The sequence below is a fragment of the Paroedura picta genome, chromosome 9, assembly GCF_049243985.1.
Source record: "Paroedura picta isolate Pp20150507F chromosome 9, Ppicta_v3.0, whole genome shotgun sequence".
In the NCBI taxonomy this organism is placed as follows: domain Eukaryota; kingdom Metazoa; phylum Chordata; class Lepidosauria; order Squamata; family Gekkonidae; genus Paroedura; species Paroedura picta.
This window is the reverse complement of record NC_135377.1, coordinates 28,668,255-28,918,254: the sequence shown is the minus strand read 5'-3', so window position 1 is coordinate 28,918,254 and position 250,000 is coordinate 28,668,255. Positions and strand designations below refer to the sequence as shown.

General features: G+C 41.0%; 1 protein-coding gene and 3 long non-coding RNA genes across 7 annotated transcripts; 2 read left to right on the top strand and 2 right to left on the bottom strand.

Moving 5' to 3' along the window:
* Positions 1–35,748: 35,748 nt before the first annotated feature.
* Positions 35,749–54,148, bottom strand: PEX2 (peroxisomal biogenesis factor 2). Of its 2 annotated transcripts, none has more exons than XM_077352081.1 (2): positions 53,870–54,148; positions 35,749–36,806 (listed from the first exon to the last, which is right to left on the bottom strand). In XM_077352081.1, the coding sequence occupies exon 2, from the start codon at positions 36,787–36,789 to the stop codon at positions 35,875–35,877; it is 915 nt and encodes a 304-aa protein (XP_077208196.1). In that variant the 5' UTR covers positions 36,790–36,806; positions 53,870–54,148; the 3' UTR covers positions 35,749–35,874. The 2 variants fall into 2 exon arrangements, with proteins under 2 accessions (XP_077208196.1, XP_077208197.1); XM_077352082.1 differs by lacking the exon at positions 53,870–54,148 and adding an exon at positions 53,399–53,689.
* Positions 54,149–96,169: 42,021 nt separating this feature from the next.
* Positions 96,170–158,204, top strand: LOC143844661 (uncharacterized). 2 transcript variants are annotated; one of them, XR_013234075.1, is made up of 10 exons: positions 96,170–96,313; positions 125,556–125,640; positions 125,932–126,071; positions 126,412–126,525; positions 148,190–148,398; positions 149,654–149,742; positions 150,629–152,179; positions 153,151–153,228; positions 156,253–156,336; positions 157,280–158,204. It is a non-coding gene; the product is annotated as an uncharacterized LOC143844661 (long non-coding RNA). The 2 variants fall into 2 exon arrangements; XR_013234076.1 differs by lacking the exons at positions 156,253–156,336; positions 157,280–158,204 and adding an exon at positions 154,096–154,187.
* A 27,686-nt stretch (positions 158,205–185,890) lies between these two features.
* On the bottom strand, positions 185,891–210,422 carry LOC143844660 (uncharacterized). The gene is made up of 3 exons (XR_013234074.1): positions 209,008–210,422; positions 190,492–190,616; positions 185,891–188,313 (listed from the first exon to the last, which is right to left on the bottom strand). It is a non-coding gene; the product is annotated as an uncharacterized LOC143844660 (long non-coding RNA).
* LOC143844658 (uncharacterized) lies at positions 204,861–226,840 on the top strand. 2 transcript variants are annotated; one of them, XR_013234073.1, is made up of 4 exons: positions 204,862–207,152; positions 224,253–224,356; positions 225,731–226,286; positions 226,408–226,840. It is a non-coding gene; the product is annotated as an uncharacterized LOC143844658 (long non-coding RNA). The 2 variants fall into 2 exon arrangements; XR_013234072.1 differs by having other exon boundaries at positions 204,861–207,152; positions 225,731–226,840.
* The last annotated feature ends 23,160 nt before the right edge of the window (positions 226,841–250,000 follow it).

The window sequence follows — 250,000 nt, the reverse complement described above, 5'->3', positions numbered from 1 at the left end:
GGGTGGCCACGTCTTCTGTGAATCGAAATAGACAGTGTGAGTGAGCTGGCATTGTGGCCTTTGCAGTGAATCTGGCTGTACAAAAGGGCAGAACATTTAACATTATAACCTTGTACTTCAGGGACTTTGCCTTAAGTGAGAGGCCAAGGTCAAAGCCTGCATTAAACTGATGTTGCTCAGCCTCCTAACTGCCTGTCCACTTTTCAAAACTACAATAAGCAGAGCCTCTTTTTTTTTTTTTTTAATCCCACCGCTCAAAATTTTCTTGCCAATCTACAGGGTTTGTTGGCTTTTTAAAAACTGAACCCCAAAAATATATATCCAGGCACTAATGTTTACTTATTTACCAAGGAAATCCGTGTCCGGTTGCTTTCATAATCTCAGAAAAATACAGCCCTTTTTTACACCAGAGGAAATCGTGTGGGACCCACACAGAGACATGTTGAAAGTTATGGTGAGGATTCGACATACGCTTACTGTACCAAGATTGAACCATTGCTGGACAGGTACTAACCATGTCTGCTCCTAAACCTCATGAAGTGACTGGAAACCTTTGTACAGATTTTAGGACTCCTGAGTCAGCTTGTTCTATTTTGAAAGCTATTGCTCTAAAAGGTGATGTGAGCTTCCCTAAGTATGCATGCATGCTTTCCTGACCTTTCAGATCCAAAATGTGCCTCATGGCTAGACCAGAAATCAGCATGTCCATCTATATGCTTTCCACCAACAACTTCATGACAATAGCTGAATAGTCTATATTGCATTCTTAAGCTTCATGACGAACTTAAGCTTCATGACATCATATTTTTGAAAGGTTTTGGTCCAATTAAAGTACAGTGTATTTCCCTGACAACCTCTTATCTTTTCTGTTTCTCTCAGAGAGAGAGAGAGAGATGGGGTCTGCGGCCAGGTTGTGTCAAAGTAACTGGACAATCTTTTGGGTTATAGGGGCAAAACTTGCTTGAATCCTCAATGGATGTGTATTTATGATTCTTATACAATGTCACAAACAATAATAACAAAATGTGTGTACGCAACAAAGAAAAATAATATAGCTGTAAAAATAAAAAAGCCCTCCAAGACAAGACACAAATGCAATCAGGATAAAGTAGTTCAAGAGAAGAGGAGCTACTCTATCCTTCAGAGGGAATCCTTTCTAATGAAAGCTGTATTCTAAATGAAAGAATACTCTTAAAACAGGATTGCTTTCAGAGATGGGAGAAGTTAAAGCTAACACCCAGACATTTTAGTGAGACAACATAGATACAGAGTTCTCAAATCAGCACTGTCTTGTGGGTAGAGATGAGGCTTTAAGATAACCAATTGAAAAGTTTGATTTATTGACTGTGGGAGGTCTGATATGACAGTCTGAATCCTGGTTTTAAAGGAAGGTAATCTACTCTTTGGAAAAGCACTGATGCTCATGTACTCTACTGTAAAGTTAACTTTGGGTCATATGTTCCATAGGGTTCTTTCAGACATCATATTAGGTGGATTTGAGAGAAGCATATGCTTCAGATGGAGACTGCAGTTAATGTTTAGCAAGAATAGAGTCAAATGAGTAGCCGTGTTGGTCTGAAGTAGCACAATAAAATCAGAGTCCAGGAGCACCTTTAAGACCAACAAAGATTGATTCAGGGCGTGAGCTTTCGAGTGCAAGCACCCTTCGTCAAACTATGATTTTCTTATGTGACAGGTAATATATAGCAAAAATGAATTGATTTTAGCAAGAAGTTTCTCATAGGATATCACTACAGAAGGTGAGGTTTTCTGAATCCACCCATTTTCACTGTGCAATTGTCAATATCCCCAAGGTAAATGACAGAGGCATTTTCAAACTTCATAAGGCCCCTCAGATGAAACGGCAGCCATTTAGGAGAAAGTGGTAATAAACCCCCACCTCTGTGTTTCTGTTAGTGTTTTGGATGTTATATTGTTTTTAACTTAATGAAAGGTTTTAAAATACAATGTTCCCCCCTCCTCAATATAACGAGTAAAAATACAGTAAATTGCTTGCAGGGTGATGTTCAGTCATATTTTCAGTCTAGGACCAGTTAATGAAATGTCAAAGAGTAGAGAGCATGGGTGGGAACCCATGGTCACATAGACCAACAGCATGATATAATATCCAGACGAGATCTTTATATCTTTAAAGGTAAAGGTAAAGGTATCCCCTGTGCAAGCACCGAGTCATGTCTGACCCTTGGGGTGACGCCCTCTAGCGTTTTCTTGGCAGACTCAATACGGGGTGGTTTGCCAGTGCCTTCCCCAGTCATTACCGTTTACCCCCCAGCAAGCTGGGTACTCATTTTACCGACCTCGGAAGGATGGAAGGCTGAGTCAACCTCGAGCCGGCTGCTGGGATTGAACTCCCAACCTCATGGGCAGACAGATTCAGACAGCATATCGCTGCCTTACCACTCTGCGCCACAAGAGGCTCTTCCAAAAGAGGCTCTTTATATCTTTAGGAGATATAAAATTATGGTAATTAGATTGCTTTCAGAAGCTAGGGGGAAAATAAAGTTGTAATAGTCCTGCATGTTCTTAGTCATTTCATGCATTAAATTTTCTGGATTTACCTTCAGCAATTCCAGTGGAATGCATGTACTCCACTAGCCCATCACATTCTGTCCTTGTTTGAGGCATATAGGAAATAGATGTGTTTCTAAGTGGAATAGGAAGCGGGGTAGGGTAAGGGTTTTGAAACAGTAATGATATTTCACCGCCTGTTCCTAGTCAGCTCAAGGAAGCAAACATTGGTGAGCAAGCCCAGAATCTTTCACGCTGCAGTCAATCATCATGAAAAAGTAGAGCTTGGGCAAAATGGTAACTAATACAAATGCCCTTTTGAAGTTAATAGGTACGCAGTTCAGAAATGTGTTGACTGCTGTAGTCATAGCTGCTGTAGTCATTTGGCACTAGGCTATTTTGGACCAGGTACCAGTTTTACATAGACACTACAGAACTATAGAACTAGAAGAATTATGAAGGCCAACCAGACTGCTAAAGCAAATGCTATGCCAAGATTGGTTCCAGTAGCATAGCCTCCATGTCTCTATACCTCAGGTACTATAATCTTTTTTTCATAGTTAGGAGTGTGTTTAAAATAATGGCTACTTAGGGATAACGTATCTCCAGAATATGAACAGCTCCTGGTTAGAATATGTTTTACTGCATATCTGTACAGCCCACTGTTCTACCATAGAGCTCAAAGCTGGATACCACAGGTTACACTATAACAAACTGTACAATTTCAATAAAATCTACATAAACAACATAACATAAGAGGCAGGGATTAAACTAATTCCCAAGCACAACAGTACGACTTCAAGGGATTTGATAGGAAGAGGACCCATGCATTGTGGGTTCCAGAGGGACACCGCTCTAACTGCAAGGAAAGGTGGGATGTAATAGTTTTTATAAAATAAATACATGAAATGAAATTAATAAAAATAAAAGTAAATTCCATTCTGTCATTTTATGTACCTGGGCTATATTCTTTAACATCAGACAAAGTGCTAGAAGAATTAGGACATCAATTGGTTTCAAGGAGGAATACATTTCTGAGTATAACTTTTCCCACAGTACTATACTGAGATGTACTGCTCACCCAAGGGACCATTCCTGCCAAATTTCACTCAAATAGGAGTTAATGTTCCCATTTCTATAGGCTGTTACACTTCCCTTTTGCCCAACTGGCCTGAGAAGGAGTGAATTAGCATACAAACAAACTTGTCCACCTTCCTTGGGATCCTTATTTTCCAAGGGGAGTACAAATACAGTGGTGAGGAGATCTAACACCTGCCCCTGTAGTATATCGACGTACTCTTATTTCTTTCATCATTTTTCTTCCTTCCTAGCTGACTTGACATCAGAACCAGACCAGGAGAAAGCATGGTCTAAACCATAGAATGTAGCAAGAGAAGAATCAGGGTCAATTTGTGTGATGGTGTGCTCCAGTTTCGTTTTTAAATGCTGGCTATGGATGCGGATAGATGGACAAATAGTCTGGTTTAGACATAAACAAACCCATGCACATTGGGGTCCCCCAACCCACCATGGCTGCTTTTAATCACAGTCAAAATGTCCAAGTAATCCTAGATCCAGTTTCCTTTCTCCAATAGATGATCTAACTCTTGGCCATCATTGATAATCTCTCTTGTATTGCCTGCAGTGCATGCTCATCTGAGTCAAGTGGGAAAGCCTTAAAACTCTGCCTCCATCTCCCCCCATTTGCAGGGCAGAGAACCTGCCTCTTACTAAGTGGACAAAGCCTGAACTTCTGCTTCTGTTCTCCCACAAGCTTCTGCACTCCAGCCTGCATGCCAGCATGTGAAAACAGAGCCTTTGCCTTGCTTAACAGGTGCTGACTCACACAATGAAATAGGTTACACAAAAGATCCATGTCCACATAGAATCAGAAGTCCTCCCTCAGTTGGGCACATGGTGCAATGATTGGTCAACTCTCTACACAAAAATGTCAGGATGATCCTGTCTGGTTGGGAAGAGTGGTTAGCAGGAAGGTTTAACAAGGTTCGGCTGTTTGTGAAGTGCTTCTCACGAGAATGGAGGCCAGAGAGGGAAGAAGGATAATAGTGTGTTGCCATGAGAGAGGTGTTAGCACTTGCCTGGCCGCCTTTCTTCAGGAAAGAGTCTTAGCTGCAAGAGGAGATCTTGAATTGATAACTCTTTAAGGTACTGTAACCAACATAGTATTGTGTTCAGAGCTTCAGAAGAGGGCTAGGGAAACCTGGGTCCAAATCTGCTCACCCATGAAGCTCACTGGTCACTCTCCTCCAGTCTAATCTGCATCATAGGGTTGTTTTGAGAAGGACCTGGAGAAAGAGGCCCTGTGTATGCTGTCTTCCTAAGTTGCTTGGAAGGAAGTGTAAAATATACAGCCACAGCACCCCTCCTATTAGGAGTATGGCCTGTAGTGAAATTAAACGAGGTGGGGATGGTGAGTCAACATCACATCCGAGAAAGGCATTGCTGCATCAAACAAAGCTTTGAATGCTGCAAGGGGTGGTGTAAGTTGTTTGATCATTAAACAAAGCCTCTACTGTATGGTGGCACATAACTGCTGCTATTACTCTAGCTGTCTGTTAGCTGCCTTATGCTTTGACCTGGAGGCCAGAGTAGCTCCCCTGGGTAAATTGATGCCAGCCTGGGGGGGGGGGCATGCAAGTGTGCCAGTTATTAATGTGCACTGGAAGATCCTGGGTGTGATTGTTGATGGGAGGTCTACAAAAGGGCCCATTTGACATAACAATTTTCCTTGGCCCAAGGAGCAAGCATCCCACAGCCCCTTCTTGGCTGGGGCATCTCAACAAGTCTTTGGCTCAGTGTTTTACTTTCCTGAGTAATATTTGGGGAGAATGGGGAAGTATTGCCATTTTTAAAACTGGCCCTGTGCCTGTTGTGAATGTGTGGCTCAGGCAAGTAGACTTTTAGCAGGCTACCCTTCTCCTGCCATGACATGATGAGAAAAGCATGGCCGATCTCTGCATCAGGTCACAGGTGAAATCAGAGGAGCAAGGCTACTTAAAAAATGAATGGGGAAGTGGCAATCGCAGAGCCTGTTCATGTTAAGTTGTACGTAAGCTCATCCAAAATGTACACATGCAGGGGCAATGTATGAAGCCTTTAAAAAACAAAATGAGGGACCAGTACTTGGATAAAGATGGGGACTAAATTGCATATTCATTAAATTTAGCATACAGGTGGTCAATATACAAAATTATGTACCCTGTACATGGATTGGGTATGTTCAATATAATATGTATAGAGCTTTTTGCTGCCTGTGAACCTACCTTCATTTCCTGCTGTTATCTCCTTATCTTTTCTGCTTCTGTAAGCAAAGGCTATTGAAATGAAATTGTTTGCCCAGTGGGGTCTTTGCTGCTCCCTGTTCTTTTCCCGGGTGCATGGTGAAAGCTTCTCTTGGGTATGATTGTTTCCTCCACAAGTTCTCTCCCATCCCAGTGTCTGCAAGATGTTTGTGGATGCTGCTGTTTCTACAACTTGCTGCATATACATTTCCAGAGGGATTTCTCCCACCCATGTGCCTATGTAGTAGTCTTGTCCCCCTATGGACTATAGGGGTGGGTAAAACAAACTTGGAGGGGAGTAGCAACATTTGGACAGAGAACAGGAAAGTTCCCAGTTTTGTAGACTGTTAAAATATAAGGTAATATAAATCTTTAAAAAACATGGATCTAGAAGGCAACTTATGCAATTACTTGATAATGTGAAGGAACATTTGTACTGCAAAGGAGATTGCTTCTTGTTTATGCATGAATCATCAGGGTAAACAGAAAACAATTATCAAAGTAACCTGGAATCATTCAATCAGTCATCAAAGTGAACCCCCCCCCCCAAAAAAAAAAATGCTTGTAGTTTAAGGGAGGAAGAGAGTCTGGAGAAATGAACTTAAACTTCTGTGGGTTTTTTAATCTTAAATTTCATATAAAACTGAAACATCCCCTATCCTTTTTGAAGATAAAGTTACAGCTGAAACAGTGCTCCCTATTGAAAGCAATGGGAGATCAAAATACAGTGAAGTTGGTGGGAAATAGATTCAGGTCAAACAAAAGAAAATACCTCTGCGTGCAAATGTAGAATTCATTGTGGTGATGGCCACAAGCATGGATAACTTTAACAGGTATTAGATTCATAGAGGGTAGGTCTATCAGTGGCTACTCTCCATGGGAACTAAAGGGAACTTCCACGTTCAGAGGCAGTAAGTCTCTGAATACCAGTGCCAGAAGTCAACATCAGGGGAAGCCCTTGGCCTCTATGACATATTGTTAGATCTTCAAAGGAACTGCTTGGCCACTGTGTGATACTGGATACTCAATGGACCGCTGGTCTGATCCAGCAAGGCTCTTCTTGAGAATACAAGATTAAAGCAGATTAAAGCAATAATGAATTAAATAAAAACATTTTTTGGCATAATGCATTTTAAAAACACACAGATCTAATGGATGGAAATGATCATGACTTTATCATGAATGTGTCCGCCCATTTCTGGACTGATCTTTTTTCATTTAAATGATTTCTCCCGGTTGCCTGGACTGTAGGCTTAGTTTTGCGCGTGGGTTGCTTTCTTCTGGATCCTTAGGTTGGCTCCTCAGTTGACCTTCTTTAACAAACATGGTTTTAAAAAAAGAAACATTACCTTTCAATTAAACAGAGACAGTCATAACATGACTGATAATAAGGCAATTCCTCCTCCCCCTCCCCTTCATCTGGCCAAAGTGTTGGGAAACTACCCAGAGCTGAAAAGGGCATGTTTAAAGGACAGTGAAATGCTTTTGATAAACATTCAGTGGGAAGATAATGAAGAAAATCGGGACTCCAGGAAGAATGTCCTACCATGTGGGACTTGAACGTTCTTCGAAGGTGCAAATGAAAAGGAAAAGGTTTTCAGAGGAAGCCAAGTCCCATACTGTGTGAACAAGCAATGTTCGGTGGCCTACTGAGAAGTCTGACTGATGTGACAGGAGCAGTCTCAAACAGTGGGCTGTCTCTAAGCACTTATTCTCGTAGCACACAAAGATTAATCTCCTGGTTCTTACACGGCATAGAGAATTAAGGTGGTGGTGCTCCACGAAGCCCAGGACTGGATTAACGACTAGGCTAAATAAGCCACAGAGCGACGTTTCAACCAACTGGGGCCCTATAGTGTCATAATTACCTAGGAATTCCCTCGTGTGGAGCAGTGCCCCACCCTGTCCCCTGTTCTTCTGAGGTCTTTCAAAATCCCCCACTGCTCACAACATAGTGCCTGCTCTATGATCAAGAGCAGCTGCTGTTTCCAAGGTAGGGGGGGGGGGAAATCTTATGCTGCCTAGTGTGAGATGTAGAAAGCAGAAGGGACTTTATATGAAAGAGGAATGAGGAAGGGGTCAAATGGGACGTGGAGATGGTTTGCTTATAGGCATGTACGCATTTATGCATGTCTCATCCTAACGGGAGCACAATAGAATATACGGTCAGGAACATGTGAGTCCAGAAGCAGTTTTTTTGGCTTTATCCCCTTCGGTTTTGATACAACCTAGCTGCTAGCATTGTCAGCTTATTCCAGGCTGGGTCTAGAATATTTCTGAAATTACAACTAGGATTCCCAAACTCCATAAGGAGCTGATTGTTCTCCTGGGATTACCAGACTGTAAGATTAGTTTCCTCCAGGAGAAATGGCAGGGTGAAATCTATATCATCAGACGCTGCTTTCCCCCAGATCTGCAGGAATTTCCCAAACCAAGAAGCAGACCTAATGCTACCAGAAATTATCGAGGCCTTCTCAGCTATGACACTCCAGCTCTGAAACAATACCCTCACAGCCATTTGTCTGGCTTCAATTCTTCCACAAAGTCCTTTATTGGTTTACCAGGGCTTCCTGTTAAGCATTATTCTTCTCTGATTTGTCCCCAAATCACATCCACTCCCTACTCCACTATTTCCGTTGTTTTGCTTTCTCTGTATGTTTTAATTGAGCTCTCTTTTCCATATGTTTCGATTTGGGTTGTGGAGGGGTTTTTAAATTTAATTCCAATGAGTTACATTATTCTATATTTCTGATAAGAGGTTTTAATACATTTGCATCTATTTTACTCGTTTTTGAGCTACCTGAGACCCTTCCGACCTTCACGCCATTAAGTTGCAACCAACTTATGATAAATTAATTCATGGGGTGTCCCAATTAAGAAATGAGCAGAAGTGGTATGCCATTGCCTTCCTCTGCATACCAATTTATTTTATTTATTGCATTCGTATACTGCCCTCCCGTAAGGCTGAAGGTGGTTCACAAAGAATGTAAACAAGAACAATACATCAAACTCAGTGATTATAATGAATGAAGGTAACAGTAATAATAATCATAAATAGAAAAATTATATTATAACAGGGTAAACAGTTTAACAGGCCCATAGTTGGTCAGAACAATCATATGAGTTCAAGAAAGAGAGGTTTGGGGGTTCAGTAGATGTTTAGTTACAGTCAACATCAACCAAATGCCTGGTGGAAGAGCTCCCTTTTGCAGGCCCTGCAGAAGTCTCTCATCTAAATACTCACTGTGGCCAATTCTGCTTAGCTTCCAAGTTTTGGCAAACTCAGCTAACCTGGGCTATTTGGGCAGCTGTTCAGACTAAGGCGTGAGCTATCAATGGTTAAAAACATAGTGCAATCATAACAAAGTCAACTGTTAAAGTTGCTGCTAGGGTTGCCAGGTCCCTCATAGCTGTTGGCTGGGGATGTGGGGAGCGCATTCCAGGAGTGGGGAAGAACACTGAAAATAAATGCAATGTTATGATGTCACCAGGAAGTGACATCAACAAATCAATGGCTGGGGTGATTCTCTCACTTTTGCACAAAAACTCTGGATAGATTAGCTTCTTACCAATTTGCCCAAAAGCCAGAACACCACCCCTCAACAGCACTTGTTGTTTTGGGGTGATGTCTGCATGTAGCATTTACTTCCTGCTTCTTTCCTCCCTGTCTGGTGCATGCCCCTTGTTTCTGAAAGCTCCAAAACAGGGAGAGAGGCTCCAAATCAGGAGATCCCAAGGCTCCAACTGGGGACTAACAATCCTAGTTGCTACCTTCTAAATACCATAAGAATGGCAGGGGAGGGGACTATTACCAGAAAATGTACTTGTGGATTGTCTGATATGGTGACCAAGCCATGATCCATAATAAAACATAGCAGGACCAAGAAAATCTCAAACATCTCCTTTACATGTTAAAGGTAAAGGTAAAGGTATCCCCTGTGCAAGCACCAAGTCATGTCTGACCCTTGGGGTGACGCTCTCTAGCGTTTTCATGGCAGACTCAACACGGGGTGGTTTGCCAGTGCCTTCCCCAGTCATTACCGTTTACCCCCCAGCAAGCTGGGTACTCATTTTACCGACCTCGGAAGGATGGAAGGCTGAGTCAACCTTGAGCCAGCTGCTGGGATTGAACTCCCAGCCTCATGGGCAAAGCTTTCAGACGGCTGCCTTACCACTCTGCGCCACAAGAGGCTCCTGGCCCTTTACATGTTACTGTGGTACAAATGAGGATACGTTTCTGTAGCTCATCCCATGGTTCTCCTTTAAGGGCCCACAGGCATGTGGGTGAGATAAATAGTGTGAGTCTTCCCCACAAAGGCATTGCCCTTAGCTGGAAGATGTGTTGGTAGTAAGGTCTTGTGCAGTTGCCTCTGTCCATCTGTACTAGGCCTTTAAACATAGCAGCATGATGTGTTCAGTTCATGGAGAAGTGATGCCATAACGCTGCCACACCTAACTGTCTCCTTTAAAGAATACACATTTGGACTATCACAGAAAAACAGTAATCATATGGTAATGTGATGATGTGCGATTGCCATTAAATCAAGTGCCATCCATATACACAGACTCTTCTGTAGCTTCCTGATTTCATTTCCAAAATATGTTAAATTCCCCATCTCATAAATCCCCATTAATTCACAATGGTGTACAGTTGTTCCTCACTTCCCCTCCTGATTTATTGAAGAATGTTGCACAGCTGCCATGTTTCACTCTACAGTTGGCTGCCTTTTAGTGTTGGCTAAAGTGATTCTTTGGTATATCAATTTTGCTTCCTTCATGGTGCCAGGTGCTAAAAATGCTGAAGATGAAATATTTCATGCCATCACTGGCCATTTCTAAGTAAAACAAGTGCTACTTACAAACTTTGCTTTAACTCCATGATCCTGCTTTCTTCCATATGATGATATTATTTATTTCAAGACCTAAAATATACTTGTCACGTCCAGTGTTTGTCGAAATAAGACATCTCTTGTCAAAATTACTTTTGGAGGGGGGGGTCAAAGAGGCTTTTATACCCTGCTTTTCACTACCCAAAGCAATTTCAAGGTGGCTTACAATCACCTTCCCTTTCTTTCCCCACAACAGGCACCCCGTGAGGTAGGTGGGGGCTGAGAGAGCTCTAACAGGATGACTATGAGAATACATCTATCAGGGCTATGTCTAGCCCAAGGTCACCCAGCTAGCTGCATGTGGAGGAGCATGGAATCAAACCTGGATCTCCAAACTGGAATCCACCACTCATGACTATTACACCAAGCCGTCTCTTTATACTTTATACTGTGAATTTACTTTGACAAAGTCCATTTTTTAAATTTATTTATTTATACTTTGGCTTTTTTACTACCCTTCCCTGTAAACATAACAGCAATAAGACATAAAGACATTAAAACTTAAGAAAATCCAGTATGAACCCTCTCCCCCTTTCCACCAGCAGCACCACCCCTTCCTGCTTGACAGGTACAATCTGCCTTGGGAGTTCATGGGAAACAACCCGATATGCCAGCTGACTCAGGGAAGGGCACTAGATCTTACTTGCACTGGCTTCAACCAAAGACCTCGTGGAAGAGTTCTGCTTTGTAGCCCCTGCGGAACTCTGACCACTCCATCAGGGCTCTCAGCTTTCCCAGGAGCTCATTCTACCGGGTTGGGGCCAGGACCAAAATAGCAAACCTCCCTTGGGTCAGATATCTCCAACAACTTTGCACCCGCCAAGTGAAGTGCCCTGTGAGGGACATACAGAGGTAGGTGGCTCCTCAGATAAATGGGGCCAGACCACGAATAACCTTAAAGGTTAGTACCACACCTTTAATTTGATTTAATTTGATCCGTGCCACAACTGGCAACCACTGCAGCTGCCTCAGCACAGTCTGGATATGGGCTCTCCATGGTGTACCTGTGAGGACCCTATCAGCTGCATCCTGTACAAGAAGCGATTTCCAGGCTAAGGATAAGGGTAGGCCCCATATAATGGGACAGCATTACCATGTGCACTGGCTCCTCCTTATCCATGGTTCCTCGATATATTTGTGAAACAGCCTGGGGGGTGGGATGTGTCTGGCTGTCCAATAGGGCCAATCAGGGTGAAGCCAGCAAAGCTGGCTGCACCATGGTTGGCCCTGCCCCTGCAGCTCCCGCCCTCCATCCCTGGACTTTAGCCTCTTTGCTCTTAAGCTGGTTGGCCAGGGGCCATGGGACAGAGCCCTTTCATGGCCCGTTCTTAGGAATGGGCTTTGAAGCTAGTTTGAATATATTACTGACGTGTCAACTTAACACTGACCCAAGCAGGACAGATCACAAGGCTTGTGGATTTAATTCTGAAAAGATCCATGTATGATATTTACATGTTTATGTGTTTTATATGTTACATATTATATAATTAACCTGAACCTGCCTTTACTGAAGAAGCAGATACTTTGACTCACTCTGTAGATTCTAATTACCAAATGGATGCTATTGCAAAACAATTAAATTTACCCCGAACAATCTATATGATGAAAAATTATTATCTATCATTGAACAAGACCTCCGAATTGTCATGGCCCTTGCTCTAGTGCAGGTGCAAAGATTGTGTTTAAAAAATTCATTCATTTGACTAGAACATGCAAAAGACTGGGGACTTGTCTGATCACACAGGCGATTTGGGTGTATATCAAAGTTTCTGTGACCAGAAGACATCATAGGGTGATGGACCCACATATTATATCTATGGTTACCACTCCCGGCCCCAACCCCTATGGTAAGAATCATAGAGATCGTGAATATTCTAGAGCATTACATGGCATCGCAACATCATTTCCAGGTTTCTAGACAGAACTGATGTTACCCAATTGTGTGGTGATGTCCTCTCCCCTTCCCCCACTAGAGTGCCAATAGAGGGACAAGAAATTGGTTGGAGATTACCCACTAGAAGCAGCCATATGGCAACCCTAATCACATCCAGGGTGACATAGCACAGAGCCTGATCTGTCTTCTGTACACTTTTGCAAGCTCCATTATGTGTACTGATTAGATTGCTTATTCTTTGGTCCATCCGTTTATATCCAAAGAGGAAAGATGGTTTGCTGTTTTTAACGCACTTCTGTTTTAACTCACTTATCATTTTCTTCACCATTTTCTTGATAACTTCCTTATTAAGTGGTTACAGCAAATAAATAAAATAAAATATTTATCAATGAGAGCAAGCTTTGTGTTGCAAATTGATGAGAGATCAGTAATTAAGGGGGAAGAGCATCAAGCCCTAAGCAACAGTAGTTTACAACAGCGAATTAATGCATTTTTTATTGGTATTTTGAGCCATGTTTGCCTTGGTTATAATTTCAGGGGCATTATTTACTTACTCTCCCTGTTTTCTCGTCTCTGGTGTATTTTTCTTAAAATCTTCATTTTTTTTCTTAATAAAGCTTTCCACCCCTTAATTTGCTATATTGATATAGTCTGTTTCATGTGTCACACAAATCAGGATCTATGCCAACTGCAGTTGGTTTTTGGTTAGATTCAACTCATGGAGGGTATGGAGTGTGTGAATCTAAGGGTCCCACCTGTCCACACTCACTGCAACCTCACATCCTGCTCCTAAGGAACAAGGGGGGCTTCCAAGACTCCGCTTGGGAGGAGTTAAGAGGTAGGCTCCAGCTCCAGTTTGGGAAATTCCTGGGGATTTGTGGATAGTGTCAGGAGAGAGAAGAACCTGGGAAGGGTGAAGAGCTCAGTGGGGATGTGCCATTTCTTGGCCAGAAAATGATTTCTGTAGTCTGGAAATCAGTTGTCATTCCAGGAGAACTCTTCTCTCCACGTTTGGTAATTTTAGCTAGAGGTCTGCTGCCAGATGAGGAATCAGCAAAAATCACTTTCCTTCCAGCCACTGAAATTTGAGGTGGAATCAAAGCCAAGGATTTCCTGAGATGTTCTCATTAGGAAGAAACTGTTACCCCCCCCCCCCCACGCACACACACACAAAACTTTGAATGCCTCCTATATAAAGCAAAAGTGTGTGTATGAAAAGACTGATTTTCTTAAGGTTGGGTAAGGGGAACCTTCAAATTACTCCTTCCCTTTCAGACTCTCTGTTGCAGGCCTCCCCAGTGTGGTGCCCCTGGGCACCCTGGGGCCGGCCAACACATTACCTGACACCTGTCAAGTGTTTTTAAAAAGTGGCATCAGAAGCAGCTGATGACTGGCCATTACTGATCTGATTGGCTGGGGAGATTGTTAAAAACTTCACTTTAATGGCAGCTCCCACCAGAACACACTGTAAGACTGAAGGTAAACCGTGGCGGCCATTTTGTGGCAGGCTCTGCGCCCTACCGCAGCAATTGTGTAGCAGGACTTGCCACGCTGTGTCAAAAAGTAGCCTCTTGCTCTGCTGTGTCCATGCTTGCAGCCCAGGGCCCTGCTTCACATTCAGCTTCGTTCCCTACTACTCCACCTTGGAAAGGAGAGGAAATGAGAGCTAGTGCCTTCTTTTGAGCAGACTACTTGTAACACCTGTGCATTTGTAGGGTGCAATACCCTGCTTATACAAAGCAAAGCAGATCTTATATGACGTCTCATATCACATGCACCACAGAGATGCATCACATGTAAATAAATGTTTGCAAGCATTCACTGTATCTGGAGTGTTTTCATTTATTTATTTATTTATTTATTTATTTATTTATTTATTTATTTATTTATTTATTTATTTGTTTGTTTGTTTGTTTATTTGTTTATTATTATATTTATATACCACCCTCCCCGAGGGCTCAGGGCGGTTTACAGGAAATGGGAAAAGATACAGATAACATATAGTAACAGGAGATAACAGTAATGACATTATAACAATAATAACTTAACATGATCATAACCATAACATTAGAAAATAGAAATTGCAAGAGCCTCATCCCATATTTACTCCAAGGAGCCTGTAGCATTTTTTCTTCCCCATTCTAGCCTCTCATCACCTGTGAATTAGGGTGAGGCTGACCAGCCCACTCTGACCACTACACCACACAGGGTCACACACAGCTCCATTTCCCACGATATACTATACCACTACAGGAAGTGCAGCCTAATGAAGAAGCAAAAGCCCTTGGAACACTTAGCAGATCTTTCCCAGTTAGTCTGGTTTCCCCCTACCCACATCTTGCCTACAAAGCGCCTAGTCAATGTGATCTATCTGCTAAGCAGGCAGGGAGAATAAGCCAGGAAGAGGAGGGGGGGATTTGCTCCACATTTTCTTCCTATCACCGATTGTCGGCCATGCTTCCACTTGAGGTGAGCATAACGTCTGCCTGCTTTTAATAGAAACATTCTTCATGCTTTCTAACAAATCATGTATCTCTGAATTCTGCATATAAAGTTGTAATTCCGTCAAGGGCTAGTAATGACATTGATAAACGATGTCACTGAAACCCCTTGCTTGAAATACAGCTTTAATTATGGACACCTGGGTCCTTATGATTCCTTATATTATTTCTGTCATAGCAGTATCTGGTCTTCTTCAGTGGGCCTCCATAGCAATTTGCTTTATCATGAGCTCAAGTAACACAGAAGTGCACAGCAGACCCTGCCTGCATTAATGCAATCTGCCCTGGGGTAATGCAGATGGGTAGCATAAAAAAAAGAAAACTATGCAGAATGGTAACAGTAAATATAATATTTCTAGCATTCTAACGCTCAAACCATACACAACAATGACACTCATTTACATGAATCTTTTTACTTCTTTTAATTATCCACAGTATCCTTGGAAGCTGCAATTCAAAGCAGAAAAATGGTGGGGGAGGGGAAAGCTTTCTTAACTCCTTCCTTCCTTCCCATTCATCCCCTTGCCATTCATTTCCCTTCACCAGGTCCCTCTTCTTCCTACAAGTTTAGGAGATAGGGGAGGGAGACTGATGAAGCCTGGGAGGGGTCCACCTTAAGCAGACAGGCAGCAAAGAGTTAAGCTGGTGCTCCATTACTTTCTTTCATGATTGCTTTGAATTTTAAAAAAATCAGAGGGAAGACCCACTTAATTGAACACTGCCTGTAGCTTGAGTCTGGAGTAGCTAGGGCTACTCTTGGGTATGGCATCAAGGCATACCTGATGCCACTGGTGGCTTAAGTTTCCTAGCCACATACAACTGAAGAACAAACAAATCAGAGGAAATACAAGGCCTGAAAACAAGTTCATAGACTGTCTCTCTATTTGTTGGTTCTGGGAAGTATGAAAGGAGTAGAGATTTTCAAGAGAATGGTTTGGACATTCCCAGCCAGTCTTGCATGGAAATTCCATAATTGCTGATTAGCACTCTGGTGGGTGACATGCCTACAGCTGCCCTGACATCTAAGGTGGGAGCATCTCAAACCCATAATCCGACTCATTTAAATTAGGCTTGCCATCTTGAGTCTAGGAAATTCCTAGAAGTTTTTTTTGGGGGGGGGGTGGAGGGGGGAGCTTGGGAAGGGCAGAGGAAGATCTCAGCTTCCAGATATACATGGAAGATGTTGTTGAGGGCATATTGCCAGGTGAGAAAATATAGGAGACAGAACTTTCAACTGTACATATAAGAGCTTCTGTTTGTCTGAGAACTTTCTGGTGGAAGTTTCCCTAAGAGCTGTGGATGGTACCTAATAGAAAGAAGTTGTTTTAGAAAGAATTTGTTTTAATGTTCTATAGGCTTCCTAGACTGTATTCTTGGAAAGTGCTTGAAATATGCCAACCAGAAGGAAACAATTAGCAGTTCACAATGAGTAGTCCTGTTGATCCCCATTGATAACCTGAGAAAGGAGACTGAGATTTCTAAGATTTGTTGGGGGAACTGCTGATTGGGGAGTTCTCAATCAAATTCTCATAATTCTTGAGCTTGGATATGAACTCATGGCTAAAATGCAAAGGTATATGCAGGATCATTCTATATGAATGTGAAAGACAGTGTGAGTATGGTTATGTGACTGACAGGACTCCCATGCCAGTTTATATGTTAGAAGTCATGTTTCAGAATTTGGCCCTGTGACTGAGGGTCTCTGCCCATGGTCCTGGCAATATGATCTGTTAAATCTTTGGTTCTGATTTGTTTACATCCTGAGAGGCAGTGCTGAGCAGCTGGGGAGATGGCAAGGAGCACATGGAGAGTTGCTGGCAAGGTGAGGGGGTTTTCCTTCTCTTTTTTTGCCTCTTCTAATTGAGGCCACATTGTGTATGGGAGTGAGGACAGTATTTGTGGGTGAGTGGGGATGATTATGTGAAGATGTGAAGTAAAGCAAAACAAAACAAAAATTCTGCCAAAAACAGGCTGACTTATCTTCCATGAAAAGATAAGTGATTCTGTAAGCAATATTAGGTTTGCTTTCTCATATAAGTAGGATTTATAGTTCTGGAGGGGAAACAGAGTAACCAGTGAATGATCCCAAATGCTCAACAGGAAATACACTGGAAAGTATTACTTATGTAGGTGGGATCAAAGTTTTGAAGATAACAGTCCTAAGATGACAACCTGTGAATTCAGTGAACAGACTTTCTTATGTTTTTTGCCATGTTCAATCCTCTGAAATGCTTCAAAATTTAAATCTTCAATCCTAGTTTGCCCAGAGACACTACTAGGATACGAAAATAGACAGATGTCCCAGTAGGAGGACTTAGACAAAGAAGCATGAGCAAACCTATTGTTAGGGAAACCCAGACTCCAGGGGTATTATGTGACAAAAAATATATATTAGAGGCCCCAACCTGGGTCCATTCCGTACACAGAGGATAATGCACTTCCAATGTGCTTTGGCAGCTGGATTTTTCTGTGCAGAACAGGAAAATCTACTTCCAAAGTGCATTGAAAGTGCATTATCTATTGTGTGCAGAACAGGCCCTAGACAGCTCAGTCAAACCCGATCTCTCTAGATCTTGGAAGCCAAGCAGGCTAATATTTGGCTGGAAGACCTCCAAGGAATAATAGAGTTATGTGGAGACAAGTAATGGCAAGCAACCTCTGAACAGCTCTTACCTGGCTGCCAGACAATTCCAGGATTTCCTGGCTACACTACACATGCCATATATATATATATATATATATATATATATATATATATATATATATATATATATATATATATATATATATATATATGTGTGTGTGTGTGTGTGTGTGTGTGTGTGTGTGTGTGTGTGTGTGTGTGTGTGTGTGTGTGTGTGTGTGTGTGTGTATACTTGAAAAATGGACTTAAATACAAATAGCAACATCATTGTTCCTATTAAAACTTTTGTAAGCCTTTGTAAACCAATTGTCTATATAGAGAGCCAGTTTGGTGTAGTGGTTAGGAGTATGGATGAGCTGGGTTTGATTCCTGGTGAGCCGGGTTTGCTACTAATCTGGTGAGCCGGGTTTGATTCCTGGCTCCTCCTCCACATGCAGCCAGCTGGGTGACCTTCGGCTTGCCACAGCACTGAGAAAGCTGTTCTGACCAAGCAGTAATATCAGAGCTCTCTCAGCCCCACCTACCTCACAGGGTGTCTGTTGTGGGGAGAGGAAAGTGAAGGCGATTGTAAGCTGCTTTGAGACTCCTTTGTGTACAGAAAAGTGGCATATAAGAACCACTTCTTCACAGGCAGCAGAAGTTTCTGCACAAAGCATGCCATATTCTGGTTCTCACCAATATTAAAGGCCAAGGGCAGGCAAGGCATGGAACTTTAACAACATTTATTGATTTTCAAAATGTTATGCCACCCTTCCCCGATGGCTCAGGGTGGCTCACAACTCATTAATACAAAACAAACGTTAAAAAATTAAAAACCAGTTTACATCAGTACCTAGGTGTTCACTGCCTTATTTCCAGTAGGACAGCGGTTCTCAACCTGGGAGTCGCAACCCCTAAGGAGGGTTGATCAACCCTTTTCTCAGGGGTTGTCAAGGCTGCCGCAGGCAACTCTGCTGGTGGGTGGGAGCTGGGAGGGAAGGGAAGACAAGCCCCAGCCTAGATACCGTGAGTGGGGGACCGTCTCCATCGGAAGAAGGACCTGGGAGAGAGGGGGACCTACAATGTGAGGCCTCGCCGCCGGCTACCCACCTGCACATGGCCCGCATCTACCTTCAAGCCTTGCACTCGGGTGGCTGCGTGTGCAGGCAGGACGAGGAACAGCCGGGCCTCGCCTGTACCACCTTTAAGCCTCCCACTCAGGTGGCTGCGGGTGAGCAGGGGGAATGCCCAGGCCTCATCTGCACTGCCTTCAGGACTCCCACTCAGGTAGTTGTGTCAGCAGATAGGGGCACCACTGGGCAGAAAGGGAGGAACAGCCTCAGCGTTGCCTATGTCGCCTTTGAGCTTACGTCGCCATTCCTTCCTTCCCCCTTCCTCCCTCCTTTTTCCCTTTCCTTCCTAATGCCACAACCTTCTTTGGGTTGCTGAGGCCGCTACCACCACCAGAGGGGGTCACAACATCAGGAAGGTTGAGAACCATTGCAGTAGGAGGTAGGGGGAGTAAAGTGGCATGCGGAAGTTGCTGTCTGTGTAGGGAGGCCAGTAGTTGTTGGTGTTATGTGAGCCCCAACTATAGGCCCGGTGGAACAGCTCTGCCAGGCAGGCCCTGTTTTAAGCCCCACAAGGCCCCGATCTCTCTCAGAAGAGCATTTCACCAGCTAGTGCCAGGATGCAGATGGCCCTAGGCTCTGGTTGAGACCAATTTGACTTCTTTGGAGCCGGGAATCTTGCGTGCTCAGATTTCTCTGTGTGGCATTAGGGAGAAGGCGGTTCCACAGATATGAAGGTGCCATACCATTTAGAGCCACAAAGATAAGTGCCAGCACAATGAACCTCATTCAGTCCTCAATCTGGAGCCAGTGCATCTGGGAGAGATGACTGTGCTTTTCTCCCCCAAGACGAGAACAAGGGTCATCAAACTAAAACCTGTTGATTTTCATTCCTTTTTTAATTTACTTTGACTCATAGCATGATGTCTATGGGCGGGTGTATATTTCATACCAAATTTAGCTTGACATTTAAAAAATGGCCTAGCTAGGCCATCAGGTGATTATTCAAATATTTCCAGAAAGCTGGGGAAATGTTAGGGGGGGGAAACAGATAAATGCATTTACAGATGGCTAATTAGTAAGAGGTTTGAAACTTTGATTCCAAGAAAGCTGCAGAATCATTCAGGAGTTTTACCTTCACTTTAAGGTCAGTGGTCCAAATGAAATAACTGTAAATTACAATCCAATAGAAGCTGTTATTTTGCTATCATTAGAAGCAACTTCCATTCTGTACCGGTAGGCATTCATACATAATAAAAGTCTACCAGTAACAATTGGCAGATACTTCCCTTCTATTATTTATTTAGGATTGATCTCTACGTACAAGGAGATGCATTAAGCCAAGGGATCTCCTTGTAACGGCTCCCTCTGAAACTCAAATGTGGTCCATAATGTTATAGGCAAGGCTGGGGATTGCCCCCCCCAAAAAAGTGGGGGCTGCTAAAAAGAACTAATGTCTCAAAAAATATTGAAATTATGAGAAAAAACATACAGCTGACATCTTGAGAAAGCTGCCATGTCTTTCTTCCTTTGCTGTTTGTTGTTCAATTGTAAAGGCTCAATTCCTCACTTTTTCAGTTTGTACACAATCTCTGCATGGTTTGTTTTATACTGACTTAGGCCAGCTATGTTTTATATATATATATATAAAATATAATATCATTTCAATATTTGGGAGACTTCTTTTTAGTGGGCACCTCTTCTCTTTTTCTGTTTTTGTTCTGCAGTGAGGCTCCTTTTCTCCCTGGCGGTGTATTTGTTTAAGGCTAGGCATTGCCCAGCCAACGGCAGGTTAGGGAGCCTTTCTAAGACCCATTATGCACGAGGGGAATAACGCACATTCGGGGTGGAATGGCGGTGACTAAAATCACCGATAACGCACGGTGTCGGCTGCAACCGGCCGCAGATTCGGTGCATGCTGCCGTAAAAGCCGCGTTAGCGAAACGCGGAAGAAAGCGCAGCTTCCGGGTGACCAGGGCACAACCAGAAGTGGCGCCGGGATCGCAGCATGCACAATCGGTTACTCTGGGTTTTGCCGCCGTCGCGCCCCATCCCGTGCATAACCGGTGTGCTTCGCGTCTTCCCCCTCCGCGTTTTCTATGTGCCCCGAAATGGCCATTTCAGCGGCCATGCATAATGGGCCATAGTGAGCTTCCCCCACCTCCCCGTCCGGGTATTTCCTTTCAGCAGCTGACCAATCAGGACATAATAGGATGGGATCAGCTGATCTCTTTTGGACCAAGCAGAAATGTTGAATGGTTTTTGAATTCTTTTTCATACCTGCTGTGGGGCAGAAGAAAGGGGTGCCCATGGCTTCCACCTGTCCATGCCTTCTGGATCTATGCAATTGGCTGCAGCCTGCAGGATGGGATCTCACCCGTCCACCTTTCGTTTCTGGTCTACCAACATCTTCACAGATGAACATTAATTTCTGGTTTCTTTTAGCACTCAGGTGAAAAAAATGATGATTGATCAGGGACCACACCTTTCATTGTTGCAGCAATAGATCCCCCCTAGTTAAACAAAGCAGGCTGCCAGGGGCCAGACCAGCATTTAAACAATCATGTTACTATAATGGAAACAATTTGTGTATAAAATTATTAACCACATTTTCAGAGTTATGTGAAACTAGTAATCAAGCCCGCTGTAATCAAAATACAGCGGGCGCTAGGCTAGGGAGCCCCTGGCAGCCGCACGCAGCGCTGCTGGCGGGGACTCCCTGGCTGGCAGCCTGACGCATCGGAGGCGCTTTGCGCCTCCCGATGCATCAGGCCACCGGCAAGGGAGCAAGTGCGAGCCGCGCTATGCGCGGCTTGCAGTTGCTCCCTTTTCACCAGGGCAGGAATCGGAGAAGCCAATCGTCAGGTGCTTTGCGCCCTCCGATTGGCCCCACCGATGGTCTGTCCAGAGGAAGGGGCCAATCGGCACCCTTCCTCATCCCGGACAGAGCCCGTCCTAACTCCTCCCTCAAAGCCCTTACAGCTTTATTTAGTCCGCGGCGCCCGTGGCGCCGCGGGCGGGCTTAGGATATGTGTTGTTAATAACCTTTAGACAGGAAAGTATTTACAGTATAACAAGGCAGTCCTAAGCAAAGTTACATCCTTCTAGGACTATTGAGTGCAATGAAGGCTATAACTCTGCTTAGGCTGCTTCAGTTAGGTCACAACAAGGGAGACCTAGCCTTAATCTGTCATGCAACTCACAAGGTGACTTAGACTGTCATCTCACTCAGGTGAAGATACCATATGGATTGTTGGAGGAATTAAAAGTAGGGGAAACAATATCTGCTGTTCTGTACAAATCACCAATTTCCTCTACTGTAATCAAGAGGTAGAAATGGAACATTTCTGCACGAGTCATTTTCCTCAGTTCAACCTCTGCTAGTTCATGAGATTTACTCGGGCTTCCTCATGATGTTACCTGCCTCCCATGGATTTCCTGGGGCTGGTGCAACTCTGCCTGGCTGTTGCCCTGTGATAAGGAGCATGTCACAGCAGGGACATAAGGAAGAGAAAACTTCGGCTGTCCCTTTCCCTGCCCTCCCAACTAGCATTATATAGGATTAGGACAGTTTTTGCCAGTATTAATTTAACAGTTTCTTGACTAGCTCTCCCTCTGAATATTGTACCTTTTCTAAATTTCACATTCCCATCCTATTCCAGTTGTGCTAGTCATTAAGACATTTGAGAGGGTACCATTCAGTTAATGTATTGGCATTAATATCCACAAGTAAAATTCAATGTCTATGTCTGTAAATTAAATCCAGGCTCTTAATGTGTGTTCAGTGGAATGGCTTTGCTCCTGCTGAGCAGACCACAACCAGAGAACAAGATAGGTTTAAAGAAATAACTCTTCAAGTTACAAGCCCTTTCTTACGAGTCTAAGCCTCAAACCAATGGTTCAGAATAGGAGGCTTTACCACCATACCTGCATGCAATTTGCTAAACAGCAAATATGTCTTCAGTTTTGTGGATGTGGAAACTCTGTAAGCCTGGGTGTTATCCTTGCAAGGCAACAATCCTGGGCTCCAGGGATTAATGCAGTGCATTTTGCAGGCAGGCATGCAGTTAGATGGTTGTATTTAAAGATTAAAGAGCAAGGAAGAAGCTCAATACAGAGACTAGGTTGTTCGTGGCAGGAAGTAATGATAGCTGACATCACACATTTTGTCCTCTACGTGCTTTGAGGATTTCACTTAGCTCCAAGACCACATTATTTTATTATTTATGCAGCATTTTCAGGGCACTTTACAAAGTACAAGATGTCCCTCTCCAGAGACATTTACTATCTAAATTTTTATATAAAGGAAAGCAGAGGTGGGTATAATCCAGAAAAAGAATATCTGCTTATTGAATGACATAAATTGAGTTGATTAGCAAGAGGAGGCACAAAGGGCTTGTACTAGTTGCTTCACAGAAAAAGCTAGTTCTGAGGAGAATTTTAAAGAAAGAAGTAGCATCATATTAGTATTTTGACAGGCATTTCCAAACAATGAAGGAGCACAGAAATCTCTAGACAGATGAGGGTAGTAAAGTTGCAGGAGTAATGGGCATGATTATTTTGGGATATCAGAAGATCCCCAAGTTCAGAAAGGGTTCATGCATAAGAACAGGGGTAGTCAAACTGCGGCCCTCCAGATGTCCATGGACTACAATTCCCAGGAGCCCCCTGCCAGCAAATGCTGGCAGGGGGCTCCTGGGAATTGTAGTCCATGGACATCTGGAGGGCCGCAGTTTGACTACCCCTGCATAAGAATATGTTTACATGCCAGCACAACTGCCTGTGATAACTCATGTGCTCACTTCCCTTTTCTCACCAGGAGTGGTGTGATCTTTGACCAGAGGTCATGCCTTCTTCCTTGTAACCCCAATTTTATGGAACAGTTTACTTGAAGAAATAAGGAAGACACCACATTTAGCAATCATCAGGAGAAAAGATTTTGTTTGTAATTTTTCTGATACTATGGAATTGGTAACTATATAGACTATGATTATTAGGTCTGATTCGTTCTTATTCTCTGTTTTGTTTTATGTGCTTTAGAAAATACAGATCATTGTACCACTGTTGCATCTTTTTGTGATCCACCTTCAACACTTGGATGGGAGGGATATTGTTAAAAGCATTTAAAATAAATGAAGTTTAGAGGTACACAACTACAGCTTAAAAATTAGTAATAACTACGGAACACTTTAAAATCTTTTTGAATGGAGTATTATCTTTTTCATGTATAACTCACTTTTCATGGAAGAAATATGGACATGTTACTATTTAAACAATGAGTGAAATGCTGGGGGTTATTTTGCTTTTAAAAAACTAGTTATTACCTTGCACACTTACAATTGAAGCAGAGTACTGCAGTGAATTGATAGTCTGTATACCAGAAGAAAGAATGGCAGACTGATTATTTTATGGCTATTTTGCAAAACTGATGAGACAGCAAATGATAGTCAATCCTATTAAAAAGATTAAGCACGTACATACACACACACGTTCTCCTTCAAAAAAAATCCCTATATTGCCTGCATTGGGATAGGTTGATATGATTCTACAATGCAAGAAGAGTGGAAATTACAGAACATCTGCAGTGAAATTGGTTTTCTGTGGAATCACTTACTGCCAATGACTGGAAGGAAAAATACTTGTTTATGCCCTTATGTAATGAATTTTTATGAGGTGAAGTTTGCTGTTTATAAAAAAAAAACACTTTAAACTGCCACAGATGTAAAATAATAGAATTCCAAATTCAAAGCAATGAATTACTGCAAAGACAATCACCAGTAGAATACTATCTGCTACCAAACACCCAAACTGAACTATTATTCTTATAATGACATTAAAATTTTTCATCTGTCTAGTTAAGTGGGGAAAAGGTGTCAAAAGGGGCATAAGCCTCATCTGAGGCTCAAAGAAAAGAAGTATATCTGCATTTGTATTTGTTGAGCTCCAAAATGGCTTTTTCTTGGAAAAAACAAAGTCCAAAGGTTTTTGCAAGAATACATTCAGCAATTCCTCAAAAAACAAATCAAAGGATGGAGAGTGTTTTGAAACTGTGAGAATCCAAATTAGAGAAGTACAGGTGGGGGGGGGGTTGCAAGAGCTTGTGGAGCCTCTCATTTGCTCCTCTTTCACTCTTTCCTCTTTCCTTCACTGAACACCACATAGGCTCTCCCCTTTTCCTGCTTTTTTCTCTCCTTCCCACTCACTGTCAAACTTACCTTTATGCCTCTCTGTCCTAAGTTTACCCAGGTCCAGTTACAATGTGCTAGTGAGGCCCAGTTGCACAGTAGGAAACCTGCAAGGGCCACTTTAATTTCTCCTCTATCCCCTCCTCCACTATTTCCCTCCTCTTCACAGCCCTCATATATTCGACTTCTCCTAATCCCTTTCCGCCTTCTCACCTATCAAGCAACCATACTTGTATCTCCCCCCCCCCACAAAAAAATCTCTGAAGGCTTTCTATTAAGTATTTACTTCATTTATAACCAGACACTCACAACAATAGAGGCCAAAGGAACTTACACCATACTCCTCCATTTTATCTTCATAGGAGCCCTATCAAGTAGGTTAGGCTGAGGGTATGACTGGGCAAAAGTCACCCAGTGAGTGTCAATGGCCAAGAGGGGATCTGATCATGAGTCTTCTAGATTCTAATGTGAAACTAACCTTTACACCAATCTTGCTATTGTGGTGTGGCTGTTTGTGTATAGGAGGAAGCAGCTAGGCATGTGTGAGTTATGGAAGTTGCCTGGTAGCAAGATTGTTGCCGTGCCTGGTCCCAATGAGTCCTCCCTCAAAGGTCAAAACAGCCCTGGACAGGCCCCTGCTTGTTCCCCTGCTTTTTACTGACAGAAGCCAAGATGTGAAGGCTTTGAATGCTGTTGTGGGTACCTAGCAATGGCTACTGTGGCTGTTATAGTGATATTTCAGAGTTTTCTGTAAACTTGGGGCTTTTCTCAGGTTTGTAGAAAGATCCGTCTATATGGCTCCAGTTCTGGGATTTGAGAAACCATGGAGGGGCTATGTTGAGAATTGGATATAGTGATCCTGGTTCTCCCCAATTCCATATGTCAAATTAACAACGCCTTTTTGATATAAGGAGCAAGATGAGATCTCAACTTACCCTTTTCATACCTATAAAAACGTCTTACTGTACTGAAACTGGAAGAGTTAAAATGACCACCTTCCTTTTATAAAGTAGAGGACAACATTAAATAGGAATGAAAATTAAACAGGTTTTCCTGCTGGTGGGGAGACAGCAGTACTGTGCCAAACTGACTGCTAAACTAATGATTGCCATAACTTAATTACCCTTTGTGTGCTTAATATCAACCCCCCGTGGATTCTATCAGAGTGCAAACTGTAACTCTAGCCCTCCTTAGGTGATTACTTAGGGGAAATTAACTTGTTTAAGTTGTGAGGTATACGTGTAAAATGTAGAGTCCTGAGAAGCAACATCTTTTTCTTTTATGTTTAATTTTGCACTTTGGGATTATGAAGACCAGCTCTTCCTTTTTTTTTCTTGGCAGAAAATAATATAAACAACATTGGCCAGACATCTGTAGGGATTATCTTCTTTGCTTCTTTCTCTGCTGCTCAACACAGGCACCAATAAAGCAGCAAGATGTTCTCTGTCTGTGCAGGGATGTAGCATTTCTTAGATGGGTTTAAAACAGGCCCATAAAAATCTCTCAAATTCAAAAGATTCTGTCGCTCATCTAATCCAACAACATACATCTGTGTGATATTTTGTTCCATTTAGAATCTGTGACAGGTTCTCTGAAATAACTTGTAATGACCACTTCTCCAGACATGGTGGCCATCAATACTTCTGGATTCTCCAAACAAAATGTGGGAGGCTCATTGAAGAGGGATATTTTAGCCTTTTGAAATTTAAGCCATCACATATTATAGAAACCTGTGGCTTGCAACTGATAACTGCATGACACATGGCTATTACAAAATTTATATCCCACCTTTCTTGCGTCATCAGGGCAACCAATAAGGCAAACGGATTAAAACACACCTTAAAAACCACTAAAACCAAACAAAAACACATTAAAACCAAACTACACACACAAAAGCATACAAACAATTAAAGCAAAGGGCAATGAGGTAACACTGGATGAAACAACATTTTCACCATCTGGCAGAATATGGCCACAAAAAAGGGATAGATCACGAGGAAGAGAGCTGTAGAAGATTGGTGCCCTAACTGAAAAGGTCCTGGGTCAGGGTGCCACCAAACGAATCCCAGAAGCAGAAGCACCCAAAGGAGGTCCTCAGAAAACAACCATAATAGACTCTTTGATGAATAAGTGGTCCTTCAGGTATGCAGGACCCAAGCCATATAGGGGGTGAGATTTAGCTGTATGCTATGTGAGCCTGCCCATTAATAAAGATAGACAGAGAACATACAGCTCTACCTTTTGAAATTACATACTTGAACAGCAGAAACTGGGCTTTCCCCCATAGAGATTTACCAGATGCAAAGGTTATTGAGTTGTAGGTATCAAGGAAGAACTCCAAGGCTGCTTTGCTGGTTATATCCTGCTGATTCATATCCCTTTTTGAGGTGAGATTGTGACAGACAGGCTGAGTTCTGCCTTCCCCTGAGAGTGTCCAATGAGAGCTGATGGAATGTTGACGAGGCTGTTGGAAAATATCAGTTAGGAGCAGCAGTTAACAGTTGGCAGCTTAGGGGTTAAGGGGAGGGGGATGACTGAAGCGGAGCTGTGCAGGAGAGCTGCTTCCAGCAGGCTGAAAATGGCTAATTAAAGGATACCAGTTGCAGGAATCAGACTTCAGTTCAAAAGTTCAATGGAAGCAAAATGTTACTTTCCTCAGTATCACAAATAAAAGTTGTCTCCTTGTTTTAGTTTAACCCTGCGGGCTCTGTGTCAAAGGCAAAGAAGCACATACACAATTTAGTATCTTGGTTGTTACATATGTTATAGGACATGAATACATGGTAAAAAGGTAAAGGTAAAGGTATCCCCTGTGCAAGCACCAAATCATGTCTGACCCTTGGGGTGACGCCCTCTAGCGTTTTCATGGCAGACTCAATACGGGGTGGTTTGCCAGTGCCTTCCCCAGTCATTACCGTTTACCCCCCAGCAAGCTGGGTACTCATTTTACCGACCTCGGAAGGATGGAAGGCTGAGTCAACCTTGAGCCGGCTGCTGGGATTGAACTCCCAGCCTCATGGGCAAAGCTTTCAGACGGCTGCCTTACCACTCTGCACCACAAGAGGCTCTTGAATACATGGTGGCAGCACGCAAATGCTTGAACCCTAGCTCCAATAATTCTGTGCGAGTGAGGCTTTTTATTAAAAGAGGTCAGGCTACCCTGTCTCTGGGGAGAGAGGGGGGGGGGGGAGAGAGAGAGAGAGAGAGAGAGAGAGAGAGAGAGAGAGAGAGAGAGAGAGAGAGAGAGGCCCCGAGATGTGAAATGGCACTGTGTGTTAGTGGGAATGGACCTTTTCATTTTATTTTGTTACTATTGGTTTGGCTGGCTGTTGTTTGGTGTAGTGGTTAGGAGTGCGGACTTCTAATCTGGCAAGCCAGGCTCGCTTCTGCACTCAGCCACATGCAGCCAGCTTGGTGACCTTGAGCTCGCAACAGCACTGATAAAACTGTTCTGACCGAGCAGTGATATCAGGGATCTCTCAGCCTCACCCACCTCACAGGGTGTCTGCTGTGGGGAAAGGAATGGGAAGGCGACTGTAAGCCGCTTTGAGCCTCCTTCAGATTGAGAAAAGTGGCATATAAGAACCAACTCTTCTTCTTCTTCTTCTCCTCCTCCTCCTCCTCCTCCTCCTCCTTCTTCTCCTCCCCCTTCTCCTCCACCTCCTCCTCCTCCTCCAGTTGTTTTGTACCTTACCACTTATACTGCTAGTTGGTTTCACAGCATTTTAGCTTTTAGCTGTGGGATGGCATTTACTGCACCATTTGACTATCCACTTTGGAAGCCACCTAATACCCTAAACCAAGAGAGATAAGACTCGAGCATTACAGCAGTGACTTCCATATTATTATTTTTGCTGTTGTTGACCACCACTCTCGTGGCTGTTTACATAAAAACATTAAAATCACATAAAACCCTGGTACATAGGCCAATATTGGTGGCGAAATGGTAATAAATCTACGGATATCCTTCCAAAGAGGCTAGTATATGTCTGATGGGAAATAATTACTTGTGGTCAAGAGCTCTATGAGTAGATGAGAACTTGTCTCCCTAATGGTTGTTCTGTTATGAAGCAGTCTTTAAAGCAAACATCAGTTTCAAAACTCCCTGCCCAGACTGCCCATTCCCTAGTAGTTCTCTCACGAGCCAATCTCCCTATTTTCATTGTAACAAGCGTGCCACAACTGTTTGATGCCACAGTGGGAATAAGAAACGCCCACCAATTAGAAATGCCCTCACTACTTTGGCTCAGGGGCTCCTGGGGCTAACAAGTTGTTTTTTTTATTTGTAACTCTGTAGAAGAAAGATCTGTCAGCCTCACTTCTCAGTAGACTTATGGCAGAGCTGCTGTAGCTAGAGCTCCTTGAACATAATGTCCAAGTAAGGATGTTTGTCGTTTAATGGCACTGAAATATCTGGTTTCCTCGTCTCAGTTGTCTCCTGTGCCTGGACCCCTCATTGACAGTCTTTAGGAGGCAACTGAAAAGAGTCTTTTAGGACTGCATTTTGATTTAGTTTTTATTATTAACTGTCCCATTTGGAATTTTTATACTTTGACTATTATGGGATTTTATAATTGTTGCTTTTTAAAAATGTTGTATTTGTATTGTAAGCCACCTTGAGTTTTGCCAGGGAGAAAAGTGACTAATAAATATTAAGCTGTCTCAGAGAACAATCCTGGGACAGTTACTATTTAGGTTGGCACTGGAACAAAATTCATATTGTCATTTACGAAAGAGAAGGTGTATCAATTTTTAAGGATTTTGTTTTTTAAAAAGAAATGCTGTTTTGTTATGAAAATTCCTCAGGTTCCATTTCCATTTTAATTAAGTTTAGATTGGATGTCTGCCCACTCTTTCTGATGTGTGGAAATCAGCAGATTTTCCTGAGCAAAGGTGTTTCCATCTAATCACAATATTGGGAAATCTAGCCCACGCCCTCTCCTCACAGCCATCCTCTATGCCTGTAAATGAAGAACACAAGCAGTCCTTCCATTGTGTCTGGTGAGCAGATGATACACCCCACCAATTGCATTGCAGAGGAAAGTAAACCTACCTATCCAAATCTAAGCAATGAAGGGAAGAGCTCGTTTTTTCTATCCCACTTTTTACTACCCAAAAAATGTGTCAAGGCAGCTTACAATCGCCTGTCCTTCCTCTCCCCACAACAGACACCCTTTGAGGTAGGTGGGGCTGAGAGCTCTGAGAGAACTGGAGTGGGGAATCAAACTTTAGGGAGCAACACTCTTACTGTATTGATGCAGTGTTACCCAAAACCACTAATTAATTTGCAAAAAAAAAGTGGGATACAGGTAACTCTATCTCAAGGAAACCAGAAGAGTCAACAAATCAAGAGAAAAAGCTCACTATGAAAACAAGAAACAAATCCTCAGAACAAAAAAGGAAAGGTGGAAGCAAACCATATATTACATAGAACCCCAAACAATGAAATTAATACATCTCCCAAACTTTTCTCCCAAAGATCAAGCATGGTAACTCTTTTAACTAATCCTCCCTTGAGGAAAGAGATGCAAGAATGGCTAGATATTAATGATAATAATAAGACCTGTCTGTCAAGAAGCAGTGTAGAGGCAAGATCCAGCTGGGTTGAGTTTAGCATTATCCAAGCAAGGTTTCTCCCTCAGGATGCAAGCAGCAATGAACATAGAACACATGGCCAATGTTAATGGATGGCAGCACTTTAAAAATTCCCTCCAAGACAAACTGTGTGATTGGCCAAGGCAACTCACCTGATTGGTTCGAAGAAATGCTGTTTCCCAGGGAATGAGGAGAAACAGGAGAAACATTTAAAAAGAAACAACGAAAAACAGACAGGCAGGATCAATTAAATCCCAACAATTTATTATGTTAAGAGATTTAGGGGTTGTTCCAGGAAGCCTTTGAGGAAGGCTTCAGAGTTCTCTGAGCAGGGTGCTAGGATACAGGCCGCTGTTTCATTCATTGATTTACCTTATTTGTACCTCTCTTTTCCTCCCTAATGGGGACCCCGGGTAGCTTACATTGTTCACCTCTTCTCTCACAATGGCCCTGTCAGGTGGGTTAGTGTGTGTGTGTGAATGACAAGACAAAGGTAACAGACTTCAATGGCCTGAGAGATTCAAAGCAGGGTATCCAAAATCCTAGTCCAATATTAGAACATCACCCCACTTCTCCAAAATGCAGCAGCTTCTTATTCCAGATTTGTGGATCCCCATTGTTAGGAGGCCCACATACCTACACCGAAACAAAAATTGCTTTTTTCAGCCCAAGACAAAACAAAGGCTACAATTGCTCATTCTCGTGCCCAACCCAGAGCTCTCAAATCACTCCCAAAGAGATATTTTTATTTGTGTGATGTATTTTTATGGCACCCCCTCAACAAAAAGTTCAAGATGTTACAACAAAGCACAACTGCAAATAAATTTAAACGATCAATCCAAATGCATAATATTACAACACACATTACAGGTAAAGGTAAAGGTGAAGGTATCCCCTGTGCAAGCACCGAGTCATGTCTGACCCTTGGGGTGACGCCCTCCAGTGTTTTCTTGGCAGACTCAAAACGGGGTGGTTTGCCATTCCCTTCCCCAGTCATTACCATTTACCCCCCAGCAAGCTGGGTACTCATTTTACCGACCTCAGAAGGATGGAAGGCTGAGTCAACCTTGAGCCGGCTACTCCCAGCCTCATGGTCAGAGGTTCAGACAGCATGTCAGCTGCCTTGTCACCCTGCGCCACAAGAGGCAAACAAAACCAAGATCAATACAAGTGACCACTCAACAGAGATAGAATACTCGTAAGTTAAGAAGATAGGGCAAAAACCCCAGAAAAAGAAACCAGGGCACCTGCAAGTCATAGGAGTAGGTGCCAGGAAAACTGATGTCTCATAAATATATCATCAACCTTGATCTATTACATGCAAAACACTCTTTAAGATTCTTCAACATATATGAAAATTATATTGGAAGAATCCATTGTACTTTGAAGACTTTAAATCACCACACTGGTCAGCCTGCAAGAGAGGTGGGGCTTGGGCAAATATCGAACACCACTCATACTGTAATCCAAATAAAATTGTCTGATTGTTAATGAGCCATTTGTAGAATCCAGTTTACTCATTTATATATTTTTAAAAACTCCACTCATTAAGCTTGTGTCATATAGGAGATCAGACAAGGTAAGTTCAGCCTCTGTAACCTTAGAAATCTATGAATATTTCACCATCTTCTTTATCTATCCTTTTGCTTTCCTCATCCTCCCACTGCCTCTTTCAATTTAAATGCAAACACTAATTTCTTCAACGCAATGAATTAAACATGCCTATGCTGTATTTTGAAATTGGATCTTGATAGTACCGTACCACAAAGGACAGGGCTAACAACTGCCACCTTCAATTCTTTGTTTATTTATCTCACAGCAAAGGGGAGAGATTCTATGTTGAGGTCACAGTGTATGAAATGATCAGTTAATGGCACAAATAAATGCACAATGGCATAGAAGGCATTAAATGTCTTAATATTATTAAGGTTATTGAGGAGCACATATAACATTAAATCATTGCAGAATAGTGATTGAGGGAAGTCTTGCTCATTCTCAGAGGTTCTGTGTCTTCATAATACAGCACATACTTTGTGCACAAAAGGTCCCTGGTCCAATTTTAACCATCTCTGCTTAAGAGTGTCAAGCAGGTGGTGTTGGGAAACACTGTTTTCTGTCTAGGACATGGTGGGAGACTGCCACTCAGAACAAACATTCCTTAAGTAGATGGATCAATGATTTTTGGTACAAAGCTGCTTTGTACATTTCATAAAACTTAGAAAACATCAATGCATATATTGTTTTTTGTTTGTTCGTGTGGAGTGAAAACCAGTCTACACTCAAGAAAGATACTAGGCATGGGCACAAACCTAACCATGAAGCAAAATTTTTGATGAACCCCACCCCCACTCATGGTTCATAAACAGAAACTCATGATAGGTGCAACATCACAAACTTCCATGAACTGGATGGAGCAGAAAGTGGGGGTTTAAAGGGATTTTGAGTCCTAAACTATGCTTTATGTTCCCCGGGATATCCAGAAAAAACAGCTGAGCAACGGTGAGATGTCCCCGGCTACTCAGCTGTTTTGGAGTGAATTCTGCAGTTCCTTTAAAAGGACTGCATAAGATAGCATGAAAAACTGATATTCCAAAAAAACTGAGTGGAGGGGTGCAAGTTGCTTTTCAAACTGAATTGTACAAACCAATTTGTTTCATGAACAAGCCACCCAGTTTGGTTGTGGTTCAGCCACAAACAATGAACTGAACCACATTTTCCTGATTCATGCCCATCCCTAAAAAGTTATAAATCATTAGCACGGCTTAGGGCAGGTCTCGTGAAACCCTGGAAATGTTTCCTTAATGGGTAGAAGCTAACTATTTTTAAAAAATGTTTCAAAATGTGTTAAACATTTATGGGGTGATAGCCTCCCAAAATGGCCAATGATGGGTCTGGGGTGAGGTGGGAAAGAGAGGGTAAGCATGTACACAGCTATGCTTCTCAACCATATTCTGCATGATCATGCCACTCCTGAAGTTTCTTGAAGCCTGAAGAATGTTTCAGGGGTTTCTCAACAATAAAAAGTTGAGAAAGGCTAACTTAGGGTTTGAATGTGTGAAACCCCAATTCAAATTCTGGCTACCTCAAAAGGTTTCTAAGAAACTTTTTAAAAAGCTGCTCAAGTTACATACAAACTATTTATATATTGTGGAGAAACTTTTCTCCAACCCTCTTGCATCCTTCTGCCTATTGCTTAGAATAAGATAATAGAATTGCTTAGAATAAGACAACTTGTGTAGACTGCAAGTAGAGATGGTCATATGCTGATTGCATACCATATAGCAAAGTAGGATGTGTCTTATGGTTGAGACCTGGAAATATGGGAAGAGGACATATGAGTCACCCCTGGTTCTTCTCACATTATTTTCTTCAAATACCTAAAACAATTTAAAAAGTCCCACTTGGATCTGCTTGGACTATTTCTCATGGGGCAATAGTCTTCAGGTAATAGAAATACACAAAGCTTTGAATATGTAAATGGTTCAAGCAAACATATGCCACAGCGGCATTATCACTGTAGCTTAATATTAAAAATGTGTTGTAAGCAGCACATAATGAAACTCAATGAATTTGGTAGTGGTCTGTTCCATGGCTAATTTGGCCCTGACAGGAAGCTTGGCCCAAGGTCACACAGCAAGCACATACACTCAGCATAACATATATCACAAAGTTGTTATGAGAATAAAGTGGAGGAGAGCAATGAGAGATTCACTATGGGCAGCTATGTCTATCCCAACTGAAGTGCACCCAGCGTATAAGACGATCCCCCCACTTGGAGGCATGTTTTTCAGGGTGGAAAAGTCGTCTTATACGCCAGCAAATACTGTAATTAAAAAAGTGAGAAAGTGGCATGCATCCTATCCGTCCTCTGTAAAATCTGAAGCCTTTCTACAGCCTGAAAAGCCTTCCATCAACTTACTCTTCTGCTGTAGAACACTTCAGACTCTGCTAGACGGAGTAGAAGGGAACAGACTGGCGCTTACAAAATATTAAGGTGAACCAAGATGTACAAGGATGATCAGAACTGAAAATTTCTTGTTTTCAGTGCTTTGTGTGCACAGTTCATCAATAAAAAATAAACTTAGCAAGATTTTATGTTCTTTTTATTCAGTCACTTGCTGAGCTCATCAAGTCTATAAATCTTTGTTAGGTTACATCGTCAGCTGCTGTAATACAGTATACAATAGTAATTAAGATCCAAATTAAATCAATTTTAACTGGAGGAAAGTAAAGACTGTGGTTTTACTTTCTTTACAATGTTACTGTTGAGAAAAACACCTTGAGAAGGAGAGCGAAGAAGGGAAAAACTTGTATGCAGTTGGCGTGGCTGAATATAAGGAAACTGCATTCCAAATTTGGAGTACATTGTTTATTAACCTTCAGCACTTCTGGCAGCAGGTACACAGAACTGGAGACCTCAGGAGGTCCAACAAAGGGCAAGGAACAGCCAATCAAGGGCGTTAGTACTTTGGACGAAACTGGGCATCTTCATAGCACTATATAGAGAATACTATAATCCTATGTACAATTAGATGAGTCTAAGCCAATAGAAATCAACAGGCTTAGACTAGAGGAATTCCACACAGGATTGCATTACAACAGATTCTCTTCTTTAGTAAGCATAAACAGTCTACGATGTAAGGATGTAATTTACAACCTTATGGTACTGAAGGAGATGGATCAAATTTGGTACCATTGTGTTGGTTATCAGCGATCCTTTCCTTATTGATATGCTGCAGTTCAGCCTGTGTGCTTCTTTAGTACAAGGTGAAGTTGTCTTAAATATCTCATGCTGGTGGCTGCAAAACATCCCAAGTCAAGCAGACACAATGGTACTGCGGGATCATGTCACCAGGGTGGAATTTGTGAACTAGGTTCAAAGAATCTGCAAATGAAGCCTGATTCAATGATAGTTACAGCATGCTTGTAATGCTACCACGTAAGGGCAGCGTTAAACCAGGAAACAAATTGGGTGAAGCAACTCCACAATTTGTGGCAAAGTGCACTTCACTGAAACAATCAATTTGTTTTGCATCCAGGGGATTGCACGGCACCAGGCTTATCTGCACAGGTAGCAGTACATGTTCATGTAGTGTCACTGTCCTTAAAGGGAGTATTTCTTTTCAAACCTTCAGTTCTGCGAGTATAAATAAAATGGGACAAAATCAATAACATTTATTTACAAAAATTGCTCATTTTTACAAACAGTGCTAAAGTATTTTATATTAAATTTAAAAAGGTGACATTAATACACAATATTGTATTTAAATATTCTCAAAAAGGCTACTAAGTGTACACTTCTTTCATTTCTATCTTGTATTTTAATGGCTGTAGATCATGCACTTCCATGCCACATTTAGGACAGGTAAAATACATATCAAATAAGTAGTTACTTTTAAGGCAATAATAACAAAAAACATGTGAACAACCAATGGTATGAGGCATAGTTGGCCATTCTCCACAGAGACAGCATTCCTTACTACCTGCTGATAAAGAATTTTCCTTATTGGAACACCCTGCAACAGCTAAAGACCAAGAGGAAAGTCTAACTTTGAGTTTTTGCGTGTTAATAAGGGGCAAAAGAAAAATGAGAAATTCTGCAAACCCATGCCACAAAAGTTCCCTGTTCATGTATTCAAATCCAACTTGACGAATACTCTGAGGCTGACAGAACACAGACCTGATTCCTAAAATGCGCTCAGTGAGGGTAGCGAACGTTCCTTTCCGAAGAAAAATCAGGAAGTTCAGTAATTCACAAAGTTTGAGGAGTCCAACTGCTAAATTAATGAAATACTTGGTCTTCCGGAAAGACTCCAACGGACGATTACTAAACAAATCATAACACCTTTCTTCCAGCCACCTACCACCAACAGTGCAAATAAGATACCACAGTTTCTGGTGCTTGCTTAGTGTCTGGTAGTTTTGCTTCTGGGATAAGTCATTCTTGTACTGCATGTTCAGAATAGCCTGTCCCACTGTCGCATTCTTGGAATAGATGGTGAATCTCCACAAAAAAAGCCAAAGAAATGCTTTAACCTCTGGTTCAAAGCGAGCCAACAGTCCAGGTTTAAATCCATGAAAACATCGAGTAAACTGGGACCAAACCAGCTGCTCCAAGGCTTTGTTTAATTCAAGGGCATCAAGCTGACTTATTCGGAGTGCAGGGGTCACTTTTTTGCCGCTATTGTTGCTGGTTGCCATTGTCAACACACTGCTTTCTGCAACAAAGAAACATCTATTATTAACAATCTCCACTGCACTTTAGTATTACTTTGGGCAACAAGCCTGCATAATAGATCACTCAAAGAGAACTGAGGCTGCAAGAGACAGAGAGAGACCGCCCCAAATTGCTAAGCACAGATCTGAACCTTGGTCTGTTCCCCCCTCCTCCCCCAGCTTGGCAACTATCTCGCTCTCGCTGTCAGTCAATCTCGCTCTCTCCACATACAGTACACACACAGAAAGAGCAAAACTGACTCTTAATTTGTTTCCTCTATTGTTGATATTAGTTTTTAAAATGGAATTCATAATGGGTAATGGTACCAATTAAGTCTGACTATTAAGTGTTCAACAAGTTTGGTATAATAAGATGAACACACACACACCATTTTATTTTAGAACATCTTTTCTGGAATTATTTGTCCTCTCTGGATCTTTAACTCTTTAGTTGGTAGCCAGAAAAAAAGTGACAGCATTCTTTAAAAGTTTAAATGGGCTATTTCAGATCTGTAGTTGTTCAGGGGCAAAGTTCCAGCAATTACCTATTGCTGAAGTGAAGGTAAAATACAAAAATTAAGAGGAATCATATCACCATTAAGATGGTTAATAGACCTTAAATGTGTCAGGTGGACCTATTAAGGAAAAATATGGGGAAGATAATGAAGAAAGTCTTGCCAGATGAGCACTTACTGTATCAAATAGTGTAAAAGGAAGAATGTGAATGAGAGAAATGTAAGCATTTTTAAAGTGCAATTAATGTACAAACAACCGTGCTATTAGGCAGTTCAGTAAAGGGAAATGTTAGATTTTCCCTCTATCCTGAAAGGATTCTACCTTCATTTGATTGAAACAAGCATTCAGAATCTTTGTTTTGCCTTGAAAGTGATGGCCAAATAGTGCTGGCAGGTTTTTTTTGGGGGGGGGGGCAATGAAGAGGTCTGTTCAGTTTCTCTACTTTGAGTGAATCCCTTTCACATCAAGTTACCTGCCACACAGCTCTGCTCACTGAATAGATGACTCTGTGGCACGTGAGAGCATTTTAGTTCACTAACCCAGGCCTGCTCAGTTACACCACTCACCAAATGCTGTAGAAAACATCCAATGACTGCACATTGGCAATTAACAATTTAAGGCCACCCAGCCCTCTTTCAGACAACCTGATCCTCTGTTGCTGATTGAATCATGGAGGAAGTCCAGTTCCTTCAAGGTGTCTAAAAAATACTTTAGTCAAGTCTTACACCATGTTCTGAACATTGCAAAGCATTAGTTGTTAAAAATAACTTAAAGTTTTCAAAACTTTTAATAAGTTTGGTATGCGGTTGATGTACACCCCCCTGAGATAACTTACTCAATGGGTAAGTACTCAATAAATGTGCAATATATGCCTAATAGGCATTAGACTAGCTAGAACTGACTTCCTGCCTACAGTTCCTGGAGAACTAATTTAGGCATCTGGGAGTGTGATGATACTTTGACATTTCCACAGCTATTACTCTACCATCAATTTAGATGTGAAGACAGAGATAAAAGTTACTAGCGAGGCACTAGCCAACTATTACAGCGTGTAGTGGTTAGTGTCAGATTAGGATGGGGGGGGGGGGCACAAAGTTTTGAATATCCATTCTGCCATGGAAGCTTGATTTATGTCCATAGGCCTGTCATACACTTGGCCACCTCAAAGTCTTTTGAGGCTAAAATGGAGGAGGGATGATATAAGCTGCTTTGGTTCCTCATTTGAAAGAAAGACAGGGTATAAATGAACTAAATAAATAAAATGTAGTATCAGCTAGTTTGAGGCTGATAAATCCAAAACAATAGGCAATCTGAGTCAGGTGCACAGTTCCCAAAGAAAATGAGATGGCTTTCTCACTCTCACTCCACATACACACACACCCCTCCAGCATTTGTAAATAAATACAAACACCAGTGATATCTGAATACATTTTACTGGACATGTACTTTTGAAGGGTGTGTGTGTTCCTACCAGCTGTACAACACAATGTCTGTCATGAAGATTCGTGTGTGTTACCAACTAATATGTTACATTTCCCTCCTACTAGCATTCCTTTATCTATGTTAAGTTCCTAGTACAGTTGGGCATGAAACAACAGAATGTATACAAGTCATTACAAATATTCCCCCACTCCCTGAAAGTTACTCAGTATCTTTACCTACCATATGGCATTCAGTTACCATTTTCAGTCAAGGAATAAATTAAAAATTTACAGAGGGCCCAGTGATTCTGCAGCTATTTGACCAACATATAGCAGGGTATCTGTGATGGGGTCCTTTCAAATCACAATGCAGCTAATAATTCCTTACAGAAAGAAATTATAATACATTAGCACAGTGAACAGAAGCAGAGAACTCTTCTAGAACAACATCCCAGAAGAAATAAGAAACATAAAGCTCACCAGCTTTAGAGGGAGCCCTCTTCAGAGAACAGAAATGAAAACAGGTCGCTAAGTATGGTTAAAACTGTCAACAGCTTTGAAAGCGACCATGTACAACAACACCCATAGCTCATGTATCACATTACAGCAGGAGCCCTTAATATGCCCTATGGCGGTATTATTACTTTCTGCTATAAATATGAATATAGTTCTGTGGGTATGATTAATTTTTCTATATACAGCCAATGTTCAGACAAACCGCTCAAAATAAATCCTAAGGATTGAAACTGGGTTTATACAAAGGTGAAAAAATATAGCAAAGGGAAAATGTGAGCAGGAAACAATACACAGAAAACCGTCACCCCCCCCCCCCCAAGATCACTCAAAGAGAAGGCACAGTCAATAACTGTGTATTACTATGCATACACAGGCAATTGCACACCTTCATGATTCACTGTACCAAAAATATTATTCAAGTGAGAATAGGTGAACTGCTGTAGGCCCAGAGAAGCCTGAAAGTCAAATTCTGATAGCTTGGTTCCTTGTATGATGGATTTTGAGTTATGTACTAGAGAACTTGAACAGAACCTTAAGTAGAAATCTGGACAAGTAACATAAAAATATCCTTAATAAAATATTATAAAAAAAATGTTAAGATTTTTCAGAAGTTTATTAGTAATGGCAGCTAGCCATTACTTAACAGCTTGCCCATAATTTCCAATGTTTTATTAGGATGTACAGATGCACCGGGGGGGGGGGGAGGAAAACAGGCTGTTCATGAGTAGCAGCAATGAGACCTAATCAGCACTATCCTAGATCTTCTGCAACAGGGAGAGGCTCTTAGGCAGACTACATGTGGAAACAGGAAGGGGCTCCCAGGATACACCATTTGAACATTTATTAGTCTACAGCGCTTACATGAGATAGTGGGAAACGAGAAATGTGATAGTACAGCCTGAGGTTGAGAGAGAAGAGTGGTTAACTTTTGAATTAGGAATTGCCTGACGCACAAGGCACACCAGTTTTCTTTATCTTCTAAGAAGTTACAGTATTCTGGAACAAAGAATATTCAGTGAAAACTTCTCTAATACCTTACTTAATATCCCTGATAACTGGCCATGCAGAATGCACCCAAATAAAAACTGGAAAAAAAATTGTCAGTAACACTGACCACCAGGAAATAACCAAATAAAACATGAATTCTTACAGGAAAAAAATACAGACAAGACAAACATTGCTGTACTATTGTAAAAAAACATTTCTTTAAAAAAAGTGGTCTAAGTCTGGACGTTTATATGAAATGTTTCCAGCTAGAATTTCGTTGCAACATCATACTGCTTTCCTTCTCAGAAAACAAACTATAAATCAGTTTTTCCAATATATCTAATAGTTCTTTTAAATAACCCAATACATTGTCCATTTTTTATTTTACTAAAATCAAGAGTGCCTCCTGTATAACATGTTCCATAAGAAAACAAATTACTGTATATCACCAATAAAATAGGTATTTCTCCTTCATACGTTTTCGCATTGCTTATTGAATATTGTACAAATTATGAATGAATATATTTTATTTAGAAATGTATTACTGACAGAAATCTATCAATAGTAAAGTGGGCATTGTCAAGGGCCTGTCAATATTAATGTAATTATGATTAACGGGATAACATGGATTTTAGCTTTAATACCAAATAACATCTCCGACACTGCTGCTATCAATATAAGCATTATTATTGACCTGTTCTGAGGCTCAGAACTAGATGTATTACCATTAGGCATATTTGTCAATGCATTCTGCCTACAAAAATTCTACATTTAAATTTACAGGCCTGTAAACTTTGGCAGCAGAAATGTATGAGTTCAAGTAATCTCTAGGGTGTCATTTCCCCCCTAGCTATTCTGCTGTATTAAACTAATTTATGCCAATCCAATGTCACTGCCATCTTATTCCCACTCTTTTTTAGCATAATTAGCAGAAAACAAACGACATTTTCATAATCGAGGGTCACCCACTCTAATGTAGGTTGGCCTTCAATATCTTCAGGAGCCAAAGCTTAAGCTGAAAGAAAATAATGGGCTAAAACTCCTATTATAATACTTCGACTATTGAAATCTCTTAATTGCATCCATTGTGCATGTAGCATCTTATTAGTGAATCTCTCTCTGTAAATAATACTACAATGTGTCTAAATTTCTTATTCTCTGCCTGCCTGAGAGAAACTCAGACCATTCACCTCAATAGTTAGGGATATAGTATTATGCAGCCAGCAGTCATTTGGTCAAGAGAAAGTAAACTACATCCCATGTTCTAATAACAGCACAGCTTTACACCTCTATTCCCAACTGCCAATCAGTGTCTTCATCACTTGTTGAACAGATTCTCTTGTTGAATCTGGACATCAAGCCTTGGGGTGGACAAATATGCCTTTGGTTTAGAGTAGCGATCCCCAACCTGTGGGCCGCAGACCACATGTGGTCCTTCGACTAATTGGAGGTGGGCCCTGAAGGACACCTTCTCTCCCCCCCCGGCCCTTTACTTCACCCCCCCGGCCCTTTACAACACACTTCGGGTGTCATTGTCTCCCATCACTCCCAGATGGGACTATCGTTGCAGAGAAACAAGCTCAGGGTTCCCATTGATTTGTCATTGTCATGATTTAAAATTTCCATGAAAATAAAATGTTCCTTATGTTCATTGTTGTGGCGTGTCTGTATCTTATTTTGAAGGGATGTTTAAACATTACCATAGCGATCAGAGAGCGTTAGGGCAGTGGTTGAGAGTAGAGGAGTAAACTACCCCCCCACCGGGCCTCAGTAAAAGGCGTTGAGTGGTCCCCGGCGTTGAGTGGTCCCCGGTGATAAAAAGGTTGGGGACCACTGGTTTAGAGCACAGATTTGTACCCAGGCAGACTCAGCACCTTTCCATTTTCTAACCTTGCAATACTGCCCACCAGTATCAAAGAGCTTGGGACAGATGGTCTGCTAAGGACATATAACAAAAATAACTGAGGATCTTTCAAGATCATCTTCTGGTTTTACTCATTGCTGGCTTCCGAAAAGCAGACTAATAAGACATCTGCTGAACTTTACTGGGCTTAACACTAGGCATACTATTATGGCTAACAGCTGGAAAGTTCTGTGCTCAAATTTGCTAGGTGGATATATGCAAACCTCAGCCTCAAGTCCTCATGTGCCATTGGGAATGATGACACAATACAAACATTGGACCTTGCCATTTTAGTAAGAAACACTAACTGAATTTCAAAAGTGGAGCCACTCTAGAATATGTGATATGATGACACAATAATAGAAGAAGAATTGGTTGTTATATGCCGCTTTTCTCTACCCGAAGGAGGCTCAAAGCGGCTTACGCCTTCCCTTTCCTCTCCCCACAACAGACACACTGTGAGATGGGTGAGGCTGAGAGAGCCCTGATATCACTGCTCAGTCAGAACAGTTTTATCAGTACCGTGGTGAGCCCAAAGTCACCCAGCTGGCTTCATGTGGGGGAACACAGAATCGAACCTGGCTCGCCAGATTAGAAGTCCGCACTCCTAATCACTACACCAAACCAGCGGGGAATGGAGCTTGTCAATAAGGAAGGGGCAGAGGCCCCAGTCTTCTGACATGGTCATGATCCATTATACATGGCAAAGGGAGATCTGTGCCCAGCTGCAGCATCCTAAGACAAAACAGACAGTTTATGGAATAAATCAGGTTATGGAATTATAGTAAATCGACTCATCATTTTTTAAATGCAAGAACAAAACAAAAAAACCAAAGCTGCACATTCTGGTTTGAGGGTAATAGCAAGTTTGACCACTTTCATGTATTACTGTTCCACCATACCTAAATCTAAAAAGTTATTTTATTTTAGAACTAGTTTTTCAAAGGGAACGTTAATTTCCACTGTACGCACTGCTTAAAAAAATTACAAGCATTACTTTTGTCCAGCGTGCACACAGGACACACTGGATGAATACAGTTCTATTGGAATTCAGTTACCAGACAGAAAGCAAGTATGAAAGCAACAGACAAGGCAGCTATATTGGATCTTTCACAAAAAAAAAAAAGGGGGGGGGAACCACACTGACTTTCTGCAGGCTGCCTCAGATCTATGGGCTTTCAACCCAAACCACAATAGAGAATCTCTTTAGAGACCTCTACTTTAGAATGTATTTTTATACTCTCACACTCATCAAAGATAGGTACAAGTTACCTCAACAAAAGCTTCACTGGAAGCCTTGAGCATATTATCTCTTAATCACTGTAAAATTAGTTTGTCATTACTATGCCATTAGCTTAAATAACCTTGGAAAAGATTAATTTCATATTACAATTTGAATTTCTATACTCTTCAATTAAGTGCCTACTACTGTTTGAAAGAATAATATAGACTTAGGTTCTCTAACCACTCTGCATAGCTAATAATACTTAACATTTATAAAAATTTCCATGCTGAAATCCCTGAAAATATTAACTGATTATTTTCATGCCATTCCTGTGAGGCATTTAAGCATCATCTGCATTTTACAAGTGGAAAAAAGAGGTTAAAGATGGATTTTAGAATATGTGAGCACTACAATTAATGGTGGGCGGGGGGGGGAGAGCAGACTGCACAACTTCTACTGAAGTACTAATTTCCCCTCAATCACATACCCTTCTAGGCTAGTGTTTTACTCATTTATTTGAAATGTTTCATTGGAGTAAAAAAGAAAAACATAATAAATATGTCAGCAATGATATAGACATGAGAAGAATTCTCTTGACATGGGTCTGTGTGTGAATTTGATGAGGTCCCTTTAAAATTTTAGTATAATGCTTTTTAACTCTTAAAATACATGGTGTATACTAACACTGAACACCTTTCTATATCAGGTGAGCAATCTCTTCTTGCATTTTTTTAAATCAATATCTCATTTGAGAAAGAGTTCTCTAAAGTTTGAAAGCCAACTTTACAACTTTCAGTTGGTCCTAATCAACAACGCACACACTTCCTGCTCAAAAGTTTCTATAAATCACATCGCAAACTTAATAAAACTGGATCCAATGTGTTGACCAGATCACCCTTAGCCACGTGCTTGTTAAGAGCCTCAGTGGCTGAAAAGCTGAGATATTCCTCTACAGCCACCTTGCTACTTCTTTCTCAGTACTTCTATATGCTCAATACATCATCTGTCTTACGAATCTCCATGTAAAATCAATGTACTTATAGATGGAGAAAAAGGCACATTCTGTATTATGGATTGTTGGGAAAGGAACTGAAAAATCAAATGGTCAGTATCTTAATGTCCTTGTTCGGATCAATGATGAACTCACAGTTAGAATACTATGAGCAGTTCTGGTCATCCCATCTTAAGAAGAGGTATTGTATATAGAGGAAGATTTAAAAAAAGATAATCATTATGATAGATAGGTTCCCAAAAGGTTCCGTATATGTTATGGGACTGTTCAATTAAGAAAAAAGATAATTAAGGGGATAATAGTTTTGCATGGTATGAAGAAAATAGACAGAGATCTTTCTCTTCTGTAGGACACATCACTTTGGCTCACGGGAAATCAATGGCTTGGCCATAGATTCAGTACTGATAAAATAAAAGTTACCGTTAAAAATTTTTATTTTTATATACTACCCTCCCTTTCGACTCAGGCTGGTTTAGAAGAAGAAGTGTTGGTTCTTATATGCCACTTTTCTCTACCCGAAGGAGGCTCCAAGTGTCTTACAGTCGCCTTCCCTTTCCTCTCTCCACAACAGACACCCTGTGAGGTGGGTGGGGCTGAGAGAGCCCTGATTTCACTGCTCGGTCAGAACAGTTTATATCAGTGCTGTGGTGAGCCCAAGGTCACCCAGCAGGCTGCATGTGGGGGAGTGCAGAATCGAACTCGGCATGCCAGATTAGAAGTCCGCACTCCTAACCACTACACCAAACTGGCTCTCCAGTTACATTATAACTCTAATAACAATTCAGTGCAGTGAAATGTTCAGGTAAAAAACTTATTAAACAGTGAAAAAAATTGTATCAACAGTGTAATAACAACTGTTTCAATAAATAAGAGTTTGTTCTGGCTGCACTGTGACTCCATTTTTGTTCAGTTTATGGGGCTTCCGTCTGATGATTGGAGGCATATTCAATTGTCTTGATCAAATGCTTGGTGGATGAACTCCTTTTTGCAGGCCCTGTGGAATTGCTTTAGTTCCAGCAGGGCCCTGATATCCTCTGGGAGCTCATCCCACCAGGTGGAGGCCAAGACTGACAATGCCCTAGCTCTGGTCATTGACAAATGAGCTTCCTTGGGGCCAGGGATTGCCCATTTGTGGGTGGTTGAGGAGCATAGAGCTCTTTGGGGGGCATAGGTGGAGAGGCAGTTTCTCGGATACTCAGGGCCCAGACCATGCATGGCCTTGAAGGTGATTACCAAGAAGCCTGATCCGGTAGTCAACTGGTAGCCAGTGCAGCTGTTGGAGTGTGTTCCGAATAAGGGCCCTCCAAGGTGTTCCCATAGGAACCCAGGAGGAACCTTGTTTCTGGTAGGCCAGATCACCTCTCCCCACTTGGGAGAAGAGCCTTCTCTGAAGGAGCCGGTCATGGAATGTATTACATTCCAAACAAAGAATACCGTAACAAAAATAAATCCTCTTTTTGTATGCATACTAGATGCTGTTCCCACCTTGTGGAAACTCTGATTCTCTGAACTTAGGCCATGAAGAAGGGCAGGAAGAGATAAGTCAGTGCTTGGCTCTTGAGGCCATTTTTACATGCTCAGGGTAATTGTGATTGCCACTTTAGGGACAGGAAGGAACTTTCTTCCAGGCCAGATTTTCCAGAGATCCTGAAGGGTTTTTTTTGTGTTTGTTTTTTGCTTTCCTTTGGGCATAAAGCAGGGGTTACTATATTGTGCAAGGGGCTGAACTAGATGGGGCTGGATTTCCGGTACTGTTCAGGGGATTGGACTAGATGAATCTTGAGGTCCCTTCTAGCTCTAGGGTTCGATTTCCTGAAAGGTGACCAAGAGAAACTTTATTTGCAGTATCTGTAGCTGTGCAGTCTAGGTTATAGCTTCTGAGCTGAACAGAGCGCTAAGCAAGCATTTCTTTTCCAAAGTTATAATTTGTCACCACCTCTGTGTCATTCCACTACAGCATTTATCGCTGAAACTATGTGCATGCATTTTTGCATAAAATATTGCCAGCAAGCTACGGCAAATGCTTTTTACACATGCCAAATTTGATCATGCAATCACTCACAGGCATTAGAAGCCACATCAGCTTTTTGCCTAATGTAGAAACAGTCTGGACTGCAGGATTATTTTAAATGGAATGCTGTTTTTTGTTCAAACCTTTCAAATGGACATGTTTATTGGAATGAATTTCAAAGGATGATTAGAAGTCACTTTTAAGATAATTATTTTATTCTTATTGCCAAGTGTAATTATAAGTATGTCAAGCCTGTTTAGCCAATGTTCAGTGTTGACTGCTTTTCCAAAAATTCTAGGCATACAAATAAAGCATTAAATATAATTTAAATATAATTTAAGTTCACATTTTTTTCTCCACATTCCATCACCAGATCTTCCATTGCCTGGCAGTTTTCGGCTTACCCTTTTAGCTTTCTCTTAATAAACGATTGACAGGATAGATTGGAGGGGGGATTATAAAATATGTCAGTGTTAAAACTTCAGTCTGAATTAAATACATATATTAAACCTGGGGCCAAACTGTTGCATTCAGGAATACAACAGGTGCTAGATTGGTGTGTGTGTGTGTGTGTGTGTGTGTGGAAGAACTCTGCGGACAGCCTCCCACTCCCCCCAGGACCTGGAAAGGCTGCAGGCAGCAGTTAGGGGACTTACCGGCAGGGGCAGCTCTCACTGGCAGGGGCAGCCTCAAAAGGAATTAGAAGGAGGAAGGGGTAGTCAGGGGTGGGGGCGGAAGGCAACTGGCTGGCCGCTTGACAGACAGGCAAGCCTGTTGGAGGAGGAGGCACTCAGGGGTGGGACAGCTGCCCTGAGTGGGTGTTAAGCACTGAGTGGCACTTAGGCCATGAGACATGCTTCTCCTCCAAGCCGTTACCAGAAATATATTATGTGGAACAGATTTGCTATAATCACAACAGCAGCAACAAAAACAACATAAGATTCTATCAGTCATACAAGATCATAATCTTCTTGGAGAGAAGTGATGAGTAGACTGCCTCAGGGATCTGTCCTGAGTCCTGTGTTGTTCAACATATTTATAAATCATTTGGATTTGGATGAAGGAATAGAGGGGGCACTTATTAAATTTGCAGATAATACTAAACTGGAAGGGGTGGCAAACACACCAGAAGACAGAATCAGAATATAGGATGGTTTTGACAAGCTAGAACACTGGGCTAAAATGAATTTCAATAGTGATAAATATAAAGTTTGAATTTAGGTAGGAAATATCAAATTAATCATTATAGGTTGGGGGAGAGTTGTCTTGTGCAAAAAGGATTGGTGGGTCTTAGTAGAGCATACATTGAACATGGAGTCCGTAGTGTGATTAAGTGGCTAAAAAGGCAAACGGGATTTGGGGCTGTATTAAAAGAAGTATAGTGTTCAGATCACACAAGGTGATATTATTGCTTTACTCTGCTCTGGTAAGACCTCATTTAGAGTACTGTGTTCAGTTTTGGGCTGAAGCACGGTTTGGAGACCAAGTTGTATGAGGAAAGGTTGAGGGAACTTGATCTGTGTACCCTGGACAGAAGATGATTAAGAGGTGATATGATAACCATCTTCAAATACTTATTTATTTATTTATTATTAATTATATTTATATACCGCCCTCCCCGAGGGCTCAGGGCGGTTTACAGGAAAGGATACAATTAACAATTGTTTTCTGTTATCCCAGACGGTTGGAACAGAACTAATGGGCTGAAATTCAAATGAATTTTCAGCTAAACATCCAGAAAAATTTCCTGAGCGGTTCCTCAGTGGAACAAACTTCCTTAGGAGGTGGTGAGTTCTCCTTCTTTGGAAATTTTAAAGCAGAGGCTAGATAGTCATCTGACAAAAATACTGATTTTATGAACTTGGGCAGATTATGAGTGAGCAGGAAGGGATGTGTCAGTTGTGACCCTTCCTTGCATACCCAGGGCTCCTCCTTGCATGCCCAGGGAATTGCTAATTGCCGCTGTGGATAGGTGAATTTCCTCCAGGCCAGGCTGGTTTCTGGAGATTTTTGATGGAGGGGATCACTTGGGCATGAAATTGGGGCCACTGTGGGTGGGCAGTTAGTTGTGAGTTCCTGCACTGTGCAGGGCGTTGGACTAGATGACCTTAACTCTATGATTTTACAGGCACTTAGTTTTCAACTCAGGGAGGAATATTTTTTGCCTAGAAAATACCAACCTTGTTTCTGGACAGTTCTGAACACTTCACTCTGTAGGATGATGGGTCAACTCAGTGCTTGGTTTCAATTATGCATGGATGTACTTACCTAAGATGAAGGCAAGAGGTAATGGCAACCCTCAGCAAAGTAGGAAGTGGAAGGAATGGGCATACCAGGGAGTTTCCCCTATAAGATCTAGAGACTGAGGCCTGGGAAGTCTTTCCTAGCCCTCCTACAAGCTAGCCAGCTGAAGTTCATTTGCTTGGGAAGACAGAGGTCACGGGTGCTGTTAACCCTTTCCACTCTCTAGTCTGAGGCCTGTCAAGACCCCCACAAAAAGAATTTGGGTGCTTCACCCAATTTTGACAACATGGCAGAGACTCACAAATATCTTGCTTCTAAGTGTAAAGTCTAGAGAGATATCAAAATATATTTGATATCATGACTCAGCAGATGTAACTACTTAGTGCTAAGGGAAAGTTGATAAGGCTAAGTCAGAGCATAATCAGTTCCAAATCAACATAGAACTGGATCCCAAGGTTACATTCTGCACAAGGTGGAGTCTTCTGTCAGAAGAAAATCCCTTGCCTCATAAGAAAACTCCAATGTTAGCAGAACATGATTTTAAGCTCCAACTACATACCCCTGTACTTGTTACAGCAGACCATGGTTGTGCTCCCTAGTTCAGCAAATACATAAATCCAAAAATCTGTTACATTCTTGATTCTTTAGATATAGATTTAAATTGCCTTTATTTAAAGCAAACAACCCAGTAACAGATTGTACTCCTTTGAACATAGTACATAAGACTTTTTTTCTAACAAAGCATATACAATACAGTTCAAAATCTGAAAGCAAACTTTAATTGATTTTAAAGTAGCTTCAGAGCCTTACTTCATGTATACACTCTAGCAGCACTGGTTATCATAGATACATTTATCAAAGAAACTTTCAAGAAGTTGAGAGCCAAAAGCACAAAAATTAAATATAAGCATCTGTAGAAAAAATACACATAGATCAAAGCAAGGAAAACACAAATTAGCACTTGTAGACAAGACATTCAACTTAAAATCCATGGTAAAATTGTGATTTTATGAAATATGGAGGTCGGTAGGTTAATGCTCCCAGTTGCATAAATGTTGCAATTTCACAGAATGGGAGTAACCATCCTTCTGACTTTTAAGAATTTGTCGATACAAAAACATCAATGCAGAGTGAAGCAGGAACATTTACCCCCTCCCCAAATTACCCTCTGTCTAGAGAAAGGTCTCCCAACCATAGTACTGAGGCACTGTATGGCACCCTGAAGCCCCCTCTAAGGTACTGTGGCATGGGGATTATCAAAATGGCAGCTGGGGAGAACCTTCCTACCATGTGCCTGCAATTTCTGGCTCTAAGCAAAGAGGAAAGAAAACTCAAATAAAATTCTACCCTTATTTGGACAAGCTGACTCACCCCCTCCCAAACTGGCCAATGATAGGCAATGATGAGGTGTTGGGAAGGGGAACGGCTCTAATCATTTAAACATTTGTCGGCTGAGGCTCCTCTCACTTCTGGGGTGTGTGGCAGTACCTCCATGGCCAAAAAGTTGGAAAAGGTTTGTCTAGCGCAGACTTTTTCAACCTTTTGAGTGTGGAGGAACCCCTGAAATAAATTTTCAGGCTTTGAAAACTCCCGGAAGTGATGTCAGCTAGCCACACCCCCAAAAGTGTTGTGTCACTGGAAGTGACATCACCACTCACACTCTGCCTTTCTTTCACTCTTTCCCTGCCTTTACTATTTCTACAGCAGCTCTGCCTCATGTAGGTTGGATAGAAAGTCAGGAGCTAAGAAGACAGCCCATATCCCCCATACCATGCCACAACTGATTCCCCCTCCTTTTGATTTTTACAGCCTACCCACTAAGCCCTCAGGGCAGAGACAGCCAGTTCCTTAGCTTGTGGCCAAGAACATTAAGGTAGGAGAAAGGTCACAGACCCCCTCTGGAGCTTCCATGGACCCCTGGTTGGGAATCCCTGGTCTAGAGAGTCTAATGTGAACATGGACTTCCTCATAAGCAGAGACCTCTTCAGTGCTGAGGAAAGCTCTGCACAAACAATCCTTTCCGCAGAGTTTGTGAACAGTGCAATTCTTGTTTGAATGAATTCTGTGTGAGAATTAGATGCCAAGCACAGATCTAGATTACACAACTGCCAGAAACTTTGTTACCTACTAATGTCCACTATCATTAAATGGCATGATTTATAAGATTAGTTTTAACACACTCCATATAAATAGCACTAACAAAAAATGAAAATAATTTTGGGAAGGTGATATCAATGGTAAGAAAAAAAGTAAGTGGTTTAATACCATTTTTATTGGACACTTCAAACTTAGATGTGCACAAAATGACTCTGTCTCCATGACTGACAAAATGACAGAATGATGTGCTTAATTTTTTAATTTCATTTTATATTTTAATATGGATAATATGGATAACAGGGATTATGTACGGACTGTCTTACACTATGCGCTTTATAGCTCACTCATATCTTTATCTACGGAAATAATTTAAGGGAGGTACCATGGGCTTTGAAAGGAAATTAAAATGTGCCTGCTAATGTAGCATTAATTTCCTTACAGCAATTTTGCTTGGATAAAGTCTGAGCACTGTGCAGTAGGCATGCTTTGAATACATGATTTCAAACGGATATGTCCTTTGTTGCATATGTTACCTCATTTAAGAGGTCTGACATATTTCTTCTCAGAAATTTTACACACAAACACACCCAAATGCACATACCAAGAAAGGTTTAACTCTTCAGTATCATCCAGTCATTTTAAATGAAGCTTCCTAGAAACTGCATTGACATGGAAACTCCAGGTCTCATTCTCTATGTCAGCTGACTTCTGCAAAGTCCCACTCAATACCAGGACTAATAGTACCAAAGCTGTTCCCAGCTTATACTGCATGCAGGGAAATATACTGCATGCAGGGAAAAGTTATATTTTGAACAAGGTTATAAAAGGAAATAAAATAGTCAAGGTAATTTCCTTTCTATCCTTGCCCCCAACTAAAATTTTATTAGTCACTCTGAAATTCTTTTATTGTCTCACAAAATTCCTACCAAGGTTCCCCTGAGCAGGACTTTCTGGATTTTCCATGAATTTTGATTCAGGCAAAATTCCATGACAACTCTAATTTAAGAAACAAAGGGAAAAGGTTGAGGACCCACTCACAAGACAAATAAATGTATGTACAGACATTTTTCTCAGCTGGGATTACTGTTTACTGGAAGGAAATAGATGGTGTGAGAAGTCCCCCAGAGGCGGAGATTGGCTATACCATTGTTCAAGTTGCTTTTGGAATGTTTGCTGAGGCACTCCCGAATACAATCAAGGCCTGCAGTAGAGTTCTTTGCCATGATTAACATAAAACACAGATTTAATAGCAAAGGGGCTGACACATGGTCAGTCATCCTGTGAACTAGCTCTGTGCAAGAAGACCATGTAATATGTAGTAACATGTTCAATAAAATGTTGATGTAAGAACAACAATTGCCCATCACTGTGCAGTGATAAGCCTCATTTTTGCCTATGAAAGAAAGAAAAAAAATCCTTGGAAACATCATGGATCCTTCAGAATGATGAACAGGAGCTACAATTTTTTCATGGTCAAACAAACTCATCCTCATGTGTGCGTCCAACTATCTTCAAATCTTCAAATTATTCATATTAACCACAAAAAATTTCAAGGACACCAGATGAGAGTTAAGTTTTAGTGACATCGTGGATCTTACATTTCAAAGTACAATCTAATTCTGATGGATCTTTATGTGAGAGTAAGGCTTTAGATAGCTTACTTTCTGGTTCAAATGTAGTAGTTTCAAAAGGCCCTTTTCCCATAATCAGTATAACTTAACAAGGGTTCCTTCAATATTTTGAAGTCTTATGAATTACAAAATGACAGGTCACCTCAACTGACAACTATATGTGCACAGTGAAACTACAACCTCTCTGCAAAATATACATCAGTAGGGACTAGAACATAAACAGGCCACCCATGTTCTAAACTTCTAGACACCATTCTCAAGAGCTATATGCATTCTCAAGAGAGTATCCCTGGTCCATTGTGAAGTACAAAGCAATTCATACTCTGCAATGAAAAACTGAAACCGAACATCTGCCTCACCCATATTTTCACTTTAATTAATGAAAACAAATGGAATATATGGGTAACCATGGTTTTACCCAAAACAAACAAATATAAATACTAGTTTACAACGTATAATGCAAATTGTGTTCTTCTTGAGGTTTTTTTTTAAATGTATTTATCTATAACAATATCTATAATGTTTTGGCTTTTCAATGATATCCTTAGCAGATTTACAGTCAATGGGCTTAAGAAATGTCTAATTCTTTTTAGAGGGGTACATTTTAGAGTGGCTCAACTCAAGGAGGCATTAAAATAGTTATGGTACTTTCAACAGATTTTGGGCAGTAAATTACGGAAATACAGTCCACAACACTAATTTATATGAGAGGTGTGAAAGTGGGAGATTTTTTTATCTGTGATGGCTCAAATACATGGCATTCTCCCCAAGCACAATGAGCACTCTAGCAAAGTCCAAAATAGGAGACATGTAGGATTAAGATTTTTGAATATTTTTCATCAGTAACACTATGCAAACTTCTAAGCTATCACATTGATCATGGAACAATATGAGGTTCCTAAATTAAACCCCAGTTCTGTAGCATGCTAAAAATATGTGAAAGTGACCCCCGCCTCCTCCAATGTCAACAAAATAGGGGAACTTCCAAAATCGACTGCATGTGAACGAGAAAGCGACCATCTTAAAACAACCTTCAGGGGGGGAAAGTTCCTCCACAGGGCTCTGATCTCTTCCAGGGTTAAACCAACCGCCTTCCACTCCCACGGCTTGCTGGGGTCGCTTCGGATAGGGCTATTCGCTCTCCCTCACGAACAGTCGTGGTGACGATTGACTCTGCTTCCGTCAGTCTGCGCACAGAGGGGCTTTAAGGGGCGTTTGTTTGGTTTTGTAAAGTGGGAGGAAACACCTATGTGAAGATCCCCCCCCCCTTCCATTGGGCTGAAATACGTGGCAGGCAGAAATCCGACAGGGAAAGTTCCCCCTCCGCTCCCCAGCATGCAAGAGTCTCACCTGTTGCGCGCGCTAGACAGCCCCCCCCCCCGACCCTTCTCTGGGTGTTAGTGGCCAGGTGCTGTCCCTCCCCCAGAGCCGCCCCCCCCCCGCCGCCTTCCGCAGTCAGGCCCCCTCCCCTCCCCTCCCCTCCCCTCCCCTCCCCGGCCGACCTGAGGCGCTTCTCCTGAGGGAGGGGCCAGTGTAGGCGACATCCCCGCCGGAGTCGCGAAAGCTCCGGCCCCAGAGCAGGCAGGCAGGCAGGCAGGGCAGCGTTAGGGGATCGGCTGGATCCGGGTTGCACGGTCCGCGGGCGCCTTTGCGGGTCACGGAGTTCTCCCTCCGAACTGCCTAGAGAGGCTGGGCTGACTTGCGCGTTCCTTCCCCTCTCTCATCTTCTCGTTGGCTTTCCCGGGATCGTCGCTACGGTAGCCGACGAGTACAGAAGGTCAGCTGAGAGGAAATAGGAAATGCTAATAAATCGGCCGGCGTCTCCCTCCCTTTGGCTAGAGTGGCTCCCGCTCGTCACCAAATGGCGACGCCCGTTTTCAAAGAAGCGTATACGTCGGAGGGTCGTGCTAGGCGGGCCCTATAGATTTGTACATCCCCCCGCCCCCGCCTCTGCCGCTGCCCTATAACCAAATCCCAGCTCGACTTAATGTCTATGGGCGCCGCGTCGAAGGGCAGACCCAGTCCTCTAGGATGCTTCTGTGGAGCAAAAACAAGAGTTCGCGGTCATGGCTCCTCCTCGTGATCCTTACACGGGTCAGTTTTCAGAATGCGCTAACAAAGCCACGGGCTGTTCCGATCGCACAACAGTTCGTGGCTCAAACACGGAGTAGGAATATTGATCTGAGGCACGGATTCTCACGGACACTCCCTCCCTCCCTCCCACGCACACACGGGCACACGCACAAAGGATCACTGAAATACTAAACTCTTCACAAAGTGACATCCATAGCCATGGGCAGCACTGTTTAAAAAACGAAAATATTGATAGAGGGGAGAGGGTGTAGCTCAGGGGTAGAGAATCTGCTTGCTGTGAAAGCCAAAGACCACGTAGTAGGAGATCTCAACCAGCCAGGGGTAGCCTGAATAGGCAGTACTGACTTTGATAGACCAGTGGTCTGAATCAGTATAAAGAAGCTGCTTCTGTTCGTAAAGGGAGGCTATTGGATGTAATACGAGCCAGGAATGCCAGTAGAGTTGCACAGGCTCCATTGAAATACATTACAGTGCACAAAAGTTGCAATGAAAATGCATATGGGCTGCCTTAGCCATGGAATGACATCTTCCAGTGGGAAACTATGGTCCCTGGACCCAGATTGACAGCTCTGGGTCTGGAATGAAAGGCTCCAAAGGGGATTGATGGTCCATGGGAGTAGAATAAAAGTGTTCTGGGATGGAAATGACAGCTCCCATGGTAGGATGATGGACCCTGGGAATAGCATGAGTGTTCAGGTACTGGAATGTTGAATCTCAGTTAATTTCCATTGTATATGTATACCATATTGTTTGCTTGTCAACAAATGACCTTAGGGTTGCTAACTCTGGGTTGGAAAGTTTCTGGAGATTTGAGGGTGAAGTCTGGGGAGGGTGGGGTTTGAGGACACGAGAGACATCAGCAGCATATAATGCTATTCAGTCTATATTTGAAAACAGCCATTTGCTGCAGAACTGATCTCTGTAGTCTGTAATTCTGAATGATCTGCGGGCCCTGCCAGGAGGTCATCAACCCTTCTTTTGATTAAAGTTTGAGAACAAATAATATCAGCACATCATATACGGGGATTAAAAAGTACTGACAAACAACCCTATCCTCCATTGCTTTCAATGGAAGGGGAATGTGGTCCTTTTAAATGCTTTTTGCAAATCCGTGAACTTTGAAGGAGTTTAAAGGTGTCTCTTTAAATGCTTTCTATAAGCAGCAAATTAACCTAACTTTGGCTATCCTACTGCCATGAAAAAAACTGAATATTTTTGGGATTTTTGGAGTTCAGCCATTTCAGATAGCTGACATTCAGCCGCAATCTATATCCAGCTGAAAGAATAGCTGGAAAAATACCAATAAGGTATTTTGGAGATTTTTTTGTTTTTGGCTCAGATATATTGAATATCACTAGCACTGTATAGTAAGTTATTGGCAGAAACATTTTTAGACTATACCACCTTGAGTATGACCCTGAAGACTGACAGATCCTGCTGCCTCTAATTGCCTTGTTTGCCTCTTGATGCATACTTATGACCTGTATTTAAGATAATGGGCACTGTTTATATTCTTAGAGATCAGAAAGTACTTGGAAATATTCTGTTCTATGCTGTGATATTAATGATCTAATTTTAGAGGTACTTCTTCCTTGCTGGGGACAGCACCAAAGGAAAGCAAATTGGAAGATCTCTGTTATTTCAATCATGTAACAGCATACCCACCATATAATACAACATCTACGTACCTCAGTTTTTTGAGTTCCTCTGAAAACTGGCTTGTTAATTGCATATGTCTGCCATTCTCTAAATGTGTACAATTGACTTTTCCCCAAAATAAATTAGACTATGGCACTCCATTTATATAAAAGTGATGATTTCTTGAAGATAAGAAATACTGCCTAAAGTGAGTTACTAGTAGCCAAAGATTTAGCATTTCAATTTTTAGAGGAAGGTTCCATTCAGCCTCCAACTGAGCATATGGATGCTAGTCCCCAGATGGGACCTGGATCCCCTAAAACTATAGCTCATATATCCGGATGACAGAGAGAAAATGGCTGCCTTGGGGGTTAGACTCCTGCTAGTTTTAACACCGAATCTACCTTCGATGGTATGGTGACTTCACTCCTACCCCTCATATGCAAAATTGCTCTGTTTTTCTCTTCCTTTCTGACTGAGTAGCCCCTTTATCTATTTTCTTCTTTCCTGAAGATCTATGGTTGTCCCATCCTGTCACATTATTGAATTTTTATACCAGCTCAGCTCAGGAACTTGAGGCAAGAGACAAGATCATCCTCTTAAACTTCTGAATGGCACATGAGAGGCTTTATTATATTTAAAAAATAAACAAAATGTTTTATTTAGCATAGAGGGGGAAGGTCAGGTTAGATCAGGGGTAAAATGTCTGAGGTAAATCAATAAGAACTCAGGTAATTTAATAATTTTCACAAACTACAGTTCATATGTTTCTGGTACTCGACAGTTTTAAGTTTTTCACACCATCTTAGTATCTTTGAGATGAGAGGCTTTTGTTTTGGTGTTTCCTAAACACTCCAGTATCCTTTCTTGAGTTTAACTGATTCTTCAGGTTTCAGAAAGCAGGGATACACTACCAAGCACCTAAATTCCTTCTCTGAACACATCAGGGATCATATCACTCTTTAGAACTATGTTCCCTTCAACTGGGCAGGGAATGCCTTCTATAACTAGAAGAATGTTCCCTTTTCCTGTCCCTTCACTCCACCCACCCCTCCTTGCCAATTTTCCCCAGTCCTCAGTCAGTATGAAACTGTTTTCAATCAGAGATAAACTTTTGTCCGTCAAGACAGTTAAACTTTTCAGTCAGGGCTAAACTCAAACTTGAGTTCTCTTGTCAGTTCCCAGGTCTTTCTGCTCAACTGATGCTAATCAATCAAATTATTTTGAGCAGCCTGTCACTCAAGGCTCTCTGGCTCTATGAGGCATTAACCCTTCACAGTCCACTACATATTTATAAAGTACTTATGAGCTTTTAACATGTAGTCCATAATAGAAGGCAATAGCAATTCACCTGCCTAGTCACAAAGAAGGTGGCTCATATTATATGTTGGGAAGTTGTCCAGAGTTTCTTTTCTGAAGTGAACAAATTTTTTTCTTTATCACTCTTTTGTTTTAGATCAAGAAGGATGCGTGACTCTGTGTCCTCTGGAATCCCAGTGCCAGCCTCTCTCTTCAGTCTTGAGCTCACATCCCTGATATGATGACTTCCATCTCCCACACACACTTTGTAAAAGGCAAGCAGTGTGTGCAATCTATAGCAGCACTGCAAGAAGGCAAGGGCATTGTGCACGTGCCAAATGGCCCATCTCCTTTCTTTGTCCCATGGGCAACATTATCTCTTCCTCCCTAATGCATGTTTTGTTTGCAGCCACAGTACAGATGTTCCTATTTTTGTCTCAGAGGTTGCTGACTCAGTCAGTATCCAAGAGGTTGTAAATTCTGCTTTGTTACTTTGAACCAAACACTTCTGTATGTATAACAAAATCCAGAGTGTCTTCCGCCAGTTTACCATACTCACTCCAGTATGTAAGCTGGAGATAAAAATCCTACACATTGTTGACATGTTGTTTAGGCAAAGACGATCCTTTGATTTTACAAGAAGATCTGTTCTTCTCCTTTGATCAGTTTCAACCTCTGAAGAAATCCTATTGTGAGTTTTGGAGTTGTTATCCAGACAAACTGATTGTGAAATGCAAATGCTAAAATTAGTGATTAAAATGCCAAGTGGACAAAAGACTGTTCTGCATTGCTTCCTCACTGGGATAGTTCCATGTTCTGACTGCTGCAGCAAATGCACTGAGATATAACCCATGTTTCCCTTCCCCTTGCCACTAGCAGCCTTTTCTCCTCTTTTAAAAAGGAAGCGGTATATTTATTTCAAAATGTTCAAATATTTATAAAATAAATCAATAAAATATATTAAACAACATCAAAACTAGGGAAGAAGACCAATAACAGCTCCTTCACCCAATAAAGCATTCACCCACCAATGGGCAACAACAATAGAAGGAGACAGAGGAATCCCCTGGAGTTGTTGTTGTTATGTGCGAAGTCGTGTCCGACCCATCGCGACCCCATGGACAATGATCCTCCAGGCCTTCCTGTCCTCTACCATTCCCCGGAGTCCATTTAAGTTTGCACCTACTGCTTCAGTGACTCCATCCAGCCACCTCATTCTCTGTCGTCCCCTTCTTCTTTTGCCCTCGATCGCTCCCAGCATTAGGCTCTTCTCCAGGGAGTCCTTCCTTCTCATGAGGTGGCCAAAATATTTGAGTTTCAGCTTCAGGATCTGGCCTTCTAAAGAGCAGTCAGGGCTGATCTCCTCTAGGACTGACCGGTTTGTTCGCCTTGCAGTCCAAGGGACTCGCAAGAGTCTTCTCCAGCACCAGAGTTCAAAAGCCTCAATTCTTTGACGCTCGGCCTTCCTTATGGTCCAACTTTCGCAGCCATACATTGCAACTGGGAAGACCATAGCCTTGACTAAACGCACTTTTGTTGGCAGGGTGATGTCTCTGTTTTTTAGGATGCTGTCTAGATTTGCCATAGCTTTCCTCCCCAGGAGCAAGCGTCTTTTAATTTCTTTGCTGCAGTCCCCATCTGCAGTGATCTTGGAGCCCAGGAAAATAAAATCTGTCACTATCTCCATTTCTTCCCCTTCTATTTGCCAGGAATTGAGAGGGCCAGATGCCATGATCTTTGTTTTCTTGATGTTGAGTTTCAAGCCAACTTTTGCACTCTCCTCCTTCACCCGCATCAACAGGCTCTTTAGTTCCTCTTCACTTTCTGCCATTAGAGTGGTATCATCTGCATATCTGAGGTTGTTGATATTTCTCCCTGCAATCTTGATCCCAATTTGTGACTCCTCTAATCCCGCATTTCTTATGATGTGCTCTGCATACAAGTTAAATAGGCAAGGCGACAGTATACAGCCTTGCCGAACTCCTTTCTCAATTTTGAACCAGTCAGTGATTCCATGTTCAGTTCTCACTGTTGCTTCTTGACCTGCATATACATTTCTCAAGAGACAAATAAGATGCTCTGGTATTCCCATCTCTTTAAGAACTTGCCACAATTTGTTGTGCTCCACACAATCAAAGGCTTTAGCATAGTCAATGAAGCAGAAGTAGACGTTCTTCTGGTACTCCCTAGCTTTCTCCATGATCCAGCGTATGTTGGCAATTTGATCTCTAGTTCCTCTGCCTCTTCGAAATCCTGCCTGTACTTCTGGAAGTTCTCGGTCCACATATTGCTGGAGCCTAGCTTGTAGGATTTTGAGCATAACTTTGCTAGCATGAGAAATTAGTGCAATGGTGCGGTAGTTTGAACATTCTTTGGCATTGCCCTTCTTTGGGATTGGAATGTAAACTGACCTTTTCCAATCCTGTGGCCATTGTTGAGTTTTCCAAATTTGCTGGCATATTGAGTGTAGCACTTTTACTGCATCGTCCTTTAAGATTTTGAATAGTTCAACTGGAATGCTGTCACTACCACTAGCTTTATTGTTGCTCAGACTTTCTAAGGCCCATTTGACTTCACATTCCAGAATGTCTGGCTCCAGGTCAGTAACTACCCCATTGTGGTCATCAGGGATGTTAAGCTCGCTCTTGTATAGTTCTTCTGTATAATTTTGCCACCTTTGTTTAATCTCTTCTGCTTCTGTGAGGTCCCTACCATTTTGGTCCCTTATCATACCCATCTTTGCATGAAACGTTCTCTTCATATCTCCAATTTTCTTGAAAAGATCTCTGGTCCTCCCCATTCTATTGTTTTCTTCTATTTGTTTGCACTGTTCATTTAAGAAGGCATTCTTATCTCTTCTAGCTTTTCTCTGGAATTCTGCATTCAATTGGGTGTATCTTTCTCTTTCTCCCTTGCCTTTCACTTCCCTTCTCTCCTTAGCTATTTGTAAAGCTTCCTCAGACAGCCATTTTGATTTCTTGCATTTCTTTTTCTTTGGGATGGTTTTAGTTGCTACCTCTTGTACAATATTGCGAACCTCCGTCCATAGTTCTTCAGGCACTCTGTCTATCAGATCTAATTCCTTAAATCTATTTGTCACCTCCACTGTGTATTCGTCGGGGATATGATTTAGTTCATACCTGAGTGGCCTAGTGCTTTTCCCTACTTTCTTCAATTTAAGCCTAAATTTTGCAACAAGAAGCTCATGATCTGAACCACAATCAGCTCCTGGTCTTGTTTTTATTGACTGGATAGAACTTTTCCATCTTTGGCTGCAGAGCACATAGTCAATCTGATTTCTGTGTTGACCGTCTGGTGATGTCCATGTGTAGAGTCGTCTCTTGGGTTGCTGGAAAAGAGTGTTTGCTATGACCATTGTATTCTCTTGACAAAATTCTACCAGCCTGTGCCCTGCTTCATTTTGTACTCCAAGGCCAAACTTGCCTGTTATCCCGGTTATCTTTTGGCTTCCTACTTTAGCATTCCAATCCCCCATGATGATAAGCACATCATTTTTGGGCGTTGCTTCTAGAAGGTGTTGTAGGGCTTCATAGAACTGATCAACTTCATCCTCTTCAGCAGCAGTGGTTGGGGCGTAGACCTGGATCACTGTGATGTTGAATGGTTTGCCTTGGATTCGAACTGAGATCATTCTGTCATTTTGGGGATTGTATCCCAAGACTGCTTTTCCTACTCTCTTATTGATTATGAAGGCTACTCCATTTCTTCTGCGAGATTCTTGTCCACAGTAGTATACCTGATGGTCATCTAAATTAAATTCACCCATTCCTGTCCATTTTAGTTCACTGATTCCTAAAATGTCGATGTTCAGTCTTCTCATTTCTTGTTTAACCACGTCCAGCTTGCCTTGATTCATGGATCTGACGTTCCAGGTTCCTATGGAATAAAAATCTTTACAGCATCGGACTGTCTTTTCGCCACCAGTTACTTCCACAACTGAGCGTCCTTTCGGCTTTGGCCCAGCCGCTTCATTCATTCTGGCGCTACTCATACTAGCCGTCTGCTCATCCCCAGTAGCATATTGGACACCTTCCAACCTGAGGGGCTCATCTTCCAGCGTCATATCGTTATGCCTATTGGAACTGTCCATAGAGTTTTCATGGCAAAGATACTGGAGTGGTTTGCCATTTCCTTCTCCAGTGGATCACCTTTTGTCAGAGCTCTCAGCTATGACCTGTCCGTCTTGGGTGGCCCTGCACGGCATAGCTCATAGCTTCACTGAACTACGCAAGCCCCCTTGCCACAACAAGGCAGCGATCCTTGAAGGGGGATCCCCTGGAGAGGGAACGCTAAAGTTTGGAACTATGACCAAGAAGACCATTTCTCAGGTTGCCACCAGTGAGGAGGAAAGCAGACAACAGTACAAATTATGTCAGATGTGATACCAGATGTGTGGAAATCCATACCTTTCATGTGTGATCTTCCAGGATCTTCTGTCAAAACAGAGATCTTTTTACTCCAGTTTTTCCTGTGGTTCGAGTGCCAACCAGCAGTATTTTTCCCCTTCACATCCAGGATATTTTTTGTCTTTCCAGGTTTTCCTTGATTCTCTGTGCTTGCTCAAATCACTAATCATTATAACTCCAAAGCTATTTACAATGTATGGACTTGTTTGTTGTGGACAAAGACATTTGGCCTCTGTAACATCATTCAGTTTGGGTCAAAGGAGGAATCTAGCCAAATAATCCTCCTTTGAGACAGCTTGGTATAGTGGTTAGGACTGTAGACTTCCAATCCGGTAAGCCGTGTTTGATTCTCTATCCCCCCATATGCAGCCACCTGGGTGACCTTAGGCTCGCCACAGCACTGATAAAGTTGTTCTGACTGAGCAGTAATATCAGGGCCCTCTCAGCCTCACCTACCTCACAGGGTGTCTGTTGTGGGGAGAGAAAAGGGAAGGCGGCTGTAAGCCGCTTTGAGACTCCTTTGGGTAGAGAACAGTGGCATATAAGAACCAACTCTTCTTCTTGTTGTTGTGAGGAACGAAAATACTCCCTGAGGTAAGCAAGTAGAAGACCAGCTCTTGAAGACTACGGGCATCTCTGCCTCAAACAACACAATAATTTGTTGACACCTAAGAGCTTCATATTCCAATGTTAAGCAGAAATAGATGGAAGGATCCATTGAAATTAATGGGATTAGTAGTGTGTACCTTTGCTTAGGATATTGTAAGTAAAATGAACCCATGTATGGAAAAGTTGCCACTTACCATTAACAAAGTGTCATATAAAAGCATTGTGTAGTTCAGCTTTCCCTCTTTTGAGCCAAACTTTATATTCATGATCAATTGCTTTGTCTGATAGAAAGCCTTTGTAACTTCTCTGTTTTTTTAAATATTCTTATCTTTGTGTAGTTGAAATCCTTTTGTTAATTATACCAAACCATCCATCCATAGAGATTTCCGCAGTAGTTCTATCAGCATATGATCTATCAAGATCCCATGAAACCTTCTTCAATGGTTTTTGTGAATTTAGTACTTCTCTGTAGACTTTTGTTGTACCAAAGGTTTAATTTAGTCTAATTTCTGTTTTCTCTCTCTCTTTCTCTTTCTCTGAACTAAGGAAATTGTTTCCCTCTATCCTGAAAAGGAGAGCAATTGTTTCCCTCATGGTCTTGCATTTCTGAACACAAACATGTTAGGTTTGTGATCAGAAATGCAAGAATTGTTTCCTGTCTTCTTAAGAAATTATGTAAATGTATAAAGTTACTTTATACTTTGCTGAAATATGAGAGCAGATTCCTAGCAACATAAATCCTTTCTACAAAAAATGTTTATAATATTGCAAAGAGGAATTCACTGCCATTTATTCAGCATCATTTTATTTTTGTTAATATATAAGAAAGCTGGTTGTAGTATTATTATTTTAAAAGTTTCAAAGCAATATATATTAGAATCAATAATACATAGAACCAACTTCAAAGCAATACTTAGAGCATCAAAATAAATAAATCAATAATTTAAAAAGTTGAGCCTACAAATTCTGAATGAGTCATTAAGGAAAGGCTCTGTGGAATGATACTTTCTGACAGCCATTCATAAATATGGAGAAGGCAGGAAGTATGCTGTGAAACACAAAAGGCAGCCCATTCCATCATCATGGGCCAACTATGGAAAAGGCTGCAAACAGGCTGCCATTAAATGCACCCCTTATGTGTGGGAACAAGAAGAAGCTGCTGAAAAGAGCATAATTTGAGCATAATTTGAGGACTGAAACATAAGTCTTTCTGGTCAGTGATGGATGGGAGACATGCAGGAAACCCACTGAATGCCATCTTTTGATCCATTTGGGGACAGGAAACAACCCAAAAATAGGATGTACCTGTAAACAGGGTGGGAAAGTGTTTTGGTAAGGCCCAATCTCATCAGAACTCAGAAGCTAAGCAGGGTTGATACTTGGAAGGGTGATCACCAAGGAAGATTCTGCAGAGGGAGGCAATTCTGCTTCTACTTGCTTTGAAAGCCCCTTGCTGGAGTCACCAGAAGTGGGCTATGATTTTATGGCATATGTATCCCCGTATCCCCGTCACAACTACTGCAGTTGGTTTAGATACAATTATATCTCCTCTCAGCCAATACTGACAATCTAGCAGAAAGGAAAAAAAGAAATTGATAACAGTGCTTGATGCTGCTTTTGAAGGGCCAAATGACTGGTCTATCCCAGCTATAACTCTTTATTTGAAGAAAAACAACAGGGGTTCATCTTTGTTTGGGGTGGCATGTGATTCTCATTAAACAGCACCAGTCTCTGTAGCTGGCATACCAATAGGGGTGAACTGCAATGAAGCAAATTCTGAACATCCTGTCTCCATAAATGCCTGCTGTCAGTCTGAATAGCCATTGCTTTAATAGATAAGTAAATGTGAGTGTAAGTCTAACCATAGACCTGGGGACCAGGGTAAAGGGATGTTAAAGATTCTTTTAGCAAGAGTGTCTCCCCAGTCCCTTCATGGCAATCATCTTCAACCTCATATCCAGCACAGGCCTACCAATACAAATGGCTGTGTCAGACATCAGCATGCCTTGCAGATGTTTTCTTTTCCATAGGTACTCACTGCCACTCTTTGAGAACCTTGGCACTAAAGAAATACTTAATAAAACTCTTACAACAACTATTTCAACTTGTACAGTGGTGCTTTCATTACGAGGAAACTCCTGCTGTGATGTACACAGTTGGTAGGGAACTGAGGCCCAGATATTGCACATTATGTTTCCATACGTATCTAAATTGCCCTTGGGGGCTAGTAGCAAATTGCCCTTGGGGCTCATTGCAACTGGAAAATGTCTTGAAGTGTTTGAATTGGCCCTATGTTGCATTTTATCTTCGTTCTTGGGGAAAACCACATTGGCTACTTTTTTTTTCTAATGCAGAGATTAATTTTGTATGTTACAGTGAAATAACTTAAAAGTATAAATTTAGAAATGAGTTCTTTTTCTTTACCTGTGTGTGGGAAATATTCCATCAATAAAAATATCAGTCTATTTTATTTTGCAGGTATTGTCTGGGGAAGACGTTTCTTACTTTGAATGAAGTGCTATTTAAAAAGTGTTTTCACAGTTTAGTGAAACCTAAGAGGGTTCATTTCAACATGAATGAAGGCATCTTAAAAATGTCAAGCCGTGTGGTATACAAGAAATGAAGGGCACAATCCACTTCAGTGTTCTGTTACACAAGATCTCACTGAAATGAAACAGCACAAAAACGTAAAGGCTTGTGCTCAAAATCAGTATATTAAGAGCAGCACTAAAACACTAAGATTATTTTCATTTCCTAATTGCTTTCCTAACCAATTTTACTTTTAAGCCTTTGACTTTTGTGTCTCTTCCCCCACACCTTTCTATGAACAGAATCTCTATTCTTCACTAGTCTATCTCCAATTTACTCCTGGCATTTCAGTTCCAGTGCTTTCTGCTATTTTTATTAAACCGTGTACATTCAAGTTATCTGGCCTTTCAGCAAATCAAATGATTTCATGTATTTACAAAAAACCACACCATGTTATGTGTGTTTGAAAATATTTGATTTCTTTTAGGGCTGTATTTAGGGTTACTAACGTCAACGTGGGGCCTGGAGTCCAAAGTGATACCCAGCTCTCCATACTACAGAGGTCAGTCCCCTTGCAGGAAATGGCAGCTTTAGCAAGTAGACACTGTGGCTTTACATCCCTACTGAGTTTCCTCTCTCCTCAAACTGTAACTTTCTCAGGTTACCTCCCCCCCACCAAGTCTCCAGGAATTTCCCAAATCAGAGTTGGCAGCCTTAGGTGTATTTTGGTATTTTATCATAATTATAGAATGTTTTAGTGAGAATATCTTTAACCGCTCCTGCGGAATGGATTAAATAAAAGAGTAAGGGCCTTGAGGGTGGGCCCTGTCTGGGATGAGGAAGGGTGCCAATTGGCCCCTTCCCCTGGAATGACAAGTGGAGGGCCCAGCGCCTCCCGATTGGGCCCTCCACTTGTCAGTCCAGCCCCAAACCACCAATCAGCAGCAGCAGATTTCATAACCAAAAATAATTGTGTGTAATTGACACAGCATTAAGAGAGATGGTCAATGATCTACTATGGTGCAGCTTTTATATTCCGGCTTCTGCTGCAACTTGGATCAGACAATGTTTTATAGCCTCTGCCAATTTAATAATCAAATTGATGTTAAATCTGTGTAGACTTTCCTTTCTGATTGACAGAAAAGGCTGTGGTGTATGGATGTGATGTGCTCTTCATGTATAACAAGATCTTTGAGTGACAGATTAACAATGGTACAATTTCAACCTTGTATACTGTAAGTGATTCTTATTGCCACAAGACATTTCTACTCAAGGAGTATTATGTACAGAACACACACAAACACTCTATACAAAATTTCATAAATGTTTTAAATATAGGTTATGAGACAATTAATCTGATACTTTATGCAGGGTTTAGGACAGCTATTGTTGCAGTTGGTAACAGTACATAATATGGAATCATAGAGCTGATAGAGGGGCCATATGGAGGTGAATTCTCAGGTGGATCCCATTTCTCAATATCTCACTTGCTATAATTTCACGCAAAATGTTATTGTCAGTGATTTTTTACATTTTGTTTCCTAGAGTGGCTTTCAGCTATTGCTGAAGCTCCAGTATTTAGGCTAATGCTCCAAACCCACAGATACCATATTGTTTATTCTCTTGTTTTAACTTAACATCAAAAGGAGACCAATGGACTGGAGTTCCTGGGCCCCAGTAATACCTTCTTTAAGTTCCCCACCTTTTGGTTGTTTTGGACTTAACTGCTATGAATATTTATAGTGGATGAGCTGGTCCTTGGCCCCACACCATTTACAGCTTTATAGATAAACAGCACTTTGAATCCTGCCTGGAAGCAAATGAGCAGCCAGACTAACTGTTTTTAGACCAGCACCCTTGATGGTATATTTTGCAGCAACTGTATCTTTGGACAGCCCTCAATTTTAGCACTGCATGAAGCACAATACAGAATTTCTCAGTTTTTAGAGAAAATAGATTGGCAGGGAAGCCACTGGAGCTATTTAACATGTCAAAAAAAATTGCCCTTCAGTGACCAGTACGTCTTTTCTCTCCACACATCTTTGAGCATTTTGGGAGTATCTGCACCCAATTACAAGTTATATTGCAATAAAGCAAAATTCTTGTTCGTCGGATTCTGGCCTCTGCCTTTTCTCAAGGGCAGGAAAGGAAGAAATTTTGTGCTAACTCAGGGAGATTTCCTAAAGCCACACAAGCATCCAGTGAAGTGCCTCTGATAAGTGGATTCCTGGCTGTTGATAGGCTGGGCTCCTGCATCCCAATCCTAGCTGCACATTTATTAGGGCAGTAACTCATAGGAAGGGGCCTTTAGAAGTGCCAAATGCTCTCTGTGAGCCTGCTCCCCCTAACACCTTTCTGTTCAGAATCTTTGTGCTACCTTTTTCTGTGTTACTAATGCACCACGGTTAAATGTATTGAGTGCCTCAATACAAATATATTTGAAAGGAGTAGCCAGTGACCTGCATTACAGTGGGGCTGAGAAAGATCAGTGGGGCTGTATTCATACGAGGCTTTCTAAGGTTGGCTTTGAATATCGCCACAGTCTGTCATTTTGTCAATGGACTTCCTCATCTTGGTCAAGTCATACATCACAATGCAGATTTCACAGAATGCCTTGAATTCTACTTTGAATAGAATGTAGTCCTTTGGAAAAAGAACCTGACATTCTTTTCCTTGACTTTGAAACCAACATATTAGGACTGTTAACGTTTTGAAGAGTTATTTTTAAAATGCTGCTGTACTCTTTGTGCATTTCTTAGGAGACTGTTCCTCAAGTGTAAAACTCATTCATCCACAGCTGTGGCAATGAAGCTAGCGTGTTTTGGGTCAGTTTGACTCCTGTCAAGATTTCAACACCAGTATGGCCCAAAATACTATTTGCATCACATGGAAACCTGACATTAATTTGAGAATGAAAAGTTCTACTCTTTTATCGCGCATTTTTTTGGAACTGTTAATTATTCTCCCCCACCCCCACCCCTGTATTTTGGAAGAAAGCTATATATAGTATACAGTATAGTATTTTCTCAGCTAACATCTCTGTTAAAATAAAACCAATGTATTTTGTTGTTAAAAGTGTAGTCCTGCAATTTTTCTCCAGGGCTGATTTTCATTTTTTTAGCACACCGTCTAAAAATTCACAAATGAAGAGGTGCAGTGGTGAAGAATACGACAGAATAGGGCCCATTCCGCACACATAGGTTAATGCACTTTCAATATGCTTTGACAACTGGATTTTCCTGTACAGAACAGGAAAATCTACTTCTAAAGTGCATTGAAAGTGCATTATCTATTGTGTGCAGAATAGGTCCAAGACTGGGAAGGTCTCCGTTCAAATTCCCTTCCATCTATGAAGCTTGCTGGGTGACCTTGGGCCAAAATGCATTTGATGGAAACAGGAACATTCTTATACATGTCTGGAGAAGAGGCAGAGTCCATAAACATGGTAAGCAAAAGCTGGGTACGCACAAACTGCCCTGATAGCAAAGGTTGATGAGAGAAACCCCAGAATAAAAGGCAGATCACATACATTTCACAAACACTGAGCTGGCTTGCTGTGTAGGATAGTAGATAAATTGAGTAAATTAATTAAAAATTCTTACAAAACTGCATGTAATAGCATTTGAAAGTCTTATTTTAGAGATAAGGAACCCTGAAGCGCAGGTTATTGTTAGAGAATGCGCAGGAACACTGTTTTCTTGCTTCATTTAAACTCTCCTCTCAAAGCCTCAGTGCCAATTCAAATTAGATTCTATAGACCTGTGTAGGTTTTTGAGTAGACCCGCCTAGAACTAATCTTCAGTTGGCTGACTGCTATGCCAACCATGGGTGTATTTATTGCTGGTATAGGGAAAGGAACAGAGATCAGCAGCCCTTGTACTGAAAAATCCAGGGTAAGCATGAAACCTAATCATGAAAAATTGGTGCTAGTGTGTGGTATGGTGGGGAGGTCTGACCCTAGAATGGAGTTCTTGTCAGGGGTGCACTCCCCCTAAAGTAGCAGGTTTGTAGGTTAAAGGTGCTTCCTTTTGGATAAACAGGTAAAAGTTGTGGCCAGGGGCTGGTGAGCTAGCTGTAGCCTTTCCTGGGTGGAAAAGACATTGTCACTGTGATGCATAGCATGGGAACAACTGGAGTAGATTATTGTAATGCACTGTACATGGGCCTTGTACAGAAGATTAACTGGAGCTTGTCACAGGGACCATTACCTTTCCCCTCCTGTTCCATCCATACTGGCTCACAATTACTACACAGGCCCAATTCAAAACGTTGGCAGTGACCTTTATAGCTTGGTGCCAGAATGCACCAAATAGCCAGCATCCCAAAGGCCTGAATTAAAGAAGCAGTGAGTGGATTCTGAGAGGTGGTGAAATGTATAGATCAGAAGTGTCCGAACTCATTTGTTACGTGGATGGTTCTGATATAAATGTCACTTTCTTGGGCTGGGCCATGTGTGCCATGAAATGTTATACCAGGTACTGGAGATATAAATTTTATGAAGCACAGCAGGTGGTAAACCCCAAGTTATGGGGGTACAGAGGAAAACCCACATGGACAGAATAGAGAGCCAGTAGTATAGCACTGTTAATAGCCTTCCTGTAGCCCACCTACTGAGCTTCTTGTGGCGCAGAGTGGTAAGGCAGAAGACATGCAGTCTGAAAGCTCTGCCCATGAGGCTGGGAGTTCAATCCCAGCAGCTGGCTCAAGGTTGACTCAGCCTTCCATCCTTCCGAGATCGGTAAAATGAGTACCCAGCTTGCTGGGGGGTAAATGGTAATGACTGGGGAAGGCATTGGCAAACTACCCCGTATTGAGTCTGCCAAGAAAATGCTAGAGGGTGTCACCCCAAGGGTCAGAAATGACCTAGTGCTTGCACAGGGGATACCTTTACCTTTAGTATGGCATTGTAGATGCCCCCATGATACCAGGAGAGGGGCTAACCCATTCCCCAGCCCACTCCCACCACTTATGCTGTGAGCCTGGACTACAGGGCCAAAACATGAAGTGGCTGGGTGTTTTCTTCTTTTCTTATGCTACTGCGTCACCGTGGCATGGGACTGGGAAGACATTGAACTAACCCCCCACCTGCAGGGCTCATGCCAAGCAAAGCCCTATATGCTGTAGATGCTTGTGCGGCCGCAGCAGCTTCTAGTCAAGTCTACCAGGTGGTCCATCTTAGGGTAATGCTGGAGGTTTAAGCCAGTGATTGTCAACAAGCTATGCCACTTTGAGGTAGCAGCAGATGCCCCAGGCTAAAGGCTACTGGATCATCTGATAGGGGAGTGGGTACATGAGCACAAGGCCACACATGTGGCAGAGGCCCAAGGTTACCTAGAGACCAGTACAGCTGAAGATTACCAGCACAGCCCCCACCCCTCAAAAAAGGTGGCTATTGCTTGCAGCTGAAGACCACTGGGAAGGGAGGCTTGGCTATTGAGTTGCATGCTCAATGGCAGGACTGGGACCCTGATTAGTGGAAGAAATTGCTGAAGAATGCCCCTCATAGGCCAAAACACAGCCACCACATGAGAGGACATGAATATGGCAGTGGCGCTGGCTGACAGAAGGTCCCGGCAAAGGACTGTCTGTGCTCCACCATATGCAAATGCCAGTCCCTACAGCAATCCAGGACAGCATTACTGGAGAAGGCTAAGCGGAGAGATGTGCAACCTTACCTTGGGACCCTGAAGTGCATGAATGTCCCAACTTACCAGTGAGGCTGCCATTGAAGCAAAAGGGTTCTGCTTGATTGCTACAAACAAGGTTGTTCTGCCATATTGAAGCTGCAATTGGAATGGCTCCACCTACTCACATATACTCCTGAGCAGCCTCCTTTTCCCTCCATCACACTAGTTCTTTGTGGGCTGGATAAGGGCCCTGGGTGGGCTGGTTCTGGCCCTGGGACTTTATGTTTGGCACCCCAGCATAGAATGTTGTTAACTAGGACTATGGAGGTTTGGATTCAAATGCTTACTTGTCTACAATACTTGTCTAGAAACATAGAACCAGTTTGTTTCAGCATAACCTAACTCACAGAGTTGTTAACAGTTGACTTGAATTCCTTGAAAAAAATTAATTGGGGATGAAACTTAATGGATGTACATTTGAACTGCAAAGCATTGCAAAGGACCTGGTTCGGGCAATGACTTGGTTTAGTCCTCTACTTCAAAGATGCCAAACAGTAGAGTAAGGCTGAAATCAGGCAGGCTGACAGACAGTCTGATCTAGCTCCAGTACAAATGCTGATTTATGAAGGAATGATTTTGAGGAGACAAGGAGACCAAGTATTACAGGAAGTTAAATTGACCAGAAAATGTCTGACCCACCAGCCAACCTACCACTTGTTTCTGCTGCTTCCTTTTGAAGAGACTTCTGAAAATAGAAAATGCAGTGGTTACATATTTGGTTACATGCATCAGGACTGGGCCAAGGAACTCTTACTGGCTTGTAAAAAATGTAATGTCAGTACTATATTTACTGCAAAAAGAAGATGGCAGGCTTACATCCAGAACAAACATCTTCTGTATATCTGTAGTGTCTTTGAGATGAAGATGTTGGGTACCCATAGATACTAGGGTGGGGGTTGGAACAGCACTTGTACCACTTTGGCCTTTGCCTGTCAGACTGGAGTTATTCTAATTCATGCTGCTTCCTGGAAGTCCACATAATTGTAGTCCACTCTCATTTCAACAGTGTTTTGGGGATACGTCTCACTCATGGTATGTATATAGCAGCGCCAAACCAAGTTGGATCTCTTCTGGTAGATACAGATTGGAATCCATACAGAGAAGCATCCTTTCAAACGATACATAAAATTGCAAGAAATGTTGCCACCAGCAAACCATGTTTAATTGGCTGTGCCTGGTAAACCTCCGAAGTGACCCGTTGAGAATGAAGGCACTTTGGAGTAGAGCTCAATGCACAGCCAAGTGCACCATTCAGTTAAACAAAAAGTGCTTAGATGATTCTATGTGAAACTGTATCTCGGTGTTCAACTGCATTTCAATATTTATTCTTTTTCTTACCCATCCTTTCTTGAGCTCTCTACCTGGGTGCTGATTTCTCCAAATAATTCCTGGAGCACAAAACAGCGGTGTGCTACAATTGGGAATAAGTAATTTTTAAAAAGCGATATAAAATCCCCATTCATTGCTACCCTGTGCTCTTCATAAGTGCTAATAAGAGCAAAGGGATACTTGGCAAACCTTTAGGGATTTGCACTGTATTCACTCATTGTTTATGTGATGTTTGAATAAATGTTTACTTCAGGCATGCATTTTAGTAGCTTACAGCTCTTTTGCATATTATGAAAGCTTTATGGAATGACCTGATTTGCATTTGGTTAACAGGCCTTTTCGGTCCTGGCCCCTACCTGGTGGAATGAGCTCCCGGGTGAGCTGCAGGCCCCGCGGGATTTACCAGCTTTCTGCAGGGCCTGCAAGACGGAGCTCTTCCACCAGGTTTTTGGCTGAGGCTAGGGTCAGCGAATGAGTGCCAGCATTCCCCCCCCCCCCAGACCTAGTAAGTTAGATCTCCTCCCCACCCCCCCTGCCACTCTGATAGCAGGGGTGGGAATAATAAGAGCTTCCACCATGTTGGGATTGTTTATAAAGTCTTTTAATGGGTATTTTAATGGGGATAAGACTATTGTGACCCACCACGAGCCTACGGGGAGTGGCGGGAAATAAATCTAAATAATAATAATAATAATAAATCTTTATCCCGGTCCTGCTGTTTTTTAAAAGAGAAGTGTGCGTAGCCAAAATTAATGGAGATCACCTAGGGAGCGGTCAGTGATGTATAGCAATTGAGTCTTCCCCTTTATCAGTGCTGTGGCGAGTCCAAAATCACCCAGCTGGCTGCATGTGGGAGAGTGCAGAATTGAACCCAGCTCGCCAGATTAGAAGTCCGTACTCCTAACCACTACACCAAACTGGTTGTCCAGTTTAATTAAAACAACAACCATAACAAAAAAACCCACTTCTGCATTGGTGTGGGTAAATGCCACAACAGTAAAACATTAAAAAAATAACTTTCACTTCCTTGTTGCTACGAGATCACACAACAACAATAAAACATTTCCTTAGATACCTTATCAGGATACTTTGTATAATGGTCTCTCTTTATTTTCAGGTAGATTTGTGATAGGCTGGCCATGGTAACCAGACCCTGATGATTGTGTGTTCACAATAAAGATTTAAAACACAGAGCATGGATGCCAAGCTAATAGGGAGATGGCTACTTCATCATGCATCTCCCTTCTTTCCCTGTTCATAACCCACTGCCAGAAAACACAAACAGGAATCTATTTTAGCTGCCCAAGCCCAATATTACCATGGACAATGAAGAAAACATTTTATTTGTACTGATGGCACATCACTTTACAGTCTGCCATAAAAAAAAAACAATCGATCAAGAAATGGAGAGGTGAGGGTGGGTGCGAGGGGAGGCAAAATGCTACCCACACTGTTGCACGTTTCTCCCTTCATATGGGTTTGCCATTGTTTGCACCCCAATTTACAGCATGACAAAAAAGCGATTTTTTTTTGCGATTTCCCTCAAAGTGAAGCAAACTGGAGAAAAACTCGTGCCATCACCTACACAGCCACAGGTTGCTGCTAACGTCATGTTAAAGCAGCACTAAATCCCATGAGCATTGAGAGGCTGCGCAGGGGCAAATTCCTCGTGTGGAAATGGTCTGTTTTCTGCCTGCTGCATATATAGATCCAGCCACATATGACAAGACTGCTGCTGAGATCCAGATCAGACAAGACTTGGCTAGCTGTACTTATGAGCTAATATTTATATGACAATGGGAACGACGTCAGTGGCAGCCCCATATCTGTTGCAGTGTCCTTAATGGATGCATTTTCCTGGTGGTCAGTTTACAAAAGAAGAATTTTCTTTCTCTAGGAATACAAACCTGAGAATCTTGGGAAAAAATTAGTCATCTTTGGGCTGGTTTTCACTATCTATAGCTTGCTTATAACTGCACTTCATTCTGATTCCAGTAGTGATTTTTATAGGTGTGATGTTACTGACAAGCAAGCCTTTAAAAGGGGGATGGCTGGAATGAATGAATGTTTGTGACATTGAAATAAAGTGTTACGATCCCATTAATACTAATATGGAGATGTTTTTGATGTTTTTAAAAAATGTAATTATAAAATTTCATTAGAGATATTTTTTTAATACAATAGGGCTAAAATACAACTGTAATCTGAATAACAAGATAATTATGGTTATTATATATTGTGTCTGTATAGGTCATGCTTATATCTCTCAAGATCACGGCCAGCATTTGAAAGTTGCCTAGCAACCCCATACAATTAGGCCTTTTTATGTTAAAAAAATGTAGTAAGGAGTGTCTGAGGGTAAGGAAAGAAAGCATAGTAGCAGGAAGGTGTAGAGAGAGGGGAAACAGAAGGAGGGGAACAGAACAATATGAGGTGAGAGAGGAGAAACCAGTGGTAAAAGCCTGGAGAAGCTGGGGAAGGAGAAAGGAGTGACAGTAGGATAAGAAATCGGAGAGGAAACGGAGGCCACTGGGGGATGTGATTTCCTCTACCTGTGAGTCCTTCCCTCCCTCTGTTTAATATAAATCTGAGGTTCATAGCTCAATTCAAAATGTAGCTGGAGTATCTCTTGAATTCGAACCAGGAGATTGATGAGTCTGAGCTTCGTAACCCTGGAATGCCCCATTTCTAAAATTGTGATGCCAACTATCATTGGAATCAGTCAGAAAACATGCTACAGAGTGGTATGGCAAGAGAACTAGTGCTCATTCCTGGGTGCAACAGGATTGGTATCTATGGATCTCTGCATGAGTCACCATGGAGATTTCCTTTCCGGTTTGATTGCCAGTGGGCAGTGAGAGGGAGAGACTTTCCTGGGATTGCACTTTTCCTTGTGGAAATGTTAACTTGGTGCAGCTGAAAAGAGAGGATTACAGGAGTGTTTTTTTGGATGTCTTTTACCCTTTGGAGATCTTTTCAGATTTATTAAGACTGAAGTGAAGATCCTTGGAAGCTCATACTGCCTATGCTTCTGGCTACAATTTGTAAATAACTACTAGACCAAGATGTGTTAAAATAAATAGATTTTTATATGGGCACAGCCCGTTCTCTAGTGTTTTCTTCTTCACAGAACCCATAAATGACTCTTCTGTACTTTCTGCTATTTATGAACATGCCAAACACTAGGAAAAACATTTAAAAGCCTAAGATTACCTAAGAAAGTATTACAATAGGTTCAAGATGATGTTTCTTCCTGATGTTTCTTCCTGACATCCCTGGCTAAGCACAGTTTGCCAAGGGGTGAGAGAATAACTGTGGGAATGGATTTATCATATAGATCAGGGGTAGTCAAACTGAGACCCTCCAGATGTCCATGGACTATAATTCCCATGAGCCCCTGCCAGCGACCGCTGGCAGGGACTCATGGGAATTGCAGTCCACGGACATCTGGAGGGCCACAGTTTGATAACCCTTATATAGATAGATGGACAGATGGATAATTAAATATTATATGATCATCTTCCCAAAATGGCCATAATGGTGCTTATAGTATGTCTTCCTTTTCCTCCCTCTTTTGTGAAAGTTGCAAAGCCTTTGCAAGTTTGTGGCCCAGAAATTTCAGTACTGCAATTCAGACCAGATACTGTAAAACCAAAAACAAACAAACAAAAAAGAATTATTTTATGGTGTTGTGGGGTCAATAATAAGCACCTTGCCAAAACTGAATGAAATGTTTGTTAGAATCAGACAGTGTACTCTAACAGCAGCTGTTTAACCCTAAGAGCATTTCCAAGTGTGTGTGCATGAGAGAAATAAGCCCTATTTCACAGTGGAGTAAAAGTGATCTAACTGTAACACTGAATGGCAAGAGGAAGTAAAGCAGCATCCATAGAGGTCACCCCTCCCTGCCCCATGAAAGCAAACATTTTTTTCTGCTGTCCAGCTTCTAGAATGGCTGTCTTCTTTTGGATTAAATTGGAATGTTGTTTGTTGGGTGATTTAGTTTATTGGGAAATGAATGCACACAATGCCACTGCTATGTGGTTATTTATTGTGTGACAGCTGTAATTATCACATTATTTTTATGGTGCTTGGAACACTCCATGTTATGTGTTAACCAGAACAGCCTTCATACAAATGTGAGAGGAAAAAAATCCAAATAAATAGACCTAGTGTTTTTTCAAAAGAAAAGCTTCTTCCACTGAAGAAAATATGACCATATTAAAACATTTTCTCCAGATTTCTCATATGTTGGCGTAATCTGGTTTTTCAAATCTGGTTCTTTCAGGGAAGGTCTTTCTGTACTACCTTGCCTGCTAAAAAAACACATGTGAATTTCAGAAGATTCTGAGACACATTCTAGGCTATGGAATGAATTTATAACAAAACAAGGAATTTGGCCCTATTTATTTGCCTACATAAATACTAGAGAACTTTTGACATTGATCTGTCACTGCATTTTACAGAGGAAGACTAGTATCTGAGAGCAAGTTGTCTTTCAAAGGAATCTTCAGTGACACTCACTGAAAATTCTACTGTTAGTCTACCAGCCTATTCTATATTTTAGAATTACTGCTACAGTAAGGTTATATTGTCGCTATCTCTTTTTATAGCTTCATGACAGAGGGGCTTGGAAAAAGCTGTTGTGAGCCAGTATGGTTGGCATGGCAAACTAGGATGATGCATATGGGTTCAAATTATAGTCACTCTGTCTCTCTGAACATGGGGAGGGGCTCAGTGGCAGAGCATCTAAGTTCAATCCCCAACATCTCCACATAAAAGAATCAGGTTGCAGATGATGTGACAGACACTGGGACCCTGGGGAGCCACTGCCAGCTTGAGTAGACTTTGCTGGACCAATGTTCTGATTCAGTATAATTCATGTGTATTTATGATTCATGTGTATCTCTCCTCAGGTATACTCAGGTCCATTCCACACAGCGGTAATGTTGCTGAAGTCTTACCATTGTGTAATGCTATTTTTTTAACATTACGCACGACGTCATACACAATCTGCAACACTCCCACAAAAATCGCTTAATTGTAGCACTTTTCAGGGAGTCCACAAAAGTGCTGTTTCGGGGAATCTACAAAAGTGGATTCCCCCTTTAAAAAACCCTTGAGAACTCTTGAGAACAACCTGCAACACATCCAAAAAAGACATGTGCGTTCTCAATATAGCGGTAGCAAGAATGTCCCATTCTAAGCTCTCGCACCCAAGCTTCCGGTGTCACAATTGCCATTTTTTTCTCTTAAACTGGCAAAAGCAATTAATAAGCGATGCTTCTTTGGCTGAAATCCCTCCACAACAATTGTCTGTAAAGTTTCTGAGCACAATACAGCCTCCTGTTCGACACTGCCCATAATTTCAGCCAGAAATTGCACTTGGGGGGGGGGGTTAACAGTGTGTAAACAATTAAGTGCCAGCTCCTATGCCAGCGAAAAAGGTCTTTCTGATACATTGAATGAGCAAATATGCGTTGCTTCATGTGTTTTCAGGTTTTTAAAAGGGAAGCACGAACACAACAGTTCATTGGCTGCTAGGTTTGATTGATGGCCAGGGGCGGGAGGAAGCATGGAAAAATATCGCCTCCTTTGCTGCGATTCCGGGGAGACTGGAAACTTTTGAGTTATGAGTACAGTGCTAGTGGGAGAGCCTTTTTTCCCGAGAAAAATGGCTGTGTGCGTTACCGAGACCTGTGGCTATTAATTGCAGCGCTTTATGATAGCGCTCCTAATTAGCTACATTGCCGGTTGTGCGGAATGGCCCTCACTGTGTATCTCTCTGTAGCTTTGTTCATATAATGTGCCCTGTGTGTATGTATAGATATCTGTTTTTATGCTAACTTTACAGGGACCAGTACCTGGATAAATGTGGGATTTGTATCACATATTCAGCTGTACATGACTTTACTGCAACATGAGAATTACTGAATACATATACAAAGAATACAAAAATAGCCAAATATTTTGTTTAATGTAGCGTGGAAAGATCAGGAGAAATTTGGGATACAATTTCTGAGGTAAATCATTATAGGCACAGACTACAGATCAGATATTTGAAGCAACTGAGAGTTTCTTAAGCTTTGTACAGCAACTTAGAATCTTTAAAGTGAGAGTCTTTTGTTTCGGTGTATTTGACTCCTTTGGTTTCCAGAAGGCAAGGATACTCTGCCCAGTATTCAAAGATTTTAAAGTGTAGTCTATCCCATCCCCCCTTAAGTTTCCATCTGGTAAAGTAATCTGTTAGCTGCCATTGACTATGAATTCATGTTGTATATGTCTTATTGGTTTTCATGTTCCCTGTGAACCATCCTGAGCCACAAGCAAGCATGGTATAAAAATGCAATGAATGAACGAACATCTTGACAAGATAGGCTAATTAATTAAGAGATGACCATCTGCCTGGTCATGTTCTTTTAGGCCCATTACCTTGTCTTACACTGAAGAAGCTAAAAAATGCCTCCTTCCACCATCACAAAGTAGTGTCAGAAGCTCTGGGTCATGTGGGAGGAGACCATGATGCAGCCTGTCCTCATTGCTTCTGTTTCCAGGGGAGCTGTGCTGAGAAAAGTAACACTGGACAAGGCCCTCAATAAGTTATGGTTCAGGGCATGTTGGTCTCAATCTGTACTTGGAGAGCAATATAATGCTGAAAGATTGAAGTCACTTAAAGACGTCACATTAATTCTCTGGAGTTTCATAGAATCATAGAATCATAGAGTTGGAAGGGGCCATACAGGCCATCTAGTCCAACCCCCTGCTCAACGCAGGATTAGCCCTAAGCATCCTAAAGCATCCAAGAAAAGTGTGTATCCAACCTTTGCATACAATTCCATATTGTATGCAATTCCATATTGTATGCAAAGTTTACATACAATTCCAAAACAATCCTTGGGAGGGGAATTTTGTATCTATTGTTTTTTATTTTTTACAGTTCACACCCCTTATCTAAAAACCAGTACTACAAGTAGGAATCTCTCATAAGTGGGAGACTTGGTGGAAAGAGTCTTAAAGTTCAAATATTGTTTCTTTAGGACATTTAAAAAAGTTCCATCAGCTTTCAATTAGTAGTCCAGTGCTGAATAATACTGATTTTGTAAAAGGTTGCTGCCACAACCCTGCATATATCTTTCTTGCACCAGCCTGTATGGCTTACTGTCATCTAACCTCTCCTCACTTGGCCTTCTTCAGTGTTCAACCACTGTGCAGGAGATGGGAGGAAAGACTACAAGGTACCTTTCATTGTCCTGTGTTCACTAAACTGTGTTTGTTAGCTACCTGAATTATTCTTTTGACAAAGAGTGAAGGGATATAACAGTAATGAGTACAGAAGTACCTTCATGAGAGTGAAGTGGCACTAGCATGCTTATGATTGCTATATGGACTGCTGTACTATTTCTATTCTTAGTCTTAGAATGAACACATCTTCATTAATTTGGGATAGTGCCCAAGCTTTGGTTTGTGTGCTTACGGAGGACAGGTGTCAGGCCTGTGGGGTGCCACTGCTAGGAAGCCCAGTCTGGGATGTGAGTCTATTACGCTCTTTTCTATGTTACTCAGGGGGGGAAATCATGACTCACACGATTGTGCAGAATGGAATTTGAGGGGTTATAAACAGAAAGGTTAAATTCCTGGCTGATTTACTTCTGCGCTGAGTACATAAAGAAGAGACATGGAGATGGCACATAGCACTGCTGTTGTTGGGATGGGATTCATTCTACTTTAGTCCTCAGAATGCAGGGAAGCCATTGAGCTCGATGACTTTGATAAGTCACCTGGAAAGTGCTTGACAACTGAAAGGAATTATTTAATTGTCAACAAGGACTGGAAGAAGTGCTGGAAACAAAAACTGTAATTCCTTTTAGCATTTGAGAAAACACACACATGCACACACATTTCATGGAACAAAGTATTGATTTTAAGGTTCTGGTTATTGGGATAGAAAGATTTAATGTGTATTCTTCTAAAATACCTGCCTGGGATATAGAACTTCTGGTATGCTGAATACATAGAACTACTGTTTATAGTTAGCTGCACCATATAAAAGAGACATGATTTGAGTAAAAAGTCCCATTGCTGAAGTCCCATTTTGCCTCACCAACATCACGTTCAAACCACCATCTATAAGGTTGTGTGAGGTGGATTATTGTTCTTTCCATCTTGCTCTTTCAATATCAGGCAGATTCATGAGTGTGCTCTCTTTGGGGAGGGGCTGTGGCCCAGTGAAACCATTTCTACTTGGCATGCTGAAGGTCCCAGTTAAATGGGCTCAGCAGTAGGTGATGTGAAAGACCTCTGTCTGAGACCCTGGAGAGCCACTGCCAGTTTGACTAGACAATACTGACTTTTAAAAGGTCTTTTAAAAGGTCAGTGAAACAGCCTCTGGTTGGCATGCAGAAGGTTCCTGGTTCAACCCCTGGCATCTCCAGTTAAAAGGGCCAGGCAGTAGATGATATGAAAGACCTTCTACCTGAGACTCTGGAGAGCTGCTACCAGTCTGATTCAGTATCAGGCAGCTTGATCTGCTCTACAGCCATGGATTTTAGTGTCACACATTATTTGCATCACTAACTAAATTGCAAGTTAGAAAAAGAGAATATGAGAATATACCTTGTACATCAAAAACCCATGTATATATCACATATTTGATAAACTTAGGTTACCCCTGTCATGCAAGTCAGATATCTGTACAATGGGTCCACAATGGCAAGGTAGGGTACATGGCTGCTGAGATCTAATAGTATGGCATTGTAATATTTTTGTCATATTCCATTATGAAAATGAGGAAGGAGACGTGGAAGAGTGGGAGGAAGAATGGGCAACTAGGTCAAGATTGGTGATGGCAAAGAATGAGCAAGCAATGAGTTAGTGGGTTAAGCCAAGCCAGAGTGGAGAGAGGGAGGAAAGGTGGAGCAAAAGTGATGGGGAACAGAAGAGGAAGGAAATTGCTCCCCCCCCCCCCAGCCTCCTGTGTCCCTTACTTGAAACATAACATGCTGAGACATTCTGGCAGCACCAAGCCTATATTCTAATATCTTCTGCTGCAATATCTGCCTGGATATTGAACTTCTGATATGCTAAATATAGAGAACTGGTGTTCGTAGCGACTCTGTATAAAATGGAGACAATCTGAGTAGGAAGTCTGATGATGGGTGTGGTCTTCTTAATGAAAAACATGAGCAATTCAGACTTCAATGGTAAAAGGCACTGCAATAATAATGATAGTAGCAATTGGCCATTTAGATTTGCAAACGGGAATATAGTCTCAATCACAGATGATGCTATGAGAACGCTCATTTGATGACTAACAAAATGGAAGCTTGCTCTGCTCTGGGCAAAGTGCCACATTAATGCTTGTTAGTTCCTCATTATCTCCCTGCTGCTGCAAGACATTCTGTAGTTATTCATACTTCCTAATGAAGTGCTAAAATATTTGCTGTGGAGAAATTGTGAAATTGCTGGATTTCTCGGTATCGACACCATGCGTAGTTCTGCAGAAGTGCCAGAGCAACAGATAACTAAGCAGGTGCTTTGTGGAAGCAATGCAGGTGCTATTACACTAAACTGTGGGTGTGAAGATGTGCATACGTGCATCTGGGCTTATTAGTTTTTTCCCATTATATTGGTTTGCAGAAGGTAGCCCCTACCAGAGTCTCTCTGCCTTCTTGAAGAACTTTTACACTGCCATCCTTAGCGGAGAGACACTGTTTGAAGAAGGGTGTGACTTTGCTAGGGCGACTCTATCAATTGCTTAAAACCGCATTACTCAAAGTTAATGGCAGAAATTGCCTTTTTGGATACAGTCATGGTGTGCACAAATTCCTAGACTTCCAAGACATTTTCAGTCTGATGTTCAGGCTATTCTATTTCACTGAAGTAATTTGAAAGCAAATTAATGTACTGATAAGTTGGAAGTTTCTTATCCATGCAATTCTTTTAGAAAGATAAAATGTTTTTCATACATCACACGGAATAGTTCAGTTAGCTTAACTACTGATATCAAAATAGCCATGTATGTAAGGTGTGGCTTTAACCTTATCATTTTCCAGCAAGATGCAATAACAGTGTGGTTATACAACTAGAGCTAGGGCATAGGTCTTGGTCCCCGCCTGGTGGAATGAGCTCCCAGAGGACATAAAGGGCCCTGCCAGAACTAAAGCAATTCCTCAGTGCCTGCATAAAGGAACTCTTCCACAAGGCATTTGAGCAAGAAAGATTAATAAGCTTCTAACCATCAGACAGAAGCCCCATAAACGGCACAGAAATGGAGTCACAGTGCCGTTAAACCAAACGGTTATTTATTGGGAACTGTTGTTTTTGTCATGCCACACCCCCAAAACCTGATCTCAGTGACATGGGTCAATATGAAAAGCTATCGGTTATTTGATCTCCGGCGCCTGTTTCAGTTCACCAAGTGGCATGGCATTTGACGGACAACCAACTAGACTGTGTGAACTTGACATTAACAGCAGCTACAACTGATCCTGTTTAATGGCCTTTTGGTATCCTGTACAAGACAGTGATCAGTCACAGGTCAAGCTGGCCATCTCACTAAGGAAGTGAAGAGCAGAAAAGTGGAAATTAGGGTGGGGAGGGAAAGTGAGATTTTTCACAAATGGCTACAACTTCTGCGATGATCAAATTTAAAAGCGAGGCACAAAGGGAGGAAGGGGATACTAGAAAATCACAGAGGCTCTGAAGTTTGATTAAGTCTTAGATATGGATGTATTGTTCAATATGCTAACATTGGTCTAACACATATTGATACTTTCAGAGTGCCATAAATACAATATTTGTGCAATGCCAGTGCTCTTGGGGGGGGGGGGGGAATGGAAGAAATGCTTGGTATTTCTGGCATTCTGTTTTCTTTAAAACTGCTGCATGCAAAGTGTTCAACAGACTCTTAATTGAAGGTTGTCCCATTGTGTGGAAAGCTTTATTCTTTTCTTTTTTATTTAAATCTTATTTACCATAGATTCTGTTTTTTATTTCTTGTAAGAATTCTTCTAATGTCTGGTCTAGGAGCCCGTGACTTAATCATTAGATTTATATTTCCTGTCTGTAGAGTGTTGAGAGGTCAGTGAAATCAGAAAACATTGCCTTTGGCCATCCATTATGAGTCACGGACCTGGCCTACTTTGTTGAAAGCAAGTATCAGGCTATCTAAGAGGTATTTCTTTAAAAGCTGGGGTGCTTACTTTGCTTCCCTTATAGTCAGTGGAAGAAAATCTCCCAAGAATTTGAAGCTTCTTAGCAATTTGCTGAAACAGCAAGTGATCTGACTGACCTTGGCCTTCTATTTTGCCAACTCTTTTGAAGAAAAGCCGCTTTTTGTTCAAGCAGTGAATGTCAGGATAAAATACTGTATTAAAAATATATTGGAATCATTTTGCTATCATATAACACTTAAAAGGGAGAATGAACACTATATACTAATTAGAAGAAATCCAGTCATTGGTGCTGATAAGTCAAAATATCATTTTTTTTCTTTTAAAAGCCCCATAATTTATAGAACTGTTTAATTTACTGCTAAAAACCAAGCAGCCAGGCTAATCAACCACTATTGCTATTATTAGATTCAGTTTATTGACTGCACCCTTTCTCCTAGAGGGCTTGGGGCGGGTCACAACATTTAAAGCCATCATTCAAAAAATACAAGGATACAGTATGTTATTAAAATTTATCACATTAAAAATGTAATGTGGGAGAGGCACACATGATGTTATATTTTTATATGTGCAAGACATGCATGGATATGATCATAAAACAGTCAGTGTCATGAGCGTTTTTCAGTGGGAAATTTGAACATACCCTGCTTTTACTGAATTGCTTTTAATTTTCATAGTTCCATTTTCTGCATTGACATGCCATGTCTGGTACCTTTTCGTATTGTTTCTACTTATTGCAATGCTAGTCCTATGGCATTCCTCATTAGATAGCATTGGTTTACACCAGTCGTCTATGAAATGTATATTCCTTGTCTTCTTGACTTCCTTCAGCTCAGTGCTAAACAGACTTGCATCCTTCTAAATCCATTGAAGCCAATGGGCTTAGCAAGGTGTAACCGCATGGGAAATTGACCGTGATGGCAGCATTCTTATCAAGTTTTCGGTGATCATAGATCACTGCCATGTATTATGCCAAGCACAAAGGGAGACAAACTAGGAGGAGATTATCTTAGCACATATTGACTTTCACTTTAAGCAAATGGGTGAAATCTCCCCTCAGCCCTTTAAAATCAATGGCATTTGTACTCATAAAAGGTGTGTAAACTTGAATCTTAAGCTGGGTGGGTAGTGTAACAATTAGAGAACAGTGCAATGTTGACAAATTGAGCACATTCCTGAAACACAGCTGAAATATTTTGTCCGATGTAAGAGTTGAACAGCATTTGCCAATAACAGCTGAAGTGTGACAAAAATGGACAGAAAACAGCACATAAAGTGTCTAGTATCTTGGGATGCAAAAGTCACTTCCTCCTGATATTTTTCCTCATACAAATTCTGAGATCAGAGGGGCCTTACAGAAGAAATACATTGCAGGCAATCTGTAAAAGTTGATAGGAAGAATTTCTTGAACATTTTAGGTTAACCTAGATAAGGGAGGAATCTGAAATGCTAAGAAGGCAAAAAGACAGAAGTTTGTATATGATCCTTTGCATTTCAAGGTTACTCAGCTTTTAAAAAATGGTCCTATTTTTGTCTGTAGTTTGATTCTCTGCATTTTGCTTATGGGTTTTAGAGGCTTGTCTGTATTGAACATCCATGCAGAGCAGTTTTCTATGTTGTTTATGTTATCAATATGCATGGACAATAGCAGTTACGAAGCATGTGATTTATTGGTGCACAGATCACATTGGAAATATTTATGGGGAAGATTCAGTGTGTGAAAAACAGAAAATGACATTAAAAGAATGGAATGGTAAGTTTGCAATTCACAACGTAGATTTATTATTTATTTATTTATTTATTTATTTATTTATTTATTTATTTATTTATTTATTTATTTTTTCACATTTATATACCGCCCTCCCCGAAGGCTCAGGGTGGTTTACATGGAACTGAAGGAAACTATACAGAGAACATTACATAAACATAATTATATTATTAACTGATAATAACAAGTAACTGTATAACATTTAACAATAATAATACAACAGGTCCAGGAGCCTTGGTGGATTTCTGGGGGGTGGGGAGAGGGGGGGCAGGGGCCCCTGCTGATGTTGTTTGATTGATTGTGCCTGGCCTCAGCCAAATGCCTGGTGGAGGAGCTCCCTTTTGCAGGCCCTGCGGAACTGCTTTGGCTCCGTCAGGGCCCTGATCTCATCTGGGAGCTCGTTCCACCAAGTGGGAGCCAGGACAGAGAAGGCCATGGCCCGGGTTGAGGCCAGCCGAACTTCTTTAGGGCCAGGGACAATTATCCGGTTGATGGTGGCAGAGCGTAGGGCTCTTATGGGGGCATAGGCAGGGAGGCGGTCCCTCAGGTATGCTGGGCCCTGACCGCGTAGCATGAGGAACAAGTAACAGCATGAGGAACAAGTAACAGAGCAAAGGCTAAAATAAAAGAGTATGTAGAACAGATAGAATGGAGTCCAGGTAGTACCCTAGAGATCAATGAGATTTGGTGGGAATAAACTTTTGAGAGTCAAAGCCTTCTTCACCAATTCTGATTAAGGGAGCTTTGACTCTCTAAAGATTATACTCTGAATAACGTATTAGTCCCTAAGGTGCTACCAGGCTAGAATCTAGCTCTTCTACTGCAGAGCAACCTGGCTACCCTATGAAGGTATCCCCAAAGAATATGCAACGCATTTTCACATGAAAGGTGAAATATATTCTTAAAACATATATGAAAGGTGAAATATATTCTTAAAACATGGATATGAGCATGCTGGACATTTGCCTAGAGGCCGCACAAGCATAGGGGCCTCATACTAATCTGTGTATGTATTGATAGTTTGTGATATGTTTAGGCTGATTAAGAATAAACCATTCATAGTAATTTCATACTGTGCCATCTCCACCTGCACAATCTTGGGTTGCTTAATCTTTACGGTATGTCTTTAAATGTTTAAACACTGGTTTTGTTGGAGGTATCGATAAATATAAGTTTAATTATATTTACATTTAATTATATTTACATTTTTGTTCCTGCAAGTGGTTGTGTAGATGGCCCAAGTGCACTGCTTTGGCTGGGGGCCTATGATGCTGTTGAAGAAGAGTTGGTTTTTATACCCCACTTTACACTACCTGGAGGAGTCTCAGAGCGGCTTACAATCTCCTTCCCTTCCTCTCCCCACAACAGACACTCTATGAGGGAGGTGGGGCTGAGAGAGCACTGACAGGACTGCTCTGTGAGAACAGCACTATCAGGGCTGTAGTCAGCTCAAGGTCACCCAGCTAGCTGTATGTGGAGGAGAAGCGGGGAATCAAACCCGGCTCACCTGATTAGAAGCCACTCCTCTTAACCACTGCACAAAGCTATTAAGACTGTCTTGAGTAAGAGTCTATAAAAACACACTTCAACCATTTCTTTGGACCATACTCTTCCTAGATTTCTTCTTCTTTTTATTTTATAAAGATTATAAAGATTTTAAAGGGTGCAAGTGGGTCAGTTTGTGCCCAAGGGCTAACAGGCGGTTTAAATACGTACCTACAAAGCAATTCACTGAGTTTTCACAGACTAGACTGCTTGTATCCCTGTTGTGGGTTTCAGCAAGCTGCCTTTTTAGAGTGATGCTTTGGGGGGAAAAGAATGTGTGTGTTTAACTTCTGAATCACAGGCAGTGACCATGGAGTTTAAACCTAAAGCTTAACAGTTTCCTTGAAAACAGATCTTTCTAATGAGCATTAAAGGGAGGCTGATCTTGACATAAAATTATCCGGAAATAAAATTAGTATGCTTATGCAAATGGCCAAGCCATGACTTCATCATCTGTAATGGCATTAGGGTTGGCAGTGTTTACACTTGTTAATGACTTCCTTTATGAGTGATAATTGATCTGACTCATTATCATATTAAATCCTTGATCATATGCCATTAGTTTAGAATGTAATGAATGGCCTGTTTGATTTTTTGGCGTAATGAACTAATTAGACTAATTAAAATCAATATGTGTGCCAATATTAGGCTGCATCTAAACGCGACTGAGGCTGCCGTGTCTGCTAGCTGGAAAAAAAATCAGCAACTCGGTAAAAGGGGTCTAATGTTGATTTATGAGCACTTGATGAACGTGAGGTAGAATAAATTGTTTGTAGTGGTAGAGACAGTATTAGCGAAGAACAAGATAGTAAGTGCATTGTAAGGTCAGCAAAAGGGCTAGACTTAACATGTGTAGCTGTGTGGCGCCTTGAACCTTGCCTAATATATCAGGCCACCCTAAAAGAACAGCTTAGCCTAGATTGCAAAGAAAATGGATCTCAACATTCGTAAATAAAGATTTGGTAAGGACAGGCACTATATAATTCCTTAATCCTATAGCCAGTTTCTGCTTTCCCCAGCATGGTGTGGTTCAACAGCAAAGTGTATTGAGGTGGCCATGCGTGATCATATCATCAACTGACCAAGGCCTTCTTTGTATCCCTTCCAGTCCATTCTCTTCCTGGATTGGGATCAGGATTTGTTTGCCTGTGGCGAGCCTGACATTATTATGGGGTTGCAATCCTGAGCATATGAAGATGGGAGCCTCCTCTCCACAATGTTTGCCTTAAATTCTGCAGGACTTTTTGAATGGGCAAGCATATTAAGCTGTATTTTTAATTGATTTGGCCTCTAGGTGTTTTTGGGGGGTGGGGAGTGCAATGGATTTGGCCTTGTATAAATTGGTTGTGATATTTTTATTCAATGTGATTTTTGGTTCAATGTGATTTTGTCTTAACACTCTATAAGCTGCCTAGGTCTGAAGAGAATGGCAGCATATGCATTCCTTAATAAATGAATGAAGGTTATTAGTCTTTGGCAGACTGACAGTAATGCACTATCTTGCTTTACTAGTTGGGGCCAAGGAGAAAACCCAATGTACAGACAATATGAAATCCTAGTGAGATGGCCAATAAAGTTTTTACAAGTGTACTTGAAAGCCCACTATGGATGAGCATATATTTCAGAAATGTCTCTATTTTCCCCTTTCATCATGGTGAACTTTTTCGTATTAAAATTCCTTCTTATTCCAGGTATTTAGTTGCCTGAGGCTCTCCTAGAAAAGGGAAAGTCTTGGGACTCTCTCTTCCAGCTGAGTGAGATCTGTTCCCTCCCTCCTTATAAATATTTAAGACTCAAGAGTAATGTTTTTGTTTGTTTGCTTGTTTGTTTTTGCATAAACCCAGCCATGGATTGCATGTTGTGGCCCCGAAAAGAACTGGCCTGTGGATCTGGGACCAGCCGAGGATGTTGGAATTATACTATAAATCTTTGTTAGTTTGACTAAATAGAATTTATATTACAGTTCTGGCTTTTCTGTATGCTGCTTTGAGTAGCTGTAACTTGTGAACAGGACTCCTATGTACAGCAGTATAGTTAACTTTTGTTAATTACAATGTTAACTATAATGGACTCTGTAGAGAGCCTTTCTGGCCCTTTTGTAGAACATGCAGCAAGTTACACATGTCCAGTGTGTGGTTCCCAGCCTCCCGTGAAACATCTCACTCCCCCTGCTGTTGCTATGACACCACCTGGTCTTCCTTTCAGTCAGCATTCAGCTGGGGAGGGATCATTGGGCCCAAGGGCATGGTTGATGAGTTGTTAGGCACCCTATTTCATTGTGTAGATGTAGAGCCAGTTTGGTATAGTGGTTAGGAGAGCCAGTTTGGTGTGGTGGTTAGGAGTGCGGACTTCTAATCTGGCCTGCTGGGTTCAATTCTCCCCCACATGCAACCAGCTGAGTGACCTTGGGCTCGTCACGGCACTGATAAAACTGTTCTGACCAATATCAGGGCTCTCTCAGCCTCACCCACCCCACAGGGTGTCTGTTGTGGGGAGAGGAATGGGAAGGCGACAGTAAGCCGCTTTGAGCCTCCTTCGGGTAGGGAAAAGCGGCATATAAGAACCAACTCTTCTTCTTCTTCTTCTAGAGTTGCCAACCTTCAAGTGAAAGCTGGAGATCTCCCACTATTACAACTGATCTCCAGGTGGCAGAGATTAATTCCTTTGGAGAAAATGACTGCCTTGAAGGGTGGACTCCCTGGCATTATGTCTTGCTGAGGTCCATCTCCATGCTCCACCCCCAAAATGGTATTTCCCCACTCAGAACTAGGCACCCAGTGCAGAAGTTCTTTCCAGCTGTTGCATTCCAGATTGCACTTAGGAACATTCTCTATTCCAAACCTGTGTGCAGGAGCTGCCACTGATATTCTGAGATAGACTTTTAAAATCTATTGACCTTTGATTTGTTTCTGCTTATGCCACCTTCAATATTTTATGGAAAGCACGGCCTATAAATTTCTTAAATAAACAAAATATACTATTAAAATTAAAGTGGACCCTGTGCTGCAGGTTGCAATAAAAGTGGCTGCAGGCATGAAAAAGCTGAAGACAACAGTTTTGAGTTCCTGGACGAGGAAGAAGCCATGAATCCAAAGAGCCCTCCTGTATCTCTCTAGATGTGCTACAACTGACATTTATGGGGCTTGTGCCACGGATGGAAATCCACAACTTTGTTTCAAATCTTTTTTGCCATATAAGTTTAGCAAGGATGGTTGGCATTGCATTAAAATAGAACATGGGGTTTCAATGTTTGCACAATTAAACACTAAATCATAATAATTAATAAGTGTCACACATAGTAAAAACAGTAATTAATTGGAAGTGCATGACTAATCTTCCCCAGCTGCTATCATGAGAACTGTACCAAGTTTGAATTCATTTTTGTACAGTATCTTCCCTATTTGTGTGGAGTAATCTGTCTTCATAGTACAAACTGCAGGCTTTGATCAGCAGCTTCTTTTTGGCAAGAACCATGAACACTGACTTAGATGTAGTGAACATATATTGCAAAAACAGATGATCCTTCAGGGAGTTTATGTAAATTGAATGCTGTCCCAGTGAAAATACCTTGCTTTGTGCCTGAAGCAGTATGCCCTGACAACATAAATGAGATTCTTTTTGTCTGGGATGTATTCAGTATGCATATAATCAGGCCTGTAATCCAAGACACATAACCAGTGTCCTTGATTCATATAAATGTGTTGAATACCCCAAGGATTAATATGGGCTTGAAACATCCTGCAGTTGTTTGTGAGGTGGTACCGGTTCAAGTATCTTAGTTCAGGAGAAGAAAATTGTATTGCTTTTTAAAAATCAATTTATTCGTCCTTCAAAATAGGCAGAATAAAGCTGTTATAAAGAGAGGGTTATTGTCTAAATTTCCTTACACTGGGCTCTTAATGGTAATTTAAGTTACTTTTTGCAAAGCCATCACAAGTGGAGAGTAATAAAATAAGCTGAATTTGCATTCTAGATATCTTTAAAAATATGTCTTTTGCAGAAGGGATGAGAGCCTTTTGAATGAACGGGGCTCAAAGAGGTTTAGGCAGAAAATGTTCTTGCAGTCCCCCAAATGTCTATGCAACAATAAAAATTGGGTAGAAATAAAACATTGTTTTATTGTTCCTGCAGTTGAGGTGAAGCTGAAAAGCCATTGAAGTGACATCCCCCTTCTTCCCTGTTCTCTGCCCACAGAGAAAGACTTTAAAACCCCCTAGGTAAAGGTTTCACTCAGGTCAAATCCCTACCCCCCCCCCATGCATTTCTTCACTCTTTTTAAAGATATCTTGTTCCTGGACTAATATCACTCGCTCACATGGATACTGGTTTTTCATCTCTTCCAGTTTTCTAATCTGTCCTCTGCTCCGAAGAGGACAGCATCTCTTGTTATGTTACTTTTCCTGAAAAGTGCTGTCTGTGAGTAGTTCTTTTGAGATAAGGAATGGGCATGAACTGGCTTATAAACTAAAGTTTGTGGGGAAACTGTCCAAGTGGCATGGAGTTCTGTAGGCCATTCTGTACACTGAACTGGTTGTGCTGGGCTTATAATGCTTCCCCACCTCATGGATCATGATTCTGTACTACACATTGATCCTGTTGAGTTGGCATTGTCATAATGGTACTGGATTCTGTTAGGCATTGTTTGATTGCACTGGAATCATTGGGCACCCTGTAAATTGTACTGATTCTGCTGGGCTTAAAAAGTGCCCCCCCCCTGATTTCTACAGAATCTGGCTTGACCTTAGTCCTGTTGGGTTTGCACTGCCATAGTGGCATTGATTCTGCTGGGCTTACAAACATGCAGCTTTCCATTTCTACTGGAGAGGTTCTCTGGGACTTTAATTCTGTTTTGCTGGGCTTCTGTTAACCATGCTTCCCCTCTTTTCTCCTGTTCCATTGGAAACAATGGAGGATGGGGCACATTATTGGGGGGGCTGTAGCTCGGACCCCATAAATTCAAACTTCACCATACTTTGAGGGCAGGTAGAGAAGAGTCAGCCAGAGATCTCGTGTGAGTCTGGTATCTCTGGCTTATCAGAGGGTCTTTCACATGCCTCATGAACTGAACCAGTTCATTGGGGGAGGTAAAAGTTAATCATGCGCATGGTTTGCAAATTAGGCATGCCACAAACAATGAACCAAACTGCATTTTCCCGGTTCATGCCCATCCCTTCTTGTGATCACTTTTAGTTGTTAGTACTGTCACCAGAAATGTCTTTAGTGCTACCAGGCAGTGTCATGAGGGGGTGATATTACTGACAATGCCAACATCACTTCCAAGTAAAATACGATAGTGACAAAATGTACCTACGTATCTTACCTGGAAGTGATGTTGGCATTGTCAGTAATATCAGCCCCCTCATGACACTGCCTGGTAGCAATAAAGACATTTCTGGTGACAGTACTAACAACTAAAAGTGACAAAATGTACCTTTAAGAATTGCAAGAAACTCTACAGTAAACCCATATAATTCCCAAAGATTCCGAGAACCTCCCATTGACACTAGCAGGTTGTACTCGGAAGTGACATCCTGGCACAGAAAATGAATTTTCTTTGAAAAAAATTCTCTCCCCCTGCTGCCACTTGCAGTAAGCAATGGCAACAATCAGCACAAGGCCTCCCACCATAACAGGAAGTCTGGTAACCTAAGCTGATACTATAGGACTGGCAGATTCCGTCTCACCAGCCTGCAAAGCGGTCATAACATGATCATTACTGTCTCAAAAGGGCTATTTCCCTGCATCTTCAGATAGACAAAGATACAAGATTGCCTTTCCTTGATGAGGGAAATGCACAGATGACTTTAAACTATTGAATGGCAAACTTCACAGTTGTTTTAATTCCTTTCCCAATGCTAACAGTATTTACCATATCAGGGAAAAGAGGTTCAATTCCATCTCATAAAAGATTGCTGATCTCTTTTTGAACTGTCTTTTGTAGAAGATGGAAATCTGATTATCAGATGACAATTATGATTCTACATGTTATAATCATACAGTGATGATGCTTTTTCTATCATTCTAATGTATCTTTCTGATCTATTGAATATGGAAAGTAATTACAAAAATGATAGGTGCCATGTAAGATAACTGAACATTTCCCAGTCTTCATCTAATCAGTGTCCTTAATGACTGTGACTCTCATCTCCATTGCATTTATTGGAGGAAGGGCCAAACTCTTGATATGTTTGGTGTTGAAAAAGCTTAATAGACAAATGAATCAAGTAACCTCCCCATCCCATATTATAATATTGACCAGATCATCTGGACTGGAATAGGAGCTGCATGTCTGATCCTGGACTAAGCTTAATAAACTACACATTCATGGTTCAAACTCCCCTTCACTGTATGTGTGTAAAGTGCTTCCAAATCCAGCCAACTTATGGTGAACCTGCAAGGGGCTTACAAGAGAAGTGAAAGCAGAGGTGGTTTGCAATTGCCTTCCTCTGCAGAGTCTTCCTTGGTGATCTCCCTTCCATTATTTATTTATTTGTTGTTTGTTTGTTTATTTGGATTTTTATACCACCCATTCTTTACAGCTCTTGTCGGTTTACATGGAACACTGCATAACTTTACATGGAACATTATAATACTCTATAACATTATACAATTTTCAACAGAACGACACAATCTATCAGTAACAATTACAACACAACATGAATAACAACAGTGGGGAGAACAAATTGTTCCGTCATGAAAGGGTGTCTGAGGGGGGGAATCAGCAGATGTTCCAAGTCGGTCGGCCTCAAGCGAATGCCTGGTGGAGGAGCTCCCTTTTGCGGGCCCTGCGGACCTGTGGAAGTTCAGGCAGGGCTCTGATTTCCTCAAGGAGTTCATTCCACCAGGTGTGGGCCAGGACCGAGAAGGATCTGGCCCTTGTTGAGGTACGACGCGCTTCTCTGGGGCCAGGGATCCGCAGCCAGTTGGAGGTGGTGGAGCATAAGACTTTTGGGGGGTATAGGCAGGGAGGCGGTCTCTCAAATATACTGGAACCAAACTGCGTATGGCCTTAAAGGTGATTACCAAAACCTTAAGCTTAATCTAGAATTCAACTGGGAACCAGCCAAGTTGTTGGAGTGCTGGCCAGATGTGGGATCTCCATGATGTCCTAGTGAGGCCTGCATAGAGCGAATTGCAGATGTCCAGTCTAGAGGTGACTATTGCATGGATCACTGTGGCTAGGTGCTTTGGGTCCAGGTAGGGCGCTAGTAGCTTGGGTTGGCAGAGGTGGTAAAATGCCAGCCACACTACCTTTGTGACTTGGGCTTCTATTGTAAGAAAAGCATCCAGGATCATGCCCAGGTTCCTGGTGGAGTGTGTTGCTGAGAGCTGCACACTGTCCAAGGTGGGCAGTCGTGCTTCCTCCCATGGTCTCTTCCTACCCAACCACAGGACTGCTGTCTTTGCAGGGTTGAGCTTCAGATGACTCTGCTTGATCCATTTCGTCACTGCTTCCAGAAATCTGGCTAAGGGTTCTGGGGGAGAGTCAGGGCAGTCATCCATCAGGAGAAAGAGCTGGGTGTCATCCGCATATTGCTGGCAATCCAGCCCAAACCTCCGCACCAGCTGAGCCAGAGGGCGCGTAAAGATTTTAAATAAGATATTGACACTGCTTAGTTCCCAAGAGCTGATGTCATCTGGCTCTACTATGCAACCTTCCCTCCCATTGTATTTGATGAGTGTCTATAACAGCTGAGAAGTTGCCGCAGACTTATGGCTACTGCATAGGGTTTTCCAGGCAAGAGACAAAAGAAGTGGTTTGTCCGTTCATAGCGACCGTAGACTTCCTTGGTGATTTCCCATCCAAATAATAACCAAGGCAGACCCTGCTTCTGAGATCTAATAAAATCTGGCTAGTTTGGGACAAATAGGTGAGGGCATCATACTTGATAAGTAACATAAAACCTTTGGTTTCAGGTGAGTAGCTGTGTTGGTCTGCAGAAGAAGGGTGAAATTCAAGTCCAGTAGCACCACAAAACCCAACAAAATTTCCAGGATATACGCCTTTGAGAATCAAAATTCCCTCTGTGATTTTATTTTATGAAGGGAGTTTACACCCTGGAAAACATGTTGGTCTTTAAAGTGCTACTGGGGTTGAATACCACCATGCCTGCTATCCATACTAGCCTGTCAATTCTTGCCCAGTCAACAAAGCAGTGCATTCTGACTGCGTCATCCCATCTTCCCTTTTTGAGTTTGTTCCAGATTAAATGAGCCTCAGGCGTCATGAGTTAGATAGTCTGCCCTCCACCTTAAGTATGGTCAACTGCAGTGCTAGTTTTCCCTTGCCAATAATAAATCCAACTGATATATGATTGCCTTCTTCTAGGAGTCCTTTCTCAGCTATGTGATACTGAACATTAGTCTTTCAATATGACACAGGTTTTTTGCGACAACAAACCATCTAGAGAGGGCTGCTTCATAGGTGATACTGGAAATGAACAGGAATATATATACGTGCTCCACAGATCTTTGGTGTTCTCTGTAGATTGTGAGAGTCATGGTTGAAAAGTTCTCATAGCTGCAAGCAACTTGTACAGTGATTATGGAGAAAGTTCCTGGCCCATGTGGCATGCAGAGGTATACATGCAAAACACTCGTTTAAGTCTATTAATCTCTGTGTCTTTCAAGCAGGAGACTTTGGATGATTAATGACAAAATATGCTACGACGATTAAAGTTGTTCCTTAGAAATGTTTTCTTGAATAGATGTGGAAATGCTGCTTTTTGGCTGTACCCCGTTTTGACTTATAAATGCACCAGTTCAAAATGAATGAGCAAATTTACTAAAAAACCAAATGTTCTTCAAAAAACAGAGTGGAGATACAAACCAAAATAATGCACGGCACTGATCAAAGAAAAAAAAAGCCTCATGAGAAATGAAAGTCTGCTACCACTATTACCTAAATCCAAAGTGGAATATTTTTTTAGTCACAATAGTGATAATCTGCAGTGTAAAGTTTACTGGATTTCCGAGTCCTCTGACATTCGGAGTGAATGTGTAATGGAACTAAAAATATACTACAAGTTGCTACCACTGCCTTCAGAATAGCATCATATATAAAAATGCCAGGATGATCTCCATGTGACATAATGCCTTGCCTCGTAAAATAAGATCCCAGGATTGGCCTCAATCAGCTTGCAAGATGTGGCTGGTATTACTACCCAGTTGTATATTTGGCTTCATTCATTACAGTCCAACCGAACTGCCGACTCCGAGTGTTTATTCTGTGTGTTCTAATGATTAGTGTCATTCTTTTTAATTTGCATCGTGCTGCTTGTTAGAGCTCAGCTTGATTGATACAGTATGACAACAGGTAATAGATAACAATGGTGATAAAACAGTAATCATCGCGGCTGGGACTTAGAAACCCCATTCCCTTTTCTTCTGTCTCTCTCCCTCTCCCTTTTTCCAAGCTTTCCTCAGCTGGAAAGTTCTGACATCTGCTGGTTTGGGACGTGGCTGAACAGCTGTCAGCAGTAGGGTAGCTGCTTTCCGCAGCAGTTGGCGGGATGGCAGGGTGCCAGCTTGTACCATCTGCGCGCCTGACATTTCTTTCTAATTAACAGTAGGGTTAATTGTTCTGGCAGGCTCAAACGTAGTGTCTAACATTACCCAAGGGAAAAGCGTACAACTGCACAAGTGGCAGGGAGCTGGGGGAGCCGCGCTTAGAAACCTATTGAGGGAGAATGGTTAACAACAACTAATGATTTTACTAGCTGGCCACATGCGAGAAGGCGGAGGTATTTCTCTCTTCCACCCCCCTCCCTTCTGATGAATTATGCCAAGCTGGTAATGATGTAGAAGGAATCAGGCACGGAAAGGCTGAGACGGCTGCCTTGGGGCAATTGTGAGGGAACAATCTGCATGTTATTACTGCATATTCATACCTAATTGTGTTAGGCTTTGCTAATAGAGCAGAATGACAGTATGAAAAATCGAGCAACTGCTTTATAGCCAACAAAGCGAGCGTGTTTTCCCCCCTGCACTCCGAGTGCTGACTGATCATTTAGACATTTAGTTGCTCAATATGACAAGTCTACCATTTGTTAACTTGACATATTATAATTTATAAAGATGTATTCTAATTTTACTTTTAGTTTATTCTCAATTTTATACAATATTCATGATAGCAATTTGAATGGGGGGGATATTCATGGCCATTGTTAGCAGCTATGATTCAAATGAAAGTATTTCGGCTTGAAGCATTGCTATTGTTTTATGATGTATTAATTTTAATGTTTAAATAGCTCTCTCATTTATTAGTCCAACATAAACCAGGCGTTGATGAGAAATCCTTATTACTGGGAGGCCTGAATGTACCGCTTTAGTTCATGCCTCTGTATTTTCACAATGAAACCCTCTCTCCTGTTTTTTAAAAAGTGGGAGAATATCAGACGAATAAGGCAGGTTCTCATTTGAGTTGTGCTGAATCCATTGCAACATAAAAAGTTTATGCTGTTGAAGAACAGTTACTTCCTAAATGGGAAAGAAGGTGGAGTTTATGCCATGACCCTTTGGCCTTCCTCCATCGCAAGGAGACTTCCACTAACAGAACCCACTTTTTCTATCAGGAAGAATTTCTTACATTGAATAAACCTCTGTCTTAATGACTCTGATTTTATTAATCAACATTCTAGGTTTCGATGGGAATGCATTTTGACTATGAAGACATTTTAAATCAAAGACCTTTGTCAGATGTCTATCCATTGCCTTTTTTCTACCTTGATTACCCAGTAGTAATCTGTAATTTCCAGACCTATGACCTTCTTTTTTCTGTTCAAAGGAATGGACAGTTTGATTAATCAAATTATAGAACATGATGCAGGCCAGTTCTGGTCCATATTCCATATTTCATGTACCTGTCACATGAAATGCTGCAATATTGCTCAGGATTTACTCATTGGCATTTGATTAATGGATCTATAAGATCTTAAATATGCCCCTCCTCCTGGGGTACTATCTCTCTTGGCATCCATATACATTTCAATGAGCCAGTTCCTCAGTCTTCCCTGGCTGCCTGCATTTCTGCATCACTCTTAGGCTATCACTCCAAGAGTCTTCATTCAAATCCATTTTAGCTTCCCAAGTTATGATGCATTTCTAAAGGCTCCTCCCGCTCCCAGCACTGTGGTCACCTTTGATTAATAGCACATGATGCCTGCTTTCTTTTTACACTGATCAGCAAAAAATAAAAAAGTGTTTGTCCATTTATTTTGTTTATATGCAATTATATCTAAAAACAAATGTGGTTGCTTAAATGTTATACATTCCAAGTGTCTATTTTCAAACTAGCATTTAGATGTTCTATCCATGATATTATTTAAATGGTAACATTGGTGCAACTTAATTATGTAGTAAAATACTGGGAGATTATGGTCAAAGTACATATGATATGGCTGCAGTACTCGGTTAATTTATGAGTCCTCTAAAATTGTGGATATTTGCGGGTAATTTTATGACTTCAGACATAGAAATATGGTGCCAAACATAAGTTTTGTTCTTTTGTGGTTTTCAAGAAATCAAAGTATGCTTTAAAGACTTATGCTGAGCATCTGAAGTCACAACTTGCATCCAAGGATAACATGATTCACTTCTTTCCCCATAAACTTCATTACAATCACACGGAAAGAGTCTCGTTTACTGCACACAGTGGTATGCCCTTTCAAAAAAACAACTTCCATCCGCATCGTCTTGTGCATCTTTTACTCAAAGTAAGTCCCACTGAATTCTTTGGGACCAACTTCCGCAGAAGTGTGCAGGGAATTGGAATCTTAACACATTCAAATGTGACTGCTCCCCCTCCCTCCTTTTCAGAATGCTGTGGGGGGAACATATGAATTACTTTCATGAACGATATAAAACAAGCCTGGAGCTAACACAATTTCTTATGCATGGAAGATGCTAAACATATTGGCCTTAAGCAAAAACTAATAAAAAATCTTGATTAGGTTTAATGTAATTATTGTAAAGAGTATTCCCACTTCTCATGATTTCTCCTCTTCAGTACAATTAATTGCAGAAAGTTTGGGATCCCAGTTGCCAGCCAGTCAAGATATGTGCCAGGTAAGAGCAGTTAAATTGTTCCCAGCTGGGGTACATGCTTCAGTGCGGTGTTTCATGCACGGAGCTTTCATTTAAACTGTACTCTTAGTGCTTCCAGGTCTTCAGATTTTCTTGGGGGGGGGGAACGAATGCTTAATGAGAGGAACTGAAAACTGTTTGAGGCTTTGCTGCATTGGTAAATAAGATTTATTTATTTGCAATATTTACTATTTGATAGAATAATAGACAATGCTAATTTTGATTACAACTTTTAATTGTTGTGTAATTTGTAATTTTTATCACAACACTACTATGAATTTTATTCTTCTCATTTAACTGATTGAGAATAGGAACTGAAGCCATTTTGTCACTTAGAGCTTGGGTCTCGGGGGGGGGGACCCAGCTAAAAATAAAACACATTTTATTTGTAGTATTAAATATGCACAAATGGAAAAGGAGTAAATGGGACCAAGTGTCTCAGAACAGAACATTCTGGATAGTGACGGATAAACTCTCATCAGCTGGATTCAAAACTTGCTCAGTTTTCCCAGGGTTTCTTGTCTGAGCACTCAGATAAAAGCTATGTTCCTGAGAGTTCTCTCTAGGCTCATACGGCAGGCTTATGGATTGATGATGTTACACGTTCATGCTTTATTGCCTTCTGGGATAGATGGTTCCCAAGCCCAGCTATAGCTGAGGGCTTTTTCTGCATTCAAAAGCCCCTCCTTCCCACCATGGAAAGAGCAAAACAGATCAAGAGACATTTCTGGATGGAGGACAGCAGCTACATAAAATGTGTTCAAGAAACAATGGAGGGGATCAACCCAAACAGAAGGCTCCATGGCTGAACAATCTGGTCACATAGTTTATAGCAATGGGTTAGAGTTTCATCAAAGGTAAAGGCTAAATTCAGGGTTGACAGTTCTCCCCATGGCTACTAGCGGAGGATGGGAGGTAGGGTAGCCTAATCCAGATTGGGAAACTCCTGGAGATTTGGTGATGGAGCCTGGGCAGAACAGGGACATCAGTAGGGTATAATGCCATAGAGTTCACCCTCCAAAACATCCATTTGCTCCAGGGCACCTGATCTCTGTAGTCTGGAGATGAGCTGTAATTCCCAGGGAATCCCCAGGTCCCACTTGGAGGTGGGCATCCTTAGCTAAATTTTATACATTTCTACCAATCAGGTTGATCATCCCAAGTACTGGCCACATGTATGCAAAACCTCATTTTACATTTCAAAAGAGAAAGAAAGAAAAAGAAAGCTGCTAGGTAGGGTTGCCAGCCTCCAGGTGGTGGTTGGAGATCTCCTAGAATTGCAGGTGTTCTCCAGCTGATATAGACTGGTTCCTGGGAGAGTTCCAAATCTGCTCTGGAAGTTGGTCTCTGTGCCATTATATCCCATTGAGGTACTTCTCTACCCCAAACCCCACCCTCCTCAGCCTCTACCCCTAAAATCTCCAAGAATTTCCCAACCCAGAGCTGGAACCCCATGAAAATGACAAATGCATACCAAGGGTGGGATGAGCTTCATCAATATCTCTACCTAGTTCCTATATCAAAATATTCTCCCATACTTTGGTTATGGACTAGAATCAACATAATGACTTTCCATCAATTTTTGGAATGCATTTTAAAAAATATAGGATTGCCTTGCATAGAGCCAGATCATTCATTTATCTAGTTTTTTATGGGCTGCCCTGACTGGCAGTGGCATCGCAGGGTATCAGGCAGAGAAAGTTCTCTCCCGGCTCTATTGCTTGAGATGAACACGGGATGCTAGTTGGAAGCCTAGTACACATTGTTCATTTCGTATTCAAAGATACAGAGATAATGAAAGCAAAATCATGGAAATATTCTGTGGTTGGTGAGAAAAATAGCTTAATTATGCCCAACTGAAAGCCTAACCACCTTGCTAGTTATTTAAAGTTATCCCTAGCTAGCCGGTAATGCATAGTAAGGAGGAGGAACTCTGAATTTTATTTCCTTTCCCCTCAATTTGTTGCCATTTTTAAAAAGCCACTAAAATAAAACTTTTGGAGTATTATGTAATGGTTTGTGATTGTTTACATAGCTTAAATCATGCAGTTTTGTAGCCCAGTATTTCTGCTTTTTAAATCTTAATTCTTAATGCATTTAACAACATTTACTATTAATGCAGTTTTCAAGGACACATCTCTTGTGCTAGAGGATGATTTATGCCAATTCCTCGCTTTCTTGCAACACAATGCTACACCGGAGTATGGCAAGAACCTGAAGATTCCAAGTTTTGGGAACCCTAATACATGTAAAAGGTTGGAGGTTAAGAGACTCACCCAGACCATTACCACATGGAGGATGCAAAGCCACACTGCTGCCTGGGTTTGGTTCGGGGATAGTCAGTGTCTTCCCACAACCAAACTGGGTAGCATTTGGCCCTCTGCCACCTGTCCACCCTGGATTTTTGCTACTGCTGATGGACAGAAAGTGGAAACTTCCAGCCGTTTGTTTAGGTCACCAATCATTGTGATGTGGTGAGAACTCCCCAGTCACCTCCCAGGTCCACTTGAGAGCCCCCTCCATCCAAAATAAATTCTAAAAATTGCCAGGATTGCATTTTAACACAAAACTATTACAACACACACAATGGAATTTTAAAAATGGGCTGTGTTATTGTGTCATCCCCTCTCATACACATATGTGGACTGTCCCAGATTTAACTAAAACAAAAAACCCCCCAAACTTGGGGTGTTTTTTGGTTTGTTTGTTTGGTTGGTTTTTTTTTTGCTATTTTGTTACTTTAGAATTGCGTTGTACCGTGATCATACTTGGGATGTTTTTTATTATCTGCTGTGGGTTGAAGGGAGGGTTGAAGCAGTGCCCCAACTGGAAACAGCCTGGTTTTTCCACAGACACATGTCCCAGGGCCGACATATGTTCTGTTGAAGCCCAGAGTAAAAAAGGGAACGCCCATTTATCTGCGTTCCCTTGCCGCAGGCCAACTGAGGGCCTGAGTCACACCAGGCCTGGGACCACCATGGACTGGGCCCACTTCCATCTGGGAGTGGGAATTAATCCTGATCCCCAACAGGAAGTGAGACCAGCCAAATCCCTCATGCAGAAGCAATCTCAGTGTCACATTTAAGCATGTACAAACTTCCAGAGGCTCTGGGTTATGATTCCAATTTAGTCCTTTATCACATGTCCAACAGGCAGAGACTTTTTGTCTCACATTTGTGTTAGATACATCAGAAACCTAAACTTCACAAGAGATGGGGGTTTTGTTTGTCCCTGGTATGTGTGTTGTTTTTCATATGCAACCAGAGTAATAATGATGTTAAAAGGCTGAAACCTGTATGAAAAGGTGCACTCACACATAAGCAGGATCCAGTTGGATTTCTAAAGACTTCATGTGCTGATGTATAACTTATTTCAAGTTTGTGAGAAGGGTAGCTATGAGTAAATGTTGGATAAAAAGGGCCCATTCATATTATTTATCTTGGATTTTTGACCACATTTGGTCATTTCTCACTGAATTTCTCTAAAATGTCTTATGGGAAAAGAAAATTCCATGTTTCTCTTTTAGAAAACCCATAGTTCAACTAAGGAGATGAAATGTTGACTCTAGTGGTTGACCTCAGTATGCCAGTGTTGTTTGAAGATGTAGCATTCTGTGATGTTGAATTAAAATGCAGTATGGTGATTCAGCATGGATGGTGCCAGCAAAAGTTCTGTGCAGATATTGCATTAAGACCTGCAGTTGACCTTCTTGGACAAATGTGTGAATAGTGGTGGTAAAGGCCTGTAGTCATAACTGAAGCTCTTGCCAGGTCTATGGGAACAGCAACAAGAGTGAAAAATAAAAATATCTATGCCTTCAGTAAATCAGAGCACAATTATACATTGAAGGAAGGGTATTGAGGTGGACTCTTTCTGTCAAATTGTGCATTTTTTGAGCACACTCAAAGTATACTAAGTGGGGGCTTTTTGTGAGTTGGACGGCGGCCAATCAAGTAGGCTATGAGTTGTCCACATGCAACCTTGGAATTATATAGTGTTATGATTATAACACTGGATAAATGAAAGGAGGAATGTACTTCATGTACAAATAGCAGATCACAAAAACAATACATGGTTGGATGACTGCTATGTTTCTTGACAGGTCGCCACACCCAGAAGAAAAGTAGGATTGGGTGAGATGCCTCGTTGTTTCTTGAGTACTGCCACTGCAGTCATGGTTAGCCTAGAAGTTACTAAGAGCATGAAACTCATTGTGGCATCACAAATAAGCTCATGGAAATGGGGCAGAGGCAATGGCCAACACAGATTTGGGGTGGTTACCACTGCTACCACCATCTGTGGATCCTTTAGTGTAGGTTCTTCTTTGGCTGAAACTGTACAAAGGGTAGACATTATTTCAGGTAGAAAGGAAATCAGCATAATAACTGAATTATATTGATGAGTAATTACTTAAAATAATTAAGAAGACTATTAGGATGATAAACAGTTCTCTGAGCTCTCTCAGTCTCACCTAACTCACAGGGTGTCTGTTGTGGGGAGAGAAAAGGGTAGACTATGGTAAGCTCCTTTGAGACTCCTTTAGGTAGCAAAAGGTGGGGTACAATCAAAAAGCTCTTCTTTCTTCTTCTAATAGATGCCTTTCTAGGATTTTCTCATTCAGGTGGTATATTTGTCTTAGTCTTGTATCATTGTGGATTATAAGGCTTCACCAAAATCAATGAACGTCCCCATAAAAATATCCTTGCAAGGAGAAAATGATCAATGTAACCCTAAACAGATTGATATCAGAAGGGTGAAACTCTGCTCCATATGGCACTGCACCAGGGAAACAATTCTGATATTGCCTTCTCTCTGGTATGCTAGTTTTCTGTGTGGAGCTCCACCTGGCATCTGACATGCTACAGCCTAGATACTGGCTAACCAATTCGGTTGATCCAAATGAGTAGCCGTGTTGGTCTGAAGTAGCACAATAAAATCAGAGTCCAGTAGAACCTTTAAGACCAGCAAAGATTTAATCAAGGCGTGAGCTTTCGGGTGCTGACGAGGGGTGCTTGCTCACGCCTTGATTAAATCTTTGTTGGTCTTAAAGGTGCTACTGGACTCTGATTCAATTCGGTTGAAACCAGGTGTATGTCATGCAGCTGTAACTAACATCATGACCAAAAAAAGTGAACTGCAGAAGAATCACACTGGAAAAGGATTGCAATTGGGTATTAGTAATCAGCTCAAAAGCTTTTAACAACCATATCAGGTACATTTCTACGGCTGCCATGTGAACAAGCAAAAAGAACTTTAAAACGGAGGTGGGAAATCGCAGTGTAGGCTCTGTACGTGTTGTAGAGGTTTGTGTAATTTTTACAGATGTGAATACTTGGCATACTCTCCTCAGTTCCTCCTTATAACTAGGAATGGTTTGGATGAAGGCTTCCTGAAGATGAAAATTAGGTTGATTTTGGCTCCCCCACTTTCTCTCTCCTTTCTGCGTTTGCTGCTTGAACATAGGAGTTGTTACTTAATATCAATAATTTTATATTTTATTGCTGTTGGAGGAACATTACTAAAATTAGTGTCTATTATCCAAGAACGTTTATCCATCTTACTAGCAATCCTCAGAATGTTTAACTGCCAACAAGTAGTGTTTCCAGGGTTCATTTTAAAAGTAGGCTTAATAGTAGCCTAGCACCAAGGCTGTGTAATGGAAGCTGGGTCTCCGAGCTCCACTGTGCTTACTGTACACCCTGGCTAGTGGCTCTTCACTCAGAAACGGAAGGAGAGTGGCTTATTCTATTTTTACTTGCGGTTTTCAGGCAGGGAAGCTCAGAAACTAGTAGAAATGGCAGTCACATTGGCAAAAAAATTGGCCATACAAAAGGGCCGTGATTGTCTTGATGCACAATTGTCATTTTGTGTGAATAGGGCAATGCAAGTGCACACATTTCCCAGCAGTGGCATGTGCAAATGTGTTAGCAGAGTAATTAAGGCTGTGAGTTTACACACCCTGATTAAAGAATAGGTAAAGATTTATTCAGGAATTGCCATACTTGATAGTGCAGAGGAGAGGCAGAGATAGGAGCTGACTAAACGTCTAACAGAGAGAGAGAGAGAGAGAGAGAGAATCTGTGGCCTCTGAGAAGAAGCAGGAAATTGCCCCTAAGAGTAGCAATCTGGAGACAGACCAGGAATGACACTTAACAAGAGAGAAGATGCTAACCTCACTATCCTATCTAACAGTCTTGTTGCCCCCTGCAGGGTCTTCTTCTATTCTTTGTACACCAGACATTTGTGTACAAAGCAGATGAGAAGAAGACCCTGCACGGGGCACAAAATGTCCATACTGGGAGAGCATGGGGGAACGTGCTATCCCATTACACAAGTCTGGAGTTCCAAAACTGTAATGAAAAGATTGGAAAGAGCCCAAGTGTACAAGCCTTACAGAAACCACAGATAAGAAAGAAAAGTGGGCAAGTATTTGAATCACAATTTGACTTTAAAAAGTCAGTTTTTAAAATCAAACACTTGGAATTGCCCAAAATGATACTACCATTCTTTTTACATGTTTGTTCATGCACCATGTTCTTGTGCTGTGCACATCGTCTTCCATTGCTTGTCTAGCATCCTCTCCCCTGTCCAACTCTCCCAACAAAAACAGATATTAACTTACAAAAGTGATGCTCTCATTGGTCACCTTGAACCTTCCAGAAAGATGTTGGTGTTAGCAAAACCACATGGCAAGTCCTTCCATGTCATCTGCTTGTATTCCAATTTTTCTATTTTGCCTGTCCAACTTCCAAAGCTCAATATGTCTTTTATTTGTATTCTAAATGACACAGAAGACATATTTCTGCTTGTCTTCCCTTTTGTATTATTAATTGCCTGCATACCTGGGCCCCTGGTTTGAAAAAAAAAAACATTTTTGGGACTGACAAAGATAGTTCTGCCCCCCCCCCCCGCAAAGTTACCATTTTGCTCTACCTCTTTGGCTTCTTGCCTTCACTTTCTTCCCCTTGAGTGGTTTAGTCATATGAGTGGAGTAACTCATTCTTTTTATATATATAATTTTATTTATTTCATGGAAAGGGTGGGGGGGGGTGAAGGGATTGATGTACAGTATACAGTGCAGGGAAGGAGGGAGAGGGAAATAGGTCAGTTTTCAAATACAGTCTCATCTTAACATTATCTACTAGTTAGCTAATTACAGTGATTCTGTGTTTTTATGGATAATTATGTATCTTGATAATCCAGAAAGCGTTTCCAATGGTTTTGAAATTTTTCTGGAAGTTCATTTCATACCATGCCAGTCAGTCTTGCCATTGATACAAAGTGCCCCATCTTGTCCAACCATTCTTCAACTTCTGGAACTGATGTTTGCTTCCACTTTGCTGCGACACAACAACATATGTTTAGCATATGAGTGACTCATTCTTGATGTGCGCTCCAGTACTGAATGCTTGACATTACTTCCAGTATTTGAGTTTGTCGTCTCTCCAGCCCAGCTTTTTATATTATTTCTCTCAATACATTTTCTTTCTCATTATCACACTATTGTTAATATTCAGACAAACTTGTGAAGAGGATCTCTTACAGACATTAGGTTTGGTCACTGCCTAGAATAGGGGATGGGGAGAGGCATTCCTATGAGATCTATGCCTGTAGCCCTTTCAGCACAGGAGTGAGATATGGCAGGAGGAGTTTCTTCTGTATGCTCAACCTCTTTATTTTGGATCTTGGTTCACTTTGGAAGGTGAGTCACATTCACCCTGACGCATACTTGCTGTGCACAGATCTTCCTTCTTGTATATTGTAAAAGCATAAATGTTTTTATGAATTCATACACACTGTTATGAAAAAGTATTTGTTTTTTGTTGTTCCTTTGTGGGGTTCATGAAGTTTGAGTTTGTCCTTATCCTTCTTTTGCCATTTTGTCCCCCCTTTCTCTGTGATTTTCTTCTATAGCAGATGAAACCCCATTACTAATTTTCCTAGTTATCCAAGTGCCTGGTATGTTCTCGTATTACTCCATGTCAATACAATCATGTCATACTGATAGCGCTTAGACTTTACTCATCTTTTCTTGCTCTAGTAGTTTTCATGGCAGAAAGCCAAGATTTTTTTCCGGGGGGGGGGATGAAGCCAATTTGCATAAGTTAGGAATGTTTCTTCATAATAAATATTAATAATTCAAATAATTAAATATCATTACCACTGAAATGCATATCAGTTCTATGATTATGTTCGGAATATGATAAAATATAAGTGTCTGTTGACCTTTTGGTAAGAATGCAAAGTAGTTCCATACATATTGCATGCAACAAATTACATCTCATCTATTGAAAAAAAGGCAACCTTTTTGCCTTTTAAAGTAGTGTGATAAAGGAATGTATTTATTGTGTCTTTGTTTAGCTAGTTGGAAACTGTGAGAAAGAGACAGGGCTGTGGTAGATTTTTCTGATAGATGTTTAGCCTATTGGCTAACTGGGGCAGATTAGGATCAGTGGCAAAACACCTGCAGAAGGTCTCATGTTCAATGCTTGTTATCTCCAGTTAAATAGCATCATATATTGATGGAGATAATTCTTTGTCTTAGTCCCTAGAGAGTTGTTGCCCATCAGAACAAACAGACTTGAGCCGCATGGACGATTCTGCAGGGGGTTGAACTAGATGATTCAGGAGGTTCCTTCCATCTTAATGATTCCAAGCTTCATATTTCAAAGCTGATGAACACAATGAATGGTTAAGAGGAACTGCTGAAAACGGCAATACTGGAGGCAAATCAGAAGTCAATGGGTCAGCTGAAGCTTCTGGAGTTGCTTCAAGGGCTGTTCTTGCGCACTGCAAGTCACAACAATCTAGCCTGGAGGTGACAGTTGCATGAACTACGGTGATCAAATTGGTGGAAGTTGCGGTGCCTGGTGGAGATAGAAAAATTCCTGGTGATTAATGTTTGTGATCTAGTTAAGAAGGCATCAAGAATCTTACACAGGCTCTTGATAGTAGTTGCAGGTGTCAACTGGAACTGGGAATTGTACTGTCTCACCTGCAGCATGCTGACCAAGCCAGAGGACCTCCATCTTTGCTGGATTTAATTTAGGTCAACTCCACTTGAGCCCATCACAGCCTCCAGACATTTAGCCAGCGAATATGGTGGTGTCCATCAACAGAAATTGTGTTTTCTTAAGAGAGAACATAGAATAATAGAATAATAGAGTTGGAAGCGACCTCTAGTCCAAGCCCCTGCACTTTGCAGGACATTCACATCCCAATCACTCATCTACTGTAAATTGCCACCCCTTTGCCTTCACAGAATCAGCCTCTCTGTTTCAGATGTCAGATATCTAGCCTCTGTTTAAAAATTTCCAACAATGGAGAACCCACCTCCTGAGGAAGCCTGTTCTAACTGTCAAGAACTTTTTCCGGATGTTTAGATGGAATTTCTTTTGAATTAATTTCATCCCATTTGTTCTGGTCTGTTCCACTGGGGCAAGAGAGAACAATTCTGCTCCATCCTCCATATGGCACCCTTTTAAATACTTGAAGATGGTTATCAGATCCCCTCTCAGTCATCTACTCTTTAGGCTAAACAGACTAAGCTCCCCCAGCCTTTCTTCATGTGTCTCGGTCTCCAAATCCCTCACCGTCTTTGTTGCCCTCCTCTGGACAAGTTCCAGTTTGTCAACATCCCTCTTCAATTGGGTTGCCCAAAACTGAACACAGTATTCCAAGTGAGGCCAAACCAGAGCAGAGTAAAGCGGTACCGTTACCTCCCATGATCTGGACACAATACTCCGTTTGATACAGCCCAAAATCCCATTTGCCTTTTTAGCCACTGAGTCTCACTGCTGACTCATGTTCAATGTATGGTCTACTAAGACTCCTAGATCCTTTTCGCACATGCTACTGCCAAGACAAGTCTTCCCCATCTTATATTGGTGTATTTGGTTTTTCCTACCTAAATGCAGAACTTTACATTTGTCCCTATGGAACTTCATTTGATTCAGTTTAGCACACTTCTCAAGCCTATCAAGATCATCCTGTATTCTGTTGATGTCTTCAGTTGTGTTTGATACCCCTCCCAGTTTAGTATCATCTGCAAATTTAATAAGTATCCCCTCTAATCCCTCATCCAAATCATTTATAAATATGTTGAACAACACAGGTCCCAGGACAGATCCTTGGGGTACTCCACTTGTCACTCTTTTTCAAGAAGATGCTGAACCATTAACAAGTACCCTCTGGATACGTTTTGTCAATCAATTATTGATCCACCTGACAGAATTAGGATCCATACCGCATTTTACCAACATGTCAACAAGAATATCATGTGGAACCTTATCAAAAGCTTTATTGAAATCCAGATAAACTTTATCCACGGCATTCCCCTGATCCAGCAAGGTAGTCACTTTCTCGAAAAAAGAGATAAGGTTGGTCTGACATGACTTGTTCTTGTGAAACCCATGCTGAATCTTAGAAATCACAGCTCTCAGTTCCAGCTGCTCAAGGACCGAGTGTTTGATTATTTGCTCCAAAATTTTGCCAGCTACAGATGTCAAGCTGATGGGTCAATAATTACCCCAGATCCTCCTTTTCCCCTTTCTTTAAGATGGGGACAACATTTGCCCACCTCCAATCGTCTGGCACCTCACCTGTTCTCCAAGAAGTTTCAAAAATAATGGGCAGAGGTTCAGAGATGACATCTGCTGACCAATAACCTTCCAGTGCATACAATGACTATGTTGTTCTCAAGGGTCTGCTGATACCCAGGAACAAAGTTTCAACAGGCTGCAGAGAAGAGAGGAACTGGTAGAGCCACCATCCCTTCTTGAGAAAAGCACCCTAAAGTCTTGAGTGTCTTGGACACAGGCTGTATCTGGCAAAAAGGAAAGTTATTTAAAGAAGAAAATGTTTATAATCTATACAGCCCCTTTTATATTTACATAATAACTGGATTACTATATGTATTTTCAATTTGGAAAAAAATGTTTTGAACCAGTTTTGTGGCCAAACACACTGTAAAAATCCAGGATTTGCATTTGTACATCCAGAAATGCCTTTGGAAAATGCATGTTCTGCTCTTCTACAACATAAATGGAAGGCAGACAATGCCACAGATATCTGCTGTCCTTGCATTTCTCCTGTTCTTGTGAGCACTGCAGGAATCCATCTTTTGGAGCAAAGGAAATGGATTGAGAAGGCAAATACCTTGATGTTACTTATGCTCTTGATCAGCAGGGGAGCTCTGTTATAATGGTGTACCTGTATGCTCAGTAAGCTCTGAGTCTATTACTAGCAAGCTCTCCAACTTCTTTTCCAGGGAGCATCAGGCATACAATGGCGAGAGTATAAGGCAGGATTGGCTCTTTGCAATTGCCTTTCATAGCTCTGGTATGAAGGCCTGGCACCAATTCTCAGTAAATCCTAACAGAAGAATGTTCTGATGGACCCCAGCAGTAGCCCTATGCTGAGAACTCTAGGGGTGCTAGCTCATTGTCATTGCATCCAATCTATTCTAAGAAATGCTCTCAATTCTCAACACCTTTTGAAATACCAATAATTCTCCTCTTCTAATGTGTTCTGTAGATCACACAATGGTTACCAGCACACCAATTGCAAATGCCACAGACTGCGGTCCAAATGTTGCATTCTTTAACCCTTCCATTTACAAGAAGAAGGGCCTAGCTCATTGGCACATAGTTACTCACAGCAGATAATAGATCTTTCTCAACCCGAGGGTTTCAATTGACTGAAACCTCAGCTGTTGCGATTTCTAGGCCTAATGAGGCTCTGCTGACTATAACTCCACTTATGTTTTCTGATGTGGGCAAGAGTCAGATATCTCTTCATTTCTCCCCCCGCCCCAACTCAAAGCCCAGCCATGAAGTCTATATCTGAAAGCAACTTGACAGACTGTGGTAAGTCTAGCAAATTTTAGAGAAAAGGACAGAAAGACCAACAGATAATAAAAAATGGGGTACATTTTTATTACTTGTAGATCTCTATACATTAACTGTTTTCACTAAGAGCTGGAATATGAGAGAGATACTAGGAGACAGCTGTTCCTAATATAAGTAATTTGGAGGACAACAAAGTAAGAACAGGAGGGGCTTTTAGAAGTCTATAAATTAGGAAAGAACCACCTCACTGACTTGGATACTTCAGGGCAGAATATCTCTTCCCCTTGAGTTTCTTTTGTTTAAACTAAAATATAGCCAGTTTTTTTCTGTTTCATCATATGGTTTTCCTTATGGAGCCTGTATCAGCTACATAGTTTTCTTCTGAATTCTTTTTTCAGTTTAACAGCCTCCTTGATCTCTGCAACCCCAAAAGGATCTGAGTATTTCAGATACAGAGGAGCTGTAATCTAAAATTTTCAATTACAGCATAACATTCTTTACTTGTGTTCATTTGTTAACCACCATAACATCTTTGAGCCTGTATGCATTTACTCAGAAGTAAATCTAGCAGTTTTCAGTATGCAACTGTTTAGAAAGCTTGCAGTCCAGATCCCTCTATGAAATGCTGTTGATACCAAATTACCCTCCTGTCTTACATATATAGACTTGGTTCTTCTCTTGTCTATCTAATGCTTGAATCTTTCTAGATTTGATTGTATTGAGAATTGTGCTAGTTCTGGAACTGGAGATTAAAGGAAAACCAACATAACAAGGTGGGAGAAATTTCATTAACAAAAAACTATATCTGCACTTTGCTGAATAGAGAGAGACCCAAACATGTTGTTTCTCAGTCTATCCTCTTGGTGAAATGAATGGAGAATGAGGCAAAATGAAGATTGAGGAGATCCTATGGTAGCTATTCAAGTGATACCCCCATTACTTTCCTGAAATGGTACGTACACTAAAGGAAGTACAAATTTTCCCCATTCCATTGGTATCTAAACATTTCAGTCTTTTCATCTTGATTCTTACTTAACTTTGGTTTATTTTTTCCAGTGAGACTGAAGGTAGTCTACACAGTTAAAAAGAATACATCCAGAGCAGTATAATACATACAATCATCAACAAAGTAATAAAATGGGATTAGAAATTACAAGTGAGAGAGTAGTGCATTAACACCTAGGAGGATTTCTAAAGTGAACTCCAGGTCAGCAGTATAAATATTCATAGAGACCCATGGTGTCCAGATTAATCTTCATAGGTAGCCTACTAAGTCCATTATCAAGTAAACAGAATCTCTTTGTTACATTACAGCATAATATTGTTTCACCATAAAAACATCTAGTGATTCCCAGAGTGGACTAACTTTACTGGTGTTGGAATGTGCAAGATCTGTAGTGTGCACGATTCAGAAACATATGAAGAATATGTTATGGGGGCATTGGAGGAGATGTGGATTTAGCAGAATTAAATTAAGAACTTCCTGATTTTTTTCAAATAGACTCTTCCTATGCCCTTATTGGCTTGTTTGGAGACTTCCTGATCATTTAAGCATACTTCCTCCTTGATTGCCTCCAGAACAGAATGATAAAACATAACAGTTAAAGAGTGAGTAATCTCTCTCTCTCTCTCTCTCTCTCTCTCTCTCTCTCTCTCCAGAATTGCTTCTCTTCATAATAAAACTTTTTAGCATCCTGGTGCTTTCCCCCTCTCTTGAACATTTAAACTCTACCAACACCCTGCCATCCTTTCAAATTTAGATACCATCTTTTGACAGTCCCCTCCCCATGCCTACCACTCCAGTTCTATATATGAGGCATTGTCATCATATGCAGCTGAATGAAGTGGTGGGATGGGGAATACTGCTGTTGAATGCTATCCCATAAAACAAAACTCTCGGCAAGTAGGAAACTAAGTGTGAAAAATGGTTCTAACCACCCTATTAAAATAGGTCTTTAAGCTAGAGGAGCATTTATGTCTCAACATCCCACCTAATAGAATTCTGGAGAACCTGAAATCTAGTCCTCTGTTTTGTGTCAGAATTCTGACTTGCAAGCCCTTTTCCTCACTCCCGTTACACAGGGGCTGGGAAAGGTTCAGCAGTAGTGCCAAGTGGCAAAAATGACATGCTATATGCCAGGGGTAGTCAAACTGTGGCCATCCAGATGTCCATTTACAAGCGTTTGCTGGCAGGGGGTCATGGGAATTGTAGTCCATGGACATCTGGAAGGCCACAGTTTGACTACCATTGCTATATACATATGTTAGAAATTAACACTTTTCAGATTCTTTGTATTGGTTGTCTAGATTTGTTTTCTGCTTTATCATTTGATACATGCAAAAAAAAAACCTGTCCTGAAAATTAATGATGAAAGGGCCCATTCATATATGCCTGTCTGTACCTGATTTTCGAGCCTCTTGTGGCGCAGAGTGGTAAGGCAGCCGTCTGAAAGCTTTGCCCATAAGGCTGGAGTTCAATCCCAGCAGCCGGCTCAAGGTTGACTCAGCCTTCCATCCTTCCGAGGTCGGTAAAATGAGTACCCAGCTTGCTGGGGGGTAAACGGTCATGACTGGGGAAGGCACTGGCAAACCACCCCGTATTGAATCTGCCATGAAAACGCTAGAGGGCGTCACCCCATGGGTCAGACATGACTCGGTGCTTGCACAGGGGATACCTTTACCTTTACCTTTTACCTGATTTTCAGAACTTAAGTTAATATCAGGTCAGAGTGTGAACCACTGAAAAATACTGTGCTCAAGGTGAAACCATATCTCTAGCAGCTCTTCCAAGATGCAGGCTGCATTTTGATGCCACATGCCACATGTGAACTTGATGCCATATGGAACGTGCACCGTTCCATATATATTGGCTGTAACGTAATAGAGCTCTCTGTAGATTAACCATCCTTTTAATCTCTCTGCTGATACATCTTTTCAAAATGAATGCCTCTGTCAACTATTCCCGACCTTCTGCTTTATCCCAATGCTACCAATCCCAAATTGCCCCCATAAACTCTGGCCAAAATTCAGCTTCCTGATGAAATATTTACATCCTGAGCCATTTAGCCTTAATCATTTGCAACTGAAAGAAAATACAGCTTTTTCTTATGTTGGAGTAGGTGTGTACAGATTCCTGTATCATACCCCCAAAGCATGGAACATTTAGGTACAATCCATGGAAACCACCAGTTAAGGCTACCTGCCAAGAATCATCCATTATATTATCATTATATCTGGCATTTTAAAAAGCTGTACTTGACTTAAATTTAGCAATATAACTGAAGACATATATCAATTTAAAGAGTCCAGATTATGAAGCTTTTATTATGAATATTAGTATAAAATGAAAGAAATTAGACATTTGTGCATGCCATTTAAGAAGTCCATTCTCTAATGCTTTTTACTAAATCCAACAAGAAAATGCTGCTCTGGAATATATGGGCATAAGATACCAAGACGACTGCAGACTCCATGAAAATTTAATCTAATTTAAGGAATTGAGATTCTTGGATGTTTTGACCTACTTTGAAAAGGGCAAATTAGTACTGGCACCTTTAGCTGCACTTCTTAATGAAAACCATCTGCTATAAATGAGGAAAGTTGTTGTAAACAGTACTGGACTGAAGAGAATGTAGAATTGCAGGACAGTAATATATAGTAAGCATAAGACCTTTCAAGGATGCAGAGAGAAGAGATAATTTCCCTTGATAGGAGGAACTCAGTTAAGAATAGGACATTGAACTGGTATAATCAGAACCTCTGATGTGCCAAAAAGAGGTTTCCCTGTTTGCTTCTGAGGCATTATGTTGCATTCCATGTGAGCAGCGGAGTCCCTGCAAATGCACAGCAGTGGATGGGTGAAGGTGCAACATACAAAGTGCTCAAAGGTCACCTTGTGATTCTACAGGTACTCACATTTGTGGAGAAAAAGCAGTTTGTGGGGAAAGAGGCCTCTAAAATACCATCAATGAGCCAGGGAATGGAGAGTTTGATAGGCAGGCTATGTGACAGGATGATTACAGTGGCATCCTGTATAACATATGCATCCTGTATAACATTCGGTAGTGGGCCATGGCTGAAGCCGCTGATTAGCTTGTGGCTCAGCAAGCTTCTTGCTGGGGGGGGGGGGGGGGAGAGGGAAGTGCAGCCGCCGGCATGCCAGCAGTGCAAATGGGCATGTGCGGGGCTGCCACGCATGCGTGTGTGTGCCCAACTGGGTCACAAACGTGCACGTGTGGCAGTTTTGCGCATGCATGCGCAGAGCCACCACAGATGTGCATTTGTGCCCCTGCTGGGAGTTCAAATGTGCATGCGTGGCAGCCTCGTGCATGCACACATGCGTAAAACTGCCGTGTGTGCATGTTTGTGCCTTGCACGCGTGTTTGCGTGTTTGCGCGAAACTGCCATGCCTGCGCGGGGGCCTGGGTTGCTCTCTCCCCTCACCGCTTGGCAACGGGCCGCAACCTGGAAAAGGTTGCGGACCGCTGCTATACATGATTTCTGGGTTTAAAAAAAAATCTATATAGCTTTCCCTCAGAAGTGGCATCATAGTGCATACATCACTGACAGGTTTTAATTTTGTCTCCCCTGCTGCCACTCATTGTGGCAGTGGGTGACACAGGTTACCTGTAAACGTACCTGAGCAGTAAAAGTTATTGTTAAATGAAACTCACTTTGCATAGAGAGCTAACCCATATGATCTGAGTTAATTTGAACTGCATTAGAGAAATACTGGCTAGAAGGGGCCTAAATGATCCATTTCACAAGGCATTGAATGGATATGGCTGAAGGTCTAAGAACAGTATTCTGTCAAGAATGCCAACATTGTGACAATAATACACAAGTCCATAATATATACAACATCACCTAAGATAAAAGAAATTCAAAGCAATTTTTAAAAACATGACTAGAGGCAGCTGGATATGAATAAAGAAAAAACTGAACTTTAATTCTTCCAATAGACTGTTTCTAGTAGACATAAGAATACTGAAGATATTTGAATGTCTATTGATTAGTGCTCAGACTCACAAGATTAATTCTTAGTAGCAATATTCCATGGCGATTTTATGACTGAATGTAAAAATGTGACAGTGGCACAATCAACCATTTTCTGATTGCTCCTTGCCAGATTTTACCTCTTATGTCTAATGTGAGAAAAATGTCAGAACTCTGGCATCTTTGGGGTCTGTTCACTTGAATGTATGTGAGACTTTCCAACAAGGTTATGAAAGGAGGAAATGTGTGTGTGTGTGTGTGGGGGGGGGCAATCCGCAGTTCTAAAAGTTTAAATGGCCTATTTATTTGTTTCAGATTGCCAGATGTCAAGTTTTCACTGAAGTCACTTAGAAAATGTGACTGTTTTTGAAAGTGCGAATCTTAAAGGTACTGTGTGCTCTTCCGCAATCGTGTCTTTGAGCATCTGAAAAATACAAGTGTTCACAGGGGCCTCCTCCTACCGCCCAATGAGGTTCATGCTTAAGAGTGTTACATACAGTTCCATCCATGCTCATACATTACAGAGGTGGTTTAATCATCCGTAAGAAATTACTAGCTTCTCTGTTCGTGAAGCATGACATTTCAATTGCACAGCCAATAAAAGAATTACACAAGGAGAGCTGAAATGATTTACTGTATGGAAAGCCACAAGACCAAGGTTACCATGGTGAACTTGCCTTTCTGTGCATACAAGGTCAAGTGAGAGTGACCCGCCCGGTGGACAACCTTCAGTTTCTAACAGAGTAATATATTGCTCCAACAATGGCTTGTTGGCTTCCTTTTTAAATAACTACGAATATTTAACCCCTTTGTTCTGTTTTGTTTTGTTTGGGGAGGTAAATCACAAGATAGTGTTTCGAGAATATAGAAAATATAGAAAAATATAGAATATAGAAAAAAATGCACTTTGTGCACCAGCAATGTTTTTTTTTTTTAAACAAGTAACAATCATGTTTGTGATTTCTATTTCTTTCACTTATCCTCAAGAACCATGTATGGGGACTTCCATATCTATACGCATATGTTAAAACGAAGAATCCTTTCCTATTTTTTCCTGATTGTTGTACATTACAAAATGTCTTGCCCCTATATCTAGGGCATGGGTAGTCAAACGGCGGCCCTCCAGATGTCCATGGACTACAATTCCCAGGAGCCCCTGCCAGCGAATGCTGGCAGGGGCTCCTGGGAATTGTTGTCCATGGACATCTGGAGGGCCGCAGTTTGACTACCCCTGATCTAGGGTAACACAGTGCCAAAGGGGAGGGGGAATGGCAGATAGCATTAAAATGTTTGAATAAAATAGTCTCATAGAAACTGCAAAGTTTATCTAATGTGCATCTGAAAAACAATTTGTTGATGCAGAAAATGAAGACTGTACTAATAAATGTCTCTTGAATTACATATGCTGTATGAAAATGAAGCCCTATGGGTTATGAATCTTGGATGTAAAGAGGAAGTCATCAAATATTTAAGGTGAAAACGCAGTAACACATGCTAGCTGTCATGTGTACATTTGGTGAATGTTATGACAAGGTTTTTTAAACATTCATAGTTGGAGTATTTTTATGAGAATATTCATTAATTCAAACCAACATTCATATTGGGTAACTTGCACCCCCCCCCCGCCCCTGATCTAGATGCATGAGTGATCATAGTTAAGCTGCAAAATAATGGGTGAAATATATAGCAATCGTGTCTAAATTATACATTATAGGGCATACATATTGGTATGTTGTCATATTATGCATTAAATTTAGTGCATAAATCAGGTTGTTATAATTCTGATGTTGCCAAAAGGCAAAAAAAAAATGACAAATACAACTAGGCATGTAGATATTATCATATTCTATAATTCAATGAGCATTTGTTTTATGTAAATGAAGTTCTGTTAATAAAAATTATACTCATTTATTACCCCAATTCCATATGATAATTATAAAAGCTCCTGTTCCTCCTTGAAAATCATTGCACAATGTGAATAATCCATTTGTTTAATATCTTTATAAACAATGCTCTACTACCGGATTAGCTGTGGAAAGGAAAGCATTATTGATATCAGTAATAATTGTATGATATTGCTGTACTGCAATGCTGAAAGTGCTAATCTAATTTTTGTGGCAAACACTATGCATTTAAAGTAGTGCATGAACTCACAAAAATATTAAATATAAACAATATTTATTTGATACGAGGCATTAGTATGGAATCCTCAGGATGCACAGTGCTTATTGCAGCTACTTCTTTTACGGTGCCATTTTGAACAGAATTACATCCTTCTAAACCCACTGAGGTTAGTACCTGTTCACCTTATTTTGTTTAGATTAAATTATATTCTACTTTCCCCTATTGGGAACTCAAAGCAGTTTGTAACATCATTCTCTTCCATTTTTTTTCTCACAACAACCCTCGCCTGTCCTTGGGCCCGCCAGAAGGCCACAAAGCCCACTCCCAAAGTCCCGAGCCTTCTGCCAGGCCCTGGAGCAGCCGAGCTTGCCTCTGGGCCCAGCAGAAGGTCCCAAGGCCACCTACGTTCCTCTGGTCCTCCCTTCCTCCCAGCATTCCCTTTGCCCTTCCTTCCTCCCAGCATTCCCTTTGCCCTTTCCTCCCCTTCCTCCCAGCATTCACTTTGTTTTTCCCTTTCTCCCTTCCTCCCTCTCTTCCATCTGCCTCTTTCTGGCTACCTGTTTCTCTCCCTCTTCTTCTGTCTCTATCTTCCTCCCTTTCTTTCTGTCTTTCTTTCTCTCTCCTTTTCCTCCTTCCTTCGCCCCATCCCTCCACCCACCCATCATGCTAGGGCCCGCTGTATTTTGCCCATAGCGGGCTTAATATCTAATCTCATAATAATAGGCTATACACTAAAAAAGCAGGAGCAGAAGGGGTTCATGGAAATTTACTTCCCCCTCCTCTTCCCAGCAGCCTGTTTCGAGTCTAGAGCCTCTTATTAAAAATTACAGCAGAGAATGTGAAGAAATGATTTTTTTCTTTTGGAAGTTTGGATTGAGCAAAACTTCTAGTTTTAAAAATGTTTTTCTTTTTCTTGGAAGAAAACAGGCAGGAAGGGGAAAGTCAATTCAGTTGCTCTCCAGCCTCATCTTAGGTACCCTTTACAAATGCTAATTGTTCTCTGTCTAAAGTCACTGGGATGTTCAAATTCCCCCTCCCCCTTTTCCTGGAAAGATGACATGTAGCAGGGAACAGAGTTTTGGAGACTGAAAATCCTCAAGAAGTTTTATCCTAGAGATGTCAGGAAACACTCATTTGATCTATTTAGGGGTGGGCAGTAATAAAACTCCTTGGCATAGAGGGGAAAATATCTCACTGTTTTTGCTGATTCCATCTAGGTAGTCTGAGCTTACTTGGATTCCTGCTGAAGGCAGTCATTTGTCAAGACCCTATTCACATCTTACCTGTTTACCTGTTCAATGGACTTGCCACGGGTTGTGCTATGTTCACATGCTACCTGTTTCCCTATTTCCATGGTCCCTTCCCTACTTTGATATGTTAGTATGCCCAGGATTTTTCTATAGACCAGAGGCCCAGGGGAAGAGGCTCTTTTCCCCAGAGCATTTTTTATTGCTCTGACCTATGTGCATAGGTTAGGAGTGCTTTGTAGTGCTTTGTGGTGTCTCAGTTTTAGCATGTGTTTTGCCTGGGAAACTTTTGTGCCAGGTATTTTGTTCAGTGCACCTAATTTCAATTTGGGGAGAAAGGTCTCAGAGAAAACATAAGTTATGCTTATATGTTTGCCCTTTAGTTCTAGCAAGGAAACAACTTGCACTCTGTTCACTATTACATTCAAAAAAGAGATTTTCTTCAACAGCGAGGCTGCTTATTGAGAGTTTGACAGAGGCCTGACAGATTTCTGGAAGTCACTTTTTACGAAGTGTGTGACCCATTGTGTGATTCGCCATGTTTGACACCAGGTTGGTGGCACAGGACACCAACATAGGGAAAGACACAAATCAAGAGCTAGACAAGCTGAAGCCTCACAGGACTGAGCATGAAACCATGTCAGTGGGCACTTCCTTGTGTTAGGAATTAGGTAACTCTGGATGGAAGACCACAATGGGTACTTCTGAGGCTTGACAGGCTGTGTGGGATGTATGCCACCAACACAAGGATGTTCCAAGCTATGATGTTGACCCCCATGAGATCCAAGGCTTGTGGTACATAGCCGAATGGAGGCCCTGGTTGGCCAGGCTCTGGTCCCATCAACATGCATCCATATGGAGCACGAAAATGTGATGCTGAAGCATAAAGTGGATAATCTCTAGGAGTAGTGGTGGGAGCTAATGGTGGTGGGTGTTGGCTCTAGAGAGTGGGGGCCAGACAGACCAATCCATCCCACAATTGGGGCCCAAGGTCACCAGGTGCCAGAACAATCACTGGATCAACAACCCCCACTGCCATCTGTGGCAAGATGGGCCTGATATGCAGTGCCCCTGCCCACAGCCCAAAAAGAGAGGCACATCCCCCTTGTTAGTGCCAGTGACTTTAAGAAACTAGAGGTAGGGGGCCAGTGTGACTTTACATGGAATAATAGATTCTCACCATGGTGGCAGGCTTGGTTCTTGAGAACTGGAATGAGCTATCCTGTTTGAGCTAATGGATGGGAACCCTGTGGATGTGTGTGTATGTGTTGGGGGGGGGGCATTTCTCATGAAACTGAACCAGTGGGGAAGGGCATAGATGACCACTGGGAGTGGATCCACTTGGCTGTGGTTCCCACTGCATGGGTGATTGAGAATCAGGCATTCCAAATGGAGGATTGCGCAGGAGTAGCAATGGAGGAGTTGGAATACCTTCATGAGGCTATTAGGATTTGAGGGAACTGTTTGTGGAAAGGGACTGCAACACGCTGACCAGCAACTGCTGAGAAAGGTGATGTAAGTAGGCAGACATTTCATTTCAGAGTCCTTGCTCTACCATTCTGCATGTGTGCATGAACATATGCAGACACAATGTCACACAAATATCAGCTTAGCACTATTGGCCTCCCATTGCACTCACAACTGGGGACAGTTTGCAATGCACACAATGCCAGTCTTGACACCCCTATTCATCCTTCCTTGTCCTGTTCCAAAACTTGCGAAGGGGCTCCCTAGAAGGTTGAAACATGTGTAGTGAGATCAATGTCCACTTCTCCTCAAGTGATCAAAGTTTAGTGAATAGCACGGCTTTTTGTTAGTTACAGTTCACTGGGCAAAAAGAAGAAGAAAATATTTTATAGCTGGACAATTGGGACAATTGGAGATTTGTAAACTAAAGGAATGGGGGAGAATGGCAGAAGGTATGAAGTGGCAGGTACAATTGGGCATTGGTAGAGGAGTGAAGGACTGGCTTCCAAGGGGTAAAAACTGGCAAGGGGAACAAATCCAACAGAGTAATTATGTTTTAAATTAACTTCGACTTTACAATCAAGTAAGGGAGAAAACTAATACAAAAGCACTCTCAAATAACCCTGAGATAAAGTCCCTGGAAAGCAAACTGAGAACTGAATGGAGGAATGTAAAATTTAACCCAAGTGAGGTGAATAGGGAAATCCATGGGAAAGCAGAATGATTTTATACCTCACTTTTCACTGCCTGAAGGATCAAAGTGGCTTATAATCACCTTCCCTTCCTCTTCCCACAACAGATACCCTGTGAGGTAGGTGAGGCTGAGAGACCATTGTGAGGACTGCTCTGTGAGAACAGCTATACCAGGCCTGTGACTAGCCCAGGGTGACCCAGCTAGTTGCACATAGAGGAATGGGGCATCAAACCCAGATTAGAGGCTGCCACTCTTAATCACTATACCAGGATGGTATAGTCCTTCAGTGAACCTGCTCCTTGAGGGACAATATAGTGCAGGGGGTGTCAAACTGCGGCCCTCCAGATGTCCATGCGTTTGCTGGCAGGGGCTCCTGGGAGTTGTAGTCCATGAACATCTGGAGGGCTGCAGTTTGACTACCCCTGATATAGTGCCATCTATGTTGAATTCTAGAGCCTCTTGTGGCGCAGAGTGGTAAGGCAGCCGATTGAAAGCTTTGCCCATGAGGCTGGGAGTTCAATCCCAGCAGCCGGCTCAAGATTGACTCAGCCTTCCATCCTTCCGAGGTCGGTAAAATGAGTACCCAGCTTGCTGGGGGGTAAAGGGTAATGACTGGGGAAGGCACTGGCAAACCACCCCATATTGAGTCTGCCATGAAAATGCTAGAGGGCGTCACCCCAAGGGTCAGACATGACTTGGTGCTTGCACAGGGGATACCTTTACCTTTACCTTTATGTTGAATTCTGTCTCCTGACTGAACTTCAATTGACACCTGCCAGTTTACAGATGGGTGGCAACCATGTTTCTCATGGCAACCAGTCATTATGAAGTCTGTAGGTGGCTTGAAGTACATATGCGTTATCTGCAGTTATCCTTTCCTATCCTTTTTATGAGTCTGTTTCACAGGGGATGACAGTGTTGTGACTCTGGGGTTATATTATTTCTGAGGTTGACTGTTACAGTATTTCTGGTGGCAGCTGTGATATTTTTATATCTGACACAATCCTCTGTGGATGGCTTATCAAATTAATATTTTGAAATTGTAAATAGCACCTGGTTGCTATGGTTGTCTGCATCATGCAAATTGCTAAATAAATGTGTTGGGATTTTGTTCAGTACAATTCCTTTTGGTAGTGTAATTACTTCTGCTACTTAAGTGTTTGCAAGCTGGCGTGGGATGATTGCGCTAAAACAAACCACATCAGCTGCCAACATTGTCTCTTCAGGTGAAAATCGATGCAAATTTAAATGTTAACATAGGCCACGAGTTGACTAAGTAAGTCACAGTAAGGGTCCAAGTCAAGAAAAAAACAGCATAGTCTTCACTAAAGGGAAGGAAGGAAGTGTGCTTGGCTGTATGGCCTCCATTTTCTTTCAAGGGAGATGAAATGGAAACCAGTAATAATGCAGTATGGACATTTGGGAAAACAATCTTCATAAATAGGGAAATTGCCCATCGGGTATCCCTCAGTCTTGCTCTGAATGGGAGTGGGTTAGTGTTGTACCTCATAGACCATTGCCATGATTGCATATATGTCTTTCTTTTTGCACTTCACATGTGTGTTCATATGCACATCAGTAAAACTCTACACCAAAGGAAGCTTGACACAGTCATATTATATCCAGTTGATTGTTGCAGTGTTTTACTGCATATGTTCACACCATTAATGAATCGGAGCAAAAAATAGGATGCGGAATTGAAGTTGTCGCTGTGGGTTGGATCCAACAGGATCGATTCCACGCAAGGTGTTCCCCCCTTCTGTGTGGTGTTCATGTTGCCAGAGTAATTGATGTGCAATTTGCATCATGTTTTCTCTCCCTTTTCTTTGTTTTTGATGTTCAGTTTGCATATGCAATAGTGACTTCACATGGAATGGGATAATGAGATTTTAACCCTTGTTAACCTTGCTTTCCCTTCCAAACCAAATGCTATTGTATCACTTCCTCCTCCCCACTGTTGTGATGATACTGTGGTGATTCTCCACCTAGCTCTAAAAAATGGTGCATGTACTGTGCTGCTTAATAATAACACAATACTCCAACTATTAAAAACCCTGAAAATTTACATAGTGCTACTCAAGAATAAAGAAACACCTGAATCCTATGGTAATGCTAATTGTTGGGATGTACTGGGTGTCCCATTATGGTCATCTACATTAAAATGGCCAACCTTGCTAGAACCATAGTTTTTAGATGATTACCGTTATTTCTTATGGCTCTGAAATAAGGATTTTTGGAACACAATTCATTAAATCTCCAGATGAGCACCCTCCATTTGCAGGGATAACTAATGTGAATGGAACAAAGGTTGAGTCCAGTGACAAATTTCAGGCCAACAAAGTTTAATTCTGGGTTTAAGCTTTTGTGTGCATGCACATTTAATACTTGAAGAAGAAGAAGAGTTGGTTCATATATGCTGCTTTTCTCTACTCGAAGGAATCTCAAAACAGCTTATAGTCGCCTTCCCTTTCCTCTCCCCATCCTGTGTGGTGGGTGAAGCTGAGAGAGCCCTGATATTCCTGCTAGGTCAGAGCAGTTTTCTCAGTGCTGTAGTGAGCCCAAGGTCATCCAGCTGTTTGCATGTGCAGGAGCGGAGATTCAAACCCGGTTCGCCAGATGAGAAGTCTGCACTCCTAACCACTATGCAAAGCTGGCTCTGTTGGTCTTAAAAGTGCCATTGGACTCAAACTTTGTTCTGCTGCTTCAGACCGACATGGCTATCCTCTTGAATCTAATATGAATGGAATTAGCTCTGATGTTCAAATGCCAACTAGGCTAGTTCTGGCCATTTCAGTGATGACACCATGATGTCTATAGTTGCGCTCAGGTTTCATTTACCCCTGTGCTTCTTTACATTTCTATTTCTTCAGGGAAACAGAATGGAAGTGAGAAGTGAAAGTGACTCATAAGAACATAGAGCTGCTGGATCGAACCAATGATCCATCTAGTTGAGAATACTGTTTTACACAGTGGCCAACTGGTTAAGCAGCAAACAGGACAAGGAGGCCTTCTCTTGACACTGTCTCATAGCACTTGTAGTCAGAAGTTTGTTGTTTCTGAGCATGGAGGTTCTCTCTGTCTGGCCCAGTGTCAGTGAGCTGAAAGAGTGATCAGACCTCCTCTGAAATCCACTCTGACCCATCTGACATTTTCCTCAGAGATGAGAGATGGATAATGAGACAAAGCCAAACATTTAGTTCTTGAATACAGACATAATATTTATTAAGCTCACACTAAAGAAATTCAAATGCACCCTTTGTATTGTACATACTCATATGAAGGCAAACCTCCTTACATATCTAAGACAGCTTTAAAATTCAGATTGGAGAATCCTGACTGGTGGTGAAGTAGATTCTTCACCCTTTGTAGTTTGTATACACTAGGGTCCCAGCCACTCCCCTCTCAGGTTTGTGCCCACCTTGTTATCAGAAGGTTACAGTAGGATGGTTCTGGAACCCCAAGGCCTGATCCTGAAGTGTCTTCAGCATCTTGGCCAGAGGTTGCTAGCACAATAGCCAGATACCATTGTAGAAAGGCTGTGATGAGGGAGGCAGTCATGTACAAAATGTCCCTTGGTGTCCCTTGAAAATAGGGGGAAAGTATATTCTGCTTTTGTAGCTGATGTCATTGCAAAAATATGGAACAGACTCATTGGCTCATTGTAGCTTGTCTTTTCATGGCCTTCAATTGGACACAGTGGGACTCAGACCCCTCGCCCAGAAGTTTAGGCAGCTGTCTAATTTCAGTTATGACAAGGTATTTGGAATAGCTATATGAATATGTGTCTTAAAAATAAGTACACCGGTGTGTCTAGCAATAGGTCTAATTTTTGTACAGAGGAACAGGTGATCAATATAAAAATGTTACATAATACAAATAGTTTCTCTCTTGCATTGGTCACATCATTGGAGAGAGAACTTGAGAAGCAAAGGCCTCCTCAAGAAATAGCCTTCTTCTCTGTGGAAATTAAGGTCTACTACTTTTCATCATGAAACTATATTCTGAATTTTGTGGTTTCATTAGCATTTTTAACTGTGTCTTTTTATAAACAGGGCACATGGCCTATTAGCTATTCTAAATGGAAAGTACGAATGTCATCCAACCCTTTTCCCTGCTCCCTTTTGCAATGATCAGTTGAGCTATAGCCCTAAAAGCAGGCTTACACCAGCTCATTTGCCAAGATTCACTATGGTATATAATATTTATATAAATTAAAAACTGTTAATAGCCCAGTATTGTAATTGATTAACCTCTGTATGTTTACAGCTCACTTTAATTGCCTAAAAACGCCATTTGTCAGCTTCATGTTCTATTGACAAGGCTATTGATTTATCCGATTTTGGCTTTGTCTTGTCTCTTGTACATAAAACTCACATATGCAGTTCAAATGGGAAATGACTGTATTGATTTCCTTAACTTGAGCCCAAATGCTAAAGATTTTTGGATAAGCTTTCTCATTACTTAAGCCAAAATCAATAAGGGAGAGCATCTTTTAATGAAAGAGCAGTTTGAGCAACGTACTTCAGAAATGGGGTCCTGTTCATCCTTTGCTTTGCGAATCGATCTCCTCGGTTCCTTAAGTGAGGTCCAATTGGTTGACATTGTGGTTTGTCTTTGTGTGTAAACTTGCAGCTTCAAAAAACGAAGGTGAGCTGCGGAGACAGCCAGAAGGAAAGGGCTCCTGCCATGACGGAACACGGATGTCCTTTCTACTGAGGTACAGCCTTTAAAATTACTGAGATTCAACTTACTTATAGGAAAATTCTGTTATGTATTTGTAGCTGCTTTCAGGATGTGATTGATTCTCCAAAACTGCCAGGCTTCTCAGGCTGCTTTTCTACAGTTGTCTCATCATATGCAGTGCTACGTTCTTGAAGTCCTGCTGGTTATATTTTGTGTTTCAAATACAGCGCTCTATTTTTTCCCCAAGACTACATACATAATAAGCGTGAACTGTAAGGTCAGTACAGTAACTTGCTAATTTAATTAGGCTTTCTTTTACCTCCAGCTTCAAGAGCGTTTGATTTAATGGCTTCAGAATGAAGACCTGGACAAGGAGCCGTGTGTGAAAAATGAGGACCTAAAGTCGAAGAGCAGCAGAATGGACTGGGAACATCCTACAAGTTTTATGGGCAGGCCAGACGTCAGGTACTGTACTAAGATATCATTAACTGCCCTGGACTACATAAATTAAGCTGATTACGCCTTCACTTAATTAACTGAGAATGACCTATTGATGTATAGGCAGAGTTAGATAGAGACTACATGCTGCTCTGTGCTGAATTTATAGGTTTTCAATTAGTTCTACTATTGACTGCGAGTCTGGGGGAAGAAAAACTTTGCTTGTGTGCTCAGTGACTCCTGTTTTGGAAATCAGCAGGGCATTCCTAGCAGCACTATTCATCCCCCCCCCCTTTTGAGACATACTTATTCAAAATATGAAGTGTTATCCCACTGATGATTTCTCGTTTTGTTAATTTGTTTATAGCTGCACAAAGTACACTGCTTAAATCATATTGACTTGGATTTGAGCAGCCCGAGGCTGCAGTACCTGAGATACTTTCCTGGGAGTAAATACCACTGAAGAATATGTCACTTACTTGTGAGTAGATCAGCATAGGTTTGCTCCCTGAGTGTGTATAGCATCACAGTCTTTCACAAATTCAGTTGTTGAGCTCTGATTATAATTTCATAAACAGTAATGTTATCCCTTGGGCAAAAGAATTTAGTCATTTGTATTTGTGAGGGGTATACGGAAGTTAAAATCTCATGATTTTTTTTTATTGCAAAGCTTTGTAATATAATATATACAGACTTGAATTTACATGCTCTTTGAATTCAAAATAATGGGTATAATCAGCTTTTATTCAAAACAATGAGACTTAAGAAGTAACCTTTAAAAATATTTTGATTTAAAATGTAACAAAGACATAAAATGCCAATATTCCAGCTTTTTCATTCTGCAATATTTGCAGCACAATTATTGTGTGTTAATTACTACTTGCACTGAACAAACAGAAATCTATTCAAAATTTGACTATAGCATCTAGAAATAGATTTGCATGGAGACAGGTTTCCACATGTTTTTCTAGTTGAATGAACAGGCACATAGTTAAATGGGGGTGGGACATGTGAAGCCTCCTCTGATGCCAGGACTATCTTTAAATATCCTTACTCACAAAAATATTGATGATAATACTGATCGGCAGTTTGGCTGGGGATTGGGTGGGTAGAGTAACAGCCATTCCACACCTGATAAATATAGTGAAATGCGTACATTTTGAAGATGCCATAATTTTGGTGTTTTGCATGACATCATCAACCTGCAGTTTCCATCCACCAAACCTTAAGCAACATCCGCCATTTTAAAGTGGTAGTTGGGGAATCGCATAAAGTGGATTCCCCGACCTAAGTAGTGCGAGCTACAAGAGAGCAACCAGCAAACCACATGCTAAAGAAATGTATGGAGGCAAAGAAGTGCTATCTCCGCCTCCCACTCCTTTCTCCCGGGGACAGAGGGTATTTTAGAGCAAACTGCCTGGAGCAATGAATAGGCTTTCAATCATGCAGGCAAAGCCAAAAATAATTTCCCCCCAAAGTTGGCCCAATGCATGTCTTTCTAAAGTCCCCTCCCCAAATCAGGAATGAGATTAATTTTTTAAAGATTCCAGACTCGTGATTTCATAAGGGGTGGCATTATAAAAAGCACTATGAATCTATAATTAGATGCATAGGCATTTCAATGGAGAAGTTTTACTTTAAAAAATTAGCAGGCATTGTGGGCCCTTTAAAACATTGTTAAAGGGGATTGGCTGCCTGGCTTGATTGACAGGCACAAGAGAGTCATGTGTAAAGCATGTTGTTCTCTTACGCCATTTCAAGCAGTCATGTGGAGTGTGAGGAGCATGAAAAGGCGGCAGACAGAAGCGAGACAGCAAGAAGCTGAGGAATGGCTGGATGTGCGAATATTTTTAGCACTCTTCTTGGTTTCTTCATTCTTGCAAATAACAGATCAGCACTACAGCTAATTATCTGACCTGGGCTATGTTTACATAGCAAAAGCTGCTGTTGAATGAATCCCTTAAGAATGGTATACAAGATGCTGACCTGTCTCAGCTAAGAATTGGGCGTCAAACACTCAGCAATATCTAAAGAAGTGTATGCATGTAACTGTTAAATATATCTGTAATGGTAAAACTTTTCTGGAAACCCAACCACCTGAGCTTCTTCATCCAGTTTGATGACAAATATCTCTGCTCAGATTGTTTTAGTGGCTGCGCTTGGTTGGGGCTGGGAGAGTCTTCACAGAACACAAAGAAGGCCTCAACCTTTCAAAGGATTTTAAGAACCTGGCAAAGTGGGCCTTCTTCAAAGTGCTTTTGCTGGCCCATGAAGTAGAAGAAAATGAGTAATGGGTAATGGCTTACTTTCTTTTGATTTGTATTGTATTTTTTGTGGACTAATGTAATGACTTAGCCCCTTTGTGTCAGGAGAAAAGAGGGATATAAATACTTCAAACAGATTTAATCAATTCAATATCTGCAATATGTGGATCTAGCCATTTCCAGGTGAAGATGTTAATCTGTTTGCCTTTATGTTTTTAAAGACAACTGGATATCTCTCCTCTTTATAGCACCCCTGACTTAACTGTTGACAGAAGATAGTTTTGTGCATTAACTGAAAGGTATTTTAGAGGTAGAAGCTTGAAACAACTTTAGTGCATGGGGAACAATGTAACCTAGGTGCCAAAGCACCATCACATTCTGGCCACTGGCTAAAGCTTATCAATAGCTGGTTGAATGGGGGCAATGAAGTCTTTCAGTCACTCTCTCAGCAGTACTGTTGAAAGCATGGGAACAACTGAATAGCTAAGATGTCTTAAAATGTGAACAAGTTTTGTGGCAACCTTAAAGGCTAACGGATTTATTGTAGTACAAGCTTACATGAACTAGTGCCAACTTTAGCAGATGGGCCGCAGCCCACTAAAGCTTATGCCACAATAAATCTGTTCATGTTGAAGAAGACTCCCCCCCCCCAATTTGAAGTTTAAATATAAGTTACTAAACCAATACCCTTTGGCAGTTTATTGTATGTGGTGAATATTGGTGGTTTCAGATGCCAAAAGGGTTGTATATTCACAGACATTGACTGAATATCATGATGACTGGTTAGGATTTCATTGAAAGGAACATTGAAAGGCAGATGTTCTGCTAGCTTGAAATCTCCTTCCAGATTTTGGAATTTTAGTACCCAGCAGAGCTTGAGATTCTCTTGCTAATGGTAAGAGGAGTTCTTTTAGAAGACCAAATTTAGAAAACTAAGCAGGAGGCTTACAAGCCATTGTTTGGAAATGTATATCAACTGAAATCATCCTCCTAGGACTCTACAAGTTCTTCAGGGGCAAGGCTTTTCCTTTAATGCTCCTCAGCTGCTATCAGCATTTAGGGCCTTATCAGTCTCTCCCTTTCTGCTTTCTTTTTACCTGTTTCATATTTTTTTCTGTATTCCTGATGAGCCTCTTTATTGTGTAGAGAGGCTTCTGCATTGTCTGTTGGTGGCATGGTTTTTATGTTTTGGTATTTATAAGGGGTCTAGGGATGTGTACAAATGGTCTCATGAACTAAAGTTTGTGACAAGCCTTGGCTGGTTCATACTTTGTGTAGTCAAGTTTGTGTCAGGGCAGCTAGCACAAACTTTCTACAAACTTTCAAGCTGTTTGTGGAAGTTCACGCCAGTTTGTGAGCAGATACATCCCAGATAGTCTTTCTAAACATTTGCAAAAGTTTAAGCCAACAACATCTGGGAGATAGCCCCTGCAACTTTGATGTGTCTAGCTTGCACAGGTTCTGTTCTAAACACCCCTGAGCCTGTGGCTGTAAAATTACCCTTTTGACTAATGAAGGTTCAGAAAGTTCAGCTATGTATAGAACAGATCCTGTGTGAGCTTGAATCTCCAAACTCACATGGGACCTCCAAGTCTGGTGTCTCTATCTTGCACAGGATCTATTCTATACACTCCTGAGCAACATACCACAGCAAGGAACTTGGGAGTGATCTTGGATGCCTCCCTTATGATGGTGGCACAGGTCACAGAGGTAGCACGCATGGTGTTTAGCACCCTACCTGCCTCCAGACTGTCTGGCCCCAGTGATCCATGTGATGGTCACCTCTAGACTAGATTTCTGTAACTCACTGTACACTAGCCTACACTTGTTCTTGACCCAGCAACTCCAGATTGTGCAGAATTCAGCTGCTAGAGTCTTCACTGGATGGACCTGGCCATCTTGGTATCTTAGGAGTTATATGAGTTAGGGGGTTTTATGGGATTTTATGGAATTTATATTTTTATGTAACCTGCCTAGAGTCCTCGTAGGAAGGCGGGCTATAAATGTTGTTGTTGTTGTTATCATCAATAATAATAACAATAACCTGTCAAAATGACCACTAGTGATCATTTTGACAGGTGCAGGTTCAGAAGGTTCAGGAGTATATATAATAGATCCTGTGCAAGTTAGAGACACTGAACTCACTGGGGCTCTCTGTCTCTTTTCTACCTGCCTTCCAAGATTTGTGAGGATTGAATTTACAAGGACCAAGTTATGGTACCCTCAATGAAAGTGCCTTCAGGAAAGTGCTTTCTGGGGAAATGACAGGTGGGGCAATTCCACAAGAAGCCCTGATCCTCATTTTCCTGGTTTGTGCCCATCCTTAAACGGGACTACTGTCAGAAGGAGTAATGATAGAGTGAAAAGCTGTTTTAGGGTTTAGCTGTAGATTCCATTAATAAAACTTGTTATTGAACCTCACGGGTGGTCCAGGCAGTTCTCATATTATTATCACAATCAGTTTTTATTTGTATCCAAGGGACGAAGCCCTATGAAGATAGGTTGAGGGACTTGGGAATGTTCAGCCTGCAGAAAAGGAGGTTGAGAGGGGACATGATAGCCCTCTTTAAGTATTTGAAAGGTTGTCACTTGGAGGAGGGCAGGATGCTGTTTCCGTTGGTTGCAGAGGAGAGGACACGCAGTAATGGGTTTAAACTAAAAGTACAACGATATAGGCTAGATATCAGGAAAACGTTTTTCACAGAGTAGTTCAGTAGTGGAGTAGACTGTATAAGGAGGTGCTGAGCTCCCCCTCACTGGCAGTCTTCAAGCCAAGGTTGGATACACACTTTTCTTGGATGCTTTAGGATGCTTTGGGCTGATCCTGCGTTGAGCAGGGGGTTGGACTAGATGGCCTGTATGGCCCCTTCCAACTCTATGATTCTGTGATTCTGTGATTCTGCGATTACCTGGTCAGCTTAGTGTGGGTAAAACTCATCTTTAAAAACATACAGATCAATGAAAACATTAAAAACAATGGACCACCTTCCTCCTGCTAATTTGTACCTTTCTGTGGCTGGTCAGAGCTTGGAGGGGCCTGATGTTGATGGATGGATTCTCCAGTAGGGAGGCCAGTATCTTGATGTTTATACCTACCCTCAACCATAGGTTTGGCGGAACAGCTGTGTTTTGCAGGTCTTCTAGAACTGTTTAAGTTCTGGGAGCACCCTGATCTTCTCAGACAGAGCATTCCATCATATTGGGGCCAGAACTTTAAAAAGCTATTCTTGAAAGCTAATCGTGCTCAGCCCTGAATAGAATACCACCAAGGCAGTTGAGGGTTGCTACACAGAGGCAAACAGTGGCAAATCACCTCTGTTCCTTTCTTGCTTCAAAAACCCTATCGGATCACCATAAGTTTGCTGTGACTTTGATGGCACTTTCTACAACCAATACCAGGATGCAATTTCTCTATCTCTGGGGGCTTGATGTTGAAAAAGCCACTGTGTATGCTCTACTGACATATTTGCAATTAAAATAAATATCACAGACACCATTAGCATCCAGTGCACTCTCATCCAAAGAGAATGAAAGGCTGTACCACTGGAAGTGGCATGTGCATCACAATTTTTATCAGCTGTTACTGCTACATAGCTAGTTCAACAGAAAGTGGTTAATGCTTCCTAGAATGGAAAGGAGAAACGGCAATGACACATTTGTGAGCAGGAAAGAGATAAAACACCCTACAAAACAGACCTTATTTTACAAACTAAGATGCTTTCTTGGCTTATCAAGGAAATAAAATAGCATAGGTATAAAGTGTAAAAATCCCAGGATAGCCACTTTGGAATTGAGACCGTAAACATCAGTTAAGCACATTTCGAGGTGGCTGTTCCTTCGTAGCTCGGTTCTTACTCTATCCAAATTCCACTTGTCCTAGACCTACTTCTGAGGTGTCCATTTCTATGATAAATGGTGTAGTAAAATCTGGGCTGTACCAAATTGGTACACTACACAGCCTTAACTATAATGCATTAAAGGCTTATCACACTCTAGGGATCTGATTACAGTATTTCTTCTGGTCACCTTTATGAGCCCTGTAAGAGAATCTTGGGTATAGTGAAAAATTTGGCATACACCAAAGAATTTAATAATTTTTTAAACCTTAGTTGTCGCAAGCAGGTGTTTCAAGCAGATTCATCTTCTACTATCTTTGTGCTATCATATTCTATATCTCTGTCTACCTGGACGTTTTGTGGAAGAGCATAAGTTAAGACAGGCTATAGTTAAAATTCAGCTATCCTATTCTCTGTTGTGTTTTCAGGCAGCATTTACAATGATATCTGGTCACCATCAGAACAATTGGGATGATTTTATAATGTGTAACTGACACTAGAAATTTTTTTTAATCCTCAAGAGTAGCACAATAGCAATGACAGCTGGTGTCATTTTCTCTCAGAAGACATGATGCAGGATAATGTCTTCCCAGGAATAAAAGAGCCCAAAGATAACAAGTAAACAATCAGTTTAAAGTGTGCCTTTTGGGAGCCCATAAATAAGAACAATCCAGCTGGATTAGACCAACGTTCTCTCTAGGTCAAAATCGTGCTTCTTGCAGTGGCCCATTAGAAGCTGTGGAAAGGACAGGGGTCAAATCTAGCCTTCTTCCCTCCCCCCAGCAACTGGAATGCTGCATCTGAATATGGAGATTCCTTTTAGACCTCATGCCTAAACTATTGATAGAACATTCTTCATACATTTCTCTAATTTTTTTAAGTCTTGAATTTGCTATCTATCAACCTGAATAAACCCCAAATTATACTATTTTAGGAGAATAGCTTTAAGAGACCGTAACCAATGTTACTTGAGAACTGCTTTCCTATGACAATATGAAGAACACGCTGTCCAGTTCTCTGTTTTTTCCCCCAGTGTTGGAAGCATTTCACCACTTTGCTAAAGATCCTTTAGCAGCTGTTGCATGTGTCCCTGCCCAGAATGAGATGGGTGGGCTTCCTTCACGCTGGATATAGACCCTAACCAGGAGCTCCTTTGGGACAGTATTAAAAGGGAGGTCACTTACTTACATCCAAACTATTGTACTGTGGGTTTGGGCTCAAAGTGGAAAGTGGCTCGTGTTCATATTCACATACATAGAGTTGCTTCTTCTGCCAAAATGAAACTGAAAGAGAAACAGTCACATCCTGAACAGAGTTATCCCTTCTAACGGTAAGGTCATTGACTTCAATGGACTGAGAAGGGCATGGGTGACACTGTGAGACTTTTGTGTACAAACTGCATCCTCTGAGCCCTTAGCAAATTACCGTAGCTAGTCATTAATTGCATCTAAACTTCAGTTAACATCTTTGTATTATATGTTTGTCAAGCAAAGTCCTTGGGAAAAACGAGAAAAAACAGCAACTGGAAAGAAAAAAACCTTCCAGAACGAGTCATTTACTTTGTTAAACTTAAGTTGAGGAGCAGGATATGCCCAAGCATGTGCCAGACTCAGCCTTTTCTAAGCTTAAATATTATTCTAAAACATAATTTAGAAGACTCTCAGCAAGTGTCAGCTTAAGGAAATTGAGAAGCACACAGACAACACAGAAACGCAAACAGCAGAAGTAATTTAACACTCCATTTAACACTATTTATAATGGATTAAGTATTAATAGATGAAAATAATCAGTGGGGGAAAATGGTAATATTTTCTTCTGGAGGTGTTAGAGCTTCGACACCCCCCTTCTTCTGTTGATACAATGGAGAGAGTGTGCTTCATGTGGATGCTGCTGTGGTTAAAAGTGCTCTGGTTCAATTTCTAGTCTCCCAAGAAGTTGGCTTGGGTAGTCTTTGGGCAAGCTGTGGTCTACTAGCATGAGAGTATAAATGAACTGTGGTGCATACAGAGAAATGTTAAATAAACATTCCATTATATTCAAGGGTTTTCTTCCTCTAAGTGAGGAGTCCTTCTCTGAACAGAGGAGTCTTATTGTTATAGGATGAGGGTTTTTCCCTGAGAGGAAGAGTTTTTGTCTTCACAATGGTGGTATAAATAAAAGTCAATGAGTTGATGATTATAATAAGTACCCAGCATTTTAAAATGATCTACCATTAGTATTGTTATTTTGTGAATTTCTTTTTTGCACAGTCTTCTGAAAGACATAGGTCCTTCACACAAAGCTACTTTGTACCGAATCAGACCATTGGTCCATCAAGGTCAGTATCTTGTCCTCAGGTTGGCGGCAGCAGCTCTCCATGGTCTAAGGTCTTTCCCATCCCTTACAACCTGATGCTTTTAGCTGCAGAGGGATTGAACCTGGGACCTTCTGCATGCCATGCAGATGTCCTACACTGAGCAAGAGCCTCACAGTCATCTCCTCCCTTGAATCATTTGACCGGATCTGAATATACACAACTATGGGTAGAATGAGTCTAATTTCCTGCACCGGTGCAAAATCCCCACAAGGAAAGGAAATAAAACTCTACCATGAGAAGGGGGGGGGGGGAAGCAAAATCTCATTTACTACCAAAGCTACTGTGCCTCTGTAAAGTCATGTGATAGCCATCCACAGTGGTGGCCAGTCAAGTGAAAAGGGCAGTTCAGCTCACATACAGGTGTTTAGGGTTGTCAAATAGGGTATGGTCAATTATGGCAAAACTTTTTTTGCTGGGGTTGGTTTACTAGATGTAGGTGAGGTTAATCTTTCCATGGTACAGCAAGTTAAGAGCTTCAGAGGCTTTGTTAAGCAGGTTGGTACTGTTGCCAGAATCATCTTTCAATTACATGTAATATGTAAAATAGCCCATTATCTAGAGCCTGCCAACTTTGCTACATTAATCCATGCTATTGTAACCTCTAGGTTGGGCTATTGTGACACACTGAATATGATCCTGCTGTTGAATATGTCTCAGAAGTTCCTATTCATGCAGAATGCCCCAGCAAAGCTCCTAATGGCGGTCAGCCTCCAGGAACATGTAACTCCAATGCTATATCAACTGCACTGGCTATCTATTTGTTTCTGGGCTCAATTCAAAGCCCTTTAAAATCCTTCATTGCCAAGATGCATACATATTGAATTGTATCTCCCAGTAACACTCTTTATACAACCTTCTCTAGGTGCCCTCACTTAGGGAACCTTGATGTGCCTATATCGATACTCTGGGCTTATTTTATGGCATGTCCGTCCTTCAGAATGGCTTGCCAAGAAGGTAAGGAAGGCATCTTCCCTTGTTACGTATGAAAGCACATATGGCAATCTTTTCCAGACAGCATGTGGTGATGGGTGAACTTTTTCAGCAAATCTGCCTGCAAGTTTGCTGACTATAGGCATTTTAAATCTTGGTGTGTTAAGGCATAATGGTTTTAAATTGTGTATCTTAACCTGTTTTAATTCTGTTAATTTTTGCCTTTGCACATTGGTTGTGCAGTGCCCAGAGTTCTCAAGGTAGGGCTGAATAGAATTGTTTCAAATAAAAGAAATAAATACAATGTGTAGCATCTCTAGTCTCTAGCTGATAATAAAGTCACCAGAGGAGGAAAACATGCAACAAAAAATAAGTCATTGAATAGGGTAAAAATCTTTGAAAATGCTATCTATGCTATGAAATGCATAGACATTCATGAAATGTCATGAAATGCTTAACCCTTGTAGGAGGTGATAAGAAAGCTGCCTTAAGGTTCCTTGTCCTATATACCTGTGCAGTGTGGAAGGCAATAATATTCTGAAATGGCTCTGGCAGGACAATAGATAGAATTTAGTAAAGCTAAATTTAAATACCTGAAAAAGACAGCCAACAGCAAGTTTGAGCTTGTTAGGGCATAATTGGATATTTAAAGGGTTATCTCAAATGTACTTAGAATATAAGTATCCTATAGACCAGTGATTCCCAACCAGAAGTCTCTGGACCCCTGAGGGTCTGTGAGAGCTCTGGGGAGGGGGGTCCATGTCCTTTCTCTTCCTGCTTCAATGGACATTGCCACAGGCTAGGGAACTGGCTGCCTCCAGATGGAGGGCTTGGTGGGTAAACCATGGGTGTAAAAATCAAAGGAGGGAGAGAGTTGCATGGAATGGGGGGTTATATATAATAGATCCTGTACAAGTTTGAGACACCAAACTCATTGGGGCACTATAGTTATATCTTCTCTACCTGCCTTCCATGATTTGTGAGAATATGATGTTTCTTTAAGCAATTATGGCTATCCTTTGTCGTTGCCCTCATGCCATTTCATTTTCCTTGGTCTCCAAGTTCCAGGTTTAAATACATGGTTTCAAATGTGCCCTTTAGTTCACAAAAGAATCTTACACTCACAGAAAGTATTTTGCTGAATAGATTTTTCTTTGAATAGTATGATACTTTTGCATCCAATGGAAGAGAGAAGCTTAAGAGTTTTTCATCTATGACCATGCCAAAAGGTCCATAGGACCTTGCTGAAAAGCAATCTTTCCACCTTCATATTTCGCTAAGGGGCAAGTGGGCAGAGAGTGGGCGGGGCCAGTCTGGGTGAGGGGCCAATCAGAAGGCGCAAAGTGCCTACCGATTGGCCCCTCACCAGGACAGACAGCAGTTCTAGCCAATCAGGTGAGGGCACAATCTAGGCCGTCACCAGGACAGGCCAGAAAGCGACGGGGAAGCGGCAGGACACTGTGAGTAAAGAAGGAGGCCTTCCCCTCAGGCCTAGAAGCACACCCGGGGCCTCAACGAGGCCCCGGGTGTGCTTCTAGGCCCGAGGGGAAGGCCACACTGCTGCCAGGGGGGATGGTGGGAATCAGGCCTTCCCACCGGGCTCAGAAACACTGCACCCAGGGGCAATGCCGCCTCTATGCTGGGCAGCCACATGAGGGGGGGTTGCTTTTTAATCTAGTTAACATATAATGTCGCTAGGCTAACAAACTAAAGTACATCATTAATTTTCGATGGTTAGTGGTTTACTAAGCAATGTTTATGAACAAACTATCATGAATTTGGATGCAGTTCATGACAGTTTGTGAAGAGTAGAAAGCAGGGTATTAAACCTTTGCTTTCTGATCTTCACAAAAACAGCTGGAAGGGGAGCTGTTTGGCTTAAATGATTGAGAGGCATTTAAACCATTGCTTTCTGCTCCACCTGAAAAGCTGTGGGAATTATTAAAGGCACAGGGAGCAGAAAAGTGGGCAAACCTCCCCATTCCTTTAGCAGATGTTTCCTACAGTATCCAGCCCAGTATACTGCTTGGGAGCAAGACTCATGGAACTCAGAAGATGTGAATAGGATTGGGCTGAACAATAAATCCACCTCATTCTAGTTATGAGGGATCAAGTTATCTTCCTGCAGCGTCTCCAAGGTTCTATGGTCATTCCAACTAATCCTCTGCCTTGTAAAAAAAGCAAGATATAACGAAATCTTTAACAGATCATGTTGAAGGATTCAGGAACAAAGTATAAGATGCCTAATTCTTAATAAACAAAAATCACCATTTTTTTTTTGTTGAAAGACAAATAACTCCATCTTTGATATGTTCTTTTGGATTCTGCAATGGATTAAAAAACATAAACAAGATATCCTTTCAAACTGTACCACTTTCCATTTCAATGGGTTTTCACAGGTGAATTGGCTACAACTTTAGTTGATTAATTTTTGAATGTAAAGTTTTCCACTGTGTCAAGTACAAACTTAGCCTACTTATTCAGCAACAGTCTTAAGTGCCCAGCTTTGTGAGGCACAGGAGTAGAGGAATCTAGCTGCTGAATGAAACACACAGGGATAAGAATTTGCTACTTACTGTACAGCTTTGCAGTAACCTAGTGCTATGCTGCATTTGTATGGATTGTATTTATTAGGGATGTGCTCCAGGGGGAACATTTGTACTTTTCAGATCTGAGTATTCCTGATGTGGTAAAACGTGAATCAACTGATTCAGTGATTGGGTTTGTTTGTTTCCCACTGCTCTCAGCAGTGCTGGCTCGTGGCAAGTTACAGGTTAAAACCCCATAACAATAATTTAAAAAGTATAAAATCAATCCCAACTACTAAAATTAAATCCCATCAATGGTGGAACTGTTCTTGCACAGGGTTATTGCCTCCAACAACCTTGCTAGTTAGAAAGAGAGCTCATGGGACTGCCAGTTTGAGGCCTGACCATATGTAATTTAGGGACAGTTAACTGAAGGGCTAGGAAATAGCCCTTGCAGCTATTGCAGCTGCTCTGGCACTGTCTCTAGAATGAGGGGCTCTGGTTTTGATGAATTTTGTGGTACCAGTGGTAGTTTTCTGAGCTCCTGAACCTTCATCAGAAGAGGAGCTTAGTTTGGTCCTTATATTCCTCATCATATTCCTTCTAATCCTGGAGTACTGCATGTAGTTCTGGAGGCCTCACTTCAAAAAGGATGTGAACAAAATTGAGAAGGTTCAGAGGAGAGCAATGAGAATGATCTGGGGCCTGTGGACCAAATGCAATAAGGAAAAGCTGAGGGACTTGGGAATGTTCAGCCTGGAAGAGCTTGAGAGGGGACATGATTGCTGCCTTTAAGTATTTGAAAGGTTGGCACTTAGAGGAAGCCAGGACATGTAGAATGATAACATCTAGATATCAGGGAAAATTTTTTTACAGAGTAGTTCAACAATAGAATCGACTGCCTAAGGAGGTGGTGAGTTCCCCCTCACTGGCAGTCTTCAAGCAGCAGCTAGACAGATACTTATCATGGATGCTTAAGTTGATCCTGCATTGATCAGGGGATTGGACTAGATGGCCTGTATGGTCCCTTCCAACTTTATGATTCTACAATTCTATATAAGAAATCTGTTCTAGGGTCTCAATCTGGAGGAATCCTGGTGCCTGGTGAATTTTGGATTTACCCCATGTTACTTTGTTTCTTTTGAGATCTAGTGTCATATAATGGCTAAGAAATTGATCAATGAAGTCCTTTGTTTGAAGGACTTCCCAACTAGTCACCTGTCTCTTAATCTCATGTATATGAGTTATCAGGAGGGGCAAATGAACTAGGGGTGCAAGATGGGTAACTTTGGTATTATAAGTTGAATAATAAATCTGCAATAAAATAATTTAAATAGTCTCATAAAACAGACTTCATAAAGTAGGATATTTTCATTGAAGATACGTGCTAATTTTTTAAATTGAAAGAATCATTAAACACTGATACAGCCAACCTCTGACTGAACCTTCAACATTGTCACCTATCATAGCAGCTGAGGATTTATTACACAATATAAAATTAGGTGTTTCCAGTAAACTTAATATTATATGACCTTGACAGATTTAGAATTGTGTCTTTTGTTGTGTAAGAAAAAAAGGATATCAAGAAGTTACTGAAATATTTTGTTGATCATGCGAAAGAATTTCAACTTTTTAAAAAGTAGATAATGAAATATTTTATCTCTGAACAAAAAAAGGTATTTAAAATATTCCTTCACAAGCACATACATACAACTGAGGATTTATATACTTTTAAGCAAATTCTTGTACTGAATTTAAAATGGAATGTTGTAAAATATAAAAGTTGCAGTTTTTTTTAAAAAACTAGAGCTAAAGTGGACAAACAGATTATTAGGCTAAATGACCCAAAAGGTGGCAATCAATTTAAAAGCAAAAGTTGTGGATGTTAGATTTAAGGCTGGTTTTCTCCTTTCATACAAAGGAGGTGAAATGTGCTGTCATCATCTAAACAGATTAGTTATTCTTTTCTGACTCGGAAATCTTGCTTCTTCATCTTTGCAAATGTATGCAGATTTAATCAATTTATATAAATTATCCCAATTGATCAGGACAGGCTTTTTCAACCAGGGTTCATGAAACCCTGAGGACAGCTCTGGAAGGGTTTCCTGAATGGCCGAGTTAATTGATTTTTAACATATTCTTTTAATTTGTTAAACGTTTGTCAGATTATATGACCATATAGGGTCATGTAGACCCACCCCCTCCTAACATCGCCAGTGACTGGCCTGGAAGGTGTGGGAAGGGCAAAGTTCCCAGGTGAGCATGTACACAGCTATACTTCCCAACTATATTCTGCATGATCACACTTGATCGGGTTTCTTGAACGTGAAGAACCTGAAGAACATTTCAGGCATTTCTCAACAGTAAAAACGTTGAGAAAGGCTGGATTAGGATTTCTTTAATTCGACTAACAGTTGTTTTTTCCCAGTAGGAGTGGGCAAGAAAAAAAAAATTTCCCCCCAAATTTAAGTACCAGTATACTGGATATGAAAAATATCAGTATTTGCTGATATTCCAGTATTTGCTGATATACCATAACTGGTATAGTATTCAGATTCAGTAAATATTGGACTGCAGAGGTGTCTCTTTCCCTTCCTTCTGTTGCCCTGGAAGCCAGAGAAAAGCCAGGAAAGAGCCTTAGATGGAACTGAAAGTCTCTCTGCAGTCCTTTAAACCTCTCTACCACCAGCTATTCAGTAAAGCCTAATATACCGCAAAAAAAAAAAAAAACATAAGAATTCAGCTTTATTAGGAATCAACAGTAGACTGTCAGACTCTAATCTGAATTTGGTGTACAAATATCTAAAAAATGTTGGTAAGGTATTTTGGGGGTATTTTTTCATTTCAGGTATACTCGAATTCACATCCTTAATTTTCAGCATGATTCTTCTGTGTGGACAATGTATTTTTGAGCTCTAAATGCACCCCCACCCTAATCCTTTTAACATATAAATGATTGGAAGTTGGATAGCCAGTGCAGAAATAAATATCTCTTAGGAATGTGTTGAGAACTTCAGACTGATAGAAAGGTTAATGTTTTTGTACTATATTAGATCATTGCTTCTTCTCACATATGACTTTTGTGTTGATTTAAATACACAGCTGGGAGACCTTCCGATGATTGTTCAGCAGGCTGGGCAGTTGTCAGTGGACAATCAAAATGTGCCTACTGCTGGAGAATCCCACTGGCACCGTGCCTTTGTGACTCTTAAATCTGATTTCACAGAACTTGAAAAGAAGTGCCCTGAAGCTTTAATGCAGCTCAGTCACAAAGTGGAAGTGACAAAAGACTGTAGCACAGGGGGGAAAAAAAATCAAAAGCAACATCCATGGTATTTCAGAAATGATACTGTACATTTAGCCTTAAAAAAACCCCTTGCTTTTATTTATGTTTAAATGTGAGAAAATCGTTGTATGTGTTTTCCCCCCTCTGCTTTTTCAAATAGTACAACCCTTATTTCTCCCAATACCTCGAGGGGTATGATATTTGTATTCAGCACAGAAAGACATAAAACAAAATGCTGTGTGGTAGAAGAACTAGTGAAGGGGAAATAAAGTTTCCTGCAAAGCAACTGGATGCACGAAACAAAAATAAATGAGACTGAGCTGTATTTTGACAAAAATGGTCTTTTCCCCTCCAACTGAAAATACTTAAATGCCCATTCAAAGCAGAGTTGCACCCTTCTAAATCCCTTGACTTCAATAGAAGGGTGTAACTGCTTAGGACTGCACTGTTGATGAACTTGAATACAAATATGGAATTGTCTAGGTTTTATTCTAAGGCTTTGTTCAAAACAAGAGCAGCCATGGCTCAGTGGCAGAGCATCTGCTTGGCATGCAGAAAATCCCAGGTTCAATCGTGGCATCTCCAGCTAAAAAAAACAAGTAATAAATGATGTGAAACACCTCAGCCTAAGACCCTGGAGAGCCACTGGCAGTCTGAGCAGATATTCGTGACCCTGATGAACCAATGGTCTGATTCATGTGTATGTATTCCAATAATTGGCCAATATCTTGTAGCCATTTTGAGCCCCTTCCACACAGCAGTTCCAGAGCAGAAGCTTGAAAACTTCAGCTGTAGACATCTTGAAAAAAAATCCCATCAATTTACTATTATGGAACTGATTACTCTTACAAAGGTTCCTCTGCATATGCATCCATGATAGACATTACTGGCTGCTATAGTCTTAAAGAGTCTTACTCCTCCAGCAATGAAGAAAACTTGAACATGTCCATCTGATGTCACATGTGATTTCATGGGGAGGATGCCTCACATTTGGAACATCTGGTGTCTGCCAGAAGAACCAGGACTGTCTGGTAAAAAGACTGGATTCAATCATGCTTAGAGGCCTTAAAACAAAAAGCATAAACATTTTATATGCAGCCTTTTATAGTCAGACTTTGTATGGGGTTGGTAGAAACAGAGATTCATCTACCTGAATATTTAATGAAGATAAAAACAAATATTTGAGAACCATAAGCGTCTCAGAGTTTAATGCTGAGGGTGGTGGGTTAGTCTGACTATGACATAAATAATCTATAGCAGTGCAAGTGTGATGGTAGAAAAAAGCACAGGGAGATAATGACCTGAGCATGATGTATATCTCACAGGTCAGTTCCAAAACATTTGTGTCTAAACAAGACTAGAAATTATTCTCCTTATTACATTTTCATTCCCCATTTATTTGAAGGACTTCAAGGTGGTCAACATGGTCCTGTCTCTTTTATTTTACTCTTACAGCCACCCTGTGAAGTAAATTAAATTGAGAGTTGGTGACTGAACCAGGAATACCCAGTGAACTTCTTGGCAGAGTAGAAATTTGATCTCCAGCCAACCTGGTTCTTGTCAAAGATTAAAATTGCACCACCATAATGTCTTCCAGTGCTTTGTTTTTCTTTTGGCAATGAAGCAATTGGAACTGATTAGCTTCTGTCACAAAACAATTCTAATCCAGTGAGGAAAATGTACATAGACTCTGGGTTCAACTGTCCATCCAATCAGATATGTGTACAGTACACATTCCTGATATTTCACATCTAGGACTGCTCATTTGTAGAACTACTAGATGAGAAATTGTATACATAGACTGAAGGAGTGAATTCAGCCCCTCATCGGACAGCTAGCACTTTTATAATTGGAAATTCACTTCATCTGGTCATTGGATAGCATTGGGCTAACATATACCTGCAAGAGTGCATAGCAGGATTTTCCAACTCTAGACAGATACTGATCTTCCAGAATTACAACTGATCTTCAGACTACAGAGATCAGTTCCCCTGGGGAAAATAACTGCTTTGGAGAATGGATTCTAGGGCATTATACCCTGCTGAAGGCCCTCCCCATATCCATAGAATCATAGAATCATAGAGTTGGAAGGGGCCATACAGGCCATCTAGTACAACCCCCTGCTCAATGCAGGATCAGCCCAAAGCATCCTAAAGCAATTACTGTTCACATTACTGTTGAAAACCTGGATCCAACCTTTCCTAGGCTCCTGTTCTAAATCTCTAGAAATTTCCCAACCTAGAATTGGCAATCTTGGCACATAGGTAGCCCAGTTTAACACACATCTAGGACAGATGAGGTGCACCAGGCCAAATTCTTCCCCTGTGCAGGAGCAGAAGAGGTGGGGCAACCTGCCCTGGCTCAGACTCCAGCCTAAAGCCTGGCACGAAGCCTCCAGTGTGGAAACAGTCATGGTGCTTCAGTTGTGTGTTATGAAAAGAGTATCATACAAATAATTTTAAACATCCACTACGTTTTCTTTTAAATTATACTAATAGCTGCTTTCCATTAAAATATGTTTTCATGTATCTTCATAAAATCGTTCATTATCAAAACTTCAAATATCAAATATCAAAAAGAATAACTCACAACAAAAGATAGTGTTAGTCTATTCATGTCTCTACCATTGGTGTTTGTCTACCATACTTTTTAAAGCCACGTACTATTCATATTACACACATGCTGTCAAACGTGAATAGGTTTATGCTTATCCAGAGATGACATTCAAACAGATATAGAAGCAAATTAATTTCATAAGCCATAATTTCGTGACAGCAATAAGTGTTGAACAGTGGGACAAACTGCGACAAGTCAATTACGTGTTGTCACCATTAATGTATGAAAATACCTTTAAAATTCTCTTTTGTCTTTCCAGAGACATCTTATTTTTAATACAAAAGATTCTAACATTATGTGCTGTATGTGGTGTAAACTTTTCATTGGGTGCATTGCACATTAGTGTTGAAAACCTGGATCACTCTGTTATTTAGTACATAGCAATTTGATAGTAAAAAGTCTGCAACTTCAAGGGAGGCAGGGGGCCAGATCTTAACTTTTTATCCCAATCACATCCATGTTTTGATTTACTGCAATCTGCCATCTATATTTATGCTTAGTAAGTAAACTGGAGTTTAGGGCCTCAGAGTTGGGTCGTGGAAACTGCTGTCAAGTTGCAGCTGAGTTATGAAGACACTATAGAGTTTTCAAGGCAAGATGAAAATAGCTGTGGTTTGTCATTGCCTGTGTAACAACCCCAGACCCCCTTGAAGGTCTCCCATCCAAGTACTAAGCCAGTAAAGTTTAGCTCCTGAGATCTGATTTAGAGCTATTAGCCTGAGTTAGCCTGAGCTATTCAGGTCAGGGCCATAAATACAAAATATCCTTAACAACTATTAAATCACCATTCTTTTTGTAATGCCATGGTACCTCTTAGACTTGACTATGTAGGGCACAGGCACTGATGGAATAAAATGGTAGGATCTGTTCCAGATAGATAGATAAATTTTCCAGATAAATAAATTTATTACGGTACTAGACCAGTAGTCAAATTACAAAATACATAAAAACATCTGGCATTAACAAAATAAAAGAATCATTGATAACTAAAATATTATAAAATTTAAAAACATTCCAGCTATAAGAATCATTCTGATTTTAAAACTCACAAGCATTATCTCAAGCAATTGAGACTATCTCTACCTAAGTTGCTCCGAATCCAGCTCTTCCTTGTTTTGATAGCTCTCCAAGCAAATCTGGCCACAACAGAAGTTATTTCTGTGCTTTTGTCTGACAACATGTCTGTGATTGCCTCTGAGTTGGGCTTATTGTGTAGGGAAGGTATAAGTTCTCCCCTGAATTGATCGAATAGCCTACATTGGAGTAATGTTCAGATGTCTGAATGCTCCCATCCTGGCAGATGCATAAACGATCACAGATGGGTATTTTTTTGAATAAGCCTTCCCTAAAAGCGGGTGGGAGCATGTTATATCGCAAGAGAGTAAATAATCTCCTATGTTCTGGGAAAACAAGATTAGATAAATAAGGTAATGGCCTCAAATTATTAAGTGGAGGCATTGGAAAAAAATGGATTTTTTACTTGATTGAAATCCTATTGGCGATGGATATCTAGGATTCTTTGTTTTATCGTTTCCTTTGCTCGGTTGAAACCCAGAGACAGTATTAACTGTTTGGATAGACCATATGAGCAAAGTTTTTTCTCAAGAGTGGTTATCCATGGCACAACCAATGATGCAGACATCATTAGGAAAAGGAAACCCTTTGTGGAAAAAAGCAATTTTAACCAGTACATGGACATACATATCCATATTCTGGTCTGGACAGAACACATTCCTGTTTCCACCCAGGTTGCAGCATTGGAAATTTAGCCTGGAAATATTGGCATTTATACACAATGGGGCCCCATACATCATCTGTGCTAGAGGTTTTGCCTTGAACAGCTTAAGGGCTGCGGGAACATTATGCCCACCTTTGTGCCAGAAGAATTTCTGAATGGCACCTGAGCTTCTCTGGGCATTTGAGTAAATATATGATATATGGGAGTTTCTATGGCCATTTGATTGGAATAGCACTCCCAGATATTTGTAAAATCTGACCTGTTATATCGGTGATGAATTGAGACGCCATGTATATGTTTTAGGCTTGTTACCAAAAAACATAATCTTTGTTTTTGAATGATTGACCTCTAGCTGGTTCAATCGGCAGTAAGTAGCCAGTAGAACCAAGGCCTTTCTCATTCCATTTGGCGTTCTTGATAACAGGACAGCGTCATCTACATACAGCAGTAGCGAGATATGTTTTTTGGCTTATCTGGGGGGGGGGTGTAATTAACTATTCTGAAAATGTTCAACCATATCATTTATAAAGATGTTAGACAGTAGGGGTGATAAAACACAACCCTGCTTAACTCCCCTAAGTGCTTTAATAGAATTAGTCAGATGACCATGGGCATTACACTTAATTCTGATGGTAGTATTTTCATACATAGCACGTATCAAAAATAGAAGACGCTTATCTATGTTAGTCTTATCTAATTTCTCCCATAGTAATTCCCTTGACACAGAGTCAAAAGCCGATTTCAAATCAACAAAAGCTGCATACAGGGTTGTCATAGAGCTGGAAGAGTATTTAACTGTGAGATGATCAAGTATTGTACAGTGATCTTGTGTTGAACAACCCTCTCTAAATCCTCCTTGTTCGTCTGCCAGAAAATTATTCTGGTTCAGCCAATCCCGAAGTTTCCACTGAAGATGTTTTGCATAGAGTTTGCTTATTACGCTTAGTAGACTTATCGGTCTATAATTGGCTGGGTCATTCAGATTCCCTTTTTTATGTATGGGTACAATGATTGCCACCTCCCAACCCTTTGGAATTTCCCCTGTCTTATCAATTATCGTGAATAAATTGGCCAATACTGGTGCCCACCATTCTGCATTTCTTTTAATTAGGTCTGGGGGGGGGGATCTGTTCCAGAGATAGCAAGGGCCATTCCTCACAGTAGAAAAAAATAGCGTTATGCCAGCGCAATGGCGTAATGCTAAAAACCCCACTCCTCTGGGAATTCCTCACCTGCTGGCTCCTCTGCTGCCGTGTCATGTGTCCTGCCACTCCACATGCCTGCTTGAAATGGCAAAAGGGGAATGTGCTATAAGTTCCTCTCTTCCACCTGTCAATCAAGACAGGTGGCTAATCACCTTTTACCCTCTTTTACAGGGACAATGATGCCAGCTAATTTTTAAAAAAATGATACTTATGAATTTAAATGCGTATGCATCTATTCATATGTGCATAGGGCTCCTTTTTACTGCAAGCCCTTTTGCAATTCGGAGCCTTGAAGCTTTAAAAAATTGTTTTTGGGGGGGGTTGGGGGGGAAAGGCATGCTTTATGGGCAAACTGGTGGGGAAAAGTTTATTTTGTGCTCTACCTGGGCAATTGTGTGCCTATTTGTTGCTCCAGGCAGTTTTTTTTTTTTAAAAAATAGAAAGCCCTGTTCCGGGTGAAGAGAGAGAGAGGTGGGCTTGAGGGTGGGCACTGCAGCTGGAGATCTCACTACTTCAGCCACTTTGGTAATGCACATGTCTTTTGCTAGTGGCTTGCTGTCTGCTCTCATCCTGCTCATGCTACATGGCAGGGGGAATCCAGTTTATGCGATTACCCCACAAGCACTTTAAAATGGAGGATGTAGCTGCCAGTTTGCTGCTGTAACACTGGATATTCACAATGTTGTGCAAAACGGCAACAATATGGCATTTACAAATGGTAAGAATTTCACTTTTTTAATGGGTGCGGAATGGCTCCAAATTTATTTTTATTTATTTATAGTATTTATTTATTTATAGCTCACCTTCTACACTATTTCAGGTAGATTATACAGTGTAATCAACAGGATGAGACATCTGATAAACAATATACTTTGAATTACACAAATCTTAAAACAAAATATAGAATATTACACATGATATGTTAATCTAGAAAATGGTTTTATGTAAGTACTAGCAAGAAAGCCCATTGCAACCAGGTAGACAATGTGTGCTAGGACCCAGGGGACACTAGCAGGTGCAGATCTTTCTCTTGCAGCAGGAGCCATAGCAGGTAATCAGGGGTTGTCTGCAGTTTGGTAGGGCTCTCTGTGTTGCTGTGTCTCTCTCTCAGGTGACGGAGAGCAAAGTGGCTAGTATCCAGGGAAGGAGGGCAGGAGCTGGGGAGGTAGGGACAGCCAGGACACTCAACACCCCCAGGGCTGTTTCACAAATATTAAGAGGAACAATGGATAAGGATGAGAATCAATGCAATTAAAGTAGGATAATACCTATAGCAAACAGGTAATATATTCCTAATGCTTTAGTTTACAGTCCTGTTCTATTTATGTTATAATATTTTGTTATAATATAGTTCCATTTCCTCTTTTCAATGCTTGTGTTTTACAGAATTTGCAGGCCAAAATAATTGCCTCAAGCAGACCAATTTCCAAGGATGGGGGACTTGGTCAGAGAATGCACCTGTATGAACTGTATGAACAGTGACTGCCATTGCCTGTTTGTAAGGCCGCACCCACAGAAGGCCCTGCTCAGATGAGCAAAACGGTTGTGGCAGAGTATAGCAGAAGAGCTGGCTGGAGAGGGTCTAAGGCCATGAAGTATGTGAGCCAGTACCTTGATCCTGGTGACTAATAGGTAGCCATTAAAGTGAATGCAGATTACATGTAATGTGCATTCTCTGTTCAGTTACAGATAAAAATTGAGCTGTGGCATTCTGTACCAACTGGACCCTCTGAGCTGAGTTCAAGGCAGACCCCTGTAACTCACATTAGAATAATCTAGTCTTGTAGTTTTTAATGGTATGGATCCAAGTGAGTCAAGGTAGAGGTCTAACCAACTTTGTTTAGTTGGTAAAAAAGCCTCCCCCCCTTTTTTTTTTTGTAGTTGTGTGATCTTGCTTCTTCAAAAGTAATACTGGACCTAAATTCTGAAGTGAGTGAGGCAACAGAGATGAGCAGGGCCCCTTTAATAATGGGAAGCACAATGATCTTCAAGACCTCATCCTTTCCCAACTAGTATTATGTCCACCTTGCTGATGTTCAGCTTCAATTTATTCACTGTCATCTTAGTCACAGGATTCAGGCAATGGTTCAAGACCTCTGCTACATCACCAGGAGGTTTCGATAGAAAAATATAGAGCTGGCTGTTATCAGCATATTGATGACACCAACTCCAGAACTACAAATGATTTCTCCTAAAGGTTTTACAGATATTGAATAGCACAGGGGACAGGATTGGGCACTGAAGACCCAACCAGGGAAATTCCACACTAACTGGTCTCCAAAAGTAACCTTTTGAGTTCAAAGCACAACAAAGCACATCAAAGCACAACAAAGCATATGCATTGTTTCCTTAAAACATTAAAAAAAAAACACTCCCCCCCCAAAAAAAAACAAGGACCACTGTGTTAAAAGCTGCAAGTATTTCCAGTAAGAGCAGCAAGGAGGCAAGAATTTCCCATGTTAATGTTGTGAGCTATCAAAACCTTTTTCTGACTTTATACTAGCAATTACATGATATTTATTTTTAGAAAATAAAATGCAAGAAAAATAGTTTTGAAGAGTATGCTGCTTTAATAATGAAAGCATGGCTTATGCAGCAATGAAAATGGCATGGCTTTGGGGTTGGTCCATTGTGCTCTAGGGAGCTAGTGACATATAAAGGCTAAGTAAGATATAATTAAGTTTGTGATCAAACTGAGTATAATTATGTTAGTTACAGTGTGGGGACAGGAAGGTTAAGGTTAGTAATGGAGCACAAAGCCTTTTAACCTTTAAGTCTCCAATCTGAATCTGATTTAACCTATTTGTAAGACTGATTTTCCCTCCCACATTTTGGTTCTGTGTGTATTAGGTGAATTGTCTTTTTGGTGTCTGGTACACAAATGAAAAGTATTCTTCTTTGCCAAGGTTGGTAGAATGAGACTGGGAAACATTTCATTCGTAAGTATGGATTTTTTTTTCCTGCTATACTTTAAATAGTGGCAATGTGTCCAGAGCTTCGGTGTTTACAATTTGATGCTTTATTAATCCAATCACTGAAATATATCTTGTTCCGGAAAGACAGGTCTTATGGTAATAAGCATGGTCCTTGAATCAAGGTTTCTATAATCATGGTCATGATCAAAAGGCAGATTTCAGTTGACAGGACAAAGTAGCAAATAACTTTGCCTCAATTCAATTTTTTTTTTTTTTGAAATTTCTCATCTCTACCCAGTCATTGGTCAAATTATGTGGTTTACTTTTTGTGATTCTATATAAGTAACTAACAGTGTCATCATAAACAAGTCTGTTCAGGTAAGATTGCCAGGCCCAGACTAGCAATCTGTGGGAGATTAGGGAGGCGGTGTCATTGAGTAATGGTTGTCATCATCATCATCCCTTCATGGAAAATCAAGAAGTGAATCAGTTCTCTCTAGGAATCACTGAAAATTCTATGATAAGCTTTTGGCGATTCCAAGTAAGGCCATGACATCACTTTCAAGTTTCCCATGAACTGACAGTACACCACAATCCTGGCAACTATGTTTTTATTTTTCTACTGTTGTGTCAGTGAGAAACTGAAGCTGGAGGCCTGGGTGGGGGTGGATCTTTCACATTCACTAGGTCAATTAAAAGGGGATTACATCCCCCCAAATGTTCTTAATATTATAAATAGCTGCTAGCTTCCCTGAACCCTCATTATTAGAATGAAAAATAAATAGTAAAGGAGCAAAGTCTGGCTTGGAAGTAGTCTTTGCAGGATCAAGAACATTACAGTGTATCTTATCTTTCAGTGAACAGAAACAAATTTATTTAATGCTTTTTATCCTGCTTTTCTCTTCACCAGGGCACCTGTTCTGACCTTAGGCTTCAGCTGGTCTCTCCAAGAGTCAGATCTTCCTCTGAAGATGGTCAATGAGAATGGGCTGGACTTCAGGATCAGGCAAAGATCGGAACAAAGGAGCTACCAAGTTTTGGGGCAGCGTATAGAACTGTACCTTACCAGGCAAAGACTGTTGCCTTGCAAACTGGTTGATCCAGCAAGGCTATCTTTCCAGTGAACTTGGATGTAAATGAGCCCAGTTATATTGCTAACAGGCACTGCAATTCCTGAGGTGCAGCTCTGCACATTGGCCAGGATCCTGCAAGCACTTACCCTCAATGCACTGTTCTACCCTGGTGTTGCATGCAGTAGTGTTGTATGCACCTCCTTTCTGCCACTTCAGCTTGAGCCTTCACTGTCATCTTTTAGACTGGAAGATAGTCCTGGGGGCTTGCCTTGATTCTTATATGGAAGAGGCTTGGCAGTTATCTCTGGGGCTGGTGGAGAGGTTTCCCAGGAAAGTTCTGGCAAGGTGGCCTCTGACACTGAGGAACCATCATAGTGGCTCTGGAGTTCTCGTCCTCCTCAGTCACTGGCCTGGGTTCCTTCCCTTGGGATTCAGAGTCATAATCACTGAGTAGGCTGAAGGGGGTCATGTGAGACTCAAAGCAGCTAATTCTATTTAAATGAAAATAAAGAAACATAAGAAAAGTTTAAATAAAAATAAAGAAACGTATGGCTGCCACACATTGAGGTTTCAACAACAACCCCAAGATCTCCTTCAATATCAGCCACATTCAGTTTAAACACCATCAGCTTATATTTAGAACTGGGGGGGGGGGGGTCCAGTATTTATCACCTCAGACTTAACCGTGATGAATTTTGTTTGCCATTTGGTTGCCCACTCATCCAAAGTAAAGAGATCCATCTGTAGCTCTTCACAACCTGAACAATTTGGTATCATCTACAAATTTGGCTACTACACTGTTGCTCCAATTCAAAGCGATTTATGAAACTGAATAGCACCAGTCCCAATACCAATCCTTGTGGAACCCCGCTACTCTCTTCTCTCCATTGTGAGAACTGTCCATTTATTTCTGCTCTGTGATTTCTGACCTTTAACCAACTTTTAGTTAGTAACAGGATCACTAAGCTTACTTTGGTGGGGTACCTTGTCAAAAGTGTTTTGGAAGTATATGATGTTTACTGGATTACTGTTATTCACAGGCTTGTTAACCTGCTCGATGAACTCTAATAGTTTGATGAGGCAGGATCTCACTTAGCAGAAATCATGTTATTCCTTGATGAGCTTAATTGTTCTCTCTTTAATAATAGTTTCTACTAATCTATCTGGAATAGGTTTTTTGCTAACCGGTTTTTGATTTCCCACAAAGGGTCCATCCACTTATGGAGAAATTTTTCATTCATGGAAGAACCTTCTTCTAGATAAAGGAGTCCTTGTATGCATGAAAACCTCTGGGAGGGGAAGAATTCCTTGGATCCAACCTATTGTATATAGCGGAATTCTCAAAAGAAGCTACCCAACTGCTTATTATTGCTTCAGATGGCTTCTATGTGGGTCTGCATTTTAAACTGAACTTCCAGTGCTATTACTCATGTGTGAAGTTGTGCTGTTAGAACTTGAACACAGAAATATAATAAAGCTTCTTTAAAAGCTTCTTTAACAACCTTTTTTTAAAAAAAAAGTCACCACCACTTACAGATTGCTGGCAGAATGAGGAGGCGGGTTTTAAATCACCAGAATCCTGCTGCACCAATTGTTCAAAATCAGCTGACTATCAGATTTTTGATAGGTGGCCTGTGCACTTAGAGGGAGGATTTTCTTCTCTTTAAATACTCTATTTCAACCTGAAAATTGGACCTAGCATTGTTGTGTGTTGGTGTGTGTACCGATACATATAAAAACATATGCATATGTGGCCACGTTAGTTACTATTCAATATAAAAAAGTGCAAAAGATATAATGCCACAACTGTAGGTGAATAGACCACGTCATGTTATTGTTATAATGCATATTTGCATGGTTCCTATAAAAGCAATGACATAATTTAAATTCCTAGAAGCGTTATCGTTCATGCATGTGGAATATGGAACACTATTCTAAAAACAAGGATCCTTCAATATTTTCAAGTTAACAACTGTAGAATCAGAGGAAGCCTGTGTTGTGAGTTTTAACCATTCTATGTAAACCATTTCTTATCATCAGAGGGTTATCGTTTGACATTGCACTGAGATAGAACTATACAGTAAATAATGGATTGTGAGATGCAGCCAGGCTTGCAGAAAATAACTATTTGAGGGATGGTGCATGAACAGAAAGCTGTAATTTTGACAGGTGGCAAGGTGTCGTGTCACCAAGCCCTTCTAAAGCCTCATATCTCATACCTATTGATTAATGGCTCTAATTAAGGAATGAAATCAAGCATGTGAAGACAGGGGATCGCTTTAGGTCCTTGTTTGGTAGTTTTCTCTTCCTGGCATACAACTCATCCATCTAAATATCACTGCTCTTTCATTTATTACAGCTGGATGATACCAAAAAGGAAGTCGAGGAGGTCCATGCTGAGCTTGTCATTCCAGAATTCGATTGGGTAAGAACCGAGGTAAGAGGGTGTGCTAGAACATCATTGGAATGATTGCTGTATTATGCTTTTTCTAAAGAACAATGCCGGCACTTCTGCAACCAAGTTGCTTTGGGCCCAAGTCCTTATGACTTGCTGCTTCCTTATGTATATGGCTTGGTCTTGAATGGGATTAATTCAGATTTATTCCACTGCCATAGGATTTGAAAAGTATCTCTTAAAACTATCTTCACACACAGTTTGAGATTTATTAAAATCTAATTATCTTAAATCTAGGGTTTGCTTTTTTTTCTTTGGGTATAAATATGCTCTAAAGAGTGTATGTACCTGTGAGAAGACAAATGATAAAATGAGGTGAAATAGGAGGGCTTTGTTAGGAAGCCTAGCAAATCAGGTTATATTAATGAATCTTGAATACTATCTGCCTTACTGCAAGTATGCACTCTGCTTACTAACAAGACCAAAAGTCTGACATTATGCTACACAGCTAAACAAGTCCCTGGGGGCAAAGGACGGCTACTTCCCTCTGAATTATAATGCTAAAGCTTTGAATCTTTGCAGGCGTTCACCACTCTTGTTTGTTGGAGAGAGCCACCACCTGGAATTTGTGGCATACACAAAAAAGTGACTCTCTTAAATACAAAATCGAACTGTAAGCAGAAGAGGAAAGGCAATGATTCACACATAAAATGAACCAAGGCGTTATTTCATCAGCTAGACAATTGTAAAGATAGAAGTTTCGTTTTCACTTTGAAGAGACGTCTATCAGCATGGAACAACTGCATGAGATTTTTTTTCTTCAAAGAGAAAAATCCTATGCAAGTGTTCTTACTTCTGACTCATTAACTAATCCAGAAACAAGATTGTTTCTATTTTTTCAATAAACAGGTGACATAGGTCTGATCGCCCAATCAACAAAGACTGGGGATTCATTCCATCACAATTGGTTGTAAGACTGGCCATTTAATTTTTAAAGTAGGTTGTACTCTGCAAAGGCATGCCTCGCTTAATATTTATGTTTAATTGGTTGCATTTATTGCTATTATAGTATTATTGTACATTTATATTTGTTGTGAATAAAAACTAGCTGGGGGATGGATGGGGCTCTCTTATGAAAATGATTATATTGGAAAGTGTAAAATAGAAACTCAGAAGCATTTCGGCAGTATTCTATTTCAGCAAAGTTCACCTGAAGTTTATATTGTTGAACAATGATTGCCTGGGCAAGTTCTTATCCATACATCTCTTCTGTATCATTATTTTTATGTGTCTGAAAATCTGGATTCCATCCAAATTTATATCCAAAAATTTGCTTTGAAATTAGCCATAACCCCTAAAAATCCCAATTACTAGTACAATCCAATTAAGGGATTGCAATACAACAACACTGTTATTAACCCAAATAGTTGCCTGTACATTCTATGTAGCTGTTTTTCAGTGTTTGGCTTTGTGATATTTTTGTTTAAAATCTGAGTTTAGGAAAATCAGTGTCTCCTAGGCAATATTAATTTTACAAGTAATATGTGGCAAAAAAAAAATTCCCATGGGATTAATTAAAACAAAACTGTTTGTGCGTTATTTTTCTTAATGGGGAAAAATTATTTATTTATTATTTACTGTATATAATGTTCATTTATTTATTTATTTGTAGAACATAAATATGCTACAGAAAGAAGAATCAGAAAGACAATTTCCTTTCTGTTTATTTGTTCAGTTACGCTCCCTCTAACGGTCTTTATAAAATTAATTTTGCAGATCACCTCATCTTTTTATTTATTTTTAAGAGCATTTTTTGGAAAGATTAGAAATAACGATAAAATCATTGCTTACTGAAGCAAGCAGACTTTGAATCTAGCTATGCACATTAGAAAGATGTTACACACTGCATACTTTTAATAATGATCATTTAGAAGATAATTTTAGCATCCACACAAGAGAAAAATGGATTTTTGATGAGTTCTTATATGACCATATGTGGTATTAGTCAGTGTGAGGTATTGCTAGCAAGCTCATTGCTTTCAAAAATCAAAGTTAAATGGTTCATCTATCATCAGAATTTGTGTCTGGGCGACTTGTCTGAACATCAGTATGATTTATGGTTTGAATTGGAGGAGTCAACCATGCATGTTTCTTAGTTTATCGTTTTATGCTGTCTTCAATTAAATGTCTATAAACACAGTGATGGCTTTATGACACTGTCCATCAATAAAGACTATCAGATTTTGCATAGAATATGTAATTTTCAAGAAAATAATGACCTTTTGACTTCGAGGTATCCTGTTGTACACATAATCTATTTCGAATGGATAGACTTCAATTTTTATCCTCATTCTCTTTCATTCAGGTCATATAGACTAATTAAGATAGCAAATGCATTTTGTGCAATTCTGTTCACATAGAATTAATGTATAGGTTCTTAAAAATGAAATTATAAATATGGGATATGCCTTGATGGTTACAGTCCTCAAAGGTATTTATGAAATCTTGATTTTATGGAAAGGTAAACAAAAATACTATGGATTCAAAAACGCTTTTTTATTGCATATCGATTTATTATTTGATTGTTTTACGATATTGGAGCCTTTGTTGAGGAAAATAACACATACATTAAAATTAAATTAAATCATGCTGCAAAACAGATGAATGCAAGGCAAACGTAGGCTTTCATTTTCTTCAGGGACATTGAATAATGGTATGTTCACTCATCATATTTATGAACTGCTCTCTAGCATTTTCAGGGGAGCACACAGAGGCTGAACCATCTTTTTGTGCAACTGTGCCCTTAGAGTGCTGCTGACAGCCATGCATTAAAAATAGTATTTCATATTGGAAGGCAGTATAGAATATTTTAACATGATAATGCCAGGGTTTTTTTCCACAGTGCTCATACAATGTAGGTGGTAAAACTGTCAAACAGTTGCAGTGCTATTTAGATGCACTGTGAGGCAATAATTTGTTACTGTTAATAAACACAGGGTTTTTTTGTTAGTATATCTGCCCTGATTAGAAATACTGATGCCCTCAACCTCCTCTTATTATATTCAGGCAGGCGGAGTGCTTCCAGTGAAGGGTTTCATATGTAATCTGGATGTACAGTCTGGCTTTCTACTGTTCTGCATCTGTCTCAGGGTATGTTATAATTTTTTCCCTGTCCTGTGAATCTATGAATTGAATATATTTTGCACTTTCTCCCTCATGAATTATGAGGCAGAAATCTCCAGAGAATGCTGGAAAACTCTTCTTACCAGGCTGTATATGCAAACTCCAAAACGAAATACATTATTTCCTCCCCATAGACAGAAGACTATTTTCCATGTCTCTTGATTGTGGGCAAGGACCCTCTAAAGGAAAAGAAGTGATACATGAGGGACATAATATGAGCATTTCCCTCTCCTGAGATTTAGGTTGGGCGTCCCCAACCTGCCCATGTATCATATTGGGTCATCCTTAATTGGTCCTTGATATAATTGGCTATCCAATGATGCACAGCCTAGTTTATATCAGTAGCTTTAAAAATCATTCTATTTGTTTAAAAGTGTACTTCATATGTTAATTCTCTTTAAAGGTGATGACAGAAGAAAGTGGTAAGAGAAGCAATGTTACATATGAACCTGACAGAAAGAATAATTTTGTTGACAGTTCAAAAAAGTAGTTTCAAATGCAGTGGAAGTATTTCCTTCTACCTGTTCTAAGCCTACTACTCATTGATTTCATTGAGTGCCTGTAAGTTCTTGTATTCTGAGAAAGGGAGAAAAGTCCTTCTTTCTCTGCCTTCTCTATCCCATGCATAATTTTGTAAACCTCTGTCATGTCACCCATCAGTCGTCAAATCTCGAAGGTAAAGAGCCCTTCCTTAACCTTTCTTCATATGGAAAGTGTTCCATCTCCTCAATTATTTTCGTTACCCTTTTTTGCATCTTTTCCATAATATTATTTTTTTAGGTACAGTGACCAGAACTGTACACAATATTCCAAGTGAGGCCACTCCATAGTTTTATACGAGATTATGATACTTGCTGATTTATTTTAGTTCCCTTTCTAATGATCCATAGCATTTGCCTTTTTATTGCAGGTGCACACTGAGTTGACATTTTCAGTGAGTTATCTACCATGACTCCAAGATATCTCTCCTGGTCAGTTACCACCAGTTCGGACCCCATCAACATGTATTTATAGTTGGGATTTTTGGCTCCAATATATTTTATTTTGTACTTGCCCACATTGAACTTTATTTGCCATGTTGATGTCTACTTGTCCAGCCTTGACAGATCCCTATGGAGTGCCTCACAGTTGTCCCTGGTTTACACCATGCTGAATCTAACAGGTTGGCTGTGGACCTCTGCTGCTCAGCTGAACTGGTACATATTTGCCTCCCTTGCAACATCAATTCAGGTGCTCCAAACCAGACCAAGTTCATGCTGAATTTTGGCTTGTGAACTGGTTCGTAGTCATCCCTTGTGGTTAATAGTGGTGGTCTCCAGAGAATGATTCCCCACTCCTCCACATGAAGCCTTCTGGGTGATCATGGGCAAATCACAGTTCTCTCAGAATGTTCTCAGCCCCACATACCTCACAAAGTGACTATTGTGAAAAGTGGAAGGGACGGTGCTTGTAGATGGATTGAAACATAGGGTAAAGAAAAGCGGGGTATTAAAATCAACTCTTCTTCTAGGGGAAGTGCAAACTATCTAAAACAGTAGGTAACCTATTTTCTAAGCATTCCTCCCACCAATAGTGTTTCCATTGGTTGGGATCAAGTTTCAACTTTTTAGCCCTTATCCATTCCAAAGCTGCCTCCAGACACCTGATCACAGTTTCCACATCCTCCCTGGCATCTGCTGGTAAAGCAAGATAGAACAGTTTCTGCATGTTAGTGGAAGCTCAGCTCAAATCTCTGAATGATCTGTCCCAGTGTCTTTACATAGATGTTTGAAAGTGTAGGGGAATCCTGTGGGTAGCTGTGTTGGTCTGAAGCAGCACGACAAAACAAGATCAGAGTCCAGTGGCACATTTAAGACCAACAACGATTTATTCAAGGTGTGAGCTTTCGAATGCAAGCACTCTTCCTCAGACTTGGTCAGTTCATAGTCTGAGGAAGAGTACTTGCACTCAAAAACTCATGCCTTGAATAAATCTTTGTTGGTCTTAAATGTGCCACTGGACTCTGATCTTGTTTTCTTGGGGAATCCTGTAAGCCAAGGGGCAGAGCAGCAGTCCATCAGCACCACATCCTGAAACCTATCCTCAAGGCAGGACAATAACCACTGCACAACAGTGACTCTCAGTCCTGAAAGGCAATCTAGTAGCCCAGGAGAATTAACAGGTTTGCACTCCTGGCACATGTCATCCACAAAGGCAACCAAGGTCATTTCAGTCCCATCACTTAGGTCTGAAATGAATGGAAAGGATCTAAACAATTGACTTCATTCAGGAATCTCTGAAGTTGGCCAACCACAGCTCATTCAATTATCTTGCACAGGAAAAGTGCATTTGAGATTAAACAGAATTTATAAAACTCACTTGGATTCAGAGTAGGTTTCTTTAGGAATAGATGCACTATTGCCTGCTTCAAGACAGGAGCAACTACCTTGTCTCTTAGGGAGATATTTACCATCTTTCATAAACAGTTCATCAGGCTCCCACAAACAGATTTAAGAAGTCAGGTTAGGGTCATACAAACAGGTAGTAGGTCTCAAACTTCCTAGAATCCTGTCTGCATTCTCAGGCTGCAGAAGCTGAAAGGTATCCCACACAACTGAACAAATTGGCGCCCTGGGACCATCCAGTACTGTAGTTGCTAATATAGAGTCCAAGTCAGAACAGAGGCAATAGATTTTATATGAAAATTATAACAGCAGGCTGCAGACTAGTCCACCTCCTCCTTTTGGCTGGAACCCAACAGGCCTTTGACCACCCAGAAGAGTTCTGCAATATTATACTATGCAGATGAGTGGTCGGGCGAAAATGCTTCTTTGCCAGTGAAGTAGATTTTCAAATGAGTTGTAGCCTGTGCCTTGTCAGATTAGTCCCAAGTCTTCTTCCTCAGTGATTCTAGCTGTCTCCCTTATCTTTTCATTGTCCACAGATCCTCAATAAACTAAGAGACTGCCTATCAGTCTTTCATGTGGGAGAGGGTGCCTAGGTATAATTGTGTCAATTGCCTGGGTCATTTACCCATTCCAGAAGCCAACTGGGGCATTTTCAAGATTATTAACCATCTCTGCAGGAAAATCACTTAATGCCATTGAAAATCTATTGGATCCATCGGCTATGGGGGCAGATCATGGTTATTGATTCTCCCACTCCTGCAGAGCCTTGGTGCATCTGTAAGTCTAAATCTAGGGATGGGCATGAACCAGCTTATAAGCTAAAGCTCACAATACATTTTGCCAGTTTATATTTTGCAAAGTTAAGTTAATGACAAGGCAACCGGCATGAACTTTCCACAAAATTTCAAGCTGTTCATGGAAGTTCATGCCAGTTCATGAATGGCTACATCCTCAAAATGTTTACAAGTCTTTGAAACAGCAATTTGTATGGCATGTAGGAGAGCATCCGAGGGAGGTTCCCTGCAAGTTTGGTTTCTTTAGCTTGCACAGGATCTATTCTATATACTTTTGAACCTCTTGACCCTGTCAAAATTATCACTAGTAGTCATTTCCCCAGAAAAATGACCCTCTGTCATTTGCCCCAGAAAACACTTGGGGGGAATGTCCTTTGTAAGGGCTGTAACCTGGACCCTGTAAATGTAATCCTCAGTCCACTTGGAGAACAGGTAGAGAAGGATCAGTTGGAGATTCCCTGTGAGTTTAGTATCTCTAAATTTCTAGAGGGGAATGGTTTACCATCTCATGAACCTCACAAATTGAATCAGTTCATAAGGCAGCTAAAAATTTGTGACAGTTTGAGGTCTGCAAATTAGGCACATCAGAAACTATAAACCAAACTGGATTTTCCTGGCACATGCCTATTCCTATCTGAATCCCATAAAATAGTGATCTGTCCACGACAAGGGGACTGTCTTCAATCCCTCCCACCTTCAGATCACCTTCTTCCTGCCTAGAACAAAATGCCAGATCAAGAGTATTACCAGCACAGTGTGTGTGAGGCTTGTGATTACCTGAAACAGGCCCACAACATTTGATATGGTGGGCTTGGCATGGATATTGAAGTCTCACAAGATAAGCAGCCCAGGAATCCTCAATACCATGCCCAAGACCACCTCCACAAGTTCAGGCAGAGATAGTGGGGAGGGAGGTACATCAACAGAATCCCAATCCAGTCATGTACTTCTACCACTGCATACAAACTCTCAATCACAGTAGAGTGTTGGACAAGGCATTGAGCCAGGGAGGTAGAATCTCAACAGAATGCAGCAAGACTGCCTCCTGCCCATCAGGCCTATACTGATGTATCAATGAATGTCCTGGGGGCATACTTGTAAAAGGTTAATACTTCCCACCTTCCCAAAACAGGTCCCCGGGATACATGCCAGGTCAGTTCACTCACCCCAAATTAAATTGTGAGTAGCTACCATCTGACCTGTCACTGATCTGACATTTAAAAGTTAAATTTAAAAGCAGTTCTCTCCCCAATTTTGTTCAGTACCTTTATGCAACCTCTTGTCCATCTGGTATGAAGGTACAGATTGGGATGTCATCAATACACCAAAGACGTCAGTTCTTACTCTTGGTGGATGGCCACCCTGATTCACCCCCAGACTCATTAGCCAGATGTCTGGAAGCAGTGATGGGAATGGCTTAAGCAGAGTTGTCTGAAACTCAATCCTTCAAAGACAGAGGTCCTATGGTTAGATAGGAAGAGTTTGCGTGAGGAAGCACGATTGCCCTGCCTGGATAGGGTGCAAGAATCAGTGGCACACTCAGCCAGGAACCTGGGTGTGACTTTTGATACGTCCAACTCCATGGAGGAACAGGTCACAAGAGTAGCACAGCTGGGTTTCTTCCACCTGCGCCAAGCTGAGCGACTAGTGCTCTACCTGGCCCCAGAACTCCTACCCACAGTGATCCATGCAATGGTCACCTTTAGAATAGATTTCTGCAACTTGCTCTATGCAGGCCTACACTTATCCCTGGTATGGAAAATCTAGCTGGTACAGAATGCAGCAGCCAGGGACCTCACAGGAACACCCTGGAGGGTCCACATTAAGCCCCCGCTCCAACAGCTGCACTTGCTACTAGTTGAATTCTGGATCATCTTCAAGGCCATATGCAGTCTGGGCCCTGCAAACTTGAGGGAATGCCTCTCTGCTTATGCCCCTCAAAGAGCACTGTGCTCCTCGAACAGCAACAAGCTGATAATCCCTAGGCCCCACATGGTGTAATGAGCTCCTAGAAGAGATCAGGACCCTGTCAGAATTTAAGCAGTTCTGCAGGGCCTGCAAAATGGAGCTCTTCCACCAAGTCTTCACTTGAGGCCAGTGAAGCAACACAATCAACTAGGGCACCCAGAAGTCCCCTCACTGCCCAACAGATACAGCACATGCCAACTCCTGACCAGCCACCCATTATTCAAGATTACACCCACAGTTGAGTATTTAAGGTTGAATGTTATAAAGTTTATAATGTTGTTATGTTCATACTGTTAAGTCCTTAATTGTTGATATATTCTCTGTATTTATACCAGCATCACAGCAGATTGTGAACTGTGAACTCTTATTGTAAGAGTTATTGTGGCTCCCTGAGCCACAAAGAACGGTAGTATAGAAATATAACAAAATAAAATAAAAATTTAAACCCAACAGAATGTTGATATTGTCACCAGCACCACCCTGGCTGGAAAAAGAACCTGAAGAGACAACAGAATACAAATATCTGTTTCTCTTCCCCCTTACCTAGCCTGTTCTTCTTTTGCCCCCCCATCTCCCTCTACCCCAGATCATGGTACCATCCCCCGCTCCATTCTGTTGCCCCAGACACATCCCAAGCCAGCAAGTGAGACAAATCAGACAACCAACTTAAGGACAGCAGTCCACATCTCAGCCCTCACCAGGCTCTGAAGGACACACATACAAAAACAACCAACTCTGATCTGGAAACACACCTGGCCTCGACAAGGGTCTTGATCTTGGCCCCTACCTCGTGGAATGAGCTCCCTGAAGAGCTGCGGGCCCTGTAGGAGCTCTCTGAGTTCCACAGGATCTGCAAAACAGAGCTCTTCTGCCAGGTGTTTGAGGCCGGAAGTCCCAGGGGTTAAGATCAGGCTCCACTCTCCCCTCAGAGCTGGGGCCAGTACAAGACTGCCCTCAAATCTCCAAGATCTACCCCAGTGACACCAGCCCAACTATTCATCTGCCCATCTTTGACCACCAACAGTGGGCCTGTGTGGGATCTTTTTACCAAATTATATATCACCATCAATTGTAAATAAGTTTTAGAATATTGTTTTAATGGGGGTTTTAATGGGGGATGTTAATGTTTTTTTATGTTATGGATTTGTATTGTGAAAATGTAAACTGTCGTGAGCCAGTTCTCTGAGAGCAGCAGTCATATGAGTCCAATTATAAACAAACAAACAAACAAACAAACAAATGGTATGCAGCATTGCCCTGATGAATGCCATTACTTGTGCAGGTACAAAAAAAAACCACAAATACTTGGAACGCAGCTGACATATGATTTGTCCATGATGATTCAAGCAAACAAATAAATTGTAAGCATGTAGCATTCAGCCACTCACCCACCCCAACACCATGTTCAATGCTATTAACTAAGCGGATATGGGTACTGGGGACATACCACTGATTTTAAATTGCAAAGAAAAAAATCAGTGAAATATATAGGGTGCTCAAGGCAAGAAAACAGCATTGAAAGCAAAAGAAACTTGATTTTGAAATATCTTTTTTGCATATATTGAATCAGGACACAAACAGAACAGATTGTTTGCCTTTTAGAATGACTTCTCCCTCTTTATACACTTGAATCAAGCTAGATCAGGAGAGGTGAAGCTTCTAACAATAGTCAGGAATGTATCTATCTTTGCAGAATGCTTGCATCATTTACGAGGACTTTTATACATATATTAATGTCATTTTGCAATATCTTGATCCAAATATCCAGTAAACAACATTATCAAAATATGAAGGTCAAAAGAATGTGCTGATAAAAAGGAAGACATTTAGTGTAACTTAATACTTTCCATTGGGTTATCCTCTGTAAATCCATAGTAACTCCAGATGCTATGGTGTGGAGCTGAGCTTTTCAGAGACTGTTTAACTGGATCAATACATGCTGATAACAGACAGCTATGGAACGTTATATACCTACTCATTTACAATGTGTTTGCCATGGGCTGGTCTCAAGAGAAATGGTTCAAAAGTTTGAACTCCCTGGAATACCCCTGAGTCTTGTGTACACGTCTTTATAACCCATGAACGTGGGTCTATGCAGCTGGAATAATAAGCATATTTATTTTCTGACTTCACACAACTGGTTCACTGAGATTCAGAGAGCTTAACTTCCATGTAACTCTGAGGATTCTTAGAGCAGATGTGGACATTATGTAAAAGCAAAGAAAAAGTAAGCATGACATATGTACTTCTCCCGTTTTGTACTTCTGCGATCATGTGAGAAGTGTGACTTCAGCAAGTCACCTAAGACAAAAAAGCTACAGAAATCAAGTGTAAGAGTGTATGTGCATGTGGAATTTACAAATCTCATTGTTGGTGAGGTTCAAGTCCAATTTCTCACAACATAAGTATGAGTGACTCACTTGCCTCACTTCTGTTTAATTTCCTCAGCCACTTTTTTTTTGGGGGGGGGGAAGAGAAACTCCTTTGAAGATGGAATGGAGGTGGGTGGGCCATGATTCTTTTCCAGTCAACTTCCAGCAGTCATGTTACTATAACAACTTCTCTATCTGCTCGTGTCTCCCATTGGTCAGTTGTCTGGAACATGTTGTATGTATGCATTATTAAGTTGCCTTATTTGCATAAATTATGCCTGAAGTGGCAAATAAGTGCAAAGCATCTAAACTAATGAGATAAGAAGTGATTAAAAACATACAGCCAATCAAATCCAAAAGCTAAAGTGAAACAACCAGTCTTAGAATGATGTTATATCCAAACCATGAGTTACACTAAACAGAGATAAGATTTCCTCCTGCACCAAACATGATAGTATATTGAACAGGAATGGACACGAACTGGCTCTGAAAGCAAAGTTCATCAAAAATTATGGCCAGTTCATGGTTCGCAAAGCAATGTTCATGGAAGAGCACCCAGCACGAACATTTCACCAACTTTGGTACAGTTCATTGTGGTTTGTAGTTGTTCATGAACAGATACATTTCCAGATAGACTGTCTCTGATCAATTAAATGGTTTACAAAACTCCAAAGCAACAGGATGGTGGCTGAATTGTCCAGCCTTGGAAACACCAATAGGAACTCTTCAAAGCTTAACAGACACTGTTGGGTGCCAATAACGAGTTCCCGTTCTCTTTTGTGGGATCCGAATTCTATATATATGATCAGTGTAGCTTCACTCCCTCTTATGTCTTGGCCATTGGCAGTTGCACAGAGAGGCAGAAAAATTAAAGTATAGCAGAGCACGTTTACTCCTGATTGAGAAGACTCCTGCTGGGATTTGGCTGTTAGCTGGACTCGGGGCTCTGTTCACACTGAGAGTCTCAACCACTGGGTGTCTCAACTGAGGATTCAAAGCCTTCTGATTGTGAACTGCTCTATCCTGTTGGGGTTTGAGGATGCTCAGGGTTCTGGTCCACCCAATCTCTCTGCTCATGCCAAGCAGAGGGGCTTGAAGAACAAAAGACCTGCCATTTCAAGATGAAGCAAAGGAAGAAAAGGAATGGTCAGTGGCTGTATATTAAACTTCTTCAAAAACAAAGTCTCAAATGTAATATTCATTTGAGAATATTACTTTTGAGACTTTGTTTTTGAAGAAGCCTTATTCAATAGGGAGCACTGCTAGAACAAGGTGCACAATAACAATAGTTTTCAACAACACAACTTCATCAGTAGCATAGCTCCTCTAATATAAAACATAATGTAGCTATTCCTGTAGATATTCAAAGTATCAAGTGGGCTGAAAGCTCCTAAAGTTTAGTGGAGAACCCCAGAGAAACCATTGTAATTCAAATAGGGTTTTAGCTACTGGGTACCTCAGCTGAGTTCCCACATTTTATACCTGTCTACCCTTCCTGTGTGAATTGTATCTCGAATGCCTATGTCATGAAGGTGAAATTGGGTGCAAAAGATGCTTGTTGTAGGGGGAAGGTGTCCTCCACCCTCCACATACAACAAGCCCTCTATCCCTGGGCTTCTTCACCCCATCCCTGGGCTTCTTCACCCAACACCTACCTCACCAAACAACATCTACCTCATAACTCAACACCAAACTCTTGGAACAATATCAAGTTTAGCAAACATCTATCAACAAACATCTGCCTGTACAAGCAAGTCCCGTTTGAATAACCCTTTCCATTGCATTTGTACAAATCACAACGACTGATCTCTTATCTGTATACTGTGTTGCTCTAATAATGAACAACCTGAAATGTCATGTGGGGTGGACTGTGACCAAAGGATGTATGTGTTTGGGGCTGAGTATTGTGGACATGCATTGCTGTGTTCCAGTGCTTGCCATTTATGTTATGGGGTTACTTCAGGGAGCCCCTGTTGGAAGTTCTGTTGCCTACCTTTTTGTCCTTCCAGATCTGCCTCTGAAGAACTGGGGGTTGCCCAGTTGGCTGGACAAGAGTTTCCTATTTTCTGTAGAAGAATTTGCCGGGTGTGGGGCTGGGAGAGTTGTGAGAATGCTTACTGTGCTTGTCTGATTGGACTGGGGTGCCTACCAAGCTATAATGGGGTTACATTGGGGACCCTTGTCAGAAATCTTGCAATGCCTGCCTTTCTTTCCTTCCTGTTCTGCCTTTGAAGATGACCAGCCAGCTGGATAGTTGTTTCCTTTCCTCGGCAGAGTAGAAGAATTCACCACAGTGTTTCAGCCAGGGAGAGGGGCTATGAGAGTTGTGGGCATGTTCCTCTTGTTTGTTTGATGGGATGAGGTTACTGTGAAGATCCCTTTTGGAAGTCTCGTCATGTTGGTCTTTCTATCATTCTAAATCTGTCTTTGGAGACGGGGGGAGGGGGGGTTCTGGGAGCAAGCTGGGGTCTGCCCAGGTGAAGTGTCTCTGTGAGTTTGGTTTCATTTCAGAGCCATTTCAGAGAAATGAGCTGTTTCAGAGATTCTTGTAACTGCAGCTGTTCTTTCCAAAGATAGAACTGGGGGGTCCTTTTTTTGGAGTGTGTGTTTGGTGGGGGGGGTCAATATCTGTGGCAAAATCTGCCTCTGTATCTGTCTTTCTATATATCTACCTAGAAGAAGAAGATGAGTTGGTTCTTATATGCCACTTTTCTCTACCTGAAGGAGTATCTATCTATCTGTCTGTCCGTCCGTCATCTGTCTATCGATTTGTATACTGCCGCTCTCAGACTTGCCTTATCCCTGACTTAGAAGGAGCCATCAACAGTTGTGTGAGAATACACGGGAGGCTGGGTCAATGTATTTGTCCCTACTGTCCCTTGATGTATGTTACCCTGGTAGTCTTACTATTCCTGAGAATCTCAGAGAAAGGCCAGGATGCAATCTCAAAACTACTCCCACTCCAATGCTAGCTCCTCCACCCCAGAACCAAGCAAGCACCCCAGAACCAAGCTCTTCCACCCCAGAACCATGTACAAGATGGGTGGGAGCCACTGCAGGATGGAAACAAGATACTTGGAATGCTTCTTGCCAAAGTAATCCCACTGGCTTCTAATTAATTTATCAGCCCAGGTAAGTGTTCTGGTTCTTACTTTAAAAGACCTAAACAGCATATCAGAAAAACCAGGTTGCCTCTGCTTCTATATAAACAGTCTTCTGTGGAAGTCCTAACATGTGTGCCTTTTGCTTTTCTGTTCTGGAACTCTGTTGAACTCTCTTCTTGCATGGTAGCTTCTGCAATTTCAACCCCAGATGAAAATTATTTTCCCTGCCAATAAGTGGTTCTGACTAGGTTTTTAAAAACTTTATTTCTTGATTGATTATTTGTTTAAATGTTGTCTTTCTTTTGTGTTGTGTTTTATTAATTTCATAGTGTTGCTATTATTGATTTTACTGTTTGATTTTTATTGTATGTTGCCTAGGGAACTTTAGTGGAGAGGGAACGTAAAAATGTCTTTAATAAATAAACAAGAAATAGACAAGGAATGCTGGCTGAAGTTCCTTTGTTCCTCTTTGTACAGATCACACCTGTATGCCTCTATATCTCTATATTACACTTACTTATCTTTAGAATGGTTTCCTTTATAATGCTCAGTGTTCCACCATCTCTTTATAAAGCTCGTAAATTGGTCAACCTAATGGGAAGAAGTTCTCCAAAAGAACTTCCCTTAATATACTGGCTATTAGCATGAGGAACCTATTAGACGGCAGGTTTCAGTAGTTCTGAGTTCTAAGATTTGATTTTTAAATGATGAAACATCCAATAACCCAAATGACCCTGTGCAAACACATACATGGAATAAATTATTTCAAATGAAAGCACGAAAGTTATTTGTTCAGCTGCTTTTGTGGCTGGAAGGCTAGGAACAAAAGCTATTATTGTTCAGTGTATTTTTTCACAGGAAATAGACAGTGGCAAACATACAGTAGTTCAACACATGAGATCAGAGACACAGTTTTCATAGTAAACTAAAAACAGATGTTCCGAGGGCTCAAGACCTTTGCAGAAATTATTAGTTATGTTTGCCTTTGAAAGCAGAGAAAGTTTACAGAGACTCATGTACCTGATTAAGAAAAAGACGGGTTATACAAGCTCTGAGAGCATTAACTCATTCAAGTAAAAATATTTGTCATGTAGATCTGACTATTTTGTTTAATACAGTATCATGTATAAAAAGTAAGAATGCTAATCTAAGCTTTTCTAAAACCGAACATTTTTTTCTGTCTCCTCCAAACGGCATTCCGTACGCAGTTTACTTCATGGCAAGTGAATGTAGGGAAACAATGTTTAATTATTTTAATGGTATGAAAGAACCATATTTATATTTATAAGGCAGCCTGTGAGTTAGAGCTGTGCTTTAGTAAATAATAGCTGCAAATAGGATGATTTCAATGAGTTAAATAATTGCTTAAAGCAATCATTTTATTTCAGCAAATGAATGATTCTAATTTGCATATGCTAAATGGAACCTTCTGCATGTTTTAAAATATTACAGAAATTGAAGTTAAAGCTTATTAGGTGGGGTCTTTGTAGCTTTTTGTGCCAGACCATAATTATTCACAGCAAGTAGGATGCCTATCAAATACTAAGGCAGTAAATGAGGCCAGAGAGTTGTAGTGGGCTATGTGGCATTCTCAGTTTATTTGTCCTGCTCCCATGTGGTTTTGTCTTTGTTGCTCCTTGGTATCTCCAGTCCTCCTTGGTTTGGCTTCCTACCTCCTCTCTCTCTTCTTCACCTTTATTTTTTTTATTCTGCTTGTAGCCTTACCTCAGTATTCTAATGCTTTAAACTCATAGTATTGCTTCCTACTTTTTCATTTCTTGCCCACCATCTTCTGCCATTCTTTGCTCCCCATTTACCCCTAACACTCACCTTTGACTAGACTTTGCCTATTTCCTGCTTGGTTTTATTTTCTTCCTTTTGGCCTTATCATCAGTCCCATGTTTTTTTTTCCTTCTGGATTTAGGCATAGCTCATCCGTAGAGGAGCTTTAAATCATGCAATTGTGCATAAAAAGAAGAGATTGGTGTCAGTGTTTCAGATGTTCAGCAATGTGTAAACATTCTTTTTCACACAGTCTATATCTGTGTTCAAAATTATCTAGAACAGCCTTTCTCAACTTTTTTTACTGTCAAGAAACTCCTGAAACATTCTTTAGACTTCACAGAACCCCAGAAGTGGCACAACAGTGCAGAATATAGTATGGAAGCATAGCTGAGTACATGCCTACCTGGCGCCCCTTCCTATCCCCTCCAGGGGCATCACTGACATTTTGAGAGCGATGGGTGGGATGACATAACCATATATGATCATATCACCCAACTGATTTTTTTACAGATTTAAAAAATATATAAAAATTAATTAACTGCCACCTATTCAGGTAACCCTTTCAGGGCCATCACAAAACCCCAGGGTTTCATGAAACCCTGGTTGAGAAAGCCTTGTCTAGAAGATAGCCCTCTGGGAACTGCAATGTTGAAGGTTCCACAACCAGAACTTATTCCGTCTCTTCTCCTTTTCAGCTTTCTAACAACTGCCCTTCCCACTTATAGAATAGAACAATGCAGTACAAATCATTGATATAGAAAGGAAACTAAACATTCATATCACAAAGGTAACATCATCCTTTTACTGCTGACCACAGTCTATGTCTGTGTCCTTCCATTTTGAACAGATATTGTGGTGGGAGCTGAAAATCACAACAGACTTATGCTGAACATTTAGGGTTTTCAAGGCAATAGACATTCAGAGGTGGTTTGTCACTGCCTGCCTCTGTGCAATGACCACTAGAGTGCTTTGGAGGTCTTCCATCCAAGTACTAACCAAGGTAGGGTTGCCAGGTAGAATCAGTCTGGCAGTGGGGGGATTTGGATGCAATGTCTGGGAGATCTCTAATGTGGCTACATGGTCCAGGAGCTCCCCTATCACATGAAAATCATATCAGCATGTTGGGAACACTGGGCCTTCCAACTACTTCCCCCACACCTGAAAACTGTGTAGTCTCTGTTTACGACTTGACTTCCCACAGACGCCATCTGCTGTGGTCATGCTCGCTCCTCCCTTAAACTTGCAGAGCCCCTATTTGCAGCAATGCCATCCACAGATGCAGTCCACCACCATTGCATCTGCTTTCCTGAAATTTTGACCTGGGCCTCTGTACATGTTTTGATGTTGTTTCAAATGTGAATGTGAATTCTCTGTAAACTGATGGCAACGTAATCCTGCACTAGTTTTTTAGATCTGGTTTCCAAGTTTCACAATTTTTTCCTGTGAGCCAAGTACCAGTGTAACAAAAGTATTACTGCTGGAACAAATAGCAATATGCTTTAAGAGAAATCAGGATTGACAAACTAAAAATATTTTAGGAGGGGATAAATGTATGTTTCCAACATTAGTACACTGTGTATTGAGCCAAATCCTAACAAAGATTTCAACAGCCCTTTCAAGTCTTCTAGTGAATAGCATATTTCCTTTACTGGCTTCTTATTTACTCCTCTGTTATCTATACTGTCCACTTCTGGTTTCTGTCTCATTATCACACTGTAGTGTTCCTAGGAAAGAAGGCCAAAATAAGATTATGCAGATAGGTTCACATCTTAATTCATGTTTCCACTGAGAAGATTTAGTAATCCACAATGAGTGCTAGGTCAAAGTAAATAGTCTGTTGTGAAATAGGTTTTTTTTTTTAATTGACCAAATCTGTTCTCTGAAGAAACAAAGTAGTAGGGGAAACAAGGGGTAGGGGGCCAATTTTTAACCATCACACCAGCAACTGCCCTTCACTCTTGTGCAGCAAAAAGGAAAGGAAATTGGACTGCTCCTGGAGACACCATTATACATGAGCAAGCCTGTTTCCCCTATTTTCCTGGCTCCACTGAGACAGGAAGAACTGAGGGGAAAGGGGAAGATGGGCCTTTGCAAACTGAGTGCACAGTGGTGTTACATCTCTCCCAGGCATTTTTTCTTTGCCTCTTCCATTGCAGCAATGAGCAGAATGATGGTACAGAATATTACTATATTTATATTTTACTCTTCTCCTTGATGGGAACCCAAAGAGCTGTTACATTGTTTCCCTCTCTTCCACTTAATCCTCACATCAACAATCCTGTTTAAGAAGAGGCTGAGAGATTGTGATGAGCTGAAGGTCACCTGGCAGGCTTCCATGACTGAACAGGGGATTTGAACCCAGACATCCTAAGTCATAGCCCGACACTCTAACCAGAATCCCATAGAAGCCCTAAGAGGATTGCAGCCTACAAGTCAATAAATAGAAGCTTGCTGTGAAGGACTTTCTTCCAATGTCTTCATGGAATACCCTTCTGCTCAGATTGCACTGAATTCCTTGGCAGGCCAGAACTGCTGCTTCTGAAGGTCAGGGATGTTAGAACCTTGGGAGGAAAGGGAATGTTGAACCAACCCTCCATCCAACAAGGGGATAGAAAGTTGCTTGCAACTTTGTTTATTGCATTGCATAGAGAAACATTCTGGGGCCAGTTACATTACAGGGTCCTGTTTGCTTATTGCCTCCTAACAGCTTTCGCTATTCCTTATCTGATGTTTCCCTCCAAGGTTGATGCCTATTGCACCTTGGGCATCTTCCTGTCTAATCCCCCTCCTATATCGTCCTTTACTGCTATTATGGCAGGGCCTATTTCCATCCTGCCTCTTTGCTCCTCACAGCTACCTTCTCTCAGCCCATTCCCAGAAACCATAGCCAGGCTCCAGCATTAAAGACAGACCCCAGACATGCCACCAGTGGTGCTTCCAAACCTGCTTTTCCAGGGGTACTGGCTGCTTTTGGAATCCCCAGGGGAAGCTAGGTTGCCACTTCCAAGGACCACTTTGGCATTTATGTTCCTGTCTCTCTATGCAGGTTATTCCATGATGGCTGTCCAGCTAACAGGGCCTCATGAAACTCCATGGGGTATATGTTGAATAGGCCATTGCCCTGTTAAGTCCACTCTGAGGTTAAGTCTACTTTGCATAACACCACAAGCTTGTCTTTTCCCCTGCCTTGGATGGCCCCATCACCCTCTTTCCTCATGGTACACCCCCTGTAGGAAAACATTGACTGGTGTGTGACATTATTGGGAACCTCAGGAATAGCTTTGGGGAATTTGTAAAAATTGTCTGCCACTCTAGAAGCATAGACTGGGGTCTTCCGTGAAGTAAAAACAGCTGGGAATCAGTATTTCATTAACAGGAAACCTATGCCCTTTTTGCTGCTAAAGGGGTCAAAGACCCTGTTTACTGTGACTCTGGTCACAGACCTTGCTTTCTATGTACATTGAACACACAGTACAGTGTTGGGGTTGGCTATAACATGAAATATACCAGTTAACAAGATTTCAAAGGATTGTGAATGGTGTTTCAATTGTTGAATACATATTTCCCACCACTTCCTTCTCAATGCAGCCTTCTGCATCTTTCCTAAATTGACTCTGGGAGTTGGAAGTTCTTCAGGAACAATCTGGGATGCAAAATGGCATTCTGCTGAGGAATGGGAGAAAATGGCAGAAATTGCCCTCACTACCTTTGGGTGTGAAAGTGCCCTTCTGCTCTCCGAAGAAAACACTGGAACCAACCCAATCTGCATGAATGACTGTGGGACAATGACAATGGACCAGCTATTGTTAACATACAGTAAAGTTCCATTTTACATAAAAATGGAAGTATTTGTAATGAAGAGTGATTTTTTTCTCCAGTTTCTGCTTGATAATCACACCTATTTAAACAGTCCTCAAAATGATTACAATGTAGGGTTGACATGCTTGCAGATTGACATATTTGAACAAGCATTTCTTACATAATGTTTTTTCATAAATCGAAAGAAGTAGAAATAAGTGCACTTTGATAAACTATATATAAATATATAACATTATCAGGCCTTAAAATCATAAATTTGACAGCATACAGATCTCTCAGGAGTTTATTGCGGTCTGTGAAAAGTTATTAACTGTGATTTCATTGCCAATGGCAAAACATTTCAAGTATTCTTTAAATCAAAGCATTTGGCCATGGTTACAGAAAAATCATACTTTAAAAACTTTCAATTCATCCTACTTCCTCTGCAACACACACTACATTTGGGTGTTCAATATAGGACTCCATTTTTTGTTCTTTTCCCTAAAGCCAGGGATTTATGGTAACGGCATCATAGTAATAATATATGACCATGAATGCATAGTTATGCAGGAGTCCAGACCAAAAAAAAAATGTAATTTCCATTGCTCCTTTCCTAATTATGTTATTTTAAGCTTCTTTGTTTGAAGAATTGTTAAGGTGGTTATTAGTTACTTGAGTTGGTTAGCTCCCCTGAGCTTGGACAGAATGAAACACAAACTGGTCAAATAAGTAAATACATGTCACCAGAAGGGAAGGAATCCAAATGGTGCTCAATACATTCTTGACTCTTCAGAATACAATACCTCTCATTGAAAGCCATTTTTGGCTCGGCATGGGTCTTGAAAGTGGATAACTCTCTTTCTGCATCTCTTTGCTGACTGTTCTTCATTAAGTAAACAATATTGGGTGGAATCAAACTTAAGACTCCTGGAATGTCTGTTCTGCTGGGATTGTGCTAGGTAGACAAGGTCATGTCCATAGTTTGCATGATGGCATGCACAGTCTTTGAGGCACTTAGCACCTACCTAGAATGGTCAGCAAAAGACAGGGCAAATACCTCCCCCTGCATACCACTCATTATTCAGAAAACTTTTTGTATGTGGGTATGCTCAGCACACTTAGCAGCATTCCAAACCCTGGCTATGGAACTGGGAATCCTACTAGCCCAAGACAAGACTGAAGGTCCCACAACACAGTTAACTTTTTTGGCCATCCAGTCTGACTCCATCAAAGGGGCATCCTGGCTGCCAGAAAACACTGCATGCCTTTAATACACAGGCCATGGCATGATTACCTTGAATCACTAGTGGGACATCTTAACTTCACCAGGTAGTTACACCAGGAAGGTTGCTTGTTAACTATGAGAATCACTGCTTGGTTATCACACCAGAATCTGATCCTCTTATCCTGACACTGCTCCCCCTGAAATAACTGCAGCCAGGAGGATAGGGAATAATTTCAGGAAGGTGAAATCCCATTGAATGTCAGCCTATGCAAGGAACCATTGGGTGCTCCAGTGGACATTGTAGTACGTGCCCAAACCAGTGCCCCCTGCTGCATCAAAGTGAATTTGTATGCTGTTAGCCAACTTGGGCAGTTGCTGCCAAATTGTAAATCCATTTTACTCTGACAAGAAGGCTAGCCAAACCCTAAAGTCTTCCTTCATGCCCCTGGTCAGTGTTATGTGATAATAGGGAGTAGAGGCACCCATCTTTGACTGCACCAGGCAATGAATTCAACATCCAGACATTTTGCACTGCTTGGAGGCCCTGTTTCGGCCAGGTAGTGTTCGCTTGTCCACCCGGGGGATGAACATATGGTTGCACGGGGTTTGGTATAGCCTGTGGACTTAGCTGCTTGTGTAGCAAATTGGTGAGAGCCAGGCCTAGGGAAAACCAGCTTGTGGGCCTCTTTTCCCTGGGTGTCCGTTTTCCTAGTAAGGATCTTGAGGTGAGAGTTTTCAAGGGGCGTACCCAGCTCAGGCACTGTCACCAGGTGACACTTATTCTTAGATGCCAGAGAGACCACTCAGTGGTAATTGTCCTTGTGAAATCCAATACCTGCCATTCCATGGTTCTTTCCCCCCACCCCCCCCTCAGCAGATGGGTTGTGCTGGATCAGGTACATCAACTATTAAGTGAGTCAAAATGGGATTTGGGGCTGTATCAAATGGAGAATCAAACAGAGGATGGAGCGGAATTGTTCTCTCTTCTGCAGACCTGAACCCCCACAGTCTTCCTTGGGGCAATCAGGGGATGCTCACAAAAAATGTTGAGTGAAGTAGCAGTCTAACTTAGGCACCCCCCCCCACACACACACACATACACACTCTTCTTTTATATCAATGAAAGTGGTGTTATAATCTCATAAGAACCATTGTGCCAAAAGAACTGCACCTTTGGATTCAGCCCATGTTTATAATAACCATAACCTAATATTGCTTTTTAAAACATATATTAATTTATCTCTCTATATATTAAAATGAAACCATGAATCCCTACACCTTTGGTTCTGGGTAGAAGAAGAAGAGATGGGTTCATGACAAGAAACATTTTCAGTGAGTAATTTTTCCTTACTTTCAGCTTATATGGTTGGCAGTATGTATTGCATTTCTTTCCAGTGAAGTGTTACATAATTGAAAAATGGTACCACGATCAATATACAATACACTGCTTGTTTCCCACAAGCCTTGTGAAAGTTTAACAATTGTTTTTTAACATCTCAACTTCACTTCTCTCTAGTCGTGCTGTATGACAATTATACCAGTGGTCTTAAAAAAAATGCAAGCACTTCACGGTTGGTTTTTATAATGTGCATCCTTAACAGACAGTAATTAATTGGAAAAGAATTTTTTGTGTGCGTTTGTAGGGTTTGACCTTGACGTTGTTTGCGTAGGCCTCCAAAGCAATTATTCCAGGAAACTAAGATGGAAAACAATGGCAAGAGAGCCGAAAGAAATGCTTGACAATTGTAGCTGAACAGGATTAGATAGCAGCCTAGTTTTAATGAAGGAAGACATGCAGTAATTAAATCTTGACATACAATTATGAAAAATATCAGGTAACAAGTCCACAATGCAATATAAAATAAGAAAAGACATTTTCAGAAAATTTGCCTGATACTCTGTCATCTGAGACTGTTCTTTATGAGTGCAGGGTGAAGGTCAAGGAGGTATCTCAACTCCATCAATCGTTTGGACAGTTACAAATGACCTTTCACTTTCCATAAGACATTCAATATTCTGAATTGGAGGGATGCATTTTTCTGTGTTTAGAAAATGGCAAAATTGAAACCTTTCGGATGGCATGAGGTATCTTTATGTCTAAATCTTCTTATGGGTTCACTCCGTCCTGATGCACATTACAAAATCATATATCATTTACATGAAACTAGTGATACAAAGTATCTGTGTCAAGAGGCAATTCACCCATTTAGTGTACTTACTTTGGAGAATCCATACACATCAAATGCCAAATACTACGTGTGGTTCCATGTATATTAAAATGTTCATTAAGATATCTTGGATGTAGGATGTTGATTCCTTTTTTTTGATCAGGCAAGTTGCTTATGATGCTAAACCCAACTTCTCTACAATAAGATATGCCTCCGATGGAACCGAGAGAAGTTCCATAAATATCTTCTTGATGTTTAATAGCCCAGTTCCGTACATTCCATAATTGACACTGAGACATATACTCAGCAGTCTCCTGTGAAAAATTTTCTTCGGAACAACACAATTCAGTCTATTGGGCTACTGTCAGTGATATCAATGGACTTAGAAAAGCATACATTTGGTTAGGCTGGCATGGTAATGGTTCATAGAATCATAGAATCATAGAGTTGGAAGGGGCCATACAGGCCATCTAGTCCAACCCCCTGCTCAACGTAGGATTAGCCCTATGCATCCTAAAGTTGGGGTCTCCCTCACATTAAAAAGCATATATATTCAAATGTAGCATATCATAATATTTTTTCTATGTGTAGATTTAGATCAGGGGTAGTCAAACTGCGGCCCTCCAGATGTCCATGAACTACAATTCCCAGGAGCCCCTGCCAGCATTCACTGGCAGGGGCTCCTGGGAATTTTAGTCCATGGACGTCTGGAGGGCCGCAGTTTGACTACCCCTGATTTAGATGATCATTAATTGTTTACTTTCTATTGCCTGAAATAGGACAGTCCAGCAGCAATTTCATCATATGGTCCAACTGATTTTCCAATTTGGTCTTAAGAGACCATGGCACTTTCCATTCAGGTGATCCTTTAGCATATTATAACTTTTGGAAATGTTAATGCACTTGACATTGGCTACAGGTCATCTGACAATTCCATCAAGTAGCCAGAAGAATCCACATGTGCACATTCTTCATTTACCTCCATACATGTTTAACAGCAAATTGTGTAATTCAACAATAGCTTCAGACTATATCAAGCTTTGCCTTTTGGAACTGTCCATATAGAAGGAAGGACTCCCTTTAGAAGAGCCTAATGCTGGGAGGGATTGAGGGCAAAAGAAGAAGGGGATGACAGAGAATGAGGTGGCTGGATGGAGTCACTGAAGCAGTTGGTGTGAACTTAAATGTAATCCGGGGAATGGTAGAGGACAGGAAGGCCTGGAGGATCATTGTCCATGGGGTCGCGATGGGTCGGACATGACTTTGCACCTAACAACAACAACATATCAAGCTACCATGCAATCAGCTATCATGTATTTGGAAACCAAGTCACCAAGACAATGGAAATGTTAGATGGTTTGATGCCAGAGTGGATGTATGTTCAGATGATGTACCTTTGGTACTTGCTTCTCTTATTTATATGGATACCTTTCAGTTTGTGGAGCTCAAGCATGCAGGCAAGAACTACCACCTATGTTCTCAACACTTGCCCTTCCTGGCTAATAAAGGTCTATCAGTGACCAGAGGAGGCTGGTCAAGTGGCTATGGGGAGTGGTAGAAGTTTTTTTGAGGGTAGGAGTTGTGCCACCCATACAAAAGGAATTAGTTTTATCTGTTGGGCAAAAAAAAAAAAAATCCCAAATCCTTCCAGACTCTACTGTGTTGGAGTCTCCAATATTCCATTCTTGGACTAGGTGCTTGTATGGGTTGCTTCTTCTTTGCTTCTCAGCTCATGGAAGATAATGATTTTCTGAACTCATTTCAATCTGGCTTTAGGATGGGATGTAGAACAGAGACCTGAGAAAGAGGACCTGATTTGTGTATATTATGTTTTTCCTGGGAAAGCTAATACCACCAGGGGGAAAATACATAGGGAGAAAACTTCAGTCATGGTAGCAGCAAATAAGAACTGAAAGGGGAGAGGGTCACTACCTACTGATCCTGAAGAGGAACATTGAGCAGATATGCTAAGTGAGTATCGACAGATATGCTAGTGTAACTTTGAATGCCAATTATAGCATTCATTGTACGAGGACTGTCAGATTGGTACTTGAATAATGTATGAATGGAGATGTAAATGGCATAGTAAGAAAACATCCCTTCCCCCTTGTTTTGTTTTGTTTTTTAAAGTTGACCCTCTTAATTTTCTGGTTATTTTTCAGATGAACAAGAAAAGTAAACATGAGAGTCTGCAGAATCAGCAGAATATGGGAACAATACAATCAATGGTCCTCTTTCTAATGAGGATTGTTTTTTAGTTATGGTGAAAATGCAAAAGGCATATGCATATATGTAAATATTGCGGTTAAGAAGTTCATGAACAATCGTAATTATTCCTGTGTATTCATGTGGAACATGTAACATAAGAAAAGCAATCATGACTAATACTGGCAAAGCCACTATATAGGAAAGACAGCATGGTGGGTTTGTTTGCATATTTATTTATTGTATCTTATTTTACTTCTTTTATACCCTACTTTTCTCCTCGATGGAGACATAAACCAATTTTCATTGTTAGCCTCCATTTTCTTCTCATAACAACCCTGTGAAATAAGCTAGGTTGAGGGAGAATGTCTGGCCAACGCTCACCCAGCAAGCTCCCATGAGGATTCAAGTCTGGGTCTCCTAGAGCAGGGGTAGTCAACCTGTGGTCCTCCAGATGTCCATGCACTACAATTCCGATGAGCCTCTACCAGCAAATGCTGGCAGGGGCTCATGGGAATTGTAGACCATGGACATCTGGAGGTCCACAGGTTGACTACCCCTGTCCTAGAGCCTAGTACACTGCACACTGGCCACAGAATGACAGACTAAGGATAGGAAAATCCAAGTGCAGATAGAAATTGCTGTGAGATGTATTGGTAAATACCAGCTTATAGATGTTTTAAACTGTTTACATCATTAAAGAAAACACTACGTAAACCAATTATAACTCTTTTCTTTAGAGAAAATTTGGCTGATATACCCTAAAATGGTATTGTGGCTACCATATCTAATTTAGCCAAGAATTCTTCCCCCCATGGTCATTCAGTGCACGATAGTCGTATATGCTAGATATTAATTAGCCAACAGGATGCATGCCAACATACTGGTTCCTATCCCTATTTATAATTTGATTTTGAAAAAAAATTCTTCTACTATTCAGTCATAGGTGAATCCTGAGCCAAGTCATATTTCTAGAAATTAGATAGAACAGAAAGATTCAGTTTGCTGATATAGTGGAGGCATGAGAAGTTGAGATCACTGATGGAGATAAGCTAGCATACGAGAAAACCATTATGCTTTGGAGCAGTGGTTAGGGTTGTGGATTAAGACCATTCATAGATTAGAGCCATGGATATACAAGATGAGGAAAGCTTGATACAAAATAAGGAAATGTGGTACAGAGAGCTGTATACATCACTGACTTTTATGAACTCCATGAAGCTATTTTTTTTTGTCTGAATGAATGGCATAGCTGTGAGCATGCCAACTTGAGAAGTACTAATTAATTTTGTGTTCTTTCAGTGCCAATTGATACTATCTAGTTTATTACACAAGCATTCAAATCAAAATTGGCATTTTAATGAAGTTACATATGTTGCAAATGGGGCCCATGCCAGTAAGCAGAACCAGCAGGAGCCGCGCCAAACAGATTTATAGGCTGATCCCAGAACATTTTTGTTGGCTCTCCTCCTTTCCCCCCTACAGGGCACTTGTTATTCCAATAAGCTTATCATGTGGCAACTTGCTTCAAATAAGAGACATTTCATCCATGTAGCAAGCATGATTACGCAGAGAGACTAGAGTGATTCATATTTAAGACAACTAAATTAAAATCTGACGGTTGTGTGCACCAGGTCTGCTAGACCTACAGTTGAGACCTATAGAACAGCAATAATAACGGTTCTCCCTATGCACACAGAGTAATAACATATAAACTCCACAGAGTCACATTGACCTAGCTCTTTATTTCCCCCACCCATTGGTTAAGGATGCCTTGGGGTTAGGTTTTGAACAGAAGCCCAGTTTTGATACTGAGGCCCTATGAGTTTTGTGTTCTGCTCTAGAAAGGCTAGTACATCATGGGTCATTTCTCTTGCAATGCAGAGAATCCCATTATCATCCCATTATCATCGGGAAAAGCAGGCACTAATGGGCATATGGGAGCACCACCTAATAGATGATGTGGTCACTCATTGGAAGTATTTGATGGAGCAAAAGGGAGCTCTGAATGCCCTGGTCTCTGAGACCAGGATTTTCCAGGCTGAGAAGTAACAACAATGAGTAGTCCATCATCTCTCTGCTTAAGCCCTTTAAGAACTGCACAGATGTGCTCTCATTTGACACAAGGCTTGGGTGGATTTGGCCTCCTTTCTGGATCCAGATGCAGGATATTCCAACATACTTTCAGCAGTGTGTGTGCAGGTAGAAGGCTACAAACCAGTCTCCAGACCCACTCTTAGACTTACATTACACAAAAGGGCTACATGTTGGTGAGCATGTGTGACCCGCACAGCAAGGGTAGGATGGCTGGGCAGACCAACCAGCTTAATCACTGGTGAGACTCAAGGGCCTGCAGGCCAACATGGGCATGTTGGCAGCTGAGGAAGTGGGGAATGAAAGCAGTTCAGCTGCTATTCTTTTCCCACCTCCCCCACTGAACAGTATCCCTCCATGTCCTCCACCACAAATTGTGGTGAGATGGCAGTGATTGAGTGGATGTTTGGCCCCTTTGGGCACGAAAGAGGGCATGGTGGCTGTGATAGTGAGGGCTTACCCTGCAGAGTCCTATGGATTGCAGACCAACTGTTTGCTAAGGTTATAAGCCACAAAGGAGATGGTCTGGCTGGACCTCTCTGTCATGGCCCAAGCCTTCCTCTTATGCCCTTTGACAAACATCCAGAGAACTAGGTATTTCCAGAGAACTAGGTATTTCCTCCTGCAAGCAAAATTGCCCATGCACATTGTTCATGACTAGTTCCCAAGGGAGTTCAGCAACTGACATTCCTGAAGGTTGGCGTGCCACTTTTCGGCTGCCCGTAACTGGACGTTGAGAGGTGAGCATATACTTGTGCCCGCATCTCCTCTTAGTCTGCCAATCTGAATCTGAATCACCATGTACCAAAATACCTCTGGAGAACCCCAGGAGTGCTGTCTCACCAGAGGGTGATGTAGAATCTCATAGAATAAGAGTTGGAAGGGACCTCCTGGGTCATCTAATCCAACCTCCTACACTATGCAGGACACTCACAACCCTATCGCTCATCTACTGTAACCTGCCACCCTCTTGAATCTTCACAGAATCAGCCTCTCCGTCAGATGGCTTTTTAAAAATTTCCAAAGATGGAGAACCCACCACCTCCCGATGAAGCCTGTTCCAGTGAGAAATCACTCTGTCAGGAACTTCTTCCCTTGGTAAATGGAATATACTGGTTCCTTGGGTTAGCCCTTTGGCTTTGGAAGAAGATGGAGCATTCATCAGGATGAAGCTCAAAAGCAACTGCTGGGCAACTTTCTAGAATTCAGTTTGCACAACTCACCAGGGTGTAATCTGCATGGGGCTTTTTACCCAGTTCGAATGAATCTCTCCCGTCTATACAATTTGCATTTTGATTTTGGGTGCTTTAAATTTTCCCTCTCCAACAAACATGATTCATTCGTGGTGACCCTACCTTTCCCCTGTGATATCCTGGAGTGGATATAAGCCTCAATATTTCAAAAATTGCCATGAGTAAATGTGCAGATCTGTAGCCTTTGCGAAATAACTCTGTCTCATGCCTCATAATTCAAACGTTATAGCAAGGAACTCTTCCCTGATTGGTCAGGGTGTTAGTTCCAAGTCTTCCCAGTTGCAAGGCTTTCCTTAAAGTTACTGTGCTCCAGAAGCCCTAACTTCTCTCAGCAGAGATTTGCCTCTTGGTTTTTTCCACCCTCCTCTGCTATCTCCACCCCCCCCCCTCAAGAAAGGAAAGAAAGAGACTCCTGCTGCACTTGGCTCCCCCCCCCCCCGTTCTGTGCTTCCACAATCAAGTGCAGAACACTTTCTGTTTCAATGGGGAGGGGGGATAGAGGAAGACCCCAGTTCAAATTGATCTGAATTCAGCAGTATCCACAATGGAATAAACAAAGGAAGTGCAGAATCAGCCCAGGTTTGGTAAGTGGCTTCAACTAAGACTAGTGTATAAGACTAGTGCAGCTAAAACAAACTGCCATCAGAAGTCCTTTTGCAACAACATGGCATATAGATGTAACAAATAAATTTTAAAAATGAACCATACATGATTACACTGTGGTCACTTTGTTTTCAAAAGTATAATAGATACTCACGTCAAAGATAGGAGAGTTATTGAGTTAAAAATTAACTAGCTTCAAACCCATTCCTAAGAACGGGCCTTGAAAGGGTCACTGCCCGTGGCCAGGCAACTTAAGGTGGCTTTGGGCCACGCAGCTGGATCAAGAGGGGCATGCGAGGGCTGGCCAGCTTGTTAGCAGGCCTGGCACAGAGCTCCTTAGCAGGCAGTCAGCAAGCTGGGAAGCCCTCTTTAGCAGGCCCAGCTTAGCAGGCCAGGAGGTTCTCATCAGCAGGGCCTCCACCATGACCCTTTGACCAAGGCCCTCTCCCCTTACCTGCTGTTGGCTCCAGGCACTGAGGCGTGTCAGAGAGCAAAGAGGCTAGAGTCCAAGGACAGAGGGAGCTGCAGGGGCAGGGCCAATCAAGGTGCAGCTAGCTTAGGGTTAGGGTTTGCTGGCTGTACCCTGGTAGGCCCTATTCCAACTTGGACAGCCAGACACATTCCACCCCCCAGTCTGTTTCACAAATATATAAAGAAACCATGGATAAGGATTGTACATTGTAGAAAGCTACTGTGTTTAATGAGAACCCAGTGTAATAGCGTGAAGCATCACCATTAAAATCATAGAATCATAGTGTTGGAAATTCAAATCAATCTGAATTCAACAGGATCCACACTGGAAAAAACAAAGTAAGTGCAGCTAGAATGAGTCCTTCCATTACTTTCTTCAAGTGTCCATTTGGGAGTGACTCCCAGGCATTTTTTAATATCAACTTTATTCTCTGTGTCTTTCAAATCTTGCCCATGCAAGTGCTTTTCCTTCCAGTTGTCAAAGTGACATTTGACTGCAACCTTTAAACATTTTTCTTTGGTTTCTGTAATCCTAAATAAGTCTACCTTGTACACCTTAGCTAGAAGCTTCTCTTTGGTGGAGTCATTCAGTTCTTGTTTTTCTCCTTCAACAGCTTGCATAACATTCAGGAGAGATCTTCCATCAATTTGTCTTGTTTGAAAGCTGGCACCCTAGGCCTTTGCTGGTGAGAATGATTGTGAAATGGTATTAGGGCAATGGCAAAGAGCAACAGTAATAGTGAGTTTCCTTGGAGAAATCCTTGTTTCACAAGGAATCAAATGAATTCTTGTAATCAGTCAAGCACTACTCAGTTTTTCCTGAATTTTACAATTTTATAAGACCCCTTTATCAATCAGTAACTGACCTCTAATGCCTTGGGATTGTTGTTTTCTCCTCAGCCCCAGTGGAACTCGTATTTGCAAGGATTTATAGTCATAGTCCCTTTTCTGTGAATTGAAGTTCCCTTCCATTTTTACAAAGTGAACATTTTTGTTGATTTCTCCTACTTTCAGCAGAACCCCAGATCTCAGTCTACTTTGATGAGGAGGGTCTCCCACATTCAGGAGCTGCTCTTCAATCAAACTACACTGGAAGAACTATCCATACTTCAAAAAAAAAATCTGCTCATGGTCTTTCCTAAGATCTAACATGGGGCTTTGAAAACACAGCAGTAGCACTAGTTATCTGTTAACCAGTAACTGTTAAGGGTTACATTTTTATATGTCACCTAAAACAGTTTATATTCCTATTCTTCATTTTCTCCTAGCTTGAAATCCCCATTCAGCCATGAAGAACTTTGTGTCAGCAACTGTTCTTCAAGCTGACTTACCCCTTAGGTTATTGTGAGGAAAAACTGTGTGGGAGACATGAATTTTACCTTGATCTCCTAGGAAGAAGGGCAGATAAAATAAATATTAATAAGTAAATGTTCAATTTTCTGGCTGAAGCTTGTTCCCAGTTCTATAGGACCATCAAGTATAAGGACTTCTAATTATCACTCCTAGTAAAACTGCTTTACTGTTTATCAGATAGTCTCCTTTCCACTCACAATATCTAAGTGTTTTCTCTATCTTCATTGCAAAATGAAGACACAAAATCAGTGCGGCATAGTGTTCAGTGTGGCATAGCGTTCAGAATGGTGGGGAAATTCTGGTTGAAAACCCCATTTGCCATGGAACATTTGATAACCATGTCTGAGTAACCTCTCTCAAAGGGATATTATGAGGATAAACTAGAAAGGAAGAACCACATACTTCAAGCTTTTTGGAGAAAAGGCAGGCTAAAACTCTAGCATTTTTTAAAATATCCTTAATACTGTAATGTTGAAGCCTCTTGAACATTTTCACATGCATAAGGGAATTGGGAAGGAGAGATTCAAGAGGTCAAATGTTGTTTTCCTCACATAATTTCTTCAAGCCTTGAGCATGTCTCTAGAGAGGCAGTGTATAATTTCCCTAAATAAACACATAAATGAACTTTGATATGAAATATGATCTTGTGAATTGCTCTTGTTATTTTTGTTTAATTCACCCCACTTTGCGTGATCTGACGATCATGGTCTTCATCACCATGTTGGGAGATACTACTGGTCATGAGTGACACTAAGATTGAGGAAGGTCTAGCCATTCCAATTTTTCAAGATAATTTTTTCTCAACATTTTTAATATTCAATTTTAAAGTGAGTGTTACGTCAAAATAAGGAATTTGACCTACATCTCTCTACTGACCAATGTTACCTGAAGTTATTACATTATTCACCTAGAGCCCAAATATTTTAATCTTAAAAAAATGTAGTTGCTTTGTAAAATGAACCTCTAAATGAACATTATCTCTTGAAAAAAAGAGTTTTAAAATGCTCCCAATATGCAACACATAAGGAACAATAAGCAAACCCACATTCAGATGTTGTAATCACAAAATTGTGTTTGTACATCATGGGAATATTAAGGGAAAAAAAAGATTTTCTTGAATTATGGTTAGCTGATCTACCAGATCTCTCAAACCATCAAACCTGTCTGCCTATTGCTCTAAAATTTCATTTCATTTTCCTACACCCGACTCTACTGTAAACTAAAAGCAGGAATGATTTTCATGTTTCTTGCAAGGTCTATCCACCCATGATGCTCAGTCACCTTTCCTGACATCTTATTGAATAAAATGGTGAGCCTTTGAGTCTTAATGGCGTGCAAGACACATTTCTTTGACAAAAAGAACACACCCCTGACAACGATCAACTTGCTGCTGCTTCTGTTCTACTTCCATTTCTAAATTTTTGAATGGAAAGATATGACTTATGAGATCTTAATGATACTTGGACAAGAAGTACCACCTACTCTGTAATTGATTATGATTGTGCAGAATTGTGACCCACTCATTCAACAATTTCACCTTGTGACTTCCCAAGTTTTGTGAATGACCACAACTTCTTTATTCTTCCTTGCTTGCAGTCACCTGTTTTATCTGCAGTGCTATTATCTCTTTTCAGAATTCCAGACCTGCATGCTCTGGGCGTGGTGACCTATTTCAATATCTAACCCAGAAACCTTTCTTTCTCTGCAGTGCTGTGTAGCTATTGCATTTTAGCTGTCAAGAGCTTTGCGTTCGCTCTTCAGGCACATGTACTTCTTTTTCAGATGTTTTCGTCCATGAAGCACCACATCTTATTCTTCCCAGAGATCATAAGATTTCTCCTTGGTTTAGGTCCCTAATCCCTCCAACTCATGCTCCCTTTCAACTTAGAAGAATAAAACTGAAAAGGGAAAAGACAATAAAATTGAATGTAATGACAGCCAATCACTGGGTAAACCCCATTCTCTCTACTTACAATCAGTGCCAGCTGTAGTGCAATTAAACTCAGCAGGCGTTCGCAGGAATTTCTTTTACACCCATCCCCCCTTCATCCCTATAAAAATATATAGAGTCTTTCAGATATCTAACAGCAGTAACCTATTTCAAGTAACAGCAGAAAGCAGAGATCTTGAAATGAATTGTATTTTTTTTACAGCATTTGCAATCTAATGCTTAGATTGTCTTCACACAGGTTAGATTGTTCTCAACCATTCAGGGTGCAATTATTTTATCCTTGCTTCATTAATAACACTTTCAAAATGAAAGAATGAAAAATGTTAGGAATCTGTTTCATAATTTTAAAAAAAGTAAAGAAACAATTGCCATCTACTAGTACATGTACCCTCTAAGAAAATCTGATCAACATACTGTACCACTGTTTAAAAATAAAGGAAACAAAACTATATTTCCTTATGGAGTCCCTTTGATAGTTAGGAAGCAGAATTTGGCATTTTGTGTAGACATGCATAATGCATATGGTTAAAAATTTCAATGTGAACTGTCAAGCAGCATTCAAATGGTTTACTGACAGGCCCTCACTTCAGAAAACCTATTCACATGTTCTGTGGCATTTTTATTCAATTTTATTTATTTAAAATATTTATAAATGACTTCCCTGTTCTGCAGTTTGTTAGTTCCACATCTGCCATGGAACCGTACGCCCTGCATGAATAACCTCTAGATGGTGCAGAGGTTGTTTAGTCTTTTGTATCTATGTATAGGTCTACGTCTACACTTATGGGGTAATTCATAAAGAGCAGAAAACGAGCTAAAGTGCCTATGACAGAGCCAGGGTACTATTGTCTTTGAAGCAAGGGTCCTCCCAGCATTGAGGTACTAAAATCCAAGTAACTTGCCTATCTTGCATGGGAGACAATATTGGCCAAATGATGTTAGCTCCACCAAGAAAACTTGAGAAAGCCTGGAAGACATGTTAGTTAAAATCAGAGTCATAGAACTTGGATAAATTCTTCAGAAAAGCAATACTTGTATCTGGATAGGAGATACAAATATATATATATATACACAGATAATATTTTATCTGCATACTCAGAGCTCTATATAAGACATTCTAAATCAATCAGATATTTTATGGTTATTGGCACAACCTATTGACTATAGATTTTCATTAGCAGTTGAAAACGCAATACATGGATTTTGACACGAACAGCATATTAAGTGTAATCTAGTTTAACCAGAAAAAAACCTTAGCATGAGGTACAGGAGGAGCGAGTAGGAGGGGGGAAGCAGTGAGCAGGAAGACTGATGAAATCAAGCTGAGAAAGTGAACCAGCAACTAGAGCATGAACAGGAGATTCATATAAAATAAGTATTATATACTTCAGTGGGGCATCAAAGAGATTATTGTAATACTTTCTGCTCTGTTTACATCACAGCAAAAAATAGGGGTGTATGTTTTTTTTTTTAAATCTGGAAGATCTTGCCTAAATGTCAATGGGTGGCAAGGGCTTGCTGAGGATAGTTTATTCTTTCTTATGCAAGACTCATTTTTCTGTCTTGATCCATCAAATCTTAATGCAAAGGAATCAAAACAGACTTTTGAACAACAACAGAAAATGACACCTTCATTGCAAAACCTTTAGGAGAATGATTGAACATTGTTCCTCTACTTAAGATCATCAGACTTGTAGTGTATGAATGCATGAGCAGAGAACAAACTGTTACATTTAAATCTATAATGCTTACCCACTGGCAGAAGGCAATGATAGAGTGAAGCAGACAAATCTCCCATGGAAAGAGAGTGCCAAAATTTTGGTGCCATAGCTGAGAAGGCCCCAAAGGTGACTGAAGTTGTCACATAGGTTCATATGGTCTCTAAGGTACTCAGGCTCCAAATTTTATAGCTCTTTAAAGTCAATGTCAGCACTCTGGTATTGGGCCTGGAAGCCAATGTCAGGTGAAGCAATAATGTAGTAATATGACCACTGCAGTCAGTATTCTGGCTGCAGCATTCTGTACCAACAGTAGCTTCTAGACAGGCTTCAAGAGTAATCCTACAGTAGAAGCATAATAGTAATCTTATTTGGCTATTACCAAGCAATGCGCCACAGTAGCAATATCTTTCTTGTCCAAGAAGAGCCACAGCTAACTTATCAGTCAAAGCTGGTGGAAGGCACTTCAGTCACTGTTGCCACTTGTTATATAGATGCAACCCCAGATTATGTACCTGATCCTTTTAGAGTGAGTGCAACCACATACAGAATGGCAAACATCCCAAATCCTGGGTCAAGTCTTCCTCCACCATTAGCACCGCCATTTTGTCATGATTTCATTTCAGCTTCTGAATGCTCATTCACCCCAAAGCTGTCTCCAGGCACCTGTTTAGTTTCCATAGGATCCCTGGGATCTGTTGGAAGGGCAAGATAGAGTGTCATTGGTAACTCAGCCTAAACCTCCACATGACCTCTCCCATCAGTTTCATATAGATATTATAAAAACATGGGAGAAAAGATGGTACCTGGTGGATCAGATGATACCTTGCAGAACTCCATAGGTCAAGTTTACCTAGCCACCACTGCTCTGTCACCTTCCTCAAAAATGGAAGAGCCACTTAAGTTGGAAGGCTCCTTAGATTGGAGGAAGGCTTCAAACTGGAGCCAAGAGTAAATATTTTAATAAATGAATGCATAAACTTTGTTCAGTGTAGAGGTAGTATTGGGGTAGGGAGTACTGAGGTAGGATTACAATGTGGGGATCCAAAAAAATGCTAACCAGTAAGGGAGTTTGGTGCTACTGTTCCTCATTTGCAAGGCATGCTAAAATAACTGCATGTGGTGAGTTGAGAATGAGTGTAGTCCTCTGTTGACATTCCAGGGCTATCTGATTAGCCTCTGTATGAAACATGAAGCTTTACTAGATAATCTCTTGTCTGATTCTAGTGGGGTTGCCTTTCCCACATCAGTATCAGCCTTCTTTGGATAGTTCTTTTCCAATGGCCTTCCTTTGAAATCACAGTTATGGTGGATTTGGGTGTTAGCAGTTTATATGGTTGTAGGATACTGTGATGTCTCACTGCTGTACAACAGCATTGGAAAACGTCTTTGTATAAACATATGCTTGGAGATCTCCACCCCATCCCCCACTAGATAATAAATGCTAAAGGCTTGTTGGGTGCATTTTGTATTTGATCCCTTGGAAGCGGCAGTTTCCAACTGCTTCAGAGACTGCACCTCCTCAGCAACCACAGTCACAGCAATACATGTACTATTCAGTTCCAGATGCCTCCCCTGTGCAGCTCTTGTCAGCCCCAAGATAACAATGCATATTGTATGGATTTACTGAGCTTAGTGTCTCCTTGGAACACACGCTCCCTATTCTGCTTGGCAACTTTCCATCCTCTTCAGTTGGATTTTTTGCAAAACTTGTTATTGCTTTGGAATACTCCTCATGGAAGTAGCAACTTGTTTCCTCACTCTTTGCCACAGGTTGTTTTGGGGCTATGGCTTGAATATATATGTTGATATCATTATTCATCTTGTCAATACGTCTCAAATGTTATTGTCATTTAAAAATTTCATTTTTTCTGTGAAATATTTAGCATCCAGACTAATGCTGAGGCTGGTGGATTGCCTGAAGACAATGGAGTTCTATATGCAATAGTGTAAACTACGCAAATATGCTAGCTGATCATGATCATGTAGTGCAGGTTGGAGCTTCTGTTGGGCTTGATCTTGGTTTAACACACTGCTAAACTTATGCTGCCAAGGGTTTCTCGCTTTCTTTACAGTCATGATTGGGCAAAGCTAACAATTCTAAACTGAGACCGTCTTAATTCAACTTGAGATTATGATGGAACATTTTGTTGGAGTAGTAGCTTAAAGCTAGAACAACAGTCTATAAGACACAGGGCACAAAAGGTGCAAAACCAAGGGAACCAATAGTGGTACAATAAGCCCCGATTGGGGTCACAGAATTCTACTGTAAATTCCTGCAAGCTAGGCAAGAAATAACCTGGGAAGTAGTTTCTCAATGCTGATTTAAATCTTTGTATGGGGGGCTGTTAATATATGTCTTGTGAAATACAGAAAATGCAACCTAGTAGAGCTGCTACCTGGGCCATGTAGATTTTGAATGCTTCTGCTTCATGCATATGAATCAGTGCACAATGCAAATCATAATCTATATAAGATGCATCAACATGCTTTCCCATTCACAGGGGCTGCCATGTTTAAATCACACTCCAAGATGTGAGGTACATCAGGAATCGCAGTTTCATATGGACAGGCCTGTCAACCATAACTGGTTGTCATCTGCTATAGTTCCTACACTCAGCTGACCAGTTCTGCCATAGCGTGGCAGAAGAATAGAAGCATGGCTTAATGAAAAGTTATCTGCGAGGAGAGGAGAGGCTTTCACTAATGCCATATTGCATTGTTGCAACATCACCCATGAGCTGTGGAGATTTCTTAGTATCTTTAGATCAATCATTAGTGGTGGAAAGTGATGTCAAGTTACAGCTGACTTAGGATGACCTCATCTGTTTTTCAAGGCATGAAAAGTTCAGAAGTGGTGTGTCATTGCCTACCTCTGGACATCTGGGGTGATCTCCCATCCAAATACCAACCAGGGTTGATTTTGTTTATCTTCCAAATCTGAAAAGATCAGGCTAGCTTGGGTCATCCAGGTCAGGGAGATCAAACAGTAGAGATGCTGAAATAAAGATCGACAGAGGCAGTTTCAAGGTTTGAGAGCCTAACAATAACAGCCAGTAGCCTTACAGTCAAAGGCAGAATCCAGAACTTGCATACTTTCTTCTACCATCGCCATGTTGTTCGCAGCAACATTACTGGTATACAGGTTGAGATGCACATAAATACAGGGAGCTGCCTTATGTTGAGTCTGATGGTTGATTATTCATCTATCAAAGTCTGTTGGATCTTCTCTGATTGGCTCACAAGAGTCTTGAAGCTTAGTATCTCCTCTTAAATCTTTCACCTCACCTACTACCCAAATCTTTTAAAAATGGAGATTCCAGAGACTGACCATGGGAGCTTCTGCAGGCAAAGCAAGTGCTCTAACACTGAGCCACGTGGATCAATATGGGGATGGGGCTAATTAGCTACCAACATGCCAGTCTCTAAACACCAGATATAATGACTGGGTAATATCTGAACCAAATGACCTTTTCTCATTTTAGGACTGACCCACTGATTATAAAATGACAGTCTCAACAAAAATGTTATAATAGAAACATCCAGCTTAAAGACCTATTGTGTCTAAAATATTACCTTTCTAATAGCTTAAATGTCTTATATGTTTATGTATCATCTCTGTAAACTCTTTAAATATGGTTTAGAATTCCCATAGCCAATTACTTAGGTGTTTATATGATAGATTTCACCATTAGAACAGGCACCAAATGGCCATTTTCCACTAAGACAATAGCAAAATTTACACAGTGGCAAATAGTTTAATTGGCATTTTTTTTTCCAAAGGCATGCTTATTACCTCCACAAGAGACTCTTCGTGCTTGCTCTATTCTCCCTTACTTAGCAGTTTTGCTAATTAAGCTGTATTAATGTGGCTATTTTCCTGTAGATTGAACAGTACAATGAAACTGTCAGAAAGAAGAGCTAGGAAGTTGCAATTTGGCAGCCACTTGGAGTCTTTGAAAAGAAGATGAAGGAAGAAGGTTGTAGAAAAACAGCTGTGGCTGCTGCAACAGAAATTTCAAAACAAGAATGACAGCCCGGTCATTCTGTTCAGAAGATTGAGAAAAAGGTGATGTATTGAAGCAGCAGCAATGAGCTCCAGGTTCAAGGAACAATTCTGCAAGAGTTAATTAGTTGTGAAACTACATGGAGGATTCTCAACAACACAATAAATACCATCCTGCTTTATAACGGGTTTACAGCTAGTAATGAGTTCTAATTACACCTCTGTACATTAAAATTAAACAAATAAATGGACATACAACATAATCTCCGGACATTTTAAAACTGTAATATTTTTACAATGAATTGCTGAATGTCTTCACTAAAATTGCTACCAGAGAGAGAGGGAGAGAGGGAGAGGAGTTAGAGAAGGAGAAGAAAGTAACCATTAGTGATTGAAAAACTCCCCATGACTTGAATCATAACTGGCTATGAATTAAAAGTGCTAAATTAAAAGTGCTATGAATTAAATGGTAAAAAAAAGAAAATGCTTTTTAAATTTGGGGTTCTAAATTATATTTTTAAAAACCTGTATATCCTTCCACTGCATTTTGGGAATCGTCATGCAGGTGTAGATTGGTGAGGTTGATTATTTTTTTAAAAACTGCTCTTTTTCTTCAAATGGTTTCTAGACTGGAGGGCTTTTGTTTTCCATCCATCTTTATGTGTTTGTTTTTGAACAGGTTTATGCTACTGGCCTGTGCCTTCCCTTAGAGCACCTATCACACTGTCCTGTAAGCTTGTAAGCTTGTCTGAACAGCCTGAGCCAGTTTTAGTTGTCAGAATACTTTCATTTGGGTGCCTGATGAACAACAACTGCATCATCAAAACCATGCTTGAGAAGTATGTGTCTCTTTCTCAGAAACCAGCCATTCCTAAAAGACAAACAAAAAAGCCAAGCAACCCAGTAGTACAGAGAGGTAGGTAACAACGAGATAAAATAGACCCAAGCTGTAGTTTTGGTAGTTGAGAAGAAGGGGGGGAGGGGGAGTCTAAGCATATTATTGAAAAAAGTACCACAAGAGTAAAGTGTGTGGGGGGGGCCCTCTGTCCCTGGACTCTAGCCTCTTTTCTCTCAGACACCTCAGTGCCTGGAGCCAGCAGCAGGTATGGGGAGAGAGCCCTGGGCAAAGGGTCGTGGCGGAGGCTAACGAGGGCCTATTGGCCTGCTAGGCTGGGCCTGCTAACAAGGGCCTCCTGGCCTGCTGACTGCCTGCTAAGGAGCTCTGTCTTGGCCCTGCTAACGTGCTGCCCAGCCCCCACCCACCCCACTTCATCCAGCTGTGAGCTGCGGCCCAAAGCCACCTTAAGCTGCCTGGCCAGGAGCCAGGGGCCAGGGGAGGGGACCCTTTCAGGGCCCGTTCTTAGGAACGGGCTTTGAAGCTAGTACATTAATAAATGTTAAAAAATCAGTTGTGTTGGTCATGGGGACAGATCCTGTGAGCATACAATTTGAGTCTTGCTGTCTTCTTTCAGGCTCTTTTCTTTTTCCTGTAAAGGCAACATGGGAGAACAAGTAAAGGATTTTTTTTTTTTTTGTACAGCACCAAATTCCAAATTGATAGATTCACCCATCCATGTTCCTGGCTTGGTACAGACAGTGAAATGGTTGACATGGCTTAGCCAGGCTAACAATAGCTTCCTCTTTCTGCTGTAGTAGATGACAATAGGTGAATTAGGTTTCCTTAAATTCCTATAGATTGACATTTAATCTATGGTATAGCCTTACAGAATATTGATGTGAGTTGGTGGAGCAAAAGGTATAGTGTTTGCAGGGAAGAACCTGACCCTTAGTGTAGGATGAAGAACACAAGAGAGTGTTGATTTTCCAAATCAGACCTAAACATGTGTTTAGAATAAAGTACAGTACAGTTTATGAATATAGTCCGTGACCAGCAAAGAGTATGCAATTGATCACAAAGTTAAAAAGCAAGCATTGATGATGACGTAAATTTAGAATGAAATGTACGTATACAAGGCTATACCATTGGATCCTGTTTCTTTTAAATGAAAAACCACAATAATTTTTATTGTATTACAGTTTTAAATTTTAAGCACTTGGTGTACTGAGTAAGGATAAATATGGAAATGCAAGATAGCAGGTTTTATTTGTTTTATTTGCTAATTTTACATATACAACCCAAACTTCACCGGACTTTCCTTAGTTAATTTGCATAGATTCAGTCATGAAACAAGAAAGGAAATAATGGAGATTTAAACTCCAATATGGTTATGTGCCAGCTTTTTTGTTTTATTTTAAAGGCAGAATTTTGTTACAGCTCAAGATACCCTTTTATATTTTTTCTCTAATATGAATGTTATTTAAATATGTTTTTTTTTTTTGCAGTTGGAAAACCATTTTGGCTCTGTGTTGCTTGTTCACAGTACGATTCTCTGTAATACTAAGTGCATTATGGAAGAAGGGAAGAATGTAATTAAGATCCAGCTGTAACAGAATTCTGGCATTAACTGTATTGGTGGCCCTTGCATGGTATCCTTAGAGAGAACTTAACATGTTTGGAAAGGGACTTGATTTCACATTGATCTTTTTATTTACAGTGTCTTGAAGTCTTCCCCATACACATGTCTTTGGCTTGTTAACAGACCTAGTCAGAGGGCAGAAAATCCATTAATCTTTGCACATGAAGTAAGAACATTTCTCCTCCTTTCTACTCTGCTTTATTTTTCATTGTGAAAGAGCACTGCTGTGTTTATTATTTATCAGGTTAGCTTTTTGCAGGTTAGGATAGGCATGGGGAAAAAAACACACTAACATAAAAGTACCACCTGACTTTTGTTCCAATGTATTTATATGTAGAGAAAATGTACATTATTATAACATTTCTGGATCCTATCCCTTCTCCAAGGAACTCTAAAGTGGCATATTTTAGGTTATGCTATTGTATTCTTAGAAACACGGAGAGCATAAACAACATAGCAACACACCATTTTAAACATGAAAAATTAGCATGCTTGCTTGACCTAAATTGATCAAATACTGTACTTTTAAAGTTTTTAAAAAAGTTTTTGAGGGTCAGAGGCAATGATAACATCAAAACGTGAGAAGGCATAGCAACGAATCACTTCTCTTTCTGCCCTTAATGATAGTGGGACTCAGAGTGCTAATCAAGGAGCTGATTTCTAGTTGTTTGCTGTTGGCCACAACTTCATCTTGGCTAAATTCACTTTGGCACCCATTTTAGGAGCTTCTAATGCCTTGCTTTGGAAAAGCCGAGGTAAAGGTGCTCCTCCTATGCTAACATGGCCAAAATCTGGGCAGGATTAAATTTCACTGGTGAGACAAACACATGCTCACCAATCATTATGGAGTTTTCCAATCCAGACACCTGCCTAGGTCTACTAATGTAACCCCATCAGCAAATGTAAGTCTCCTTGACTGCAAAATCTAATTACTATCAAGCAGCCAAGTAGGCTTGATTACTTTACTAACTTTATCTGAATTTCTTCTACCAGCCTGCTTCAGATATGGGTGATCCTTTATCCACCTAAATGCAATCACCTTTTGTTACTTTTCTGGGAACCTCTTCCCCTTTGACTCCATCACACCCAAGAAATCCAAGGATTCTTATAATAGACTCATCCTGAAATCCTACATTTTACAATTCTTTCTTTCTCTCTCTCTTTTGGTGCTGGCTCCTATAACTATAACTGTTCTCCCAGCCAAAATTGTGCAGTCTCACCCCTCTGCTGGCTCAGAGGTGAACAACTGTACTCCTATCCTTTGGAACCAGCAAACCTTCTTACTACATCCCTTGTGAACTTTGGAGGTTCTGTCTAACTCTAAAGAACCCTTTCCTCAAAATCTGGATCATCAGACTGGACAACTTACTCTACCCAGCTCAGAAGGCTGAGAATAGATAAACTCCTGCTCTGTTCACTCCTTTTCTCATAATTTGTTTTTCATTTCCTCTCCTTTAAATGAAGTGAATGAAATTTTAAGCCAGGATCTGTTTTAACCCAGAGTTTTTTTGTTTGTTTTGCTTTATCCTTCAGGTGTATAAAACTTTTAAAAGATCTATTTACCTTCAGAAGTCATAGTGAGTTTAAGGAGCCACATTAAAGGGTCTTTGGCCCAAACCTAAAGATTAGAATCCTGATAGATGAGTTTTTAGTACAACTCTTTTATTCAGAATGATATTTTCTAAAGCAGCATTTTGCTTTAGAATTTATGGGCAATGAGGTCTGAGCTGGATATTAGTGTCACTTTAGGAACAGAGAGATTCCCAGTGTTATTGTGGGAGAAGGAAGGTATCTGACAAGATAAAGATGGTCCGTAGTTATTATCACTGGATGCATCAGTCTGTATTGTGACTATTATTATTATTATTATTATTATTTATTTGATTTGTATGACCGCCGCTCTCGGAAACCGGCTCGCGGCGGTTCACAACATTTTAATACAATACAATATATTAACCATTAAAATTCCCCATTAAAACCCCATTAAAACAATGACTAAGTCACAATGATGGCGATTAAAACTATTCCCGTACAGGCCCACTGGATGAGCAAAAGGGAACGGAGGATAATTGGGCATAGGATGGAACACTCTGGGGAACCAGGTCAGTTTAGTACTGGCCTCCCCCCTCCGGGGAGAGGGGTCCGATCTTAGCCCCGGGCCATCACCCGGCCTTAGACAAACGCCTGGCGGAAGAGCTCCGTTTTGCAGGCTCTGCGGAACTCAGAGAGCTCTGACAGGGCCCGCAGCTCTTCAGGGAGCTCATTCCACCAGGTAGGGGCCAGGACCGAAAAGGCCCTGGCCCTTGTCGAGGCCAGGCGTGCCTCCCGGGGTCCTGGGATCATCAGCAGATTCTTACCCGCAGAGCGAAGTGCCCTGCGGGGGGCATAAGGAGATAGGCGGTCCCTCAAGTATGCAGGACCCAAGCCGCGTATAGTCTTAAAGGTTAGTACCAAAACCTTGAACCTGATCCGGAAACAAACTGGCAACCAGTGCAGCTGCTTCAGCAGAGGCTGAACATGGGACCTCCAAGATGATTTAGTGAGGACCCGTGCAGCTGCATTCTGTACCAGCTGTAACTTCCGGGTTAGAGACAAGGGTAGGCCCGCGTAGAGCGAGTTACAGAAGTCTAATCTAGAAGTAACCGTTGCATGGATCACAGTGGCCAGGTGTTCCGGGGGCAGGTAGGGCGCTAGTAGCCGAGCTTGGCGTAGATGGAAAAACGCCGTCCGGGCTACCTTAGTGACCTGGGCCTCCATGGAAAGTGAGGCATCCAGAATCACTCCCAAATTCCTGGCTTGGGGCACAGATGACAATTGTACCCCGTCCAGGCAGGGAAGACGCGCTTCCTGTTCCTGCTCCCTTCGGCCTAGCCAAAGGACCTCCGTCTTGGAGGGGTTGAGTCTCAGGCGGCTCTTCCTGATCCATCCAGCCACTGCTTCCAAACAACTGGCGAATTTTTCTGGGGGGAGATCTGGCCGGCCATCCATCAAGAGATAGAGCTGGGTATCATCAGCGTACTGGTGACACCCAAGCCCATAACTCCGTACCAGCTGAGCCAGGGGACGCATATAGATGTTAAATAACGTGGGGGAGAGCACCGCTCCCTGTGGCACCCCACATGGGAGTGCAAAGGAGTCGGATAACTCCTCCCCCACAGCGACCCTCTGTGATCTGTTCTCTAGAAAGGAGGATAGCCATTTAAGAGCCACCCTTCCAATCCCAGTATCAGCGAGGCGGTGAACCAAGAGCTCGTGGTCAACCACATCAAATGCGGCTGACAGGTCTAATAGCACGAGAATGGCCGACCCGCCCCGGTCCAGCTGGCGCCGGAGATCATCTGTCAGGGCGACCAGCACAGTCTCCACCCCATGGCCAGGACGGAAGCCAGACTGGTATGGATCAAGGGCCGACTAAAGGAATAATGGGTTCGAGAAGGCTCTTGGGTCATGGGTGCTGCTTGGAAGACAATTCATTGTCCTGTACTCTTGGTAGGATCAATTAATTTATGGATAGCTGAGATCTCAACCAGAATGGAATTTCTTCATCACGGCTGCTTGCTCCCTACCTTCTAATATATGCCAAGCTTTAGTAAAGAGTGGTCTTCTTAGTGGGTACCTGGGTCCCATTTCTGAGACTCCCTTCCAGACAGGATTTTTTTCTTTTTATATCTATACATATGCTGGTTTAAGTTGATTTAGTTAAAGAAAATAGGATACTTGTTTGCTTATTGCTTGGAGTTTTGATTAGCTTCCCATCTGGAGTGATCTCTGTGTACTGAAAAGGTCCAAGAAAAATGATTTGTCAACTTCTTTGCCAATATTAGAGCCATATCCTTTGTGGGACTTGGTGACAGCATTCATGGGAGAATTGCAAGGTAGGGGTGGGACAATGCTGGTGCACAAGGGGAACACAGACCCATGTTTCATTTTACTTAGCATAAATAAAGACCACAGCTTTTACTGATATTCAAATGAATGTAGGTGAAACAAAGATGGGGGTAAATCACTAAATGTCATCCTTCCCATCCATCAGTCCCAGAGGGACGAAAAACCCCATGGGGTTTAAGTGACACCCCTGCCAAGTTCCCCGTAACTATCAGTTCTGCTGGCATCCTGGGAAGATGAAACTGAGGAGAAGCCAATGGGCATCAGTCTCTATTAGAGTCCCCCACAGCCACCTTGTCATGTGTGGCAGCCATCTCCCCTTCCAGGAAGAAGACACTGCCTATGAATATGCAGAGCCTCATAAGGTGGAGATCAGTTTAGAATCCATCCAGAATATCTACATGAGACATGTCCTAGTTCCACCAAAAGGGGCTCCAGCCACTCTGATGAGGGTGGAGTTAGGACTTCCTTCCTTCAGAGCATGCCCACACTTAGTTCTATTAAATTGGCAGGTTAAAAACAAACTGTCTACCTCTGCATCCTTTAGTCATCAGTGCTTTAATTTATCTATAGAAACCAAGGGGCTACTTTCTGCTTTTCTGAAGGCTATTATTGCACGCTACACTGCGCTGGATGACTTACTTGTGGATCTAGGAAATTAAAAAAGACCTAAACGAGTGGATCTATTTTCAGGATGCAAAAATTGATACAGCTATAATCGTGCAATCTAGATGTGTTCTGTGGTTTAAGAACTTCAAAAAAGATCATAATAGAGCTCTGTTTTTGGCTGACCTGAATGTGAGCAAACTAAGGTTGGCTTTTTCAGCCCTGAGATTCCAGTTAATGCCCTCAGATGTCCTTTCTGGGAGGTATACCCAAACTCCCCTCTCTCAAGGGATCAATCAGTTGAAGATTACTTATTAGACTGTCCATTTTATGCAGAACTCAGGGAAAAAATTCCGTACAAAATAACTCTGAGGGAACAATTTTCAGCAAACGACAAACTAATATATTGGTTCTCTGACACGGATCCTTATGTGTCACAAAGCGTTGCTATTTTCGTATGGGTCGCAGGAAAGATCTGAACTGAGTGCCTGACTAATATTGTGGCTCCTTCAAGCAGCTAAACTGCAGGGTCTATTGTCAGCATTAACTTTTTTCTGTATGGTTGATAATTGGGACAGTCTTAAACCCTGATGTGACAACTGTAAATAATAACGTGGTTTTAAATTGTGATAGCCTATGGCCTTGTAAGAGCCTCTTGTGGCGCAGAGTGGTAAGGCAGCAGACATGCAGTCTGAAAGCTCTGCCCATGAGGCTGGGAGTTCAAGCCCAGCAGCCGCCTCAAGGTTGACTCAGCCTTCCATCCTTCAGAGGTTGGTAAAATGAGTATCCAGCTTGCTGGGGGGTAAACGGTAATGACTGGGGAAGGCACTGGCAAACCACCCCGTATTGAGTCTGCCATGAAAACGCTAGAGGGCATCACCCCAAGGGTCAGACATGACTCGGTGCTTGCACAGAGGATACCTTTGCCTTTTACCTGTGGCCTTGTGCAATAAAGTTTATTCATAAGGAACATGAAGGCGCAGGATCAGCCCCAAAGGATTCACCCCCAACCATAACCATCAGCTGTGACAAAAACAAAGCTTGGAGACTAGCGGAACACAAAAATATCAAGGTAACACATTAAACAGGATCGGAGGGTGGGAGCAGCCAGCAGCAGCATCAGGCAGCAAAGGAGGTTGGACCCTTCTCTGGCCATCCTTTTAAGCCTGCCATGCTGCTCAAAGGTTTGTCCCCAAAAGCAACTGATTGCACATGGGCCATGGGATAGCTCCCACATGGCTCTAGCCATGCAGGAAAAGGTAACGCTCCTTTGTTCAGTCGGTACCCTCCAACCTTAGCAATGTTGGTCATGTGCCAAGGAGTGCAGTGACCATATTTAGCATTTTACTGCTCTTATTCATAATAAGCAATGCAGCTCTATTTTGGTAAGAAAAAAACACATTTCCTGCTTGCACTGGAAGTAATGTCTTACTGTTGAATGGCTTCCTGCCATTTCTGCCACATCCCCTTTGCTGCCAGGTAGGGCAACACAGTCCTCTTAGCCTGCCTGTTATTGCAGGCGGCAATGTCACCTCCAATGACATGCCACTTCTGGAGGGTGTGGCAGGGGTGTGGCCAGCTGACAGCACTTTGGGGGCTCCTTGAAGCCTGAGAAATTATTTCAGGGGCTCCTCCCTGATTAAAAGTTTGAAAAAGGCTGCATTAGAGCATAGTGCTTGTTGGCGAAATGAATCTTTACACAAACAAAAAAGATACTCTTGGACAGAATGTTCTGATAATCTACAGTATGCATAAGACAGATCATTATCTAGCGATGATTTTGTCCAGGTATGCAGTGGAGTCCAAACTCATCTACTTGCTGTAATGAAAGGCTTGGCCTTCAGTTGAGTCAGGAATATGACACTTCATTTCTTTTTACTTCTGCACCTTAACAGTAGGAAAGAGGCTGAAAACCAGCAGTTGTGAAACCAGCTTGACTCAAAATGTCAAGTACTCACACAGGGTCCAGGCTCTCTTTCCTCTTTCTCCTGCCTCTGCCCCCCTACTCCTCTGCAAAGGTGAAGTCATCTCACTTCTGTTAGTCATTAGCTGGGTGGCTGGGCCTGCATGATCAGAATGTGGCCCAAATTTTGAGAGCACCTCAGTTAATTGAAACAAACATCTATAGCCAAGTAATTAAGCTTCAGGGGCTCTTTAGATGACAATCTAGCTTAGCAGAAACTAGCAGAAACTTATTTTGTCACAGAGGAAAACTATCCTAGCACAAAAATGACAATTCATCTTTCTCCGGGTTAACACGAACATTTAAAAATTAAAATGGAGACCTGAGAAAGGAGCATGTGCATAATTACCAGGTGGCTGTTCTACTATGCAATCACAGTACACAAATGTACAGTGCAATAATTCATGCCAATTCGTTCAGTGCTGGAAACATGACTGATGTTAATTTTGTTATAGGACAGTTGATTGAATGCATATTATCTGTATTTTCTGTGACTATAGGACTAAAAAAAGGCAGAAGAAAGGTCTGGGACAGTAACACCAATAAAATGTTGCAGGGAAATGGGAATCTTCAGGAAAAAAACCCGCAAACTGCTTACAATACTTCATAAGCAAAGGAAACCTGTGTTTGAGATTGAAACTCTAGGAAAGACCTTGCAGTCATTGCATGTGAATGTAATAGCTTCCCGGCAGAAACACAAAATGGTTCTTGCTCAGCTAGAACAGCAGATAACACAGCTTGAAAGGGACCTTACAGATGCCAGGAAACTTTGTAGTCAGAAAGATCAGGTATGCTCTTGCAATGAGGAAAAAAAGCAGAGCAAAACAGCTATCTCTTTAAAAAATCACATTGCCAAAGAGAGTGGGAGAAGCTGGGATGTGTGTACCACTTCATATAGATTTGTTATGAATACCAAAGACGGAGAGAAAAAAAGCCATCCTATTTTATCAAAAATTTTGTAAGTACACATTTCTTTGGTGTTTGTCTCGAAACTCGAGATAGGTTTGCATTTGTGATAACAATTCTATCCAAAAAGCATGTTGGTACAAAATAAAATGAATACAGCCGTATAAATGTCTGTAGAGATTTTAGAAACTGCATTTCCCATTTTAGCTGTGAATATGCTCAATATCAGAGACCAAGCTGGAGGCACTTTTCCTCTATAAAAATGTACAGAGGCCTGGAGCTTTTTATGTTATAGTCATGTGAAAGCTATCTGTATAACACGCATGGGGAGAAAAGATATATGTTACTTTGTAAGGATGTCTGCATTATTTTAAAAAAATCAAAATGTTAAGGTTTCTGGAATTTACTGCTATATATATATATATATATATATATATATATATATATATATATATATATATATATATATATATATATAAAGCAGGTGTTGGATTTGTTAGGCCCTGCTCAATGTTTTGGTTTTGACTGTTCTAACAATAATTAAAAGGCAAAATAGAAATGGTACAATGATCAGCTCTTATTTCCAAAGATTTTCCAGATAAATACTTTATGATTAATTTGGCAAAGAGGGATAATTGTAAGCATTTATGTGAGTATTACTCTAAAACATTTAGAGAAAAGAATTCAACCCCTAAAACAACCTTGACCTATTTATATATTATTGACAATGAAAGTAATATGAACCTATGGTGAGATATGATGTATAGTTATGGTTTGAGACACCTGAAAAAATAATTGTTTTCATGTTAACATCACAGCCAAACATATATGCAGGTTTTAATCTGTCTAAAGCAATTTTACCTTCTCAATTAAGAATGTTTAACATTTGAACCAAAAACAGTACAGCACGAGTAATTAAAGGCTTAAGTTAAATACATAGACAGTCATTTAAATTTAGATCTGCAATAACATTTACTATTATTCTCCAAGGCTTTGACTGTGCTTGACAGAAACAAAGTACTCTGGGATTAATTTCAAGAAATGGTGCCAACTGTGTGCAATTTGCTGTAATTAAGACATGAAAGAGTACTAAATATTCAGATTAAAAGAAGCATGATGGAGCATGATAGAGAATCAAGGTGGGGCATCAAGCCAAGACAGCAGAGACACTCTGAGTATTCACTTCTGCATAAGATGAAAGTGAAACTTACTGGATGAACTTTTCTCTCCTTCTTAACTGGTTGTTAATTAGCATCAGGATATTTGTGAAAGCAGGAAAACTAGATATGCACAATATCTAGGGTATTTTTTTTAACTGCAATCTAAACCTGTAACTCTAATGAAAATTGTGCTATCATAACAATACCGAAAATCTGATGCAAGCTACTTTATACTATCTAGAAGCAATATCAATGCTAGAGTTTTACTTTAAGATTAAAGATTTGGTAATTAGGAAAACAGAATGGTAACCCTCTTTTCTATCTAATTTCTACTGTTTATTCAGTTATCTTCTTGTCAGTTGGGATGGGAATTGCAGTTTGTGTTTCTAAACTGTTAAATTTCCTTTTATTACTAGCAAACCCCATTAAAACTCTCAAAAGCCTGGATACATTTTTGGTCCAACACCTGTTTCTTCTCTCCCCTTTGCTCTACAAAATGCTGTGAAACTTTTCCAGTGAACTATTAATTATTTAAATGAAGCATTTGTCTTAATGTCGTTCTTATGCAGATGTCCTTTTAACTCGAAGTATGCAGAACTTTACAATGTAAAGTATAACTTTTTGCTTCTAGAGAAGATGCCAGGACTACGCTTTATTGAGAAAGAAATGGCAGAATCTTATCTTATAGCTCAGAAGACCAGAATGCATATTTTTTTTCTTTACATCGCCCTAGGAGATTCTATTGGAATGTTTTGTGGGGGGAGGGGGAGGGGGGTTGGTGGGTCTTCCAGGAAATATGCAAAAGAGATGACCTTCTGAGAAAATCCAAAGCGGCTCTCCTGCAGGCAAGGGAAGATATCAAAGCTGAAGTGGCTGAGGTGGAGCACTTTGACAGACTGGTCAAGCAGCGGAAAGCAACTGCCGAAGACACTCAGAGAGAAAGAATCCGAAAGGGAGGAAAACCATCCTATTTAGAGCTGAGATTTGGCAGGTAAATCACGAACTGCAAAGATGTGCAGGAGCAGTGCAAAGGGACAAGGCAATAATGTAGAAAACAAGTGATATTACTGCACTGTGAATTTGGCACAGTCTAATAGAATAGAAATATCAATCATAATGACAAAAGATTGCAGTAATCAAATGAACACAAAAGGTTCCCTGTCCAGCGTTAAGGGGGGAATTTGAAGCTGGAGAGAGCAGCTTTATCAGACAGACCGAGTTCCTTTGTTTCTGCACACTACTGGAGAGTGTGAAAAAACCGGGGGGGGGGGAGCCTATTTCTGCCTCAGAGAGCTTTGCACACTTGCCGACTGCAAAAACTGTGCATTGTGTGGAATGCACAGATGTGCATGCATCGGACATCTGCAGCACACGCAACGTTTCTGACTGATTGAAGTCACACAATTAATTGCTCAGACTCAAACGTTATGGCTCAAAAAGGGGTGCTTGAATAGCTCCAAGACAAAAGAGCTGTTTTCACGTGCACTGTAGCCATACACTCAGAGAGAATTTCCCATTTCATTTTGTCAGCCATTCAAAGAGGCATTCAGCCACAGCCAATAATTTCCTATCTCAACCCCCCCTTTTTTTTCCTGCCCAGTACCTGTAGCCTTAGCTTATATGTTGGAAGGTGTTTTTTTTTTTTTCAGAATCTAGTCAATACCAAAAGGACACAGTCTTATTATCATCCCTTAACGTTATGGATCCACCCAATAGTAAAGTTTTGAAAGATATGATTTTTTTTCGCAAATAAAATATTAATGAAGTCATTTGGAATGTAATGGACAGCTTGTGTCAAACCCTTAATTTTCTCTTCCACTATTCACAACATTGCTAGACACCATGTTTCTGGATAAAACCCCCTAGAGGTTTGCCGCAAATTCTTTTTCAATACAACCAGATCATTGCAGATAATTGTATTACACAGGGTATTGATCCAAAATCGTTGTGCACCGGAAACATCTGAAAAAACATGATTATAGCTTTCTGTTTATTGTTTGTACATCATATAAGCAGGCTTTTGTGTGAATCACCTGTAAGAAAGGCAAGGTGGAAACATCAGAGAAATTACCTCTTTACAAGAATCTATTGATCACTTTAAATCAAAGAAGTATGTTTGACATAAGATTACCTGCCAGTTTGAACATTAGGTACACTATGTTATAGCCTGAGGCAGTTGTAAGTCTGACAAAGGGATTGTAAATAAAGCATGCAGCTGCTAGTGCCTCTGGCTTGGGATCAGCCAGGGCTCAAGTCCAAGGCATAGGTAAACTTAAAATAATTTAACCCTTTTCAACCAGCACCTTGTGAATGAGAGGAGATTCTTTAGAGAATTGTGTTTGTGTGGTGGGGAGAGAACATAAATGGACTTTATCAATTTGAACAGCAAAACCCCTTAGATTTTTATATCACCCAGCTTGCTCTGTGGGGAGAAATAAGGGAACTGACAGTACTTTCAATAAGCTACATCACAGGGCAACTAATGCACATATCCATAGACAAGCTTCTGATTCCCCCCTCCCCGCGTACATTATTTAAAAGTAATAAAGATCAATATTGTTTCCCTTACCAAAAATGGAGCATGGATGGTATCTGTTGCGAATGTTATCATTTTAAAAGACTGTGCAAAACTTTATCTTTTGAATATAGATATTTGAAAGCTAAAATCAAGGTATCCGATGTACAAGAAATCAAGTTTACCTTTACAGTCATTTCTGGCATAGAATATTCCAAACGTAAGGGGGGCTCATGTCGCAAAAGGTTATAGCAAACGGCTCAATTTTACATGCGACTAGTTTTGTACATGATGTTCCTCACCTGCTGATTTATTTGCACGGTTGGGCCAAAAAGTCATCTGTTCTATATATTATATTTTCTCCTAGGATTAAACAATGGCAATGAACAAAACTCTATGGTTGCTCAAAAAATAAGTCAAATTTGTAAAATAAATGTATAAATATATGCTTCTTAGAATTGTTCAGACTATATGGATGTTTAGCAGTCTGTCTTACATACATACTGGTTCAGATGCAACCTTACTGAGAGCATTCCAAAATTATCTATATTATAAGAATAGCAGATAATGACAATAGTGGCTCCTTTTGTAGAGAATATATCAGCTGGATTCCAAATGTTCTTGATTGTTAATTAAATACTTTTATTTAGATTTGGCTCATCGTAGCAACAAAGATTGATTTTGAGTGCACAAGATAAATGTATGCTGTTTGCAGAGACTAGTGTGCCAATTTTTTAAATGACAATATTAGTTTTATAAGGCTCCGGTCCCTTTGCTTCAAATTAATTGAAGTCTAATTTATACATCATTCTTCCAACATAAACCAGGGCTATTAAAAGGAAGATGTTTGAAGAGATTTGCTCTCTATGAAAATATGACCTTCTTAATTTTGGTGCTTTCTCTGCAAGGTGCCTCAGCCGCTGCATTTTCAAAAAGGCTCGAACTGAATATACAATATTCAGTATCAGGCTTTGGTTTCAGAAAGGAAGCATTCATCACTGATACATGTTTATTCTGAAATTTAATTCTGTACCTTATTAAACTTGGTCCACATTGCTGAATAAACATTTGTATGTCTGAGGATGTATATTTGTCGAACAGCTAAAACCCCCCACAAAAACCAACAAAACGGCAGATATATATCCGAGCTAAAGGACAAATATTTAAATGAACACCTATATATGTATATTTCTTAGAATATGGTCAACAAAAGAACAAAGGAAAAATGTCTTTGTCTTAAATTGCCTATTTTTCTGAGGAGGTTTGAAGCAGACTGCCCTAGATTCTTTGGTCTAATGAAAGAGTGCCATCTATTGGATGACCTTGGGAAATATTTTGTTTATACTGTAGAGGTAACCTATGTTGGAACTAATTTAATGAAGGAGAAGTTTTGGGCTTACATCTTAATTTTCTTCAAAGTGAAATATGTCAATAAGAATGTGTTGAAAAAGGGAAGTTGTTAATCAAAAACAGAATCGCAGTTTGAAATCATATGACAGATCATGCATGCTTTTTGAGAAATTCTGCTAAATATTTTATGTTTGCATAGTTAAAGATTTGAGGATTATTTGTCAATTGATAAACAATGAAATGCCTTTAAAATGTATGTTAAAGCATCTAAATAATTGCTTTATAGACATGTGAGTTTTGTTTTGTTTTTTCAAAAAATGCCTGCAGGCAGAATTGATTTTTTTTTAATCTGTAATTTCATATTCGACAAGTTCATATAAAACAGGCTTACCACTTCATGAAATGTAAAACAAAACAAAACAAAACAAAATAAAATAAAGCATTGGGTTTGTTTGAAGCTGCAATGCTTTTATTATCTTTCAACCCAAGAATTTGCCAGTCAGGATGAAAAACTTCTAATGGAATCCAGCTTGAAAGCCAGTCAAGGACTGCTAAGTGAGCAAGAGGCAGAAACAGTTTGCCTAGACCAGTAGAAAAATCACAGGCAGAGCTGAAGCCACTGAGAGAACGCATTATAGATTCCCATGAAGAAATTAGTGATTACAAGTGAGTTACTATTTGTTTTGATGTTACAGGAAGGGTTGAAAGCTAGCCAGAATTCAACAATAATTCTTTTAGCTCTATGCTGTAGGGTTTGTAGTACTCAGGTGGTGTGTTTTGTAACTGTCTTTGACTAATTTATTGATTAAATCAAGTATCAAATTGTTGATATACTCAGTTTATAAACAGCTTTTTGAGTGTGCTTTTTTAAAAAAGTCAAACTGTGTTAATCAGGATTCTTCTTAGTATTTTTATCCCTGCTAGAAAATGTGAAACTGCTTTCGTTTATTGTCTATCTGCCAGTGGCATTCTCCTCTTCCTCTCTTTTTTAGGGTCTGAAGGTTACATATGGCTCTTATTGTCTGTCTTTTTTGGTTCAAGAAGCCGCCTCAAAGCAAGACGCTACCAAATTAAAGCAAACTTAAGAGTTTGAGCTTCTAGTCAGAGTAACGAGTAACATATGAAGTTGCTAAAATGAACTCAAATACTAATCCTAATACCGTTTCTTTTCTTTAAGGAGAAAGTTAAAACTTCCAAAGAAGGTTTTTCATGTTTATGAATCATATAAATTGATTCATAGTTCAGTTTTCCAGGGACAGTTATGAAAGGTATTCATCTCATCTAAATGCTTTTGTCTCTTCCGCATTATATAAATACTCTGAATAATGCATTCTTCTTGCTGAATTTTGTACATTGTGTGTTCAATTTAGACAGCCTGTTTTGCAATACTGCAAAGTAAATGTGAACTTCGTGAGTTTCTCAGATACCGTTCTGTGAGTGACTGCTTAATCAGGGGGAGGTTTTATTAGTCACAACTGGGTAGCAAGCATCACATTTCTCCAAGATACCCACATTTCGTATTACACTGTTAAGTGACAAAACAGTTTCTTAGATGCCTAGAGCTGATGGTGATCCATTTACCTGGGATGTTTAGGACCCATCTGAGCCCCACCCAAAGCTAAATTCCAAAATAGGTGAGCAATAAGAATCTTGCTAGGCATGGATTCACACAGTGGTTGTGAGTAAACAGCTTTGGGCCTGGTCTTTTGGCCACAGAACTTGTGATCTGACTGCAACTTGATTTGTCACTTTTCTACCTTTTTGTCACTGAATCTTGTATGACAGGAGTCTCAAATGATATAGAATCCAGTCATTACTTTGTTATGCACATTATGAGAGCAAAGTCATTTTTGAAGATGATAGTCAACTCCATTAATCTAGAATGTAAGGGGGGAAAGTTTATAGATAGTTCTAATATAATTATAGTAGAACAACATGGAAAATTCCTACCAAGCAAGACATTACATCTCACCTTTCTCCTTAAGCACATCAGTTCAATAAGTTGTGATTTCAATTCGTTTATAAAGACTATGTTTAATGCAGGAAAAAGTGCACAGAGGAAGAAAAAAATCATAATTTGACAGTTCACATTAAAAGTGTCCAGGATTATTTGGCCTCATCCAACAAAATAAACAATTGGAATGATTTCCAGACATTTATGCAACCCATATACTTTCTCCCTTATTAAAGGAGAAAGGTATCTAATAATCTTACATTTAACCCTGATGAAAAAAGAGTGGAACTTTAACAGTCAGAGTCTCTGCTTCTTGAATCCATAGGCATTACAGAAGTCTTGTTCACTCGGACAAACATGGTTTGCCTGCATGTTCCCAGTTAAGGAATCCCTTCTTTCAGATGTAGTCCAAGACGTGTTGGCATTCTTAGTTACTGATGGACTACTCATATTTTTGTGAAGCAGTAGTGCATGGCTGACTTATGCTAGCAGTACTGCTGTGGCTGGTGGGCTAGCTTCACCTGCCATCCATTTCAGTGACATAGATAAAGAAGACAAGGTACTCACAGAGTGGGCACGCAGGCAAATAACAGCTCATGAAAACGCTTAGTAAGCTGGCCATCTGGCATGTTGCCTCAGTTGCGGAAGAGAATTTCACCACACTGCACTGCCATGGATTTCTGATTGGATGCCTTTGTGTGGCAAAAGTCCCTCACTACTGGAATATAGATACAGGCTTTCCAAGAGGTTCCGTGAACATCACTGCAAGTAGACAGTTGCCTAAATTCATGCCATGAGTGGTTATTTCAAGAGCAAGAGAAGCACTAACCTGGCTTCCAATGATGTTTGATTTGATTCAAGTATTGTAGCCAGCACGTGGAGGTTGCTGGATACATTCCTGCCTGACATTATGTCCATGGAACACACCATTGGAAAGCTGTCCATCAAATGAATTCCCCCCCAATCATGTCGAGAACTTTTGCACCAATCAGAAATGTGTAGTCTTAGCTTGCAGGCTTTTCTTCTAACCAGAGAGATCCCTGCAATGAATGGCTTTCTGAAGCTATTGCTTCCCAAAGCAAAGCTGAAAGCACTTTTAGCAGCCTACATGTTGGGACCATATTTGAATTGGCCCCTATGCTCTCTACACGTCAACGCCTACTATAGTTCAATTTTCTCCATGGTATAATCATCACACCTAACTCTTAAGTGGTTAGCATGAACCCCCCCCCCCATTGCTGATGGGACTCTGAGGTTTGCCTAAGCCCCACCTTCCATGGACTTTGGGACTGAGATTACAGACCTTAGGACTGAGATCAGATCACAATTTGCTGTGCAATCCTAAGCATTCAGTGAATAATGTGCCATTCTGCTTGGGAGCATGTTTGATAATCACTGTGCCGCATCATGGGTAGCCCTTCCTTGGTTGCTTTAAAATGCAACCTATGCTACCATATTCTACTGCCCAGCATTTCAGCATAGTTACAGTGGCTGCAAGATGCCATATGCTAAAGGTGATAAGCCAGCCCAGTGTAAGAGTTGAATTGTTGCATTAGGATCCAAAACACCTGGGTTGAGTTTCCCACTCTGCCTGGAACGTAACTGAGTAACCTCAGGTCATTCATTCACTTTCAGCCTAGCCTATTTTTCAGCATGACCAGGAATATCATGTATGCTGTGAAGGGGGTGAAACCGGTGTTGTGGCACACTCAGAATTGCTTACTGCATTATTTTCTTTAGGGAGGGTTAATTCCATTTTCTGCATTGTTTGTTACAGAACGGCTGATACTTTATTGCACCTTTCTAATTTTTGCAATCCTAGTTCTACTACATTGCTTACTAGGCTTCTAAGACTATTTGATTACATTGTTTTATGCCATGTAATCCACCTTGAGTCTCAAGTAACAAACTGTTAACAAATAATAAAGTGTCATCAGTAAAGGAAAGATTAAGTAACTACCACAGTACACATATCTCCCCCCCCCCCCGGTCAGTAAAAATGTTCTGGGCCCGGTCTGTAGTAAACTAGGCAAATAGGAGAGAAAGGTAGGTGGCAGTTTATAAAATCACAAGCTTGCAGAGAGTCCACCTCCTACATGTATAAAAACAAAAGTGCAAAGTTATCCTTTCTGTAGGTGTCACAAAGCAAGTTCCTAAGGCAAGCACAAGCAATGATTTATCTTAGCTGCTGGACAGAAAAGAAAGTACATAACAAGGCATAGCTGGAAATACAATATTTAATAGTTGTACAAAATTCACAGGTTTTAAGGTTTTATTGCCATTTACTCTGGATGAGCCACATGTAAAGTTTGTAAAGGGGGGGGGGACCCAACTACAACAACCCCACTATGTAAGCCTGTTACACTTGAAAGATTTGTTCAGAATGTCCAGTGGGAACCTGGAAATCGTAATAATTTGTAGTATCGATTGTGTGAAGCTATGCAGCTGCGGCCCCTGGTGAATAGACAGGAATAGACATTTTATTGATTAACTTTTACAGTCATATTTTCAAGACTCTGCTGCAACATAATTTTCACTTCCCAGCTTTGTGCTGCTGCATCATGAAACTTGGATTCTTCTCTCTTAACATTTACCCACTTGAGAAAAACAGTATGGACTTGCCTGTTGCAGACTTGGCCATGGAGCAATATATAAGCTTTTTGTAGAAAGTCTTCCATTTTGGCTTTTCCATTCCCCGCATTTAAAGGGGATCATCAGAAAAGGAAAGCAGGGCTCTTAGATGTAACATTTTCAGTAACTAGTTTATTGCTGCCGTTTGCTTAAATCAATAACTGCAAGCAAAAAGTTCTGCATAAAAAGTGAATCGTCTCACTAGACTTTGGCTTTTCTCTTCATGACCTGTTTATTAAAAAAAACAACAACTAGATACTGAAAATCTACAATGTGGCCTCTTGGAAAAGCTGGTTTAGATATTCAGTGGGTATTTTAAAAAGTTTTTAATGTGCTGGGATCTTTAATCATCTATAGCATTGGCTACTTAGTTTTCATTCAAATGTTTTAAAAAATCTGAAAAAATAAAGCGAAAACATTGCTTAATTTGTTTCTGTTTCATGTATGCTGAATTTTTCTAAATGTCTCAGTATGCTGTTTAAAAATCGTAGTCACTTTTCATGACTTCACCACGTTCAGTGCATTTGGGAAAAAAATACCCCTGGGTTGTTTTTGCCACCCATAGAGTACACTCCTATGAAAGGCATTGATTTCAAAGGGCTTAGACAGGGAAACACTGCAGAGGAGTACAAGTTACAGCAAACAACTGCCAAAAACTATGATGACAGTGAAGTCCCTGGTACTGGTAGTTTTGGGGACAATTTGGCCCCTGCACCCTTTCTGAATGGAAAATGAGCTTCTCAGGTTGGTAGGCTGGGCTGCATGCCTTGTATAACTTCGATGGGGGAGAATGGGAAGCAGGAAATGATTATTTAAGCAGACTCTATCTCCTTGCTGCGGATTTGCTTCTGTAGCATCAGTCTACTGACATAGTCAGTGTGCAAGCAGCTGATCACGGTGAGCCCAAATAGGATTTTTTTTCTTGGGGGGGGGGGGGGGGCTTGGTCCTGATTAGATCCCATTTGATGGGACTGAGATTTTGGATGATTAAAGCCTGGTCTCTAGGGATTGATTAAACAGGGATAGTAAGAATAGCATAGTTTCCATGGACTCAGCAGGGATAATAGCCAAGCACCTTGAAGTATTTAAAGGTAAAAGGGGTTAACAGTGGGGGTAGGGTTGCAGCCTCAGGTTGGGAAACTCCTGGAGACTAGGGGTGACACCTGGGGAAGTCAGGGACCTCAGCAGAATACAATGCACTGGAGTCTACCCTCCAAAGCATCCGTTTTCTACAGGGGCCTGATATCTGAAACCTGGAGATGTAGTATAATTTCAGGGGATCCCCAGATGCCAGCATCCTTAAGTTTTAGACAAGACAACCACGCACTGGCTGAGTAGGTGGGAAAGTGGGGAGGGGACTCTCTTAATGCAATATCTGCTGAACTCTGTTTGCTGGATGGCCAGGGAAAGAGGGCTGAGGTATGCTATCTTCTTTGGCACAGGTCTGCCCTCAGGAAAGGATAAGCAAGGCCCAGCAGTACTGACTGAGTAACGAGTAGTTGTGATGTTGTCCAAGTACAGGCAACAATCTGAGCCTCAACATAGGAGGCAGGCAACCAAGGTGATTAGGGGGTTGGAGCACCTTCCCTATGGAGAAAGGCTCAAGAGTTTTAGACCTCTTGGTTTAGCAAAGAAGATGACTAAGCTGGAACATGATAGAGGTTTATAAAATCATGCATGAGGGAGAAAAAATAGACAGAATTTTATTTCCATCTCCCAAAATACTACAACTGGGTAGAATCCAATGAAGTTGATAGGCAGTAGATTCAGTAAAGACAAAAAGAATTTCTCCTGTTCTCAACAAGTGATTAAAATGTGGAATTCACTGAATTCTCTGTCAGAGGGTATAGACAGCTTTAGAAGAGAATTAGACAGATTCATGGAGGGTAAATCTATCAGCCATGGTGACTAGAGGGCACCACCACATATAATAAATGTCTGAAAACCAGTCTGAAAACCAGGCAATAAATGTCTGAAAACCAGTCTCAAGAGGCAATATCAAAGAAAGGCCTTGGCCTTGATGCCCAGTTGTCAACCCTACAGAAAAAATGGGTTGGCCATTATGTGACACAGGATAGTGGCCTAGATGGACCGTCAGTCTGATCCATCAGCCCTCTTCTTCTTAATCCATACCGTTAGAGGAAGGAGAGTGTCAATAATGATGCAGACCAGCAATTAATAAAATCTGCTTGAGTCTGTATGCTGTTCTCATTTCTTCCCTTGGTTATAGAGGGCGATATTGCTTGGGTATCTACTCTGATGCTATCAAATCAGCCAATAAGCAAATCTTCATTCTTCTCATGCACATATATGCATTTGATTTTCTAATAATATCAACATATCTGTAGCATTTTTATTCTTCAATCCTTACCAGTATGTATGCTCATGAAGTCTGGTTCTTGTTATAATTTTTGAACATTTGAACAGTCCTGCCAACTCTGTAATCTTGTCAAATATCATAGCACCAATATCCTGTTATGTTTTTGAATCTCTGCTCCAATCAAGTATACCACAACAATGCCATGATGCCGGGACCCCGATAAATGATGTGTGCATTTACAACAAATGTGTACAAGCCACAACTGGAATTCTATGCAAATGCAAATGTTTTGAACAAAATCTGACAGATACTCTTGCCATCAAACATTCTGTTTCTCCAAGTTCATGGAACTACCTTCATTGAGCATTCATGGAAACAATCCATTTTCCTAAACATATAATATTAATTGATATTTCTAGTTTGTCACTTCAACTTCAGTGTACCATTTGGTCACGTTGTATTTTCCTTTTAAAAAAAAGAGCTAACCTTGAGAATTACATTGTATAGTTAAATCAGCTTCATTACATCATGAACGATCTACTTGGTTAACTTTACCTTTTGGACTGAGTGCTGGATACAATGCATCATTGTTACTTGCATATTGGATTATACACTGCATCACAGCTCTTGTTTTGATGCTGTACAAACGTTTTGTAATTTGTATAAACATTTATGGGAGCAACATTTGAAACAGTCAGTCTGAATGCCAGTTTTCCAAATCTCAGCATCTGATCTAATCTCTATGCTTTTCAGATATGTAGAAAATATGTAGAAAATGTCTAAGGAACCAGTGGCAAATTGAGCTGCACTCAACAAGACAACCATATTCACTATTAGCTTCCTATTTTTTTAAAGCAAAACTTGAGATCTGCCTGGACCTTAACTACTAGGTGAAAAGTATTTTTAGTAAGAGTACCAAGTAGAATGAGTGTTATACATTTATATAGCCACAGACATGTAACTTCAAAGCAACCTTAACAATTTGTATATGATAATTCTTATCAGCCTAATATTCTAGGCAGGCAATTGCCATCCTGCTTCAGTCACCTGAGATGACCCACACTTTCCTACTCCCATCAGAACTCCCTTGCAAGACTATACCCCTGCATCCCAAACCTGTGGGCCGCGGACTACATGTGGTCCTTCGACTAATTGGAGGTGGGCCTCGAAGAATGCTTTCTCCCCCCCCCGGCCCTTTACTTCATCCCCCCCCCAGCCCTTTACAACACACTTCATTGTTGTGGCGTGTCTGTATCTTATTTTGAAGGGATGTTTAAACATTACCATAGCAATCAGAGAGCGTTAGGGCAGTGGTTGAGAGTAGAGGAGTAAACTACCCCCCCCACCGGGCCTCATAAAAGGCGGTGAGTGGTCCCCGGTGAGTGATCCCCAGCGTTGAGTGGTCCCCAGTGGTAAAAAGGTTGGGGACCACTGTTCCAGGGGACAGAGAGTTAGCCACCAAGAGCAATAGAAGAGAGGGGGAAGGGGCTACTATGGCACTGTCTTTGAACCTGTTCCAGGAGCCAAAGAGCAAGCAATCCTTTTAGATTTCTTTCCCACTTTTCCATTTAAGAAAGGAATTCTAGAGGCAGGAAACCATCTCATAATTTGGGAGCAGAAGGAGAATAGATTTTTATATGTGCAGCTGTCAGAATCCACTATCAAAAGTGGCAAGAGGGGATGGTCTTTTATTCCCAGAAGGGAGAAAGGGAGTTGCTTTGAGACAATTCTTCCTTACAGTAGTTGACTGATTATTTAAAAGCCTGGTTCTGACTTTTAGAGTCCACTGATTCTCTCTCATGTGCATGTATATACACACACTTTACAGTTTGCTTGGCCTTGACAGCAAAGCTCCCACCCCCATCTTTCATTTCCCCCTGTACTTGTTCAATTGAAAAATTGGAAGAAAATCGGGGGGGGGGGGAGGGAATGACAAAATCATATCACCACATCGATCAGCTCTAAGGAATCCCCACAATCTCTGTGAGCTTTACCAGAGAGACTGTTTGAATTCCTAGAATGTTACTCAACATAGTCACTTGGGGCTGCCAACCTCCAGTCAGTGGCTGGAGATCTGTCCATCACAATATATCTCCAGGCAACAGAGATTAGCTCACCTGGAGAAAGTGACCTCTTTGGAAGGTGGATGCCATGCACTTATACCCCACTGAAGTTCCTTCCCTCTCCAAACCCAACCTTCCTCTCCCAGTCTGTCCCCAGATCTCTCAGGATTGCTAGGTGCAGGCCTGGCAACACTAGACACACAGAGAAAAAACAGAAAAGAGCTGACTTCCAATTCCATATTTTTAATGGATATATTTTTCTAAACAATGGAAAACTAAGCATAGATTGAGTTGCTGGGGTAAAGGAAAATGGTCTATTCTTGGTGTGATAAAACAATTGGACTTGTTTGCTTCAAGGAAGATGGAAGGATTGATATGATATGCTAGGCAGGTGCGGAAACAGGAAAGAAGAGGCACAGGACTACAAGAGCAGAGTCAGGGTGGTGTAATTAATGGTGTGCAGCACTAGGACTGAAGAAACTCTTGTTCAAATTCCTGCTCAGTCACAAGGCTTGCTGGGTGATGTTGGGCCTATCACAGTCTCTCAGCCTAATCTACAAGCACAAGAATGTGAGAATAAAACGAAAGAGGCAAGAACCAGGAAGGGTACATCAAGGTGCGTTGGAAGACTGTGGGCACTTAGTGGAAAGGCAAAGAAACAAAAAAGGATGAACATGGGTGCAATGGACAAGTAACCCCCGGGATCTATGTGTGCAGAGTTCTTGCTTTGTATGTCTCCGTGCTAGTTCATTCCAAAGCGGGGAAATGCAGAACTGAAGGAAAATATTTAACAACCAGTAATATATAACCTCACTAACTTTAATAATCTAAAGAATCCTATTCCGCAAAACACTGCCAGATGCAACAAAATGTGGCAAGGAATCTTCTAGGTCATGTAGTGCAATCTGCTACAAAGCGGGAATGCCTAGGCTTGTGCCATCCCAGCCAGATGCTCATTGAGTCTTATATTAAATTCCTCTAGGAGGGTTTTTCCCCCCTCCCTTAATATATTTCGTACATGTCACAGTCCCTAGATTCTCGTGGGAGTCCAGGAATGTATATTTGTAAAACCAGGGCCAAATTACATAAGGAAGAAAAATAAAATAAAAAAATTAACATAGATAGATGGACTTGTAAGAGCAAAATACAAATAGTCCCAAACAAGATTGATTTCTGCATAATGTGGTGGAGGAATCCCCTGTTATTGATCAACCTTTAAAGCCCAGGCACAGCGCTTAAAAAGATAAAGTAAGCAAGGTCAGATAATCAAAGCATTTAAATAGTAAAAACAGCAACTGCCACTGTAGACTGCTAAAGTAAATCCATAATACAAATTGCTTTAGCAAAAAGTGGATGAGCAGCTGATCTTCCTATTGAACTTTTATACTGTTCAGTGACCACACTGGGAAAAGGATTGGGAGACATGGTTTAAAGATCAATATTGAGTGAGATGTACTAGGGATTCATTCAGAACATGAAAGAATCACTGGAATGAGACAGTAGAGATATCTTTGAGATGTCATCAAGCAAAGATGGTTTAGTTAAGAACTCCCTGGGTGTCATATGTAGAGTAGGAATTAGCCAAATTTCTTTTTTTGTTTTCATTGATCCAATATGCTTCACCAGGGCAGCCTAATCTGTTTCAGTAAACTTTGAAAAAGCATTCTTATATAGCAAAACAACAACTTATATAAATGGGGGTGGGGGTGGCATATTGCAACACAGGCACTGACAGACAGTATGATGTAGTGGTTAGAATGTTGGACTAGGGCCTGGGAGACCCTGGTTCAAATGGTAGCTTGCTGGTTGACTCTGACCAGTCACTCTTACTTTGTCAAGGCAAAATAGATCAAGGAGGGGAGAGCCAAACTACCATATATACTTGCATATAAACTGACCTGCATATAAGCCAAGGCACTTAATTTTACCACATAATCTGGGCAAACTTATTGACTCACATATAAACCGAGGGTGGGAAATGCAGCAGGCTACTGGTAAATGTATAGGGTGTCCTAAGTGCTTAATCCATGCTTAATCATCACAGGCTTTCCCATCCAGCCTCCCTCCCAACAAATACAGAAAAGTCAAGAGGATGAATAGCTGCTGGTTTTTGTACCCCACTTTTCACTAACCAAAGGAGTCTCAAAGTGGCTTACAATTGCCTTCCCTTCCTCTCTTGATGCCAGACACCCTGAGAGAGCACTGACAGAACTGCTCTATGAGAACAGCTCTGGCAGGAGAACCAAACAGTGCCCCCCAGGCCAGCAAACCAGAGCAGAACAATAGTACCCAAAGTTGACAACCTACTATGACAAGTACAACAGCTACCAAACTAGGCGCTACAGTTCCCTCCAGAACAAAACACTGAAAGAAAGAACTGTAAAACTGAAAACTGAAAGAACTGTAAAAATCAACTTTTAAAAGAAACACAACCCCAAGAAGAAAAGGCAAACAATGCTGCCTCTCAGATAAAAGAAGAAACACTGAAAATACAGTAAATCCCAAAGCACCCCCAAAACCCACCCCACCCACAGAAACCAATAGAATAGTTTGGAATAAGAGATTAGGAAAAGAAGGGGAAAAATATCAGAATCTCTCAGTCAAAACATCAATGTCCTACAAGCTGCCAGAGTAAGCTTTCAAGATATTTGCAGAAGGCAATGGTTAGCTGGGAGCAATTAGCTCACTTGCAAAGAGCTTAGTTTTTAAGATCTTTGCAGAAGGCAAAGGTTAACTGGAGGCCACTAGCTCACTTGCAAAGAGCTCGGGTTGCAAATGCAATGCTGTGTTTGGCTGGCTGGGGACAGGCTGTTAATCAATTACCCGCGTATAAGCCGAGGAGGTTTTTTCAGTGCTAAAAACTGTGCTGGAAAACTCAGCTTATATACGAGTATACACGGTATGTTAAAATCACTTTTGAGTCTCCATTGAGGAGAAAAGTATGGTATAAATATATATGGGAATTTTTTTTTAATCATGTTTTTAAACACTGTTAACCCATTTGGTTGGAGTTTGCCTTCTTTCAAACCTCATCAGTTTGGGAATGGTATATATGGGAATGATGCATCCAAAGTTAAACCCTTTTAAAATCCCTATGGAATTTCACTGAGAGAAGCTTTTATATCAACTGGACTCAAAAGTGCTAGCATATGGCTGGATCACTCCATCATGTTTACCTTTAACTGAGTGTTTCCAGTCTAAGATTTCTTATATAATAAAGTCAATTAAAAAGACTTTACAACAATTTTGAAGATTTATGGTCATTTTGTCATTTTATTTTAAATCTGAAGTAGTACGACAAAATTTGAGTCCTATCGTATCTTTAAAAGCAACAAAGACTTATTCAAGGCATGAGCTTTTGTGTCTGAGGATGTGTGCCTGCGCACCAAAGCTCACACCTTGAATAAATATTTGTTGCTCTTAAAGGTGCCACTGGACTGTTGTACTCCTTCATAAAATATTTTCCCTATACACTTTGTGAGTGATACTGTGTGACAAAAAAATGGGCTGCACCCAGCAACGTGCCAACAGAACAAAAAGGAAAGACTACCAGGTGATAGTTAATCACAGAATCATAGAATAATAGAGTTGGAAGGAACCTCGTGGATCATCCAGTCCAACCCCCTGCACTATGCAGGACACTCACATCCCAATCGCTCATCTACTGTAGCCTGCCACCCCTTTGCCTTCACAGAATCAGCCTCTCCGTCAGATGGCTACCCAGCCTCTCTTTAAAAAAAGGAAGGCTGTTCCACTGAGAAACTGCTCTAACTGTCAGGAACTTCTTCCGGATGTTTAGATGGAATTTCTTTTGAATTAATTTAATTCCATTCATTCTGGTCTGTCCCTCTGGGGCAAGAGAGAACAATTCTGCTCCATCCTCCATATGGCACCCTTTAAATACTTGAATATGGTTAGCAGATCCCCTCTCAGTCGACTCCTCTCTAGGCTAAACAGACCAAGGTCCCCCAACCTTTCTTCATATGTCTTGGTCTCCAAACCCCTCACCATCTTTGTTGCCCTCCTCTGGACACGTTGACTGAGTTATTGTCCAAAGACATGTTTCATTATTCAGGCTTCATCAGGCAGAATCAGAACATTCACCTAGTGTTGTCCACTTTGTCCTGTGACAAAGCCTGCACAGCCAAATGCTTAGGAACCTTGTATTATTCTAACAGTCATCTGTTGCTGGGCATTTCTCCCTATTTATTTCCCCCAATGTTTCTCACACATTACTGTACATAGGGACAGCATCTCATGGAATATTAAGCAATACCTGTTTGATTCAATCAAATATCTATAATATCATTTCAAATAGCTTGAGGGCTAACTGTAGGTAGAAAATGGCTTGCTAAGTAAATATAGAACTATTTTAAGTAACATGCTGCTTTTTAATGTTGTTTATTAAAATATAGGGGGATTATAATCCATTTTTATTGAATCAGTGACAAAACACCAAAGGAGTTATTTACAGTGCAATTGTAAGAACACTTTCGTGGGATTAAGCCCACTGAACAGAGCAGGAAAGGATTCTGAGTTGACCTGCTCAAGACTTCACTGTATCCCATGCTTACCCTGGGAATGGGCATCATTGTGCTTGCATAATAATCCTAAAAGGCAGGTATGGCTGAGAAGTGATGGCTTGCCCAGTGGGCTAACCAAGAATTTAACTTTCAGGCTTCCTTGAGCACAACCATACTCAACATACTACACCAGGATAAGGTCCTTGAAAATTATGGACAATACTGTCCCCCCCCCCCCCCCTTGCAATGAGTGATTAATGCAAATATGGCTGCATTTTTTATTTGCTGGTAAAAACAATTTGCATTGAGGTGGCTGAAATAGAAATTTGATAATATAGTATATTGTGTTGTGCCCAGCAACAGCTCCAGTGGCACAAGAAGTTCCTTTCACAAGCTGGCAGTTCCTCATGATCTCTGGTTCAATAGAACAGAGTCTTTGGATGCAACTGAAAGGTGAGTTGGGGACCGAATGGTTCAACGCAGAAACTGAAAGAAACCGAAGAGTGGAGGTAGGAACTGGCAGAAGGCACAGAGACATCTGGGATAAGTTTAGAGAAAATAGCAGAGATGGGTCACAGAAAACTTTGGGCTAATGCAGAAAGTGGGAAAGTACCACCAGCACTATGAAGAAGAAAAGGAGGTCGTAAGCTAAAATTACAAACAGACTCGAGCATGAGGAAATAAGAAGGAATATAACTGACAAGCAGTATAGAGCAGTAGTTACTATTAGTCATATCTGGATCTGACAGAATTCATTTAAATTCCCATACTTCCATGAAGCTTCCTTGGAAATTGTAGGCCAGTCACCCTCTGTTGGCCATACCTATTCTTCAGGGCTATTCTGAAGAGAAATGGTGGAAGCATATGCCTACTGTGAACTTCCTGGAGAAAGGGTGGGGTTTTTTTTTTAAAGGATTAGATATGGGGATGCAGATCCATGATGGCACAAAATGAGATGAGTGAAAGTGGAAGACAGTGGTGAAGATAATGACTGTGGATAAGAGTCAGAAAAAGAGGACCAACACGGAATACAACTTTTAAACAAAGAATATAACCAAAAGGCTTTCCTTCAATTAACACAGTGAAGTGACCCTGTTGGGTCAATGAAAAAGGTAAGGGTGATCACTTCAGACTGATTTTGGTGGGGCACTCTGCTTTCATACAGGATGCAATAGTTTAGGGAAATCTGCATTCTGCTTTGCTATAATGAATAGTTATTTCAAACTGTTGTTGGCTCCATATTTGTTGTATAAATTGCTGATTACAGCAATTTTAGTGGTAAAATTGTGAAACAATATTCAGAGTTGTCAGAAAAAGGTCAGCTTATTTGCATTCATTAGGAACCTGGAGTACCACGTTGTATGCATTTTCCTTTGGGAAGCGTACAGTTATTGATTTGTATACAGCCGTAGGAAAAATTAATTAGAATTATATTTCACTTATTTCCAGGGGCTGTGTAATATAAAAGTCGTGCATTAAAAAAAAATTAGTCAGAACCAGCAAATGAAAATAGTAGAGGTTTTTGTTTTGTTTTTCCCCTTAGAGGGGGAAAAGTGTAACTTTTCTTTTACATATCTTATTTACAAGTATTTCCTTTGGGGCACAGCACATTTATACCTCTTCGATGGGAACTTCCATTTCCTTTTTCATTGGGAGACAAAATTCATTTAGACCCAGCATCTATGTGAGGGGGAGTGGTGATAATAAAATTCAATAAATCTCTGTTTCCTTTCTCCCCCATGAACATCAACACTGGCCAACAATCATATGAAAACATACCATGCTTCGTTGGGGAGTCCAAGTGTACTGCTGATATGCTCCATCAACATTCCTCAAGATTATAGAATGCTCTAGTTTAACGAGATGTAGTGACAGTAAACTTGTGTAGAAAGAAAAGTGAGAAGGGGCATAAGGAAAAACAAGAAAGGAGATACAATGACTCAGATGTTAACATTTACTATCAGTAATACTGTCAAGTGACTTGGGACCATCTCATTGCAAGTTTAAAAAATTACCTCAGTAAGGGGGGCATTGGCTTAGTTTCTGAAGGCAACTCTGCCAAAGCTGCTCTGTTACACCAGTGCTCAAAAGTGTGGCAGGAGAAAATGGGGGAGGGGAAGGACTTTCCTGATACTTTTACATCATTTCTGACTAAAACATGGAAGTGACATCACCAAAAGTCTGTTAAAATTATACAGATTGGCAACATCCTAGAGTGTTTATGATTTCACTTTAGATTTTAATAGGAAAGATGTCAACATGTCAACATCATTTTCCCATGCCCTACACCCATGTGCCTGACAACCCTATATATCAGCAATTAAATACCACTGATATGGGTGGGTAGGAAAACATATGTTCTCATATTGTGCACCCTAATTGGCATTATGACCAGGGTGGTGACTGTGGTACATGGATGGTATGGAGAAGTGAACAGCTTGAACACATGAGTCAAACCATTGGTTTACACTGAGACAAATTTATTGAGTTCTGCACTGGCTATTCAGACTGGCAATAACTCTTTATGGCTTCAGGTTGTTGAAGAAGAAGAAGAAGAGTTGGTTCTTACATGCTGCTTTTTTTATCTACCCGGCTTCTAGTCGCCTTTTTTTCTCAAAACGGCTTATAGTCGCCTTCTCTTTCCTCTCCCCACTACAGACACCCTGTGAGGTGGGTGAGGCTGAGAGAGCCCTGATATCACTGCTCGGTCAAAACAGTTTTATCAGTGCTGTGGCGAACCCAAGGTCACCCAGCTGGTTGCATGTGGGGGAGTGTGGAATCAAACCTGGGGGAAGGCTATCTAGTGAGTTGTCATTTTTTATTTCTGTCATTAGGTGTGCTTTCTGAGCATTTGCCATTGATGGAGTTTGAATTCTAGCTAGTACATTGGAAAGGTTCTGTGATGTTGTGATGCACAACCAATCAAATCAACTCATAAAACATAAATAAACATCACAAATGTGTCACATTATTTTATTCCCATTGAATACTGAATGAATGAACTATCATCCAAAATGCCACAGGGAGCTATGAGAGTAGAGAAGGGGGAGGGGGGGATGACAGCAACACAAGTGTGAGGTTGCATAACCCACCCATCCAGAACCATAAATTAAATTATGAATGTTAAGCAAAGGACAGGAACTTCACAGATGATGAACTGCATAGAGAAAGGTACACGGAATTGCACTGCCCATTTTGCCATGATGTTATAATGTTGCTGTGGGGGGGAAACAGTTATCAGATGTGTCATGGACAACCAAGGAGGGACAGTTGATTGTCAACCTCCAGGTGGCATCTAGAGTTCTGCTTTTGCATTGGATCTCCAGATGACCATGTTTAGATGCCTTGGATATAGCAGCTGCTTTGGAGAGTGGACTCCATGTCATGAGGAAGGAGAGATGGGCCTTTCTAACACATCACCCAGCTTCATTACCCAACTTTCACATGAAAAACAATTAGAAGAAGAAGAAGAGTTGGTTCTTATATGCCGCTTTTCCCTATCCGAAGGAGGCTCAAAGCGGCTTACAGTCGCCTTCCCATTCCTCTCCCCACAACAGACACCCTGTGAGGTGAGTGAGGCTGAGAGAGCCCTGATATCACTGCTTGGTCAGAACAGTTTTATCAGGGCCATGGCGAGCCCAAGGTCACCCAGCTGGTTGCATGTGGGGGAGCGCAGAATCGAACCCGGCATGCCAGTCCACACTCCTAATCACTACACCAAATTGGCTCAGCACAAGAAGTATTCACGTCCATTCTACCTATTTTTACACAATGTTATTATGTTTCTATATAGTAATGGAAGAAATGTATTGTAACACAATCAATATTATGTTTTAAAAATAGCAAATATATTGGAGACAACTGGGAGTAGGGCAGTATGCAGGATGAACAAGTTCAAATGAGAGAAACTAAATTTGAATTTGTGAATTCCCCACTGTAAAATAGTGAGTTAAAATCCAAGGGGGGAACCATTACTGTCAAGGTGAATTCTGAAAATGCATGGTAAGGGGATGCAACATTGAGATCTACTCCTGAGGAGACAAAATGTTGTGCAGACATTTTTTAAATAGTTCGATTATTTAAGAATGCCAATGTGTGTGGCGGTCACTCTTGTGAGGAAATGGACCTTCTTTGTGCAGCGTAGATGCTTTACTGTTGAGCAATGGTCCTCCCCAAAGGACTATGAACGAAATAAAATCTACAATGAATCTGTTGCGAAATAAAACCTACAGCCCAAAGTAAATAGTCAATATATATATTCTTCTAATTCCACAGGTCTGAAGCAAAGCTCTCCAAGGCAAACAAAACACAGAAAAGAACTTATAACAGGCATGTTCTTTTGGCTTCAGAAGCTCACCACAAACCTGGAAGCAAATGTGGTAAATCTCAGACAGTAGAAGATCACTCTGATGGCCTCTATTCCTTCATTTGTGATTCAGCTTGCATAACTTTTGTCAAACGTGGCCCAAAATTGCTGCATACTTCTGTGAACTTTTAACACATCAAATGGATTAGTGTGTCTTATTTTGATTATATCCATATTGTTCACTGTGATAAGATTAGATTCTTAGTCATTAAAAAGAAATGTTTGGCTTCTTTCCATTGAATTCAGGCATGCGCTAAGTGGAAAAAACAGACTTGCAGATCTTCATATTGTTCATATGTGACACATGTTAGCAATTAATCAAACCACAGTCACCTCTAATTAACAACAATATCGAGGCCAAAATATGGTAGAAACAGATGACAAAAGAACTGAGTGCACAGTCTGCAGAGAAGGAAAGGATTCAAGTGTGCCGTTCTCTTTATAGCTGTCAATAAGTAAGCAGTGATGTGGCTGTTTGACATTTAGCAACTTCTGAAAACTTTGACTGTGTGACAAATCAGCAGTGATGATGGCACACATGTAGTCATGTAATAACAGGATGCAGTATAGTCATCTTAACGCACATCTGTTTAAATCATCAGAGTATGGCACACTGAAGAATTTCCATCTGAAATGTCAGACTTGCTATTATGTGGCAGGAAAACTATCTATCTAGTACATTGATATCCCACTGCTCTTCCAAGTAGTTTGGTGTGGCGTATATGATTCCCCCCCTCCATGATTTTACAGCAATGTTGTGAGGCAGTGATGAGTATAGGGTGCCTGCTTAAATTGCTGGTTCACTATATGACTGCACATATGAACTATTATTATTATTATTATTATTATTATTATTATTATTATTATTATTATTATTATTATTATTCAAGTGGGTAGCTACTGTAGTAGCACAACAAAATCAGAGTCCAGGAGCACTTTTAAGACCAACAAAGATTTATTCATGGTGTACGCACTCACCTTGAATACATCTTTGTTGGTCTTAAAGGTACTACTAGACTCTGATTTTGTTGTTGTAGTATTATTATTATTATATTAGATTTATTTCCCGCTGCTCCTGGAAAGCCATCTTGCGGCAGGTCACATAGTAAAACCCCACACTAAAACACATTATAATATCCCCATTAAAACTAGATATATCCTCAGTGGCAAAATTATCTCCCATCCTCCCAGGCGCTGTAGGCTGTCTCTTGGTGCGCCATAAGGGACTACAATGCCAGCAGTCCATGAAGCTGCCTTATGCTCAATCAGACCATTGGTTTATCCAAGTGTAACCTGCTGATGTGTTTTCTGGGGTTTGCTTCCTTCTTTCCCGAGCATTTCTTCTTTTTCTCTAAAATCCATTCCTGTTTTTCCTGTATCTCTTTAGAACAGAAGGTACTTGAGAAGAGTCCAGGAGGAATCACCTTTCTCTCTTCATTGAGAATCCATACAAAAATGGCCATTTGTATCAGAAGAGGACACTTGGCTTGGAACTGTTCAATATTTGGGGATTTGATCCAGACCTTATGACAGCCATTTGGATGTTGGCTGTTTGCCCCCACCATGACAACCATTTGGTGGTAGCACCTTCTCAGTGTTGTTAAAATTTCAAAAGTGCACATATGCTTAACAAGGTTGGGGTCACCTGATTTACTGTGACTTGCAGCTGTTCTCTGTGATCTTTTGCAATAACCTGGGGTCTTCTACACACAAATGAGAAGCTCTGCAGTTGAATCAGACCCTGCCCCCCAGGGCTTTTGCTCCATTGTGGCTCAAAACAATCCCAACATCCGTAGGCTGTGCAATTTCTTTGGAATTGTAGTTGTATGTAAAGTTACTCCAGTTTAAGTCTACTGTCATTAGCTGTGTATAGGATTGCACTGTGAATGAACTTCATGCTTAACTGGGGATCTCTTTCTGGGTCTTCCCATTTCTAATCTGATGTTCTAAACCAGGGGTAGTCAACCTGTGGTCCTCCAGATGTCCTTGGACTACAATTCCTATGAGCAAACGCTGGCAGGGGCTCATAGGAATTGTAGTCCATGAACATCTGGAGGACCACAGGTTGACTACCCCTGTTCTAAACCATTACTCTATTCCCAGCCACAAAAGGAAGGAATTTCCTTGCTCTACCTTCTATTTTCATATCCTGACATTGATTACAGGGAAAGAAGGACATTCAGTTTCCTTGAGAGGTTTTTTTCCAATGCTTTGGGTATGTGCTACAGTGCCCAAATCATATCACTGTAAATAATCTCCTGAACAAGCCAAGAGAGTCACAGGATATGAAACTGAACACTTGTTGTCTCATTCATCCCAGAACCTTAATTCAGTGGAAGAAGAATGAAATGGTGCAGAGAAGAGTAATATAAGTGAAGAAGTATGGATTCTTTCCATCCCCTTCAGAAAGCAAGGTTTCTACCCTTTAGCACGAAAATTTTTTTTCCCTCTGAATCCAGTCAAATAAATCAATAAAGACTACTTCCTTCTCACCTTCTTCATTTGTCTTAGTTCAGTTACTTTCCTTAAGAAAACACATAAAAGCAATTTTAAGATGTTTAAAATGTCATCAACAGACCAGGTTTAACTTATTTCAATCTCCGCCTTTATCAAGATTATTAATAACATCAGAACATTTGTACTGCAAATGTCCATAGCCAGCTTCTTCCAGTTCTTCTGATTACATAAAATTCAAATCCTAAGGTCACTTCACACTATTAGCCTAATATTCTGTATTTACTGAAAAAACCTTACCATAGAGCATGCCTTATGGGGCTTGGTGTGTATGCCTACATTCACTTCTCCATCTCCCTTTATATTCAGTCTTCCAGCTATAACTCCTTACAATTTGGTTTATAAAATCTGCAGCATCCTGATGGTAGATAAAGTATGTGCAAAATGCTATGGAAGTCCAGGGTATAATGCTGCTGGATCTCTAGTTTCCCTTCCATTCTTTTGAGCCCTTTGAATTCAAATATACATGGTGATTGGGAAGCTTAATGTCCCCTCCCTCCAGAACAAAGTCTTATAAACTGTGCTGAAATTTCCTATAATCATGTCCTCTAGACACAGGGGCTTTTTGCACGCCTTCAAAATAGCACAATGGTTGCCAATTGAAAACGCTACTGATTTGCTGTTTTGCACAACGTCGTCGACAATCTGCCACACACCTGAAACCAATCTGCAAAAAGCGCTTCCTTGTAGCGCTTTCAGGGAAATCCCCAAAAGTGGATTCACCCTCCGGAAAGCGATACACTCCTGCAACCAATCTGCAACACTAGCGAAAAAGACCTGTGCGTTAACATTGTTGCGGTTTCTTCAAAGTCCCTCCTCCTGAGCCTGTCCTCCAAACTTCCGGCGAACTGTTCGCCATTTTTTTTTTCTCCGAGCGAGCGGGGATAACGCACCAGCGAGCCTCTTTCAGTTTAGAGGCTTCCCTGGCTTCAGTCCCTCCCCTTCAGTCACTAAGCACACTTCAGTCACTAAGCACACTACTAAGCAGTCACTTTATTTTTTACACAGTCATTCAGCCGAAAATCGGGCCCATGAGAGGGGGGGGGGGTTCACTCGGAGGCAGCGTGGCAACGATCAAATGACAGCTCAAACAGAGGCTTCCCCGGCTTCAGTCCCTCCCCTTCAGTCACTAAGCACACTTCAGTCACTAAGCACACTACTAAGCAGTCACTTTATTTTTTACACAGTCATTCAGCCGAAAATCAGGCCCGTGAGAGGGGGGGGGGGGGTCACTCGGAGGCAGCGTGGCAACGATCAAACGACAGCTCAAACACCCCAGGCAGCTGGATGGGTCTCTCCGTTGCAACGAATCTACACAGATTCGTTACAATGGGTCTGTTTTTTTTTAAAAAAACCTTTCTTAAAGGGAAAGGGGCTGTTTGGGAGCATGCTAACGGCTGCCCATTGGCTGCTTGACGGCCAGGGGCGGGATGAGCTCGGCAATAGCGCTTCCTTTCTAGCGATTTCTGCCGAGACCGGAAGCCTGTGGGAAACGCTACAAAACGCAACTGGATTCCACTACAAAGGCAGGTATGCACAACGACGAATTCCACTATTTTAAATGGCGATTTTTTATTCAGTGACCAATTTGCTACAAAGATCCCGGTGCGTAAAGCCCCACAATGTCCCTTCTTTAAAGTTATTTGTGACAAGTGAGAGCACGATATATGGTCAACCGCAGAGTCTGCATGAGCCACAGCTGGGATTCATAGCGCTTGTTGACTCTGCCTTCTCTGCAGAGAAACAACAAACACTATGAATTTGCATCACCTACTTCAAAAAGTGCCTCTTGTGGGGAGAGGAAGGGAATGTGATTGTAAGCTGCTTTGAGACTCCTTAAGGTTAAAAAACGCTAGAGGGCGTCACCCCAATGGTCAGATATGACCCAGTGCTTGCACAGGGGATACCTTTACCTTTACCTTTAAGGTTAAAAAATGTAGTGTATAAAAACAACTCTTCTTCAACTCCCCCCACAAATATATAGTAAGCCTGTTCTGAAGTCCATAGAACAAATTGTAGCTTCCACTTGGCACCAGGTAATCTTCCTTTCCAGTCCATTCTGATCACAGTAAACTCCACTAGTACACCAGACTATGGTGGAGTTGCAGAACTAGTATAAAAGCCTATAGTATGTACATGGAGGTGCTGCTGTAACATACATTCCATGTATTATTTATATGTTTAATGTAAACCGCCCTGAGCCTCCGAGGAGGGCGGTATAGAAATATAATTAATAATAAAATAATAAATCTCCTCAGACTAACTTTTTGCGGGTGTAGCATCTCTTCAGACCAACCTTAGGCCTGAATTATCTGCCTGGACAGCTAGTATATTTGCTCCAGTAACCTTGCTTTGAACCGTTCTTTTTCCTATAGTTGGGCAGCTCCCCTGCTTTGCATACTGGAGCAGCCTCACCAGTTAAGATACAGAATCTGAGCCACCTGGCAACAGTGTTGGTAGTAAGGGACAGATAAATACTACTACAACATAATGTACACCACAGCTAATTTATTCCAGACATCAATTTACTTTTTTTTATTTTTAGCTTTACTTTCTTGTTAAGACTTATGGTGGGTTACAGAATAAAGGAAAAAAAACTCATCAGACACGAACCATCTAGTACTACAGATTTTTTTAAAAATGTGAACAACAAATTGCTTAAAGCAAGGCATACTGTAGTAATGTAGTAAGGGGACTTACAAAGGTTGAAGTCAACACAGTAAAAACAGGATAATACCTAGAGTAATATTTGCAAGAGCCTCTTGTGCATGAAGGCAATGGAATTCAAACTTACAGAAGCCCCAAGAAAGAGTCTACAATCTACATTTGGGGATGGTTCTCCTGTTAAAGAAACACAGTTGACTATTGGAATGAGACACTAGATTTTCCCATTATTTATTAATAATAAATAATATTTAATAGTTCTAACAGTTACATTCTACCTTTACCTTCTCAAAGGGTATCAAAAGGGCTACTTGCATCATATACTGGGTCACCTATAAGTCTTCCCAAAAGTATGTGAATACTGATTGGCTGCTGTTTCTTAGAACCCTAACATTGTCCCCTATCCAACAGCTCTGTATCACTTCTGTATTCAAGCTGTCTGATAATCCAACCATCCACGAAAACAGATTTTTAAAGAAGGCGTTATTCTAAGAAATGTGGAGACATTCCTCTAACAGATGTGCTACATGCAATTTCTCACAGCCAACAGCACTGGAAATCATAAAATTAGCCAAATTCCATGTGTTTCCCTTGTTAATTTAATGCTATGTAAACAACTGTCGTATTTATATAAACATTAATTTGTAGAGTGACCTTCAGACTGTGAACATGAACATTAGTAGCTTTGCCTGGTTAAGAAGACATAACACTTTCTTATGTCAGCTTTCCTACCACTTTATTTCACTCTCCAGGGTTCAGGTGTACTAGTCCTGCTACAACTAGAAAATTTGCCACCATTATAATGTTTTAGGTTAACAGTTAATACTAATGCTTTTACATCGTGTGAATAAAATGGCCACCATTTGTTTATATTAGTTTTAAAAAACATTGCGTTCTGAAACTTTGCTTGAGTGGGTTAAAGCCAAATGGAGAGGGGGAGTGTAGTAAAAAACCAGCAAGTACATTTTTAAAGGTAAAGGTAAAGGTATCCCCTGTGCAAGCACCGGGTCATGTCTGACCCTTGGGGTGACGCCCTCTAGCGTTTTCATGGCAGACTCAATACGGGGTGGTTTGCCAGTGCCTTCCCCAGTCATGACCGTTTACCCCCCAGCAAACTGGGTACTCATTTTACTGACCTCGGAAGGATGGAAGGCTGAGTCAACCTTGAGCCGGCTGCTGGGATCGAACTCCCAACCGCATGGGCAAAGCTTTCAGACAGCTGCCTTACCACTCTGCGCCACAAGAGGCTCTTGTACATTTTTAGGTTATATTAAAACTCTAGTTAAGGCTTTGGCCTATTTCTATGGGCCTAGTCTCTCATGTGCCTTTAAAACAATTTATCCTAATTAGCATTGTATCAGACCACTTCTGCCCAAGTAATATGTTCCTGGACAGCCTTCAAATGTTGGTGGTTTCTAGAGCCCCCTCCACATGATGTTGCCTGCATCCCGAGGCTGTCCTGCAGCTGTGCTGAAATTTGGCCATTTTTAACTTTTGATTTCAGGAATCACCATAACTGGATTTACCACCCTAAATCGCACGTCCCATTGGTGATCAACCAGTGAGCAACCTGGGATAAGAGGAGGACATGCAATAGTCTCAGCATCTTTGTCTTGCCCTCACACCCACCCTCCCCTCTCCATTTTCTGTTCCGAGTAATTTTTTTTTAAGCCAATCATTAACACAAAATGTCTTGTTGGGCTCCAGAGACCATGTTCAGCATCTCAGAAATCCACCCAGACAGAAAGAAACTGCAAAAGAACACCAATTCCAAAGGGGCTACAACTCAAATATATTGTTCTGGTGTTTCTCCATTGCAATGCAGTAGCATTGATTCTTATTAAAAATGCATCTGTGTTGTGGCATTACCGCATAGCAACATGGAAGTGCCTTAAAAAAAATTGGGGGACTGGGGGGGGGAAGTCTCAGTCCATGAGAGAACTGCTGTGTGCTGTGATTGAGGAACAGAGGGAGACGTTTGGCTTGTTTTCCCTTGCAGCCTCGTCAGGAGACAAAAAACCACAATGGGGCAGAGGGAAAATGCAGGAGGGGTCTCCCTGTGAGAAGGGCTGCAAATGCAAGATTTATCATCCCGCGTTTGCAAGCAGGAAGCCACTCGTGTTTTATCCCTCTGTGTGGAAATAATCTCAGTTTTTCCTTGGAGCTTATATGTAACCATCAGCCTTCCCTGGAATATCAGCCTTCACTGAAGATAAGGATTTCTTCCATCCTTTTCTAATCTCTGGTTTGAGAGTCTGACCTTCTAGATACTGCAGTCATGCCAGATTATTAACATCTCAGCAATGGTCTCTGGTTGGGTATTAAAAGGAAGCAGTCATCTTGCTATTATGGGTTTAATTGGCTTCCAGCTAAATTAATATAACATTTTGGGTGGGCCCCATTTGGGAGAAAATCCATAGGTTGCTTATGTGTTTGTCTTAACTTTTGGGATCTGACCATTCTGTGCTTATAACTATGCCTGACTTTCTTAGTTGTTGTATTCTTTGTGGGTCAGACCACTTGTGCTTTGGACCTTTGACTATGCTCTATGGACTTTTGATTATTGATTTCAATAATTCTCCTGCTTGTGAGTATTGAGTATTAAAAATAGAGATATACCTTTACTATTCTTTCATTATCTAGTGTAAACTATCTTGTGTACACCTTAATAAATATTATTTTTTTAACCTTTGTCTGATTCTTGGATGTATAATGGGCACCACGCACTCAGTGCCTTTCTTGGTTACAGCTACCTAGGCCTATTGTTTTGGGGTAGTGGCAGGCTACCGAGGGGGTGTGTAGGGATTTCTGCCTCTCTGTTTCTAATATGTGAATCTTTATCTAAGTATTGGGAAATGGTGTAACAGGATGAGGTGTGATGCTCTACCTTGGGATCGGTCTCCCATATACTACAGGAGGGGTTCAGAGGTCAACAGGGTCTGCTACTCCCCTAGTTGCAACCTTTTATTTACCTTATGTCATAGAACTTCCAGGGAACTGTTGAGAAGGTTTGTATGCATTCATATAAGAACTCATCTTTTGCCTATATGCAGGACAAGGGGTGAACAGATTCCTTACTGCAAGAACTGGTAATGACTTCTGCATTTGACTGCAAATAATGATTTGATTTTTCTTCCAGAGGGTGAACTTTATAAGGAAATATGAGCAACATTGCAAAAAAGAAAAAAAGAAGGCCTAGAACAATCAAATGAAAAGTTCAAACAATGCACTAAAGCTCTTATGTCAGCGGAAAAGAATATTCAGGCTTTAGATCAAAAATAACCCCAGTTATTTGAAAGGAACAGGATTGCTATTTTCGAGGGTGGGGGTGAGAACAGTAATCATGACAGGCTCCAACACCTACAGAGGTTTCCTTTAGTGAAAGTCCCTGTGCTATATGATTATAACCCTTGGCAAACCAAGGAACCTTTAGCTGAACAGGGAGAACCACCAGGAAGCAGTCCCAACTAAAGACACAAATTGGTAAAAGAAGATCTTCATCCATTTTTAAAACGTATAGTACACATAGAATTGCAATTTGGATCAGGGCTGGACAGGAAAGGGAGAAAAGATATATTTTAATAGCCAAGCTAGGGAAGGATCAGGATGGATCTGATGTGGCCAGATGTGTTCCATCCTGAAATTAAGGTCTGGATGGAAGCCACCAATTTTCATTTTTCATATACTTTGAGGGAAACAATAAAATGTTCCTGTCAGAGTGCAGACTGATAGATATCCATGTAGATCATCTTTATGTGATCTGCCTCATTAGAAATATTTGCCTGTTCTCACCTCTCTGAAATTGCAGGATAATATTTTTCAGTGTAAAGATGGCAGTTCAGTAAACATGAAATAAAATGATTTAATTTTACCAAAGTTTTGATTTAATATGAGGTCATCCTTTGGTGTATTATTGGGACATGGTCTTCATTGACTTTCATATGTCCTTTTGATGCATGATGAAAGAACTCTGCAGGAAAAAAAATGGTTGCATGGTAAAATTATTTCAAAATGTGAAATATTACACTATTCAAAAAAGCCCAAGCCTGAAAAAGGTGGAAGACAAGAAGCTTTCTTAATATTGGCTGGGGCAGTTGTGGATTCAACCATGGAAGTCATGAGAGTACATTTAGAAATTTACTAATCACATTCCAATCTAAACTATACCCAAAATAGTAAAACTCTGAATCCAAACAATTTTGACATTTGGGAGAAAGACTTGTTGTACCCCACTTTTCACTACCTGAAGGAGTCTCAGAGAGGCTTATAACTGATCTGATGGTATCTCATTATCTAGTTTCATTTTTGAAATGATTCTGCCTATGAAAGGGATATTATCTAATCACATTCCTGCCAATTAAGCCAGTCACAACACTGTTCATTGGCTTGGGAATTTTCTCATTTGGTTTGTTAGTTTGTTTATTTATATGCCACCCTCCCCTGAGGCACAGGGCAGTTTACATAGAATGCAAAAAAAAAAAAACAGTACATGGAACTTAGTTTTTTGTACTACTACTACTACTACTAATAATAATAATATCATTAAACTATAACAGAGGTAACAGAGTATAATAATGTAAACAGGTCCAGAGCAGAATGCATGGGTGGATCTCTGGGAGGGAGGGAGCAGGGGCCATGTAGATGTTGCTGGTCACCTGGAGGGACTGCTCATCAGGTTTGCACATGACACCAAATTGGGAGGACTGGCAAATACTCCGGAAGGTAGAGACAGAGTTCAACGAGATCTGAGCACAATGGAAAAATGGACAAATGAGAACAAGATGCAATTTAATAAAGATAAGTGTAAAGTTCTGCATCTGGGACAGAAAAATAAAAAGCATACCTACTGGATGGGGGATACTGTTCTAGGTAACACTGTGTGTGAATGAGACCTTGGGGTACTTGTGGATTGTAAACTAAACATGAGCAGGCAGTGTGATGCAGCAGTAAAAAAGGCAAATGCCATTTTGGGCTGCATCAACAGGGGCATCACATCAAAATCACAAGATGCCATAGTCCCATTGTATACGGCACTGGTCAGACCACACCTGGAGTACAGTTCTGGAGGCCTCACTTCAAGAAGGACGTAGATAAAATTGAAAGGGTACAGAGGAGAGCGACAGGGATGATCTGGGGCCAAGGGGCCAAGCCCTATGAAGATAGGTTGAGGGACTTGGGAATGTTCAGCCTGGAGAAAAGGAGGTTGAGAGGGGACATGATAGCCCTCTTTAAGTATTTGAAAGGTTGTCATTTGGAGGAGGGCAGGATGTTGTTCCCATTGGCTGCAGAGGAAAGGGCACACAGTAATGGGTTTAAACTACAAGTACAACGATATAGGCTAGATATCTATCAGGAAAAAAATTTTCACAGTCAGAGTAGTCACTGCGGTGTCAGGGTCTTTGCGGCCCGGCATCGGGCCGCAGCCCAGTGGTTGGGGACCACTGTTTTAAAGGACTATGATCCTACACATTACAACCATTAGACTGGAGCATGAGAATGAAGATAGATAACCATGCCAACCTCAGTGTTTGGTGCGTATTTTCTCCCAGGTAAACAGTAGTATAGGAAGTCAACTAGGATGGGATAAAAATGCCTAACAAAACAAAATGTGTTCACATGCTCCATTTGTTGAAAAGCAGCATTACCCCCACTCACCCCAAGAATCCTGAGAAAGGACAGGAAAGTTCACTCACAATTGCTATGCAAGTAAAATTTTTAAGTGCCCATAGAATTGGGCTACTGTCTCCTTCGTGCTTGATATTTGAGGGAAGACCCCTTGGTAAGGAGCACATGCCGAGTATTTCTTATTAGGTAAGAAGAGAAGATGCTCAAAAAGGGTTTACTTGCAACAACTATAGGATTGATTTTCTAATATGGCTCATTTTAATCCCAGCATTAAAGGGTCCAAAGTTTTTGAAATAACAATGTCCAATATTTTTTCAACACCTTTAGTGAAGGTGATCTATATTGAATGTGATCTATATTTCCCATGAATAGTTCAAACTAGGAAAAATACTTTTAAATACTTACGCCAAATTATGACTATTTTATCTATATTCATTTTCTTCAGGCTTAATAGACTCCCACACACACACAAACACACAAAACACACAAAAACTAACAACACAGCACATGTGAAATTCCAGAACAATACTTCTAGTGTGGTGACTTATTAAAGAGTTCATTTTACTCTGAGAGCAGTAAGTCCAGGCAAGATCAGGTGATAGGTTTGTTGCTGCTGGAGCTTGTAGTGTGCCAGTGCATAGCTGCTGGCAGGATCTCCCATGGTAGGTACACCTCTGTGAAGAAGTCAGACTAAATGCACCTCAAACTCCCATTCAATATGTTGAGGAAAATCAATTGTGAAGTCTATACTTGCTCAGTCAATGCCTGGGTTAACAAGGACTGCTTCAGTGACTGGTGCTCCCAGATCTCTGGCAAAAAATGGGCTACACAGGACAGAGACTCTTCTGTTTGACAACCGGGGCAGAATCCTGATGTGCTAGTTGAAGTAGGATCTTCTATAAAGCAACCAGAGCAGGGATCTGATCAGCTACCAGCAATTGTGAATTACAGAAGCATCATCATGCAATGTTATTTTGAAATAAGGCCTGAACAGTATTGATATTTGAAGCAACTGTTTGAAATTTAGATAGAAACCTATCCCAATGCTACCATCAATGAACAGATCAGTGCTATTTTATCAAGTGAAACAACTTTTTCACAGCAACAGAGCTAGATGAGATAAGGAGCAACAGCCATTTAAAGAAGGAACATGCGGAACAAGAAACAAATGAAACCAACCAAGAAATAGGCCATTGAAATTAGATGTTCTTGAAAGGCCACTATAACGAACAGTGAGATATTGAAAATACATCTCTCACCTCTGTACAGGAAGAACTTAAGGCAAAAATCGTAGAGCATATTAACAGCTAAGAAGACAGACAAAGATTACCTGTGCTGAAACAACTTCAAAGAATGAACTTGGAAGACTAATTGAAAATATCAGTGTAGCAATTGAAGGAATTCCTACAACAAATATAACCAAAACTAATCAGTTGACAAATAGTGTGGCAGTTATAATAAGAGAACTGGGAGTGGACAGTAAGAAAAAGTCTGTTAAGGATTTTAAGGTGAAAACAAATTGGTAAATGAGGTGGGAAGAAAAAAATCAACAAATGCTGTTAAGACTTAAGCGCCTCAAAGCAAAATAAATGAAACTCAAGAATGAAAGGAGACAAGCAAACCTCAGGATGAAATATTAATAGATTCAAGTGAGTAGCTGTGTTGGTCTGAAGATTTGATTCCAATAGCACCTTTAAGACCAGCAAAGATTTATTCAGAGTGTAAACTTTCGAGTCCATGCACTTGAAAGCTCACGCATTGAATAAATCTTTGTTGGTCTTAAAGTTGCTACTGGAATCAAATTTTGAAGAAATATCAGTTAGATGTAAGAACAATAGCCCAAGTTGCAGAAGAAATTAAACAAACCCAGTGCATCACATAATCGTAAGGTAAAGTATACCTGAGTGGACAAACCTTTTGGGGAAGTGCCCACAAGGAGCCAGTCATCAAGGTACTGATACTCCGTGATACATTGCATCCTTAGATAGCTAATCATCACTGCTAAGCACTTGGTAAAAAATCCTGGGAGGTGTTATGCAGCTGAAAGATAACATAGTATATGGGTATATGATGGATCCATAACAGAAGCAAAGATGTTTCTCATGGATTGAGATATGGAAGTAGGCAATCTTGAGGTCCAACACTATTCTTGAGGAACAAAACAATGATTCAATAACTAAAGGCAATGACATCATTCTGAATTTTGAAACATATAAACATTTATTTAAATCCCCCAAATCCAGAATTGGGCAATACCCAGCATTTTTCTTATCAACTAAGAAAAAACAAGAACAAAACCAAATAAACCGAAAACCTGCTTGGGCCTCCTGCACAGCCCCTTTGGTTATTAATTCTTGCAACTGGGGTAATAACTCAGGGAAAGGGTTATCTGGGGCCAAACTACCCACAGAACACAGGGTAAGGATTAATTCTAACCTATAACCTGTAGCAACAACAGAACGAACCCACCTATCCTTTGCAATGCTAAACCAAATAGCTTTAAGCAAAAACAGCCGATCCCTAAAAAGAAGAAAAGTACGGTTGCTCAACTGCAATATTCAGAACTTTTGTGTCTGTGTAGATTGATCCCTTGCAAATGAGAGCTGGTCAGAACACTGACACTGTCCCTGCTTTCTTCTTTGGAAAGTAATTATTATTATTAGGTCAAGGATATTGAAGAGGAGCAGAGGAATGCTGGCCCTTAAAGAATTGGTCTGGCACAAATTGTTGCCTTGAGGTGAAGCAGTTCTGGTGATACTGTTGAAACTGTTGTGCTGGTGGGGGAGGAAAACAGCTGACTGTTCTTCTTTACAGCTGAGAGATGGTAGTCAGTGGATTGTTTGAACAGCATTGACTGCTCAAACGGGAGGTCCTCCTCTTTCATTCTCATCTCCAGTGGGAATGAGGTTCCCCTGAGCAATGAGTGAGACCTAAGAACTACTGCTGACACCATGGCCCTTGCAGTTATATCAGCTCCATGCCTTCCTGCATTGATACACTGCTTAGATGAGTGAATAGTCTCTCCTTGAATCATCTTAACCAAACCCTTCTGGTCATCTGGCAATAAGTCCATGAATTTTGACAGGCTCTTTCACAAACGTTATGGTACACCTCGAAGACTGCCTGATAATTCGAGATCCTGAAGCGAAGGGCTGAAGAGGAGTAAAGTTTTCGATCAAGGATGTCCAATAACCTACTCTCCCTATCCAGACAGGAGGAATGTTGTCCAGGTGTCCTCTTCAGCTGCATGTCCTCAATAATTGAGATCTCAAATGATGGGTACATAGATAGTCAGCAGATTCTGGTTTTATCATGTATAAAGCCTCAGTCCTTCTTCTGCTGGTTGCACCAAAGCTGTTTTTTTCCATATCAGAACCATGAGGTCCTCCAATCCCTGGACAACCAGGAAGGCTATTACAGTCGCGGTTTCTGAAGCCAAACCCAGACTATCCCATCTGGGCTGGGTTGGTTCAACTGCAATGTCCTAATAGGGAGATTGGAATGAGCCCATAGCCAATGCACTGTCAGGAAAATCAAGATTTAGGTCCTGGTCTCCTTCTCCGATAGGACAGTCCCATTGTCCCAAATAAACAGGAACCGAAAATTGAGCCAGATGACAGGTAAAGACTGGTACTGGAGCTGGGCCATGGGAATCTCCCCTTCCTCCTTCTCAAAATCTGATTTGCACTCCCACAAGACCTTCCTTGGAACTGGTGTAGTCACTGGAGCTGACGGGTCTGGTGGAGAAAACTGAGATTGAGGGGATTGCAAAGCCCCTGTCAGCGGGCTCTTATCTTTGTGTTTACTGAATTCAAATACAAGGAGATCTCAAAAGCCTACTTAACCTTGAAAGAGGTGTGAGCTGAGCAGCTGCGGAGAAGGCAAGGAGCACATGAAGAGTTACTGGCAAGGTGAGTAGGTTCTCCTTTTTGTCTCCTCTAACTGAAGCAGCTCTCTCTCTCTCTCTCTCTCTCTCTGTGTGTGTGTGTGTGGACAAAACTGATAGGGTTCAAAAGGCAGTGATGTGGATGATCTTGGGCCTGGGGAGCAAGTTCTATGAGGAAAGGCTGAGAGACTTAAGGACATTTGCCCTGCAGAAAATGAGGCTGAGAGGGGACATGAATAGCTGTCTAAGTATTTGCAAGGTTGTCACAGGAGAGTAGGGAAAGGTTCCTGTTGGCAGTATATGACCCACAGTAATGGCTAGATGGCTAGATATCAGGAAAACTTTTTTCACACTCAGAGTAGTTTAGCAGTAGAATTATCTGACTAAGGAGGTGGTGAGCTCCCCCTCATTGGCTGTCCTCAAGCAGAGGCTGGACAGATACTTATCCTGGATGATTTAGGCTGATCCTGCATTGAGCAGGGGGTTGGACTAAATAGCCTGTATGGCCCCTTACAACTCACTAATTCTACAATACCAATATTAGGATTCAAGAATATCTGGAAATACAGATATTTTTTCAGGTCTAATGTGTCTGAATCCAAAACTAAACAAACCCAATGTTTTCTTCTTGCACACCCCTAGTTTTAGGCCATGAAAGTCTTGATAAGTAATAACTAGCTCACTGAACTGAATCTAAAAATTAATTGGTAGTCAATAGTGTGACTGCAAAAGTAGTATAACATGTATGCCTTGCCTGGCTACAGACAGTAAATGAAGTGCACTTTGTATCAGGGGGAGTTTTCAAGTTATCCTCATGAAGCGCATTACAATAGTCCAGTCTTGAAGTTATTGTTGCATGAATCCACTTAGCCTGATCTCCTGGCTGATGGTAAGAAGCCACCCTTCACACTGAGTACAGATGGAAGAAAGGATTTTTACAGGTGAATTAGGTTGCTTCTCCAGTATAAATGTTAAACAACTGATTCAGTGAGGGTCGAATGCACCCTGGGAGACATAGTGTACTCCAAGACCTCAGCCTTTCCAACTGCATACTTCTTACTGGTCAGGATTGAGTTTCAACCTGTTTACCCAAAGCCCTTAAACCACAACAGCCAGGCACTGACTCAGAACAGCTACAGCAGCCTCATCCCGACTAGACAATGAAATACAGTGCCAAGTATCATCTGTATATTGATGGCTTGCAACTCCTAACTCACAAATGATCTCTCCCACGAGCTTTACTTAGAGATTGAACTAACAAAGAAGATAAAACGCAGCTGTGTGAAACCTCCCAGGGCAAGATCCACCACTGCTGACATCTAGTCCTTGACAGCAATCCTGTGAGTCCAATCCATAAGGAATGATTTAAGCCATTGCAAAGCACCTACTTTGATGCATGAGTTCCTACCAGCAAGTCTGTTGCAGGAAGGGGAGCGGCAGAAATCCAACCTTGTGCATGTGGTTTATAGCATCCAGGCCACTGAGTGCCTATTCATTTTCCATATGCAGAACAGAACTTTCCTGCCTCCCTGTTTTGCAGCAACCCCTTGATCTGCACAAATGTGCTCTTGAGGGGAGAAGGGAGAGTAAGGAATGTCATCAGGAGTAATCTGCAGCAACAAGAGAGAATCAGTGGAAACTGTGCCATGAGGGACGGTCTTATAGAATCATAGAATCATAGAGTTGGAAGGGGCCATACAGGCCATCTAGTCCAACCCCCTGCTCAACACAACATCAGCCCAAAGCATCAAAGCATCCTTATAAATATATATAATAAATAAAATTATAAATGGACAAATTTGTCTGAATTCATTCCTGATCTCCTGAACTGGGCTGCAGTGTTATGCAAAATGTAGGGACAAATAATTTTGTAGTCTCAGGTAGAGAAGGATAATAACATTGAACTTTCCTACTTGTAAGAAGCTCCCTGCATGGTGGAGGCTAGCACAGAGACAGTGTTGTCAAACCTTTCTCCCTGCTATGCTAGCTGTGTATATGAGATGAACATAAACACTCGCCACCCATGCAGACTAAGGTGGCATGATTAATATTTTTACTTTTTTTGCATGTGTATATGTCCAGTGGCATTTAGATACAGCGAGGGAATCTAGGCTATGACTTAGCCTTTATTCTGGCTAGAGCATGTATACATTAAAATTTTTAAAAATAACAATTCTGTTAACCCAAACTATACACTGAGAGGCTGAATTCAATATTTAATATTAACATAAATTGTAATATTTGATACTTGCTAAATTTCAATAATTCTTAGATGTATGTTCCACATAATTTATTTTGCACTTGCAACTCACGGAGAGAAGCAAGGAGCAATGCAGGCCTATAATACTAACAGACACATTCAATCAAACATATCTTCACAACAACAAGGAGGCCTAGAAACTTGATTTTAGAAGGATTATGAGAATGCTTGTGTGTTTGCCGCATACAGCCAAACTGAAGGGAGATGCTTATCTTCTGAATATCTCAGTCCCCTTTAGAGAGCATTCTTCTTCTGTTTTCCCAGTAGATATACAAGGGAAATGACATCATCATCATTCATTCCCGACTGCAAGTGAAAAATGAAGTACCTGTACTATGTACCTGGAAAGGGTTTTAAAAATTACCTCAGTGACTTGTTTACATTTATTACATTTTACGTGGTGAAGTTTAAAATAAAGGTCTGAAACATTTCAGAAAGATGGTTTCACTTCAAAACGATTTGTAGCGTTAGAAGAATGAGCCGTAATTTTAATTCCTCCCCCATACCCTTTTTTAAAAAACGTAGAGGCCACCCTAGCAAAGGATCAAACTGGATCACAGCAAAGGTGCAGAGATGCTTTCGTTTTCCGTCTCCAAGAGCTTGCAGTCTAAATGATTAAAGGGTAGAAACAACTTACTCTTTAAAATTAAAGCACAATGCGATCACTCGTAATGATGTACCGTGCCTTCAAATCCATACACTCAGTATTTTAAATGCATATATCTGTCTTTTCAGCAGCACATCACTAGAAGTGGGTTATCATTACAGATGCAATTGGAAATACATATCACTTGAGAGAGAGGGTCAGGTCCCCTCCCAAGTATACAACTGGAAATATATTGACATGAAAAGAAGAATCAGCTTGGAAAGACACATCTCAGATGGAGAAAATTCATTATGGGTACTGTGTGAATGCATAAGAACAGTAGACACACAGAATAGAAGTCACAAGCAATTTTCACAAAGTGAATTAAGACAGCCCATCAATTGAAGCCCGCAGCTATAGAAATGATTTTGAGGCAGCTTTCGTTGTAAGGAAAATGTATTTATTAGTGGTTTCTCTTGTGGCTGCTCTCTTCATCTTGCAAAGTGTGGAGCCTGCATTTTCAATAACACTCCTCGAATCCTTCCACAACTGTTTTCACAAATTATTGAATGTCAGTTCAGCTCTCCACACATAGGGATTCTATTAATATAGGGAGAAGCATTTTGGGCTCATGCTGAGGCATGTTTATTTTCTTACCAATACTAGAAATTGTGTGGTGGCAGAGTCAGTTCAAGTAATTTTGCTGCCCAAGGCAAGTTACCCCCATCTCCTCTCAAGCCTCAAATATCTTTGGTTTAAGAGCAGTGGTGTGGGACCAGGAGTGAATTCCAGGAACCTCCTATGCCATTGGCGAACACATGAAGCTGCCTCAGTATCATCTAGTCAGAATGGCAGAAGTCGTCCAGGGTCTCAGGGACAGATTCTTCACATAACGTGGGTACTTTTAAATGAAGATCCCGGGGATTGAACCTGGGATCTTCTGCATGCAAAGCAGAGGCTCTTCCACTGAGCCACTGCTTTCCCCTGGGATTGTGCTGAGCCCACGTGATGGTGCTTCTCTGTGCTGCCCAAAGCAGTAATTTGGAACAGGGGTAGTCAACCTGTGGTCCTCCAGATGTTCATGGACTACAGTTCCCATGAGCCCCTGCCAGCATGGGAATTGTAGTCCATGAACATCTGGAGAACCACAGGTTGACTACCCCTAATTTAGATGCTTTGGCCAGACAAGTAGTCCTGCACAGAGATCCTTTATGCAGAACATTGAGTAAGACATAGAATATCCCAGAGAAGCTTCAGGAGGAACCTGAAGCCTGATTATTCCAGAAACTGACTTCAGTTGGTTTTAAATGTAAAAAAAATTCTTATTAGATGACGGTCTAACACAAGAGGCCAAGAATGAATCTCCCCCCCACCCCCGCACCACCTACTGTAAAATTGCTGTCTTCTCCTACTGTGTCTGAACCTTGCCACTGCTATCTGCATCTCTTATGATTAAACAACTGCAATGCACGTCTGCATAAGGCTAAATTCTGAATTCTGACTTTGCTAAAACATACAGCAGTCCCCTCATTAAATATTGGTGGGATCTCGTTATAAAAATGCCCTGAGATCTACACTGTCTGCTGTTTGGTCTCAGAGTGAAATTGAAGATGGTTGTTTTTTTAAAAAATTTATAAATAGCCAAATGATCTGCAACTCAGAATTCTTGTGCAATTGATTCATTTTTCTCACTTCCAAAATGGGTATAATTATATAACCCATGGATTCAAAAATATTGAGATAGCTATGCTTTCCTGAATCATTTTCTGACATTCAAAATCCCCCTACTCTTTTCTGACTGAAGAAATGGCTTGCTAAGTTGGAAATACAATTATTTCTGCGTAATATAATTATGTCAGATTTGGAGTAACCCTTTTCTGCATTAGCGGTCTTTAAATATTGCCATCTCTTAGATTTCTTTCTTCCATGGAATATTGGTACTCCTGATGATGCCCCTCAGAAGAATTGATAGGGGGATTCAAAGCAGACAGTGGCTGTATAGTCTAAGGCTAGTGTGTCTGTGGCAGCGCTGACATTTTTGATCCTGGAAACACCCAATGGCAGTACATTCACTCAGTTACAATAGTTAAATTTTAGATGTCAAATATGCCAAGGGTGATACTGTCTTGTATTGTTTTTGTCTTGGTTTTGACTCCGTTTGGAGCTCGTGGGAAAAGGTTCTCTAAGTTGTAAACTCAAGAAATTGGCTAGTTTTATTTAATTATGTAGAAAATATGATGCCAACTCAGAAAACCTGCTTGAGACAGCCTAATAACATCAGTTTTCTAAAATAGGAAATCTGGGGGAAATGGAGAATTAAGAAACATCTTAATGTTCTTTCCTCCTAAATCAGTTATTGTTTTATCTTTTCCTTGCTGTTCCAGTATCTGCAGCCTGGTATAGGTGGTTGCTTCCTGTTATTTGGCCATTTTGTGTTATAATATCATTGAAGCACCAGGTACGGACATAGCAACTTAGATATCTGTTCCACTCTTGCTTTTCTATGGCTCAATAAATTCAGCAGAGCTGAGGAATCTCCCACATATCTTTTTATATGCAGTTTCTGTTAATCAATCAGAGACTTGAACGGGGGCACAGAAAATCAGTAATGGGATTTGATTAGATTGTTCCCAGATAGTTAGCTTGTCAGCTACACTATTGACTTATTTTCACCATCATTTATTATGGGCTAACAACTCCTTAGCTTACTTCAGCCTTGAGTTTGTTTACATACCCAGGAATTTAAGATAAGGAAATAAGCTTAAAAAGAGGGAACAAGCTCCAAGATGATCAGACATCTTTTTCCCCTTCTGATTTTAGAAGAATAGGTGCATATCAAAACATTGTTAAGGTAATAAAAAGTTAACCATAATTCATTAGTAGAGGGGAATTGCCTTAGAGGGAGCCAGTGTATTAAGCATGGATAAAAGCTTCTAAAATCAATTTATTCAACAGTATTTCTTAGCATCAAGGAGTCTCATCAAGGACTCTTGGGGTAGTCATCTTTCAAATTCGGTTCAGTCATACAAGCGTTTAAAGCAACATTATATAGATAAGTATTTGAAAAATTAATATATTGCCTACTTAATCAAACCTGTTAATATGGGCTAACTTTCCAAAATAACGGTATTTAAAATAACACAAGTTTATATATAGATATAAACAAAGTAATAGTGCAGAGAAATACCAAAGAGAACAGGAATTGTATATATCAAGGATATATATTACAGAGTATATCAAACAGAAAATATTTCTCGCCACCAATTCTGTCATTATAACTTTTAAAACATATTATCCACAAAATACAATGGTGCGTAATTCTGTTGGGGTACTTTTATATTCAACATGTTAAATTTCATTACTGATCTATTTTACAACTACACTATTAGTTTCATAATTATGAGCGGCAGGGACTTACTCGAGCTGCTGTTTGGCTGCCAGAGGCAGCGCACCCGGCGCGCAGGAGGCGGGGCTAGGAGCGTCCTTGGACGCTGCCTGGGGCTTTCCCGCCTCTTCACCGGGCCGCCAAGCAAGTGGCCCACCCTCCTGGTCCCGATTTAGTGTGGTTAAAATATATTTTATGTATTGCTTGTTATAGTCACACCAGGATATGCGCGTGGTAAGGAGCTGATTTCATGGGAAGCCGGTGTGCGATCGGACTCCCCACGGGGGAAGGGGCCCCTTTAAAGGGGTGGTGGAATGAGCAGTGTCAATACCCAGCGGGGAGGACGCCTCTTGTTTAATGACCGGGCAACTCAAGGGATTAAGCTACGGAAGTTTGCGCCTTTTGGCTATCCTTTAAGGGGTTGTCTCCCATTTAGGAATCCAATTGGAGGTTCACGTATTCCTGGCGGAGATTATGACGTGTTCCTTCATAATGTGGATTGAAATGGGCAGCCAGCAGGCTGCTTAGTATCGGCCCTTCCCATGCTGCGCCAACCCTCCCACAGGAAGGGTGTGTGTGTGTTTAAAATATGCCTTGATAACACTTGTCCAGGCCTTCTTCACTTATAGATTCACTTCATGGATAGTTTTCTTCAGGTGTACTCTGCCCTGTTTGACAATAGCCTTTGAGCATGCAGGGAAGGGAAGGCTACAAAAATAAAATTGTTATTTTTATTATTCAAAATATGGTATCTTAATGGCTTAAGAAATAATAATAGTTGAAAACAGATTGACAAAAAACTTTGCAACCGCTTCTTGAATTCCCAAGGAAGGCTATCAAATTAGGGGGTTATGCTGCGCTTCCACCTCAAGTTGAGGTGCTCTTAGCCTCTCCTGTTTACCTCCATATTTATTACCAGTGCTGGGAGACCATGCCTGCTAGTCTCAATCTTAGTTTTGTATTGGTCAATCTCTTCCACTTAGCCTAAGCATGGGAATGCAGGTGAGTCAGTGAGGCTACCTGATACATATATCAATCAGGCACCAGCTGGCCTCTGGACAACCTGAGCTGACAGAGGCTGTTCTCCTTCCTACCCAGAGCCATGCTGAGGGACACACCCAAGGTAGAAGCCAGCAACTACCATTGAAGCATAGAGGCCCAGGAGGGACCACAGCAACTAGCAGGCTCAAAGGAGCCAGCAGTTTTCGGGGTGGGGGCATGGCACAAGAGTCCCGCCCCCACTTCCATAGTGCATTTCCATTGCACGGTGAAGTTGAGCTTGCAGCTAAAAATGTTTTCACATCAAAGGTATTTTTATCCCAAAACAAGCAGCATTCACCATTGAATATTTTTTCCTTGCTGGGTTGTAGGAGAGCCATGTGCATTCTGTTTAAGATTTTTTTTCCATTCTGAAACTGGTCAGACTCAGATTTTACTAAATTGAAGTCTCCTCACAGGCACATTCCAGTTTGTATAATATCCATAGGACTCTTTGCAAAGTTTTTCCCAATACTAATTAAAACCAATGCAAAAGAAAAGAGTAAAAGTCTTTAGCGGCCACATCTAGATAGTGGGAGTTTCTAGAATGTCTGGAAAGCATATATACTTCATCATTAGCGCATTTCTATTTAGTGTTATTCCTGGGCAAGACCACTGAAGTTAATGGGCTTCAGACTGGAATAACTGCATGGATTTGAACTATATGTCATTTAGTTAATGTATGTTACCCAGAAAGGTTGGCAAAGAAATACATACAATCCACATGTCCATAGCAGAACAACCTTTCCCCTATTGTTACAGTCCCTAAAGCAATTCTACTGCCTTGTTCAATCTGTTGTGAAGTAACACATCCCATGCTGCTGGATTGGATTCTAAGTAATTTGCTCTAAAATGATTCATTGGTTCAATAATATGAATTCCGTACACTTATTGTTGATATGTGTTTTGTATGGAAAGCAAACAGATCCATCCAGAACGTATGGTTTAGAGATTGTCATTTACCCTATGATCTGTCCCAAACCTAGAACTGAAAATAGTTTCTCTGATTTTCTTTGCCTTTATGGCATAAACTACCAGGAGCTAGTCAGATATTGTTTTTTTCATAGAGCAAGATAAGAATGTAACACAAATCTCATGCCCAGTTTATATGATGCAACTGACACCCCAACACATACCTCTACTTGTGAATATCCCCTTGTCCATACTCAATCAGTTTCCAGGACTCTTTGAACATTTCCCTTTGTCTGGTATAATTGACCATAGCATAGTGCCAGGCCACAAGAAACCCACACAGGTGGCTTAAGAACAGTGCTCATAAACATGTTAGAATTTATAAATGATTTCAGATTAGTGTATTTCCCTGCTGAATAAAGGGATCCAATAAAGGGAACATTTGCTTTGCATCTCCTTGCAGCCATCCAGCTGGAATGTAACTGGAATATAAAGGGTTTGAAGTACAACTAATTGGCTCTGGAAAGTTCCTGTGAAAATTCAATGTTTTTAATCAATGCAGTGCTTGATATTCTGAAGATTCTTTTCTCAGATTGACTATTCCACATGTAAATGCCCAGACAGAGGTAAAAAAAAATCAGACCTTCATTGAAATATGGCTAACCTAACCACCTGGTTTTCAGCCATCCTGAAAACAACCCTGTTTTTGTGTTGTTGTACTTTTCATAGAGTTCAGTAAAAAGGTAATTATTTACAAAATCCAGAGATCATTTCTTTTAACCTTTTATGATCCCTTGCTTTACAAATTTGTGTGAAATAAAGACACATTCAAACTTTTAAAAACTTCTTTCAATTTTTCTGCATAGCTGGGAAAAACTTTTTTGTCCTGCTTGCTTGCTTTGGCAATTTCCCAGTATTCATTGTTTGTTTTGTGGCTTTCAATGACATCTGTACATAAGTACCATGAAAACAAGTATCAGTTTTAAGGACACAGATTCTACTGACTTTTGTGAATCCAGCTAAGTGTGGAGAAATCATAAAAGAATCTTGAAATTTCATACTGCCTCATAGCGCTAATATTTTTTTGCAATTCTTGTCATGACTCTTCTTTCATCAGAGATTCTGGAATGCCCATTCAATCCAAGTAAATTGTTGGCCAAGGTTGCTGAACCTCACTCAAGTCTTGATACTGCTTTTGGTTGTCCTTCAGATACCACATCTATCTTCCCCTTTCCAGTCCACTTATTGTAGCTCCATTCCTCCCCTGCACCAAGCTGCCTCTTTCTCCTTCTCCTCTCTCACACTGCATGTTGGTGTATCATTTCATAGTTGTTTATCCTTTTCTCTTCACATCAAGTGCAACTCCAGAACAAGTATCAAAGCATGCCTTAGTGACTGATTATGCATGTGCTGGAATGCTCATGATGGTGGTGACAGGGCTTAGGGAAAAATCCCCAATTATGCATGATGTTGCTGCTATATCAGCCCTGGCCTGACCCAGGTCCTCAGAAGACCTGCATTAAGAAAACTTGGATTCTTCCGCAGGCCAGGATCCGCCACGGGCACAAGTGAGGGCTGGGTCAGGCTAGCCTGGCTCCTCCCCTGACCTATGGCATCCTTGCAGGGATGCCTCTCGCCCCTGCCTGCTTCACGGCTTCGTGGAGCTGACAGGGGTGTTCCCCCACCCCCACTATGGTGGGAAAGCTGCTCCCCACCGTTGTGCAGTGGAGGCCCCATGCTCCTGATCCCCTCCGCCACCCCTGCTGCGGCCAATAAGCACTCCTGGCCCTTTGATGTATGCACGGGGCCATTGCGTCAGAGCAACCAACATGTGCTGGGGAAGCCCCTTCCCCATGCATACATGGGAAATGGTGAGGCTTTTTGCTCCGCTGCAATGGAATAGCAGCAGCCCGGCGTAGCTGCCTCTGTGCATAACAGGTCACTGTGTTCCTTTTAAATTCACTGGAGCTGAAGGAGGTGAAAAAAATATATCTCAACTTTTTGGGCTAGTTGAGGCATGTTATTTTAGTATAGGTGATGACTGGGAATAGCTGTGGCTTGATTAATGAAATATCAGTATTTCTTCTGGCATGTAGAGAAGATTTTTCATAGGAATTCATACTGTGGTCCACAGGCAAACCATGTTAAACCCTTCTATCTGGCAGCTTCTTCATATTGAACTATAATCTGTAGTAGTACATGGAAAATCTTAGTTGCCAGAGGTACCAATGGTGCTACAGTGGAGATTCTCCATGTGAGGCAACCAAGTTATAGTACACATTATATCCCATGTATGAATCCTCTGTGTTGAAATTATTTTTGATGCTGTCCCTAGTGGGACCATAAACAAACATTTTCCTGCTATATTTCTTATCTCTCTTAAAGGAGGGGAATAATTTAAACCCGAACTGCCACTTGTATTTGAACATTTCCATTTTTAATAAATGTGCCTCACAACATTATGCTTTGTAATCCCTACTTTATTTAATTTGCATTGACAGCTTGAACGAAAGTGTTCATATGTAATACTCTGTCAGCCAAGAAAGTTAAATAAACTAGTTAGGCTACCTATAATTCGGATATCTTTTCCAAGAAAGTATTGTAATACCGAATGCACCTATACTGAATAGCAAAAGGACACAGACAGAAATACTGAATTACAAATTAAGTAATACCTCATGGTGAGCCAAGGATTCAAAGGAGGATTGATTTGCAAACTCTGAATTCAAAGGTCACAAATTAATGAGTTATTTGCATTTGCAAATGAACACATTTAAGAAGTTTGTT

Coding starts and splice junctions, on each gene's coding strand:
- PEX2 (XM_077352081.1), bottom strand. CDS start 36,789: ATGGCAACCAGCAACAATAGCGGCAAAAAAGTGACCCCTGCACTCCGA.